General features: G+C 41.6%; 2 protein-coding genes, 1 long non-coding RNA gene and 1 other non-coding gene across 11 annotated transcripts; 2 read left to right on the top strand and 2 right to left on the bottom strand.

Moving 5' to 3' along the window:
* The first annotated feature begins 618 nt into the window (after nt 1–618).
* Nucleotides 619–190,140, top strand: slc7a2 (solute carrier family 7 member 2). Of its 8 annotated transcripts, XM_069924556.1 has the most exons (13): nt 1,332–1,614; nt 115,042–115,129; nt 128,556–128,946; nt 131,718–131,873; nt 134,198–134,363; nt 137,040–137,176; nt 138,090–138,312; nt 162,112–162,251; nt 170,072–170,174; nt 173,132–173,343; nt 180,394–180,560; nt 182,706–182,814; nt 184,072–190,140. In XM_069924556.1, exons 3-13 carry the CDS (start codon nt 128,571–128,573, stop codon nt 184,239–184,241), a joined length of 1,959 nt encoding a protein of 652 aa, XP_069780657.1. In that variant the 5' UTR covers nt 1,332–1,614; nt 115,042–115,129; nt 128,556–128,570; the 3' UTR covers nt 184,242–190,140. The 8 variants fall into 8 exon arrangements, with proteins under 8 accessions (XP_069780658.1, XP_069780657.1, XP_069780654.1 ...); XM_069924557.1 differs by lacking the exons at nt 1,332–1,614; nt 115,042–115,129 and adding an exon at nt 619–780; XM_069924553.1 differs by lacking the exon at nt 115,042–115,129 and having other exon boundaries at nt 1,333–1,614.
* Nucleotides 162,067–170,029, bottom strand: LOC138757367 (uncharacterized). The gene is made up of 3 exons (XR_011353539.1): nt 169,873–170,029; nt 168,101–168,176; nt 162,067–162,265 (listed from the first exon to the last, which is right to left on the bottom strand). It is a non-coding gene; the product is annotated as an uncharacterized lncRNA (long non-coding RNA).
* Nucleotides 190,141–207,417: 17,277 nt separating the features above from the next.
* trnal-caa (transfer RNA leucine (anticodon CAA)) lies at nt 207,418–207,531 on the bottom strand. The gene is made up of 2 exons: nt 207,494–207,531; nt 207,418–207,463 (listed from the first exon to the last, which is right to left on the bottom strand). It is a non-coding gene; the product is annotated as a tRNA-Leu (tRNA).
* Nucleotides 207,532–211,163: 3,632 nt separating this feature from the next.
* Nucleotides 211,164–232,378, top strand: pdgfrl (platelet-derived growth factor receptor-like). Its single transcript, XM_069924552.1, has 6 exons — nt 211,164–211,561; nt 214,701–215,013; nt 218,490–218,641; nt 218,848–219,141; nt 226,670–226,809; nt 230,206–232,378. The coding sequence occupies exons 1-6, from the start codon at nt 211,504–211,506 to the stop codon at nt 230,392–230,394; spliced, it is 1,146 nt and encodes a 381-aa protein (XP_069780653.1). The 5' UTR covers nt 211,164–211,503; the 3' UTR covers nt 230,395–232,378.
* Nucleotides 232,379–232,726: the final 348 nt, after the last annotated feature.

The following is a 232,726-nucleotide window of genomic DNA, read 5'->3' as shown; positions in this document are numbered from 1 at the left end:
GCAATGACCCCAACTATACTGCTAAAGCAACGATGTCTTTCAAAGCTAAAACCTGGAAAATACTTGAATGGCCAAGTCAGTCAGTCGATCTAAATCCAACTGAGCATGTCTTGCCTATGCAGAAGAGAAAACTTAAGGGGACAAGCCCCAAAACAAGCAGGACCTGAAGATGTCTGCTGTCGAGTCCTGGTAGAGCATCACCAGGGAAGATACTATGAATCACAGACTTCAAGCAGTCACTGCAAAGTACTAAACATGACGACTTTAACATCTATTGTGGTGCCCTGAAATAAGGGCACTGTGAATAAAAATGCTGGAATTTCCACATGGTCAAACTAAACTATACACAAATACCCTTGAACAAAATCCGGAATGTGCTCTTTAAACACGTGAATTGTTTGATTACAAATTTAAAACTGTGGAGCACAGGGGCAAAAAAAAGTGTCCTTGTCCCAAACATTACGGAGGGTACTCTATCTCTCTCTCTCTCTCCCTCTCCCTCCTATGGACGCTGCGGCCAGTTTTGCCAGCACTTTTGTGTATTCAAGCAGTTGCTCGTTTTCCAGGAGTCATCCCGTTCAGTTCGTAATGTGAAAATCAAACACACTCCATATTTTTAATGTCAATGAGCTTGGAGGAACTCAGCCGGTGCCGCAGCGTCCATAGCAGGTAGAGCAATGCCACAGAGGTGGGCAACAGGACCAAGGTCGTGCAGTTCCAGGGGAGTGGAATCTTCAAAGTCCAGCAACTTGCGTGGAAAGTTGGAGTCCGCGGGGCAAGGTGAACGACTCTCTTCCCGGTCGGGTCCCGGAGGGGGAGTGGCGGGAGAAAGGTCGGCGGTCCCCGTCCAGGTCGGGTCCCGGAGGGGGAGTGGCGGGAGAAAGGTCGGCGGTCCCCGTCCAGGTCGGGTCCCGGAGGGGGAGTGGCGGGAGAAAGGTCGGCGGTCCCCGTCCAGGTCGGGTCCCGGAGGGGGAGTGGCGGGAGAAAGGTCGGCGGTCGCCGTCCAGGTCGGGTCCCGGAGGGGGAGTGGCGGGAGAAAGGTCGGCAGTCCCCGTCCAGGTCGGGTCCCGGAGGGGGAGTGGCGGGAGAAAGGTCGGCGGTCCCCGTCCAGGTCGGGCCCCGGAGGGGGAGTGGCGGGAGAAAGGTCGGCGGTCCCCCGTCCAGGTCGGGTCCCGGAGGGGGAGTGGCGGGAGAAAGGTCGGCGGTCCCCGTCCAGGTCGGGTCCCGGAGGGGGAGTGGCGGGAGAAAGGTCGGCGGTCCCCGTCCAGGTCGGGTCCCGGAGGGGGAGTGGCGGGAGAAAGGTCGGCGGTCCCCGTCCAGGTCGGGTCCCCCGTCCAGGTCGGGTCCCGGAGGGGGAGTGGCGGGAGAAGGGTCGGCGGTCCCCGTCCAGGTCGGGTCCTGGAGGGGGAGTGGAAGGAGAAAGGTGGGCGATCCCCCCTCCCGCTGGGAGCGCGCCGCGGCGCGTCCCCGCGGTCTTCCTGTTGCACGAAGAGTGTGCACGTGGCCCAACTCCCCGACTTATATGTGGTGTCCGAGCTCTCCGTGCGGTCGCCGAGCCTTGGACACTTCGGGAAGGAACAGCACGCTGGCCGTTTGGGGGATCCTCTCTTACCTGTAGGTGACTCGTTTTAATTTTAAAAGAAACTACTCATGGGTGTTTGTAAATGTTGTGCTAGAGGGGCGATCCGTTTCCCGTTTCCGAAGGCAGCGATATTTATTTTGGTTTTACTTGTGTGAGCCGCTAATGTGACATCGTTCACCTCCAGCCGGTCGGTGCCGAGTCCTTCCGAAGAAGTTGTGTGTGTGTCGGTTCTGATCAGCGTGGGCCAGTCCTGGGGACCCGTGTATTGCACGTTAATGCCCCACGGGCACAAGAATTAAAAAAAAGTTAGGGATTATTTAATTTTGTATAGGACCACCAGATCTTCACTGGAAACTAATGTGGCATAACAATTGTACGAAGGAATTACTTTTAGCTTTACAGTCGTCCAAGGGCGACTCGAGAAGTTTACCCTGAATTTCACTTCAAACGAGTTTGTGTTCTGTCAAGAAAAGGTGGATTCTGCCTCGTTTTCTTTTTTTTACACAAGCTTGTTTTCCTCTTCGAGACCTAGTGTATATGGGAGGGGAGGTGGGGGGAGAGATACTTTTCCAAGCATACACTGGTGATCCGATACTTGATGCCGGTGTGCATTCAGAAAACTTGAGCAAAGCTTCCCAAAGAAGTGATTGAGATTGAGACGTGGAGCGCGGAAACGAGCCCTTCCGACCCACAATAATCTACAGTCCCCGTTCGTCTCGAAAGGTGGGAGGAAACCAGAGTTCCCGGAAGAAACCCAGGTAGGCATGGGGAGAAACGTACAAGCTCCTTGGGTTCCTATCGCTTCTTTCTGTCGTGGAAGTAACAGCGCAAAATAATGATGGTGTAGCATTCAATGAACCCTCATGCAAGGGTGTCTGCTTTGTTTATGGGGTAGAGAGCTGGTTAAGTAGGCTGGTTGACTGGTTGTCCATTCCAGCAGTGGTAGCTCCTGGGGCTTTCGAGCTTCAACGTGGCGAATGAACAAATTAAACTTTATTCACAATAAAATATTTACAAAAAGGGAATCTGTTCCAAGTCTTTTCACACTCTTGGTGCACATTGTTACATTATGATCTTGAATTGCATCATTGACGCCAATGTGGCACCTTGTTGTGACTCCTGGTTTTTTTTTTTGAGGGTCTCAGCTCCTCAGTGCCCGGTGACTGAAGAACTAGACTGTGATTCTTACCGGAGCGCCCATGTGTTGGTTGTGCCAAGCCTCAGTGTGTGTGTCTCAGCACGTAGCCTGGAATGTGCCAGTCGGGAGCATTCCCACTCATTGACATCTCCGTGTGCTGAAAGACCAAGCGGTTTCAGGCAGACCAAGGGTGGCTTTCAGAGTTGATGATCTTCCAGCAGTTTTGGATGTCTGTATGCATGCATCCATCCCTGGGAACAGCCTGGAAGTCAGAGTCTTCTGTCACACTGCCTCCATGACAAGGACCTTTGAATCCTTCTGCACTCGTTCTTAACAATGGGCATGTTTTATCTCATTAGTGTGATGTCTCAGGTTTAGCTGTAGTGAAAGTTGGAGGAAGGTGGTTGAAATGAAGTCACAGTTAATTCACTTTGATCAGAGTGTCACAGTGGTTTTGCCTCTTCAGTTTCACAGCCACAAGGGGAAAAAAAAGGCAAAATCTCAAATTGGATGTCAATGTATTGCGAGAAAGTTAAACATGCTCAAGGAAAGTGAAATATTTAAAATGTGTGTATACAGTACTTGTAATATTGAGCATTATATATTGCATCATACAACATGGAACAGACTGGTCCATGTCATTCTTGCTAGTCCCACTTACCTGCACTTTTGTATGTTTAAGCCCTTCCTAGCCATATGTCTGTCTAAATGTGTTTTGAACGTTGTAATTGAATACAGTACAAAGATTACATAGTAACATAGATTTTGAAAGCAGTATTTTATAAAAAAGCCATGTTTTGCAAATAACAATGTGATTGTAACATTGTTTACTCTCTTTAATTTTGCAAGATTATCAGTTTTGTTGTAAATTCTCTAGATTTGTATAATTTGTACTGGTTCGCTGATCCTTTTTAAATGACATATTTACTGAAATGTATTGTATGGTTAAATTATTATAGTTATAATTTTTGCACTGGTTATAAATGTGCTAATAAAAATTAATCTGGTTTTTGTGAGATCTGCAGTGAAGCATAAACAGATGAAAAAAACTATTTTAGATGTTAAAAGATGCAGTTTTTCTCTTAAATGTATTCCTAATTGCAAATGATGTTGATTTATGGTAATGTCAGGATGGAGAGAAAGAGAGAAAAAATTGCAAATGATGGAAATCTGAACCAGAAACAAAAAAAAATGTTGGAAGCTGCCATCAGATCGGGCAACATCTGGAAAAGGATAACAGATTAAATGTTTCTGGTTCAAACAAACATCTTTGATCTGGAATCATTACTTGTGTTTCACTTGTCTTAACAACCAGCAGATTCTGGTATGAGAGGGTCCTGTTTCTTCTAATATAAGCATACCTCACTAATATACACTTGGTCTGCATATCACTTTGATTTGGATCCATACATTGGTTCATTCTGACCACGGTAATAAAATTGGCCATGTTGCCCCCTGTATGAAATAAATGCTGTAGTAAAGCTGACTATTTGTGTTAAAACTAAACAAGGTGTAGTGATGATGTTCAGTTTTCATAAAGTATCTAGCACTGAAAGTGCCCACTTAGCAAGTCTGTTTCTCGTGTTTACTAACCTGATCAGTTTTTGCTGACTTAGTTGGCATCGAGGATTTTCCATCTTCCAGACTTTCTCCACAAAATTTGAAATTAATTTTCTCAGTTGGCTGAGTTCACATAAGCTTGCAACTGGGGTGTCAATGTTGAAGTCCAGGCGTTAACATGTATTCAAACATGAAAGCATTCTGACTGAGCAAAATATTTGGTATTAATTCTTCTTTGCTCACTTGTTAATAAAAGGACATCAAAACCAGTGCTTCTGCCTTCAGTCTTGAAGCATTTAAATTGTATGGAAACCAGTCCTCTAGGCTAATGCAGTGGATCTGATCCGCTTCAACGATTTCGTTTTTATTTTGGTATCTGTTGCTGTACTGTTTTTGCATGTTCTCCCTTGTGACTACTTGGTTTGTGAGGTAAACTGACCACTGTGAATTGACTCTAGTATAAGTGGTTAGTGAAAGATTAGGATGTGTTGATCAGCATGTGAGAAAGAATGGATTACAAGAAATAAGGGTGAAAAGAGATTGATGGTTGCTGTGAGAGCGACCATAGGAATCACTATGTCATAAGAAAACATGAAAAACAAAGCAGCTCATACTGTACCTATTTCCACACTACTGATCCCATTAGTGAAAAAATTATTTTTAATTTTCTCTGTTTTCAGATCCTTATGAATGATGAAGAATTTTAAGTCTTGCTATTTAAATTACAGGTACTCCCCAACTTACGACCATAATTCAGATCGAAGGATGTGTCATATCTCGGAATGGAAGTATGCTGGAATTGAGTACTTAACTTGTTAGTTGGCGCCCTGGGATCTGCAGGCTGGGTGTGGCCATCTTGATTTTCTGTGTGCATGTGTGAATTTTCATTTGGCACATGCGTGGTGGATTCAGTTATCAGAGTTTGGTTGGTGCATGCATAAGGGTTGAGTGCCTTCACAATATTGAATTTGCACCCTTGACTCTTGCACATATGCAAACCGCGCATGCGCACATGAATCAAGATGGCCACACCCAGCCTACAGACCCCAGAACACCGACTAACAAGGTAAGTAGCTCTTACATGCCCTGTATCCCTGTTAGTTTGTCAAATACAACATAAAATGCATAAAGTTTTAATTTTATATTTTTTAAACAAATTTTCTGTCGTATGTGCGGATGGATGCATGTTGCATAGGTCACAAGACGGGGAGTACCTGTTCAGCCTATTTTTCTGGTTGTTTTTCACTCCTTCCTTTGTACCCATTAGGCCAGGGGTCTCAAACTCAATTTACCCGGGGGCTGCTGGAGGTAGAGTTTGGGTGAGGCTGGGCAGCATCAGGTTTTCCACAAGAAAAGCTCTTACAAAAACATTCCAATGTTATCAAATGTCTTTATTTTTATTTTTTAACACAAAATAAGATGAAAAAATAAATAAATTAACAATTTATAAGTAAAAAAAAATAAAATCAATCAGTAATGAATAAATAAAATGAAAATAATAATAATGAAAATAATAATAATACAGCAGATATAGAAGACTGAAGAAACCACATATAGTTGCTGACTGGAGAAATGTAATTATTATTATTCAGATTCAAATGTCTGTATTAACAGTTCTTTAACCTTTAACTTTCTGAACATGAATGGAACATTGAACATAAACTGTTATGAACATGTCTTCTTCTGCCTACTTCTTACTGCTAGAGATCTGGCAGCGCTTCCTCTCGCATAGCCGAGCCACATTTGGCTTAAGGGAGGAGGCAGTTGAGACCCTCTGTAGGGCTTGAAGATGCTCGTCAGTAAGTCTGGACCTGTACTTGGACTCATTGAAGTTCACGCGCCAAAGCGCGTGAAGGGGGAGCGGCCGCAGAAATTGCGCATGTGCCGCGTGCATATAATGACAAATAGAAAATGCACACAAATATGCTTATATTCGCAATAAGCCCAGCCAAAGTCCCGCCCCCGAGAGCAATATACCCCACCATGATTGGTAGGTTCATTCAGCTTCGCACACAATACTGAAAAGTGCCAATCATATCAAACTCACAGGCCGCACTAACATTAAACTTTCATATTAAGGCGGGGCCACAAACTATCGTCCCAAGGGCCGCAGTTGGCCCGTGGGCCGCAAGCTTGAGACCCCTGCATTAGGCATTATGTGTTCTGACCCTCTGAATCTTGCCACTTACTTTTCTGCTGTTGAAGATTCCCTTTAAGTTTGTTGTTGATAGCATTCTTGACCTCTTTGTAAATGCTTTTACTTTCTCCTTCATGGTTACATCTGTACCAGTAAACTGCTTAGCACAAATCTTTTTCTGTTAGTGTTATTTAAACATAAATTTTGCCATGCTGTTCAACAGGCCTACCTAAGCATAGTCTAGGAACCAATTCTTCGTGTTTTGTGTGACTAACACACTTGGGAAACATCTACCCTTTCAGCTGCTAAAGAGTTAGTGTCAACATTTGTTTTAAAAATAGGCTTTATTTGTATCTTCTGTCCTTTATCAGTAGCTCACAAGTGGCAAAAGGTATTTCATACAAAGTAGCCATTCTTCACACCTGAGTATTTGATCATTTAAGAAGTCTTGGATCCTGTTCTTGCCAGGGCCTACCCAGTGCTATGTGTTTGGGTAACCAAAAGATCACCAGCGGAAATATATTTTTTTTTTTACTGTGGTTAATGTTTGCGATTTTGCTACTCCAACAGTGTTTCGTCTGCACAACATGCCCAGGCTTGCAGTTTTCAATGCATGCATTTGTAGACCAAGAAACCTTCCTAATCTGTAGGGCATAGCCAGGCTGATCCATCAAGGAAATGCAGTTATTCTTTTCACTCATTACTGCCAGACAATAGCAGAGAAATTTTATAAAGCAAGAATTGTACAAGTTCAAGTTATTATAGTTATTAGGATGTGCACATGAGTGCTTAACAATCTCCTGGAGGTAATCTCACATTTCCCAATGCACAGTCACCATTTAAGGACATAGTATTTCATTTTGCCAGTTCTTTTTTTGGAAATGAACTACTTCACAAAGTTAAAGGAAAGTTGTCTGGCGTAGTGAAAATACTGTGAACCCCCACCTTCTCCTAGTGGAAAACAGGCAGGCAAGGCAGTTTAAATATTTTGCCCATCTTCTGATTGCATTGGTAACCATCTTATTCCAAAGATGTTGGATGTAGAGCACAGAAATAGGCTATATGAGGTAACTGATTGATGTGGGGATTCTGCTTCACTCTCAGCTTCATCTGACTCCATTGACATTCCCAGCCATTCTTTTTGTGTACAGATTTGATTTAACTACATGGGAGTGTAGTTTGGTTGGTGCATGAAGCTTGAAAATGGCAGATCATTTATTCAAGTGCTATATTTTTGCACTGACCCTGTACCCTTTATGGCTTTATAAATGTAAACAGTACATTTGTTGTATAACTCATCTTGGTCTTCCTGCAGTAATTCATGCAGAGGAATCCTCTGGTCCTTCTAAACACCAATCAATATTTTTTCATCTCTTGCCATTTAAAAAGAAATTCTCTGCTACATTTTTGTCTCCATCACACAAACCAACCTTACTCCACCGACTCGATCTTCCGCTGCCTCAGGGGAGGAGGTAACATATTAAAAGACACATCCCACCCTTGTCTCACTACCCTCCTGTCAGGGAGAAATATCTGAGTTTTAAAATGGGCACCTTCAGATTCAAGGCCAGTTTCTTTCCTACTGTCATCAGACTCTGGAATGCACCTTTCATTAGTAAGCAGTGATGCCTTGTACTGTTTAGCTGCACTTTTCTCATTCACACTATACCCTACACTTCTGTTTGACCGTCCAATTATCCCCTGCATTTTTGTTTCTATTCTTATGTTTTCTATTTAGAGGTTGACTTGCCTGGATAGCACACTTGGTACATGTGACAATAATCAAACCAATTTGGTAAATACTATTTCTTGTCTATATCTTTCTGCAGCGTCTCTGCGTCCTCCTTCCAGCAGTTGTTTAAGATTCATTCTAGGCATTTGTCGCATAAGACTCTCTTCATTGAACTGTTTTCAAAAACATGGGACTTCCAGTGATAAGGGCTGTCCACAATCATATGTGGTGGGTTGGCATTTTACTTTGTTAAAGATTACATGCTGAGAGGCTTATTACAACTACAGACCACGGTTTAAATTTCTCTTGCTATTTCAAGTCAGGGACAGTTTATATAAAAAAAAGTTCAAGGAATGTATGCAAAAAAAAAGTAGTTGGTGACTGTTAAGAGACAAAAAATTAGGACTAAAATTAGACAGATCCCAAATAAGATTTATTATGATAATGTGAGCAGTAGCAAAAAAATGTATTATGACAACCTGGAAAATGGAAACAAGCCTTAAAATACCACAGTGGTTATACAGAAATAACAAGTGCATTCTATTAGAAAAAATTGCATACAATCTGAAAGACAAGTGTATAATATTCAAACAAACTTGGGAGCCATACATAACATATGTCGGAGAATGCCGACCACAAACCTCCATCTCTTAAACTGACACAATAAGATTTAAATATGTGAAAGTGGACGATTGGACTTTTTTGTTTTTTGTTAATTCTTTGTTTTATGTGTTTTATTATTTATTGGTTTTTGAATGGGAGTGGGGAGAGGGATTGAAAAGGAGGGGAGGAAATGTCACTATATTATTGATGATCATCATCTGTGGATGTTGTTATTGGCATGACTCGTTAGTGCAAGAAATAAATAAAAAATTAAAACGGGAATGTATGCAAAAGAAAATCAACGTCTTGCAGAACTGGAACATAAAACAATGGAAATGAAATTGTATGGTTTCAGACTAAGAAATTAATATATAAAGACTGGATATAAATTGCTACTGCAACTTAGACTTTTAAAATGAATATTAATTGACTATTAATAATGCTGAGTGAACATAAGGGGAAAGCACCTCCATTATCTGGTTGAAGACAAGACTGAAGGAGGACCAGGACCGGCAGCTCCGTGTTCTAGGATAGCGTAGTAACAGGCAAGATTGGATGGGAGGAGGGGAGATCACAATTTTTGTCAAACAAAATAGCACAGTAGAATACCATGCATTCTTCAAGGGAGGGGCTTAGGCCTGAAAGGTCGATAATATATCTTTGCTTCCTATGGGCACTGCGAGACTAGCAGAGTTCCTCCAGCATTTCTGTGTGTTTTTATTGTCATAGGATCTAGATCAGCTGGGGAACCTGGCTGTAGACGACACTTTCCTTATTCTAATGTATCCTAATTTCAAAGTAACATCTTTGATGTTACTTGAGCTGCGATATCCCAAATTTAGATCCCTTTAATCCAATAAATCAAACTCTGTGGGGGTTACTTTATGTCATTTGTTGATAGAACAGATAAACATTTTGCACAGCTTCAAAACAAGACTTTCATAATGATGAATAACAAAGCTTGACTGTATAAATATAGTCCTTTAGACTCTAATTACTGAAAAGTTGTCATAACAAAAGTAATGGCTAAAGACTGCTATAAAACACTAAGATAGAGGTACAAAGTTTAAAGAAAAATTTCTTGTGCTCACGCTTCCTTCACATCTTATAGAAAGAGAGCAACCGGTTAGCCTGGGTTGATATTATGATGCATTACATCATAGTCACTATGGTAACACTACAAACAATAGTTCTCTTAAAGAGACAGGCACTAAATTAACTAAGAATCAAAAACACAAGGTTTTAACCTTTACATGGGCTAAGTAATGAAAGATTTAGAACAACTCATAAACAAGTGAAGTGCTGCTTTTGGGTAAATTGAATGAGGGCAGGACTTGCTCTGTTAACAGCAGGGCCCTAAAAAGTGTGAAGGAGCAGAGGGACTTTAGGGTGCAGGTCCATAGCTCTTTAACAATGGTGTCGCAGGTAGGCAAGGTGGTGAAGTGAGCATTTGGGATCATTGCCTTCAACAGTCAGGGCATTGAATACAAGTGATGGGACATCATGATGAAGTTATTCAGGACATCGTTGAGACCACCCTTGGATTATTGTGTGCAGTTTGTTGGCCTAGCTATGAGAAAAATACTTTAGTGTGGGAAAAGGTGCAGATGAGGCTTACAAAATTCTTTCCAGGGAAGTTGAGCTAACTGAGAGACAAGAAAAAAACCTAGCTTTGTTTTGCTTTGAGCACAAGAAGTTGAGAGGGGATTTTATTGAGGTCTACAAAATCATGAAAAGGCATTGATGAGGAATAATGACAGTTTGTTGCCAAGACGAGATAGCATAACTACAGGGTGGGAGATGGGATTTAGAAATGATATCAAGGGATAGTTCTTCATTCTCATTGTGGTGAGCTTATGGAAAGCTGCCAGGCAAAGTGGTGATGGGAGGTATGTTGGCTTCCTTTTAAACAAAACCCTTGGATAGCTACATGGATAGGTAAGAACCAGAGGTATATGGGCCTAATGCAGGCAAGTGGGATTAAAGTAGGAGAGCATGCTTTTTGGCATGGATAAGCTGCGCCTGAGGGCCTTTTTCCCTGTGTCAGTACTCGATGGCTCCATTAGGGAAAAAAACCCAGCTGATATTACAGATTTCAATGTTGCCCTCCTAAATATTTGCAATCTTGATAATAATTCTTTGAATAATTCATGGCTTAACTGTTTTGATTCTTGTTTCTCAGTGTGATTTATTCTTTAAAATTTATGAATGAAATCTGTGTTTAATAAGGTGGTAGAACTCTCCTCCCCACAAACCCAGTTTATGGCTTTTATGGTGGAAAACCTCTTCAAGGACATTTGCTGTTATCAAAGTCATTTGCTAGAGCATCTTCTAAAGCCGGATAGAAATTGAAAGAACTTCAGTCCACATTCCCTTCCCCAACCCCACCTGTCAATGTTTTCAACTTTCTACTTCATGCCACTTGGAACATACTGCTCTCCTTACACCTTCATTATACATCTGGCTCCATTGTGCAGCTTTCTTAGAAATTCCTAACAAGCCCAACAGTGGAAACATTCAGCAGGCGTTTGACCTGATGACTCAAGATTTTTCTGTTTCAGACTTTGATCATTTGCAACTGTTTTTGAGTTTTATTTGCTTTGCTGGATAGGTTGGTTGTTTTGAAAGATCAAATGAATTTGTAGACCACAAGTATGCAAGAAAGCTTTTGCATGTGTATCTCGGATGATCTCTCATGGAAGACCTTGTCGTGGGAGCAGTTGCAACAGAGATGAAGGAAATTGTGAGAAAGGAGTACAATCCTTAGTGGATTGGGTATGAAGAGGTGTTGTCGAGGTAACTGTGCAAGTTGATGGGTTTGTAGAAAATGTCTAGAGAGTCTGCTCCAGAGTTGGAGTCCGAGATTGAAAAAAGGAAAGAGTGTTGCTAGAGATGGATCAAGTGATTTGACACTGGAGAGCAAATTGGCAGCAAAATGGATAAAGTTGATACCTCATCATGGGTGCATGAGGTAGCACCCATGTCAGTGTAGCGGAGGAAGAGTTGAGGAGCCTTGTCTGTGTAGGCTTGTAGCATTGATGCTTCAGGTAGTAAAGAAAAGGAAGTCATAGCCAGGGCCTGTGCAGGTACCTATAGCTACCCATTGTAAGGTAAAACATCATGAGATGGGAATGTGTAGGGAGTTACCCTGTACAGGGCAGTAACAAGAAGGGGAGGTGTCCTTGTACTCCTGTTAGGTAAAACATCATGAGATGGGACCGGAGAAGGAGTCACCCAGTACTAAGGAGTAACAGAATGCATCCTTGTACTTACAAGATAAGAGAGACATTGATGGATTGAGAGGCAGGAAGCTAGCAGGGAAAGGATAGCAACAGTTTTAGTCATTGGACAAGTAATGATATGATGATGTTCTAAGCATGTATCCAAGGGTATAAAAAATCACCATTTTGCTGATAACGGCAGAATGCATTCTCCGATTAACTTTGTTAGTCGCAAGTGTTACAATCCGGTAATAAAGAACAAAGAACCCTGATTTCGACTCAGCCTGGTGTTTGTCTCACTCATTCATGAACAAAGCAGACCTAACACCATTTAACTAGGAGAAAGTGGGATGAGTCAATGGAGAATTTATTGAGGGTGACAGGTTCTGCCAGTCAGAGGAGGGTGGTGGTGGTGGTGGAGGGGAACTGATTGGGTCTTTTGTTGAGAAAGTAATATAAGGTTTTGAGGCCTTGGGAATGGAGATGTATAGCGATTGGATGTCTGAAGATGAGGCAGCAAAGTTCAGAGAACTAGAAGACCTCCCGTCCAATATGTCCTCTTTCACAAAAACAGGGTATCCCCTCTGCTATTATCAAATCTGCTCTCACCTGCATTTTATGCACATTTCTCTGGTCTCCTCCACCTCCCAGGCACAACAAGGACAGGATTCCCCTTGCCTTTGCCTACCATCCTACCAGCCTTCACATCCAACAAATCATCCTCCTCAATTTCCACCATCTGCAAAGAGATCCCATCACCAAACACATTTTCCCATTTCCTCCTCTCTCTGCTTGTTGCAGGGACCTCTCGTTCTGTGACATCGTCATCCACTTATCCCTTCCCACCAATAGCCCCATAATAGTTACCCCTGACTCTGCAGAAAATGATACACTTGCGCCCACATCTCTTTCCTTGCTGCCATTTGAGGTCTTAAACTGTCCTTCCAAGTGAAGCAAGTCTGCAAGGGTCATATTCTGCATCTGGTCCTCCTATTGTGGCCTCCTCTAAATCAGAGAGACTGGACGTATACTAGGAGATCACTTCATTGAGCATGTTCTCTCTATCTGCTCCAATAGCAGGGATCTCCCAGAGGCAACTCATTTGCATAACCATCCTTCCCCTCAACCCCCCCAATTCTCATGTCAACATATCTGTCTCATACACTACCAAGCTGAGGCCATCAACAAATTTGAGGGGCAACACCTCATATTTTGTGGGCGCAGCCTTCAACTAGGTGGTATAAATATCAACTTCTCTGGTTTCCTTTAGCCCCCTGTCTCTCCCTTTCCCTATCCCTCTCTCTCCTTTCCTCCAACTATGCCTTTGCAGAGCCAACCCCTCCCCTGATCAATTCTTAGCTTTTCTCTTCTGCTCTTCTAACATGTCTATCTGACCTTTTGGCTGTTAGCTTCTGCTCCTCTCCCTGCCTTTTCATTCAAGCATCTCTCGGATTTTGCTCATACTTTAACAAAGGGCAAAAGCCTATATCCTTGCCTCCTATAGGCACTGTGGGACCTACTGAGTTTCCCCAGCACTTTGTTAAGAGCTACACCCTTTCTTGTTATCACTGACCATTTTAAGACTTTACTAGCATTGATAATAGTACCCTGAGAACCAGTAGTCATCTCAAAAAAAAATGTTCATGTTCTTGAAACTTATAAAGAGTCAAAGTGGGAGATTCCAAGAACCTCTGCATGGGTCTCAATGGACCATATTTCTAAGATTGCGGCCTTGCTCAATTCAAATTAATTTTCCCCAATCAAAATTTGCAAAAGAAAAAGCAGAAAGACTGCAAGGAGTAAGGACACAAGCCACCTGGCCAAAGTCAAAACTTGGGGATTGTTCTGATTAATGCCAGGCAACACACCAATGGCATCATGAAGAAAGCCTCTATTTCCTGAGGAGTCTGCGGAGGAGCTAGTAGAGTTGTTCAAGTGAACCGGTATGGACTTGAAGGGCCGACAAGGCCTGTTTCTGTGCTGTAAACGGTTATATGGTTTTCTACCTCTTGTTGCTTATTGTCTGTGCATCTTCAGTTTGCCCCAATGGAGGTTCTGGAGGCAACATAGATTTTGAAAACAGATGCTGTGCGTCCAAATTTATCAGGCTCTAATTTTTTTTGTGTGCCTGGGTAACAAATAGATTTTCAATATTTTGAATTTGTGTGCAAGATGACAGTGGGATGGAGAAGAGGTGATTTCTAAGTGAGGATTACGTTGCAGATGGTGACCGTATTACTGATGTTCCTGCTTACCACCAGTACATCTCATCTGTCACAGTGGATTTGCTGTTTATAACTTCAGTTACCAGTGATTCTGGGTCAAAAGTGTGAATCATTATTATTAATTCAGAAGCTGTAGATTAGGAATGGCACCAGTGCAGTCAATATTTACAATAACCTCTTTATTTAATGTGTATGTTTAACTTGCTGCCTAATTGAAGCAGTTGGGCTTCTGTTGTTGGCTGGCGAGGTGCCACTAACTGCTCCAGATCTTTGTACCAGTTCCTGCCCTGTCATGCCTTTCTCCTTGTCTTTTTTTTTTCGGCGATTCAGTTTATTCGCTCAAAGGTGTACATATTCAAAACTATTTTTCTTCTCCTCACCCTGACATGTAACATTTTAATTTATTCTTCCTGTTTTTCACCCTTCACTATTTTGTTTTCTTTCTCTTCTCCATGATTTCTTCATCTCTACTTCTGGAAGTTGTTCAAACAATATTAACTGCAAGCTCCCGATTCCAAAAGTTTGCTTAACTTCATTTACTTGTTTCAGTAAGGACTAGATTCGGTTCTCCCAGTTTCTCCAGTGGTTTTGTTCTAATAATACAACAGGACTTTTCCCTCAGCTGAAATCTCCCTTCCGTGATTGTGGAGTGTGTGTCCATCTTAATTTCTGTACAGCATTCCACTCATGTCTTACTTCCAGAACCACTGGAGACACCCTCTTGTAGTCATCTACCCTCCATATATTCCAGGATCGTCCATCCTGCTACCTTCAGCATTATGCCACTTACGTACTCCTCTTGATTACTTTTTTCAAAGCAACACCCTGGATCACTCTTCAATCCCATACTACTTTGTTTTACTGCATATGCACAAGAAACTGAGAATCTGTTGCCTTTTTAAAACTTTCTTTCCTACTGTCCACTCCTCTTGCATACCCATTCTGGTTGAAATTGGGTGAATGTATATTCTGTTCGTAAGTCTTTTCCACACTACAGATTCTTCACAGAATGGTGATTGCTTTGTAGAACACCTCCATTCTTGTCACAAGAATGATAATACACCTGTGGTTTCTTTGAGATTAACGTCAACAGGACTACCAATCTGACTGCGCCCTGCCCTTGGGCTCTGAAACTGATGCTGAAGAGGAGCTATAGGAATTTGGGTGCTTGTGGTAGATATTGGTTGACTAAAATAAAGATGAAGAAATTGTGGAGAAGACTAAAAGAATCTGAAACTGGACAAGAATAAAATTAGAGTAATATTTTGGAGCAGCTAGCCATTATGTGAATTCAATAGTCTAGAGCAGCCATCCTCAATGGGGGCTCTACGCTCCCTCTGGGAGCTACAGAGTAGTTAAGTAAAGGCCTTGTTTTCTTTTCACCTAGTTTTACATTTTTTTTGTGTAGTTGGTAGGAGAGAAGAACAGAAGAAACAAAATATTGACTGCTTCACAGGGAAGGGCGTCCATTAAATTTGAGAAGAGTACTAAGGGGCCCTTAACCAAAAACAAAAGGAATGGCTGGTCTCAAGTCTTCATGTTTGTTACCTGTAGTTACTATTCCTGTTTCTGTCATTTCCTGCCCCATTTTCACCATCTACATGTTCTGTTTACTATCAGATGTTTTGTAATTCACTTAATCCTGACATCTATCAGATTGCATACATTCTCTTCCTAATGATCCCTTTCCATGCTTCACCTTGCCTCCACAACAACCTTTGCTGCAGCTGTATTCTGGCTACCGACAAAGTCCTTTAATCTCTGTTTGACAGTGAGCACAGTATTGATGCATCCAGCTCCCGTTGGAAGCACGAATCCCATGAATATGATACACTATGAAGAATGTCATCGTACTGCTTTTTAGTTCAATTTTACAAATTGCTTTGTAGATCCACTTAAAAGAGTGCTTAGAGGAGCAATTTGAAGAAATGCATCTCTTTTCCCAGTCTGATGAAAGATCAACAAACTTGTAGTTTTGCAATGTTTATTTTCTGATTGTACATAAAACCTGGGATACAGTTGTTGAAATTGTTTCAAAAATAGTGATTTTTCTTTTTGGGTCACTGCAAAGGAGCAGCTTCATTTATTTTTCATTAATCATCTTAGAGTTTGCTATATTGGAAACATACATGTAGGTGTGTGGACCTGATGTTGGCAAGCTGAATAGTTACAATATGCTAAATTCTCTATCATGCCCCAAACTGACTCCATTTGGTACCCAAAAGCATGGCCAACCACTAATTTTGTGGACTAATTGCTTTTAATATTGTGTCCTTAAAAAAAAAAATCTAAAAATGTTATTCAGATTGAAAAGAAGTTTGAAATGTCTGAATCCACTGAACTTGTAAAACAGTATTAATCATTTCACTTATTGTATTTGGATGCGGATGTGCTTTCTTCACTGAAAGATTCTTGTATTTTAGGTGGTGCCTGTACTGATAGGATCTCTTTGACAATGGAGAAACCAAATGCAAGTTGGAGGGCCACTCTGCTGAGCACCTGCTTGCAGTCTGCTGGAGTGACCTTGAACTTCCTAATGCCTGTCACATTAATTCTCTAACCCACTCTGTCTCTGCCATATCTCACTCTGGCTTCCTGCATTCTTATAATGAGATCCAACACAAGCCTGAGGAGCAGCCCCTCCTCCTCACGTTGCAATCTTCTGGACTCTGATGTCAACTTCAAGTAAATCACTTTCTCTGTCTGTATCAGAACAGACCAAGTCATCCATCTGTGATATTGGCACAGATTCTCTCTCCATTAGCACAGCATGACCTCTGGGCATATCTTGCTGCCTTGTTTTTTGTTTGTCTTTGTGGGTTAACATCCTTGTTACACATGGCCTTTATAAATAAAGGTCTGTTTTCTCTCATCTAACTGCTCTCAATAACCCATTGGGTAGATCACCTAGATTACAGTTTTTCCCCCAGGACAACTCTGACCTCCCCCAACAGAGATATTCCCTTTGTAGGAGTGTCTCTCCTTCACTCTCCCTGCAGCTTCATACTGACATGCTTTCCTTCCTCCATTCTGATGAAGATCTTTGACCTGAAGCATTAACTCTGTTTCTCTTTCCACAAACACTGCCCGATCTGCTGAGTGGTTCTCATATTTTCTGTTTCTTTTTAATCCCCAGTAACTTGCACAAGCACTAGATTTTTCGGCAGCAGTGGATTTGCAATTATGATAACACTTGCATGTTCCCTCGCTGATGGAAATTTACCTTTACTCTCATTCACCCAGGTGCAATTCTTCAGACAGAGGTAAGTAAACAAGAAAATCTGCAGATGCGGGGGTCGTGCAGTGCACAAATGTGCTGGAGAAACTCGGCAAGCCACGAGGAAGTAAAAGGCAGTAATTAATTGTTTAAGGCTTGAGGGGTGGGGGAGTTTCTTAAAAAAAAAATTTAGTAAAAAGAGAACTGCTTTGCGTTTGACTGTATCTGGTGTTGGTGATGTTTTGGGTGATTTTCGTGGTCCTGTTTAATTTGAGAAAATGAATCCTAGTATGAATGACGGTGTTAAGGATAGTATGAGTCTTAGTTTAAAAAAAAAAGTGCTTGCACTTTGTGTCTTTCTGCACATATTTCTTGAAATGTGTCATTGGAATTGTGTAACTCATTTTCACGTACTCCTTTCAATCGGAGAAGATGATTTTGTTCAAAATAAACTCTCATCCAATTCTTGAATTTCCTGCACTAGCTGGAACATGACCAAAATTGTAAGATTGCCCTCTGATGAGGTTCTTTGGATACACAGAGAAAATTGTCAATTACTCTGCACGGGTGATATAAATTGGAGTCCATCCAAATGCGTAACATTGTTGATGGCATTTGTCGACAGAATTGTTGAAATTTTAGTATTCAGCCCCACAAATATATCTATGAGTATTTATTCTAGAGACATCATACTTCTTCTTTGGCTTGGCTTCGCGGACGAAGATTTATGGAGGGGTAAATGTCCACGTCAGCTGCAGGCTCGTTTGTGGCTGACAAGTCCGATGTGGGACAGGCAGACACGGTTGCAGCACTTGCAGGGGAAAATTGGTTGGTTGGGGTTGGGTTTTTCCTCCTTGTCAGTGAGGTGGGCTCTGCAGTCTTCTTCAAAGGAGGTTGCTGCCCGCCGAACTGTGAGGCGCCAAGATGCACAGTTTGAGGCGATATCAGCCCACTGGCGGTGGTCAATGTGGCAGGCATCAAGAGATTTCTTTAGGCAGTCCTTGTACCTCTTCTTTGGTGCACCTCTGACACGATGGCCAGTGGAGAGCTCGCCATATGACACGATCTTGGGAAGGCGATGGTCCTCCATTCTGGAGACATGACCTACCCAGCGCAGTTGGATCTTCAACAGCGTGGATTCGATGCTGTCGGCCTCTGCCATCTCGAGTACTTTGATGTTAGGGATGAAGTCGCTCCAATGAATGTTGAGGATGGAGCGGAGACGACGCTGGTGGAAGCGTTCTAGGAGCCGTAGGTGATGCTGGTAGAGGACCCATGATTCGGAGCCGAACAGGAGTGTGGGTATGACAACGGCTCTGTATACGGTTATCTTTGTGAGGTTTTTCAGTTGGTTGTTTTTCCAGACTCTTTTGTGTAGTCTTCCAAAGGCGCTATTTACCTTGGCGAGTCTGTTGTCTATCTCGTTGTTGATCCTTGCATCTGATGAAATGGTGCAGCCGAGATAGGTAAACTGGTTGACCGTTTTGAGTTTTGTGTGCCCGATGGAGATGTGGGGGGGCTGGTAGTCATGGTGGGGAGCTGGCTGATGGAGGACCTCAGTTTTCTTCAGGCTGTCTTCCAGGCCAAACATATTGGCAGTTTCCGCAAAACAGGACATCAAGCGCTGAAGAGCTGGCTCTGAATGGGCAACTAAAGCGGCATCGTCTTCAAAGAATAGTTCACGGACAAGTTACAAAGGCGAGAAATCAGACTGCTCAAACTACAGGGGAATCACGCTGCTCTCCATTGCAGGCAAAATCTTCGCTAGGATTCTCCTAAATAGAATAATACCTAGTGTCGCCGAGAATGTTCTCCCAGAATCACAGTGCGGCTTTCGCGCAAACAGAGGAACTACTGACATGGTCTTTGCCCTCAGACAGCTCCAAGAAAAGTGCAGAGAACAAAACAAAGGACTCTACATCACCTTTGTTGACCTCACCAAAGCCTTCGACACCGTGAGCATGAAAGGGCTTTGGCAAATACTAGAGTGCCTTGGATGCCCCCCAAAGTTCCTCAACATGGTTATCCAACTGCACAAAAACCAACAAGGTCGGGTCAGATACAGCAATGAGTTCTCTGAACCCTTCTCCATTAACAATGGCGTGAAGCAAGGCTGCGTTCTCGCACCAACCCTCTTTTCAATCTTCTTCAGCATGATGCTGAACCAAGCCATGAAAGACCTCAACAATGAAGACACTGTTTATATCCGGTACCGCACGGATGGCAGTCTCTTCAATCTGTGGCGCCTGCAAGCTCACACCAAGACATCATACAATGGTTACACAAAACTAGGTGCTTGTGACGGCCCACCGCCGCAGTGAGCAAGCTGGTGCTCCGGGCAGTGAGTGCAATGTAAAGCCAGCAGAGAGCACAGTGGCACTGGCCCCAGCAAGCAAAAACCGGCTGACGAATGGCTAAAGCAGCCTAAAAGGCCAGCAACCCTAAAATGGCACTGGCTCCGCTGCATAGCTAACAGACTGGGGTAGCTTGCGGGGAAGAAGGTATTGTCATGCAAGGGTGTACTTGTAACCATATAACTGGCCATGTCGGCCCTTCAAGTCCACGCCGGTCTTTCGGCTTCTGATGAAGTAGAGGCTTTCGAGGACTGAGCATCAACGTGATTGTACCAGAACAGATTGTTGGTGATATTTACATCTGAGAACATAAAGCTGTCCACCTCTGATGCAGAGTAGGTTACAAACAAACACTTTAAAACAGATCTTATTTGAAATACTGGAGCTCAGCTAATGCTAGACATATCGGCTCCACAGCTTTTGCAAGAGTTCTGGAACATTTTTTATTACATCTAACCTGTCTATTCCTCTCAGAATTTTGTCATGTCAAAGGGATCTCTCTCATTCTTCTATATCCCAATGAGTATAACACGAGTCTATCCATATATCAGTCCTGGTCTAGATTTAGCTCTTGTACCCATTATTGGACAAAGTATGGTGCCTAGATTCAAATCAGCTGATTACTGTGGACTCCTCAAAAATGGTGGACACATGGGAGTTATAGAACAAGGAAAATGACAAAGGAGAGTTGAAGGAGGCAAGGGGAAAGTTGGTTTTGTTGCTCCGTGGGGAGAGAAGATTGGATAAAACAAAGGTTTTGATTGCATAGTTGTTGATGGAGATCTTCAAAAAGATGAGGTGTCACCTTGTGCCAAATGGATGGCCCTGACTAAAGACATTATTATTAGTAATGTTCGTAGCATGCAGAATTGTGGCGAGTGGCTGAGAGGGACGCAAATTCAAAAAAAAACAGATTGAAATGAAAAGATTACTCACTTCAATGTGATCTTTAGTGATGAGCCAAGGCCTGTGTGCAAGAATTTTTATTGCATGGGAAAAACCCGCCCTTGTCATGCAGAACGTGACGTCTGTAATTGGGGTGAACGACGGGAACTTGAATGATATAAAAGTCGGGTTTGAGCCCTAATAAAGCAGAGCTTAACCTGACCACATCATGAGTGTTTTTCTTCCGTGTAGCATGCGTGGCTACAATTGGTTAAACAGCATCTAAACCCAATGATGAGCGAGCCAGAGGCAGCCCACGCAGTTGCCCTCAAGCTCTGACCTTCTGGATGAACCAGCCATGCATTTGTTTCGACCAGGCTGAGGCACAGTTTAGATCAGCCAGATCATGGCAGAGTCCGCCTGGTACTAGCACGTGGTGAGCACCCTGGGCTGGGTGGCCAACTTTATCCAAGAGCCCCTGACCGATGGAGCTTATACCGCCTTCAAAGTGCTACTCGATGAGACTTTTGGGCACTCATGGCGGGAGAGAGGACGGCTCCATCTGGTTGTGCTAGGGGGAAAGTCCCCTTCGGCACTCCTGAACGAGATACTGGTGGTCCTTGGCAAACAAGAGCCCAGCATCATGTTCAAGCAGGCTTTCCTTGAACAACTACTGGTGGATGTCCAGTGCTACTAGCAGACGCTGACTTCAGTGGCCCCTGGAAAGATGCTGCACGAGCGGATGTCCTATGGATGCAGGTGAGACAGTGCTTCGCGACTGTGGGTCTCATTGGAAGACCCCGCAACCAGACCAGGGTAGACCCACCTAAGAGCAGCAGCCACCCAGAGGGAGTGACCCTAACAGACAGTGGTGCTTCTACCACCGTGATGGGGTTCCAGAGCCCACTGCTGCAGGCCTCCCTGCATGTTTCGGGGGAAACGTCAGAGACAGCCATCACTAATGGCCACGGTGGCTGGCCAACTTGATAGCCTCCTGTATGTTTGGGACCCCAAGTCCGGACAACATTTCCTCATGGACACAGGAGCAGAGGTCCATGTCCTCTCCCTGTCGAGATGGGACATTAGGAACAGATGAGTGGGCCCCACATTAAGGGCTGCTAACAACAGCACCATCCAGACCTATGGTATCCGCAAGGTCCAACTGCAGTTGTGTTGCAGCATCTTTTTGTGAATTTTCATGCTGGCAGCAGTGGAGTAGCTGCTCCTTGGAGCAGACTTCTTGCGTGCCCACTGTTTCCTCGTGGACTTAAAAGGCCGGCGACTGGTCCATGCCATGACCTTCCAGATGATCTCCCTCTGAGACGTCAAGGTTCCGGCCCTCTGAGACGTCAAGGTTCCGGCCCTCCTCCTGGACTCCATACAGCGATCCACGGATGAGAATGCCAAAGTCCTGGCCGAATTCCTGGCGATGCTCAGCCCCCCAGTTCTCCATGGTGATCACCCAGGAACCACCACTCCATGCTCGAGTGAGATGTCTGCTACCAGAGAAGCTCCAACTGGCCAAGGAGGAGTTTTTAAAAAAAAAAAAACTGGAAGAGCTGGGCATCGTAAGGTGCTCAGACAGCCCGTGGGCTTCTCCCCTATATATGGTTCCCAAGGCTACTGTGGGTTGGAGATCATGCGGTGACTACCTCCACCTCAATGAGGCCACCACACACGACAGATACCCTGTGCCGCACATCCAAGACTTTGCGGCCAACCTGCAAGGGGAAAAGATCTTTTCGAAAGTGGACCTCATACGGGATATCATCAAATCCCAGTGCACTTTGACGATATCCCAAAGATGGCCATCATAACTCATTTAAGTCTGTTGGAGTTTCTGCGGATGCCATTCGGATTTTTAAAAAAAACACCGCACAAACTTTCCAGCGGTTGATGGACTTTGTGGGCCGAGACCGGGATGGCACTTTTGTCTACTTAGATGACATCCACATGGTGAGTAAGGACTGACAGGAACACCTGATGCATCTTCGCAAGCTCTACACCCAGCTGAGTGAATTTGGACTGACCATCAACCCGACCAAATGCCAGTTCGGGCTAGAGATCATTGACTTTCTGGGCCACAGGATAACCAAGCAGGATGCTACATCACTACTCATCAAAGTGGAAAACATCCGAAAGTTTCCCAGGCCCAGGATGACCAGGGGACTGCAGGAGATTGTGGCGATGGTCAACTTCTACCACAGGTTCATCCCCTCGGCAGCCCGAATCATGTGGCTATTGTTCAACCAGATGGCGGACAATGCAAAGGACAATACATGGGATGACGTGTCAGCAGAGGCCTTTGTGAAGGCCAAGGAAGCCCTGATGGTGCCGCTCTCCTAGCACACCCAAGGGAAGAAGCTCCAACAGCCCTGATGGTGGATGTTTCAGGGTTGGCGGTATTCTGGAGCAACAGATCGAAGGAAGTTGGTGACCGCTGGCTTTCTTCAGCAAACATCTGTGTTCCCCAGAGCTAAAGTACGGTGCTTTCAACAGGGAACTACTGGCACTGTACTTAGCCATCCACCACTTCAAGTACTTCCTCGAGGGCAGGACTTTCACGGCCTTCACGAATCACAAATCCCTGACCAAGATTTTAGACCCCTGGTCAGCCCGCCAACAGCATCACCTCTCATACATTTCTGAGTACACCACAGATGTGAGGCACGTCTTGGGAAAAGATAACATGTAGGCCGATGCAATGTCCTGGCAGAGGACATAATGAGACCCTCGCTTGTATCTCAGGGTTTCTGCTACTTGTTCATGATGGTCGATCGTTTCACCAGGTGGCCAGATTAAGTCCCCAACAGACACTTCCATGACCTTTTGTGTGAGGGCCCACTTCTCTTCCTAGGTGGCACGATTTGGACTGCCTTCACTCATCACGTCCGTGGGAGTCCAGTTCACCTCCAGCCTGTGGTCTGATCTTGCCAGCCTGTGGGGCACTGAGCTGCACCATACAACAGCCTATCAACTACAGTCAAATGGGCTGGTAGAGCGCCTCAAAGTTGTGCTCATGGCCAGAATCCATGGACCCAATTGGGCAGACAAGCTACCGTGGGTACTAGGGATATGCACCACCCCCAAGGAGGACTTCAAAACCTCATGAACCGGACTTGTTTATGGCACACCACTGGTCGGCCCAGGAGAATTCGGACCATCCCCCAGCAGACAACAAGTCAACGCATCAGCCCTTCTCTGCAGACTGAGGGAAAGAGTCAGCAACCTGGCCCTGACTCCACCATCCTGGTATGGCACCGTGAGGACCAACATACCCAAGGACCTGCAGGACTGTGAGTATGTCTTTATTTGGAGGAGCCTGCATCACTCTCTGCTACAAAGACCATACAACGTTCCTTTCTGGGTTGTATGCAACAATGGGGTCACATTTGAGTTGGATGTCGGAGGCAATACCGAGGTCTTCACCATTGACAGGTTGAAGCTGGCATAACTGGACTTGGCGGACCTGGTGGAAACACCAGCGCCACACAAAAGAGGCAGGCCACTGAAACCTACAAAGCGTCTGCCTCCGGGCTCCGAGGACAATTCTGCCAGTTCTGGGGGGGGAGTGGATCATGTGGTGGTCCGCCACCGCAGCGAGCAAGTTGGCGTCTGGGCGGCGAGCGCAATGTAAAGCCAGCAGACCGCGCAGCGGCACTGGCTCCAGCAAGCAAACAGGCAGACGAACAGCTAAAGCAGACTAAAGGGCCAGCGACCCTAAAATGGTGGTGGCTCTGCTGTACAGCCAACAGACTGGGGTAGCGCAAGGGGAAGAAGTTATTGTCATGCAAGGATGTACCCATGGGTGGGAAGACCCACCTTTGTCATGCAGAATGTGACGTCAGTAATCTGGGTGAACGGCGGGAACTTGAACGATATAAAAGTTGGGCTTGAGCCTAAAAGCAAAGTTTAACCTGACCGCACTTGTGTGTGTCGTTCTTCTGTGTAGCGTGCGGCTACTTGCTAATCATTGCAATCCAGTAAAACCACTCTAAATAACGATTCTGGAAGCCACTTAGCAAGGTGCTGCCAGATAGCATAACTGTAGCTTCAAATTCAACTAAATTGCTCCTTGTAGAATCCTTGCATCAAGATGGACACCTTTCTACCAGAATGCATATCTATTGCTGATATCCTGAATATAGTAGGGGTAGGTGAAGCTATCTTAATTCATCAACTTCATGTTTCTTTCATACTTAATAATTGAAAAGAAAATTTGCATGTGAAGTTCTGACCATAGTTCTAATTTAGACATTGATGCTCTTTTGTCAGCCAGGAGCACTGCTTGAAGCACTGGACACATTGCCAATTCTATTTATGTCCTTTTCTCTGAATACTTTCTTGACTATTCAGTGAAATCCTACCAAAGAAGCTGTGCCGAATTCTTGCATACAATGACATTTTTAATTTGTTATCCATTGTATATGAATGTCCAGCAATGCATCCTAAATTCAAGGGACGAACTTAACTAATAAAATTCAAGTACGGATGTTGAAAGGCAACCTGGAGGTAGAATTTTCCATTGCTTTCTTATTCTTGGAGTATTTTCCATATTCATACTTTTGGATTGTGGTGATTTTTTTAAAAATCTGAATTCGGGAAGGGAGCGACAACAATGGGGACCAGAGTTCAAACCCCTTGATGTCTGTAAGGAGTTTGCACGTCCTCCCCATATCTGCGTGTGTTTTCTCTGGGGATTCCTTTGTTCAAAACTGTTCAAAACTTACTGTTCTTCCACTGTTCAAAACTTACTGGGGTTGAAGGGTGATTTGGCGGCACAAGCTCGTGGGCCGAAAAGGCTTGTTTCCGTGCTGTATGTCTAAGAGTGGCATTTGTAGATAATAAGTCTCATTCAAGGCTTAAAAATATTGCCACTTCTTTTGGAGGCATGCCAGTCAACTTCATTGTTCTGTGCTTCTTCCATCATGGCATTGGTAGCTCTACCTCAGTGCTGATGGTCCTACTGGAAGTCCAGGCTGCAGGCAAGTAAGAAAATGGAATGGCATAGTTAACGCAGCAAGTGGAATTCCCAATCAGGGAGGCAGCAAGCTGGGTTAACCTTTTATTTGTTTGCATCTTTCTTTCTTTCACATGGGTGTAGCCTCAAATTGTTCACCCACTACGAAAACCGGAAGGTTAGTAATCACAAGATAATTTTAAGAAATAATTTATTAAAGAAATTAAACCTTTTCCAACTGAATTTGAATTGGGATGAGGGAGGGTTTTTCTTTGTGTCTGCATCTCTTGGAATTTTTCTCAGTTTTAAATAGGTTTCTGAAATTTCTACTGGCTTGTTAATTTTGTTACTGGCTAATATTGGTGTATGTTTTTGTGCAAGGATTGTTTAAATGTCGAGATACAGCACCCTTCCGGCCCCTGATCCTGTGTCTTTTTCCCCCCTCTCACCCCCCACTCAATACACCATTTACAACCCTTGTTTGTTTTGAAGGGTGGGAAGAAATCGGAGCACTCTGAGGAAACGATACAGACCCGGGGAGAAAGTACAAACGCCTGAGCGACAGCACTGGATTTGAACCTGGGTCATTGGTGCTGTAATAGCATTGGGCTAATCACCATGCCTAATGTGCCACCCCTATGTTAACTTCTATCCTAAAAACATATGAACTCTCCCATCATCCCGTTTTTAAAGAAGAGTGAAGGAAACACGGTAAAACAGTGATTACATTGGACAATGATGGTCTTGCTTCCTGAACATTTTTGGGTGTATTTTCTGGATTTTGGACTGCTGATCTCACAAATCACCGTAATATTTTCCTATCACGTACTGTTTTTTTTAGATTTCACTTATTTTGTGATGTCCTGACATATTTTAAGTCTACTTGTACAATATCCATAAAGCGAGCTGTTTTGGTCAGTGGAAGCATTCCTGGTTATGAACTCAGTGCAGGTACTATGCAAATGTTGTGTTAGGCCTGGGCGGGCTTAGTCAGGATAGATGCAGACAGACTATAAAAGCAGCTAATATGCATTGATATAGATTGAATGCATGTCGATGCACAAGTTCTTCAGATAATAGCACAGTGAATGTTCTTAACAATAGCATTTATTGTCTTCAAGAAGAATCAAAACAGCAGAAATGTCTCATCAATATCATAACAGATGTGCTACATTCTGTTATATTTGTGGCGAATATACGCTTATGGCTAAAGACGAGGCATTACTGCCCTTATTAAGAAAGCCTATGAGCTCTACTTCTGTTGTAAAATTGATGACAAAGACGAACATTTGTTGGGCAACATGTATAGTCAACCTCAGCTTGGCTCAGAGAACTCTGAAGTAAATGCTACCTGCAGTCCCAATTATCTAGCGAAAACAGAAGGATGACGTTCTGCAGCTTCCTATGTGATACAGCAAATCTGAAATTATCTTTGTGTTCAGCTTGAAGTTGTCTATCATAATTTCTATTTCTGTAGAGTGTAAAATTTTTAAAATGAATTAAAAGTTGTGGTGTAAAATCCAAAATTTTAGAAAATTGGCCACTCTAGCGCCATCAATGTCCCAGGTTCTCAGGTTAATGGGAGTTTGTAGTTTGATGCTGGTAGAAAATATCTATATTATTGGTACCATAACTGCCTAAGTATTTTCTGGCTCTTGATGGCATTTTTATAGCTGGCTTATCAGTAATTGCTTAGATCTCCATAATTTAATTGATTGGTCAAAACAAAGCCATCTCTGTTTATTTTATGTACAGCTGCAATCTAACTCACTAAGACAAACCAGATTGGCCTAGAATTAACTGAAAAAGTTGGCATGAAATGCAAACTGGTGGTTTGCAATCTGATTTGTGCCACTCTGCTGTTTTTGCTTGAATTTCTAACATGAAACCTCCAGCTTTAACTTTTTTTTTTACACATTCTCCATACATTTCGCAGCACAGATAACATGGGCATTTGATAAGGTCCCCCATGAGAGACTCGTTCAGAAAGTCCTGAGGCTTTGGGTCCATGGAAGCTTGGCTATGTGGATTTTTTTTTTTAATTGGGTTTGCATGAAGAAAGCAGAGAGTAGTAGTGGAAGGAAAGTATTCTGCCTGGAGGTCAGTGACTAGTTGTGTACCGCAAGAATCTGTTCTGACACCCTTGCTCTTTTTGACTTTTATAAATGACCTGGTTGTAGAAGTGGAAAGAAGAGTCAGTAAGTTTGATACGAAGGTTGGAGGATTTGTGGATGGTGTTGAAGTTTACAAAAGGATATAGACAGGATGCAGAGTTGGGCAGAAAACTGGTAGATGGGGTTCAATCCGAATAAATGTGAAGTGATGCCTTTTGGAAGGACAAACTAGAAGGTTGAGTACAGGGTAAATGGTTGATTACTTAAGAGTGTGGATGAACAGAGGGACCTTGGGGTCCATATCCATACATCCCTCAAGGTCACTGTGCAAGTTGATTAGATAGTTAAGAAGGCCTATTGGATGTTGGGCTTCAGTAATAGGGGTATTGAGTTCAAGAATCGAGAGATCATGTTGCAACTGTATAGAGAACTGGTCACCTCATTGTAGGAAGGATGTGGAAGTTATGGAGAGGGTGTGGAGGAGATTTACCAGGATGTTACCTGGATTGGAAAATAAATCTTGTGAGGCAAGGTTAGCAGAGCTGGGAATTTTCTCTTTGGAGCACAGAAGGATGAGAGAAGACTTAATAGAGGTCTACAAGATTGAGAGGCATAGATAGGGTGGACAGCCAGCACCTTTTTTCAAGGACAGGGATAGCAAATGCCAGAGAACATGTGTACAAAGTGAAAGGAGGGAAATTTAGGGGGATATCAGGGGTAAGTTTCTTTTTACCCAGCAAGTTGTGGGTGCCTGGATTGCCTTGCCAGGAAAGGTGATGGAGGCTGAAACATTAGGGCCATTTAAAAGACTCTTAGGCACATAGATGGGTTACGGGGTATGGAGGGTTTAATATTTTTATTAATGAATATATGGGCCGAAAGGCCTTTACTGCGGTATAGTGTTCTATGATCCTCTTGCATCTAAACATGTTTGCATGTTCATTCTTAAGAGTGGGCTTGTACCATTTTGGGTGTGAGCCCATTTTATCACCTTTTCCCATTCTCTTTTTGTGTTGCAGTATTTCCCTTTGTTTCTGCCCCTTTACCAATGGCAATCCTTTTGTATTCACTGCCTCTTCTGCTTTCTTGCAGCCTTCCTAAGCTTGACTCACTCTTAAATAATTCCATAGCTCTCCTTCCTCCTGGTGTCCTTTTACAAGCACAAGGCAGAGCCTTGCTACCTTCATAACAAAACGTTTCTTGTATTGCATCGTCATACTTCAGACTTAACATTCTTGTTTTGCAATGCTGGGTGGGATCTGTCCACTTTGCTCAAGCAGTCTCTGAAATGTGCAGCTTCTGATTTTTTTTTAAGTCATACTCCATTTTATTCCCTTCATTAGTTTAAATTGTAATTTCTTCCACAAACATTCAGCATCCTATCTCTTGTGACCTTGCCTTGTCATTGCAATTATCACAGGTAATACTTGCTTTGATACCTAAACTCGGTAACTTATGACTGCCTCCCCTCTCTGAACTTCATTTCCATCAATGTTCACCCTGGAAACTTCAGTCCCTCAAAATTCCCAAATAACCTGCATTGGGCCTTAATTCATTGCCAAGTTTCTGCAGCTAACCTCTAGCTCTCCTTATTTTGTAATGTCCTTGTCCCCCATTTAAACCATTGAGCTCTCACCTTGGCAGGTAGTTGGGATTTTTGCATGGTGGCACTGTATTTGTTTTAAGTCCAGAGGTGACATATTTGAAAATTCAGTTGGGCAACTGATTTAACTATTGGTCATCTTTTCCCTCAATTAATGTTGCTCATGTACTAGTGAGTTAGTGCTTTGTCATTTTTCTAGCTGTCTTGTGTGGCTGAACAGTTGGTTATAGTTTTTGTCTGTATAGAGGACATTAGGAAAAATAGTTATTGGATGAAGTTATTTGAGCTCTATTAGTTTGATTTATGTGCTTATGGTATTAAGTAACCGTGTTCCTTGATTTGTTACCAGTACATAAGGGATTGTGTAAAATAAGTTAGCATTTTTGTGATGCCCTGCAACAGCTCCCATTTCAACTGGAGACCTTTCGAGGAATCTGAAACAAGGTGGCATAAGTTTACGAGTAAAACTGGAAAGTCTGCAGATACAATGGTTGAAGTAAAAACACAATACGGGAGAAACTCAGCAGCTCAAACAGTGGACTTTATGTTAGCAAAGATAAAGATGCAGAACCAACATTTTGTGCACGAGCCCTTCATCAAGGGGTGAGCAAAATGTAGTTGGGTGCCCTCTTATCTTGATGAAGGGCTCAAGCCCAAAATGTTGGTTATTTATCTTTCTTTGTTACATAAAGTACACTGTTTGACCTGCTGAGTTTCTCAGGTATAAGTTTAAGTTCAGGAGTATGAGGTTCATGGGGACATGAGGAAGAATTTTTTTCACCCTGATGATTGTTGGTTTCTGCAGTGCATTGCCTGAATGGGAGGAGGAGGCAAACAGTCTCACAACATTTAGGAGGTATTTGGCCCAGCACTTAAATCACCAGCTCTTGAATAACCAGTGCAAAGAAGACTATGGACCAAGTGCTGGGAAATGGTGTTTGTGAGGAGGAGTACTTGCTGGTCAATATAAGCATGATGGTTGAAGAGCACATTTATTTGCTGTCTGACTGAGTCTTTAGGCATAGTTGAGGTTCCAGGTAGGCAGGGTATTCATTAATAGATGGTTGGAGTAATGTTGCATTTGAGAATTGCTGCAGCTCGGCCCTATGGTGATGAGATCAAAAGCACCATAAATTGAGTAAATATTTTAATACTATCAATTAAAAAAAAATCAGTTCAGGAGTTCTTGTCAAAAAAGACATTAGTTGATCCGGTCTTACAGATTCCCTCTACCCAACTACAATGGCCTTCTGACCCACATCAAAACTATTTCTCAGAAATGTTATCCAAAACGTTGGTGGGCAATTTCTGGAGACCTACCTTAGCTCCTGACTAAAGATCACCAACATAATAACTGTAATTGGCATGTCTTCAGTTTGCTCTGTGAAGAGCAAATCAATCAATTATTTGTGCTTTTTTTTAAACCCCCAGTCCTGTCAGGGCAGCTGGCTACTGCCAAGTAGTCATGATAAATGACATTGATATGCCTCTGCAGGTGTGATCCACTGACCTCCTCCCCCAAATGTGGGATTTAGTTCTACAGACAGCTGTTGGAGATTACACTTCACCCGTGCTTGTGTTCTCATTTAAGATTTGGGTTGAATGATCTTGTATTGAATTTTTTTTTGTTTAGAGTTCAAGCTTAAGGCAACTTGATTTGGCACATAAATGCTGTACTGGAGTTACCCAGATGCTAAAACAGATATTACGCCCCAGTAGAATGGCTTCATCACATGTAAATCTTAAATTATCATAAAGAATTGAGCTGCTTGGAAAATTGCATGGTTCAGTTCAAAAACCTTTAATGTTTGTAAAAAACTATTATTCTTGTAAGAAAGAATTCAATTCATTGTCTTTCAGTTGTTTAACCTGAAGAAATGTTTTACTTCTGTAATTAACGAGCTAAGGGATGGAGTTCTCCAAAACTATTTCTCATCAGGGTTGGATGTCTCTCTCTCTCTCTCTCTCTCTCTCTGTCTCTCTCTCGTGTGTGTGTGTATGTATATAAAACTAAAGCCCCTTTCACACTTGCAAGTGATCCCATGGCCTTTAAAGTGACAAGTGTGAAAGCAAAATCGACTCAACACTGGCTTCAGATGAAGTCATCTCACACCAGGGATTGACTGCCTCAACCCTGTACAATCCCCGGCATCTGTATCATTGCATTGTGAAATTGAAATTATCTAAGTTTTTTTTTGCATGAGTAGTGGAAGAAAAGATTAAAATGAAGGTATAAACTTTGCCATAGGAAAGTTGGAGTGGTGGGAGGTGGAGAGAGGAAATAAATAGCAATAGTGGACAGTTTTTAAACAATGTTGGATAATTGGTAATGCTATCGCGCACAATTTATAAACACTGTGGGGGGGGGGGGAGAAGCAATGGCGGACCTGGCTTCCCAGAACGCCATGTGGCAGAGAAACCCCTCTATTAATGCTTCATGTATTCAGCTGGACATATAGCCTTTCTCTGCCGCATGGCATTCTGGGAGGGCAGGTCCGCCATCACTTTTTCCCACGTTGTTTAAATTGTACGTGCTATATAAATTGAGCTCTATAGCACTACCAACTTTTCCACCCTGTTTAGAAATTGTATGCTATTACTATTTATGGCTCACACTTTTCCAGTCCCTTATAAAGGTTTATATAGGTTGGCACAACAACAGAGGCTGAAGGCCTTGTACTGTGCTGTACATAAAGCTTAATTATGTTATAATTAGGCATTATTAATTTTGTTCAAATATAAGATCATAATGCATTGATCAGGATTTAGGGCAGGTTCACCATCAGTCGATACGTCACCGGTAGAAGGTAGAACAGTCCTAACCCTGGGGATGGCTCCTTGCAAATGTGAAAATGTTCACTGTCCCAGTTAGGAGTGGTCAAGTGAAAAAAACCAAACCTCCATTCCTATCCCAGGACACTGAATGGCCAATTTAAGGCACTTTCAGATGGCCAATTGCCCTGCTTGTAAAGCCACATAATTTGGCAAAATGTGGCTGTGGAAAGGCCACATCAATGTGCAGGAGGCGCCTGCAAGGCAAGCTTGGTAACCCTCCTCCGAGAGGGATAATCCCCACAGCACAGTGGCCTCCCCAGCCACCTGAATGCAGTTGCCTAAAAGCGGCTCCATTCAGATGACAGTCAGCTGGCTAGCACCTGACAGCTCCTCTCCCAGTCCCCACACTGTCGGGCAGCCGGCGCGGGCTGTCCCCACACTGTGGGGACTGATTTCAGGAGTGGGGAGAAGGGGGTTGGAGTAGCTGGCGGGAGAGAAGGGAGTTGGCCGAAACAATGCTGGAACCAGACTCGAGCGCCTCCTTCTCCCCCGCTGGCTGCTCCAGCCCACTTAGACCCTACCCGCCACTCCAGCTTCCTCCCCCGCCGGTTGGGCCAGCCCCGTGAGTGGGGAGAGAACGGGGCAGCGAGATCAGTGTGGGGATGTCCCTGCGCTGACAGTCCGCGCCGGCCGTCCTGGGGACTGATTTTGTGAGTGGGGAGAGAGCGGGGCAGCAGGATCAGTGTGGGGACATCCCCGTGCTGATAGCCCGCGCTGGCTGTCCCAGCTGACAGCTAGCCATCCCAGCTGACAGCCAGCCATCCTGACCTGACAGCCCAAGGGACAGGAGCCAGAATGCACTCAGATGTGCATCCCAGCGCAGCTGTCCTTTCAAGTGGCCAGTGCTGTGCTTTCAACACTGCCACCTGAACGGCAATTTAAAGGGCCGCTTCTGCTTCTTCAGGCGCATTCTTAGCGGAGAATGCACCTGGAAAAGTCTTTAGTGAGATGCAAGTGTGAAAGGGACTTTCAGTGTTTTTTTGGTGGAATTTGCAGAGAATCTATTATGCAGAGGGCCATTCTGAATGGAGTAAAATGGTCTAGTTATGGTTTACATTGTAGCCAATACCTATTTCCAGAAATAGAAAATTGTGTCCTTATGCATTTGCTGAAGTTTTTATACACACAGGTACACACAATGAGTATTGGAGTTGGGATGTCAAGTTACAACTGTACAAGACAATGGGCCTTTTCACACTGCACTATAAAATGGAGGTACCCTGTAAATTTTACCGGAAACCCTCCCATGAACCTGCAATGTGAAAAGGTTGGCCCAGAAATTTTAAACAAGTCCACAGCCCTACCTCATAGGTAGGGCCGCAGCCCCGGGAAATTTTCCCGGACCACCCTCTTCCTGCTGTGTGAAAAAACAAATGGCCAAGCAGGGGAATCCTCGTGACATCAGCGCTTGTGTATCGCGTCATGTAGGTGATTAAAATTAAAAGATACTTACTGCCTGACAATAGAGGGATGCTTTGGCACATTGAGCAGCACAATGCAGGATGAATGGCCATCCTCGTTATATTCCCAAAGCAGTTCCAGCTGTGTGAAGGATTATGGGAAACAAAGTCAGCCATTGGTCCCACATTGTGCCACTGTCGCGACATGTTGAAACGTGGGGGTGTGGGAAGCAAGGGGCGGGTGACTGGATGAGAGGTGAACATTCGTAACACTTCATTGGTTGGGTGCGGGACTCCCCTAAATTGCCAGGGAGGTCAAATTCCCAGGAATTTGGACCGTGGTGTGAAAGGCCCAGGAGGTCTTGAATTCCCAGAAATTTCACCAGGAGAAAGTAGGGCCATCGCTCGCCTGCAGTGTGAAAATGGCTATTGATGAGGCCTCATTTGGAGTATTGTGTGCAATTCTAGTCATCCAGCTACCAGAAAGATACCATTAAGCTGGAAAGAATGCAGAAAAGATTCATGAGGATATTACAGGGACTGGAGGGATTGAGTTACAAGGAGAGGCTGCGACTAATGGGGCTAACTAGGGTATGCCACCTGGTTGGCATGCACAAGTATTGAAAGGCTTGTATGCATGCTGTAAAACCACAGACAAGTCTTCAGCCATCTTTTAGTGCTGTCAGATAACATTGGTATATCTTTGGGGAAGGGAAAGATGGTATCTGTTTTCATCTTAAAATTTTTACGACAGTATTTTATATCAAGCCGTTTTTAAGCAATTTTTGACAGTTTTCCAAGAACTGTTTTGGATGGTTACTGATAGCAACTATTCGTAAAATGTCAAAACCAAATGAAGGAAGAAAACAATTCCAGAAGGGGAAATTCTGGGTTCTACTTTTGGAAGAGGTCAATTTAAGGAGGTTTCATAAGGGTTAACTATGTCTACATTATTGGCAAGAACCTTGCCATCAATTGTAAAAATATTTTTATATAATCTGATAATCAATGACTGGACATCATTTGTTTTTAAGATTCCAACATTTGTTTCCCCTTTGTTTAATTTTGTAGGTTTTTGGCTGAATGATTCCCACCCCCCCCCTCCCCAGAATTGTAGGTAAAATAAATTAAATATTTCTTTTGAAAATGGTTGAAATTTAACACAGAGGGGATTAAAAATAATTGATAATGGAGAAGTAGTCCTAGTAAAGAAGTAAAGCCATCATAAATCCTTGTGACCTCTTGTTTTGTAAACAAAATTAGCAGGAAATTTGTGATTCATTCTTTTCTCTCTTGAAATGGATTTGGGTAGTCACCTGTTTTGTAAATGATTCTAATGTCACAAAACAATGTGGGAACATATGAAATGCCAAAAAAGCAACCAAGAATTAATGAAAGCTACACTCTTTAAAAAGAAAAAAATTATAAATGGATGTAAAATACATCTCCAAATACCTAAGTATTTACTAACATTTAATTTGTTATTGACTTAAAGTACAATATAATGTAATCAGAAATATATGGAAGTGTTATTTCAATCACCACACATCAACACATTTCATTGTGGAAAATGGAAACCTATGTCAACTGTAACAAAAGTGAGATTGCTGTTAAAATACGGTAAGGTTAGGAGGTGCAATATCACTATAGACCATATCTGACCACCTTCTTAATATGAAGCAACAGATGGTAGACACTTTGTTCATTGAACCATATTTAAAAGGACGGATGCTTCAGTGGTTTTCGTGCTGATGGTACTGTTTCATGACATCTGACAATATTTATATGGCACTTTGCACACCTGGTAACACACATCACCTTGGTTGGAATTGCACTCTGCATTCAAATTCAGCTACTTAGTGTTGCTTGAGAAGCTCCTAATAATTTGGATGGGTCAAGGATCTCATGAAAGTGCAAGTAAATTTTTGTTTCAGATGTAGATTAGTTCATAAGAGTACATGGATGATGCACTAATTTAGTTATCAGGATTAATAAATAGGGCTGTCGAGACATGATGATATTTTTTGCAGTCCTTGGTATAACTGGAATTATGGCATCTGATGACGCAACTAGAAACAATTTAAAGGTATGGCCTTTTCTGAGAGTAGAAAGCTTGCTTTAAGAATAAGCAAACTGATCCAAGATGAGTTGGTCTTACTGGTAGAGGCATGGCTGCCAAAGCCCATTTCCTAAATTGCAGCTAGCTTTTCTGACAACTGTTTCTTGCTGATAATATTAATTTTCCAGCCCTAGCTCTGATTTAGAAAGGAGAGATGGAAAATTCTTGCATTCAGCACGGAGACAGATACCTTGATGAAGGGTTTCGACCTGTAACGTTGACCATTTTCTCCTGCTGAATTCCTCCAGTAGATTTTTTTTTTACATTTTGCCACAGGATTCTCTGTGCTTATGAAATTAGAAACTGTTAGTTGGTAATATACCAAGACTAAAATAATTTGTCCTCCACTATCCTCGAAGCCACATGATTCATCAAGTATGGAGACATGGATGAATTGTAGAATTGATTAGTTGAACAAGGCAAGAAACACCCCCCCCACCCCCCCCCCACCCCCAAGAACTGTAAGGTTTTTGGACCCATTCATTGAACTTATCAGTATCTCTCATACAATTAAGGAGCTTGTTCCACAGATTTTTGATCTCCAAACTAAAACATAGAGCAAACTGTCAGAAATGGGCCAAACATTTCTTTAAATTCGGGCACCTGCCTTCATTTTGCTCATACCTTGATGAAGGGTTCATGCCTGAAGCGTTGGTTATGTATTGTTATTTTTGCTATAATAAGGAACACTGTTTGACCTGCTAAGTTTTTCCAGTATTGTTTTTACTTCAGTCACTGTATCTGCAGACTTTCGTGTTTCCCTCCTAACGTTTGTACTCTACTATTAAGCAAGGGAATCATGATTTCCAGCTCTGCATTCATAGAGCTACCTCCCTCCTCTGAAAAATTCTCAGCTTTTCTCTCTTGCCCTCCTGTCCATGTTCACCAGTAGCCTCTTGGCTGTTGGCCTAAATTCCTCCACTGCCCCTTCTTCCCTCCTCTTCACTTACTTTTTTTTATTCAGACACCTACCTGCTTTTTTGTTCATACCTTGATGAAGGGCTCAGGCCCAAAAGGTTGGTTATTTATCTTTGGCTCCTACGGAAGTTGTGAAACCTGCGGAGTTTCTCCAGCATTTTTATGTATTAGCTACAATCGCATTGTCTGCAGGCTTTCTTGTTTCACAACTGAAAGCTCAAAATGGCCTTGGTGGACAGAGTGCAGGTACTCTGCAAAATGGTCATCCAGTCTATGCTTGCTGATGTTGAGGAACCCACATCACAAGTAGCAAATTAAATAGAGCACATTGGGGAGGTACATGTGAATCTCTGCTCCCCTGGAAGGCATGGTTCGGCCTCAGTGCATAGGTGACGGAGGCGGAAGTGGAAAGTGCCAGGGGAAGGGGAGGTGTTGGTGGGACTGGATGAGAAAACCAGGGTGTTTCAGATATTGCCCCAAACAACAAACAGAAAGTAGGGGGGGGAGAAGAAGAAAATGTGACTGATGGTGTCTTGTTTCTGTCATGTGTGTCTCTGTGACTTCCTGACTCTTCCCTAACATCTATCATTCAGTATCATTTCATTCACTGGCACTTTCATTTCTGTACTCTCATGACTGGAAATGTCTAATCGCCTTAGTACAATGTTCCATCAGCACAAATGCTCTGACAAAGTAATGAAATTGCCTTAATATTTTGAACTTTTGATGTATTTTCAATATGCGATTTGTTTAACTGCCAATGGTTGTTGATGCAGTGGGTTCATTTATTTTCAATGAGGACTCTTGATTTCTTACATGTAAGATTATTATTTTGTTTAAGCAATTGCACCTACCTATGTTTAGACTGCACATGAAATGATTTTGCATGATTTAATGTATGGGGGGGGTAGGGGGGAATAATGGAAGACCATAGCCCAACAGTTCATATAGCAGTTAGTACAATGCTATTATGGGGCCAGTATTTGTATTTTATTTGGAGAGAGAAAATTGAGAACCGACTTCGAGTACCTCGGTATTGTCTTAAAGTAATATAGGACTGGATGATGGGATAAGCAGAAGATGAACTAAGGATAGCAGTGGAATTGGGTGGTGTTACCTAAATAAAAGTAGCTCGTTTTTTTTTGTTATGGTGGGAAATGTGGTGCATCTGAGTTCAACTTCACAATTTGGTTTGACACCTGAAGTTGCAAGGGGTCAGAGGAGAAAGTGCCAAAGGTATGAGATTCAGGTGAGCACTGTTACTTCAGATTTCTGAATATTTAATTGAAAGTATTCAAGTATAGAATGTATCATGTTCACAGTTTGAGCTTGCAACCCTGTCTTTGTTTCACCTATGGCTCCTCGTTCTAAATCACATATTCAGCAAACATCAGGATGTCTTGCTCTCTTTCCTTCACTCTCAATTTCACAGTTTTCTGGGTCATAGCCTGGAAGAAATAATCACGACCAAGACAGAAATATTTTGTAGATGTGGGGAGTGAGGCAATTAAAGGTGTGTGTGCGAGAGTGAAGTACATGCAGCCGTGATCTAATTCATTAGCTGAATAAATTGGAGAGTGAATGGATGCCTCCCATTTCAATGGCCATGAAGTCACCAAGGGAGAGGAACAGCCAAAGCAAAATTGTTAAGTTCAACCAGAAATTGTAATGTTTATTTATTTAGTGACTTCTGAGTAGTTTTAATGAATAATAAAATGATCCCTAAAAAGCCAAAATGCTGAACGAACAGAGGAAAATGAACAGTTGACCTTTTGGGTCAAAAACCTGCTTCGGATTGAGAAAGGAGAGAGAAGAGAGGCATGTTTGTGGAAAAGCTCATTTGTTTCCAGGGAACAGACTCTACTCTTAATGGTTCAAATAACTGAAGGTAGAAAATCTTATAACATTAGAAGAAATGGGAGAAAATTGGGTGGATGTTTTAGACTCATCAGCACATTTCTAAATGATAGTTCAGTGATTTTTCTGCCTGATTTGCTAAAGCCCATAAAAGAGCAAGTTTTCTTAGTGTATGTACGTACACAAAGAGCATTTCTTCAGCTTGATTAATGCTTGAATACCCATTGCATTTATTTACATTTGAAAAAGAGGGGAAGAGAAGGTCAGCAGATGATGGGTGAACCATGGAGCAGTGAAGGAGAGCAAGGAGTCAAGTGGGATAGAATTGGGAGATGGTGATGGGTGGAATAGAGCTGGAGGGGGGAATAGAGCTGGAGGGGGGAATAGAGCTGGAGGGGGGAATAGAGCTGGAGGGGGGAATAGAGCTGGAGGGGGGAATAGAGCTGGAGGGGGGAATAGAGCTGGAGGGGGGGGGAATAGAGCTGGAGGGGGGGGGAATAGAGCTGGAGGGGGGGGGAATAGAGCTGGAGGGGGGGAATAGAGCTGGAGGGGGAGGGGAATAGAGCTGGAGGGGGAGGGGAATAGAGCTGGAGGGGGAGGGGAATAGAGCTGGAGGGGGAGGGGAATAGAGCTGGAGGGGGAGGGGAATAGAGGGGGAGGGGAATAGAGGGGGAGGGGAATAGAGGGGGAGGGGAATAGAGGGGGAGGGGAATAGAGGGGGAGGGGAATAGAGGGGGAGGGGAATAGAGGGGGAGGGGAATAGAGGGGGAGGGGAATAGAGGGGGAGGGGAATAGAGGGGGAGGGGAATAGAGGGGGAGGGGAATAGAGGGGGAGGGGAATAGAGGGGGAGGGGAATAGAGGGGGAGGGGAATAGAGGGGGAGGGGAATAGAGGGGGAGGGGAATAGAGCGGGAGGGGAATAGAGCGGGAGGGGAATAGAGCGGGAGGGGAATAGAGCGGGAGGGGAATAGAGCGGGAGGGGAATAGAGCGGGAGGGGAATAGAGCGGGAGGGGAATAGAGCTGGAGGGGAATAGAGCTGGAGGGGAATAGAGCTGGAGGGGAATAGAGCTGGAGGGGAATAGAGCTGGAGGGGAATAGAGCTGGAGGGGAATAGAGCTGGAGGGGAATAGAGCTGGAGGGGAATAGAGCTGGAGGGGAATAGAGCTGGAGGGGAATAGAGCTGGAGGGGAATAGAGCTGGAGGGGAATAGAGCTGGAGGGGAATAGAGCTGGAGGGGAATAGAGCTGGAGGGGAATAGAGCTGGAGGGGAATAGAGCTGGAGGGGAATAGAGCTGGAGGGGAATAGAGCTGGAGGGGAATAGAGCTGGAGGGGAATAGAGCTGGAGGGGAATAGAGCTGGAGGGGAATAGAGCTGGAGGGGAATAGAGCTGGAGGGGAATAGAGCTGGAGGGGAATAGAGCTGGAGGGGAATAGAGCTGGAGGGGAATAGAGCTGGAGGGGAATAGAGCTGGAGGGGAATAGAGCTGGAGGGGAATAGAGCTGGAGGGGAATAGAGCTGGAGGGGAATAGAGCTGGAGGGGAATAGAGCTGGAGGGGAATAGAGCTGGAGGGGAATAGAGCTGGAGGGGAATAGAGCTGGAGGGGAATAGAGCTGGAGGGGAATAGAGCTGGAGGGGAATAGAGCTGGAGGGGAATAGAGCTGGAGGGGAATAGAGCTGGAGGGGAATAGAGCTGGAGGGGAATAGAGCTGGAGGGGAATAGAGCTGGAGGGGAATAGAGCTGGAGGGGAATAGAGCTGGAGGGGAATAGAGCTGGAGGGGAATAGAGCTGGAGGGGAATAGAGCTGGAGGGGAATAGAGCTGGAGGGGAATAGAGCTGGAGGGGAATAGAGCTGGAGGGGAATAGAGCTGGAGGGGAATAGAGCTGGAGGGGAATAGAGCTGGAGGGGAATAGAGCTGGAGGGGAATAGAGCTGGAGGGGAATAGAGCTGGAGGGGAATAGAGCTGGAGGGGAATAGAGCTGGAGGGGAATAGAGCTGGAGGGGAATAGAGCTGGAGGGGAATAGAGCTGGAGGGGAATAGAGCTGGAGGGGAATAGAGCTGGAGGGGAATAGAGCTGGAGGGGAATAGAGCTGGAGGGGAATAGAGCTGGAGGGGAATAGAGCTGGAGGGGAATAGAGCTGGAGGGGAATAGAGCTGGAGGGGGGAGGGGAATAGAGCTGGAGGGGGAGGGGAATAGAGCTGGAGGGGGAGGGGAATGTGAAGGTGGAGACCGCTGCGGAAGGAAGAAAATTGGAGGAATCTTGAGAGGGAGCAAAGGTGGCCTGAAGGGGGCAGTGGGGGGAGGGGACAGGGTGGGTGAGGGGGAAGGAATTTGATATGAGGGCTGGGGAGTGTTGGAAAGTAGAGTGTGTGCATGAGAGGGCCCAGGTAGATGAGAAGGAAGGAGAAATGGACTGAAGGGAAGCAGGTTAATCGACATTGGTGAGCTTTGTGTTCATACCTTGGTGATATGAGATGAGTTTAGCCTCACCCTGGATGAGGCTGAAAACAGATGGATCAATGTGGGAATGGGGATGGGAATTAAAATGGTTGGAAACTGGGAGCTCCAGCTGATGGGAGAAGATAGAGAGATGCGCTCAGCCAAGCCATCACCCAGTCTGTACTTGGCCTCAGCAATATAGAGGAGATCACATTGAGAGCACTGAATACATCAGATGATGCTGATGGAGGTGCATGTGCTGGTCCAGCTCACCTAGTGGGGTTGTGCGGCTCCTTGGCTGGGGCTGAAGGGGCAGGTGTAGGAATAGGAGTTGTATCTCTGGTTGCAGTGGAAAATGTCTGGGGGAAGGGTAGATTGAACAAGGAAATCATGGACCGAGTTGTCCTAGCAAGAAGCAGAATTGGGTGAGAAAGGGAAGATGCGGCTGGTAGTTGTAGTTGGCGGAAGTGTTGAAGAATGGTGCTGGATGTGGAAGTATTGGAATGAAAGGTAAGGAGCAAGGGAACTCTATCTCCATTTTATCTTGCAGGACCTAGTTGAGAACAGGTGTGGAATTAAGGGCTTTACCAACTACGGTAGGAGATGGGGATAGCCAGGGTTTCTGAAGAAGGAAGATATCATGCATGTCCCGTTCCTTAAGTTGATTATAGGCCATTTCTGGGTAATAAATGCCCAAAGTGTGAATCCCATGATATAGTTTAATTGAAAAGTCTGATGTACTTGCCCTTGTTCATTCCTTCACATGGCAAAATAAGTTTTCTCTTGTTTTAGTAATTGCTTATGTTTATTAATCTTGTGTGTTTTTGATGCCATTCATCACAATACTATGGAGGTAAGTTTACTATATTGAGTGATTTTTTTTGTGTGTGTGTGTATTTTCACACTTCTGAATAAAACTGACAGGCATGTTTGTATAAAAGCTCATTTGTTACCAGGGAGCAGATGGTAATCTTAATGGTTCAAATAATTGAAGGTAGAAAATTTTATAAAAGTTGAAGAAATGGGAGAAAATTGAGTGGATGTTTTAGACTCATCAGCACATTTCTAAATGATAGTTCAGTGATTTTTCTGCCTGATTTGCTAAAGCCCATAAAAGAGCAAGTTTTCTTAGTGTATGTACGTACACAAAGAGCATTTCTTCAGCTTGATTAATGCTTGAATACCCATTGCATTTATTTACATTTGAAACTTTTTTCTGTATTTTCCCACAAAAATTTGCCAACGGTCCAGACAATGCAAGACCTGTTTGAACAGCGTCTCTTTGTGGTTGATTTTATTGATGTTTAAGAGTATTTTGATCAGACATTGAGAGATTATACTGTCAGGAAATGTTAGAGGCACAAAAAAAATTACTTTTAGTGGAATTCAGCAAAATTTCCAAGAAAGGGCAACAGCTAGGGTTTCTTTTGTTAAGAGCTCTTTTTCACCATCATTTCATTCTGTTCACAGATTTTATGGTATTGTGAGAATTAAAAAAAATTAAACATAGTACATAACAGGCCATTTTGGTCCACGATTCCATGCCCCCCCCCCCATTCACTAATTAACCTACAATCCCCATACATTTTGAATAGTGGGAGGAAACTGGAGGACCTTGAGAAAATCCGCGCAGTAACGTGGAGAAAATACAAACTCTTTACAGATAGTGCCGGATTTTACCATAACCATCAAGTATACTGTACTTCCCTTTTAAAATTTACTTGATTTTTAAAAAAAAATTAAATTTAGACATCTAGCAGGGTAACAAGCCATTTTGGCCCATGAGTCTGTGACGCCCAGTTCACACAGACTTAACCTACACCCCCAGTACGTTTTAACCATATAACCATTTACAGAATGGAAACAGGCCATGTCGGCCTTTTGAGTCTGCACTGGTTCACTAGAACAACTCCACCAATAACCTTCCAACCCCCTCACCTCAATATACATATCCAACCTTTGCTTAAATGACAGAAGGGACCCTGACACAACTATCTCATTTGGAAGATCATTCCATTTTGCCACCACTCGCTGAGTGAAAGAGCAACCTCAAATATCCCTTCTAAAGTGTTGCCCCCTTATCCTTAACTCATGGCCTCTTGTTCCAACCATCCCTGCCCTCAGGGGAAAGAGTCTGTTTATGTCTAGACTATCTATTCCTTTCATAACTTTAAATACCTCTATCAAGTCCCCTCTCAGTCGTCTACATTCCAATGAATAAAGTCCCAGTCTCCTTACTCTCTCTCTATAATCCAGATGCTATAAGCCAGGCAACATCCTTCTAAACCTTCTCTCATCCTCTCCACCTTATCTATATCCTTTCTATAATTTGGAGATCAGAACTGAACACAGTACTCCAAATCTGGCCTCACCAATGCCTTAAACAGCTGCAGCATCACCTCCCAGCTCCTATACTCTATACTATGATTTATGAAGGCCAGCATACCATATGCCTTCTTAACCATCCTGTCTACATGGGAATCCACCTTCAGTGAACTCTGTACCATAACTCCCAGATCCCTCTGCTCCTCTGCGTGCCTCAATGCCCTCCCCTTAACTGTATATGTTGTATTCTGGTTATTTTTACCGAAATGCAACACCTCACAGTTGTCTACATTGAATTCCATCTGCCATCTTTCAGCCCACTCTTCCAAACAAACCAAATCCTTCTGTAATCCAAGAAAATCTACCTCACCATCCACCACTCCCCCTATTTTCGTATCATCTGCACCCTCCTCTAAATTATTAATATAAATGATAAACAACAAGGGGCCCAGCACCGATCACTGAGGCATACCGCTTGTCACAGGCTTCCAACCTGACATACAGCTGTCCACCATGACTCTCTGCTATCTATCTCCCAGCCACCTCTGAACCCATGTCACAATCTCTCTACTAACTCGTAGTGACTGAACCTTCCTTATTAACCTTCCATGTGGAACCTTATCAAAAGCTTTACTAAAATCCAAATGGATCACATCCACCGCTCTACCTTCATCCACTTTTTCTGTCACTTCCTCAAAAAACTCAACAAGGTTCGTCAAACATGACTTTCCTTTTACAAACCCATGCTGGGCGCCCCTAATCTATCCCTGCCTGTCCAAATATGTGTATATACTATCTTGAAGAATACCCTCCATAACCTTCCCCACCACCGAAGTCAAACTTACTGGCCGATAATTACTTGGCCTACACCTACTGCCTTTTTTGAACAATGGAACAACATTTGCAACCCTCCAATCCTGTGGCATCGCTCCTCCTTCAGTGATCTTTGAAAAATCACTGTCAGTGCCCCTGCTATTTGTCCCTTGATCTCCCTTAAAGTTCTGGGAAAAATCCCATCAGGACCAAGACACTTATCCACCTTAATTGACCCTAGAAGCTCCAAAACTCTCGCTTTACTAATCCCTATACTTTCCATAACTAAGCCCTTTGCCTCTCTTATAGCCCAATGTCCCTTTCCCTCATGAATACGGACGAGAAAAAAATGTTCAATATTTCTCCCATCTCATACGGTTCCTGACATAGTTCACTGGTCCCATCATCCAGTGAACCTATTCTATCCTTAACTCTGCTTTTACTGTTTACATATCTCTAAAAACCCTTAGGATTCACATTTGCCTTATTAGCTATGGACACCTCATACCATCTTTTTGCCTTTCTAATTTCCCTCTTAAGGTTCTTCCTGCAATTTAAGTAATGACCATACATCTCCTCAATCCCTTGTTTTTTATATTTGGTATAGGCCTCCCTCTTGTCCCGAACCAACTTCTTAATTTCACCTGAAAACCACGGCTCCCTTGAACCTCTAGTCTTCCCCTTTGGCCTGACTGGAACATAAAGATCCTGTACTCTCAAAATCTCACTCCTAAATGTCCCCCAAATTTCCTCTACATCCTTTCCGGCAAAAAGATCAGCCCACACAACTCTCTGCAAATTCCTTCTCATTTCTCCAAATCTGGCCTTCCCCCACTCAAAGACCTTCAACCTCGGACCTGACCTATCCCTTTCCAATCATTAAGCTAAAGCTAATGGATCCATGATCACTGGATCCGAAGTTCTCTCCAACGCTTATCTCCGTCACCTGCCCCATTGCATTCCCAAACAACAGATCTAACACCGCTTCCCCTCTAGTTGGCGTCTCAACATATTGCTGCAAAAAGCAATCCAGAACACAATGCATAAATACTAAGCCTTCCTGCCCTTTAACTAACTGCGTTTCCCAATCTATGTTTGGAAAGTTGAAATCCCCAACTAACATCACCCTATTTCTCCTGCATATCTCACCTATTTCCTTGCACATTTGCTCTTCTAGTTCCCTTTCCCCATTTGGAGGCCAATAATATACCCTCATAATAGTAACCTCACCCTTCTTATTTTTCAGCTCTACCCACACTGCCTCCCTCGACGAGCCCTCCAGTCTACCTTGCCTCAGCACTGCCGTAATATCCTCCCTGACAAGTAATGTCACACTTCCCCCTCTTAATCCACCAACTCTGCCACATCTAAAGCAGCAAAATCCTGGAACATTCAACTGCCAGTCACAACCCTCCTTCAACCACGCCTCGCTAATGGCCACAACATCATAATGCCACATGTCAATCCACACCTTTAGCTCATCCAGCTTCCTTACTCCACTCCTCGCATTAAAATAAATGCATCTCATGGATCTCCTACATCCTACCTTCTGCATATCCTCCTCTCTTCCATCCTCACAATTTTCACTACAACATCTTTTTACTACTTCCTGCTTTTCTTCCCTCAAATTATTCAAACTTGTTTCTTTCCTTAGCCTACTAACCCTCACCCTGCTGTCCTGCCTAACTTGAAACCCTGTCCCCAACCATCCTAGTTTAAACCCCCTCTGACAGCCCTAGCAAATGCCCCCACCAGGAGAGTGGTCCCTCTGGGATTAAGATTACGGTATAATTCCCATTTTCCCTAAAAAAAGGTGCCAGTGGTCCAAGAACTTGAAACTTTGTCTCTTACTCCACCCCTTACGCGATTTGAAGGGCAGAAGGAATCCGGATTCCTGGGGGGAAACTCACAGGCTCGGGGAGAAAGCACAGGATTTGAACCCTGTAAAAGTGTTGCACTAACCACTACACCAACCGTGCCGACCATTCAAATGTATTTAAATTTGCTACATCATATTCCTTTTTATGCAGTAAATGCTTGTGTTTTTAGATGGAGCAATTACCATCATTCAGCACCTAGTAGAATTATTAGAATTCAAAAGGCCACTTGGCCCATTGTATCTTTGTTGGTTGAGAAATCCTACTCAACCAAATGTCATCTTCCAGCTCAATATTTGTAGTGCTGCCAGCTTGCAAGTCATCAAGTATTCCTTGACAAGTCAAAGGGACAGAATGGACAGTGATTAATTTTAATTAATTAAATAAACGTGAATGCTTTCCATTTCTTAAGAATTTTTTTTAACTTTAGAAATGGTCATAGTTGTAATGTAGGAAACAGTAACCAACACCGAATCTCATAAGGAGTGCTTCAGAGCTTTTTGAGTGATGAATGTTAGTAAGGATGGTGGGTAGAACTTGCTTGCCCTTTTTTTTTTAAAGTAATGACAAGGAATCTTTTACATCTGTTTCTTCAACTGGCTGGATTGTCTGATTGATATTCTGATGTCGCTTATTTATTTATTTTGTGTCCATTCAAGAGATGCTCAGATCAGTGGAGCGCTCTCTGGTTTGGCAACCTTATAACCACAGCTTGTTGGCAAGGGCCAGATTGTTGTAATGCCGTTGGGAGCTGAGATTTGTCAACGCATCTAGTACAGAGACGTTTGGAAGAATGAGACTCTGGAAGAAGAGATCTTCAGCTTAGGCTGGGTTTCTTGAGATGCACTTGGGAGACAGGAGGACGGGTGGGGAACTGCTTCTTATTTTAGTATTTTACTACATGGACATTGGCAGCAGGACAAAACATTTATTCATCTGGGTAATAAGGCAAAGGGCATTACTCTGAAGGCCTATTCAATATTCAGAGACTAAAATAAATCTTGCCCTCAATTCACCTGCACTTTCCCAAGTATCAAAACCCAGAGCAACAATCTGATAAAAAGAATAGGTTTTTTTTTTCCTGCTGAGATCCAAACTGATCTGTGGACATCATTTTGTTGTATCTGTGCAATTTTGAGAAGTTTAGCAGCTTCTCCTGTGCCCAAGGGGCACAATTGTATATCAAACAAGAAAGACTGCAGATGTTGGAAAACTGGAGCAATACACAAAATGCCGGAGGAAACCTGTATTCGTGAAAAGCAATGGATAGTCAATGTTTCAGGCTGAAACCCTTCATCAGGACTTGGTTGCTGGCCATTGTGGCCTGACTCACTGAGTTCCTTTAGAATTTTGACCCAATTGTTCGTGTTGGACTTGAGTAATTTTGAGTTTATGTTCCAATAAAGCTTTTTTTTTTTTTGCTGGGTTATTCCATCAAAACATTCCAAACCCATGACCTCTATCTCCATGAAGGACAAATGCATGGGAACACCAACATCTGCGCCTCCACCTCCTTCTCATTGAGGATAAAGGTGATTCTGTCAGCAATGCCCAAACCTCTAGAAATTAAAAAATATATAAAAGAATAGTTTATTAACCTGGATCAGTATTTTATTTGGGTCAGTATAATTATCTTTAATATTGCTGCGTGTCCTATGTTTTTGATTAGCTTTCAGTGTTTCGTTCCTAAACCAATCAATGGCATGCATGAGATTATTATACTTAGATTGATGATTGCGGCAAGTCGGGTAGGAATAAGTTGCAAATGAGATAAAACTCCAATAATGCAGCCTCTAATTGCTCAGGTCTTATTTGTTTAACCAAAATAGATTTTGTTCACAAGAAATTAGTTTCAAAGGAAAACTAACCATTCCAAGTCCTTTTCCACCATTAGTTTCATATCCATACACTTCCATCACTATATATATATAAAATTTATATTATATATATATATATATTATATATATATATATATATATAAATATATAATTTATATTATATATATATAAAATATATATATTATATATAAAATATATATATATTATATATAAAATATATATATATTATATATAAAATATATATATATTATATATAATATATATATATATTATATATAAAATATATATATATTATATATAAAATATATATATATTATATATAAAATATATATATATTATATATAATATACATATTATATATATAATATATATAATATATAATATATATATAATATATAATATATATATAATATATAATATATATAATATATATAATATATATATATTATATATCTTTCTTTTCTTTGGCTTGGCTTCGCGGACGAAGATTTATGGAGGGGGTAAAAAAGTCCACGTCAGCTGCAGGCTCGTTTGTGGCTGACCAGTCCGATGCGGGACAGGCAGACACGATTGCAGCGGTTGCAAGGGAAAATTGGTTGGTTGGGGTTGGGTGTTGGGTTTTTCCTCCTTTGCCTTTTGTCAGTGAGGTGGGCTCTGCGGTCTTCTTCAAAGGAGGCTGCTGCCCGCCAAACTGTGAGGCGCCAAGATGCACGGTTTGAGGCGTTATCAGCCCACTGGCGGTGGTCAATGTGGCAGGCACCAAGAGATTTCTTTAGGCAGTCCTTGTACCTTTTCTTTGGTGCACCTCTGTCACGGTGGCCAGTGGAGAGCTCGCCATATAATACGATCTTGGGAAGGCGATGGTCCTCCATTCTGGAGACGTGACCCATCCAGCGCAGCTGGATCTTCAGCAGCGTGGACTCGATGCTGTCGACCTCTGCCATCTCGAGTACCTCGACGTTAGGGGTGTGAGCGCTCCAATGGATGTTGAGGATGGAGCGGAGACAACGCTGGTGGAAGCGTTCTAGGAGCCGTAGGTGGTGCCGGTAGAGGACCCATGATTCGGAGCCGAACAGGAGTGTGGGTATGACAACGGCTCTGTATACGCTTATCTTTGTGAGGTTTTTCAGTTGGTTGTTTTTCCAGACTCTTTTGTGTAGTCTTCCAAAGGCGCTATTTGCCTTGGCGAGTCTGTTGTCTATCTCATTGTCGATCCTTGCATCTGATGAAATGGTGCAGCCGAGATAGGTAAACTGGTTGACCGTTTTGAGTTTTGTGTGCCCGATGGAGATGTGGGGGGGCTGGTAGTCATGGTGGGGAGCTGGCTGATGGAGGACCTCAGTTTTCTTCAGGCTGACTTCCAGGCCAAACATTTTGGCAGTTTCCGCAAAGCAGGACGTCAAGCGCTGAAGAGCTGGCTCTGAATGGGCAACTAAAGCGGCATCATCTGCAAAGAGTAGTTCACGGACAAGTTTCTCTTGTGTCTTGGTGTGAGCTTGCAGGCGCCTCAGATTGAAGAGACTGCCATCCGTGCGGTACCGGATGTAAACAGCGTCTTCATTGTTGGGTCTTTCATGGCTTGGTTCAGCATCATGCTGAAGAAGATTGAAAAGAGGGTTGGTGCGAGAACACAGCCTTGCTTCACGCCATTGTTATATATATTATGTATATATATTGTTACATTCATTTCCACTTAAACCACTGTGGCATCTTGTCATTACTCCCTACTCTGTTGCTTGAGGGGCTTCCCATCAATGCCTGGTAACAGAAGGACTCTAGACTGTGGCCTTTGCACACAGCATCTTTGTGAGGCTGCACCAAGCCTGAGTGAATCCCTCAGCACGCACTCCTGCAGCCTGGAAAATGTCACTTGGCAGCAGCCTCACACCAACATCTCAGTGCGCTGAAAGACCACAGGTTTCAAGTAGACCAAAGTGTGTCTTTCACAGCGTTGGCGATGAGGCATTCTGCCAGATGACCTGGATGATCTGCTCAGGGAACCTGTGACTACATATTTTGCCTTCTATTTGGATTATTTTAATTTTCTGCCCACATCAATCTAGAAAGAATTTGGATTTATTTTGAACATACTATTTATCCTCCTTTAAACCCACATAAAGCAATGAAAGTGCTCATTGCCCTTCTCATATCAAAAGTTGCTGACTACATGCTTCTTTCTGCTTATTGTAAGGTAAATGAGTGCAAGTAACCTTTTGATAAGTTGCAAATATTCTGAGGGTATTTAATGATATTCACAGACTTCATAAACAAACTATTCACTTTGTTAGTGTTAAGGCAATTGTAGATTGTGTTTAAAAGCCTGTATCATGTTTCATTTTCTGTGAGGAATTGAATGAAAATAAGTAATTTCTTAGAGAGAATTTGTGGGGAAAATTATAAAGATTTTGGTATTGACTGCTGTTTACTGACTTGTTCTGTTCTTGCAAAGAAAGTTTGTAGTAAGTATTTGAATATGGATGGGCAGGTGATAGAGAAAGGAAATGCTCTGGAAGAAGATGAAGGCAATTGGCAGGAAAAGGAAACAATATTGTTATTAAAGATGAGGGAAAACAGGGATTAAGAATTGGGAAATCTCTGAAATTCATATATTTTAATGCCAGGAGTATTGTAAAAAAAGGTGGATGAGCTGAAGGTGTGGATTGATACTTGGAAGTATGATGTGGTAGCGATTAGTGAAACATGGTTGCAGGAGGGATGTGATTGGCAGCTGAAAATCCCTGGGTTTCGTTGCTTTAGGTGTGATAGAGTCGGAGGGGGAAGAGGAGGTGGTGTTGCATTGCTTGTCAGGGAGAATATTACAGCAGTGCTTAGGCAGGATAGATTAGAGGGCTTGTCCACGGAGGCTATTTGGGTGGAACTGAGGAGTGGGAAAGGAGAGGTGTATTATAGACCACCCGGAGGGGACCGAGACCTAGAGGAGCAAATCTGTAGGGAGATGGTGGATATTTGTGATAAGCACAGGGTTGTAATTATGGGAGATTTTAATTTTCCACATATAGATTGGGAAACACATTCTGTGAAAGGGCTGGATGGGTTAGAATTTGTGAAATGTGTGCAAGATAGTTTTTTACAACAATATGTAGAGGTGTTAGATCTACTGTTGGCAAATGGGATGGGTCAAGTGACGGAGGTTAGTGTTGGCGAGCACTTCGGGTCCAGTGATCATAATGCCATCAGCTTCAATGTCATTATGGAAAGAGATAAGTCAGGGCCAAGGGTTGAGGTTTTTGATTGGGGAAAAGCTAGATTTGAGGAGATGCGAAAGGACTTACAGGGTGTGCATTGGGACAATTTGTTTTATAGGCAGGATGTAGTAGAGAGATGGAAGTCTTTTAAAGATCAGATTTTGAGAGTGCAAAAGCTTTATGTTCCTGTTAGGTTAAAAGGAGGGGCAAAAAGTTGGAGAGAGCCGTGGTTTTCAAGGAATATTGGAAACTTGGTTCGAAGAAAAAGGGAGGCGTACATACATTAGGTATAAGAAGCATGGAATTAAGGAGATGTTTGAAAAATACATTGAATGTAAGAGGAATCTTAGAGAGGAATTAGGAAAGCTAAAAGAAGGTACGAGGAGACTATAGCAAGCAGGGTGAAAATTAATCCAAAAGGGTTCTACAAATATGTTAATGGTAAAAGGAAAGCGAGAGACAAAATTGGTCCCTTAGAGAATCAGAGCGGAAAACTGTGTGTGGAGCCTAGAGAAATGGGGGAGATATTGAACAGTTTCTTTTCTTCGGTATTCACCAAGGAGAAGGATATTGGGATATGTGAGATAAAAAAAGCAAATTGGGTAAATATGGAGAATATAGTGATTATGAAAGATGTAGTGTTAGGGCTTTTGAGGAATATAAAGGTGGATAAGTCCCCAGGACATTGAGAGAAGTAAAGGAGGAAATAGCAGAGGCTCTGACTGTAATTTTCCAAATGTCATTAGAGATGGGGATAGTGCCGGAGGATTGGCGTATTGCGCATGTGGTTCCGTTATTTAAAAAGGGTTCAAGGAGGAAGCCTGGCAATTATCGGCCTGCAAGTTTGACGTCTGTGGTAGGTAAATTAATGGAGAAAGTTCTTAGAGATAGTACTTATAAATATCTGGATAGACAGGGTCTGATCAGGAGCACTCAACACGGATTTGTGGGCGGAAGGTCCTGTTTGACCAATCTGATTGAATTTTTTGAAGAGGTGACTAGGAATGTGGATGAGGGTAGCATGGTGGATGTTGTCTATATGGACTTCAGTAAGGCCTTCGATAAGGTACCACATGGAAGGTTAGTTAGGAAGATGCAGTCTTTAGGTATAAATTTTGAGATAGTCAAAAGGATTGAACATTGGCTGAAAGGGAGAGGCCAGAGAGTGGTAGTGGAAAATTGTCTGTCAGGTTGGAGGCCGGTGACCAGTGGTGTGCCTCAGGGATCTGTATTGGACCCATTGTTGTTCGTTATATACATTAATGATCTAGATGAAGGGGTGGTGAATTGGATTAGTAAATATGCAGACGATAATAAGATAGGTGGAAAAGTGGATAATGAAGAAGGTTTTCAAGGATTGCAGAGGGATTTGGGCTGCTTAGAAAAGTGGGCTGAAAAATGGCAGATGGAATTTAATGCTGATAAGTGTGAGGTGCTTCATTTTGGTAAGAAAAATCAGAACAGGACATACGTAGTAAATGGGAGAGCATTGATGAATACAGAAGAGCAGAAGGATTTAGGAGTAACGGTACATCGTTCCCTGAAGGTCGAAACTCATGTCAATAGGGTGGTGAAGAAGGCTTTTAGTATGCTGGCCTTTATCAATCATTGCATGGAATATAGGAGTTGGGAAGTGATGTTGAGATTGTATAAGGCGTTGGTGCGGCCTAATTTAGAGTTCTGTGTGCAGTTCTGGTCGCCTAATTATAGGAAGGATATAAACAGAGTGGAGAGAGTGCAGAGAAGATTTACCAGAATATTACCTGGGTTTAAGCATCTAGAGTACAGGGAGAGATTGGGCAGATTAGGTCTTTATTCTTTGGAGCGTAGAAGGTTGAGAGGGGATTTGATAGAGGTATTTAAGATTATGAAAGGGATAGACAGAGTGGATGTGGATAGACTATTTCCGTTAAGAGTAGGAGAGATTGAAACAAGAGGACATGAGTTAAGAGTTAAGGGGCAGAGGTTTAGAGGTAACATGAGGGGGAACTTCTTTACTCAGAGAGTGGTAGCGGTGTGGAATGAGCTTGCGGGAGAAATAGTGGCAGCAGAGTCAATTTTATTATTTAAGAAAAAGCTGGACAGGTATATGGATGAGAAGAAGGTGGAGGGTTATGGTCATTGTGCAGGTAGGTGGGACTAAAAAGGGGTGTTTGGTTCGGTGTGGACTAGAAGGGCCTAATGGCCTGTTTCTGTGCTGTAATTGTTATGTATGTTATGTATATATTATGTATACTGTTCTGTCATTAGCTTGAGAAAAGGTGAGTACAGATGGAATTAAATTTCCTGTGTAAAACGGCAAATCTTTGTTCATCTTTCCATGTTTTGCAGGATTATATTAAAATTAATTTTCAAAAAAATATATAAATAACACAAAGATTTGGATTGTCTCTGATACAAAACAATTGCTAAAGATTTTAATTCTTGGAACATTTAAATTCATTTTGCATTAATATTTCATTTGATCATAAACTGAGGATAGCATTTTATTGTAAGAGAATACTTCAGTTACACAGTGGCACACATGCTTCTGTTTGCAGACTTGGATCTGAGGATTCTTCGGTTTTAATTAAGTTAGATTGTTAAAAATTTTATTATTGGCAACGCAAAAATAAACCTGACTCAACATGCACATGTAAACAAAGAAATGTAAATAAACTGCAATGCAGAGAGAGAAAAAATATCAATAAAGTGCAAAAGTAAGGGCCCCTAAATAAGACCCTGATTGAGTTTGTTGAGTTATCAGCTGTTGCTGAACCTGGTGGTGTGAGTCTTGTGGCATCTATACTTCTTTTGTGATAGTAGCAGTAGGGGTGGTGTGGATCCTTGATGATTGCTGCTGCTCTCTGATGGCAGCATTCCCTTTACCTGTTCTCTATGGTGTGGAGGCTTTTACTTGTGATGTCCTGGACCATGCCCACTACCTTTTGCACAGCTTTGCGCTCAGAGATATTAGTATCCCCGAACAAGACCGTGATGTAGCTGGTCAGCACGTTTCCACCATGGATTTTTAGAAATGTGCCAGGATTTCCAATGTCATACCAAACCTCCACAAACTCCTGAGGAAGAAGTAGTGCAGACATGCTTTTTTTTTATGATGCCATTAGAGTGTTGGGTCCAGGAAAGATTCTCTGAGAGAATGACTCCCAAGAACTTAAATTGGATCACCCTCTCCGCCTCTGATTCCCCCCCCCCCACCCCCCCCCCCCCCCCCAATGATCACATAACTCTGGTTTTCCTTTCCTGTAGTCAACAATCAGCTTCTTGGTTTTGATGACATTGAGTGTGAGATTGTTGTTGGTGCATCAACAACAACAACCCAGTTTTCAATCTCCCTCCTGTATGCTGGTTATTTTTCTTCAACTGTGGTATTGTCACCAAATTTGTAGATGGTGTTGTCATACTGAGCCACATACAAGTATAACAAGAAGAACAGGGGGGAAGAATGCAACCCTGTGGTGCTAATAATGATTGTGGAGGAGATGTTCTTGCCAATCCTCACTGATTGTGGTCCAGAGGTGAGGAAATGGAGGATTCACTTACACGTAGGGTGTTGAGTCCCAGGTGTTTGAGTTTGCTGATCAGTTTTGGGAGGATGATGGTATTAAATGCTGAACGGTAGTCGATAAAGAACATCCTGATTAATGCATCTTTGCTGTCCAGGTTTTCCAGGGCATTGTGTCGAGCAGTGAGATGGCATATCCACTGTAGACCTGTAACTATGATAGGCAAATTGGAACGGATCCTTGTCTTTTTTATGGTCGCAAACTGATGTCATTTTTATGATCGCAAACTGGGAGAATCGGGAGGCTGCCACTCATCATTTAACAGGCACAATTAAAGATGGCCCATTATATGAGAGGATCACCTTCAGGCTCAGAGACACGGTGTAGAGCTCGTCGAAAGAACCAAAGACTTGTTGGTCCAAACCAAGGCTTTTATTAGCAAAAGACCGGAGCTCTTCACAGGTGGCCGACCAGTCCGGAATGATCCGACCTGGCTAGGGACACAACCCTTTAAGGCCCAAACAATAGGTGTGGCTTAGCTCTCAGCCAATCGCTGTAAGCACAGTCTAGATACAGTAACTATATACACTATGTACATTGGTGATAGATCTGTACTATCACACACGGGGATTGCCAGGGACAAGCCCCAGGTGATTAACAAACTGAAGGGTCTTCAGAGGAAATTTCTTCAGGTTATTGATCACAATGGTAGGAGTAGGAGGGACCAGATGGACTGGCCATACTCTGATCTGGCCTACTGGATCTTGGGCATCAGTCAGTCAGCAAACCCTGTGTACCTGATTGCCAACATTCAGCCCAATGAGAGGACTCCCATGGGACCAGAGGAGGAGACCAACGTTCCTGGGACCTCATCTGCCCCCAGGACCTCAACCGGCCCATCACCTCATCTGCTGCTGCACCACACCCAGGTAAGAACTGCTTTCACATCTTTCCAATTTTTCTAATGTTTAGTGAGTGCTTCCCCTTTAAGTGCCATCTTTCTAGTTTCCCATTTATTCTATTGCTCTCCATGAACCGAGAAGAGAAAGCCCACCAAGACCCTATAGTGATTCGGGGACTGCTCTGCAAGATCAACCAAGAAGACCCGGACCGTGACTGCATCAGGAGAGGCAGGCAGAGAGGGAGGAGAGGCTGGTTGGAACCCCCCACGAAGCAGAGAGGCAGAAATGGGATGCTGACCAGCAGGAGTGCCAGCAAAACGCTGCCAGTTTCACGCAAATGATCACAGACGTGCACCAGCAGATGCAGCCCCAGATGGGCCCGATGAGGGACCTCATCTCCAGGCTTGGTGTTCCTTCGCTCTCTCTCCTCCACCCTCGGCTCTCCTCCCTCCACCATCTACCCACCCCAATGAACCACCCTGTTTACTATCCAACCACCAACCACATCACCTAACCAGTTGTTACTGGGGAGGTGTCTGAGGGAGATGACTCTTTCAATTCCCCCTTTTCACCTCCTCATTCCTCCTTTTATTAGAAGACGGTCATTTTTTAAATTAAATTCCATCATAATTTTACATCGTTTCAAAAGAAGATGAATAGCTTACTTTTAAAATTACTTTATTTTTTCATAATTGTACATAGTTCATATTGTTAATAGTTAAGTGTTGCAACTTTTTATGTATTACTCCAAATTTGTTTTTTCTACAGTGTTTATATTTTTTATGATGCACTACTTTGTGAGATGTGCAATAAATTTTAAATTTAAATTTCATTTAAAACCCTAAGCTTAATGCATTTACAGAATGGACATTATTGCCTCATGTATAGTGACCTATACATGGTGACCCTATGCTGCGGCACCCCAATAAGGAACTCTATCTGGCAGAGAGAGATTTGCTATCTTCCAAGAAGTGCTCATTGTTAATCTCATATAATATGTAGGACCCAGCAGGCAATAACAATGTCAGACACAAAATTGGTACTGTACTATTATCCAGTTGTTTGGCCAGGCACCGCCAGTGACTTTGGGACATCCAAAAACATTGTCCTCAACCATTCGTGCTACACTCATTTAGTAGTTGAATTTTCGCTTGCGTTGATCAACTGCATGGTGGTGCGTGAACCCCTCCATCCACCAATTCCTGAGTGGGTAGGCTGGGTCCCTGACCAAATGTGCAGGGATTTCTATTCTGTTAATGATCTTGATTACCTGTGGATAGCAATGCAGATGCATAGTTTCTCATACAACCTCTCGATACTCACAAGGGGTGGCAAGTCTGAACCGAGGGTCCACAGCCTTTTGGCAGTTTGGCTCGAGGAGCTCTATTATAGATTCAAAAGTACTATGAGACATTCTAAAATGATCACATACTGTTCATCATCAAAATTAGAGACATTAGAACCGAATACAGGCCTGTGTGCGCTCTCTCTCTCTCTCTCTCTCTCTCTCTCTCTCTCTCTCCCTCTCCCCTCCACATTCTTCTACTATTATATAGCCGTTCAAAATGCTTCAAGATAACCAGACCATTTCACCAGCGACTACTCAGCTCAGCTTGTTTCCTCATCAAAATCCTCCCTGCTTCTCCTCAATTTTTCTATTAAATTTTCCCACCGAGAGCACATAAATGGTCTAGATCAGGCTCTGACACTCATTGCATCATCTTGTTGTTAATGATGTTGATAAAGACCTGCCTGCTTGGTGAGAGACGCACACATTCTCAAGACGATAATTGTTGTCTGCTGTTGTTGGGAAGGGGAAGATCTCACTTACTGCGAGGGCATATTATATTACAGGATGTCAACTCTAGAAGATAGGGACACCCCCCCCCCACCTTTGTTCTGTGATGCTGGGCGGGGAATGCGAACAGGGTCAGTTAACCTTAGTCCAATGTGAACAGCTCTACTGATATTTTAAAACGGTTTGTTGAACTGCTAACCACTGAGCATTGCAGGACCTTGCCATGGTCTGGAGCAGCTAGTGGTTTGATTTTTGCCAAGGACTATGGTGGAGTAGGAGGCAGGAGTGCTGGTGTATTATTGAGACAATGGAGAGTAGGTACCTATGCCAAGGAGGCAGTATCAAATTTATGGGCTGCTGAATCAGCACTTATTTCTTTGTGGCAGAATAAAACGCAGAAGTGTTGGAACACTTTTTTTTTAAGCCCCTATTAACACTGCCTCTCAAAGTAAGCATGGCACTCATATTCATACCACATGGAAACAATTTGTTCCGTCCACCATGTCTCTGTCACTCAACAAGTTGCTGTTTACATGTCTCATTTTCCAGAGCCCTTCCTTTAGCCTTCTGTGCCATGGTGCTTCAAGTGCTATCTAGGTACTTCAATGCTCTGAGATTAACTGTTTCCCCAACACCCTGTGGTGAAAATACATTTTTCTTAAATGCCTTTAAAATCTCTAATTACCTTAAACTTCAGGGTATAGATGCCTCTTTGAAGAGGAAAATGCTCTCAGGCCTAGTGTATCTATGCCTGTTGTAAATTTTGTACACTTTAATCAGGTCTCCTCTGTCATCTTGCCTCTAAGATAAACAAACCTCACTTATCAAGTCTCTCCACATTTATAAAATGCTTTATCTGATACACCAACTCAGTGAATCTCCTCTGCATTGTCACATCCTTTCAGTACTGAGGTAACCAAAACGGCACAAAACATTGCAACCTTTAACTTTATTCATTGACAAGTCTTTACGACACATTAATGTTAATATTTTTGCATGATATTACTGTAATGGAGGATTTAGACCAGCTGATGCAAGAAGGGATGCAGTTGCATCAGAAGACATAATCTAAATTCCACCATCGGGCCCAGGGATGCGAATAGGAAGACATAATCTAATTTCCACAGGATGCATATGAATTGGTAGACACATCTAAATTCCACCATGAGGCCCACAGATGCAGTTGTTTTTTGTTAGTCGCAGACTGTAAGGAGACCTTGGTGATAATTAAATCATTTATTCAAAGAGATAAGCTATGAGTAAACAATTTTTTGGGTAATATAAGCCATGGTCTCACTGCTGAAGTGGAGACTCTCAGAGGGGTGGAAACATCTCTCAGCAAGAAGAAGAACTTCTAGAGTCCAGCTAATGTCCCGGTCGGTGGGGGGGTGGGGGGGGGGGGGTGGAGGAGAAGCTGCGAAGCTGCTACTGGCGCCCCGACAACCTACTACAAGTGTGTGGTCATTGCCTCGCTTTGGCAGTTGGGACCAGTTCATGAGTTTGATAAGTATAATTGGGAAGAACTTGCATAAGCTGCGAAGCTACTACTGGCGCCCCGACAACCTACTACAAGTGTGTGGTCATTGCCTCGCTTCATCAGTTGGGACCAGTTCATGAGTTTGATAAGTATAATTGGGAAGAACTTGCATATTGTAAGCTGCGAAGCTGCTACTGGCGCCCCGACAACCTACTACAAGTGTGTGGTCATTGCCTCGCTTCGGCAGTTGGGACCAGTTCATGTGTTTGATAAGTATAATTGGGAAGAGCTTGCATATTGTAGTTTGAAATCAGCTTTTGAATTTGTAATAAACATTTGTATAAACTTAACTGCTCTCGGTGTGGGTGTCTATTTTCTTTCGGTAGCTCAAACACTGTGACCAATCTAAAACGAACAAAGTGAGAGGTACAAGTTTACCCAGGACAATTGGCGTAGTCAGCAGGATTGGTCTCGAGATGTTTCGCTGAAAGAAAGAGATGAGCCCTGAGCAGTTCTTGATTCTGGGATGGACTTCCAAAGATGATGGGTTTGGCATGTTGGCCAATACCCTGTCTTTGTTGGGACCACCCCTCAGTTGGGATGAGAAGTTAGATCCATCAAGTGCGCCTCTGGGAGAGCGGGTTGCCACTCTCCTTCGAGAAAGTAAATTTCCTGTTAAAAAGGGGATGCTGACGGACGGTTTTTGGCTGCTCCGTTCAGCATGAAGCAGAATCAGTTCAGCGAGAAGTAGAATCTCAGCACAAGAGAAAGCAACTAGAGGAGGAGCAAGAAGCCCCGCGACAACGCTGTTCCATGAAGAGTGAGATTGTTCGCACCAGTCAGGACCGAGCCAAAGAATGGGAGGATAAGCATGTCCAAACGATTTGCCGTAATATTAAACTCTGGCAGCAGCTCTGTGCAGATGAGGAAAAGCAAGGAGTAGAACCCGATCCACATTGTATTCGTGCCATGATAATGAATGGCGACGATCCTGATTTAATTGATGAATGGAACAGGAATATCAGGAATGATGACAATGGTAATGATGCAGATACTCCTCAGCATGTCCCTAACATACTACCCTCTCCACCCGCTGTTCATGCCAGCCCTGTAAGGCAGCAGATTTTCCAAATAGACGGAGAGGGAGAGGGGTGGAAAGTAACTGATGAGATTGAAGAGGTAGATGATCCCCTGATCTCACTAGAGGACCCAGAGGAAGGTACCCGAACTCCTGCTTATGCTCAATGGCCCATCCCCTCTATGGGAAGGCCTAGGCCTCATCCGTCCACTGGGCAAAGGATCCTGTGGGCCAAAGTGGGAGTAGGGATCAAGAGCAGTCAATGAGACGTGACTTCTCTATTAAAGAGCTGGCTGCCATTGGAGATCGATTTAGGCAAAAGGCGGGAGAAACTCTGGCGGCCTGGCTCCTGCATGTTTTGGAGCAAGGAGGGGGTAATGTATATTTAACCCCTGAGGAATTGTTGGGATTAGGAACATTGACTACTGATATCCGGGTCACTGCTGAGCTGCGGGGTAGAGGAAGAGAGGTGGATTACTTACTTGCCACTCTAGGGGATGCCTTGCTACGAGTATACCCGTCACCACTCGATTGGGATTTACATTTACAGAACAATTGGGGCACCCCAGAGGAGGGTATAGCAGTAATTCATCAACAGGCCCTGGCCTCTGCCTTGTATGCAGGGCGTTTGAGGATGTGGGTACATGGGGGGAGCCCTGATGAAGAGATATTCACGGCTGGAATGCATACTCGATTGATTCGTTCCACCCAACCCACTGTACGGGGACTGGTTCTGTCCGTAACTAGTCCGCTAATTGGGCACCCTGTGTCTGAGGCGGTGCACGCCTGATCTGGGCTTTGAGAATTAGACCTGGGAGGTAAAATCCCCTCACGTACAACCCAGGTTAAATCAGATAAGCAGGATGAAGGGAGAGGGTCTGCTGCTAATAACGGACCGACAAGAAAGGACCTTTTTCTAACCTTGTTAAAGTTAGGCGTACCGAAAAGTGATATTGATGGGAAACCTACTGCGGTCCTTTATGCCCTTTATAAAAGGAAAGCAAGGGAACATTATCCCCAGCATTGCGTCTTCCTGGCCCAACTGTGCCTTCTGCTCCCACTGCTGCTCCTATCGAGCCAGCTTCTCTTACTCCAGTTACCCGTGATGAGATACAACAAATGGTTAAAAAGGCTCTTATGGATAATAGTGGCATGTGGGCCTGGAAGCCCCCGAACCCTACTAAAGCATGAGGGTGTGGGCAGGGCCCCTGTGTCTACTCCATTGAGATATGGCAGATGCACAGGGACCCATGGTCTTACATATCGTTAACAGTCCATTGGGGTGGGGTAATGGCCACCAATATTTGTCCTTGGTCGATACCGGTGCGGGGCACTTGGTGATTCCGGGTAACCCTGACATCTGGACTGGACCGACATTTCGAATAGAGGGGATGGGAGGAGCGGTCACCCTGGCGAAGGAAATAAAAGTCCACGCCACGGTGGGTTATGGCCCTTCCCCTATATGGTTACATGCCCTGGTGGCTGCCATTGATGAGTGTATCCTGGGTATCAATATGTTGGCCGGAACGGCCTTTAATACTAGCCAAGGGGGATTTGCATTTGGAATTCGGACTATTACAAAAAGACTAGTGGTGGGTCGGGCTAAGTGGGATCCTGTGATGGTGCCTCCCCCCCCAAAACCAGTATGCATTCCACAGTATCGCCTTCTGTAATGGAGGATTTAGACCAGCTGATGCAAGAAGGGATGCAGTTGCATCAGTAGACATAATCCAATTTACACCATGAGGCCCAGAGATGCAGTTGTCTTTTGTGGTCACAGACTGTCAGGAGACCTTGAAGATAATTAAATAATTTGTTCAAAGAGATAAGATCTGAAGTAAACAACTTTTGGGTAATATAAGCCATGGTCCCACTGCTGAAGTTTGAGACTCTCCAAGAGGTGGCAACATCTCTCAGCAAGAAGAAGAACTTCAAGATTCCAAACCGACGTCCCGATCCGGGGAGGTGGAGAAGCTGCTACCGGAGCCCAGACAACCTACTACAAGTGTGCAGTCGTCGCCTCGCTTTGGCAGTTGGGACCAGTCCAGGCATTGATAAGTATAATTGGGAAGGGCTTGCATATTGTAGTGTGAATTCAGCTTTAGATTTAGTAATAAAGACTTGTATAAACTGAACTGCTCTCGGTGTGTGTCTATTGTCTTTCGGTAGCTTGAACACTGTGACCAACTGGAAAAAGTTGTTTACTTCAGGTCTTATCTCTTTGAACAAATGATTTAATTATCTTCAAGGTCTCGTGACAGTCTGCGACCAACAAAAGACAACTGCATCTCTTGGTCTCATGGTGTAAATTGGATTATGTCTACTGATGCAACTGCATCCCTTCTTACATCAGCTGGTCTAAATCCTCCATTACACCTTCCTGGAGGACAAGAAGAGATTACTGCCACCATCGATGCTTTGCAAGAGGAAGGGGTAGTGAGGCCCGCAACGTCACCCTTTAATAGCCCTGTTTCTCCAGTGGCTCCTGGAGAATGACAGTTGATTATCATTTCTTGAACAAACATGCCCCACCTCTTGCTTCGGCAGTTCCGAACATTGTCACCCTTATTGAAAACATTGCTACTGGGAATTCAGGAACATGGTATGCTGTCATTGATCTCGCTAATGCCTTCTTCAGTATTCTTATAGCTGAGGTCTCACAGGATCAGTTCGCCTTTACCTGGAAGGGGCATCAGTATACCTTCACCTGCCTCCCTCAGGGCTATGTACACTCTCCCACTATTTCCCACAGCCTAATTGCCCGTGATTTGGAGACGGCGCCAGTATCGCCTTCTCTCTCGATTCACCATTATATTGATGATGTGATGATCCAAGAGACCACGGAAGAGATGGTACAGAAAGCAGAACAAAAGGACGCCTGGTTTACTGATGGTAGCAGCCGGTGGGTGCAAGGAAAGAAGAAGTGGAAGGCGGTGGCTTACCATCCCAGGTCAGGAACTCCCTTATTGGAAGAGGGGGATGGTGGCTCCAGTCAGTATGCTGAGTTGAAGGCCGTCACTTTACCACTAGACTCCCATGATCACCCTCTTCGGCTATTTACTGATTCCTGGGCTGTGGCTAATGGACTAGTGGTATGGATGCCTGATTGGCAAAAGAATGATTAGCTGGTACATGACCGCCCAGTATGGGGCAAACAGTTGTGGCAGATGTTGTGGGATGCTTCCCATCATTGTGAGATAACTGTATATCACGTTGACGTCCATACCAATGTGACGATGAACATGGTAGTAGCAGATCAGCTTGCCACTATCAGCCACGCCGATACCGTCCCCCTGGTTCGATGGGCACATGAACAGAGTGGCCATTTGGGGGAGAAGGGATCAGCTATGTGGGCCCGTATGTGTTGCCTTACCCATCCATCAGGACGATGTCCGCATGGTCGTACGGACATGCCCAGCATGCCAGCTTGTGAAGTCCCGCACCGTTCCTACTGGTCCGCATGGCCGAATAAGACTGGGAGCTTGCTCAGCTGCGATCTGGCAAATTGATTACAGAGGCCCTAGGCCAGACTATATGGGTAAACGTTACGTCCTAGAAATGGTTGACACCTTTTCAGGCCTGGTTTTTGCTTTTTCCACCAAGACAGCTGACCAAGCTAGCACTATCCAAGGACTAAACCATTTAATTTCTCGTTATGATGTTCCAGAGGAGATTCAGTCTGATAATGGCTCGCACTTCTCCAGGAAGGCAATCTGTGATTGGGCAGCTGACAACAGTATTTTATGAGTCCACCATATTCCTTATTACCCGCACGCAGGCTGCCGGGTTAGTTGAACGAATGAACGGCTTACTGATGGAACAAATTTGTTTGTTAACACCAATGGGGACCCTGAAGGGAGGAGCCATGTGCTGCAGCAGGCAGTCGACAACTTGAATCATCTCCCTTTAAAGGGAGGTACACCTTTCCACCGACTTCTTCACACTTCTGAACTACAGCCTATTCCAGAGGAAAACAGTCATTGCCCTCCATTCCAGAGCTAGAGAATGCCGGACAAAAGGTATGGGTGGCACCATCAGGTAGTGGCCCTCCTGTAAAAGGGGAAATAGTGACATCTGCCCAGGGTAACCCTTGGTGGGTAGCTATTGAGGGGCAGGATGATTTAGTTTGTTTGACAAAGGAAACATAGGAAGTAGGAACAGGAGTAGGTCAAAAATGGCCCACCGAGCCTCCTCCGCCATTCAATAAGATCATGGCTGATCTAATTTATGACCTAACTCCACCTACCTGCCTTCTCCCCATATCCCCTAATTCCTCTATCATGTAAAAATTTATCTAACCGAATTTTAAATATGTTTAATGAAGTAGCCTCAACCACTTCCCTGGATAGAGAATTCCAAACATTCACTACTCTCTGGGAAAAACTATTTTCCTCATCTCTGTCCTAAATCTACTCCCCCGAATCTTGACACTGTGTCCTCTCATTTTAGTTTCCCCGGCCAGCTCAAAAAACCTTCCTACATCTATCCTATCCATACCCTTCATAATCCTACATGTTTCTATAAGATCTCTCATTCTTCTGAACTCGAGCGAATACAATCCTAGACTATTTAATCTTTCATCATAAGTCAACCCCTTCATCCCAGGGATCAACCTAATAAACATCCTCTGGACTGTCTCCAAAGCCAGTATATCCTTCCTCAAATATGGAGACCAGAACTGGACACAGTACACCAGGTGCGGTCTCACCAGTACCTTATACAGTTGCAACATTACCTCCCTACTCCTTTTTTAAACGTTATTTAAGATTTTATAACATGAATAAAATAGAAAGTTACAGTAAAAAGATTAAACATAAGATAATAAAAATTACAATACTACACCGGCAGACTAAATAAACTAAACCCCCCCCAAATTAGTACACAACATTAATGACCTAGCTTAAAGTTAGTCTAACCCCCCCAAAAGAAAGAGTGAAGAGTTAATAAAATGAACAATAATTATATAAAAAAACCCTTACACAAAAAAAGATAAAACATAACAAATAAAGATACTAACATAAAAAAAAATCATCAATACTAAAATATCAAACTTAAAAACATATTTAAATCAAACTTAAATGCATATATTTAGCAAACGGAGTCCACTTCAACCTATAAAAAGACATCCTATCCTGAACTGAAAAATATATCATTTCCATAGTCAAACAGAACTTCATCTCCAAATACCACTTATCTAAAGTTAATATATTTCTATCTTTCCAAGTAAGTGCTATACATTTCTTGGCCACAGCTAAAGCTAAATAGATAAAAGAAATCTGATAATCTTGTAGGCCCAAATCAATTAATGATTGCATATTCCCTAATAGAAATATACCAGGATCTAATACAAGACAAATATTATATAAACTATTAAATATAGATTGAATACCCTTCCAAAACTGTTGCAATCGATCACAAAGCCAAACAGTATGCAAAAAAGTATTAGCTGTCTGGTCACAACGAAAACAGCAATCTGACTTACTAAGACCAAACTTTTTTAGTTTCTCCAGTGTTAAATATAATTGATGTATAAAATTGTAATTAATCATCGCTAATCTAGCATTAACCAATTTCCTAATACTATTCTGACAAATTTCCATCCAGGCTTCTTCAGCTATTATAAAACCTAAATCTTTTTCCCATTTCAACTTATCCTTATCCCAATCTTTTTTACTATCAATTTCTTGTAAAATACAATACAAATCAGATATATATCCCTTTTGTGGTATTGAAAATACATATTCCTCAAAATTAGAATCAGGCAATAAAATCATATGTCGACCACATATCTGTTTTACAAAAGATCTTAATTGATCATACACAAATACAGAGTTTCCACTAATACTGAATTTCCTTTGTAATTCATCAAAAGAACAAAAACATCCCTCAGAAAAACAATCGGATAAATTTTTTATTCCCTTCCTTTCCCACTGTTTCAAAGTAATATTAGAGACTGTAAAAGGAACAAGTTGATTGTTATATAATGGCAATCGTCCAGACCATTTATTTTTGAGCCCCAATTTATTAAGTTTACTTGTCCATAAATTTAATAAATGCTTCAATATTGGGACATCATAGGTTCGTGATAAATTTTTATTCCATCGAAACAAAAACTCATGAGAAAATTTTTCTGAAATAACCGCCATTTCTCTCTTTGCCCAACTGGGCGGGTCATCCATACTCATTAATGCACTAAGAAATTTAAATTGAGCTGCTTCATAATAATGTTGAAAATTCGATAATCTTAAACCTCCAAATTGAAAATCCCACATCAGCTTTCTCATCGCTACCCTCGGAAATTTTCCCTTCCATAAAAAGTCTCTAATTGCTTTATATAGATCCTTAAAAAACTTTTATTTAAAAAATAAGGAATTGATTGAAACAAATATTGTATTCGAGGAAAAATATTCATTTTTATAGTATTAATCCTCCCTAATAGACCCAAAGGCAAATCCTTCCACCTAATCAAATCTAATTTAATCCTTTTTATTAAAGGAAGATAATTAATTGAATATAAATCTTGAAATTCCGTATTAACATTAATTCCTAAATATTTAATTTGTGTGGTCCACTTCAAATTTGTAATACTTTTATACATTGAATAATCATTTTTACAAATTGTTAAAATTTCATTTTTGGTCTAATTTACTTTATAACCAGATAATTGACCATAAATTTCTAAACATTCTTAAATTGCTGGTAAAGAAATACCCGGATCCACCAAATATAATAAAACATCATCAGCAAATAGATTAATCTTGTATTCCTCATTCAAAACTCTCATGCCTTTAACATTTTCATTTTGATGTATTAATTGTGCCAAAGGCTCAATAACTATAGCAAATAAAGCAGGTGACAATGGGCATCCTTGTCCAGTAGGCTTTGTTAAATTAAAAGATTCTGAAATCTGCCCATTGACAGCAATTCTGGCCTTCGGACTATTATATAAAGCCTTTATCAATCCAATAAATGAAGAACCAAAACAAAATTTCTCAAGTACTTTAAACAAAAACTTCCATTCCACTTTATCAAAAGCCTTTTCTGCATCCAGCGAAACCACTATTGGATAATTCATTTGAGATTTAGATTTATTTATCAAAGTTATTAAACGCAAAATATTATCTGACGCATATCTATTTTTTATAAATCCCGTTTGATCACTATGTATTATTTTAGGCAAATATTGAGCTAATCGATTAGCCATAGCTTTTGCTACAATTTTATAATCTACATTTAACAGCGATATTGGTCTATAAGAAGAAACCTGTAAAGGGTCTTTATCTTTTTTTGGTATAACTGTAATTATTGCATTGGAACAAGACTCGGGTAATCGAAAAGTGTCATAAATTTGTTGTAAAACATCCTTATAAATAGGAAATATATCAGCATAAAAAGTTTTATAAAACTCTATAGAAAACCCATCTTCACCAGGTGCCTTCCCATTCGACATATCTCTTATCGCCGTTTCTATTTCCTTTTCTGTAAAGGATTTATCTAACTCCTGTCTATCTTCTTGATTCAATTGTGGCAATTTAATATTTTTCAAAAAAGAATCTATAGCATCTTCAGTTACATCTTTACATTCCGAAGTATATAATTTTTTATAAAAATTACAAAATTCCTCATTAATTTCCTTTTGACTAAAAGTAATACCCGATTTCTTTCTAATTACTGGTATAATTCTAGATAATTGTCCCTTATTATACTGCCATAACAGAACTTTATGAGCTTTCTCGCCCCATTCATAAAATTTATGTTTAGTTCGGTTCATTAAACATTCAAACCGATAAGTTTGTAATTCATTATATTTAAATTTTAAATTAGTTAACTGATTCTTTTGCGTTTCAGTAGCATTTTTTTGAAATTCTTTTTCAGTAACAGTTACCTTTTTCTCTAAATCTTCAATCTCTTTAATTCTCTCTTTCTTTACTTTAGAAGCATAACTAATAATTTGACCTCGCAAAAAAGCTTTCATCGCATCTCATAAAACAAAATGACTAGAAACAGAATTACTATTATTACTAATAAAAACCTCAATTTTTTGTTTTAAATAACTAATAAATTCCGGTTTCGGCAGTAACATAGTGTTGAATCTCCATCTTGGAGCTCTCTGAACATCCTGTGAACTCTGATATTCTAATAATAATAATGAATGGTCTGAAACCAGTCTTGCCTTACAATCCACAGATGTAACCCTATCCTGCAAATGTGTTGAAATTTAAAAAATAATCAATTCTAGAAAAAGAATCATGTCGTGACGAATAAAAAGAAAAATCTTTCTCTGTAGGATTAAATCTTCACCAAATATCAACTAAATTCAAATCTGACATCATATTAGTTACTTGAACTGCCATCTTCGATTTCTTAATTACTCTTGGATACTTGTCCAATAAAGGCTCCAATACCACATTCAAATCTCCCCCAATCATCACATTAGAATTTGATTGTCCAAGTAATAAAGACATTTCAACAACAAAAGCTGTATCCTCAACATTCGGAGCATAAACATCAAGCAAAGTCCAAGCTTCATTAAAAATTGTACAGTTCAATTTTAATAATCTTCCACCATTTTTCTCTTCATTTTGTAACTGAAATGGTAAATTCTTGTGCACCAAAATTGCCACTCCTTTTGCTTTTGAATTAAATGAAGAAAAAAAAACTTGTCCAACCCATTCACGTTTAAGTTTCAAATGTTCCTTATCTGTCAAATGAGTTTCCTGGAAAAAAGCCACATCGACTTTTAATTTTTTTAAGTAAGCAAGTACTTTCTTATGCTTAATAGGATTATTTAAACACTGGACATTAAAAGAAGCAAACTTCAATTTAGACATTCCTTACAGCAACTCAACACAAGAAAAAAAAAGAAAGAGAAAAAAAAGAAAAGAAAGAAAAAAAAGAAAAGAACCCCACCAAAAAAAACCCTTCCTCTTATTCCCTCTTAAAACTATAATCAAAAACAAATTAAAAAAAGAAAAAAAACAATTATTAAAAAAAAACTAATAAAAATAAACTTCACTCCTTAACCCAAAAATTAAGAAAAAAAAACAGGCAGGAGGTTATTACTACCTCCTCCTGTTTAAACCGCACAATGCGGTAACTCCCACAAAATACTGGGTGTGAGATAACTCGCACGTAGCTGACGACTTCTGGAAAATAGTGCCCACCCAGTTCCCTCTCCCAACTCCCATTTCATATTAAACTATTATCAATGACTAAGATCTTCCAAAAAAAAGATATATTATTTTTTAAATCAATTTTATCACATCGACCACCATTGTTTCCATTTCTTCTTGGAATCTGATTCCCATCTTGTATCTCCACTCTCTTTGGAGACCAAGGAGGACTACGTCGTTCTTGAAATTGCATGATCGGTAAAGATTGAGCAAAGTCCATAGCTTCTTTAGGATTATCAAAAAACTTTGGCTGATATCCATCCTGAAAAATCTGCAATACCGCAGGGTACCTAAAAGTTGCCTTGTATCCTTTTTTCCACAACAACTCTTTCACAGAATTAAATTCACGTCGTTGAAACATAATTTCTTGACTCAGATCCGGATCAAAAAAAACACGATTATCTGGACCATCAAAGGAGATCTATTTTGCTGAGCGTTTCTAATAGCCACACGTAAAATTGTCTCTCTATCACAATAATTTAAACAACGGACCAGAACAGGTCTCGGATTCTGTCCTGAAAAAGGTTTCCTTCTTAAAGCTCTGTGAGCACGTTCCAATATTAAACCTTCAGGGAACTTATCTTGCCCTAACACTCGTGGAATCCATTCGGTAAAGAATTTTCTTGGATTTGGCCCTTCTATATCTTCTGGCAAACCAACAATTTTTACATTGTTCCGTCTAGATTGGTTCTCCAAATAATCAACTTTTTTTGCTAGATTTTTATTCTGAATCTGCAATGTTTCAATTGTTTTGTTTACATCTTGCAGTTGGTCTTGTACATCAACTAAACCTTGATCACACATATCAAGTCTTTCAGTGGTTTCAAGTTTAAATGCTCCATAGTCAGCCATCTGTTGAGTATTGATATTCACCAATTCATTAAGCTTAGAATAGACGTGGGTCATAGAGCTACCTAGCTGTTTCATTGAAGAATACATCTTAAATTCAAGATTCTTAACAATCATATCAGCAAAAGTAGATTCAGACATGGTAGGATCCTGCTGTTTCTGAGAAACCAAAGGGTCTTCTGTCCCTTCCCTTGGTTTAGCAGCCTTTCTTGCAGTATGGCTCCGTGTAGAAACTCCTGCCACAGCTCCCCATAGCAATGTCAGGAGGCTGATAGTCAGAGTTATCCTTATCCTTAAGCCATATGTCATCAAAAGCCTCCATTATATCCATACCTGGGGAAAATGTCATGACTGGTGGTGCATTTCGCAGCGCCACCGCTATATCAATCGGAGGTCGGCTCTTTAACTCTCCAGCTGGCGGCGCCCCAGCTGATTCAGCTGTCAAAGTCTCGGTGACAGCGCTCACAGCAGTTGTTTGAAATACACGCACCCGGCCAGCCCTTTGTTCTAAAGGCTGCCGAGTGCCATCTTTAGAGAGCCCTACCGGTACAGAGCAGAGCTCCAATGCCGAATCCTACACTTCTTCTCCTGGATCCATTCCACGCTGAGTCCTGGCTTCTTGTAAACAGGTAGGCTCAGATAATTTCGGGAAATGTAATTTTTTTACAATCTGTTGGTGTTTTCTTTTACTTTTTTTTAAACAAATGTACCATTAGGCATTAATTCAACTTCTCTTACTATTTTTAAACTTTTTAAAGAATTTTAATGGGCACTTAGAAACAAAACAATAAATCAGAGTCAGGAGAGGACTGGAAGGCACGTCTGTTCCTTACGCCATCTTGCCACGCCCCCTACCTCCCTACTCCTGAATTCAATTCCTCTAGTGATGAAGGCCAACATTCCATTTGCCTTCTTAATAACCTGCTGCCCAGATTTTGCTTCCTGAACACTTTTGGGTGTATTTTATGGATTTTGAGCTGCTGATCACAAAAATTGCCTTAAATTTTTCCTTTCGTGTACTGTTTTTGTGCTTTCCTGTTATATTTTAAGTCTACCAGTATATTGCCCACAAAACAGCTGTTTTGCTCCAAACATGCATGGGTTATACAACTCAGTGCAGGTGCTATGCAAATGTTGGTACGCTTAGTCAGGATAGATGCAGTCAAGCTATAAAAGCAGCTTGCATATACAGATGCTGTGCAATACTTTGATTATAGATTGAACACATGTTGGATGCACACTTTTCAGACAGGCATAATGAGTACTTAATGGCATTTATTGTCTTCAGGAAGATTGAGTACAGTAGAAATGTCTTGTCAGTGTCGCAAAAGCTGTGATACATTTAGTTAAATTTGAGACAAGTATATGTTTATGGCTCAAAAACAGCATTACTGCACCTATTAAACCTATGATGGGTTGTCAAACAATGTAAGAACCACATTTGATTAAAAATTTAGATGTTTGAAAGCTACAAGATGTGAAAAAAATATTAGATACAAGTTTTTTACTCTTGTATGCACATTGTTACAAATATTTGCATAAATATTAAGAAATACATGTACATAATAATAGTTATTAATGTATGTAGTTTTAAACTGCTCATTTGTATTTGTTTCAATAATCAAAAGCTGTACATGTGGTATATACTCTTTCCAAATAAGTCTAATTTTGTGAACCAATTTTTAGGGTAAAATTTAGGGGGTCTTCTATTACACGCATTCTACTTTTGACCATGGTAAGTACTTACATCATTCAGTGTTCTGGGAGCTCGGATAGGCAGGCAGACGGCTGGGACTGGATGGTAAGTCCGCAGTCAGAGCATTGGGAGCTCAGATGGGCAACCAGCCAAGTCCGGGTGGTAAATCAAAGTTCCAAGTTTTGGGTGCTCAGATGGGTGGGCGGCCAGGCCTAGGCAAGAGTCCTCAACAGGTGTGTTGGAAGCTCAGGTGGGAGGGTGGTGTTGTGTATTCGAAGTTTAGAAATACACTAGCACATGGAGACGTGGTGCTTCATTCATTCTTTATTACTAATCTTAAAAAATGGTTTACCGCACCACACAATATATGTGTTATGACATCATATGCAGGCCAGCATACCTGTGTGTATCCATAACACATCCCCCCCCCAACAAAATAAATGTCATTGAACATGCCCTGAGTAATGTGTATACTAAACTACAGTTACTAAGGAATATATATTGATTGTAGGATGCTCTGACTGCACTTGCATTACAATCGGAGCCAGTTCACCTGAACACCAAACACATTGGTTGCCAGTCTCATCTCTTGATGTTATCTCAGGAATGTTGCCATTGGCCCAAAATGGAAGGACTCGGGATTTGTCAGTAATCATGATTGGATCATCTACTGCTCTCAATTTGTTGATGTGCCGCTTCCATGTGTTAGTTCCCACTTAAAATACAAACAGGGGCTTACCTTCTTAAGGATAATGCTTATTATCCATGTGTCATTATTGTCTCTGTAATCTCACGGAAGCACTCATTCTCCCACTTCCAGAGATCTAGTTGGTTTACTTGGAGAAGTAGATTGTTTGATATGAAGGATGTTTGTTTGATATGACGGGTGTATTGCAAAGAGTCAGATCCTTAAATTGCACCCAAACATCAATTCTGCTGGTGTTCTTTTTGTTGTGGAGTGAGGTATATTTTTGTATGCTATGAGAAAATCTACAATTTTGTGATTCCAAGAAATGTTTAGTGATTACTTAATTTTCATGGCTTTTTAAAATGTTTGTACAAAACATTCAACTTCTCCATTAGTGCTTGGTAAGGTGCTGAGAATGCATGTCCTATATAGTTGTTACATAGAAGCACATTAAAAGCATCTGATACAAACTGAGGTCCATTATCGGATAGAAGTTCTATTGGTAAACCGTAGGCGCAAACGCACTTCATAGTCTTTCTGTTGTCTGGAATGTTGTTGTTGTACATGTGTGTGATACTACTGGCCATTTGAAGTGTGTATCAACAACAAAAAGGAAATTTTCCCCCATAAATGGACCTGCAAAGTCCACGTGAAATCCTGTGCCATGGTCGGGATGGCCATTACCATGGGGTTAAGACACTTGTGGTGTCTTGGGTTGCATTTCCTAACAAATGCAACATGTCCTCACTGTTTGTTTGATATTGACAGCCAACAAACATGCATTTTCGCCAGAGCTTTCATTTGGACCATTCCTGGAGCATTGTGAATGATCCTCCTGGCTCCCCATGATAAACAACTTTTGATTGTTATTTCATTGCGTCACGTATAGTAAGGCTTTAGTTCTAGAGAATCAGTGTCTCCTTTTGGCCACACATTCAATGTAAAATATAGGACTTTTGACATTGTTGGTTCATTTCTCATTTCTTTGCTGATAATTTTTGCTGTAATCAGTAGGCAGTGAAGTTGTTCTTGGTTAATAGCTGCCGCTTCTGCTGTCCAGTTAATTATCTCTCCCGCACAGTTTCAGGTTGGGGAAAGAGCGATAAAGCATTAGCATGGCTGTTTTGTTTACCGGTTAATGTTATCATAAGCGGCGAACATCATGGCCCATCTCGGAATTCTTGTTGCCGCTAGCACTCGAATACCTCTTTTTGTAGGACCTAAGATCAAACTCTGGTTTGTTGTTGGTTACTAAGGTGAATTTCCTACTGTACAAGTATTGGTGAAATCTTTTTTGATTCCAAATATTATGGCCAATCCTTCTTTCTGCAGTTGTGCATAATTACGTTCACAAACTATCAATGAGCAGGACACATAAGCCACCGGTTGTCCTCCTTTTACCGAGACCTGTGACAATACTGCACCCAAACCTACTGGAGAGGATTCAACCACTAGAGTCAATTCTTTAACTGGTTCATAGTGGACAAGCTTATTATCACTTGAGGTCAACAGCTCTTTTAAATGGTTGAGCGCATAATTTATTTTTGTGTTCCAGCACCATTTTGGATCTTTTTTGAACAACTGGTTCAGTGGGTTGCACAGCGTGGACATGTTTGGATGTGCTTTTTGATAATGATGTCTAAACCTCAGCACAATTATAATCCGGCTCGGTTTGATGAACAGGGTGCTCTGTGGAAGGTTTTGGTACCTGCCATATTCATTCAGACTCTTTCACTATTAATTGTGAAGCCTAAATATGTAATTGAGGGTAGCATAAATACATATTTGTCTTGGCAAAGCTAAATGTCCACTTGTTAGGACGTTTTCTAGGCTCGATAGATGCTCTGAGTCATCTCGTCCTATAATAATAATTAATAATAATAATAATAATTTATTATAATATCATCCAGGTAGCATTCCATGTTTATACCCTGCAGTAATTTGTCTATAACTCCTTGAAATATGGCAGGAGCTGTTGATATTCTGTATGACAGTCTAATGTATGTGATAACCTAAAGTGGGTATTGATTGCTACATAATTTTTGATGCCTCATCCAATATGATTTGCTGATATGCCTGTAATAAATCCAGTTTTGTGAACATTCTCCCACCATTTAGGGACTGGAATAACTTCTCCGCTCTAGGCATGGGATGTTCAGGTATTTGCAGTATTTGATTAATGGTGACTGAAATCACCACAAATTTGAATTTCTCTATTGGGTTTTCGGATGATGGGAGCTGCCCAATTACTATATTGAAGTTTTTCAATGATTCCTTCGTTTTCCAATCTGTTGAGTTCTGTTTCAATCTATCCTTTTATGACAAAAGGTACTGTAAGAACTTGAGTTCAGCGCCAGGTTTCAATTGTAACTTTGCCTGGACTCCTTTGATTTTCCCCAGGCCCTTTCCGAAAATAGTTTGATACTTCTTAAGCACTTGTTTCAGCTTTGATTTAAGTTTAGTTTTGGTATACTTCTTCCATACTGACCCAATTTCCATCCAATCTAATAATCAGATTTTTTCCAAACAATGTGTATCCCTTTGTGTTAATGATGATAAGGGGTAAATCTTTTCCAATCTTTCCTTTATATTCAACGCCTACTTTACATTTATGAAGCACCTTTTCGACACCATGTTGGACTGTTTCATGATAAGATCAGGAAATAGTCATGCTTTCACACTTTTTGGCATTATAGGACGAGATGACTCAGAGCATCTATCGAGCCTAGAAAACGTCCTAACAAGTGGACATTTAGTTTTGCCAAGACAAATATGTATTTATGCGACCCTCAATTACATATTTAGGCTTCACAATTAATAGTGAAAGAGTCTGAATGAATATGGCAGGTACCAAAACCTTCCACAGAGCACCCTGTCCATCAAACCGAGCCGGATTATAATTGTGCTGAGGTTTAGTCATCATTATCAAAAAGCACATCCAAACATGTCCATGCTGTGCAACCCACTGAACCAGCTGATTTTCTTTTCTCCTTGGACATCTGGACTTTGTGTCCCTCTTTGTCAAAAAAAAGTAACATTTATCAGGGCTGTGATTGCTTTTCTCACAATGGAAGCATTCTTGTCAGCTTAATTTTGTCACTAGCCCCACTGCAGATGGCTCTCCTTGTATGATATCCATATTTTGGCTGGCCCTCTTGAAACTCAACACCGTAGCATACACAGACTTAATGTCCAAATCTTTCTTACTTAGCAATCATTGTTGAGCGTTGTACAAGAATTCTCTGAACTCACAACTTTCTGACAGTCTATGTAATTAAGCCAAATATTCACTTATGGGTTTGCCTGATTTTTACTTTCTGGAATAAAATGTGTTAGTTCTGCAATTATTACTGGTTTGGTGAAAAGGTGTTCCCCACTACTGTGCACAATTCCTCATAAGACCAAGCACAGTGGTTCTCAACCTTTATCTTTCCACTCACATACCACTTTAAGTAATCTCTATGCCATAGGTGCTCTGTAATTAGTAAGGGATTGCTTAAGGTGGTATGTGGGTGGAAAGAAAATGGTTGAAAACCACTGTTTTCATTGTACCTAATTGACTCATTATGTGCATGGTTTCATCACTCCAAAGGAAATGGGCCAATGACAATTTTTCTCAAGCAAAATATTTCAGTAACAATTGGGCCTAGATCAGTGATTCTCAACCTTCCCTGGCAGAGGGATTACTTAAAGTGATATGTCAGTGGAAAGAAAAAGGTTGAGAACCACTGACCTAGCACCTAGTTTTGCTGGTGCCAAAAGGGACATCATCAGTTTAAACATCTTGGTTCTCACTTCAATTAGAAACAGCGCTTGTTTTTTTTTTAAATCACTGTATCTGTTACATTGTGGACAAGACCGTATATATTGAATCTTTCAATGTAATCATGCCACTCTTTTGAGTCCTCGTACTCTCCAAGACGGCCTTCTACCGTTTTGAGTAGTTTTTCTTTTGTTCTCTGAGTTTGATCCTATGGGGCTCACTGCTGTGGTAGCCTTGTGTTTCCTCTTTAAATCTTCTCTCCGATACTCAGAGCTTGGAGGAAATTTGATTTGATCCTTGTCGCCAATCTGTTGTGTATGCTAAGTTTAGAAATACGTGAGCACACGGAGATGTGGTGTCTCGTTCATTCTTTATTACTAAACTAAATTTAAACTAAAAATGGTTTTCCGTGCCACACAATAGATATGTGTTATGGTCATTCACAGGTCAGCGTACCTGCATGTATCTAGAACGGGTGGCCGGGGTCTAGGCGAGAGTCCCTGGTTGGGGATTCGGGAGCTGATTGGACAGGCAGGAGTCCAGGACCGGGTGTTAAGTCCAAGTTTGGTGCTTCGGGAGAGGGGGCGTCCGGGGCCTAGATGAGAGTCCGTAGCCGGGACGTCGGGTGCTTTTGATGGGCTGGTGGCCAGGACATCAGGAGCTCGGATGGGTGGGCAGCTGTAACCAAAAAATAAGGGGGGGGAGGGGAAATCAACTTTTCTGTATACATTCCAAATATTTTCAATCGCAACCCATGTCCACTAAAACTACTATTGTGAGTTCCAGCTCTACGATTCTTGTCTCTGCCCGCATTTTTTCTGTGAGCCACACGTTATATTTCAAAGAGGCACTTGTGGCTCAGGAGCAGTGAACTTTACGTTGGTTGTAAAATTAGTGAGCAAGGCATACCCTGGCCCCCTCCACATTTGTTGTGCAGCATGTGCAGTCAACGTGAGAGCTTGTCTCAGCATCATTATGCGATTAAACTTGGTAAATTCAATAAAAGTTAATTTAATGGTTCTCGTTTCTATGTGACAAAGCAAAACTGAAATTATCTTTGTGTTCGGATTGAAGTTATTCAGGAAGCAAACCTTTTGGGGGTTAAAAAAATAGTTGTCCAGGGTTATGGATAAGGATAGGTCTGGTTTTGGGTAGAGATTCTAAATTGGAGAAAGGCCAATTTTGAGGAAATGTGAAAGGATCTAGATTGTGTGGATTGGGCTAGGTTGTTTTCTCGCAAGGATGTGTTTGGTAAATGAAGGACCTTCAAAGGTGAAATTCTGAGCGTACAGATATTGTAAGTTCCTGTCAGGATTAAAGGCAAAGTTAACAGGCATAAGGAACCTTGGTTTTCAAGGGATATTGGGGGTCTAATTAAGAAGAAAGTGGTGTATAGGTGGTATAGGCAACAAGGAGAAAATTAGGTACTGAGTTTATATATTTAAAAAAAAAACAGAAAAAAAACTTGAGAGGGAAAGCAGGAGGGCTAAAAGAAGATACAAGGGTACTTTGGCAGACAAGGTAAAGGAAAATCCTAAGGGCTTCTACAGATATATTAAGAGCCAGAGGATAGTATTGAAGATCAGACTGATTGGCTATGGAGCCAGAAGAGATGGGAGAGATCTAAAAATGTATTTTTTGCATCTTTATTTTCTCAGGAAACTGACACAGAGTCTAGATAAGTGGGACAAATGAGCTGTAAGACCTATACAGATTAAACAAGAGGAGGTGCTTGCAACCTTAGAGTGAATAAAGGTAGATAAACCCCAGGGCCTGACAAGGTATTCCCTTGAACCTTGAAGGAGGCTAGAAATTTCAGGGGCTCTGGCAGAATTTTAAAAAAAATGTTGGTAGCCACAGATGAGGTGCTGGAGGATTGAAGGATAGCTCATTTTGTTCTATTGTTTCAAAAAGGCTCCACAAAGGGCACAGGAAATTATAGGAAGGTGAGCTTGACATCAGTAGTGGGTAATTTATTGGAAGGTGTTCCATGACATCGAATATACAAGTATTTGGACATTCAAGGATTATTAGGGTTGGTTATTGTGGCTTTATGCATGGTTGGTCATGTTTGACCAATCTTGAAGTTTTTCGAGGAAATTACCAGGAATGTTGGTGAAGGAAAAGCTCTGGATGTTGTCTACATTGAATTTGGTAAGGCCATTAACAAGGTCCCACATGGGAGGTTGGCCATAAAGGTTGGTCATGACAGTGAGGTAGTAAACTGGATTCGACATTGATTTTATGGGAGAAGGCAGAGAGTGGTAGTGGATGATTGCCCCTCACTGGAGGCTTGTGACTAGTGGTGTGCCTCAAGGATTGGTGCTGGGTCCATTGTTCTTTGTCATCTATACCTATGATGATAATGTGGTAAATTGGATCAGCAATTTTATGCATGACACAAAGATTGGAGGTGTTGTGCACAGCGAGGAAGGTTTTCAAAGCTTGTAGAGGGATCTGGATCAGCTGGAAAAATGGACTGCAAAATGCAGATGGAATTTAATGCAGACAAATGTGAGGTGTTGCATTTTGGAAGAATGAACCAAGGTAGTACATGGTAAATGGTAGGGCATCTGCCACTCTTCCAAACAAACTAAATCCTTCTGTAATCCAAGAAAATCTACCTCACCATCCACCACTCCCCATATTTTCGTATAATCTGCTTATTTGCTTACCCAGTTTAACCACATCCTCCTCTAAATCATTAATATAAATGAAAACAACAAGGGGCCCAGCACCGATCACTGAGGCACCCCGCTTGTCACAGGCTTCCAACCTGACATACAGTTGTCCACCATGACTCTCTGCTGTCTATCTCCCAGCCACCTCTGAACCCATGTCACAATCTCTCTACTAATTCCTAGTGACTGAACCTTCCTTATTAACCTTCCACGAGGAACCTTTGTAGTGGCAGCTACACTGCTACTGAAAGAACAAACAACCAGACGGTTTGAGCTCAGCTCAGTGAGGAGAAAACTGGTTTATTGTTGGCTGCCTGGCTGGGCTTATACTCCCAGCCCGGACCTGGCTGAGAACCGCGCTGGGGGGCCGACGTCACTCGGTTGTCATGTGGTCCCCCCGCGCAGGCTTCTGAGCCCGGTGCTGAGAAAAGGGCGAAACCCCCAACGGCGCCATTTTGGCCATCTGCCCCGCCGTGTGGATTACAAGCAGGGCCAGTTCACCTGCCTAGTGGCATGTTGCCACACGGCCCTCCCCAGAACCGGCACCAATGTCTTTTTTTAGCTGGGCGCCCTCGCTTCTTGGGCTGGGCCACAATCACTGTTTCAGTGGGGTCGAGGTGAGTTGGCTTTAGCCTGTCCACAGTAAACTGTTCCCACCTGCTGCTGATGTCCAGTGTGAACGTAGACCCTGAACGCTGGACAACCCTGTATGGCCCCTCGTAAGGTCTCTGCAGAGGTCCACAGGCGGGCTACGCCAAATAAAAATGTACTCTGCAGAGTGCAGCTCGCTGGGGACGTAAGATGGTCGAGTACTGTGTCTGGGCGGCGGTGGGGGTGCAAAGGAGTCCAAGTGGGCCCGGAGGTGGGGAAGTAGCTCATGCGGGGACAGCTGGGGGTTGTGAGGTGCGTCGATGAACTCACCAGCCAGTGCCAGCGGTGCACCATTGACCAGCTCAGCTGATGATGCCTGCAGATCCTCCTTGGGCATGGAGCAGATGCCCAGGAGCACCCACGGCAGTTTGTCCACCCAGTTGGGACAGGTGAGGCGAGCCATTAAGTGCCGACTTAAGGTGGTGGTGCAGACGCTCGACCAGCCCATTGGCCTGTGGGTGATAGGCCGTGGTGTGGTGTAGCTCTATCCCCAACCTTTTGGCGAGCTGTGCCCAGAGTGCAGAGGTGAACTGGGCACCCCAATCGCTGGTGAGGTGATTCGGAATGCCAAACCAGGCAACAGTGCTTGGGAGCAGGAGTCCGTGGAGGTGTCTGGCATCGAGATCGCCTCAGGCCAACGAGTGGTGCGGTCTGCCACTGTGAACAGGTAACGGTTGTCCCGGGAAATGGTAAGGGCCCGACTATGTCCATGTGAATGTGGCTGAACCATTCCTAGATGTGTTCAAACTCTTGCACAGGCGCCCTGGTGTGCCTGTGCACCTTGGACATCTGACAATGGGTGTACATTCTGGCCCAGCCCGCGATCTGCTTCCGCAGCCCATGCCAGACGAACCGCTCTGCCATCATACGGACCATGAACCTGATGGACAGATGCAAAAGGTCATGGATGTGATGGAAGACTTGCCTGCGCCACTGCTGGGGAACCACTGGCTGCGGGGTGCCCGTGGAGACATTGCACAGGACGGTGCCTTCGCTGCTAGGAGTTGGGAGGTCTTGGAACCGCAGGCCCCTGATGGCAGTCCTGAAGGCTCGCGTCTCCTCTTTGGACTTCTGGTCCCGGGCGAGCTGGTCGAGTTTGAGGCCGGGTGTCAGCACGCAGATAGCCGGTCGTGAGAGTGCATCGGTGACCACGTTGTCCTTCCCCGTCTTGTGCCGAATGTCGGTGGTAAACTCTGACACGAAGGAGAGGTGACACTGCTGGCATGCTGACCATCGCGAGCGCCTGAGTGAGGGGTTTATGGTCAGTGAAGATGGTAAAAGTCCTCCATTCCAAGAAATAGCGGAAATGCCGCACCGCCAGGTACATGCCCAATAACTCACAATCAGAGGCGCTATACTTGCGCTCTGGTGGGCGGAGAAGCCTGCTGAAGAATGCCAGTGGCTTCCATTGTCCATTCACCTGCTGCTCCAGGATGGCACCGACGGCTGTGGCAGACCTTTTGAAGGAGAGCGCCATATGCAGGTCGGTGTGCGGGTGGGCGAGCATGGTAGCTTTCGCGAGGGCGTCCTTGGTGTCCTCTAATGCACTGCAGGCCTCTGGTGTCCAGGTGAGCATTTTGTGCTTGGCTGTGATGAGGGCGAATAGCGGCTGCATGATGCGCGTGGCTCCTGGGATAAATCAGTTATAGAAGTTGACCATACCCGCGAACTCCTGCTGCCCCTTGAGGTTGTCCGGGCATGGGAACTCCTTGATAGCGGTGACCTTAGTAGCGGCGGGCGTGGCTTCTTCAGCCATGATGGTATGGCCCAGGAACTGCATGGACTTTCCCGAAATGGCACTTGACTGGGTTGATGGTGAGGCTGAAGTCGGCCAGCCGGGAGAAGAGGGCACACAGGAGGGCCTTGTGTTGTGGCCGATCCCTGCTGGCAATGAGAATGTCGCCCAAGTAAATGAAGACAAAATCCAGGTCTCTGCCCACTGAGTCCATGAGGCGCTGGAAGGTCTGAGTGGTGTTCTTTAGCCCGAACGTCATGCGAAGGAATTCGAACAAGCCGAAGGGGGGTGATGATGGCCGTCTTGGGTATGTCCTCAGGGTGCACCGGGATTTCGTGATACCTGCGCACCAGATCAACGTGGGAGAAAATCCTTGCATCATGCAGGTTGGCCGTAAAGTCCTGGACGTGAGGGATGGGGTAAGGGTCAGGAACTGTCGTCTCATTGAGCTGTCCATAGTCTCCGCAGGGGCACCTGCAGCCGAGGCTTTTGAGACCAGGTGGAGCGGCGAAGCCCATGGGCTGTCAGAGTGCCAAATGATCCCCAGCTCCAGCAGATGCAAAAACTCTTCCTTCGCCACCTGTAGCTTGTCAGGCGGGAGCTGGCGAGCCTTGGCGTGAACCGGTGGACACTGGGTGGGGATGTGGTGGAACACCCCGTGGCACGGTGAAGCAGCAGAGAACTGTGGCCTGAGGAGCTCTTCCAGGATTCGCTGGAACTCTTCTCTGGGCTTGCTGATCGTGGCCATCTGCGGCTGCTCTGTGCAGGAGGCGTCTAGGTGAATGGCCTGGAAAGTCCGGTCGTCTATCATTCACCTACCTTGAATGACCACCAGGAGGCCGTTGGCGGGGAGGAAGATGGCACCCAGGATGGGTGAACCTCCACAAGAACTTTCGCCGACCGATCTGGAAGTAGACTGTCTTGTTCCCATAAGTCTGGATCTTTGTTGCGTTGGCCAAATGGAGGGGAGGTCCTCGAGGTCAGTTTCTGGACTTGATGGCTGTGACTGGGATGACGCTGATCTGGGCCCCAGTGTCGATGAGGAAGTGCCGGCCACTGACGGAGTCCCGCAGGTAAAGGAGGCTGTGACCTTGGCCAGCTGCCGCAGCCATTAACTGCTCATTTCCCTGGAATGAGCAGGGCTGACGACACCTCTGAGCCTTGGATCCCCAGCGCTGGTGGTAGAAGCAGAGGCCCGGAGCAGATGCCATGTCCCTGGTTTTGCTCCTGGTGGCCCCTGCAGGAGCTGGGTGTTCTGCATACTAGGGGCAGGCTTGGTGTGGTCATTCCTATGCCTCGTGACCTGCTGGACCTCTGAGGCCTCTGGGAATCACTCGAGCCATAGCACTGGGCCTTCTGAGCAACCTTCCTCAGGTTGGTCAAACTCTCTTGGGCCAGTAATGGCTGGATGTCCTCGGGCAGATGGTCGAGGAAAATTTGCTCAAAGTGTAGGCAGTTGGTTTGATCACCCATGAGCACTTGCTGGTACTCAAGCTGAGTTACAGGGAAAGGTTAAACTGGTTGGTATTTTATTCCCTGGATCTTAGAAGAATGAGGGGTGATTTGATAGAGGTATCCAAAATTACGATGGGTATGGATAGAGTAAGTTCAAGTAGGGTTTTTGCCACTGAGGTTAGATGAAATGCAAACCAGAGGGCATAGGTTAAGGGTAAAAGGTGAGAAATTTAAGGACTAGTTTTATGTGCTGTAATGTTCTATAGTTTTAACAGTGTAGGCACTTTTAACCTTTGTGGGGAAGAATGTGCAATAACATCAGTATAACTGTTGACTTTGATGGAAGATCATCTCAAACTGGACAATAGATCAAAGATTTGAATATTTCTTTTGAAAGCTGAGGAGCTTCTGTTAAGTAAACCTGAACAAATTTGACACTGTTCGTTGATGTTCTGGTTCATGGAAACTAATCATACTAACTTTACTAAATTATCAGCATGTTCAAATGCTTTACATTGAATGTCTTTCAAGTGATTTGGTTCTGCACAATGCAGAAATATTTTGGTGCCGTTCAAATGAATTATGTTGTGAAATTACTGTGATACACGCAGTGTAAACATTTTTGTTTTTTCAAATATTTTTCTTTCTATTAATTATGAGGTATTATTGCTCTTTAAAAAAAAATTTGAAAAATTTACCCCTTATACCTGAGCAATAATGATTATTTTCTGAAACAACTGACATTTATATTTGGTCAAAACACTGACTAAAATTTAAAATTTTGCAAATCAAATGGATAAAGAGGTTAGTCATGTGATAACGTTGACAATTATAATAATTAATAGGATCTTGCAACAAACAGAACTTTTGCTTAGGTTGATTGATATGGTAACAAAGAATAATGTCTTGTTATAAACAAGTTGAGATCAGAGATGTCTGCATTTCAAAAGATGGTTAGAATTTTCAAAGAGAATGATCACTTTTAACTTTGAAATGTTTAATACGATCATTCCCCAGAGGGTGGTTGAGAAGCTGTCCTCATTGACACTCCTTACCCTCTCCGTAATTGGATCTCTGGACTTCCTAACGGAAAGACCACAGTCTGGGTTGGTTGCACAATATTGAGCACCACCACATTGTGTGTTCGGCCACTTCAGTTCACACTACTGACCCATAACTGCATCACCAGATCCAGCTCCAACAGTGTCATCGAGTTTGCAGACAGCATCACAATAGTCGGCCTCATCAGCAACAACAATGAGTCGCACTGTAGAGAAGTGGTGGAAAATGTCATGAAATGGTGCAAGAGTAACAACCTGAGTCCCAACATAGACAAGAAGAAGGAAATGATTGTGGACTTCAGGAGGATCAGGAATGACCACCCTCTACTACTCATCGACATCTCTGTAGTATAGAGTGGAGAGAACCAAGTTCCTTGGAGTTCACTTAACTAGTGACCTTTCATGAACACTCAACATCTCCTCACTTGTCAGGAAGGCGCAACAGTAATATGAAAGACAACTAAGAAAACGAAGGTTTAGCATTTTTAATTCTGTGCAAAGTTTCACTTGAATTGTTCTGTAGCTATTTTATAAAGATCTCAGACCATTGGTGTCATAAACAATTTTGAGGTAATCTTGTCCATATTAATGGGTGAATTTAAAGTTGCACCAGATTAATCAACCGTCAATGTTATTGATTTTTAGTAATCTGCAGATAAATTTGCTCTCAGTTAGTCATGCACGTGAGCAATGATAAATTTCTGCATTCAATGTATTTTGTATTGTGTAGCACTAAACCAGCACAATAAATGAACTTGCTTGAATTGTTCCAATGCAAGTTATGAAATTTGAGCAGATACAAGGTTCTGTTTTTCCTGTGAGTCTAGTTAAAATAACATCAAAATTACTGATACTGCTATATGCTTTGTCATTTCCTCCCCCCCCCCCCCCCCATTGAGCATGATGAATTAAAAGCACTCTATGTTGGTTCAATTGTCATTTTGGCATTTATTTAAAAGTAATACTGCTTTTCAGGAACATGGTTATTGAAAGCTCATTTCATTGGAATATCTGTAAAATTGGCAAAAGTAGCAGTCTGAAGTAATTTTTTCTTGCCTCCTCACCTTGTATGACCTCATGACCTATGAAGAGAAGATGGTTGAACATGTTTTCTCGAAATAATAATCAGGTTTATTGTCATGAACATATTATGAAATTTGTTGTTTTGCAGCAGCAATATTGTGCATTACAGGTGTAAAATTGCTAGAAATTACAACTCCATAAATACAAAATGAAAGACTAAATAATTAATGCAAAAAATAGAAAAAGTGAGGTAGTGTCTATAAGTTTGTTGTCTGTTCAGGAATCTGATGGCAGAGGGGAAGAAGCTGTTTTTGTAACATTAGGTGTGCATCTTTACCTGTTTCCTGATGGTAGCAGGGTGGTGAAGGTTCTTGATAATAAAAAAACTGCTTTATTGAGACACCACCTCTTAAAGATGTCCTTCATGGAGTGAAGATTAATGCCCATGATGACACTGGGTTGAGTTTACAAGCCTCCATAGCCTTTTCCTGTTCTGCACATTGACAATTCCATACCAGACAGTGATGCAGCCATTCAGAACGCTCTCTGTCGTACACCTGTGGAAATTTGCGAGTGTTTGGTGGCATACCAAATCTCCTCAAACTGCTACACTGGTAAGCCTTCTTTATGATTACATTGTGTTACAGAGTTCTGTGTTGTGTATTGACCTGTGTGTTGTGTGGTTTTATGTTTAAAAAGTGACTGTTTGCCTTAGAGAGCCATGGTGAAGGTGGACTGCTGAGAGAGTGGGAGATGGACTGAGCAAGTGCAGAAAATCATCTAAAAATTTCTGGATTTGGACAATAAACCACTGGGGGTACTGTGGAGTGGAATAAGGCCCAGAGCATGAGTCATGGTCTGGAGGACAGTTTAGAATGTTGGGATTTCAAAAAGGATGAATATTCCGAAGGCAGCAAGAAGGATCCAGACCAAGCCAGTTGTTTCTCTCTCTGCAAGCAACACAAGACAACTTCAATTTTTGTGCTATCTCTCTCTCTCTCTCTCTCTCTCTCTCTCTCTCTCTCTCTCTCTCTCTCTCTCTCTCTCTCTCTCTCTCTCTCTCATAATCTTTGCTTCGGTTGAGATCGAGGTTTTGTGAGTCTTTTGTGTTTGTTTTGTGTCCAACGTTTTCTGTGGGCTGGTTGGACATATAACTTATACTTTAATTACATATGTTATATTTAGGCTGGGGAATTTATTAGATTTACACTGTTATAGAAATTTGCAGACTAACCAATGGGCATTGTTATAAAAGGGGGGGGGGGGGGATTTTGAATTAAAGTTTGAAGGTGAATTTTTTTTTAATCAAGAAATTGTTCATCTTTACCCCTGTGTGATATGCCTTCTTTGTGATTGCTGGTTTGATCTTGTAATAATTGACATGATGGCCCCCAGGATAGGTCTTCAGAGATTTTGAATCCTATGAATTTGAAGATCCTTACCCTCTCCACTACTAACCAACCCCTCGATGAGAACTGATTTGTTTCTCCTGGTTTCCCCTTCCTGAAGTCCACAATCAATTCCTTTATTTGCTAATGTTGAGTGCAATGGTATTGTGACACCACTCAACTAACAGATCGATCTCACTCCTGTATGCTTCCTTATTGCTGTCTGCGTTTCTGCTGATCACCTGCTGCCATCAGCAAATTTGAAGATGGCATTTGAATTGTGCCTTGCTATGAATAAACACTTGATATTCCATCCGAGCACTCTCCAAACTGAAGCATTAACGTAAACTTGGGTGTAGAGCAGTGGGCTAAGCACACGTCGTTGAGGTGCGCCTGTGTTGATTATCATTGAGGAGGAGACATTGTTACTGATCCTCACTGACTATGGTCTTCTGATGAGGAAGTCAATGATCCAGCTGCAGGGACAGGTACAGAGACCCAGGTTTTGAAGCTTGTTGAACAGTACTGAGGGTATGATGGTGTTTAATGAGAAGCTGTAGTTGATGGATTTGATGTCGGTGCTGCTAATGTCCAGGTGATCCAAGGTGAATGGAGAGTGTAAGGTAAAACATCATGAGATGGGAATGTGCAGGGCTGTAACAAGATGTGAATGCATCCTTGTACTTACAAGATAAGAGAGACATTGATGGATTGAGAGGCAGGAAGCTAGCAGGGAAAGGATAGCAACAGTTTTAGTCATTGGACAAGTAATGATATGATGATGTTCTAAGCATGTATCCAAGGGTATAAAAAAATCACCATTTTGCTGATAACGGCAGAATGCATTCTCCGACTAACATGGTTAGTCGCAAGTGTTACAATCCGGTAATAAAGAACAAAGAACCCTGATTTCGACTCAGTCTGGTGTTTGTCTCACTCATTCATGAACAAAGCAGACCTAACAATTTGGTGACCCCGACGTGATGGGTGAGTGAACACTGGACGACGGTTTCTGTTTTTTCTGACAATCATCTCAGCCGGCTGATAAAAAGGTCCAGAGAAGCCTGCTTTAACAAAATTCTCTTTTTTTAAAATCTTTATGATTGTCAGTAAGAACTGGAGATCGGACAAATTAGACGACCACAATTGAAGGTCGCATGCCAGGATTGTAACACGTAAGTGATTACAGACAAGATAAAAGTCCTTAAGGTGTTTGAATGACATTTATTAAGTGCTTCGCAAGAAACTACTAGAGTTTAAAAGTCTTTATTGTGTCGTTGCAAAGTCCAATAGAGTGAGAAGGTGGTCTATAAACAATTGAGGACCTGAGTTTTCTGCCCTAAACTGGTTATTAAGAGGAGAAATCTCCCACGTGAAGGTTGGGCTTTGAAAGAAAACAAAGGTTCAGGCTTATTGGCCTCAATTGTATCTGAGAGACTGACTTATAAATGTCCGGTAGGTATGATAATGTCTGTACACTTGAGAAGTTAAGAATTTATTTCCCCAATTCGCCGTGGTGGAATACCACAGCAGACACTAGAGACCTTGAGACAACAAAAAAAAGTACTCAGGGACGCCTGCCTGGTGAACAAGAACGACGACAGAAGGCTGCGACAGCTGTGTCCGGATCAGGTAGGAGATATTAATGAAAAAGTTGACAAACTCCTAAGAGACACCCAGTTTATTCGAAATACTTTTGATAAGTTAAATGAGGGTATTCCCAACATCACCAAGGAGATAAAGTTACGTAAATTCATAGATTGGTACAGGGAAACAGGACAAAAGTATAGCCCAAATATTTGGTTTTCTAGTTGTAATTTAACTTTCAGACCCCTTTGGGAAAACAGAGAGTGGAAAACGAGCAATCAGAGTATACAGGACAATCTGAAGTCAATTGGAGGACAAGACTTAGAGACTGTTCCTTTAAAAGATATTAGTCATCCAGCTTGCAAGGAGACATTTTTTAAAAGCAATTTTCGTTGACATAGATCCCCTAAACGGACAAGAACCTAAATTAAAACAGGCATTAGAAAGCGGTCCCGCAGCTATGGCTGTACAGTTGCCTGCTAAGACTTTTGACCAAGTTATTAAGGAAATTAATCAGGAATTAGAGGAGCGAAATACCAGTAATGCGGCATTGGAAAAACAAAAAAATGCTCCGAAAATGTGTAGACCGCTGGAGGAAGAGGGGTTGGTTACCCGGGGGCACTGAGATGTTCCTGACAGGTGAGGGAAACAAAATTTTAAAGCGTAGTGTCTTAGATAAGCTGGAAGAAACAAAACACAGAAGGGAAAGGAAACGTGCCTGTTTCCAGTTTCCAGCCACGAAGTGTCCGGGTTTGCTCTCTCCCTCCCTCCTTTCACCCTCCCCCCTCTCTCTTCTCTCCCCCTCTCTCTCTTCTCCCCCCCCTCCTCTCTCACCCACTCCCCCTCCCAATCCCAATCTGTGGCGGTGCTGCCCTGAAATCCCCAGGTTGGGCAGAGCAGAGAAATACAATTTGGTTTTAATTTTGTGCCCACAATTCCAGCTCCGCATCAAATGGGATCCTGTTTTATCCTCTCTCCCTCCCTCTTTCCCGCACCCCCACCATTGCGGGATCAGGGCAGACATTGTGGGCTGACGTGTAGCTCACTCGAGGTGGGAGGGAAGGAAGGAGTGATAGTTCCCAGTGGTGGGAGACCCAATCTGATCCAGACCAGTGATCACAGGATGAGAACCTTTTAAAACCTTTGAAACGAAAGTGTTAATCTGAAGACTTTTCTCCCAGTGGGGCCAGTGCAAGGCATTTTCTCTCTCTATCTCTTGTGCTCTGTGTATCTGCCTCTCTATCTCTTTCTCTCGCTATGCTCTCTCTCTCTCTCTCTCTCTCTCTCTCTCTCTCTCATAGTCTCTGGATGTATGTGATGTCATGTATGTACTCTGACAATAAATCATTTATAAGTGAGTCTTATACAATTATACAAACGGGACACAGAAAACAAAATCTTTAATCGCGAGTCAGCAAAAAAGAGGGTGAGAGACAAGGAGATGCAGTACCGCGATGTCCTAGCTATATTCGAAGAATTTGGTCTCCCTGGTAACCCACCTGTTACTGCCCCTGTAGAAATAGCTTGTAGACCCCCGCCCTATACATATGTGGAGTCAAAAGGTGCCCCTGGCACCCCAGATGGGATCCTGGAGTCACGTCCCTTATATCCAGATATTGAGACACTGGGGTGTGACAAGAACCTCGGGAATAGGGACACATCAGACGAGGTACAGGCCCCTTTAATAAAAATAGAAGGGGGAGTAATAGATGTGGAGACCCCTCTGGAGTCCAAGAAAATAGAAAAGGAGTTAGAGATACAGAAATGGAACATGAAAAAGGTTCAGGTTAACATTAAAAACTTAAACAGAGATATTAATGTGCTGGGGCAGATCAGTGAGGATCAAAAAGAATTAATGGTAGGTGTATTGAAGGAAGTGGAAAAGATAACTACAACACTGTCAGGAGAAATTAAAGCTGAAGGAATGGTAATAGGAGTAAAGGACGAAAAGTGTAGTACAGAAGAGGAAACGAGATACGATCCACCATGGGAGGAAAGTAGAAGGAAAAGACTCGGGAGGGAGAAAAATAGACATGCCTACCTGGACATAGTTAGGACAAAAGAGAAAGATGTGAAACAACTAAACTATGGCTGAAAAGATTATCTTAGAGATGAACGTGACCAATATACCTTTGACCCTGAGACATTGGAAGCTGATAGGGACAGTGACAGTGACGAAGAAGAGTCAGAACAAGGTGGGATAAATAAATGCATGCCAAGAGTAAAGAAGGAGCAGAAATCCCCAAAATTGAGATATCAATGCCCATTACTGATCACGGGACGGGGAACTCAAAAATATTTACCCTGGTCACGAATGGACTTAGAGAGTTTAATGAAAAAACTACCTCCGTTGAGTAATGGGGCTAGTCCATGGATTTCTTGTTTTGAGCGAGAAACCTGCCAAGAACAATTAGCACTCGCAGATGTCAGAACTATCATGATAAGATTAAAGGCAGAAGGGGCCCTGAAGCAAATAGAGAGAATTGTAAGAAGCAGTAAATTGGGGGATGAAATAGAATTTAACCCACTTCGGAATAAATTTTGGGAAGCACTTAGAGAAACATTTCCTCCACCCTATAGTTTGGATGCCTTGGTAACCCTTCAACTAAAGGAAGGAGAGACTGCACACGAGTATTTCACTCGAGCATGGGACTTATGGGAAACAGGGACTGGAGAAAGACCCGACCACAGCCCCTTAGGAAGGGCTCACTTTCGTAATGGGATAATAAACGGACTACCTGCTACGGTTCAAGCAAAATTAAGGGACATTGTGGGATTAGAGACAATGTCAGAGGATTTGTGGAAAAGACACCTGACACATGCAATCAAACGACATCGTCAATCAGAGCATGCTAGGTCAGAAAGTGCGTCCCAGAAGGAGGTGGACAAGACAACCGATAAATTGGTGAGAGCCATAGAACATATAGGGGTTAAATTAGCGGCCCAACAGATAGTCCCACAGGTCATGGGGCCAGTGATAAATCCGGGACCCCAAGTAAGAAATGGTTGGGAAAGACAGCTAGGTACAATGTATAGAGGGGAACATGCAGTATGCTGGTACTGCCAAAATCCTGGACACTACCAGCGGAACTGTCCGGAGGCTGGGAGAGCAAGGGGAAAAAGATTACCCTCTATTAGAGGCTATCGGGAAAGAGGAGGAAACTTAAGAGGACAAGCAAGGGGTAGGGGTGGACACATTGATGGGCCCCAGAGAATCGGGGGGTGGCAGAGTGATCAACAAGTCCAGGCACCTCAGTGTAATGACTATATTGAGGAAGGTGCTGAATTTGATTATTGAAGGTGCCCTGGAGAATCAAAAATCACGCCTCCCTGGGAGCCACCAAAAATTTGGGGGACGGTAAATGGAGAAAAAATTGAATTTATGGTTGACACAGGGGCAGCAGTTACGACAGTGATTAAAAAAACCCCCAGGGAGCACATTTTCGGGCAAAACATTATCTACAATAGGATTCTCCGGGATAAGGGAAACACAGCCCTATACAGATAACATCGACATGACATTTGGACGACAAAGGGTTAAAACGCCTGTCCTGGTTGTGCCAAGTTGCCCCATTAATTTATTAGCAAGGGACATTCTTACCAAACTAGGAATAACCATACAATGTTCTGAGAAGGGCTTTCGGTTAACATACCCAGGGGATACAATAAGAAGGGGAGGACAGTTTATAGTAATGACCCCATCTAACGCTTCAGAAGACTCTGTGGAGGTTAGTATTTTCTGGAGTCGGCTACTGTATGATGAACCAGGCCCAGGGCTGATTAAACAGTTTTTTGAGTGGAGGGCCAGTATTCCTCGGTATGGGGATTACCGTTATCCACTAGATCCTATGCATGTTACATTAAACTACACCATCCACCCGGACCAGGAATATGAGGAGAGGTGGGACTCTCTAAAAGAAGGGAAGACAGAAACGATACATTGTCCATTTATCTTTGGAGGTAAGGAGGGAATAGCTGCTATGGTTGTCATGACAGAAGAACAAATGGAGTGGTTCTGCTTAGGAGTAGAAAGTGTGCCTCATGTGACCTTGGGTATTGCCAAAGATCATCACGCTCGACAGCTGGGTCCGATGGTAAAGGAAGCGATAGGGTGTGAATACAGGCAGACAGAAATCCCGGGATATTCCACCTCGGAGGGAGGAAAATTTGTCAGACTGAATATTGAAGCATGGGACCAGGTAGTGAATGAGAAAGTAGAAAGAGACCGAGCCATAGAAGGAAAAAATATTGATCACAGAGACCCAGACAAATATCTTTCTAATCTGAGTCCACATATATGGACAACGGGGCCCTATGATGTGGGAGTAATAAAAGGAGAGGTATTTCTAGAATTGGCCAACCCCGGGCAGAAACCAATATGGAGAAAACAATACCGCTTGTCGCCCAGTCAGGAGGAGGGTATTAAAGGAACGATAGAAGGGTTAATGGAGTCAGGGGTTTTAAGGGCGGCACCTGACAGTATGTGGAACACGCCCATCATGCCTGTTCCCAAACCGGGTAGAAAAGACTGGAGGATGGTACACGACCTCCGGGAGATTAACTTGGCTACCAAGACTATCGGGAGACCAGTCCCAGACCCATATGTAGCACTTAGGGCTCTGAGTCCGGAGCACGAATACTATACTGTCATTGATCTGGCAAACGCATTCTTCTGCTTGAAATTAGCTGAGGAATGCCAAGACTGGTTCACTTTCACTTACCAAGCACATCGGTACACATACACTAGATTACCTCAGGGTTATAAGGACAGTCCAGGACTGTTCAATCAGGCCCTTAGCGAAATCCTAATGAAATTAAAGCTCCCGGAAGATGTTACACTGATTCAGTATGTAGACGACCTAATATTAGCAGGGAAAACGCCACATGAGTGCCTGACAGGGACAGCAGTTTTACTCAAGGGGTTAGGCGAGGCTGGATTTAAAGTAAAAAGGTCGAAATGTCAGATCGGAAGGAGGGTGGTAACTTTCCTAGGAAGACTCGTGGGTAAAAACGGTACGGCCATGTCTGAGGCACATAGAGAAAAGATACTAGGGTATCGAAAACCTACTACAGTACAAGACATGCGAGGGAGGCACAGGGAGAGAACATGGTGTCGGAGACCTCTTCTATCTAATGATTGGAGTGTCTATTAATGGAAAAGATCCTTGGGGAGTGGTGAGGTTCGACTTACAAACATACACAAAGGACATAATTAAACCCACTTCGAAAGAGGGGGAAGTGAGAAAATTCGACAGTACGAAGATGTCCAGGGGAGAGAAGATAGCAATTGAGACAGGTATTGATGAGTCAAACTCCTGGATAGATCAGATGGGTAAATATGCGGACCAAGCAGGGTATGGGAACTGCTGGGTCTGTGCCCGAGGAAGGCCATTATTACGGATGAGCAGATCAATTTTTGAGGAGACAGATGCTATGGACTGCGCCTTGAACCTAATGTCAGAATCCAACCCACTGAATAGGTGTCTGATATGGGAACAGACGTTTCCCATAGCTCCGGCTAATGTAGCTCCCCCTGTCTTTAGATCCACAGGCATAACTAATGTTACTTGTTTTGCCAACAACAACACAGCAGCGCACGTTTTCCATGTGGGTTGGCTGCCCAGCGACTCGTGCAGGACTCATGTTGATCTCTCACATAGCAGTAGTGCAACCCGCTTGACCCAGGCTAGGGCGGATATTTGGTGGTTTTGTGGAGGAAGAGTGCTGTACAACTGGCTCCCCGCTAACTGGGATGGTCGGTGTGCTCTAGTAACCCTTAATGCGCCAGTGCTGATTGTCAAAAGGCAGGAGGGAGACGAGGATTCCCTAGAATTGCGCCACACAGAGAGTTGGCTGTGGAGAAAAAGGAGGAGTGTTGGACTCTTGGGGCCGGGAGGAAGGAACCCTGATGGGGTATGGATTGATGCCATTGGCCAAGCCCGGAATATTCCGGACGAATTTAAATTAGCCGATGAGATTGCAGCTGGGTTTGAAAGCTTTCCTGTTTTTAGTGCAATTTTTCCCATCACTGTAAATAAGAATGTTAATAGGATCAACCTTATTCACTATAATGTCCAGCGCCTTGCAAATTTGACCAGGGACGTTGTTGAGGCAATACATCAACAACTGTCAGAAACTTCCCTTATGACACTTCAGAATAGGATAGCGATTGATATGGTCCTGGCAGAGAAAGGTGGAGTGTGTGCTATGTTTGGAGATCTATGCTGCACTTCTATCTCTAATAACACAGGGCCAGATGGATCACTCACTAAGGGGTTAACGAAACTTAGGGCATTGGCGAAAGAATTAAAAGCCCAGTCTGGAGTCTCCAATCCTGTTTTATCCTGGTTACAGGGAGTGTTTGGGAGATGGAGCACATTGTTAGGACAACTTTTGCTGGGTTTGTTCATTTCTGTATCAATTTTTATCACTTGTGGCTGTTGTTGTATTCCATGCATTCGAACGCTGGTCACGAGGACCATAGAGAGAGCCTTTGCTGACCGTGATGAACTGCCTCCGAAATATCAAGCTGTGCAGGCTGTGGAGCAAGACTATCTCACATTACAGGAGGCGGAGAAAGTTGCTGAGATCGATCTGGAGTCTGAAGGGGAATGTGATGGGAAGGAGGGATTGTGAATTAGATTGTTACACATATAATTTTAACCTTGCTTGTAACCTAAATATTATAACCTTGATTGTAGAACAAATATTATAACATTGATTGTAACACAAACATTATTAATCAGATTGTAGAACAAGTATTATGAATTAGATTGTAGACCATATGTTAACTTGGGAATTTACTAATGTACGGGGGGTTAGCTAGTTTTTTGCTTGGGGGCAAATGGGATGAAACTTGTAAACGGGCAATGGGATCGGGGTGACGGATGGGGGGTGTACGCAAAGGAGGGTTGGGGGAGCCCTTGCCCACCAGCCGAACTACCCTGTGAACAGAACCCGTATAGAGCTTGGCAATAATAGGCGAACTAATGTAACGCGGTGGTAGCATAGTCAGGGCGAGATTGTCCTCTAAAGAGGACAAAGGAGGGATTGTAAGGTAAAACATCATGAGATGGGAATGTACAGGGCTGTAACAAGATGTGAATGCATCCTTGTACTTACAAGATAAGAGAGACATTGATGGATTGAGAGGCAGGAAGCTAGCAGGGAAAGGATAGCAACAGTTTTAGTCATTGGACAAGTAATGATATGATGATGTTCTAAGCACATATCCAAGGGTATAAAAAATCACCATTTTGCTGATAACGGCAGAATGCATTCTCCGACTAACATGGTTAGTCGCAAGTGTTACAATCCGGTAATAAAGAACAAAGAACCCTGATTTCGACTCAGTCTGGTGTTTGTCTCACTCATTCATGAACAAAGCAGACCTAACAAGAGCCAGTTAGATTGGTTCTGCTGTGGAGCATTTGTGGTAGGCAAATTACAGTGTGTCCAGGTCTTGAGTAAGAGTTAATAGAAAAGATAGGGAAATCTTTCTCCCAAAGTTAAAAGTGTCACTTAATGATGAGTGAAACAGAGAAGTCTACAGAAGCTGTGATTGCAATGGAATACACAAAAGTGCAGGAGAAATTCAGCAGGTAATCCAGCATTCATAGGAAGTAAAAGGTAACCAACGTTTCTGGCTGAGCCCTTCAAGGTCTGAGCAAAAAGCAGGCAGGCACCTGAATAAAAAAGATGGGGGAGGAGAGGGAAGGGGGTCAGGAGTGGGCAGATAGGAGAAAGGATAGGGAAAGAGAGACTTGGGGAGGGGTTTAAACAGAAACTGGAGAAGTCTATGTTAATGCTTCAGCTTGGAGAGTGCTCGGATGGAATATCAAGTGTTTATTCTCAAACTTGCGGGTAGCTTTGAAGTGTCAGTACATGAGGCGATGGATAGATATGTTGGTGTGGGAATGGTGTGAAGAATTAAAATGATTGGCTGCTGGAAGGCTACTGTTATTGCAGCAGATAGAGTGAAAGCACATATTGGAAAACAGCACCTAGTATTCCATCTTGGCACTTACCAACCAGATGACATTGACATGGACCTCCAGTTTCTACTAAGCCCTCCCCTGAGCCTCCTTATTTTTCATTGTCCCTTTGGTTCCTTTCCTTTAGTTCTCTACCCCATTCCTCTCTGTTCAGGGAATTGCCTCTTCCCCATCACCTCTCGGCTTTCTTCTCTTCTACCCTCTCACCCATATCCACCTTTGTCCTGCTGGTCAATACATTTCCTCGTGCCCCTTCCTCCCTCTGCTCTTCTCTCTCCCACCCCCAAATCATTGCTGTTCAGTGTTTTTCATTGCTCATTAAAGAAGAGCAGCAATCTACTGTGTTCCTCCTCCTCTCTTCAGGCTCCTCCTCCTCTCTTCAAAGGCAGTTCTTTGAGAGGTTATTTGAACACTTATTCACTCGTGCTTCTACAGCCACTTGTCCTTCTTAGTGACTTGTTTCCATGGCCAACTGATGCCCTGATGATTCCAGAACTAGTTTCAGGCCTCTCAGTTTCTCCTTTCTCCCCCCCAACCCCCCCAAAACCTGGATCTTGAGTACCAGCATTGCTTTAATTCCTGCTCTCACCGTATTGTACAGACCACTCTTGCCTCAATGTGTAGATACCAGTAAACACCATCTCTCTTGCTACCACAGCTCCATACCTCACTTGCCACCACCAAGCATTGGAAGGTTCCCTCCCTGGAAACTGCTGCCTCTGTGACCTCCCACGCTGGTCTCCAACCTGGCCCTGGCGGCCTATAAGACAACCTCCGACATGGGTCTCCACCTCAACACCATTGGCCTACAGGACCAAGCTTCTGACGCAGGTCTCCACCTTATCCCTAGTGACCTACAGGACCGAGCCTCCCTTGCGAACCTCCACCCTGGCCCAGTGGTTTTCAGGACTGTGCTTCAGATGCTAACTCTCCTCTATCCCATGCAGTCCATTGGACTGTGCCTCTGTGGCAAACTCTCCCTTTTGCCCTCCCTCCTTTGGCCTTCCTATCCTTCCCCTTCCTTGGATCCTTCCTACCCTCCACCTCCTGATATACCCCAACCTCCTCCTCCAACCATCCTTGCTTGGAGATGAAAAGCTCTGTCCTTGGCAGAGGCTTCACCTTCATCCACACCTCAACGAATTTCATGCACACCGTCATGCTGAACTCTTCTTTCATCAGATCTGTCTCCATGCCCTCATTGCAACCCAGAATCTCCACCCCACACTACAGATCCCTTCCTCCATTTTAAATCTTCGTCCAAACACTTCACCCCAGCCTTCTGCCTGCTCTGGGCCTTTATATTTACAATTGCCACTGAGAGTCTCAACTTCACTCTCCTCACTCATTCTAATCTTGCCCCTTCCACTCTCACTGAACTATACCCAACCTCACTATCAAAGCCACAGATAAGGGTGGCCGTGTAGTGGTCTGGCACACTGACCTCTCCCTGGCCAAAGCCAGATGATGCTCTCAGACACTCCCTCTTAGTTGCCCCTCCAACAGAATCCCATCAAAGCACAGTATCATGCACTATCTCTGAACTCATCAATTGTGGGGTCATCTCCAACCCCGCACTGTCCACTTCTACTGGCTAATTGTTCCGGAAGACACATCATTTTCCTGCTTCACCAAACCGGTATCTACTTACCTTAACTCAGTTTTGTCACCACTGGTCCAGACCCTCCCCACCTACATTCATGATGCTTTACATGCTCTTCAACAACTTCCAGTTCCCCAAACTCTACAGCCTCATCTTCACCATGGATATCTGATCACTATACAGCTCCATCCCCCACATCGAAGGCCTCAAAGCTATTTGTTTCTTTCTCAACAATAGACTCAATCAGTCCCCCTCCACCACCCTCCTCTGGCTGGCAGAACTTGTCCTCTCCCTGAATAACTTCTCCTTATCTCACTTCCTCCAGGTCAAAGGGGTAACCATTGGTACCTGTATGGGTCCCAGCAATGCCTGCCTCTTTGTTAACTACGTGGAGCAGTCCATGCTACAAGCCTATACAGGCAAGGGCCATCAACTCTTTCTCTCATACATCACTGACTACTTTGGTGCTGCCTCATGTACCCCAGGTACACGATCTTTTATCCGGAATGGGGGACAGTGTGTTCCGAATTTCGGATTTTCCCGGATTTCGGAAAGCCCACCCGAATTGTGCTGCCTATCCACCCCCACCCCCTTTTAGTTGCCCGGCAGTCTCCCCCAACCGCCGGTCTCTCAGCTGCCTGCCCTGACCGCCGGTCACCCGGACGCCACCTCTGACTGCCGGTCCCTTGGCCGCCTCCCCCAACATGCCGGAATTTGGAGCTTTCTGGATCTTAGGTGTCCAGATAAAGGATCATGTACCTGTGCTGGAGCTCTGCTCAAGCCACTTAGGCTGGCTCCAAGAGCCTTTGCAAAAACTTTGAAGAGTGCCCAAGGGACTTCACTAATTGATTGTTGTTTTGAAAAGCAACAGATGAAAGAACTCGGAGAAGTAGGTTGCAGCCACAGTCTGTCTGAGAGGGACATGTGGTTTTGCAAGCATAGAGAGTAAAACAGGCTTTTCTCAGAGAGAGAGATAGAGAGAGGGGGGGAGAGAGAGAGAATTCAGTTCAGCACTGCTAGAGTTCAGCAGCAGCATCAGCTGGGACTGGAATAGGACAATCTGGGAGGCTTGTGGAAAACTTCTTTTGGAAGACGGGTTGTGACTGCTTAGTTCAGCTTCATCAAAGCCCTTGTGGCTCATACAAGAGGCGAGGACTGGCTGCCTAATGTTGCACTTGAAATAAGGGAAACAAAAAGAAACTCTGTGGTGGCCTGAAAGAAAGAAGTTATCAACTGGAAAACTCTGATGGGCCAAGTTTCTTCGGCAAGACACTGATGTGGCTGATTAAAAGGGATCAGTTTGTGTCCAGAAACAACAAATCTCTCTCCGAAAACTGAAAAGAACCTTCTTGAGCAGTAACCATTTACCTTTCAAGCACCAAAGCCTGGCGAACTTCATAAATGTTAAATTCTGTGCTTAGTATAAGGATTGCCTGCAACCAGTGAACTTGGAGGAATGAGAAGTGAGATTGGACTGTGAATTAAAGAACTTTTCTGAACTTAGATACACATTAAATACACATGCACTTAGAATTAGAAGGGGGTTGTTAGGTTAGTTAATAGTAACAGGAAAGGGCTTTGGCAAATATTAGAGTGCCTCGGATGCCCCCCAAAGTTTCTCAACATGGTTATCCAACTGCACGAAAACCAACAAGGTCGGGTCAGATACAGAAATGAGCTCTCTGAACCCTTCTCCATTAACAATGGTTCTCGCACCACCCGCTGTTTACATCCGGTAGCACACGGATGGCAGTCTCTTCAATCTGAGGCGCCTGCAAGCTCACACCAAGACACAAGAGCAACTTGTCTGTGAACTACTCTTTGCAGACGATGCCGCTTTAGTTGCCCATTCAGAGCCAGCTCTTCAGCGCTTGACGTCCTGTTTTGTGGAAACTGCCAAAATGCTTGGCCTGGAAGTCAGCCTGAAGAAAACTGAGGTCCTCCATCAGCCAGCTCCCCACCATGACTACCAGCCCCCCCACATCTCCATCGGGCACACAAAACTCAAAACGGTCAACCAGTTTACCTATCTCGGCTGCACCATTTCATCGGATGTAAGGATCGACAATGAGATAGACAACAGACTCACCAAGGCAAATAACGCCTTTGGAAGACTACACAAAAGAGTCTGGAAAAACAACCAACTGAAAAACCTCACGAAGATTAGCGTATACAGAGCCGTTGTCATACCCACACTCCTGTTCGGCTCCGAATCATGGGTCCTCTACCGGCATCACCTACGGCTCCTATAACGCTTCCACCAGCATTGTCTCCGCTCCATCCTCAACATTCATTGGAGCGACTTCATCCCTAACATCGAAGTACTCGAGATGGCAGAGGCCGACAGCATCGAATCCACGCTGCTGAAGATCCAACTGCACTGGGTAGGTCACGTCTCCAGAATGGAGGTCCATCGCCTTCCCAAGATCGTGTTATATGGCGAGCTCTCCACTGGCCACCGTGACAGAGGTGCACCAAAGAAGAGGTACAAGGACTGCCTAAAGAAATCTCTTGGTGCCTGCCACATTGACCACCGCCAGTGGGCTGATATCGCCTCAAACCGTGCATCTTGGCGCCTCACAGTTCAGCGGGCAGCCACCTCCTTTGAAGAAGACCGCAGAGCCCACCTCACTGACAAAAGACAAAGGAGGAACCAACCAATTTCCCCCTGCAACCGCTGCAACCATGTCTGCCTGTCCCGCATCAGACTTGTCAGCCACAAACAAGCCTGCAGCTGACGTGGACATTACCCCTCCATAAATCTTCGACCGCGAAGCCAAGCCAAAGAAGAAGAAGTAATAAGTTAAAGTTTGATCCTGTTTTCATGTTTAAAGGTTATTAAAAGCAGCTTTTGTTTAAGTAACCATTTGTCTTGATGAATATCTATTGCTACAGGGTTTTGGGGTCCTCTGGGCTCGTAACATTAGCAACACTCCCTTTTCTTGATCTCTCTGTCTCCATCTCAGGAAACAAAACTCTTGACAGGTATCTTCAATAGTTACTCCCACAACTACCTCAACTACACCTTTTCACATCCTGTCCCTGTAAGGATTCCATTAATTTCTCTCAATTTCACTGTCTCCATCCCATCTGCTCCCAGGATGAGGTCTTCCTTGCCAGATCATCAGAGATGTTTTCCTTCTTCAAACAACGTGGCTTCCCCTCTAGCACCATCAACTTAGCCCTCACCTCCATATCCTCCATTACCCTCACATCTTCCTTGGCCACCTCCACCCCATGCACAATAAGGACAGGATTCCCTTGTCCTTACCTACCACCCCACCAGCCAACATATCATCCTCCACCATTTCTGCTGCTTATTACATGATTCCACCACCAGACACTTGTTCCCCTCTCCACATTCTGCAGGAACAACTTCCTCAGTGACCCTTCACTGAAGCAACAGGTCACTGGTGAATCTTCAGGGGTCATCTACTGCATCTAGTGCTCCCATTGTCACCTCTTCTCCATCAGAGAGGCTGGAAACTGACTGGAAGATCATTTTATTAAGCGCCTCTGCTTTGTCTGCCACAATAATGTGGCCATCCATTTCAATTTCCTGCTCCATTCCCTTGCTGACATGTCAGTCCATGGTCTCATGCACTACTAGACTGATATCACCTGTAAATTGGAGGAAGAACACCTTATATTCCATCTGGACACCCTCCAAGTGGATGGCATTAACGTCAACTTCTCTGGTTTTTGTCAGCCACTTTCCTCTGGGTTTCTGTCTCCTCGTATCATATACAATTACACCTTTTGTCTGTTGGTCTGTACCCCTCTCCCTGCCGTTCTTCCCTTTTCACCAGTCTTTTAATACAGACACTTGTCTGTTTTTTTTTACTCATAACTTGAGGAAGAGCTCAGGCCTGAAACATCGGTAATACAACTTTACCTCCAATGGATGCTGTAAGACCTGCTGAATTCCTCCAGCTTTTTTTAAAATCACAGACTTTCATGTTTCACCTGTCTCAGTAGAACATGAGCAATTTTATGTTTTCAAGACGGGCAGTTGAAAATTTACTCAGCTCTCATACTTTTTTAAAGGATATAGTAATTTTCTCAGAGTATATGGATGAAATTCAAAATGCGATTTTAAGGCAATTGGTATGACTCCATGTCTGAAGAGTTTCTGCCTCCCTCCAGTTTCCTTGCGATCTTTTCCATTCCAGTAGCACAAACTTGCCTTCAGACTTGTAGAAAATCACCAATTCTAGTTAGTCATCTTGTTGCGATTAGTTTCACACATCTGAATTTGCTAGTTGATCCTCATTTCTCATATACCCTGACCACACAGAAGGAAACCTATCATATCTCACTCTCACATGCCCATCTTGATTCTGCTACCATCCATCTTTAAAAGGAGTGATTTTTTTTTAAACTGCAAACCATTAACCTACCCAGGGCCACATATATAAAGGAGGAACCCAGGGGAAACTCTCATCTCGTAGAAATTCCATATTTAGAGTCAGATTGAAAGCTGGATGTTTGAGCTGTGAGGTTGGATGTTTGCCACTGTGGCAGCCCAATGTACTATCGTGTTCTATTATTTTCATTGCTAAGGTCTGACTTGATTGTTGCTTTATTATCAGAGGCTAAAGTTTGTAACATAACAGCTGAAATAAATTGCACACCTTCCTCTGCAAGGCTTGTTATGTCCTTGACTTTATCAAATTGTTTTTGGTGCCACTGAAGTGCCAGGTGCATTTTAAGCAGGTGTTTACTTCTGAAGGCCTTCATCTTGCGTCAGTATTGCAGAAAACAAACAATTTAAAATAATTATTGCATGTGAGTTCGTTACAAAATCAACCAAAATAAACAGATATTCATTTTCAGAAAGGGATTTCACTTTCAGAATGCACTTTCAGGTGGCCAATTGCCCCGCATGTAAAGCCCCATGTTTAGGCAATATGCAGCTGTTTTGAGGCCACCTGAATGTGCAGGAGGCGCTCTTAAGGTGAGCTACATAACCCTCCTCTGAGAGGGACAATCAGCTCAGCTCAGTGGCTCCTCAGCCACCTGAATGCAGCTGGCTGAAAACGGATGTTAAAGGGTCAGGAGGCTGATCACAGCTTACACAGGGCAGGAGCTGGACAGTGTGCTCCCAGCCACATCCTGTGAAGCTGTGTCTTTCAGGTGGCCAGCATTGTGGTTTAAATGCTGCCACCTGAACGGCAATTTAAAGGGCCGCTTCTGCTTCTTCAGGCATATTCTACGCTAAGAATGCGCCTGAAATAGCCTAGAGGCTCATGAACCATGAAGAGCAGACTTAAATGTGCCATTGACATCCAAGAAACTTGAGTGCTCTGGAAACATTGCTTCATTAATTAATCACTAAAAAAATAAAGCAAACTTTTCAATACACATGACATATTTTTTTTAAAGTATCAAATAAAGAGAGAATATTAAACTGCTTTAATTCAAAAATAGTTTATTTATCAATTTGGTAAATGTCACTCATCAAATTTTAAAGTATTGCAATCTTTTGCTCTGGGAATTTGTTTTGTGCTTTTGTGATTAAATCCTGGGGCCTGAGCAGGTACATCCCAGGACATTAATGGAAAGCAAGGGAAGAAATTTCAAGAGCCCTGGAAGAGAAATTTGCATCGTTGTTAAGCATGTATGAGGCGCAGGAAGATTGGAGGGTGGCCAATGTTATACCTTAATTTTTTTAAAAAAACTATAAAAGCAAGATCAAGGACTATAGTAAGTTTGCATAACTTACTGGAGTGAATTCTGAATAACGGGACCGACGTGCATTTAGAAAGAATAGGGCTGAGGACTGGTCAGGGATAGTCGGCATGGCTTTGCACATGGGAAATCGTACCTCATGAACTTGACTTGAGATTTTTTGAAGAGGCGACCAAGCAGATTGGAGAGGGTAGGGCTGTTGATGTTGTCTATGTGAGCTTTAGCAAGGCTTGCATAGTAGACTGGTCCATAAGATTAGATCACATGGGATCCAGGATGAGTTTGAAATTGAGATAAAGAATTGATGTGATGGTAGGTGACAGAGGGTGCAATGGTATTGCTACTGAGATTAGAGACCTGTGACCAGTGATGTCTGGCAGGGATTAATGCTGGGTCACTATTAATTACCATCTATATGAATAACTTGGATGACAATGTAGTTAGCGTTTTTGTTTATAAGTCTGTGCATCACACTAAAATTGATGGTATGTATATTGAGGACAGTAAAGAAGGTTATCTAAGCTTGCTACAGGATCTCGATGAATTGGGAAAGTGGATCAAGGAATGAAAATGGAATTTAACTTGGACAGGTGTGCCATGTGTCATTTTTGTAAGTTAGAACAGGGCAGAACTCGTGCGTAGGGTCCTGCAGAGTGTAGTAAAATAGAGACATGGGAATACAGGTACATACAGTACCCTTCATAATGTTTGGGACAAAAACACTTTTTTCCTTTATTTGCCACTGTTCTTCACAGTTTTAAATTTCTAATCAAACAATTCATGTGCAATTAAAGTACAACATTCCAGATTTTATTCAAGGCTATTTGCATACATTTTGGTTCAACAATGTGGAAATTACAGCAGTTTTTATACGTGGTCCCCTCATTTCAGAGAACCATAATGTCTGAGACATATGGTTTCACAGGTATTTGTGAGTACTAGATAAGTTTAATTGCTTCAAAGGTGTAGGTCCTGTATAAGAGAGCTAGACTTGTTTCTAAGCTTTTGATCATCATTGGAATCTGTAGTTGCTATTTTTCAACATGAGGACAAGAGTTGTGCCAATTAAAGTCAAAGAAACCATTATATGACACTGAAAAAGAAGAATAAATGGTAGGTGCTGTAATTTCAACATAGTTAAATCAAAATGTATACATATAACCTTTAATAAAATTTGGAATGTGCACTTTAATTACATGTGAATTGTTTAATTCACCAGGGCAAATAAAGGAAAAAAAAATGTCTTTGTCCCAAACATTATGGAGGGCACTGTACATCCATTAAAGTGGTGACAAGGATAGAGAGGGTGGTGAAGAAGACATTCAGCACACTTGCCTTCATCAATCAGGGCATGGAGTGCAGAAGCAGGGATGTCATGTTTGCATCTGTACAAGATTTTGTTGAGACTGCACTAGGAGAACTGTATTTAATTTTGGTCACTTGGCTACAGGAAATATATAATTAAGCTGGAAAGGATGCAGAAAAGATTCACAAGGAACTGATAGGCTTGATATACTGGGACTTGGTTCCTGGGATGCAGGAGGCTTGGGGGGACCTTGTAGGGGCCATTGATTTAAGCTGAGAGGGGAGAAACCTAGGGGCATCTACACCAAAGGGTGCTAGGTATATGCAATGATCTGCCAGAGGAAGTGGTCGAAGTATAGATAATTTTAATGTTCAAAAGTCATTCAGATAGGCACAGGGAGAGTAAAGGTTTAGAGGGGTGTGAGCAGAATGTCAGGAAATGGGGCTAGCTTCATTGGCATGGACATGTAGGCCTGTATCCATGCAATAGAACTCATGATCCTATTGGCTGTCCTGGTAGAGAGCCTTGTTCTGCATTGTAACTCTTCTGTGCTTCTATGATAATTATTTGCAGAGTCACTTGTATTACTTAAGAAAGCTTTTGGGGTCAGCATGTCATTGACATTGCCTGTTTCAAGATGGACAGACCTATCACATCAGTTTAGCAACATTTGTTAATTTTGGCCTTCAGATTTTTCAAAGGTGATATGGCACTGCAGCTTCGGGGCTCAACTAACATGTTATCTCAACCTCACCTGGCCAAAAACGTCTTCAGTAAAAGAAAGGACATCTCACCATTGCCACTCAAGGAGATCAGCATGTAATAACCTAGCAAGAGCAAAAGTAGGTCATTTTCCCCAGGCTCCACACCATTTAATGAGAACAGCAAATTCTTCGGTTTCAACGTCTTTTCCCTGCTCTCTCCCCAAACCTCGATCACATTTTTAGATATGAAGTATGGTAACGGGCACTTTCGGCCCTCAAGCCGCTGTGGCCCAATTACACCTGATTGACCTGCAACTCCCGGTACATTTTGACAGGTGGGAGTAAGCTAGAGGAAACCCATGCAGACACAGGGAGAATGTACAAACTCTTACAGACAGTACGAGATTCGAACCCCAGTCCTAATTGCTGGTGCTGTAACAGCATTGCCTTAACCCCTATGCTAGCTGTGCTGCCCTCAGCTCATCATGCTTCTTGTAGGAAGAATAAAGAAGTAACATAAATCTGAGGGCACCATTCTAAAATTGGGTTTCTAGTGTATCTGGGTATAGTTCAGTCAAATACCAGGGCAACTTGAAAAAGTGGTTTAAAAAAAAAACAGACAGGATCCTGGATTTTATAAAAAGAGAAATAGAATGAAAGAGCAAAGAAAACAGATTGAATCTTGATAGAGCACTGGTTTGCTACAATTACAGAGCGATGTCCAGTTCATTAATTAAGGAAGGATCTTTAGAGAGTTTAAAGAGCATACAGTAGATATTTATTAAAACTATTCCAGAATACAACACTCAGAATAAGAAAAACTCCAGAGGATTGTTAATTCAGCCTGTGACATAACAGACACCAGACTTCACTCCATCAAGGACATCTACAAGGGGTGGTGTCTTAAGAAAGCAGCCTCTATCCTCAAGGTCCCCCAAGCCATGCCCTCTTCATTCTGCTACCTTCAGGGGTGGGGGAAAGGTACAGGACCCTGTAGACAATCACTCAGCGGCACAAGGACAGCTTCTTCCCAGCTAGCATCAGATTTCTGAATGAAACATTAACATAGACATTAACCTTGCTTTATAGTTTTTGGTTACCTTGCACTATTTTTTGTTCATTTATTTTGTAATGTGGTCAATGTAAATGTTTGCACTGGTGATGCTGTTGCAAAACAATGAATTTCATGACATCTTCATGATAATAAATTCTGATTCTTTGGATCTGTGGGAAGACTGGAGAAGTTGGGATTGTTCTTCTTGGAACAGAGAAAATTGAGGATGAATTGAAACCTATAAATTCAGGAAGGGAATATGCAATGTAGATAAAAACAATATTTTCATTGGTAGAAATGTCAAGTGAGAGGGACATAGAATGAAGCTGATTTAACAAAGTCTAGAACTGAGGTGTCTGTGTATTGATTCTGCAGGCCGCACAGCGTATGTAGACTTCTTTTGAGAGCAAAACATTTGCCATTTATTACACTGTGGAAACATAAAATTAACTTTGTTCTGTCTTTCCCAATTCTGGTGAAGGATCTACAACTTGAAATATTCCCTCTTTTTCTCTTTCCACAGATACTGCCTGATCAGAAGCAGGTTTGTAACAAGTTCTGTTTTTGTTTTATATTTCCAACATTTGTCTTTTTTTCCCCATTTCTACACACTTGGATGTTGCATCAGTGACATTCAACATGTGCTCAACATTTGACGTTATTACTATGCACTCTGAGGCCTCCATGCACAAGTGTACCATGGCTGGATGACCACAACATAATTTTCTGTCCACATATTAACAGGCAGATTTTAAGGTTCAATCTGTTGTAGAGCACACAAAAACCATGCACCAAGTGATTTGAATTTTTTTGTTCAAAACTCTAGTAGATTCAACTTAAATTATAGCATTGAAGGTTAAAAAAATCATAGTTGTTGGTAGTAAAATTATATCAGGTGGAGGTTGACGGCGAGGGGTTACAATGAACATAAATCGTTACTGCACAGTATAGGCCCTTTAGCCCATGATGTTGTACTGAGCTACAGTATTTGAAGCTACTTAACAATCTCAACTCTTGCATTCATTTGCCCCTCTAAAAATCTATTAAATGTCCAAATTGTACCAGTCTCCACAACCACCCCTGGCAATGCATTTCAGGCACCCACTACTCTGTGTAAACAAAAAAAAACTTGCCCTGACTTCTTCCCAAAACTTTCCTACCCTCACCTTATACAGCTATCCTCTGGCATTTTCTACTGGCATCCTGCGGAAAAGATGCTTCCTATCGTTGGCTTCCTTCTTCCTCTTACTAGCTGTCTCGCCTCTTTTATTACCACGGTGACCTTAACCTACCATCTTTTCCCTGTCTCAATGGGACAAACCTATCCAGAAATCCGCGCATGTAGTCCCTTAGCATTCTCCATATTACTTCAGTGCTTTTCACCAAGAACATGTTTTTCCCAGTTTACTCTTCCAAGTTCTTGCCAAATCCCATCTGTTATGTTCAATGGGTCTAAAGTGTAACAATTGTGAATGCAGCTGATTGAATAGTAGTGTTTTAATTTCAGGTGTAAGGGAGTCACAACAGGAATAAAAGGCGCATATATTCACACACTTACAACCACTCACAGGTAGAAGGCTTTACAATCAAGTTATTGCATGTAATACCCATCACCCCTTGAAATCTCTGGCAGGCACATTAAACTAGGGACACTAGGCACACCATACCTATACTACAGTTCCCAATCGTTTACGATCCTCTAGCATTTCCCCATAGTTTCCAACATGAACTGAAGTTCGGGTTAACCTAGAAGAGAAAGAGGAGGATAGCTCGTGTGCAGTAGGCTTTGTAATGTCAACAGTTGGAGGGTCCAGCCCAGGTATCGATAAGCCAATTAAAGTGGCCATTGACCAAGTGTGTGCTGACCTGTGGACAAGGCTTGACCTTGATCAGCAGGTGAGGTGACTTTCGATCAGGTTCCAGATGGAGAGACTACACTTCCCTCCGCTATCCATATTCCCACCAGATTTCAGACAGAGGGGTTACATGACCCTGTATAATCCACACTACACCATTGTAAGTAGACCTTCCTCAATTAAACAGTTTACCATTGTGTCCACTACCTTTCTTCATAGCTATTCTAAAAACTAGGGAGTTATGGTCACTGTTACAGAAATGCTCCCCCACTGAGATGTCTATCACCTGACTAGGTTCATTACCCAGTACTAGATCCAGTATTGCCTCTCCTCTAATCTACACAATGTCAGGAATCCTTCTTGTATACACCTGACAAATTCTGCCCCATCTATCTCTCTTGCAGTAAGGAGGTGCCAATCAATATTTAAGAAGTTGAAGCCTACAGCAACCCTGTTATTTTCTCAGCATCCCAAAATATGCCTATTTATCTGCACCTCAGTGTCTCGAGCACTATTTGGGGACCTATGAATTGGTCCCAAAAATGATTGCTCACAATGTCCTCTATTTCTGCAGCTGTGATACTATCCCTGATGCAACCCTCCCCCCCCCCCACCCCCTTTAACCTGCTTTCCTATCCCTTTTAAAACTTCAAAACCCCAGGACCTGAACAAGTCAATCCTGTCCTTGCATCAACCAACTCTCTGTAATGGCCAGAACATTGTAAATACACATCCTGATCCATTGCTCCTTTATTCCTTATACTTATTTCATTAAAATAAACACATTTCAAACCCTCAAATGGATGTTATTTGTGCTCCCTCCATTACCTGTCCTTCCTCACAATCTCACTACACATCTTTCCACCTCTGCTCTATTCTTTGCCTTGTTATTCTGTGTCCTACCCTCCTGCCAATTAGTTTGAACCCTCCCCAACAGCTCCAGCAAACTTTTCCACCAGGATATTGGTCCCTTCCAGTTCCTGCATAATGCATCCTGTTTGTACTGATCATATCTTCCCCAGAAGAGATCCCAATGATCCAGAAACCTGAAACCCTGCCCCTGCACTAAATACACAGCCATATCATCCCATTCTTATCCTTGCAGGTATGTGGCACAGGAAGCAATCCTGAGATTAGTACCCTGGAGATCCTGTCTTTCAGTTTCCTAGCTAGCTCCCTGTATTCTCTCTTCAGGACCTCATCTCTTTTCCTACCCATGTTGTTGATACCAATATGTCCTATGACTTCTGGCTACTCACCCTCTCTTTTCAGGATGCCTTGGACCCAATATGAGACAACCCAGACCGTGGCACCTGGAAGGCAACAAACCATCTGGGTGTCTCTTTTGGAGAGTCTAGAATCACTTAATATGACTGCTCTCCTTTTCTCCTCCTTCTGAACAACAGAGCCAGACAGAGACCTGGTTACTGCAGCTTTGCCCTGGTAGTTTCTCCCCCCCCCCTCCCCCATCTCCGGCTGTATCCATCCATGGGGGTACCCTGCACTTCCTGCCTGCTTGCCTTACCTTTCCCTCTCCTGACAGTCACACCCCTTGCTGCTTCCTGCAGCTTTGATGTGACTGCCTCCCTGTAGCTGTTATCAATGAACTCCTCATTCTCCTATACTAGCTGAAGGTCTTTGAACTGCAGCTCCAGTTCCAAAAAGTGTTCTGTAGGGAGCTGCATTTTAATGCTCTTTGTGCAGAAATAGCTATCAGAGAGATGATAAGTCTCCCAGAATTCCCACACTTCACATGATGCACATTCCACTAATGCTGCTGCTATTCTGACTATTCTAACCTGGCACCAAGACAAAATTAAAGAATAAATAATAAGAAAATCTCACCAGTCTTATCTTGGGCTCTGCTTCTTCTTGTCAAAGCCTCAACTCTGGCCCACTCATTACAGTGGTCGCTCCCACTATGGCTGCTCCGTTTATACCTCTCACTTACTTTAACTGTCCTGCACTCACACACTTTTGCTCCAACTCCCATTCACACCTAAGTGGGAGCCTTTGGAGAAAGGAGCACATCAAGTAGTTCAACAGGAAAGTTAAGAATGTAGTACAATACACAAAAGTGCTGGAGAAACTCAGCAAGTGACACAGCATCTCTCCTCCACCCACCTCTTTATTCAGGTACCTGGCTGCTTTTTTGCTCATACCTTGACAAGGGGCACAGGCCCAAAATTTTGCTTCCTTTAGATGATGCATGACCTGCTGATTTTCTCCAGCACTTTTGGGTATTGCACATCAAGTTGTTCATAATCTATTTTCCTCCTTGTTTGGAGAGCACCCTGCATCTGCTGCTGTCATTCACCAACATTCAAGCTGAGACTGTAATTCTGCTTGTTATGAGGTGGACTTAAACTTGTGTGCTATAAAATTGGCACAGATAGTGTTTTTATTTTTAAACTCCTGACCCAGATGTCAATATCATTTACTAAAATATGACACAGACACTGGGGTATCAAATTAAGTAGAGCTATAAGTTAGCAACTTTGTTTGGTGAATAGTACCATTTTTTTAAAAAATGCTCCCTTGTGGTTCAAAAGCTATTCTCACTTGGTTGGAAGATTCTTGGGATTTCTTCTGTCAAGTGGTAGTGGTTTACAAACGTAATCTGGTCTTCTTATTGCATTTGTTTCACTTAGTATTGATCACATGTTATATTATTAGGTATTCTTTAAATTGTGCCCTTTTTATTCCATTTTTCCAAACTTCACTGGCATTTTGTTATTTTGCTTGGTTGTCTTAGTTTGTTTGGAACTGTTATACACATACATTGTGTGACACTAATGCCATGATATAGTGAGCAAATGAACAAAGTATTTTTGGAAGCCTGCCTGAACTATTAGTTTCACAGATATGTATATTTGTGACCTGTCCCTATTAATATTTACCATGACCTTCCAATGTAAAATATTGCATGCTGTTGTCTCTCTTAAAATAAGATTAAAACATAAATTTATATTTATGTTTTATATTTCACTTGGAAAAACAAGAGTGTGTGTGCACCTGGGTTTGAGAATATTAAATTGGTGATTTAAAGTAGATTAACAGAAACCAGGATTAGAATTTCGACAAGATGAAGATTGAGGATAAGGGAGGATGAGACATGAGTAGAGTAGTAGTCATAACTGAAGGGGAAAGGCTTGTTGGCAAATGGAGCAATAGGGATGGAGGAAGGACCGCCTTTCTGATGAGAAGTATATAGACTTGCTATTCTTTTTATTTAAATTTTTAATCTAGTAACATCGCTCCATCTCAGTGAGGATGGTGGAAGGTTACATTTGTCCACCACAAACTTCACTGCAAACAAAATCCCATTGACTGCAAGTGCTGGCATTGAATTCATCCTTTAAGAGGCACCGCAGCTCTGAAGAGATAACGTTCATGCATCTGTGATAAGACGACAACGCTTTGTGTGCTGTGCCCCAGATTTTAGATTGCCTTCATTGGGAAGAGCCATTTTAACCTTACAACTGAAAATAGAAAGACTTAAAACGTCAATTGGTCTACACTGTAAAAATATGAAAATTAATATCTTACAATTGACAAATTTGTCTCCAAACGTACATTATTGACACCAGGCTTGATAACTCAAATGGAGTTTTCTCCTCTACCATTTTCTGCTGTTGTTGCTGTATATGCCTTCATCCACTGACAAAACACCAAACCATTCATTTATTGGTAATATAAGTTTTGTTCATTTGCTCCTTTAAAAAAAGAAATGAGTCAAGACCAAATGCAAGTGACACAAGTAGAACTCAAAGTAAAAACTCGGCAGCATATGTGGAAATGTACAATGTTTTGGGTGAATAGGCCATTGTCAGAATGGGAAAAGGAAGGAGATGCATGGTTTCTCCTCCAGAAGAAACCACATGGTGAGCAGTATTCTAGGTATCCTTACATTTTAGATTTTTTAAATTTTATTTACATGGTAGAAGCTTCCTTTGTTTATGTTTTCTCTTTCCAATTTACTTCAATAATTCATCAACATTAATCCATCTCCAACCATTTATAAGGGCACTGTGGCCCAACCCCATTAGATATATTTCCTTTGTTCTATTTATCCCACCCCACTTTCATGCAACTTTAAACTTGCTTTCCTTCTTTCCGAATTCTGATGAAAGGTCATTACCATTAAATGTAAATTCTCTTAGTCGGTGTTGTTTGACCTGTTGACAGTTTGCAGCATTTTTGGTTATGATTTCAGAAGCCAATATCTTTTGTTCTAGTTTGAACGCACTGGATATGGCTCACAGATCCCAACCCTTTACTGTGCCACGAGCTCAGTGGGGAAAATCAGCTCTTAAAGGTCTACTCCTTATGGCAGCTACGTAGCAGCAACCCACACAAAGGCAACGGAGAGGTTGCAGGGGAGAGGTAGAGAGCTTCCTCATTTACTCCAGGGTATATGTATCTTGTCAATGAGATGCATGCCAGAGTGATGTCTTGATTACCAGAGGCCAGGCCATATGCCAACTACCATATGCTTAGCAAAAAGTGAGAATTGATGGCAAGATTAAACTTTGGTTAGACCACGCTTGGAATATTGTACACATTTCAGGTTGCCCCATTACAGGAAGAATGTGGAGGCTTTGGAAAGGGGACAGAAGAGATTTAGCAGGATGCTGCCTGGATTAGAGGGTATGGGCTATTGGCAGAGATTGGACAAACTTGGGTTGAATTTCTCTGGAGCATCAGAGACTGAGAAGAAGCATAAAAATATATGGCATGTTGATAGGGTAGACAATCAGAATCTTTCTCCAAGGGTAAAAATGTCACATACCAGAGGACATGTGTTCATACGTTCAATGTTGCCTGATTGCTGGAGCATGGAGCAGGTCAACTTGGCTTGCATTGAGAACACTTTGTGAACCCTTCATGAGAATCTCTCTCTCTCTCTCTCTCTCTCTCTCTCTCTCTCTCTCTCATATATTATCAAATATTCTATTCAAATTCAACCATTCAAGATTATAAGTAGCTCTGCCAAAATACCTCTTAGCAATATTTATTCAACGAGAACAAGTACAGTTTCTTTAGTCAATCGATATTATTACAAGCCCCCATTGTTGGAAGTACATTTGCTTCACATGGTCCCAGATCTATATCATGTTGCCAATGTTTTACTTTGTTTGTGACTCAACTTTAAGTCCTTTGTGGGTATGTTACTAACCTGTTGTGACCAGTTGTCCAGAATGGATAAAAATACCCAGGGTTGTATGAATACTGAAATGCTGAAAAAAAAACTTGGGATCTTGCTCAGCCCACATGACTGATGATAAACATCCTGTATTGGTGCATGCAGTTTGCTGAGCTCTATTGTGAATTTTACAATTGTATAGGTCTGGAGTTTGTTTTTCTCTGTAAAGTCCTGGGCTCAAACACTATTCAGGTTAGGTCATTTTGTTTGGTCAGTGACGTTCAGATATTTAATCTTTCACTTTTTCCAGTGATCTCCTGTTCAATAGATTGTAATTTCCAATAATAGAAAACCTGTGAAAACTGCTTTAGAATGACCTCCATGAATCCAATGCTGTAAAATGCAACAAAAGAAAGTACAGTAAAACCCCTGGTGTCTGGCACCTATGAGGATTGGTAGATACTGGATAAGTGAATTTTCTGGTTGCTTGAGGCTTACTCTTACCATCCCTAGAAATTACAGCACTTTTTATCCACACCTCCCATTTCAGGACACCATAATGTTTGGGAAATTTGGCTTCACAGGTGTTTGTGATTATTTAGTACGTTTAATTGCTTCATTGGTGCAGGTACAGTATAAGAGAGCTAGACTTTCTTCAAAGTTTTCATCACCTTCGGAGTCTGTAGTTGCCACTTTTCAATATGAGAACCAGAGTTGTACCAATGAAAGTCAAAGAAGCCATTATGAGTCTGAAAAACAAGAATAAAACAGTAAGAGGCATCGCCCAAACTTTAGGATTACCAAAGTTAACAGTTTGGAATATCATTAAGAAGAAGAGGTACAAGGACTGCCTAAAGAAAGCTCTTGGTGCCTGCCACATTGACCATCGCCAGTGGGCTAATATCGCCTCAAACCGTGCATCTTCGCGCCTCACAGTTTAGTGGGTAGCAACCTCCTTGGAAGAAGACTGCAGAGCCCACCTCACTGTCAAGACAAAGGAGGAAAAACCCAACACCCAACCCCAACCAACCAATTTTCCTGTGCAACCGCTGCAACCGTGTCTACCTGTCCCGCATTGGACTTGTCAGCCACAAACAAGCCTGCAGCTGACGTGGACATTACCCCTCCATAAATCTTCATCCGCGAAACCAAGCCAAAGAAAGAAGAACGAGTGTATTGGTGAGTTCAGTAATCGCAAAGGGACTTTATTTTCTATGGATGCTGCGTGGCCCACTGTTTTTCCAGCACTTAACTCCAGCAACTGCAAACTTTCTTGTTTAACTCATTGTTTACTGTTTCTTGATGACATTAATGGGTTGAAAGCGTTGGTGTTGTGATGGTTAAACTATAGGGTGCTTGGCCAGTGGTGCAGTAGAGTGGAAATATCATGTAGCCAAGAGTGTCAAAAAGGCACACGTATTGCAGCAATCATTGAGGAAAATAAAAGTCCAAGAACCATTTGATTTGGGACAAATGACAAGTTTTAAAACTCAATCAAAATACTAAGGTTATGAGCAATAAAATTCATCACATTGTTGGAGCTCTTGTCTTAGTTTTACTCAAGTAAGAATGCTCTAAATGCATTATGGCGAACTGAAAGTTGAGGCAAAATAAAATCTGTTTGACTTTATAAACTAAAGAAACACAAGAACAGCAGTTGCTGGAATTTCGACACCACTGGAGGAGGGAGTCACCTGTTGCTATGGTGAGACCAAACATAAACTTGAGGGACAACATATCATACTCTGCTTGGGCAATTTAAAATACAATAGCATGAACATTGTATTTTCCAATTTCAGGTAACCCCCACCCTGATCCAGTTCCATTGTCTCCAACTGCCCTTTATCTGCCTCCATTTCCTGAGCCAATTGCAGAACTTGCAGTTCTCTTGCCCTCCAGTTGCCTCTTCCCTTATCTGTCTCTCCATCTCCCCACCTTCCTCTGTCAAGTATCCTAATACTCCTTGGCCTCTCGCCCTCCCTTTAATGCTTGCTATCTTTTCTTCCCAATTTAATCTTGAGAAAGGGTTTTGACCCAAAACATTGAATGTTCATTTCTCTCCATGGATGCAACTTCTAGTCCTCCACCTTCTCTTTGTTCAATTGGCTTCATTCTTGTTTATTTGAATGCATGTAAAGAGGATTTGCTTTGGAAGAGTTGCAATGAACCTTCTGCTGTTGGGAAATATAGTTATACATTTGTGCTTTTTTTTAGTGATTATAGGTATCAGAATATACACAATGATTTGCAATTGAATACAGACAGTATCTGCAAAAAAGTCCACCCCAGTTAAAACTCTCAGGTGAGATAATGAGCACGGAGGATGTGCTAGCATGCTTTAACTGTAACTTGTGGGGATAGGAAAGGTATGGAAGATCAGTCCAATTCCTTGTATCCATTTGGAGTTGGGGCATTCCCATAGTAAATTAGAAATGTATCAGAAAGTAGAATCAAAAGGCCCTGTGACAATTAATCATTCATGCCTTTCAACAACATGCCGTTATGGGTGCTACGTTCGGGCAAGCTAAGTACACTTCACCCTTTCAAGAGTTTCATGTGGGGCTGGCTCATGTTCTTGAGGCTGAAACACTGAGGGGAGAAGAATAGTTAGTGAGCAGGTCCAAAATTAAGTAAAAGTTTTGAGGCATTTGGTGGGAACTTGCAGAGTTTCATTAGGAGGTTGTGTTTGCAGGCAGGTGGATGGCTGGCAAGTAGAAGGCTTTTAAAAGCGAGATGGAGACTTGAGGGACAGCATTTTCCTGTTCGGGAGGAGGGAAACGCTGACAAATTGAGAGAACCCTGGTCCTTGAAGGCTATTGAGGGTCTGAACTGGAAAATCAAAAGAGGTACATTTCAGATTTAAGCAGTCCAGATCAAGTAGATCCCTTGGTGAGTACAAGAGTTGAAAGAGTAAAACCCTTGAGAATGAAATGAAGAGGGCAAAAAGAGGACATGAGATTGATTTGGTAGGAAAGATAAATAAAATTCAAAGAGAATCTACATGCATTTTAAAAGTGTAATTAGGAAGAGAATTGGTCCCCTTAAATGATCATCATAGCCATGTTTGTGTGGAGTCACAGGAGATGGGCAAGATTTTAAATTCATAGAGGCTAAGGAATTGAAGCAAATGAGTTGCCAAGTCCATATGCAAATCACCAGGAAAGAACTGTTGGCAGCCTTAAGAGGGCTCTAAGGTGGATAATTTCCCAGGACAGAACCAAGTACATCCTGACTTTGTGGGAGGCTAGGGAAGAAATTGTGGAGGCATCATCTTTTAAAGTTTTAGAAGACCACAGGGTGTCTAAGGTTGACCTGTTATTTAAGAAGGGTAGCAAGGACACATGAAGGAGCCTGACAGCAATGGGAAGAAAATGTTAGAGGAGATTCTGAGGGACAGGATCTACCAGCATTTGAATAGGCAAGGACTGATTAAGGATGGTTTTGTGCATGGGAGGTCATGTCTCATGAACTTGGTAAGAAATTTTTGAAGAGGTGACCAGGAATATTGATGAGAGTAGGGAAATAGACGTTGCCTTTGTGGATTTTAGCAAGGCTTTGACAAGGTTCCCCATGATAGGTTAGTCTAGAATGTTAAATCACACAGGATCCAAGGTGAACTGGCCATTTAGATTTAAAACTGGCTTGAAGGTCGAGCCATAGAATACTACAGCACAGAAAACTGGTCATTTGGCCCTTCTAGTCTATACTGAAACATTGTGCCGCTAGTCCCACTGACATGCACCCATTCCATAACCCTCCAGACTGCTCCCAAAAATTTATTTAAAACTAAAGAGTCCCACATTTACCACATCAGATGATGACAGCTTGTTCCACATTTCCAGCACTGAGTGAAAAAGTTCCCCCTATTGTTCTCACTAAACCTTTCCCCTGTCACCCTAAAGCCATATCCTCTTGTATTTATCTCTCCTAATCTAAGTGGAAAGAGCCTACTAGCATTTACTCGGTCTATTCCTTTCATAATTTTGTAAACCTTTATCAAATCTCCTCTCATTCTTCTACGCTCCAAGGAATAAAGTCCTAACCAGTTTAATCTTTCCCTGTAACTCAATTCCTGAAGACCTGGCAACATTCTAATAAATCTTCTCTGCACTCTTTCAATCTTATTCATTATGAACCACGTCTAAAGAGCAGCAATAGACAATGAACCAGACAGTGTTTAATTTTAAAACACCAATTTTATTTCTAACTCTTAAACTATAGTCTTAACTTTTAAACTATCCTTAACACTAAATCTATCAATGTGCAGATGTGTGTGTGTGTGTGTGTGTGTGTGTGTGTGTGTGTGTGTGATATACCCAGACCATTTCAGTCCAGGCCAAAAGCTAGTAAGTTGCTTCAAAATTCTGTCTTTTAAATTCAGTGTTCAAGCATAGGCCAGAATTAATGTTCAACTGATGGAAAGACTAGAGTTGCGGCTGCTACAGACTGATTAATTCTTCTTGAGTTGCCTTTGAAGAAATGTCTATCCACATGAGCTGTGGTCACAAGGCTCAACTGGGTGGCCTCCATGATGCTATTAAGACCCTAGGACTGCTCTCTCTAAGTAACTTCACTGCTAGTCACACTTAAAATGAAGCAGTCTTTCTAAATGACCTTCTCTATTAGACACAATCAAAATGAAGCACTTTGCTTCCCAAAAATACCCTCCTGGCACAGGTCAATCCACTGAAAAGGCCCAGTCATTCACAGAGCGTGCTTTGCTCTGAATTCCACAAAATAGCTGGCCATAAGAGCTGCTTCAAAAAACTCTTTTTCTCTTCAGCAATCAAAATGGTTCTCCCTTTGCAAAATCACAATGTCTTTGAAAAGGTATCAAATTCTGGAACAGACTGTGACAAACCTCCCCTCAGTTCTTCCAATGTATCAAATTGTCACTGGGCTGTGACTTGTGTTGTGCTTGTGTGAAATGTTAAAAGTTAGCCGTGACCATTCAGTCCCTCCTGTCTATACTCTCCCTTACAGTGATAATCCCATTTTACTAAAACGGGAGTTTGTCATGTACTGATATCCTTCCTGTAGTTTGGCGACTAGAACTGCACACAATGCTGCAAATTTGGCCTCACCAATATCTTATATAACCGCACAATAACATCCCAACTCCTGTATTCAATAATTTGATTTTTGAAGGCAAAGATGCCAAAAGCTTTCTTCACAACCCTGTCTGTTTGTGACACCACTTTCAGGGAATTATGTATCTGAATTCCCAGATCCCTTTGTTCCTCTGCATTCCTCAGTGCCTTTCCATTTATTGTGTATGTCCTACCTTGGTTTGTCCTTCCAATATGCAACACCTCACACTTGTCTGCATTAAATTCCATCACCATTTTCTGGTTCATTTTTCCGGTTGGACCAGATCACTCTACGAGCTTTGAAAGCCTTCCTTGTTGTCCACAACACCTCCAATCTTAGTGTCATCAGCAAATTTACTACATTATCATCCAGATGATTGATATAGATCAATGATTGATCCCTGAGGCACACCACTAATCACAGGTCTCCAGTCTGAGAAGAAATCATCCAGTACCACTCTCTATCTTCTCCCATTCAGCCAATTTTGAATCCATTTTACAACCTCTCCATGGATACTGTGACAGATTATAGATATGTTTTTGGGAGATAAATTGGGGCAGGTTTTTTTAGTGTAGGTCACATACAAACACTTTAAAACAGATTTATTTAAAATACTGGAGCTCTGCTCATGCTAGACAGACCAGCTCCAAGATTCTTTGCAAAAGTTTTGGAGAGTGCCCAAGAGACTTCACTAATGGATTGTTGTTTACAAAATGGCAACAGATGCCTTGCCAGCTGGTGGAGGCTGAAACATTAGAGGCATTTAAGAGACTCTTAGACAGGCACATAGATGAAAAAAAAAGAGGGCTATGAGGTAGGAAGGTTATAGTTTTTATTTGCTAGAAATATATAGGTCAGCACAACATCGAGGGCTGAATGGCGTGTATTGTGCTGCAGTTTTCTATGTTCTAAATCATTAATATACATGAAAAGAGCCCAGACACCAGTCCCCGTTGAACACCATTAGCAACTGGCAGCCAAGCAGAATATGATTTTGTATTCCGACTTCCTGCTTCTTGCCAATAAGCAATGCTTTATTCATGCTAGTATTTCCTGTTAGACCATGGGCTCTTATCTTGATAAGTAGCCTCATGTGTGGCACCTTGTCAAATCCAAATACGCAACATCCATTGCATCTCCTTTATCTAGCCTGCTTGTCATTTCTTCAAAGAATTCCTATAGGTTTAGAACATAGAACACTACAGCACAGTACAGGCCCTTCAGCCCTCGATGTTGTGCTGACCCATTTTTTTTAAAAGTACTAAACCCATCCTTTTCCGTTTCCCTCTATTTTTCTTTCAAGGAAGATTTTCTCTTAAGGAAACCATGCTGACTTTGGCCTATCTTGTCATTTGCTCTATAACCTTATCCTTGACAATCGTCTCCAACGTGTTCCGAAACAATGACGTCAGGCTGCTGCCTCCCTCGCTTCTTCAATAGTAAAGTGACATTTGTGATTTTCCAGTCCTCTGGGACCATGTCTGAATCTATTAATTCCTGAAAGATCATAACCAATGCCTCCACAATCTCTACAGCTACTTCTTTCAGAACCCAAGGGTGCAATCCAACTGGTCCAGGTGACTTGTCTACTCTTAGACCAGTCAGCTTTCTGAACACCTTCTCCCTTGAAATAGTACCTGCACTCAGCCCTTCCCTGATACCTTTAGCCATCTGGCACACTGCTCATGTCTTCCACATTGGGACATTTCAAATGGATTTATAACCAATGAAGAACTTAAGTAGAACTGCCATTTTTGCAGCAATTGAATGTGACCGTCAACTTGTACACAGCAAACTTTCGTGAATTACCCTTAAAAATGCCAATCTACTAAACTTTGTTGTTATAATGTAGATTGCATGACAGATTCAATCAGATCCCAAATATGATTTCTCAACTTTTTTTTTGAAAAAAATCGCGATGGGATCTTTTAGGGAGACAGGATGTTGGTTTGACTTCGCAACAACAATGCAGTATTTCCTCATTTCTCTCCTGGAGCATCAAACTAGTTTTTGTTGAAGTCGCTGCAGTGGAACTATTTTCTGACATTCAGATGTCAGATTTGGAAAAAAAAGCTCACACGAACACCGTTAGTTTACTTTAACTGATTTGGTAGAGCAATATTTGCATTTTCGAAGTTTAATATGTAACTTGCTTTCAAGCATGTGCAGTTCTTTCATGTGCAGCTGAAATTAATTGTTGGTGACTGGCAATTTTACAGCATTTATTACTTGAAATTAAGATGGTATCAATTCAAAAGAAAATTGGAAAAAATAGCAGATCTTTTTGCTTGCTCAAGATTCCAGCATCTGCAGTTTCTTGTGACTCCAGTCCACATTGAACACTTGGAACAGTTGACTTTCATGATTGACTCAGGTGCTACAATGTTCTCATTATTTCTATAGTCAAATGCAGCCATTAGAATTTTATTGGCTTGCTATCTTGCAATTTTTCTTGGCTTATTTTGTCAATGGAAATAATCTTCTAATAAATATGGATTTATGTATAGCTACGTAAGTTTGCTTCCTTGTCCAAGTGATTATTAGATCAGTGTAAGTATGTCATAAGACTGTAGAATGCACCACAATAAACACCATGCATGAACATAGGATTTAAAACTTTCATGGATAGGATCTCCAGCACGTTTTTTTATTCTTGTTGATTAAGACATTGGTTGACATTTCTATACATTTAAATGAATCTCTCTGCCTGCTGCTGGGTTTGAAAGAATATCTGCTGGATAATTGGTCCATAAGGTTATAAATCCATTTGAAATGTCCCAATGTGGAAGACATGAGCAGTGAGCCAGATGGCTAAAGGTATCAGGGAAGGGCTGAGTGCAGGTACTATTGCAAGTACTTGGTTTAAGTGGTTCAATTGCTTTTGAATAAATTGGTGAGCACCAGGGCCCAGGTTTTAGCCTCTAGAATATATTGACAAAAGAGCAGATTAGCAAAATGGTATTATAAGTTGTCTCAGTGCACATTGCTGGGTGGGGGGTTGCTAGAGAAAGGAAGGTCATCTGGAATTACTGCCTCATTCACTTTTTGGTAACTCTCGATGAAATCGTTAAGGTCAGTGCTGGCCACAACATTGATTTCTCTAAGTTAATGAATGACTTGCTAACATTGAATGACCAATTTCTTTGTTGGTTGTGGAGTAATTCTACGTCAAACAGGAGATGTAGTGCCATTGGTTTCTCTGAGCCGATTAGAGATTGCTTTGCTAGTTACATTCATATTCTGAAAATGAAGTAAGCATACCTTGTATTGCCTTAAAAGAATTTTGGCCCTAAAATGTTTTATGTGATTTGCATCAAATCAACACATACACAGACATTTAGCTCAACTGGTTTCAGATGGCCATTGTTATATTCACACGAGCCTCCTCCATCCCATGCATTTGTGTGTAATAGAAAGTGTGATGAACATAAACAGAACATGTTGAAGCACTGGGATTAGCTTTCACTGTAGTGTTTGACAACACAATAGCAAGATACATATTGTGATAGATATAGCTTATTCCACTTACTTTTCACATTGAGTAGAGTAGTGAACTGGAGTCACAAGAAACTGCAGATGCTGGAATCTTGAGCAAGCAAAAAGATCTGCTATTTTTTCTTCCAAACATATTTTTCCAATTTTCTTTTGAATTGATACCATCTTAATTTCAAGCAATAAATTCCCAGTCCTAAAAATTGTGTGAAAATAAATTTTCTCACACATTTGTCTCCCAGTCCCATTGGTTCAGTGTTTGGAAATTGTTTTCAGACTTATGTAATTTTGCAGTTTAAAGTCTATTCCCAGTCTACAATTCCCCATTTTAATGGATTGTTACAAATGGATCTTCTATATCTTCTTTAACTTCACCTTATTGGACATGAATGCAATTCATACATATCAGGAGTTTTCTCTAAATAGTTTATCAGTATCTGCTTTGTGACAGATTATATCATATTTTATATTGTATATAGATATGTTTTTGAAGGAGATAGTGTAGGTCACAAACAAACACAAACACTTCACAAAACAGACCTCATTTAAAATGCAAGAGCTTTGCGGGCACCGAGAGCCTTTGCAGAGACAATAAAACAATGAGACAGCTTTGGTTGCTAAAGAATTTCAAATGCAGGTGTAAATGGATTATTGTTTTGAAGGCAACAAATGAATGGACTCAGAATTTTGGGTCTGGTTCCACAATCTGTCTGGATGCAGTTTGCTGTTCTAAGAAGGTCATGTGGTTTAGCAAGCAGAGAGATAGAGAGGTCCAAAAAGGCTTTCTCTAAGAGAGAGAGAGAGAGAGAGAGAACTGGTTTCTGCAGACCTGGCAAGCTGGCAGCTTGTTGAAACACCATTTTGAAGATGGGTTGTGAGTTCTGAGTTCAGCCTGTTGAAAACCCTTGTGGTCCATACAATAGGAAGTGTCTGGCAAGAGTGTTTCACCTGAAATAAGAGAAGCAAAAAGAACTCTGTGGTGTCCTACAAAAGAAGAGGTTATCATTTGGAAAACCCTGATGGGGCAAGTTTCTTCGGCAAGTCACTGAAGTGGCTGATTGGAGGGAATCCGTTTGTGTATGTCCAATGAGCAACAAATCTCTCTGAAAACCAACAAGTACCTTCCTGTTATCTTTAAGCACCAGAGCTTGGTGAAGATTCATAAATGTTAAATTCTGTGCACAGTATAAGAATTGCCTGATACCAGTGAACTTGAAGGAGTGAGAAGTGAGATTGGACTGTGAATCAAATAACTTTTCTGAACATATATGCATTACTTACACATGCATTTAGAATTAGAAAGTGATTAAGTTAGGTTAAATTAAGATAATAGTAATAAGTTAAAAGTTTGATCCTTTTTTATGTTTAAGGAAAATTAAAAATGACTTCTGTTTAACTAACCATTTGTCTTGGTGAATTTCTATTGCTGCTGGGTTTTGGGGTCCTCTGGGCCCATAACATCATTATTTATATTTATGTATTTTTAATTATTTTCCTAATGAAATTTCTGGTTTATTCATTTTTCTGGATAATTTAATTTTGTACTAATTTGTTCTTTCCTTTTTTTTTCATGTTCTCTTTTGTCACCTGCATTTTCAATATGCATGTAACTAATGTTTCCATTAGTTTGTTTTGCACTTTCCAATTTGATATTTGATTATTAGCTAATTTGTTCATTTGGTTAATTTCATATATTTCCCATGTCTTGCAACTCTTCTAAAGCTGAAGGTGTTGTGGGCTGCAACGATCCAAGCGAACCAACTGGGTCACGGAGGTGCAGGCTGACATCACAATGGTCCTGGTGGGAGGGACTGAAAAGGATCATGGGAGTGGTATTGATAAGCTCTCAGAGAGTTCGGTTCAACTCACCCACAGCTTCTGTGTGTGTTTATTTTTCTTTTATTCGCTGCACAGCCAACCGACCACAGTGGTGACTCCAATGGTCCAAAATGCAATTTTGGACCCCACGATGAACGACATGAGCACCCAGAACACAGTCTTGCTGAAGCTGCCGACCTTATGGACCTCACACCCGCTAGTCTGGTTTAAACAGCTGAGGCCAGTTTCAGGTCAGGCAGATCACCACACACAGACTCCACAATATATTACCACGTGGTCAGTTCGCTCGACCAGGAGACTGTTGGACGAATCATAGACTTGTTATATCAGCCGCCAGCCGCCGACAGGTATGAGACAATTAAGGCGCCTTTCCTGCCTTGAATGAGCGGTACATGGACAGCCTGGGTGACCGCATGCCATCCACCCTTATGAACGATATGCTGGCATTAATGGATGGCCACAGGTCCTGCTTACTGTTTGAGCAGATATTTCTGAGAACAGATGCTGGAAGTCATCCCTCTACTCTTCACGGATGATGACTTCAGTGATGCACACAGGTTAGCAATCCGTGTGGATATACTGTGGCACGCCAAGCATTATGGCAGGTCATCGTTGACCTCGTTGCTGCATCATGCCCAGCAACTTGTCGCTCTCCCACTCCACCAAGCAGACCAGTGACACCTCCAGCAGGTGGAGACTCAAACTTGAAGTGGTGGTGTTTCTCCCATCAGAGGTGGTGTTCTGGATCCCACTGCTACTGTCCACCTTGCTCCCATTCAGGAAACATTGGGGCTGGCTGGTGCTGATGGCTACGATGGTCAGCTGCTGAGACAGCCTCGTTTATCTATGGGACTGGCACTCAGGTCAGCGTTTCCCTGTGGACATGGGCGGAACCAAGACACCCGTGCTGGGAAGTCGGGATTGTCCAACCATAGCGGTATATGCATATATGGGGTGCGGACTATCCCGTTTGAGTTCAGCTCTTGCCATTTTACCTGGACCTTCACTTTGATGTGTCTCAGCCCCTACTGGGCGCAGACTTCCTTCAAGCCCACTGCCTCCTGTTGAACCTAAAAGGGCACCATCTGGTCAATTCCAGGACCTTCTAAACCTTCACCCTTTGAGTATCCAGGTTCTCGGCCTCCCACCTTGACTTGGTAACCTTATCGGGCAATGAGTTCTCCACCCACAGCAGTCCTGAAACATGGTGTCCAGCACCACATCCCCACGCAGGGACTGCTGCTATACACCCAGGCATTTAGGCTTCCTCCTGACAAACTGTGGCTTGCCAAGAACTCAGGAAGATGGAGGAGATGGGAATCGTTTGATGCTTGTACAGCTGATGGGCCTCTCCTCTACACGTGGTACTGAAGTCTTCTGGGGACTACCGCTGGCTCAACGACGCCATGACAGCTGACCAGTACCTGGTTCCCCACATCCAGGACTTCACAGCCAACCTACACAGAGCAAGGATCTTCTCAAAACTCGACCTGGTCTGGGGGTACCACAGGAACCCTGTGCACCACAGTGACGTCCCCAAGACAGCCTTCATCACTCTGTTCAGCCTTTTAAAGTTCCTCTGCATGCCATTTAGCCTCCAAAATGCAGACTTTCCAGAGACTCGTGGACTCAGTAGTGACCTGGATTTCATTTTTTATCTACCTAGACATCACCTCATCACCAGTCATTCTCAACAGGAACACCAAACACATCTGGAGCAGCTCTGCCAGCAACTGAGCGACTACAGCCTAACCATCAACCCAGCGATATGTCAGTTCAGCCTGAAGGACATCGATTTCCTTGGGCACCGCATTGATTGACATGGGGCGGTCCCTCTTCCATCAAAGGTTGAAGCCATTCATAAATTCACCAAGTCAACTACGGTCAAAGTTTGCAAGGGTTCTACCATCAGTTCCTGCCATCAGCTGCCAGGATCATGCGACCTCTTTTCAAGCTGCTGTCCACTCAGACTAAAGAACTCAGCTGGGACATGGAGTCTTTGGCAGGTTTTGACCAGGCCAAAGATGCTCTGGCTAACACCACCCTTCTAGTGCATTCATATGTTGATGTGCCCACTGCCTTAACAGTCGACCCATCCAATCCAGCCATCAGCAGCATCCTGGAGCAGCTGATTGATGGACGTTGGAGACCACTCGCATTCTTCAGCAGACATCCGTGGCCCCTGGAGCAGAAGTATACAACATTTGACAGGGAGTTGCTAGCCCTCTACCTCACCTTGCACCATTTCTGCTATTTCCTCAGAGGAGAGGATTTCATGGTCTTCACCGATCGTAAACCCCTCACTTTTGTCTTCGCCAAGGTGCTAGACTCGTGGTTGGCAAGGCAGCGGCATCACTCTCTTGTATTTCAGAGTACACATTTCTGGCAAGAAAAACCTTGTTGCTGACACTCTAACCCATACATCTGTCCTGTCTGTGTATTCCCTGTCCCCTGGAATCGAATATGGAGCGCTCGCAGCAGAAGGTTGGTGAGGTACCAGCCTACTGCACTGCAGTCTCAGAGCTACAGCTAGAAGATGTGCATTTCAGGCCATCCAGAGCCACACTTCTCTGTGACGTGTCCACCAGCCAACCATTAGTCCCGCCATGTGGAGGCATTGTGTCTTTGACGTGCTACGTGGGTTGGCCCACCCATCCATCCAGGCGACCACCAACTAGTTGCAGAAAGATTCATGTGGCATAGCCTGTGTAAACAAGTCAGCCACTGGGCCAGAACTTACCTGACAAGAGACATCCAAGGTGCAGAAGCACATGAAAGCCCCTCTTCAGTCCTTCCTGCGGACACACGGACGATTTGAACACGTCCATGTTGAAATCATCAAGCTTCTGCCGGTTTCCAGAGGCACAATACAGCCCTCTTGGCTTGGCTCCGAGGCCCAGATCGGGTGGACGAACTGCCTTGGGTGCTCCTTGGCATCTGAACAGCTCTGAAAGAGGATTTGGCCACATCCTCTGCTGAGCTTGTCTACGGGGCCCTGTTGACAGTCCTGGGAGAGTTTGTGCCAGCAACTCATGGCCAGGAAAAAACATCTACGGCGCTGCTAATGTGACTTCGCAAGAAGGTGAACACTTTGGCCCCCGTACCATTGCCCTGGTCCAGTTCCATACAACATCTCAAAGGATCTCAAAGACGGCGAATACATCTTCATAAAAAAAGGTGTGCAGTGGATGCTCCTTCAGTGCCCATACAAAGTGTTATGATACAACAGGACTACGTGCCTTTTGGACATTGGGGTTAGGCAGGAAACGTTCATGGTCAATTGCTTCAAATCGGCACACCTTGACCTTGACTAAACAGTAACTATTCCAGCCCCGCGGCAGAGAGGTCGGCCTCCCAAACTTATGAGCTGTGGACTTGGCACCTCTAAACACCAGTTCGGTGGGGGGGTGGGAGGGGGATCATGTAGTGACCTGAACTGATCCCCAAGCGAACCGGGTCACGGAGGTGCAGGCTTGCATTGTGCTGACAGCACAATGGTTCCAGTGGGAGGGGCCAAAAAGGATCATGAGAGTGATGCTGATAAGCTCTTGGAGAGTTCCACAAAAGTCAGTTGGTTGGTTGAACTCACAGCTTCTGGTTTTTTTTTTTTCGTTCGCTGCATAACACACTGACCACAGAGGTTCCATTATTGTCACGTAATACTACATTTAGAATGTAACATAAATGAAATTATTTAACTTTTGTCTACCGTAAGGCAGAGAGTCATGTCAATACTTGTGGATTCATCCTAAATGGTGCGTCTTGAATAGAATTTTGTGTAGTTTGAATGAATGAATGTGTTTATTATCATATTCAGAAGTGCATTTGGCAGATTCGATGAAATTCTTGAGCTGAAGCTTACCAGTTAAATCACACTAATGATAATTTAAAGATAACACATTAAATGCCACAAAGTTTTTTTTAAAAAAGGAAGAAAAAATATAATAAATATTCGCATTTGGCCAGTAATGTAAAATACATATTGTGTTAAAAGTACAGATAGATCTTTAGAAGTCTTGTTAAGGAGGTTCAAAAGCCTGATAGCTGTTGGGGGAAAAAAATATTCTTGAACCTGAAGGTAGCAGCGAGAAGATAACTGCCGAAGTGATGGAGGTCCTTTCTGTTTTAACATGTCATCTTGAGCGCGGCACTTTGCGTCGTTGTCTTTGATGGAAGGGAGGTGGTACCCTTTATGGACTTTGCTGTACCCTTTATGGACTTTGCTGTATCTTCCACTTTCTGCAGCCTTGAGTGTGAGTTTCTAAACTAAGATGTGCAATTGGTTAGTATACTATGCACAGTACACCTGTAGAAAATTAATGTAGTATTTGATAATTTTCTGGTTACCTTTAAATTTTCTTTTTGGTCAGCAATACGGGAGAATGCACCTTGAGATTTATAATGACTGTTATAAATTTGATCATCTTTTAGACTTGACTATTTAAAAGAAACAGGCCAGATTGCACAGAATTAATCTTTAGAATAATAAATTTTACATTGAGTGTGTTTCCCTGGTATAATTTTTGTTGCGCAATATCAGAGGTATCTGGGGGTTTTTTTTAAACAGTTTAGATATCACAGGTCATGGCAAGCTGCCCATATTTGCTCAGGTCCTATATATTACATTTATTTATAGCTACAGGAGATCTCCCAAAAGCAAGATGTTGAGCAAAATTGTTTCTAACCATCACAACAAAGTCCTAAATGGCAACAGGATTTTCGACAATATTACTCATTCAGTTGAGATGGGGTGTTGATTTCTATTGGCAAGAAATCCTGAAAAAATATTATCATATGGCTGAACCTTGCCCACGTTAAAGATGTTAAAAAAAGTTATGATATTCAGATACATTTAGACACAGTGAAGAGTATTAAAATATTGTTACAATATAAAACCACAAAATATTATTAAAATATTCAAATAAGCAAAGAAACTATCAAAACCGATATTAATCTGCTAATACTTGGTCTCTTATTCAAATGAATAAAGTGTAATTTCAGTACCAGTTAAAACCTGGAAGAACTTGTATGAATACAAGGTTGTGGGAACTGATGCAACTTTGCTGGCAACATCTTTCAAAACTAGTTTGTTTTACTAGGTTGTTGAGATGGAGTTGTGTTTAGCTATGGCAAATATTTTGCCATTGAATATAATGTTCTAGCGATTCATAACATTTTTGAATAAAGTTCTTGGACAGTAATTATTTGTGTTATGAAATATGTTTTTACCAACTAAATGTAACAGGAACTGAAAATCTAAATTTATTTGTTTATCAGTCTAATTTTTTTTTCTCTCTTTGTTTCAGCTGTAGCCATCAAAGATGAAGCACTGTGGCTCTCTGCTGTCTTTCACTCAATGTTTGGTTCGTAGAAAAATTATAACCCTGAATAGCCTTGAAGAATCCAAGCTATGTCGCTGTTTGACCACCGTAGACTTGATAGCATTGGGAGTTGGTAGCACTCTCGGCGCTGGTGTTTATGTTCTAGCTGGCGAGGTTGCGAAATGGGATTCTGGGCCCAGCATTATCATCTCTTTCCTAATTGCAGCATTAGCTTCAGTGATGGCTGGTCTGTGTTACGCAGAATTTGGAGCTCGTGTTCCAAAAACTGGTTCTGCATATTTGTACAGTTATGTGACTGTGGGTGAATTCTGTGCATTCATCACGGGCTGGAATTTAATTCTTTCTTATGTCATTGGTAAGTGTTATGAACATATTATAAATAATTTAAATTCTACTTCTGTTAATTTCTAAATCTTGGATTATTTTGGTGATCTTAAAAGTACAGTAGAAGTAAAATAATTAATTTGTTAAATGTTGTTTTGAACCTTGGGGTACAAACCATTTATTTTTAATAGGCCAGCAGACAAGCTTTTACTTTTATTACTGGCTCTGAAAATTGTTAAATTGTTCATGGATGATTTGCCAACAAGAGCAGGCTGGAGCCAGGAAATGTATTTGACTACTGGGTGTCAGTAAGAATCCATCAAGTCAGTTGTCACACCATTGCATCAATGCAAATTCATAACCAAGACACTTGAAGAAAGAAAAAGTCACCTTCTGAGGTCAATAATTCAAGTGGAATTTGGGTTGCAAGATTTGCTTGAGTGTTAGTTTTGTAGAAAGATGAGGTCCCATGCAAATGGTGACCGTTGTCTTTTAATCTTGCTTTCTATCTTACTGTGAGTTACAAAATCAAAACATTTTTATGGTGACATATTTTGGAACAATCATTTTGGTTTGGAAAATATATCAACAGCTTGTAACATTAATAGGTCTTTGCATTTATTAGCAAAATATTCTTTGTTAAAAAAGCAAGATGCAGTAAAAAAAAATCCAATTTTCTGGTGCCTATGGAGATTCATAGATACTGGATAAGTTTATTTTCTGGTTGCTTGAGACTTACTCACAATGCCTAACACCTGCATTACACCTGCATTAAGAATAAAGAGTTTAAAACACAAAAGACAAACATACTATACTGTACTTAAACTGAACAAACTTCACTTGCATGAAGATATAAACCTTCGTATTTTACTTTATTTTAAGTTTTATTCTTTGAAAACATTTAACTGTCTGCATCAGCAGGTTCCCCTCCTCCTTGGAGCCTTCCAAAATATGAACAATAACATTATACTGTAGATAATTATTCCCACTATCCCCAACCAACCTCCCCCACCCACTCCCCCCCCCCACCCCCCTCCAACCGAAGTTTACAGATAAAATCTCTGACTGGGGTGACTCTTATAAGTAGGGATAAGGAAACACTTTAAGAGAGTCACCCCAGTTCTTCATCCTGTTTCAAGAGACTATTCAAACAGCTGCTACAAGCAAAGCACAACCAAGGTACTCCATATTTGCTCCCATCTTCACCAAGAGAATATTTACTTTTACAATTTTAAACTTGCATATTTTTTACCTATTATTTTATTATTTATTTTAATTTTTAAAATTATTTTCCTTTTTTTTTGGCTGTTGCTTGAGGCTGCCATTTGCTTGGATTCTGAATACTAGTGGTTTTAATGTACCCATCCTGCTATTAACAGAATCCAGTGGAATTCTGAATATTTGGAAATTTTATTATGTTTGGGGATAGAATACTGTTACAATACTGTTATACTGAACAGTCACTTAAATGCTCCAAGAGCACATCAAAGATTGGGCAAATTCCATGTCATGTGGCCCAAATTCCATTTGAACTTATTTCTGACATCCCAAGCTATTTCCATTACCTAAAAGGCACAGGAACAATGAAATACTCTCCATTCACCTGAATGAGTGCACCTTCAATTACACTTGAGAATCATAATATTGTCCATAAAACACAACTTAACTTGATTGGCATACCATCCACTATACTTAATATTCATTTCCTCCACTAAGGATGGCTTCATTGTGCACCATCTACAAAATGTAACTTTGCACCCCTCCAGAGGTACTCCAACCACTCTGAAAGCTGCAAGACAAAGAAAGACAAGCATGGCAGATGTTTAGAAATGTCACCATCTGCTGGTTCCCCTCCAGCCTGATGAGGAAGTTTATTGCCAACCATCTATTGTCACTGGTCCAAATTCTGCCTCTCATATATGCAGTTTTGGAGTACTTTCTCTCAGAGTGAAATGGATCAAGATAATGGCTCACTATCACCTTCTTGGGAATAGTTTGGCATGGGCACTTCTTTCATGTGTGCCTGGGATGCCTAATCTTTAAAATTATTATTTTTTTATTGAGATATATAGCATGGTTACAGGCACAGGAGCCCATGTTGCCTCAATAACCTAAAACTTTCCACCTTTCACCCACCCCTGTATTGTTTTTGAAAGGTGGGAGGAAACCCATGCAGACACCGGGAGAATGTACAAACTCCTTACAGACAGTACCAGACTCGAACCTGGGTCCCTTGCGCTGTAATAGGCTAACCATGCCACAAATGATACTAACCTACTCCAGCATTTTATTTGCTCATTAAATTGAAATAATTTAATACTATTATTCTTTTCAGAGTTTAGAATCCAACATTTGGAACTTTTTTAATAGTATAAACTGGAAATTATAAAAACATAAACTTAATAGCTTAATGGCATTTTATGATGATGAGGTTAATCCATTAAATTTTGTAAATTAAAAAAATTAAGGCTTAAAGGAATTTATATTTCAATTGTTTAAAATGTTCACATTTCTAGTAGCTGTGACAGATTTATGGTAACATGGTTGAGCATCAACGTTTTTAGATTAATCAGAAATGGTTCCAGAAAACGAGTTAAGACAGATGTTGCCCTCGTATAGATTTTAAATTGAGGGAAAGCAATCTATGGGTGTCTGGAATTGTCTCATGATGCTTGTTATAATTATTCATCTGATAAATATTTTGCTTAGTATTTATTCACAATTTGACCTAATTGGTTGTAATTGATACATTTCTGTAAATGCTATGGAGAGTTTTATTTTTCACATTGTCTTTGTCCCAAGGTACTTCAAGTGTTGCAAGGGCATGGAGTGGTACTTTTGATGAACTTCTTGGCAAACAAATTGGAACTTTTTTTGGCACATACTTAAAGATGAATTCACCAGGATTAGCAGAGTACCCTGACTTCTTTGCTGTGTGTCTGATTTTAATATTATCAGGTATAATAACATTAAAGTTATACAAAAAAACTGCCTTTATCCAAAAAATTTAGAAACATTATAATGCTTGAACATTAGGAGAGTTTTGCATTGTGCTTTATTAGTTGGAGAATTTTGTGTCAAACAGAAATGGGTCCAACTTGTCCACGCTGACCAAATTGTCTACACAAGGTCATTTCATTTACCTGCGTTTGGCATGTAGCGGTCTAAGTGTTCTTTATGTTACAATTGCATTTAGCACTTCTCTGGCAACATGTTCACTACCTCGTAGGTAGGGCCATGGCCCCTGGAAATTTGCCTGGACCACCCTCTCCCTGCAGTGTGAAGAGCCAAATGGCCAAGCAGGGAAGCTTGTGTGCTGTGTCAAGTAACCGATTTTTAAAATAAATAAATAAATAGATAGATAGATAGAATGATAGAAATGAAAAAATCCTTTCCTCCTGACAACAGCGGGCCATTTCGGCATGTTGCTACAGCAGCACACTGTGGGATGAATGGCCATCCTCGTTAACCATAATCCCTCACGCAGCTGTATTCCCAGAGTGGTTCCAGCTGCGTGAGGGATTATGGGAAATGAAGTCAGCCATTCATCCCGCATTGTGCCACAGAGGCGCTGGGATGGGGGACGGGACGTGCAGCTCGCTGTGGAGCAAGGGACGGGTGAGTGACTGATGGACCAGTGGGGGATAGTGAGTGAGCTTGCATAATGAGTCATCGGTTGGGGTTGGGACCCCCTAAATTGCCAGAGAGAGAAAATTCCCTGGAATTTGGACCATGGTGTGAAAGACCCAGGACGTCCTGAATTCCCGGGAATTTCACTGGGACAAAGTAGGGTCACTGTTTCCCTGCGGTGTGAAAATGGCTAGTGTTTAAACAACAACAAACAACAAGGGAAGGCTTTTTAAGCATTAAAATGTTTAATGATCACCACAAAAAATGCTGGCTGCCGCCGGGAGCCCAAGGTCCCCACTCCTGATCCCGGGAGCCCAAAGTCCCCATTGGCACTGGGAGCTCGATGACCCCATTGGCACTGGGAGCTCGAGGTCCCTGGTCAGCTCGGCTCTGAAAAAAAATTCAGATAAGTGAAGATTTCTGTTTTGTTTTGGATATCGTCATTTACCTGAATTTCTTTAAAAAAAAAATTGGGTAATTGAGGATTTCAGAGAATTCAATTTTGGATAATCGGAGTTGTACTGTATTTCCAAATGGCAATTGTCTTTGTTGATTTCACATTTATCACATATATGATTGTGTTATTCTCTGGCCATCACTCCTTTGGGAAGATTACAGATGTCTTTGGAACAACCTTTGGTGGTTACTCTCAGGAAACTTGTTCTTTTTCTTTATAGAATGCTGGATGGAAACTCTGTTGGACAAGTCTCTTTCTTATCATTCTGTCCTTTCCCTAATAGTGTAATAATCCCCACCACCAGTAGTTCTTGATATCCCTGCCAAGTAACTCAGACTTCAGTTCCTTACTATTTCAATCTTCTAAACCCTCTATTTCCCCTCAATAGTCCTGATCACCTCACTCCAAAGGAGGCCAGAGTTCCATTTTATCATCTTTCCTGATCCTCTGATGTGATCCTGGGTTTGCTTCCCCAATCTGAAATCGTTGTCAGTTTCCCAATGCAATATTTAGCTAATGGCTCAATTGATTGACCAGGATTTATAGGCCAACTTAATTTTCTTCTATTAAACATTTCAAGAGAGTGAAAATGGATAGAATTTATTTCACCAAGTTAATGTTGAATGCTCAGCCTACAATAGAATTTGAATTTATTTTACAAATTATTTAAAACCTATCTTTAGATGTAATTTTGGCAAGTTTTATAAGTAAAATTTAATTTAAAACTATAAATATGTTCACAACTGTTATGGGCTTTATTTTGATTATACTGGGACAAATGGATTGTAAGAATCAATTTTTAAAAATGCTTCTACCCTTGGACACTTCTTTAAAATTTGCTTTTATTCAGTGCTTTGAGGCCCTTTTATGGCCTAAGATGGCACCTATTTTCTACTTACTGCATTTGTCAAGTGTACTAAAGGTAGATCAGGCAAATTCAGGAATAACCTGGAAATATCTAAACATTTGTTCCAACGCTGATGAGATAGATGTGATTTGGGCAGAGAAAGTACATTAGATGGAAGTTGCTGTATAGAAAAGAAAATAAGCAAAACTAGCTGTATCCAGTTCCTAACCCATTTTCTGTTAATTTGTGCTAATAAGCATTTACCAATAGCTAGGCTGAATCCTTTACGATTGGCAGTGGATTTACTTTTCTGCGGCTGAATACTTTATTACTTTTTATGCACGTTAGGTCTCCTGTCGTTTGGTGTAAAGGAGTCTGCTTGGGTTACCAAAATATTCACTGCCATCAACATTGTGGTCCTTTTATTTGTTATGATTACGGGGTTTGTGAAAGGAGACCCTGAGAACTGGATTATCACTGAGGAGTCTCTCATAAATGTCACAGCAACCATAAGGTACGTTGAAAGGTAATATTAAATTACAAGGAATTTTGACAAGTCTATAAGAAAATAATGTTTTTTTTTACAGGAATGAAAGAGGTCCAGGTCAGACAGGTTTGGGAGAAATTTCTTTATCCATTTGCTGTTTTTTTTCCATTACACAAATGATACAAAAATCTTTTAAGGGTAAATTATGTAAAATTTAAAAATGAATCTTGGATAACAGAGCAAAGCTACATGATTATATTGGGTTGTTCTACCACAGACACTGGACCAAATAGTCTCCTTTTAGAATAATAGAATTGGAGCGCACAGAAATGCGTTTTTCACCCCACCACATCCATGACAACCTTTTGCCTTTCTGTGCTAATTCTATTTCTCCCTATGAGGTGAACATCCTTCTAAGTCTTGCATATTTAAGTGCATGTCTAAATACTGTATCTCTTAAACAGAGTAATTGCATCTAATTCTACCACCTCATTGGGCAACACCTTCCATACATCAACCACTGTGACTTTTTAAAAAAAAACTCTCTCAGATCCCATTTAAAACTACTTCCTCTCATCTTTAACTTATGCTGTTGTGTTTTTGATAACCTTTCCATGGGGAAAAAGACTCCAACTACAGTATATATGCCTCTCCAAATTTTCTCTCCATCAAACACACGATCCCTCAGCCTGCTTTACTCCAGAGGAAGCAAGCCCAGTCTATTCAATCATTCCTTGTATCTTATGTCCTGGTGACATCCTGGTGAACCTCTTCTGCACTTTCTCTGGCACAATCAGATTCTTCCATCAATGTTTAAGCTTTAAACTGTGATCATTTAACAATAATTGAACAACACACAATATACAGAAATTATTTGATTTTCATCTCCTCAGCATACTCGTCTTAAAATATGGTGGCAGTTTTCAGCCATCAACTTGTCATACATAACATTAGTTATGATATGCGAGTGGCAATGTTGGATCTTGAATATTTCAATTCCTTCATACTTTGCTAAGGGCTCACTAATTCTCACCATCCATCTGAATGGTGAATGCTGAGTGCAATACATATTAAAAACATTCATCCAGACAAGTACCTTCTGTATTACCTAATTAAATTTAAAGAACATAAGTGTTAGTTGTGTGTTATATAAAAAAAAAGAAAGCACTAGGTATTAGTTTATCACTTTGACTATATTTAATGCATTTCAACACACCAAGCCTTCAAAAATCTAATTCAATAAATTAGAAATATTACAAAGTTACTACTGTTTGCTTTTCAAGTTTTTTACTTGTGTACATTGATACTATGGAGATATGTTGCATTAGTCACCCTTGTCAACATTCACTATAATGGAAATTATTCCTTGAAAGAAGAAGCAAATTTGAGGAAGGATTTCTTTACCCAGAGGGTGGTGAATCTATGCAATTTGTAGCCGCAGACAGCTGTGGAGACCAAGTCATTGGGTATGTTTAAGATGGAGGTAGATAGGTTCTTGATTAGGAAGGGAATCAAGGGTTAGGGGGATAAGACAGGAGAGTGGGATTGAAAAAGATGTTAATTCACCCATTATGGAATAGCAGGGGGATAATGAGCTGAATGGCCTAATTCCTTGGTGTTATGGATGTTCACTATGTTTTGATCTTGGGCTTCAGGACTGGAATACCCTATGTTGTGAGATTTCTACCTTAAAGAGGCAGGAATAATTTTTAAAAATAGATGAGGACATGGAGAACCAATGATGGCTTGAGAGCTAGTAAGTGAGAGTAACTGGAATGTGAACACAATGGCTGAAATGACCTCCTTCTGTGCTGCACATTTCTAAAAATTTGATAAAGATGTGTAATAATGGAAACATTCACCATCAATAACTGATGCAGGAATGAATAACAGCCTTGATTCTATTATCTAGTGCGTACAGAATTAAAAGTTTGAAAATTGGAAGTAAAATTGATGATTATTTCTTGCTTAAAAGTCCAAATTAATTATTATATAATTCTGGCATCGAGCATTTGTTTAATAAATTGGAAACCCTTTTCTTTGTACAGAAAAGGACCACTAAATCTCAATCGCGAGATATGTTACTTATAAAATGATTTTATATCCAGAAATCACCACACCTCCTCATTAGTCAGGAAGGCGCAGCAGCGCCTACATTTCCTCAGGAAGCTGGCTTACTGGCCCCCATCTTGACACCTTTTACAAGAGCAACAATTGAGTGTCCTGCCTGGCTGGATCATTGCACCATCTTTGCTAGATGCAAAGCACCAGTTCAGAAGTCTATGCAGAGGATCATTAGAACAGCCAAGAGAATCCCTTTCCTCACGAGATGAAATTAGTGGGAGTGATGTCTAAAAAGGAATTATAGAAACCCCTTTCCATCCAGTGCCAGTATCTTCAAATCACTACCATCAAGAAGAAGGTTCTTCAGGACTCTTAGGCTGGGGAACAGCTTCTTCCCACAGGCTGTGAGATTGATAAACAGTAACCTATAACTGCAAAAATCATCCCAAATATTTAAATATATTTATTTTGATGATGTGGTTGTTATGTACAGTGGATTGTGCACACCATGGTTTGGAGAGACATTGTTTCGTCGGGTTGTATATGTACAAAAAGATGATAATAACTTGAACTTGAATTTTATTTGAGTAAATTTTGGGAGTTCTTTCTGTGATCAAAATGTACATTTTGTTTCTATAGCAATTTGTCATCTGTAGAAAATGTTACCAGCATTTATGGTGTTGGTGGTTTTACCCCATATGGATTAAGTGGAACATTAGCTGGTGCTGCTACCTGCTTTTATGCCTTTGTTGGGTTTGACTGTATTGCTACCACAGGTGAGAACTGACATCTTATTTATCAGTTCATAATTTAATCTAATGTTTTATTCAACAGCTGTTGGCAATAATACGTAATTTGAACACATCCAAGAGTCAGTTAAGAATTTGAGGGGATCTTGCATGCAATACCTTTATTAGATTTGGTACCTTACTGTTATTTAGTCACTTTTGTCATTGATTAAAATGACTTTATCAGATAAATAAAGCCTGTTGATTTAGTGTAAGGTTTCCATTTTGCCCTTACAGTGAGTTTGACATCAGATGAGCATTCCACAATACATGTGTGATTGTCTCTTTCCAGTTTAGCCAACACAGTTTATTCAGTGTAAGGCCTCTCCAATTACTAAATTGGGTAGCAAAAGCACATTTCATTTCTGTCAAATAGAAATGTTTTCACACTTCATGTATATGGAAATATTGTGCTTTGATTCCTAAATTTTGAAGTAAAAGTTGGGATTTTAATATAACATTTAATTCATAAGGAATGGCAGGATATGGAATGTAATGTTATTCGTGTGTGTTTGTGTGTGTAAAACTCAGATTTTATTGCTGTTCTAATCAAGTTAACAAAATGCATTAACTTTTCTTTTATGTTTGAGATACGCTCCAATCTATTCATTGCCAAAAGCAGTCAGATATTCTGCTCCCTCATCTCAGTTGCAGCCAAGTCCTTCTGTTTTTACCCCCTCATTTTCTCATTAATTCTCTGCAGCCATTGTCTAAAGGACAGCATAATCAAACTCATAAATTTATCACTTGTGACATAAGCATGGCGGTTGTTGCATTTCAAGCAAAATAACATGACAGATACATTGTCCTATGAAATATCCTGTTTTTAATGGTCTTTAACCATTCAATGTTTGATGATAACGGTGTGCAAGCTGTATAATGTTCTTTATTACTGTTCTAGGTGAAGAGGTGAAAGATCCCCAGAAGGCAATTCCCATAGGAATTGTGACTTCACTTCTGGTGTGCTTTCTGGCTTACTTTGGTGTTTCAGCGGCACTGACTCTCATGATGCCTTACTACCTGCTGGATGCTAGGAGCCCACTTCCAGTTGCTTTTGAGTATGTCGGCTGGGGTCCTGCAAAATACCTGGTGGCAGTGGGATCTCTCTGTGCATTGTCAACAAGGTATGAAAATAAAATTTAAATTTCATTCAGACTATGCCATTGGAAAGATTTATAGTACAATATTCCTATACAACACAGAATCTCTGATTCCTTTCCTTATTCCCAAATGGCATATATTATTAGAAAATGCACTTTTTATTTTGAACTTGTTCATCTCTAAGATTATGCGAGATAATCCATGTAACAATTTGTATGGTACCTGTTTACAGTACCTGATTTTTTTTCTCAATTTCTACATTGTACATGTACTTTGCTCTAAATCGCTTTCTCCATGTAAACTCTTTTCTATTCATGACCATTGTCTTGAAGTTTTTTTTACTTCCAGGTCATCATTAAGAGTAAGCCCACCTTCTACAAGTTGCCTGCATCTGCCTCTTCTCAGTACCTGGATCCTTTATAACCTGTGTCATAGAAGCAGACTCTTCAACCCACCACGTCCATGCTGGTCATAGGGGAACAGATCTATGCTCACCCTACTTTCCAGCTCTTGGCCTTTTATGTTTTGGCATTTAAAGTGCTTCTTGCCTCTTTTGGGTATCTCACTCCATCACAGCCAATATGATCCAGATTTCAAACACTCTATGGGTGAAAAAAATCTTTTCCAATCTCTTCTAAATCTCTCACATCTAAACCTGTGTAATAAGTTATAGACTTATCTGCAAAGAGGGAATGTTTCACACAACCTGCTGTTTACTCATCATACCTCTCATAATTTTATGTACCTCAATCATTTCCCTTCTCAGTCTTTCTGCTCCAAAAAAAAACAACCCAACCCATCCATTTTTTTCCTCATAGCTGAATTGTTCCATCCCAGACATTATCTGGGTGAACTTCCTTCCATCCAGTGTAATAACATCAGTCCTTTACTGTGGTAATCAGAACCATACATAAAACTCCAGTTGGGCCCAGTTCTATAGCTATACTGTAACCTCCCTGACTTTTTATATTCTGTGCCTTGTTTAATTAAGGCAAGTATGTCATTTGTCTTGATAATACCTTTTCTATTTGTGCTGTTGTCTTCAAGGATCCTTGGAGATGTACACAAAGACTCCCCATTTGTCAGTACCCGCCAGTGAGCTGCCATTTAGCCTTATTAGCTCTCCAGAACTACATAACCCTGTATATAAGGATTAGGCACCATGCACCATCCCTCTAACTTTTTAACTGACTGAACATTTTCTGCAACAAATGCTTCTGGCATCTATCTAAGTCACATACACTATATTCAAACTTCATCCATGACAAAATTAATTAATTCCTGTGTGGACTTCTCTTCATTTCATGTCAGCATTTGACATAAGAAATAAAAGGTGCAGTAGGTCACATGGCCTTTAACGCTCCTTAATTTTCCTTTCTGAGCAATGCAACCATACCTATCAGGCCTGTTTGAGCCAAGGTATGCAGTTGCTGAATCACTGTCGAAATTCGATGTTCTGATATTTCTTTACATTTGTTTGCATAGCATAATAATCTGTGCAAGTATAGTTATCTTTAACCTGATTTAGGGCCGTGCTGCGCAGATTCAGCAGTGCATTTCGTATTCTGTCTGGCAATAAAACAAGTTTTGCTGCAAGTTGAAACTCTATCTTGTTGTTAACCTGCAAATTTCTTAAGAGTTGATTATGCTGAAACATTTAATTTACTTTTTTTTGGTGGCCTAAATATGCATATTATATCAGGTTTTTTATTGGTTTGGAGAGTAAACAATCCAAGAGTGCAACGAGGCCGATTAATTAGTAACCCTGTGCGTAACCCCCTCAGGGAAACATGAGGATGGATAAAGACACCATTAATTGAGAGACTTGGGCTCAGAACTGAAAGAAGGATATCTACAATAATATGAGGCATGAATTGTAGGATAAACTGGCAAGGCACGCTTGATGGGCTGATGATCGATAGATAGTGGCAGGTATTTAAAGCTTTCTCTGGAGGAACTTGGAAAACTGGATCTCCCTGTTTACCATTAAAAAAATAAAACAGATACATAGATTTTTATTGGATTTGGAGGAGACTTGTGGGAGGAAGTGAGGTAGGGGGATTGACAATATTTGGTTTAGATGAGTAAGGTGATTAAGTCTGTAAATTTTAATGTTAATGGGTTGAACAGGGCGATTAATAAGAAAGCGAGTGTTAACATATATTAAGAAACTGGGAGATGATGTAGCTTTTCTTCAAGAAACACATCTAACTGGTGGGGACTGTGCCCTCATGGCTGTCTGGGTATGTTACGTAGGCAGACTGAGGGTTGATGTGCAGGAGTTGCACCTCTTCGACCAATGGGTCGGACTTGTGACACCTCGCATGTTTCCACAGCAGGATGGGTCCCGGGGATGAGAGCCAGGGTGGTAGTGTGGTTCCAGTTGCTGACTTCCTGGAGAAAGAAAACAAGCATTCATTTGAGGTTGTGTTGGTAGCAGTGCATAGCAGAGATCGGATGGCAGGACTTCTTGCCAATAAGTCACTGCCAGGCCTTTTGATTTGAGAGCCAGGAGGACAGCTTTCCGAATTGTGGTGTTTTCTCTCTCTACCTGGCCGTTCCCCCTGGGGTTGTAACTGGTCGTCCTACTAGTGGCAATGCCTCTAGCCATCATGTACTGCCACAGTTCGTCACTCATAAAAGAGGACCCCCAATCACTGTGGATGTAATTTGGGTAGAGCCTACCATCAACTTTGAACACGGTATACTGGCAGTCTCCAGGGCGTAGGGGGATTTGGTGGAACGCCAACTTTAGGCCATTGGTGGAGAGCACCCTGTACTGGGTGATCTTGTTGATCACGTCAGTGATCTGGGGAAGGGGGTAAGCGTCCAGCTGCATGATGTGGTTGATTGTTTGGCTATAGTTGATCACCATACGGAATTTACTTTCGTCCCTGACCACCACAACTTCGGCTCTCCATGGGCTGGAGCTGTGCGCCATGGCCCCCCTCCACCTGGAGTCGCTGCACCTCGGACTTTATGAATGCCCTGTCCTCATATCTGTAGCATCTGCTCTTAGTTGCTATGGGCTTACAATCCAGGGTCAGGTTCTCAAACAGCGATGGTGGTGGTATGCGGAGGGTGGAGAGACCGCTACTGGGGGTTCCATTGTGACACTCCTGAACTGGCTTTGGAAGCCCATCCCCAGAAGGATTGGTGTGCAAAGCTGAGGCATTAACAATAAATTGAAATTGTCAGAACATTTAACAAGCACTGTTAATGATGCAATACAATACCCATGGATCTCGACAGATTGGTCCTTTGCAGCCATTGATACATGCTGCTCATTGGTCTGATGGGGAGAGAGAGTTTGTGAGCAAGAGTCCAAGTGGATGAAACTTTCAGTGCTTTCACTGTTGAATAGACAGTTAGCTTGTTTCCCATTTACCTCAGTCTCCATCATTGAGTGGGTGACCAAGTGAGGGCTCCCCGATCCAAGATGATGGACGCCATTACCAGGTCGTCATCACAGTCAAAGGGGGAGCCAGTTCGGAAGATGGCACCCCCACGTTGACCATGTGGTCGCACCAGGAGAGGTGGATGAAGAAGGTGAAAGTGGCCTCATCCATGATGGTGGAAGTGGAATCGGGTAAGACCCTCAGGTTGCGCATGCGGTCAAGCAATTTGAGGGTGGAAGTGACGTTGTCGCTGTGGGAGGAAGTGGAGTTGATTCGATGGCTGATCCCCGGGAATGCACGCAGTGCTGCTCGGTAGGGAAGGCTTCAACTTACACACTCTCTCGTAGTATCCTTTCTTACTGCATCCCAAGTAGGTGCCTCTTGCCAGGCAGCATTGCTTGGGGAGCCTCTGCTGGCCACAGAAGTAGCATTTCGGGTGCTTGGCTGTGGCAGCAGCAGAGTCGGGGCTTTCCTGTATGGAGGTGGTCTATGACACCGTGTCCAAAAATGGCTACACTCGTGGCCCACACGTGGAGGGCCCATTGCTGGCAGCGATGGATACAGCATTGCGGTGGGCTAAATCTAAAGTCTTAGTGAGCTGGAGGGCTCTCTGCAACAGCAGCCTGTCTTTCTCTAGCAGGATGTAGTCAGCTGTCACCCCAGCCATGCAGGTGTCTCAGATCAGCTCTTCCATATCTGGTCTGCTGTTACAGGGCTGGGGATATTGCCCCTGCATTCTCGCCCCAGATTGTGCAGGTCCCAAAAGAAATCATCCAGAGACTCACTGGATTGCAGTTTTCTCGAGGCCAGGAGGTACTATGATTAGACTGCCTACCCGCAGTCTGTACAGGTTGCAGAGCTTGATTGTGGCTGTGGGATAAGTTGTGCAGCACCTGATCGCCAAGTATGCATGGCAGCCAACCCTTGCTCGCAGTAACTGAGTTTTAACTCATCAGAATCCACAAGGTCCTCAGAAGCTTCCAGGTAGTCTATGAAACATTCGATCCACTACTCATGTAGATCTGGGACTCCGGGCATTTATGGGTCAAGGTCTAGTCTATCAGGGTGCAGCAATTTGACCATCCTGTGTGGAAGATTTAAAATATAATAAATTGATAGGCTCTATCAATAACTCCAAAACCATAGAGTGAGGAATGATAAGCTTTATTATACTTTAGATTCCAAGAGCTTAACTGAAGACAGGGAGAGAGAGGTTGACCTTATTTCCAAGGTCACAAGGGGAGGAGTTACCAGAGTGGGGGTGGGCCAGCTATCCATTGGCAGTCACATATTCGTATCACCACAATACTTTTTTTCAGTTTAGCAGAGGCAGATGAAAATATTTTAATGGGAGGGGATTTTAATTTTTGCTTTGACCCATTGTTGGATAGGTCGACTCGAGTTATGATGAGAACCAAAGCTGCTAAAGCTAAACTGGGTTTGATGAGAGATCTGAATTGAATTGATGTTTGGAGAAAAATCCTCCTGAGAGAAGAAAGACTTTTCATTTTATTCTAGTAGATTTGATTCTTATTCTAGAATTGATCTATTTTTGGTTTCGGCTCAAATACAAACTAGGATTTTTGAAGCAGACAAGAAACCAAGGATTTTATCTGATCATTCACCTTTGTAAATAATGATGGAAATGCCTGATAAGGAGAAGTCGATATACAGATGGAAATTTAATTCTTTGTTGTTAAAAAGGAAAGATTTTTGTGACTTTGTTCGAATGCACATTTGGAGATTTTGTGATACAAATTTGAACTCTGTAAACGATAAATTTATCATATAGGATGCTTTAAAGGAATATTTATGAGATCAAATTATAAGTTTCACATCTAAAATTAAAAAGGATTATATAAACTTATAGAACTGAGAAAGCAATTATTAGGATGAAACAAAGATATTATGAATTGGGTGAGAGATCGCATAAAGTACTAGCTTGGCAATTAAAAGTGGAGCAGACTTCAAGAATAATTAATGCAATTAAAAAAGATACTAATGTAACTACATATAAACCCTAAGAAATAAATTAATCTTTTAGAAATTTTTATATGAAATTATATATTTCAGAGTCTTTAGGAGACAAAGCTAAATATAAATAATTATCACAGACAATATTGCCTAGGTTAAGTTTGGAAGAACAAACTGAACTTAATGTCCCATTTACTAAGGCAGCAGTAGGAGAAGCAATGAGCTTCATTGCAAAGTAACAAATCTCCAGGAGAAGATGTTTTTCCACCTGAATTTTACAATGATTTTAAGAATTTATTAATTCCTATATTTATGGAAGTATTAGACTAGGCTTTGGAAACCCATACTCTAACAGAATCATTTTCGATGGCAATAATTACTGTGATTCCTAGAAAAGATAGAGACCCTTTAAAACCTTCATCCTATAGACCAATTTCATTATTAAATGCAGATTACAAAATAGTAGCAAAAGTTTTGGCAAATTGAATGAATAATCTAAATTAATAAATACGGATCAGACAGGGTTTCTTTTTTTTAAAAGACAATCTTCAGAAAACATAGCTATATTACTTAGTATAATTCATTTCATACAAAAAAGGGGTGATTTTAGTGTTGTGGCTTTAGATGCAGAAAAGGTACTTGACAGTGGGATTTTTTTGTTCAAGGTCTTAGAAAAGTTTTGATTTAGATTGAATTTTTAAAATTGGTTTAGAGCATTATTATAATACCCCTAAAGCTAAAATAGTAACTTAATGGACAAGTATCTATGCCATTTAAATGAATGAGGTCAATTAGACAAGGTTGTCCTTTATCACTAGCCTTATTTATTTTAGCCATTGAACCCACTTGCCCAGGTAATTTACTTCAATTTACAAATTAAGGGCTTTAAGGTGGGTCAAGAGGAACATAAAATTAGTTTATTTGCAAATAATGTAATATTTTTGACTGACCCCAAGTCTTCCGTACAGAAATTATATGCCCAATTGGAAGAATATGGAAAATTTTCGGGTTATAAAAATGAATTGGGATAAAAATGAAATTATGCCTAATCTCAAAGGGATACATAGTTTAAATGGCCAAAAGAAGGTACAGTGGAACCCTGTTATGATGGTTCAGGTCCAAAAAATCGGATCCCGTAAAAAGCGGAGTCGTGCTAAATTGGGGTCACGAAAACAGCATTTAAAAAAAAAATAAAGAACATATACAATACTTGTATTTCCAGTCCACCTTTTTTATTTCTTACAATCATAATTTTATTACTTAAAAAAGCAATCGAGTGTTTGTTGGCGAGCAAAATGCTTCTGAGCTGGAGGAGTATTATGTGGTCCATATCCTGGATCTCAGCCAATGTAGACCAGCCTCAAGGTACTTAATGGCTTCAAACAATTTTTGGGGGTGGGGTGGAGGGTCCTCATTGTTATCCTCCTGTTGTTTGGGAACTGATGCTATAGTAATGTTACGGATGATGTCAGAGTTCGTCAGATGCTCGTATGTCGGGCATTTGTCATCAGCAGAGAACCACTGGTGCAAATCCTCTTTACACCTCACCTGTCCCTTCATCTGTGAAGTCATTAAATTCTTACTCATCATCATCATCTTCATCTTCCTTAGTGGTTTTTTGTGATGAAAAGGCTGGACCCAGACCCTTCTCCCAGCATTTTTCCCACACACAAGGAGCTGGCTCCAGCCCAGCCCTTCCCACCTAAGTGGCAATCTTCTTTAACGTTCATGCTTTTCAGATAGTCTTTCATTGTTGTTGATTCATCTACAATTCTATGAATGAATTCATGCCTGTAATTCTTCTTCAATGCAGAGATGATCCCTTGATCTAGGGGCTGGATCTTAGATGTAGTGTTCTTTGGGTGATAAGAAACTCAGATCTTTCCGTCTTGGCTTAATAGGTTGGCAGTTGGCGGGTGGGCAGGATAGTTGTCAAGCAAAAGAAGAGCTTTGGGTTCTAGCTTTTGTTTACACAAATGAGCGCAGACAGCAAGGACAAATGTTATGTAAAACCAATCCTCAAAGATGACACTGGTCATCCAAGCTTTGCTCCTATGTGTGTACTCAAACAGCAACGACTTCATGTTGACATGGAGGAAACAGTGGGGCGAGTGAATTTTGCCATTCATGAGTGGTTTTAACTTGTGTCTTCCAGGCTTGTTAACACCAAATAACAATGTCATGCGATCTTTGCATTATTTGAAAATCTCACGTTGATGGGCATCATCTTTGATAGACATTGTGTACTCTGGGATTATCGTGTAGCAGAGGCCTGTTTTGTCTCAGTTGTAGACTTGTTCTTTGACGTAACCACGTTCTTCTAAGAGAGTTTTTAGTTTTGCCGAGTATTCATTGGCACCAGTACTGTCAGCTGAGCCAATTTCTCCAGACACCAACACTCAAGAAATCCAATGACGGTGTTTAAATGAGTCTTGCCATCCATTGCCAGCTTTGAACTGTGAGGGTTCTCCATTGATCAGCTGCTCAAACTTCTCATCTTGAGCTTTGGGAATAGGCCCAGAAATTGGAAGGCCTTCTGAGCCTGCTTGAATGAATCACTCGTACAGGGAGTCATCGAGGCTGACTTATTTGGCTGTTTTCATGCATTTGGCCTTTAGTCCTGCCTCTTCCTCAACTTTCCAAAGCAACATGCATAACTTTCTGATATTTCCAACCACGAAGTGTTGATTTAGGTATTCTCAGGTCACGCACAACTTGGGTTTGATTTTTATTCTTGATCTCGTCAAGTGCATGAAGCTTACCTTTCACTGAAAAAGTTTTTTTGTCTTCTAATGGTGCATTCCATTTTGATCTGAAAACAATTTCAATTCTGGAAGAGGAAAAAACTGGGTCCACTGGCTGATTGCATTATGTCCAGGTTCGCGTTAAATTGGGTTGCATTAAATCGGGGTTCCACTGTATTAAATATTTAGGTATACATATGGACAGCAATCTGAAAGATTTATATAAATTGGATTATTTATCTTTACTTAAAAATATTGAGGAAGATTTGAAAAAAAATGGATACATTTACCTATAACTATAGTTGGAAGGGTGAATTGTATAAAGATGAATATATTACCAAGGATAATGTCTTTTCCAAACATTACCAATTTTAATACTTCAAAATTTTGTAAGGAAATTTCTTTGGAAAGGTAAAATGTCAAGAGTTTCTATTAAGAAATTAACATAGAAACACAAATTGGGAGGTTTATAGCTTCCCAACTCTAGAAATTATTATTGAGCAGCACAGAGATTTCTTGCTTCTTTTTATGGAAATAAAAAATAGGCATGGGTTAATATAGAACTGAACAAAATAGGAGAGAATAAAGCAGAAGAATATATATGGAATCGAAATTGTTGCTTGCTGATAGAGACACCATTATTGAAACATTTGCTTAATGTTTGGAATAAAATAAATAATGATATTGGTAGAGGGTCTATATCACCTAAAATGCTATTGATTCAAAATCCCCTTTTAGCATTTTCAAGAGATAATCAGTTCTTGAATATATAGTTTCATGAAGGGATTGTTAATGTTGAAGATTGGTATGAAAGAGGTCAATTAATGTTATTTGAGCAATTAAGAAGCAAATAGGCTATACCACATAATACCCTTTTTTTGTTATTTTCAGTTAAGAGTGTATTTGAAGGATAAGCTTGGACCAACTATGTTGTTGTACTGAAGTAGAACTTCTTATTAGGAGTGGGATTGTTAAAAAAATATTCTTCTTTGATATATTTATTATTACAGGTAGGAACTTCCAAATTAGGATTACATAGATCTAGACAGAGATGGGAAAAAGACATGGTAAATATTATAATTGATCAACAAACATGGGAAAATTTATGTGGGGATTGTATGACAAATACTATTAATGTAAGATATGGATTAGTTCAATATAAGTTTTTACACCAACTGTATCTTACACCACAGAAGTTGAATAGATTGAAATCAGATTTATTAGACCAATGTTTTAGGTGTGGTGAAGGTGCAAGATCCTTTATACATTCAACATGGTATTGTCCTAATGTAAGAGCGTCTTGGGCAGCTTTACATAATTTTTTTGAAAAAGTTACAGGAATTTATTTTCTGCAAAGTCCTGATTTATTTTTGGAAGGAAATATTGAAGGTACAAGACCTAAATTAAACTTTCAATTTACCATTTGGAATTTGTTATATTAGCATTAGTGGTAGCAAGGAAATGTATTACAATCATTTGGAAATCTGACTATGCCAAGGTGCCATGCTGAAATTCATAGCTGTATTCCTTTAGGAAAAAAAAACTTATAATTTAAGGAATAAGAACCATATGTTCTACAAACTTTGTGCCTGTACACCTAAATAATGGGAATATATTTGTAATTATATCCTTCTTATGCCTCTAGACATGTGGGATTCTTCTCTGTGTGTTTCTGTTAGATCTGGTGATTTGTACTAGATGACATCTTTCTCTGCAATCCAAAGATTTCTTATCTTTTTCTCTTTCTTTTCTTTCATTTTTATACCTACAAAGTTATATTTTTTTCATTTTGTACATTGTTTCTTTGAGGGGGGGATGGTTGGGTGGGAGGGAGGGACTTCTTGGGATGGGATGACGACCATCATGTTTGTAATCAATTTTTTTTGCTATCTATTATTATGACAACTATAATTATTGCATATATGGAATTTTAAATAAAATGTTTTTTTTTTAAAACTGACAAACTAAGGAAATCAGGGATAACATTAAACCATTCAAAGGGGATTTAAATTGGCCAGGAAAAGCAAAACACCTGAGGACTGGGAGAAATTAAGAATTTAGCTGAAGGAGAAAAAGGATCTAAGAAGAGAGAAAATAGAGTATGAGGAAATTTGCAAGGAATATAAAAACTGATTGCAAAAGCTTCTTTTAGTATGTAAAGAGAAAGACTTGTTAAAGCATATGTTTGTCCTTTGCAGCCAGAATCAGGGAATTCATAATGGAGAACAAGGAAATAGCAAACTATTTGAATAGATTTTTTGGGACGATTTCAATAGGGAAGATGCACATTAGATTTCAATAGGGAAGATACACATTATGTTCTAGGAATACTAGGAATCCAAGGGATAAGCATGGAGGAGAAATTGCTGTCAGTCATGAAATTGCGTTAGTTTGGTGACCAACGTTTGATATTCAGGCAAACCGGCTCCGATTGTAGCATGCGCAGTCACAGCAGCCTACATCAAAATGTTGCTTGGCATCTTCCCCTTCCCCTCAAGGAAAAGACCCACACGCGTGAAGTATGAATAACTGCCAGTCAGCGATACAACTTCCAGTTCCCGGCAGTGGGAACAGGGAGCGCCTTTAAAATGCTCAGTGAGCAAACATTAAAGCAGCGAGTTTTGGAACTAACCTGTTGACTCCCAGTCTCGTTATTCGCTCTGTAGCACGAATGTTACATTAGGTAAATTGTTGGCTTTGAAAGTCGATAAATCCCCAGGCCTGATAATCTGCATCCCAGAATGTGTAAGGAGGTGCCCTCAAATGCCACATGTACAATATCCTTGATCTGTTTATTTGAATAGGATACCATGTTAAACATGGTGCCATGTTTAAAGAAAGAAGTAAAAGAGAAATCAGGCAAATATAGAATAGTTAGCCTAATCAATGGTGGGAAAAATGTTGGAATCAATTATTAAAGATATCATGGTTGCATATTTTGAAAAGAATGAGAGGATTTATCCAAGATAGAGGGGCTGCAGGGTGATTTGGACAGATGAGAAGAATGGGCAAATGTATGGTAGATGCAGTATCATGGAAATAAATGTGAGATTATCCATTTTGGTGGCAAGAATAGGAAGGCTGATTATAATCAGAGAAATTGGGAGGTGCAATAAGACCTGGGTGTTGTAATGCATCACTCATTGAAGGTTGGAATGCAGCTACAGCAGGTGGTGAAGAAACAAACAGCATGTGGGCCTTTACTGTGATAGATTTTGAGCATGGAAGCGAGAAAGTCTTCCTGCAGTTGTACAGGGCCTTGGTAAGAACACACCTTGAGTATTGTGTGCAGTTAGGCTCTCCTAATCTGAGGAAGGGCATTCTTGATCTTGAGTGGGTGCCGTGAAAGATCACCAGACTGATTCCTGGGATAGCAGGTCTGATGTTTGAAGAAAGATTGGATAGACTAGGGATAGAGGCAATGATATTTAGAAGAATTAGAGGGGATCACATTAAGACATATAAAATTCTGATTGGACTAGACAGGTTAGATGCATCAGGAACATTTCTGATAGTGGGGAAGTCCAGAACAAGGAGTCACAGTCTAAGGATAAGGGATAAGCCATTTAGAACTGAAATGAGGAAAAATCTTTTCAATCAGAGAGTTGTGGACCTGTGGAATTCCTTACCACAAAAGTTGTCCAAGCCAGTTTATTGCATATATTCAAAGGAGATGTGTCCTGATTTGCTAAAGTAATTGAGAGAAAGCGGAAAAAGGATTCTGAAATCATACGCTCGCTCAATCATAATCGTATTGAATGATGGACTGGGCTAAATGGCCTTCTATCCCTTTTATCTGTTTCTATCATATATCAAAACTATTTGAAACTGGTCCTCTTAGCAACAAGTAAATCTGTTTTCTTCAATGTTGAATGGATATTTAATCAGAAGAAACATTCCACTATTGCCAAAATGCACTTACAATATTCTATGGATCTAAAACTATATCTACAGGTAATTTGGTTATGCAGTTAAAAGCAGTTAAATTGAAATCAGATTATTATGACCCCAGAAAAAAAGAATAGAGAATTTTTAAGAATTAGTTTATTAATCAATATTTTAAAAAGGTTGGGAGAAACAGTGAACTTTAGCAGTGTGTAAATGAGAGACAGTGAATCAGCCAACCTTCCATCCATGTTTACTGAGGAGAGGTTCCAGTGTTTTCACCCAGAAGCTGGAAGGAGTGGCTCTTGCAAATCAGTATTTCTCCTCTCACACTACACTTTGAATCCATTGGGGAGGAGATGGTGAGGTTGGTTCCTGCTACCTCACAACATGAGTGAAACACCAAAGTCAGCAGGCACTGTGATTGTAGTAAAAGCACACCAAAATGCTAATGGAACTCAGCCGGTCTTTTCAGGGCCCATAGGAGACAAAGATATATTGTCAATGTTTCGGGCCTGATGCTTTCTTCAAGGAATAAGCAGAATGAGCCAGAAGCAGAAAATCTCAGAATTCAAACAACACCGGGCAGGGGGAGAGGAATCCACTCCAACAAAAGGAGTTAATTGGATATGATAACACTATTGTAGTGAACTGGATTCGACAATGGCTAGACTGGAAAAACCATGCAGTAGTGGTGGATGATTGCTTTTCAGACTGGAGAACTGTAACTAGTAGTGTGTCTCAGAGATTGGTGCTAGGACCATTGTTGTTGGTCATCTATATCAATGACCTGGATGATCATGTGGTAAATTGGATCAGCAAGTTTGCAGATGACACTAAGATTGGAGGTTTTGTGGATGGTGAACAAGGTTTTCAAAGCTTGCAGAGATCTGGACCAGCTGGAAAAATGGACTCAAGGAAGATGGAATTTAATGCAGACAAGTATGAGGTGTTGCATTTTGGAAGGACAAACCAAGACAGAGCATACACAGTAGATGGTAGAGCACTGAGGAATGCGGTAGAACAGAGGGATCTGGGAATACAGATGCATAATTCCCTGAAAATGGTATCACAGGTGGATAGGGTCTGTGATAGTACAGATCTATCACCAATGTACATAGTGTATATAGTTACTGTATCTAGACTGTGCTTACAGCGATTGGCTGAGAGCTAAGCCACACCTATTGTTTGGGCCTTAAAGGGTTGTGTCCCTAGCCAGGTCGGATCATTCCGGACTGGTCGGCCACCTGTGAAGAGCTCCGGTCTTTTGCTAATAAAAGCCTTGGTTTGGATCGACAAGTCTTTGGTTCTTTCGACGAGCTCTACAATTTTATTAGCAAAAGGAATTTTTTTTGAAAGGGATGGAGCGTTTAACTCGGCCAGAAAAACTTGATATCGACCCACAGTCAGCTACAGCCTTCAAAGCCTTTAACTTCTGGCTGCTGAACTTTGAAAACTTCCTGAGATTCATTCAGGTAGAGGAGGATAACCAGCGTCTAACAGCATTGCTGTCTATGGTGTCCTTGAGAGTCTACGAGAACATCCAGGATGAGACCACTTACACCGCAGCCATAAAGGTACTGAAAGGACTGTATGATCAACCGGTGAACAGAGTTCATGCCCGGCTCATGCTTGCGTCGAGGAAACAACAGCCCGGTGAGTCCAGCAGGGCATATTTACAAGTATTGAAGGCATTGGGCAAGGACTGTAACTGTGTGGACAAAACTGCTGCCGAGATCACAAACGATCTCGTCCGGGATGCCTATGTGGCTGGGCTCCGATCGAACGAAGTGAGGCTGCGTTTGCTCGAACACGGGGTAGAAAAACTAGAGGACGTGGCCCGGATTGCAATCACAATGGAGGATGCAGCCTTAAAATCCACCGAGCTCTCTAGGGACTGGACCCCTCGTTCTGATGTGAGTAAAGTGCCCTTCTACCCTACCCCTGACGGCCTGTCGGCTGCTGCTACCCTGCCCCGTGCGAACCCGAAATGTTATTTCTGCGGGAGGAACAAGCACAGCAGATCCCAGTGCCCAGCAAGAAAAGCCAGGTGCCAGAAGTGCCTTAAAAACGGCCACTTTGCTGCAGTCTGTAGGTCTAAAATGGCCGCCAGCAAACACAGTGCCTCGTGTGAAGCCCAACCGCCACTATCCCATTCAAACTCTTCTTCCCCAGAGCTCTCGTCCAATGAGAGCGAGGGCTCCCCTGCACGGCAACGCCTGACGTCACGGAGACGCCGAACCCGGAAGGGGCAACCCACCGTCGCAACCATGGTGATGGCCTGCCTCTCGCCCGCCGCTGCTGCCGCCGCCACAGTCACCCCCGGGGCCGACGCTACCGCCGCTGCTGCCACCGCCACGGACACCCCCGGGGCCGACGCTACCGCCGCTGCTGCCGCCGCCACGGACACCCCCGGGGCCGACGCTACCGCCGCTGCTGCTGCCGCCACAGACACCCCCGGGGCCGACGCTACCGCCGCCGCAGCCACCCCCGCGGCCAACCAGGTGCTCACCCTAGCGTCCATCGCTGACGACCGCCAGGGCCCGACCACCGATCACGAGCAACTACAAACCCCACTACTTACCATTCACCCGCCACAACAGCACTTCCGGGAGGTTCTCCAACCTGCTCCTCGAGCGTTGACTACGTCATCCCGTTGCGTGACGTCATCCCGTTGCGTGACGTCATCCCGTTGTGTGACGTCATCCCGTTGCGTGACGTCATCGCGCAAAACTCGCCTGTCAACTGCTTCAATAACATTAAACCAGCAATGCTCTCATCCCCTCACCAGAGCAATGGAACTGATTAAAGTGCATGGACACTACACCAATTGCTTATTTGACTCTGGGTCAACTGACAGTTTTATCCAGCCAGATCTGGCCCTCCGTTGGGGACTTGACATTATCCCCACTACCCAGAGGATCTCATTAGCGACGAGGTCGCACTCGACTGGGATAAAGGGGTATTGCATCGCCACGCTGGAAGTACAGGGCGTGACGGTCACCCACTTTAAATTATTCGTCCTTCCCCAATTGTGCGCCCCAGTGTTGCTGGGATTAGACTTCCAGTGTCAGTTCCAAACGGTGTCCCTACACTTTGGGGGACCCCACGCCCCCCTCTCGGTCTGCCATCGCCATCGCCCCACTCCCGAAGCACCCGAGCAACCCGCCCCCGTGCCCCGGGGCCAATCCTGCGGCCTTTCCACACTCCGGATTGCCCCGCCAGCACTCTTCGCAAACCTCACCCCTGGCTGGAAGCATGTGGCCACCAAAAGTCGGCAATATAGTTACGAAAACAGGCAATTCATTAGGAGTGAGGTGCGTAGATTGCTGGATGAGGGCATCATCGAACCCAGTTCAAGCCCCTGGAGAGCCCAGGTGGTGGTTGTCAAGAATGGGGAAAAACTACGGATGGTGGTCGACTACAGCCAGACCATTAACCGCTTCACACTCCTGGATGCGTACCCCCTGCCACGCATCACGGATGTGGTGAACCAGATCGCCCAGTACCGCATTTTCTCCACTATTGACCTACGTTCGGCCTACCACCAGCTCCCGATCCGCTGCGAGGACCGACCATTCACGGCCTTTGAAGCGAATGGGCGGCTATATCAATTTCTCAGGGTACCATTCGGGGTCACGAATGGTGTCGCGGTCTTCCAGCGGGAAATGGACAGGATGGTGGACCAGAACGGGCTAACCGCTACCTTCCCGTATCTGGACAATATCACCATCTGCGGCCACGACATGCAGGACCATGACGCCAACCTAGACAAATTTCTTCAAACTGCCCGTCAGCTAAACCTGACTTACAATTTGGACAAGTGTGTTTTCCGGACCACACGACTCGCTATTCTAGGTTGTGTGGTGGAAAACGGGATAGTCATGCCAGATCCTGACCGCATGCGTCCCTTAATGGACTTACCCCCCCCACATACCCAGAAAGCTCTCAAACGCTGCCTGGGCCTTTTCTCTTATTACGCACAATGGGTTCAAAACTACGCCGACAAGGCACGTCCTCTTATCAAGACCACCTCTTTTCCCCTCTCGACCGAAGCCACAGCGGCTTTCGATCGAATCAAATCTGACATCGCTGCTGCGACGCTGCACGCGATCGATGAGTCTGTCCCGTTTCAAGTCGAGAGCGATGCATCCGACTTCGCCCTGGCAGCCACCTTGAACCAGGCCGGTCGGCCTGTAGCCTTCTTCTCCAGAACCCTCCAGGGTCCGGAGAGTAGACACTCCTCGATCGAGAAGGAGGCCCAGGCCATAGTTGAAGCGGTACGTCGTTGGAGACATTACCTCGCTGGGAGGCGCTTTACACTGTTGACTGATCAACGCGCGGTCTCCTTCATGTTCAGCAACACCCAGCGTGGTAAGATAAAAAACGACAAAATCGCCAGATGGAGAATCGAACTCTCCACCTTTAACTATGACATCCTGTACCGGCCTGGTAAGCTCAACGACCCGCCTGACGCGCTCTCCAGGGGGACGTGCGCCAGCATACAGATGGACAGACTACGGAAACTCCATGAGGCGCTCTGTCATCCAGGGGTCACTAGGTTTGCTCACTTTGTCAAGGCGCGCAACTTACCCTACACAATTGAGGAGATCCGCTCCATGACCCGAGCCTGTTCGGTGTGCGCCGAATGCAAGCCCCACTTCTTCCGTCCGGATAACTCCCACGTCATCAAAGCCACCCGCCCCTTCGAGCGTCTTAGCGTAGACTTTAAGGGACCCCTACCGTCGACCAACCGTAATACCTACATCCTTACGGCCATCGACGAATACTCCCGCTTCCCATTCGCTGTGGCCTGCCCAGACACCACTGCCACCTCAGTGATACAGGCCCTTCACAGTATTTTCACCATCTTCGGGTACCCCAATTCCATCCACAGTGATAGGGGGTCCTCATTCATGAGTTCAGAGCTGCAACAGTACCTTCTGGAGTGTGGCATTGCTTCAAGCAGGACCACGAGCTATAACCCACGCGGTAATGGCCAGGTCGAGAGGGAGAATGCCACCATATGGAGAGCGGTTACACTGGCTCTCCGGTCTAAAGGTCTCCCCACCTCTCACTGGCAGGAGGTTCTCACTAGTGCCTTACACTCCATCCGCTCCCTCCTATGTACTGCAACAAATGCCACCCCCCACGAAAGGATGTTCCTTTTCCCGAGGAAATCCGAATCGGGAACCACTGTACCGGCATGGCTCACCGTCCCTGGCCCCGTCCTTTTGCGACGCCACGTCCGGCACTCAAAGAATGACCCCTTGGTCGACTGAGTGACTCTACTCCACGCGAACCCACATTACGCATACGTGGAGTTCCCAGACGGGCGGGAGGACACTGTTTCGGTGCGGGACCTAGCTCAGGACGCGGTAGACCCAGCAAACCCCCCAACTCCTTATGCTCCAGGCCCCGTGCCGCAACAGAAGGACCAACAGCACCCCAATGACTCGGGCCACCCTGCCGACAAAACGACTGGGGAATTGAGCGACGGAGCAGTCGCACCCGATGAGCCCGCTGGTGACACCACTCCAGCGACCCCAATCCCGGCACCACGGCGGTCACGCCGGATGGTCAGACCCCCTGACCGCTACAGTCCTTGACCTACCCCTTCCTTTTCATTCTCTCCCTCGTTTTTGTTTTTTTTTTTCCCCGGGTCAATTCTCCAAGAAGGGGTGAATGTGATAGTACAGATCTATCACCAATGTACATAATGTATATAGTTACTGTATCTAGACTGTGCTTACAGCGATTGGCTGAGAGCTAAGCCACACCTATTGTTTGGGCCTTAAAGGGTTGTGTCCCTAGCCAGGTCGGATCATTCCGGACTGGTCGGCCACCTGTGAAGAGCTCCGGTCTTTTGCTAATAAAAGCCTTGGTTTGGATCGACAAGTCTTTGGTTCTTTCGACGAGCTCTACAGGGTCATAAAGAGAGTTTTTGGCATATTGGCCTTCATAAATCAAAAATTTGAGTGTAAGAATTGGGGTGTTATGGCAAAAGTTATATAAGGCATTAGTGAGGCCAAATTTGAAGCATTGTGTGCAGTTTTGGTCACCTAACTACAGGAATAAGATAGAAAGAATGCACAGAAGATTTAAAATGATGTTGCCTGTATTTCAGTAACTGAGCTACAGGGAAAGGTTAAATAGGTTAGGACTTTTCTCCCTGGAGTGTAGAAGAATGAGGGGAGGTATTTAAAATTATGAGGGGGTTAGATAGAGTAAATGTAGATAGATGTTTTCCACTGAGGGTAGGTGAGATATACAAACCAGAGGACATGGATTAAGAGTGAAAGAGGAAAGGTTTAGCAAGAACATGAGGGGAACTTCCTCACACGTGGTGGAAGTGTGGACCCAGCTGCCAGCTGAAGGGGTGAATGCAGGCTCAATTTTAACATTTAAGAAAAAATTTGCTATTGCGGTGGACAGAGCCAAGGAGCTCAACAAAGTGATCTTTCAGTCTCTATGAAGTAGAGACCACAACAGGAGCACTGGATGCAGAAGATGACCCCTGCAGAATCACAAGTGAAATGTTGCTCCACTTGGAATGACTGTTTGGGACACCATATGGTAGTGAGGGAGGAGACATGGGTGCAAATGGAGCATCTCCTATATTCACAGGGGTAGGTGCCAAGGGGATAATTGGTGGGGAGGGAGGAGTGGACAAGGGAGTCACGGAGAAAGTTGTCTCTGCAGTGGTGGGATTACATAGTAGGTGGCGGAAATGCCAGAGGTGGATGTGTTGGATGTGGAGGCTGGTGGGGTGGTACGTAAGGACAAGAGGAATCCTTTGCTTGTGGTGCGTGAGGGCGGAGAGGGCCAGGGAAGAGGTGCGGGGAATGGAGGATATGCAGTTGATTGTGATACGCTTTCATTAAAACCCTCACCCCCTCATTTCTTCTCCCATTACCTTCTGCCAGGTCTGTCTCTCCCTTCCATCTCCTTTCGCACAAACACGATAAATTCTGACCTCGTCCCTTATCATATTCAATGAACACCTTTAGTCGGTCCAGACTCCTCCCCCAGCAAGCATTGTCTGAATTCTGAGACTTTTTGAGATTTCCAGCCAGTGGCATCACTAGGGTTTGTGTCACCCAGTGCAGTCACTCATGGTGTCACCCACCTCCCGCCCACCTTCCCATGGACCTCCTCCTGTACTAGACTATACAGAATCCTCAGTAATGTCTTTTGTACTAAATGTTACTCGTAAATCATAATTCCCGTATAATCACTGAATGTTGTGGCAAAAGTACTGAGATAAACAACTAGCAAAATTAAAATTATACCTTTAAATTACAATATCATATGCACAGCCTAAATGTATTTACATTGACATAGTTTCATGTGGAGAAAGTGAAAATTCGGTAAGAAAACTATAGAACTCGAAATAAAAACGTTGAAGAACTACATCAAAATTATGTTGATTTTAACGTTAAATTTGATTGTTAAATGAGATGCATTAATGGATTAGGTTTGCATAATCAATAATGGCCCAAATAATGTAGAACTTGTAAATAAATACATTTGGAAATATAGTCATAAATGAAATAATACCATAACAATAAACAGGAACAAATACACAAGCATTTCAGCACTTAGTGAACATCTCATAACATAACATAACATAACAATTACAGCACGGAAACAGGCCATTAGGCCCTTCTAGTCCACACCGAACCAAACACCCCTTTCTAGTCCCACCTCCCTGCACAATGCCCATAACCCTCCATCTTCTTCTCATCCATATACCTGTCCAACCTTTTCTTAAATACAATTGACTCTGCCGCCACTATTTCTCCCGGAAGATCATTCCACACGGCTACCACTCTCTGAGTAAAGAAGTTCCCCCTCATGTTACCTCTAAACCTCTGCCCCTTAATTCTTAACTCATGTCCTCTTGTTTTAATCTTTCCTCCTCTTAACGGAAATAGTCTATCCACATCCACTCTGTCTATCCCTTTCATAATCTTAAATACTTCTATCAAATCCCCTCTCAACCTTCTACGCTCCAAAGAATAAAGACCTAATCTGTCCAATCTCTCCCTATACTCTAGATGCTTAAACCCAGGTAACATTCTGGTAAACCTTCTCTGCACTCTCTCCACTCTGTTTATATCCTTCCTATAATTAGGCGACCAGAACTGCACACAGAACTCCAAATTAGGCCGCTCCAAAGTCTTATACAATCTCAACATCACCTCCCAACTCCTATATTCCATGCAATGATTGATAAAGGCCAGCATACTAAAAGCCTTCTTCACCACCCTATTCACGTGAGTTTCTACTAATTCAGAACCTTTCTTCCCTCGACTTCACAGCTACAAACTTGTGAATCACTTCATCGAAATCAATGCCTTTCGCTAACTCACTTTCATTTGATAATATCAGAAGATTGAAATGCCTTGACTGTCCCATGTTAGATCACAAATAGTTCATCAGTTTCAGCTTTGAAAAGTTCCTCTCACGTGAAGCCACAGTATATAAATACTAAAACAAAATTGTTTTGTAAAATCTTTCTATATTGAATTACAACATTATTAGTAACTGAGCAGAAGCCTTTTTTTGATTTTTTTTTTCCTTTTCCTTTAATTACTACTACATTCTCAAAAAAGTTAAATGATATAGCTAAAACTCCAGAAAATGTGATAATAGCAGCGACTATAAAAACACCTCAGCAGCAACAAAAACCACCACGTGCATTAGAATGTTCAAAAAGTAAATTAGCATAGAGTTTTAGCCTTGTAGGCAGAGGCCGACAGCATCGAATCCACGCTGCTGAAGATCCAACTGCGCTGGGTAGGTCACATCTCCAGAATGGAGGACCATCGCCTTCCCAAGATCGTGTTATATGGCGAGCTCTCCACTGGCCACCGTGACAGAGGTGCACCAAAGAAGAGGTACAAGGACTGCCTAAAGAAAGCTCTTGGTGCCTGCCACCTTGACCACCGCCAGTGGGCTGATATCGCCTCAAACCGTGCATCTTGGCGCCTCACAGTTCGGCGGGCAGCCACCTCCTTTGAAGAAGACTGCAGAGCCTACCTCACTGACAAAAGACAAAGGAGGAAAAACCCAACACCCAACCCCAACCATCCAATTTTCCCTTGCAACCGTGTCTGCCTGTCCTGCATCGGACTTGTCAGCCACAAACGAGCCTGCAGCTGACGTGGACTTTACCCCTCCAAAAATCTTCATCAGCGAAGCCAAGCCAAAGAAAGATATTGATACATGTAAGCTGTGCTTATGAAAAATGTTTTGTTGTTAAAACTAACTACAGGGATATTTTTATAAAATTTAATAAATTTCTGCTGAAACACTACACAAAAATTTTATAGACAGTCATTTTGGTGTCACCCCCTCTGATGGTTTCATCTGCTGTGGTCTGCACCCCTCTAGTGATGCCAGTGTTACCTGCTTCTGGTTCATTCTGCTTATTCCTTGAAGGGTTCAGGCCCAAAACATAAGCAATATATTCTGGCACCTAAAGATGCTGAAAAGTAGATGAGTTCCTCTAGCATTTTGGTGTGTTTTTACCTCACAACATGAAGCAGCCTGATAGGATCACAAGGTATTTCTTGCAGTTTGTCAGTATAAGGGTCATTCTGGACAGTTTATTATTTGTTGTGACAAGTTGAAACTATTTGCCTTTTCATAGTCAGCCTCCACATGGAGGCCAGTTAAAACATGAATGAAAAGGCATTTCTTACTTTTTTGTGTAGGCCCAGAAAAGCCTGCTTCTATGTCCCCTTTCAGCCTGGAGGTAGCTGGGGCATTGATGTGGCATGGCTACTGGTGCCATGATGCCATACATACATGCCGAGCAATGACCGACTTCATTACCCATAATTCCCCATGCATCTGGAATGGTTTCAGCTGCATGGGCGAATTATGGGTAGGGTAAACAGCCATTGCTCTGCCGCATATTGAGCGGCTGGCAACAATGAGCGGCCCAGTGAGGTGCCGGCAGGGCTGTCGCAGCCCATCCTAACCTCCTTCTGACTGCCCAGCCCCCGCTACCCTGACAGACTCCGCCGGCTGCCCCTGCTCTGAGGGGGTCATGGAGGGAGAAGGGTGAATGAGTGGGTCATGGCTGGTGGCATCACCACGACATCATCAGCTCACCCCTAGCTCACTGCTTGCAGCAGTGATGTGTGGTTATCCCCCCCCCCACCCCCGCTCCGCTGCCTTGGAGAGGGATTGGAGTCGGTGCCTTGGAGCTGGTCAGGGAGTATTCATGAAGGTAAGTTTCCCGACATGAGGGCAGAGAATCTGCACCTTTATGTTCGGATTTTTTTGCTTTATGAAAGAGCCTTGTGTGGCAGAATAAATTAAGCCTTTTGCTGAATCGGTGGTTTATGTATATATTTTTGCACCAGACTGGGATTTAGCTGATCCGCAGCAAATAAAAAAACGATAATAGAAGTGAATTTTCTCTGCCAGGTGATAAATAGGGATTGTGGACTGGCTTCCACTTATACATTCCACCTGATTTTGTTTAATTTGCCAGTGGAAACGTGATTTAAGCAGTCCATATAATTGGTAACTTCTCATCAATGTCAAATGTGGTTTCCAACAGTAGCATTAGGTTAAATTCTCCCCATGTTATCTGTATGCAATTCAAGTTACAATTTTTTAAAATGTTTTTCTTGTTTAAATGTGCAATTTAAAATATTTGTAGAGAAACATTTTCGAAAACTACCATTTTTCTCTTTTCACAACTGAATGAAATCAAATCAAACTAATTGTTTTTAAATGATTACACTGCAGGGCTCTACATAACTTTCTGTTTTGCCAGAATTGAAATAAATCAAGTTTGGTCAACTCCTATCGATCAAGCATGCCTAATGATTTAATCGAAACAAGTATTTTCATTGTTCTATGTATTGAGGCAAACAGGCAGAACCTTGGAATTTCTATCTTAAGTACAGTTATAAAGTATTCATAGTTCAGGCATTACAATAACACAAACGGAGGTCCTCTTGAATTGCTTTTTTTTTAATCTTGAATTCAACATTGATGGTGCCACAAGAGTTGAGAAGTGGGGGTTAAAAATGTCATAAGAAAATGAGCTTCATTGAATTTTTGATCCTCCAACTTGTCTTCAGGATACCATTATAAACTTGGGAGCCTTTCTTTGTCATAATTCACACCAACCCTGCTCCAATTTTTGACACAACTGCCAGAGAAATGGTGTTTAAAAAGCTAAACGAGTTCACCATGGTATTCTAACTAAGTAAGGTGGGGAGAAAATCTAGATTGTTGGTATATTTGATAAATAACATTTTTTTTAATTTGCTTTGTTCCCCTGAAGGCATAGACTGCTAGAAGGAAATTGACTGAAAGTCTAAGTTGCCTAAGTAGCCATTCTTTGTGTGAGAGTATGTGCTGGTTATGTCACAAAAATCATATTATCACATTGTATAAGGTTCAATTTCTGGCAGAGCCCCAGATAACCTTTTTTCCTTTGATCACTTCCATTGGACAGTCCAAATATTGAGGCTAAATTGTAAGAATTTTGTTGTAGTCAGTAAACTCAATATCGGCTGGCAGTTGATCTTACACCAACCAGGCAGTGTCATTTGTCACTTAGCACTGCTCCTTTATTTGGATAATATAAAAGTATTTTTCATCAAATAAAAAAACATTATTGTGAATTTAAAAATCAAATTCAAGTGAATCATGCCAAAACTTCTGCTGGGTTACGAGAGTTTAAGAGCTTATGTAGAGCCCTAAAGTGAGGTTAATTTTTCATTAATTTGCTGCATACCTTGTGTGACTCTGACTTGCAGCATTGTGCATGTCTTTCCTCTTCATTCAGTCTGCTTGGTTCCATTTTCCCCATGCCTCGTGTAATCTATGCTATGGCTGAAGATGGGTTGCTTTTCAAAGTTTTAGCCCGCATCAATTCTAAGACGAAGACTCCAGTTATTGCTACAATATCATCAGGTTTGGTTGCAGGTGAGATTTTGTAGCTGGATGGATGGAACAAAAGGGGGATCTAAGTCAATGAGCAAATCTAGAACAAAATTGTCAGATGGTCAGTGCATTATTTTGTTTGCCAAGTAAAAATTAAATTTCCATGAACATTTTATGTTGCTGTCATTTTCTTCCAATAGCAACTATTCTTTTTTCCAGTAGAGTCAAGTTGTAATATCAAATATAATTTTAAACTAGTGATATTCTTCAGTCTCTACTTTGATTGAACTGCTATTATTGTGAGTACCTCTGTTAATTGAGTTGGACCAGAACTTACATGTTTGCCTTAGGCAAACAGAATAACAAAATTTTGGCTTTTTCAAAGAACTTCTTGAGTCTTACTAATTAGAGTAAAAATATTGCTCCCTTATGAAGTTCCAAGTCTGCGTTGGGGACCTTTTTCTTATAATCATGGGTTTGTAGTGCACAATTTTTCAGAATGCAGAACCAAGGAAAATAATAGTGATTTTTTTTTTTCTTTTCTATCAGCATTCCCACAGGATTAAGGATGCCTTTGTTCCCACTCTAGTTTTGTGGATTCTGAAATGGCTGATGTGCCAATTTGGGAAACACAGACTCTTCCATAGATAGGTCCTGGATGGGTGGGTAGTGTGTGTTCCTTCAGCTGTTTATACAAGGATTCTGTATACCCCCTCTCCTGAATGTACCTTCTCCACTCTGGAGGAACAGGACCATACTCTGCCTGGGCAGCCTATGGAAAGTGTATTTTCCAATTTCATGTAAAATGTCCACCCTCTCTTCTTCTGAGCCACCTCCATTCTCCCTCTGCCCACGTCGCCTTTCTCACCTAGCCCATAACCCTCTCCCTTCTGTTCTGTCCTTCTTCATCCACATTTCACCTCCAGGATTCCTCCCCCATTTCCTCCTTTTTGTTCCATTTGATCTATTTTGTCCTTCATCTCTCTCTTATTAGCTTCCACTTTCACATCTACTTATCGGATTCCAGCACCAGTACCCTTTGTCTCCATTCATCAAGCCCCTCCTGCTGTCTCCAACTGCTGTATGGCTCGTCTTCATCCACATGAACTTCATTTGCTCAGCACCTGCTAATTATCTGCCTCTACCACCCCATCGGTCAATCATCATTTACCCCTCCCTGATTCACCATTCACCTACAGGCCCCTCTCCAACTCCTCCCATCCTCTCCTTGTAACACAAGCTATTCTCCCTCTGCACTCTCAATCCTGATGAAGGGTTCAGATCCGAAAGGTTGACCATTCATTTTCTCTCATTGATGATGTTTGATTCCCTGAGTTCCTCCAGCAGATAATCTTTTGCTCTAGATTCCAGCATCTGCAGCCTCCCATGTGGATCAAAGCCTGCCCATTGGATCTGACAATGTAATTGGCATCTCACTGCTGGAAATGGCCTAGAACAGGACACTGTTTATCTATAGAACATAGAACAGTATATCGCAGGAACAGCACCTTTGGCCCATGATGTGTGCGCTGACCCTTATGCCAATTTAAACTTATCCCAGTTGCCTGCACATAGTCTAGATATAGGAGTGGGCAATTTTTTAATTTAGGTATACAGCATGGCATACCATGCTGTATGCCTAAATTAAAAAGGTTTCCCACCCCTGGAGCCATTCTCTGCCAGTTCGTATGCTTGTCTGAGTGTCTCTTAAACATTGCTACCACATCTGCTTCCATTAACTGCCATGGCAATGTTTTCCAGACACTCACCACCTACTGTGTGATCTATGCTGGTTGTGAAATTATATTGTAGGAGTGTCTTATTGTCAGATTCTCACTGTGTATTAGGTGATTCAAGTGGTATTGACAATATCGAATTGAAACATCAGGTGCATTCAGATGCCTTGCATAAACAGCAAAGAGGTCACCACCTCACAAACTACCCACCCATCCACTTCTGTTCTCATTATATTCATGCAATGAATTTGGATAATTTTACATGGGCAGCTCTCTTTGCAGTGGCTTGAGTTGTTCACATAACCGAGACCTATTTTCAGAAGCATATGGAAAAATCAAGTGTTTTGTGCCAGGTCTCAGGTTTTGATCTTCAATTATCCAAAGACCATGCGGACATATTGAAGGTAGCAGTGAATTTGATGTCTGTCCACTTAGAGGTGACTGTTATGGTATGGGAAGTGGTCCATAGTCAGTGTATAATCCAACAGAAGATCTTCCATGTAAGATCAGATGTTGTCTTCACAATGCAGTTTGACTATTGAGTTTGGGCTGCCCTTGTTTCTAGAGTGAAGTTGCAATAGATTGAACAACTTCCTATTCGCTGATAAGATTGGGTTCCTTCCCACAGGAATTTTTTTGGAGATGAGGAGGAATGAAAGATGTGTTGCAGTTGTGAAGCAGTCTTGTTCAATGTTGATCCTTATTAAAAGTTGGTTTTGTAATAAATTTTCAGTTAGAACAATGGCCTGTGTGCTGTTGTGAAGCAAACATGTTGTGATGAATTTCTGAGGACAGCCAAATGTGAGAGTGTTCAACAGTCTCTTCTGAGTCAAGGAATGCTTCCATTTTTATCCCTTAGCTACACATTTCAGTGCATTACCAAATTCAAGATTCCTTTATTGTCATGAAATAGTACAGAACTAGTGCCTTCTGCCTGCCATAAGCCAGGCAAAGAGTCGCCATCAGTGTCGTCCAGTGTTCCTTGCAGAAAGAGAGAAAGAGAAGCAAAAAAAAATCCCTTCAGAGTCACAGTGTCCAGAGATTTGCCTCCAGCGCTGCCACAGACTCTGCAGCCTCCTGTTCAATTCTTTAGCATCCTGAACTCCAGATCCAAACCTATGACACGATCAGGAAATCTTCAGCTCCTCAGGCCCTTTTTGCCCTCAGCGCCCTCTTGAAACCCAACTCCGATACCTGATATCCATGAGCTAGTTTCCAGTAGGCCACACCCATGCAGGTCCCTTGACCACAAATTTCCAGTAGCCTGAGTGGATCCCTCAGCCACTGAGCCCCTCGCTGGTCTGCTGCCATCGTCACCTTCCCTGTAGGGTCATCACCAATGCTTCTCCTTCTCAATGGGATGTGTTCTTCCCGTTCTTGTGCCCTGCACTGGTCTGCTACTCACTGAAACCCCTTGTGGCCATTGCTAAGCACAGATGCCACCATCATGGGCACAGAATTTTTTTATTTTTTTTTTAAACTCCATCGGCTGCTTTAACTGGTCATTTACATCCTGTATCGAGTCGCCAGCATTTGGACCGGGCAATTCCACTCCTGGGTCTAGTGGCAGAGCTGCCATTTAAAAAAGTTAGGATCTGAATAATTTTCCAAGGAAATTAACTCTCTACTTTTTGAGGACTCCTGCTGTCTTTTAATATGTCTTATGTTATCCCATGTAAAAGGGGTAGATCAACAATATCCTCTCTTTGAAGGGAGTTCAGTAACAACCTCTCTCATCATTCCCCCTGTTATCCCTACCGCTCTCAAGCTCTGATAGTTTGTGTATGGCACTCGACCCCAGCATCTGCAGGCTTTCCTGTTTAATTACATCATCAGTAGCTTCAGCTGACTGCCTATTGCTTTCCACGGTTGCTGTGTGATCTGCTGAATGTATGAACAATAGCATGCCTTCATTGGTCAGGGCATTGAGTATTAGAATAAATAATGTCATTTTGCAGCTATATAAAATATCTTGGAGGACTGTGAGTTTTTATGAAAAAGGATTTGGAGGCTTTGGAGAGTACAGAAGAGATGCTGCCGGGATTAGTGGGGAGACCTGAGAATAATAGATGCCTGGAATGGGCAGTCAGTTAGTGGCAAAAGTAGACATGATCAGGTTAATGCAAGCAGGCTTTTTCCTTTGATGTTGGATGAGACAAGTACTAGACGAAATGAGTTGAGTGAAAGGTGAAATTTTTGAGTGGAATATTAGGGGAAACATCTTCACTCAGAGATTAGAAAGAGTGTGGAATGAGCTGCCTGCAGAGATGGAGAAAGCAGGTTTGATTTCAACATTTAAGAAATTTGGATAGGTACATGGAGGTCTATGGTCTGGATGAAAATCAATGGGATGAGGCAGGAAAATAGTTTTGTGTGGAATTGATGGACCAAAGAGCCTGTTTCTGTGAACAGGGTTCTACGGAAGAACCTATCTTTCCACCAAAAGTGAAATTATGTTCCTTTAACATGCCACCTCAACTGAATGGTCCAAAAGACAAGGCACCATTCAAAGTGACCTGACCATTGACATTGGTGATTCTATATTTGCTAATTATATCCATTACTAATGTGTAGATGTGTTTTATTTGAACTTTCACCTTTCTCTTTTTAGCCTGTTGGGGTCAATGTTCCCTTTACCCAGAATTATGTTTGCAATGGCACAAGATGGTTTACTGTTCAATTTTCTGGCAAAAGTGAGTAAGAGGCAATCACCAGTTGCTGCAACCCTGGCAGCAGGGGTCATCTCTGGTAAGCTGATACACCTTGTCCCTCCCCAAAGGGACCACGTCTATCAAATTTGTGCCTGGGTTTGATGTGCTGTTTCCTGAAGCATGCAAAATCCTGGTGCCTCATTAATCAGGCGGTGAGGATTGTTCTTGAAATAGGTATGCCAGGTTCAAAGGAACAACAATTGCAATTGTAATCTCCTTTACACTTTATAAATTTTAAAAATCCACCAAGGGTCCAAAGCTCTCCATCAAATGCTTAAATTCATGAAATGAAAATACTTTTGGGAAAAGCAAATCTTCCATTACAAGTGTTTTAAAATTACCTTGCATACCTAGTGAATGGCAATTGTTCACATAGATATTAAACAGTATTGAAGAGATTAAAAAATAATAATTATAAAGCCAGAGCTCCTCATATCGTCACATTTTGTTGAAGCAAACTGGCTTTGGCATCAAAGAGTTTTGCGGCTTATTAAAATGCTTCTCTTCTAATCTGTGAAAAGTCTGGAAAAGTTATTATTTTTATTAAACATTTATTCCAGCAATTTAAAGATGCATGGTTTAATTGGTTAATGTTTAACTTTCCATCATTCTTTTGATATGGACCGCACAAATTATATGGTTTTCTGATTGTATAATGTGGTCCTTATTTGGACCATTGTTAATCAATGAATGGTCAGCTTTCTCCAAAAGGTATCAAATATTCCTGCCATATAATGTTTTCATGTGTGCTAAGTTATCAAAGTTGAGATTTTGAGCACATTTACATTGGCCACTGAACAAAAGCAAGAAAGGAAACTCCAGAATGTTTCTCAAAGATAGAATTGAGTAAATGTTTACCCAAGAAGACATCAAGAAAGAAAAGTATAAGATAGGCTGAAAAAAAGGTGGTTTTAAGAGGTGCCTCCAAGGAAAGTAGTTTTTAGGTTGTGCCTCCAAGGAAAGTGTTGTTGAGAACTGGAGAGGGAACTTTAAAACCTTGTGTTCAGATCACTGATTGCACAGCCCTCATGCTACAGTAAGGATACACAATGCACTCGAGGTAGAGAAATGAGTAGATCTTGGAAAATTGCATGGCAAGAGGAGGTTATAACAAAAGTTGTGAGTGGAAGGAGAATTTTTTTTAATTTGTAATGTTGTTGGGCTGATCATAAAAGGTGATGGACAAAGCTTTGAATAACATACATTTTAAATTCTATGCCTAAAAGGCATCATGATAGATTTTTTAAAATGGGTTGAATATGTGAACCATTGAAAGTAAAATCTGTTCTTAGCAAGTATAGCCCAAGAAAAGTCATTGATTCTAATTGGCTTAAAATGTTAATCTTCAATGTAACAAGTTTTCTATAGTGATGCCAAATCCTTACAAACTGAGCAAAATAGAACCAGACATATGAATAAGCTGGCTTGCAAGATCAGTTCTCACCATTCTTTTAGATCAAATGACGACTGGTAGATTGCAGTCTTCAGTCTTTGTTTAAATTCTTCTTTTATTGTACATTCTGTAAAAATTTTCTTGGGGTTAGTTAGTGAAGGAAAATGACAGCCACACAGACTATTATAATTCTATATGAATCTTGGTTGATCAGACATTTGTTAAAAGAAAAATACAGGCCATTGTCTCTATTAACTATATATTAAATTAGTGGCTTATATTGGTGATGAACAAAATTGTCGTTAGCTTGTATGAGTGAAGTGTTTTAATGTGTTTTGTATTTGTAATTTTCACATGACTGATTCCCAGTTAGAAATTTGTTACAAGCCTATAAATCAGATTTTTTTCATTTCCCAGTTATGATAACATAATTAGTGTTAGCATTTCACCTGAAAAATGGCAGCACTACCGCTGGTGCGGACCCATGGAGAGAGAAGGAGGGGATACACCAGCACGAGGTACATCTGCTGTTGGCTCCATACAGACTTTAAATGGAAGTTTATTTTAAAATCCTGCAACTGTTGGGTCTGGGCCCAAGATGGTGGAGCCTATGTAGCAGTGACCATGAGGGGTTGCAGATTCTGGGGAAGCAGAGGGCAGCAGAAAAAGGTGAGACCACCCCCCATTTGAGAAGGAGAAGCAGAGGAAATGACCCACGGGATGGTGACGATCGAGGGGCTCTGTGGCTGAAGAACACACAGGCTGTTGGTGACTTGAGATGAGGGACCCACACAGGCTACAGGCTGCTGAAGATGGCAGTCAAGGGCACTTGCACCAGGCTGCGGACTACTGGATACTGGCTCAAGACTGGCTGAAGGGGTACCAGGTATCAGAACCGGGATGCAAAATGGTGCCGAGAACGCTGAGGGCTTCCTGATCATAACAGAGGTTTGGATCTGGAGCTCGGGATGCTGATGGCTTGGACTGAAGTGTGTGTGGTTGTGGAGGCTGCAAAAGCACTGGAGGCAAATCCACAGACACTCAAGAACTCTCTTTTGCTTCTCTTTCTCTTACTGTAAGGGGTGCTGAACAATTTCTGCTGATAGCGAATTTTTGTCTGCCTTATGGTAGACTAAAGGAAATTTTGTGAAATATGACATTTTTTTGTTTTATTACATGACAAAATAAAAAAAATCATGAATTTTAAGACATTTACATTATTGGCTAAATATGAATTTCTTTTTTCAATTTGTGTTTCTTTTCTTTCTCTCTGGATGGAAAGCATAACATAGTTTTTAATCTCCATTGCTGTTTTAGATTTACTTGTGAATAAAGGCCATTCCAGAAAATTTAAGCACGATTGGAGAACTTTTTAAGTTTAACTGCTTGTTAATTATTGTCTGGGCCGTGGTTACCTTCCTCCACTGGCAAATCATAATCAAATTTGTAACCAGCAATACAATTTAAAAATATACTTAATTAGCATTTTATTAATCAATTAACCCATTGGATATTTTAGCACATGGCATATAATTTTAATTGGACTAAAACAGAATTTATCCCTCTGTTGGGCATGTAGATAAATCCATATTGAGTATTATAATTTAAGCTTTACTGGTTACACAAAGCATTAGGCTCCAAAAATCAGTTTTCTATTAACCATTTTTAAAAAAACAAGTCCTGTGTATTTTCATGTGTGTTGTCAAACAATATTGATGACATTGTAAATTGCAACTAAACTTTGAGGGGATTTCATGAATTGCACAACCTGCAAATCAGGTCATAATGATTACACAATGTAAAAATTGTTTAAAAATACTTACCGGGGGGATATTCTTTCTTTTATTCCTTTGCCAGTGGTGTCAACAATAAAGGTGCTGGTGGTGGGATTAAAACAGAATAGAAATTGTTCCTCTGTCTGTTCGGCAAACCATTTACTGCTCTCAGCAGGAACAATTTCTACATGTATTTTTTGTGTGTGTTTTAATGCAATTTCTCAAATCCTAGTTATTTTTTTGGCAGCTGTCATGGCATTTCTCTTTGACCTTAAAGCCTTGGTGGATATGATGTCAATTGGAACACTCCTGGCATACACTCTGGTTGCAGCATGTGTACTCCTCCTCAGGTAAATATTTGTGTCTGGAGGGTCTTTGACCAGAAGCAATGACTCTGCTTCTGTGCTTCTGACCTGCTGAGTGTTTCCAATATTTGATGCATTTTTCAGATTTATGGCATTTGCAATTTAAAAAAAATTATAATATAGAAGGTGACTATTTAACATTCACTATTATGGTGGATCTTCTGTAAAAGATTAGTGTAAATGGGTGCTTGATGGTACATCAGACTGTACCAAAACCTTTAATCATTTTTAATACCTATCAAATCCCTTAACCTGGCCTAATCAAAAAAGAATACAACTTAATATGGGTACAACTTGACAGTGATGTAGAGTGAAACTCTACAGACTACAGATGCTGTGCTTGTAGTGTTATGAGTCCAGAGAACTCCAAAACCCAGCAGCAATAGATATTCACCAAGACAAATGATTACTTTAACGAAAGTTGTTTTTAATTATCTTTAAACATGAAAACCGGATCAAACTTTATTTTATTACTATCAACTTAACCCCCTTCATTAAGTTCAGAAAGATTCTTTAATTCACAGTCCAATCTCACTTCTCACTCCTTCAAGTTCACTGGTTGCAGGCAATTTCTTATACTGTGCACAGAATTTAACATTTATGAATTTCACCAGGCCTTGGGGCTTGAAAGGTAAATGGTTACTCCTCAGGAAGGTTCTTTTTTTTTGAGAATAAAGAACATTTATTATACAACAATGCAAAGTTGGGTGCTTCCCCTTACCCTGGGAATACACACACACACTGGGGCTCACCCAACTTTTATACAGTTTATTTCAGTATAGAACTACCCTCCCCCTAGAGATTTGTTGGTCGCTGGACATAAACTGATTCCTTCTAATCAGCCACATCAGTGTCTTGCCAAAGAAACTTGGCCCATCAGGGTTTTCCGGATGATAACCTCTTTCTTTCAGGTCATCGCAGAGTTCCTTTTTGTTTCCCTTATTTCAAGTGAAACATTAGGCAGCCAGTCCTCTCCTCTTGTATAAAGGGCTTTGACCAGGCTGAACTAAGCACTCACAAACCATCTTCAAAATGGGGTTTTTCCACAAGCTTCCCAGCTTGTCCTGTTCTAGTCCCAGCTGCTGCTGAACTATAGAACTGAATTCTCTCTCTCTCAGAGAGAAACCTGTTTTACTCTCTCTGCTCGCAAAACCATGTGACCCTCTTAGAACAGCAGCCTGCGGCTCCAGACCTAATCCTCCGAGTTCTTTCATCAGTTCCTTTCCAAAAACAAAAATCCATTTGTGAAGTCCCTAGAGGCACTCTTCAGAGTTTTTTCAAAGGCACTCGGAGCTCCAGCATTTTAAATAAGCTGTTTTGAAGTATTTGTATGTGATCTACACAAAAAAAACACCACAATCTATCTCCTATAAAACATATCTATATACAATATAAAATATAACATAATCTGTCACAGTAGTAAAAACATAGAAATGCTGGGGGATCTCAGCAGGTCTCTCAGCCTCCATAGGAGGTAAAGATATATTACTGACATTTTGAGCACTAAGGCCTTCCTCAAGGTGATGTAACTGTGATTAATTCTGCACCTCAAGTCTATGGCCTGCATTTCATTGTGGCTTCTAGCTTTGCTGTATTTATGTTTTCTCTGTAAGAGCTCATCCTCTGCAAATCATCATTTTACTTTTCACCACTTGATTAAAGGGGGTTTCAGGCATGTGTCTCACAGGTCACAGTCAACTGGTGGCTAACTTTTCCTCTTGGAAGACAGGGCTACTTGTTCCTCTCATGGGCCTTTTGGGCAAATGGAATTCAATCTAGACAAGTGTTATGCATTTCAGGAAGTCAAATACTAAATGACATGTGTGTATATATGTATATATATATATATATATATATATATAAAAGTATATAGTAAATTATGTAGGTCCCAGGAGAATTAATGTAAAGAAGGACCTTGGGTGCTAGTTCATAGGACTCTGAAAATGGCAACATAACTTCCCAGACAAGGTGATGAGAAAGACAAGACAGTACACTAGCCGACATATACTGCCTGAAATGAAGAGCTAGGTTTATTTTCATTGCAAAGTAGGAGGCGGAGGAGTGACCTTATGATGATTGATAAAATTAAGAGGGTAGATAGTCTTGTTTCTGAAGAAGGTAAGTCTAAAACTAGAAGGCATAGTTTGAAGATAAAGGGGGAAAAATGTAAAGGAGATTTTAGGGGCAGGTTTTTCACACAGGATGGAGGTTATGTGGAACAACCTGCAGTGGTGGAAATGGATGCAATTACAAGGCATTTGAAATGGAAAGCAGTCGAGGGATGCAGGCCTCTGGAAGGCAAATGGGATTGCATAGATTGGCATGTGTGAATTGGGCCAAAGGACTTGTTTCTTGCTGTATAATTCTGTGGCTCTAAATGTAATCATAAGCCTGCAACGACTGTTCAGTTTAAATTCTACTGTGACATCATTCACCCGTGCTCTGCCAATCCACAACTGGTTGCCCACGTACAAAAATTAATAAAATTAGGTCATGTGACGTGAAAAGAATAAGGCACATCTTTAAAAGGCACAAAGTGAAAAAATAGATACTCAAGAGTCTTTGATTCTCTTAAAAATGCACCTAATCTCAAAAGGAAGTGGAGACAAAATTGGCAGATTCCTTATTCATTCTTTCGGTAATTGGTGTTTGAAGGTTCAATTAAAGTTATTCCCTTCCACTAGCTTTCGAATAGTCGCTAGTTTTAAATTAAGAGTTTTGGTGCATCTGTACATAGTTCTTGTGTATTTGACAGCAAGTTCTCAAATCAAGTCTTCAGAGCAAAAATCTTTGGAGATGCCAATTTTGTCCACCTAGATGAAGATGGGAATTAAATTAGCTATCCAAAAAAAAATGGCAAAAATATGTTTTCATAATTAGGTTTGCACCATGTGATCATTTATTTAATTTGTTTCAACGTTATTTTGTTGTAAACTCACTAGGTATCAGCCAGCTTCACTCTACAAACAAAATTATTCTTCAGAAAGAGAAAACTTCACAGCAGAGGAAGATGGTGAATTAGATGAAAATGCATCAGAGTCCAATTTGACTGTGCTCAAAAATCAATACCTCAACTGTTCATTGTTGCTGAATTCCTCAGTGGTTCCAACACAACAAACTTCAGCAGTCGTATATGTATGCGTTATGTTTATAAGTAAGCATTAAAACATTAGATTCTGACGCTTCATATTTTTATACTATTTCTTTTCTTTCTTTGGCTTGGCTTCGCGGACGAAGATTTATGGAGGGGGTAACTATACTATAGTGTGAAGGAAAAAGCACCACTATTTTTGTGTTGTGGCTTCACTAAAATATTTTAAACCACTTGGATTAAAGCAAACTTAAAAAGCAGGTAATCAGGGTTCTTAGAATGTCAGGACTTATAATGTTTGCTCTGGGACTGAGTGAGATTGTCAATGTACAGAGAATCATTTAATCTATCCTATCCAGAACTGATTGCCTTCAACAGTTGAATATTTTGTCCCTTTAGGAAACCTCACAATACTCATTCATAGCATCAAATTTGTGAGTTCTACTGAGGAGACATTTCCCAAGGATCCTCTACCATCCTTCTTGATGGAGGGAACTTGGCCAGAACATTTACCAGCAACCCTCAGCAGGAAATGGGCCTGGCCACTGACTCAGGATCTCTGCAATAGTTAGAAACCCCTGTTCTGCTTCGTTCATTGCCGTAATGGGAAATTCAGAACATTTAATACCATTTTTTTTTTGGTGGATGGTAGCCTCACTGCTCCAGAGACCTAGGTTTGATCCAAACATTCAGTGTTGCTCATGTGGAATTTTCTGTGGCCTGTGACCACATGAATTTTCTCCAGGGACTGCGATTTCCTCTCCACGTCCCAAAGACGTGGCAGAGAGTAGATTAATTGGCTACTATAAATTAACCCCAGTGCTGGTGTGTACGAGAGGGAAGTTGCTAGAGGGGTTATGGGACTGATGAAAGCCAGCATCGATTTGATGGGCTAAATATCCTCCTCCTAAGTCATCATGAAATATGAAAATACTGTATATGACATTTATTTTACTATTTTGCCTGTATAAATTAGAATTTATTGGCTTTGTGGATGTATCTCTTGCAATGTTGAATGTCAAGTCAACAAATTTTCTTGTATCTTCTCAGATTCACTCTTGCCTATTTGAGTGCAATACATGTAATGTTTGCTGATTTAACCTACCTTTATGCAATAATTTTCCCATATCACTTTATTGCTTCTCTGAATACCTGACACAAGCTTGCCCAAAAACTAGAAGTAATTTCAAGTCAAAATGTAAGATGTGTAAGTGCTGAATTTGTATTCATCAGAATATAACCCCATTTGACTCTAAATGGGCTCTTCCCCTTAGATGTGGAAACTAAGCTTAGTACTTTGCATCACTAGACTTGCTGCCAGCACAAATCCAAAGTTGTACAGGGAGCATAATTGAACTGCAAATGATCTGAACCTACTAGTGCAGTACTAAATTGCTTAGAGTCTGTATAATATGCTTTGGATTAGGTGTGCCCTAATAACAACTTGTTTGTCAAAACTAAGACCCATCATTATCCGGATAAAGTTCAGTTCACGCTCCGTTCAGTTCTGTTTGAAAAGTCACAAGGAAAACATCAAAGAACTTGGAAGGATTCGTAGGACATGATGATTTCTTTTATTACAGAGGATTGAGTCACAAATGAAAAAAATCCACAATCTTTGAACCATTCCCTTGAAGCAAACAAAAGGGTAATTTTCAAGGTATCTAATAGTAAATGAATTAAAAAAGGCAGGATTGTTTATTTTACAAATAAATCACAATTGCAATCTTGAAAGGTGAATTCACTTCTAAAGTTTGGGATCACTTTGCATACACAAAGTGCATTCCAGAAAATTCATCAAAAGTTACAGTAAGTCTTTTCTAGCCACCATACTTTAGAATAGTTTGCTGAATTTTAGAGAGAAGGGATGTCATAAACATCTTCACCTTCGTAGAAAAACAGTGAGTGTTCTCCAAGCACATGATAAATTTAAGAGACTACATAATCAATTTATTCAAAACCATGAATATTTAGTGTCAATTTGGAGAAACTGTTTTAGTGAAAGTTAATAAGCAGCTATATCAGATTGAAGATAACGGAGGAAAATAATGGGAAAATAAGGATAAATCATTGATTTGTCAAGGAGAAGTGGAATCAGATTCAATATAACCAAAACAAATTGCATCATTACTTAAAATTATAAAAATGTCCAGCCCCATGGAGAAATGAGACCAATGGAATCATTCTTTCAAGAGTTGGCACAGGGCCATAGTGTTAGGTGGCTTCCTTCTGCACCATACCATTCAAGCATTATGTGATTTTTTTTGTCTCAAAGAAGTTTATTACATAAAAAAAGGAATTGAGGGAGATGTGGAAAAGGCAGGAGGTGGAGTTGAGTCAACGATCAGATCAGCCATGATCTTATTGAATGGTGGAGCAGGCTTGATGGGCTGAATGGCCAACTCCTGCTCCTATTTCTTATGTTCTCAACCTGACTTGCCTTCACTTTGGTTTTGACACTAGAAAGAAAAGTGGCACTATGTGTCGGATGTTGTGGAATGGTCAAGAGTACACCTTGAATCAAAGTCCAGTCACAGATTCTTGCACGTTATTTGAGTAGGCAAATTGTTAAAGTGACCTTCCGTTAAAGTAAAGCATATTAGATGAAAAATTAGTCAATGTGTGCAATTTAAATAATTTAGAGAAGACAATTTTGAAAGATGAACCTTCTTGAGTATTTTATCACAATTAAACCTCCTTGGGCATTATAATGCTCCAAAAAACTACGTTGGCACAGTTGTGGGTTTGCAAGTATCCAATGAGCATTGTGACAGATTTCATTCTATTTTCTCTAAAAGCATGCCAACGTGTCTTGAGGAAGGTTGTCCATTTATCATCAAATAAATTACATAGACAGTTATTTCAAGATTTTCCAAACATCTGATTGAAAATTTGCAATATTCTCACATAAAAAGAGTAAGATCTGAAAATGACTTTTAATGCATTTGCAACCAATGCTGGATTCGAGTTATGATGACTGACAAAATTAAGATCAATATTCTGAAAATGCTCAAAAAGTCAAGTGGCCTCTATAAGAAGGAAATAGAAAATATTTCCCAACAATGTATTTCAATCAGAACTTTTGCATTAATCAACTTAGATTACTCGTGAATTGCCGTTGGGTGTGGTTATTAGTGACTCACTTCATTTTTTTTATTTAAAAATTTCTCCCTACATGAAGTAATCAGAATTAATATAGTAATACAGGTTCCAAAAAGAAACAAATCAAAAGTAACATACATGATGGTATTCAATCCCACCCCAAAACCTCCAAAATATAAAAGATATAGCAATATAAACATGAAAAGAAAAGAAAGAAGGAAGAAAGTTTTCAGATTGCACAGAGAAATGTAATCTAACACGTATATAAAAGTTCTTCATTACAATCCAAAGGAGAATCTCACAGATCTAGAGACATAGAAAGGACATTAATACAAACTTAAGTCAAATATTTGGGTGTAAGGGCACCAAATTTGCAAAAACATGGCATATTTATTTCTCAAGCTCTGTAATTTTTTCCAAAGGAATACAACTTTGAATTTCTGCCGGCCATTTTGGCATACCTAAACATATATCTGATTTCCAAGTAACTGCAGTACATTTCCTTGCCACCATTAATGCTGCTTTAACAAATTTCAATTAAAATATTGATCATTTTAATTTAGGTCTTGTTCCTTCAATATTTCCTAATAAAAAATGTCTGGATTTTGCAGGAAAGCAACTCCTGTAACTTATTACAAAAAATTCCATAAATCTACCCAAAAAGGTTTTATATTAAGACAAGACTAAGTAGAATGTAAGAAAGTTCCTACATCCTCACCACACCTAAAGCATTGATCTGATAAATCTGATTTTAATCAATTCAATTTCTGTGGTGTAAGATATATCTGATGTAAAAAAAATTGTACTGAACTAATTTGTATCTTACAATTAGTTATAATTGTAATACTAATCTTACAATTAGTATTAGTTATACAATCCCTACATAAATTTGCCCATATTTACTCATTAATTGCAATATTCAGATCTATTTCCCATCTCTATCTAGACTAGTAGTTCTCAACCTTTTCTTTCTACTCACATACCACTTTAAGTAATCCCTATGCCATCGGTGCTCTGTGATTAGTATGTAAATGGGAAAGGAAGGTTGAGAATCACTGATCTAGACCCAATTGTTACTGAAATATCTTGCTTGAGAAAAATTGTCATTGGCCCATTTCCTTTGGAGTTATGAAACCATGCACATAACAAGTCAATTAGGTACGATTAAGACAGTGGTTTTCAAACCTTTTCCTTCCACCCACATACCACCTTAAATAATCCATTACTAATCACAGAGCACCTATGGCATAGGGAATACTTAAAGTAGTATGTGAGTGGAAAGAAAAAGGATGAGAACCACTGGTCTAGACTTATGAACTCCTCATTTAAAAGTTCCTACTTGTAATAAAGAGGACATAATAGAAGTAAACTTTTTAACATTTCCTCTTCTAATAAGGAGTTCTACTTCAATACAACCAGGCAACAAAATGGTTGATTCTAACTTATCTTTCAAATATGCTGTTAGTTAGAAATAACAAAAAAAAGTGTTATGCATGATACCATATTTATTTCTCAATTGATCAAATGACATTAATTGACATCTTTCATAACAATCTTCAACTATCCAAAAATTGATTGTCCTTTGAAAAATATGAGGATTTTGAATCAAAGGCATTTTAGGTGATGTGCATCCTCTTACACCAATTTTATCATTTATTTTATTGCAGATATTGATCAAATGTTTAAATAATTGTGTATCTTTATCATCAACCATTAATTTCAGTTCCCACTTTTATTTAAATTCTTCTGTTTTTCTCTCTCCTATTTTATTCTCTTCTATTTTAACCCATGCCAATTTTTCCCTTTTGAAAAAAGAAGCAAGAAATCTCATTTGCACCACTCGGTAATAATTTTTAAAATTAGGAAGCTGTAGACCTCTCAACTCGTATTTCCATGTTAACTTCCCTAGAGAAAGTCTTGACATTTTACCCTTCCAGAGAAATTTCCTTACATATTTATTCAATTCTTGAAAAAAAATCTTTATTACTTTAGGTATTGTTTGGAAAAGGTATTGTATTCTTGGGAATATAGTCATCTTCTTTTCACTTTATTTCAATATAAATACTGCAACTTTTTTTTGTCAAATGAACCAAATGTAACAAAATGGAAATCTTGGCAGATGTGTATGAAGATCAGTTAATTGGAGTAAAATGCCAGTATCAACAGACAGATTTGGTGCTAAGCACTTTAATTTTTACACTACATTCAGCCACCTGTGAATGTCAACTGAAATTAATTGAGGTCAAAAATTGGCAACTAAGTTTTTGAGCTGACTGAGATTTGTTAGCTCAATGTGATTGGAAGCATTTCAGCATTTTTTTTTATTGCATGGACTTTCTAACTTCTTAGACAATCTCTGTGGAAAGGTTTGTGTTGTTTCTCCATCACCTGCTTGTGTTCTGTTTCTATCTGTTGGAATCAGTCCATTCTTTTGATCAATCTTTGGTAGGAGAAATAAGCAGCAGACTATTTTCTAAATGGGGAGAAAATGGAAAATTCCTAGATGCAAAGGACTTGGGGAGTCCTCATGCAGTAAACCCTGAATTACTTGCAAGTTGAGTCAGTGGTAAAGAAGGCAAATGCAATACTGGCATTCATTTCAAGTAGTCAGTCTTCAGGAGACTTGAAAGAGAAGTTACAGAGAGATGAGTGATATTCAAGGAATAATGGAAAATATTTTTGACAGGGAGATCGCTTCGCTGAGCACCTTTGCTCCGTCCGCACCAGTGACAGACCTCCCAGTAGCCAACCATTTCAGTTCTGTGTCACACTCCCATACTCACATGTCTGTCCATGGCTTTGTGTACTATCCCACCAAGACCACCGACAAATTGGAGGAACAACACCTGATTTTCTGACTAGGCACTCTCCAGCAAGATAGCATTAACATTGATTTTTCTGGTTTCTGTTAAACTGGTCTCCACTCCCGCCCCCCCACCCCCTTTCCCTTCCAGCTCTCCTCCCCTTTCTATTCACCCAGCCATCCCTTCCCTTGCTTGCTGCAGTCCCCTCCCTTTCTATTCATCATGCCATCCCTCCTCCCCTTGATGCTGTCTCCTCCCTCCCTTCTCCACCTATTACCTCCTACCTTTGCAACTATGCCTCCCCCACCCCCCACTCTTTTATTTGGATGCTTGCTAACATTTTTCCATACCTTGATAAGGGGCTTAAGCCCAACAGGTCGGTTACGCTATTCTGGCTATCCATCCCATAGGATAATGATGGTTTCTTTCAGTCAGTTTGTGGGGCTTTGTATGAGGATACCCCACTCCTCAGAAAGGAACAGCGTGTGCTTGAATGGATTTAGGTGAGCAGGGGTTCCACTGGTCCAGACCCACCCTCTCAACATTCCCTCCCGGATCCAGTGGCTTGGTGAAGTCCAAGACAGCTGGGGGAATTTCTGTTGCAGTGAATGGCCAGAGCAAGCTTCAATGAAAGGGATATCCTCTCCATGCTACGAGAAGGTTTGTCCGCTGGGTATCTAGCCACCCTTGGGGATCTGGTTTAGTCGCTGACCACCTGACCATGTAACAGGTAGTACTGGGTTGCATGGTACCAGTGGCACTCAGACGAGTAACTTGATGAGTTACGCTATTCCTTTGCTAGATAAAGGACACTCTTTGACCTGCTAAGTTTTTCCAGCATTTTGATTTTGGGTTGACCATCAATGCTTTGTAAATTGCAAAAGAGAGAACGGTTCTCTGGCAAGATGAATATAGGGAATAATTTGGTAAACTGAAGAGGCAGAAAATATTTTGCAGAAAAATAGAATTACAACTGAGGGAGCTAAATCAGAATACTTTAGAATGTGAAGGCTAATGTACAAAAGTGCTCTGGCATGCAGGGATCATGTCCTGTTGAAATGCATACCAGAAAATCAAGACCAACACATCGACATGTTCCTAATATGTAAAACTCACAGCTGAGGTTGACATTGCTATCCTAATACATGCAGTGAAATATGATGCATTGTTTTAAATCATCAATCAAATCTACTTCATTTCTTTTCAGCTGTTACCATTTGTGCATTGAGCGTGCTGATTACTTATGGCAATGAAGCAATACTTTCTCTGGTGCCCTGGAGCCTGGGTCTTCTTGCAACATTCCTGGTCCTGTTCAGTATTGCTGTTTTCATCATTACAAAGCAACCTCAAAGTCAGACCAGAGTAGCATTCATGGTAATTGATCAGCATTCATTAAATAAGACGGTCAGTTACAATCCACAAGGAAACTCCCTAAATTCCAGGAGGCTACAAGGAAACTTGTCAAACATGGAAGAAGACAGAATGCAGGGAAATATAGGCCAGTTAGTCTTACATTTATGTTGGTAAAACGCCAGAGACCAAAAAAAAAGGAGAAATTAAACTAATCATTTGGCAAAGATTAATATAATGAAATCTTTTCAACAGAATTTTATGAAAAGTGGATCATGTTAGACAAATTTGCTTGAATTCTTGGATTTTTAAAATATTTCATTAGAACTCAGTGGAAGCAAATTCCACCCATTGAAATCTGTGATACCCAATTAATCTACAAAGCTTGAATTTTTTTTTTTGGAGGCTTAAAGGAAACTGAATAACCTGGGGAAGAGCCATGCACATCACAGGGGGAACGTACAAACTCCTTACAGACAGTGCTAGTTGCTGGGGCTGTAAATAACATGCTAACCGCTACACTAACTGTACCGCCATGACATAAGGAGAGTTGATGGAGGAGAACTTGCAGATGTACTGTATTTGACAAGTTACCACTTTAAAGACTGGTGCATACATTAAAAGCCCAAGGCACTCCATCACCTGCAATTTTTGTGTTTCTCTAGCATGGATTGAAAACTGGCTGTCACTTAGAATACAAAAATTGATCCATTTTAGGGTGCAGAGATGTAACGTACAGGGCCCCAAGAACTTGTTTTCTGTCTTCAATTGTTTGCTGGTTACATATAACCTTGAGAAAGGAATGAAATGTAAAGAAAAGTGCAGACCAGTGAGTCTAATATCAGCTTTGGGAAAAATGCAGAATCTGTGATAAAAGATGCAGTAATAGGTATTTTAAAAACATTAAAAGGATTGGACAAAACCTGCATCAGTTTATGAAAAATAACTCATGCTTGAAGTAATTTCTAAAATCGATGAGGGAAAACCAGTTGATGTGCGTTTAGACTTTTGATAATATCTCATCTGTCCAAGATTGAAGCATTGGCATGGATTGGAAACAGGTTTGTTCTAAAAACAGGACAGTTTAATAGTTTAGAAAAGGGGAAAGTGTACTGACACCAACTTCTTCTTGCACTCCACTTATTGAAAGTAATCATTCAGGTGCAGCAAGCAGTTAGAAAAGAAAATATTATGTATTTCTAAATTTAGATTTAGAGAAAACTCATGCAGATATGTACAAATCTTCTTATGGTCAGCGTGGGACTCGAACTCCCGTTGCTGGCACTTTAGCAGTGTTGCACTAACCGCTTTGCTACCCATGCCGCCCGTGACACTAACCACAGCTTTCAGGCAAGAGGATTTGAGTATAAGGATGTTTTGGTGGAGCTGCACAAGGCCTGAAAAATCCTTGTGTGGAGTTTTGTGGGAAAGTTTTGTTTTCTTATCTGAGGTTGGATGTTTTAGCCAGAGTGGAACTGCAACCTAAGTTTACTAAACTGACACATGAAGAGAGATTGGCAAAGTAGACCTAGAGGAATCTCATAGAAAAGACAAATGAGATATAGGGTTGTCCCTGACTGCTGAAGAGTGCAGAAGCAGGCATTGCAACTTCAGAAATGGTATGTCACTTAGAACTAAGATCAGGAGGAATTTCTTCACCCAGATGATGTTAACTCTTTAGAATTCTAAACTGCAGAAGGCAGTGAGGCCAAGGAGGAGGAAGGTATATTTCATGATATTAAAAGGATCAAGGGATATGGGAAAAAGGTAGGAGCAGGGTACTGATGTGGTGGATCAGTTATGATTGTACTGAATAATGGGAAAAGGCTGACTGAGTTTCTTCTGCTCCTATTGTGTGCGTATTTCTGTAAGCACATCCTCTTATCTGCTGGATAAAGAACATTAGTCTGTGGAACTTTTGGTTGACATATGACCAATAATTGTCAGGTGCTGGATTCTGACATTGTTGGATGGGTGGTGTTGTCTTCCTGCTCTTTTTCCAATATTGATTTGTTTTTATTTGTAGAAAATGTGCAATCCTATCATTAATATTACATAATCGCTTCCAGTCATTCTGTGAATAGCTATTTATGATAGACTACATTTAGGATTATAAGATCTGTGCATACTTTACTGTTGATTAACCTTATTTACATTGATATGTTTTAGGTACCACTCTTACCATACCTACCTGTTCTCAGCATCTTTGTCAATATTTACTTAATGATGCAATTGAGTGGGGGCACTTGGATCCGATTCTCTATTTGGATGATTTTCGGTAAGCATCCATGGTTTTGGTTTTCATTACGTGCATGTACCTCTTTAAAATCATGGGGAAGACATGTCACAAGTTTTGCTTCACATTCCTGACAACTCTGACACCTCCTCTGCCATCAAATTGTAAATGCACAAAACCCAAACAATGTACCTTGAATTTCAATTGCAGTCAGTTTTTTTGGATTTGTGCTTATTGCTCAGCAGCTGGATTTTACTCTTGTTTTGTCAACTTTAATTAAACCTTTAAATTTACAACAATGTTTAATTTCACTTGTATTTTACAGATGAAAAATGTTTATCCTGAGAAATAGTTTTCAAAGCAAACTTTTGAGAGTAAACAGGGAACTAATGAAAGTGGGAAGGTGAGGGTGGAAATTGATTTTGGGTGAAGAGGCTTCTGGGGGAAATGGATAGAGGATTGAGGTAAAGGAAACAATTCATGGGTGAATGGGTAATTAAAATGAAAGAAAAAAAGGCTGATTGAAACAGAAGTAGTTGATGGAAATAATGGGAGCCGCTGAGTGGGGAATGTTGTCCACAAACCTCCCTACTTCAAGTATAACCTGCAGTCCAGCTGCAAATGATGACAACAGAGAAATAAAAAAGTTGTAAAGAAAGATGCTGCAGGAAAGGGAAAGATAAATGTAGGTAAGCAGCAGAAATGGGGGTCATCAGAAGTGGGTAAAAGACAGCATAAATTTTAATTTGTCACGTGCAAAACAAGAAGAATTTGAAAAATGAAATCTTAGCATGAGGGAAAAAAAATTAAATTGCTTGTTGAAGGTTGCAACTGCTTGATTCACTGGAAAGCATCCAGTCATACAATGGTAATGGAATGGGTTGGAAAGACTCAACAGATAAGCAAAAGTTGTTCGAGTTTTGCAGAAGATCCTTGGTTTTCTTTCTGAGCTTTCCTATGGGAGATTAATTTGATAAAATCATTACAACTAACTGCCAGGATTTCCAGGAATGCCTACTGCCTGTGAGTAAGAGTGTATGGGATCGTTTCATTAATATATGCTTCAATTTGAATGTTTTTCCAAATCATAAAATGGCACCTACTGGCAGGTTGAAATGAAGAACTCTTGTAAGATAGTAAGAATTTTGATTTTCACAAATAAACTACAGGCAATCTTTGAATCTTTTTTAAAAATTTTGATTGTGTTCTCAAGCACTATTGGACCACATCCAATGTTTTGAAAACCATAACCTGCATTTTCATATTTTCCACCATTTCATTGATTCTTTTTTGTTATAGGATTTGCAATCTATTTTGGTTATGGCATCAGGCACAGCGTGGAAGGTCACCATGATAATGTGTCTGCGCAGAGTAAAACTGAGAACACAAAGAATATAGACGAAATGGATGACGAAGTGCCAACCGAACTTGACCAATTTATTGTGCATGAAAAGACAAGTGAATGTTAACTTTAAAGAGCAAAATGGCATGCTATTTGCCACTTCAAACATTTGTGTTTTCGTGAGCAGTGAAGCTGTATTGACTATAGTCTCAAGAATTATGTCAAAGCTCTGTACAGGGATAATTTGAACCAGTGGAAAAAATATTGCTGAAGGTCATCCGTGCTTGTTTGTGTAGAAACTAAAATGTATTGCACCTCTGACCCTTACTCAGTGTCACCATGACTGATTTAATCAAATCAAAATAACATTGAGCAAAAAGCTAACTATTTTTGCCCTTAACAAAAAGATTTCAGCAATAAGCAAAGACTATTTAGTGGGACATATGCAACAATGCATGATCTTCATTTCCATTTATGATATTGTTTTTTCTAATAAACTGAAAAAATATATAGTTTTAAACATTTGGTAGTGTAATGCAAAGTTTTTCTAACTGTTCTTAGGATCTGCAGTTATTAAGTTAATGAAATGTTTGGTATTTTAAAACATTTAATTCACAATAACCCATAAAACTACAAATTTGTAGGCATTAAATAATTGGAAATTTCTGGGGAAAAGTTGTTTATATATTTTTTTTAAAGTACATCAGGCATATCTGAAAATGAGAACCATACATACCTCTAAACAAGCTATACAAAAAATGTTTGCTGTGTAAAAAGGTTTAGGACTGACAAATCTTTACAAAGGATGTTTCTACCTATTTTTGATGCTATTTTTTTATTTGTAAAACACATGATTCTAAGACTCCTTCATATGCCAAAATTTAAAAAAAAATACTGTGAAACGCCCACCTCTTAGTAATTTCCAGTCTTCAGACCAAGAAATGAGTTCAAGGGTAGTCTGTCATTCAGCTTCACTTAAAGTTGTTTTAACAATTCAGGCATAGCTAATAGTGTGAAATAATAGTATGGTTCAGGAAAAGTCCACCAATTTGACTCATGATATCTACTGTCATGGTACTTATTAATAAACAGCTAGGACTGATGCATTTTTACATACAACATATTATTCACCACCCAATCAAATAGCAAGTACTTACATTTCATGTCTAATAAAGAAATTAATATTTAACTTTTTTTTAAACACAGGAAATAAACTGCTGTTTGCTGCTTTAAACCTTGTTTAATTAAACCTTGTTTAATTTTCACCAGGCTAATTCACTACCATGCCTTTATAAAAGAGTGAAAGTTATCCTTGGCTTTTATTGCAGCTTTACTGTCTCAAAATTCATCCTCTTTCAATAGTACGAAACAACACTTTATTTTACTTTATCCCTGCAAGTTATTTCACTGATTTAATGGAAAGAAGAACTATACAATGTATAGTTCATTTAGTTGTATTGATCGGAGTGAATTTCTAGGTAGATGACTTCATGTTTACTTGCTGGCTTGATACATTTCAAAAGCTTCAGTAGAATTATAAATGAAGAAATAGACTCTTGTAATGTGCTACAGGCAGGCTCTCGCATCTAAGGAAAAAACTGCTCATTAATCAAAACTTTTGTTTTCTACTAATCTTAAATATGAGGATGACTAAATCGTACACATGGAAAATAATTTAAAGGTCCCTGACTAAATTTACACATTTTGTAGAATTATTCTTTCCTGTTTCACAATATGATTAAACAGTTCTCAGTTGCAACAATTGTAGTTAATAATGGCAGGACTTCAAGAAATGGTTACATCATTATCTATAGTTACAGTAAAAGTACCGCTCTCACTGCTCATTATGCTAAAACACAAAAATTGCTTGGGGAAAAGCCTAAGTTCATGTTATTTTTCCAAATTAATCTTAACTAGTTTGATTCATTTGAAAAATCAATGAATTATTAAAGGAACTGATTTATAAATAATGTAATTAATTCACAATGCTGTTTAATTACTACTTGTGAAATGTGTTTGTGTATTTTGATAAATTGCAGTTTATAGTGCCTTTGAGAAGATAAAATTATTTTCTGTCAAACCTCATTGGGGTTGGACAAACATAGGCCAAAGCATATTTTGATAGAATATTTTACTTGATAAAGATGAAGAAATAAGCTAATTGTAGATTTATTTCAATTATTTTGTCTGCTTATGCAAATGTGTGCTTGTTGGTCTATTCTAATACTTCTCCCTGTGGTTTGTACCCATTCTCAGACATGCCATCAAAAAAAATGGAGAAGTGAAGGACCATATTAAATAATAGGAAAGCAGAGGATAGAAAATGTTTCTGTTAAAAATCCGCATAATTACACCAGCATGCCAATGACAGTTTGGTTATATGTCCTGTGGGTTGGGCATAGCAAGTCACTTGGGGGAAGAACTTTATGTTAATACAATGTTTAAAAGTATTTGAAGAAGTCTTTATCATCTGACTTTCTTCATTCAAGTTGCATAAAAGATGCTGCCATCTCTGGCAAGGCCAGTGTTTATCGCCTATCCCACTCATTTTGAAAGGTTTGTGGTTAATCAAATTCTGGAACCAGTGTAGTCCTAGTAACAAGGCCCAGGACTTAGACCCAACAACAGCAGGAGACAAAAATATATTTCCAAACCATAGTGACTGGATTGAGGAAACTTGTAGATGGTGGTGTTCTTGTGCATCTGCTGCCCTTGTACTCCTTGGTGCTAGAGAATGCGGATATGAGAAATACTTTTGGCTAGCTGAGTAACTGCAATGCATTTTATAGATGGTACACATTGAAGAGTGATCTGATAGTGATGGTATGAATGAAGGTCTCAGATGGTGGATGGAGTGTCATTCAAGTTAGCTCATGTGGCTTGCTGGTGTCAAGCTTCTTGAGTGTTGGAGGAGGTCTCATCCAGATAAATGGAGAATGTTCTATTTGTATTTCTGATGTGTTTTGAAAAGATGCAAAAATGTCAAGTTGTGAGCCTGTGCCAATTAAGTGTCTATAGTGGGGCATTTAGCAAAGATACGTCCTTGAGTTTCAAGGAGATATGGCTAATATTTGTGTTGTTGGACATGGTCATTGCTTAGTATAGGTGTGGCATAAAAAAATGATGTCATTACTATTCAGCCCAAACCTAAATGTTGTCCATGTCTTGCTACATACAGGTGTGGACTACAGCATTGACTGAGGAGTTGTGAATAGAATTGAACTTATGCAGACAATAGTGAACATCCCACTCCTAATATTATAATGAATGGAAGGTAATTGATACCAAAAATTCCTTTTTAAAAATTCTACTGAATTAGTTACTCGTAACCCATCCAAAATACTCCCAAATAACTGAATAGAACCAAGTATGAATTAAAAATAAAGCATTACCGTACTTCCCAACAGTTTACTTATATCTTGCATAATTTTAGTATTTATTGAAATTAAAAGAGACTTAACCCATACTCTCAGTATCATAGTGGATGACATATTGTTCTGTGAATCAGTGCAATTGAGCTAATCTTCACCTTGCATAATAGCCTGCTGTAATGTAAGATATTCAGTATGCAAAAATTGAATAGATTATACTGCAGCCAGGCAATCTGTTATCGCAGATAACTGCCTCAAAGGGTTCAATGCAGGTAACCATTAAACTAGACAAACATGCCCCGTCCCTCCACACTGGCAAACTACAAGAACTCTGGGAGATAATCTGGTAAAACACCCAATACTATGTTTTTGTTGAATTTTTGAAGTAATCCTTTAAAATCTTAAAAAGCAATCAATATTTTTGTAAAGATTGGTATAAATTGTGAAATTTAAGGACACTTTGACCCACGTTTTTCCTACTGATCATGTTTCTGCCAAGTCAGACTCTGCAGATCTGCCTTCTTTAATGAAGGATTTGTACAACTCCAATTCCTAATGAAAAGTTAGCTGTGGCATGTAAAGACTGTCAGTTTTTTTTAGTAACTAAGTATTTTTAAAATGTACAAAAATAGCATTTCCATTGTGCAAAAAGATATTGAATGGTACAAATATTCAGTGAAACACAAAAATCTGCAGACGCTGCGATTGTAGTAAAATACAAAAGTGCTGGAGGACCTTGGCAGGACTTGAGGGCTCACGCCCAAAACGTCAGCTTTATTGTGTGTCTTTACCTCCTATGGATGCTGCGAGACCTACTCAGTTCCTCCAGCATTTTTGTGTTTTAGCACAAATATTTCAAGCTAGTTTTGGAAGTGTTTATTTCAGAAAATTGTTTTTACAAGTTTAAATTTATATGTTCAGATATATTAACCAGTATTTTACATTTTTTAAATTTTTGTCATGCCTTCTATTCCCACCCCCAGAATTGAGTATCAGAAGCTTATTTACAGAAAGGAGTATTGCCAGTGACAGGCCTCCAAAAACCTTTGCTTTGTTTTTGGAACTGTCTCCTACTCTACCATGAAATCCTCCACCCCTTCACTTCTGAATAATGCCATCAATGGTGTCAGAAAGCAACATAATATTGGTAAAGACCATTTTGAGGGCAAGAATTCAGAAATAAGTTTTTAATTTTTTTTCACCTTTATGGAAATCACAGATTAAAACATTCCTTGTGGAGGATGCAGATTGTCTTGATGCAAATTGAAATTGAAATCTCCCAAATTGGATGTGTTCATCAGGATACTGTAGTGAAGCAGTAGGGGAGGCATATTGTAACTGGATAAAATCCCTCTTGTGAAAAGGACCCCTCCAGTCTGCATTTGAAGGTGATTTTCTGAGGTGAATTGTCATTAAGGTTTTGTTGAGGGATGGAAAAGGCAAGTTACTGGAGAAGTACCAAAAGAAGTTAAATGAGAAGGAAGAAAATAGAAGAAGGTTTGCATTTTTTTAAGATTCCATGATGTCCTAAACAATTTTGATTAATTATTCTTGAAGTGTAAGAAAATCTGGCAAGCAATTTGATCAAAGCAAGGTCATAAAAGAGAATAAATTTGTTCTTTGCATGGTGCCAAAAAGCTATTTCCTGAAGACAGTATCACTTAAAATGCAGCTACATTCTCCACCGCAGATGTCAACCTAAATTAGTTGCTGAGGTTTCTGGAAATGGCCTGTAAACTTCAGATCGCTGATATAGTATTGATCCAATCTTGGCATCTGCAATAATTACAGTGTGGCAATGAAGAGAAAAAAGCATATGTGGCAATTGTTTTAGTAAAAGAATCGGTAAAACATTTGATTCTGGGTTTCCATATGATTGTTTTAACAACCTTTAAACAACAAGCAAAGCACAGTCCACTGGAGCACTGATGCTGCCCGGCTCCCTGAATTCCTCCAGCAGATTATGCTTTGCTCCAGATTCCAAACATGTGCGTCCCCACCACTAGAAGCATGTAATAAGATTAAGAATTCACACCAACTTGTCTGTGATTCACCTGTGGTTTAAATGGGTTGCTGCAACTGTGAGATCTGATATTCTCGTCTACCTTAAAATCCAGAGAATTACTGCAAATATTAAGAACAAAATATACAAATATTGGAAGTATACAGCGAATGTTAGCTGTCCAATTGAAAAAAGGTTATAGTTGAGTTTCTTTCCTCCTTCTTACCAGATAATCTGGTAACAGTGCTAACTCCAGAACTACTGAAAAAATGACTGGCTGGGCATAGAATCTGAGAGTGCTCAGGCTGGTGCATCCTTCAGGAGACCAAGTGCCTTCAACATACAGAGACTGGATAATTTTGCAATAATTAAAACAGCATTTAACTTGGAACGTTATCTTTTTTTTAAAAAAGCCAAATATTTAAACTATTTACATCTATCCAGAATTGAGATAATTTATTTTTCATAATTTATAAAGTTTGGCAAAAAGGTTAAAATTAAAAGATCTAACAGAGATATCTCCATGGTGGAGATAAAGAAAAATTAGTGTGGTCAATCAATGTACTTTGAAAAAATTGTAAGTGTAATATTATTCTGCTTAACAAATGTATACTAAGTTGTAATAAAATTAGCATTCTGCATTTCTAATATAACCATATTTTGCACACTTGTTTTGTTTTTGAACACACCTCACTCTTTGCAATCATTCAACATTCTTAAATATAGACTCATTCTTCTATGAAATCCATATAATTTATGGTAGGTATTTTTAACTGAACAATTTCATGTCCATAACTTTTCAATCTACAAGTTATATTCATGGAAATATAATTCCATGAATATAACTTTTATATTTATAATTCCATGAATATAATTTTTATATTTATAAAACATTAAAATGTTTGAAATATTACACAGTACTTGCATATAGTGGTGTTAATGACCTGATGACCCAAAGGGCATTTTTCAATGCTCTTTGACAATACTCAAATTTGGCCTCATCAAGTCCACATATTTATCATGAAATGTTTTGGCTCTTGTACTTGGATCATTTTACTGTAAAAGACAATGTACTATTTGCTTTTCTAACTGATATTTCTAGTCATATTCCATGTACACTGTGCTGATGAACACACTTCCTAATCACCCACCCACCACTTAAATATTTTCCACCAAAGTTGATAACTTTGCAATTTTTTGTGTTGTATTCCATCTGCCATTTCTATTAATGCAGGACTAGTTACGGTTTCTGCTGTAATTGAGTATGAGTTAACGTGCCTGCACAGCACAGAAAACAAAGCTATTCACGGTATCTCAGTACACGTGACAATAAACAGTTCAATTCAATCTCCTGTGCATGACGTTATCGAAAGTGTCCTCAAAGTCAAAATAGACTACATTCACTTTTCTCTTGTCTAAAGTTCAGCAAACTCTTACTGCAAGTACTGTTCATTCTTAAAATGGTTTGTAGTTAGCCTACCCTGGAAAATTTCAATTTTTAAAACCAATTTGGAATTTCTATTTTTGCACAAAATCTATAAAACAGAACATTACAGCATAGTCCAGGCCTTTTGGCCCATGATTTTGTGCCAACTGTTGTTTGGGTTTGTGTGGGTTCCACAGGTTAAGAACCAGACCAAAGTGCAGGTACAAAGCACACATTTATTTCAGGGATGGAATTGAGACAACAGGGTCGATTATGTAAAACAAACTTCTACACATACACAATATGCAGGGGGGCAAATATACACTTTCGGATGATGAGGGGGAAACTGACAGAAACTGGGGAAGTTACAAAAGCATACACACTCAACAATCAGATCAAGATGATATTACGTGCCCCTAGCCCTTGACTGGTACGGACACGGCTCTGCTACCTACCCTCGAGACTCATCCCAACCTAGTACAGAAGGTGATAAGTACATGCCATGACGAGTTCAAAAAGACAGAACAAAGGGACATATGGTCCTTTATAATTCTGGGGGGGCCAATCGTAAGGATCAGTGTGGGCCCAGTTGGTTGCTGTGGCCAATGGCTTGAAGCCAAGTGTAGGGGCTCAGCAGGGGTGAACTGAGGTGATTCACCTGGGCCAATTGTAAGGGTCACCTTCATGGCTTGGGGTGAGTCCTTGACCTTGATTGGCAGGTAGTGTGTCCTCCAAACAGGAGCGCAGCAGTGCCATTCAGTGGTGGACGCTGCCTCTCCATTACACCAACCTATATAAACCTACTCATAAACTTCACACCAATAACCCTCTATTTTTCATTTATCCTCGTGGCTGTCTTTTAAATGATCCTATTGTACCAGACTCCTCCACCACCACCCAACAATGCATTTCAAGCACAGACTGCTCTTTGTGTATAAAAAAAACCCTGATGTCTCCCTCAACTTAAACAGATGTCCTTTCTCTCCACCTTAATTAATTATGCCTCATAATTTGTTGACCTATTAAAGGTTCCATTATTGTCACATAATACTACATTTAAGAATGTAATGTACATGAAATTCTTTAACTTTTTGTCTACCGTAAAGCAGAGAGCCGCTGCTTTGTCCAGTGCCCCTCACAGAAACCTGTAGCAACTAGTGTTCCAAGGTGGTCTCCCCTCCAAGTACTGACCAGTCCTGAGTCTGCTTTGCTTCCAAGATCAGACAATCTCAGGCATATTCAGGCCATTTAAGTCAACTCACATCCTTCTTTGCTCCAAAGAGAATACCCCTAGCTCTGTTAACCTTGCCTCATAAGACACATTCTCCAATCCAGGAAATATTCTGGTAAATCTCTGCTCCCTCTCCATAGCTTCCACATCTTTCCTGTAATGAGGCAGCCAGAACTGGACACAATAATCTAAGTGTGGTGATATGACCACCGGTGTACTGCAGGAAGACCAATTAAGGGGCTAACTCCACCTGGACGGTTGTCAATCAGCTGACCTGAATAGACCCTAGGAAGCTGACTCCACTGGGCCAGCTGTCAATCAGCTGACTCGAACATAAACCTGAGCTGGCCCCTCCCGAGTCAGTCACACAGGAGACACCAAGGGATGAACTGGTGTTCAGACTTTCACTGGAATAAAGCCTGTTATACAGTCTTGAATTTTGTGCTTGTTTGCTGCTACCTCAGTGCACCACACTAAGTATGATCAAACCAAAGTTTTATGGAGGTGCAACATTACCTATGGACTCTTGAACCCAATCCCCTGACTAATGAAGGCCAGCATACCATAACTCTTCTTAATTACCCTTTCACCCTGTGTAGCAACCTTGAAAGACCTATAGATTTGGACCCTCTGTTCTTCCACACTGTTAAGAATCCTGCAATTTACCACGTACTCCGTCTTCAAGTTCGACCTTCAAAAATGCATCACCTCACACTGATTCAGATTCAACTCCATCTGCCACTTCTCTGCCAAACTATGCATCCTACCTATATCCTGTTATAAGGTATGGCAACCTTCTACACTATCCAAGAAAGGTATACCCAGGTCAAGGAGAAGTATTTAAAAGAAGGGGTATTTTGCAGGTCTCAGCACATTAGCAGCGAACAATCAAATCGCAGAGCGAGAAAGCTACAGAGGACCATGTGCAAATAAAAGTAAAGCAGGGACAGGGCAGAGTGGCCATTGTGGGAGTGGGTCAGGGTAGGAATGGAAATTTGAGGCTTTGGTTCATAAGGCTTCGGTGAACAGATGCTGGGGAGAGGGTGCAGTTGAGGCACGGTAAGAATAGGTTTTTCTAACTTGTTTTCCTCTATTTTGTAGATAGTGGGAATGACAGCCAAAAAGGTAAGGGTATGCTCCTCTTGTAGAATGTGAAGTCAGGGACACCAACATTATCCCTGACAACTTCATCTGAAAGGTGCATCTCGCAGACTGTATGAGGGAATTGGAACGAACTAGATGAATTCTGGATCATTCGGGAGGTTTGGGATGGGGGGGTGGGGGTGGGGGTGGTGCTACCTTGAAATAGTTCATATAAGACATCACATACAACCTTGAGATTCTTTTTCCTGCAGGTGAGGCAGAAATTGCCACTTATTGGTAGTGCAAAAAAAAAACCACACAGCATATACATGTAAACAAATAATGAACTGTAAACAGATAAAAATTCAATAAAGTGCGTAAGTAAGAGTCCTTAAATGAGCCCCTGATTGATTTTGATGAGGAGTCTAATGGTGGAGGGGTAGCAGCTGTTCCTGAACCTGGTGGTGTGAGTCTAGTGACACCTAAATCTTCCTTCCTGATGGCAGCAGCAAGAACAGAGCATGTGCTGGATGGTGTGGATCCTTGATGATTGCTGATGCTGCTCTCCTGTGGTGATATGTAATTACACCAATAGGTCACCAGGTGACCTTGTATATAAAGCAGTCCAGAGCTACAGTCTAGCCTTCCAGGTTTATCTTGCAGAGAGACAAGACCTCTTAGTGTACATATTAGTTTATTAAAGCTGTCTTATACTCACACTGCTGTTGTGGGTTGTGGTTATTGTCAGTACAATTTAATAAACTAATATGATAGCTACTAGGATGAAAGCTGCTTCTGCTCCAACGTGCATTCCCAACCACCTAGAGACTCTTCCTGAGGAATGGAATCCAGGGACGACTAACACACATGTCTTCCGAGGACAGAGACGGTGAGGAACTGCTGTACTGGAATCATGGTGGAATGCAGGGAAGACCACAGAAGTATGATAGGGCAGGTAAGAAACAGCCAAGAGCCCTGCCTGCCCGTGGGTTCAGCGGTACAGGCGCCACAAACCCTAAACCCCGGTCCAATCAGAAAGGGGCCACTACAAATGAGGGTGGAAGGATCTCCACAAGTCATGCTCCTGATTGCCATGTATGTGCAGAATTCCCAACCACTCCAGAGCCAGGGAAAGCAGACACCACTACTGTCACTCCCCCAGCAGCAGCTCCCAGTACCCCAGGGTCCACCCTTGCTACACCTAAGGGACTAGAGTCTGCGGCTTAGCTATGTGCTCCGACCAGACAGGCTGGAGCTCGACCCCAGAAATTCCGGAGCCGGCACGTACTTTGGCCACTGGCAGAGATGCTTTCTGAATTATGTGGAGGGTGCTGAGGCATTGGATAAAGAGCTATTAATGCTGCTGTTAGCACAGCTGGGAGACCACCCTTACTCCCTTATACAGAATGCCAGGTCCTACCAAGAGGCAATGAGCATTTTACAGAGGCATTACAGTAAGGGGCATGGTGAACTCCACTCCCGGTACAGGCTCATGACCAGGTCACAACAAGTAGGGGAGTCTGCCAGAGACTTTATACTCTCTCTGAAAGACCTGGCGAGAGGCTGCAAATTTAAAGCAGTATCAGCTCAGGAGTATGCGGAGGATCTTATTAGGGACAGAATTGTTGCGGGCATACGGTCCACTGAGATGAGACATTGATTACTGGAGAAAGGAATGGTGGGGCTAGATGAGGCAGAGACTATTGCAGAAGCTTTAGAAAGCACCAAGAAAGAATTGGAGGAATACTCATTGGACCCTGGGTCTTGGACAAACGTCACACTGCTGGACTCTCTAGCCCCATGAAAAGAAAAGTATGCTGCCTCACAGGAATTCACAGTGGCAGCAGCACCTTGAGGGTCCGAAGTCCAAATCTTTGGACAAAGAAAGCACCCCAGAGCCCCCTGCCCTCCCAGAGAAAATGTCTGTTCCAACTGTGGAAAACGTGGGCATTATGCAAAAGTCTGCAGAAGCCCCAAGGCCACAGCCAAGGCCCATTCTCATGCTAATGAGAGGCGGGAAAGCTCTTCACAGACAAACAGAAGAAGAAGAAAACCATGTGCAGCCGGCCATCTTGGAAAAATGCTACAAAGCAAAGGACACAGTCTTCAGAGATGAATATGATGCCGAGTACTATCGGATGGAAGGACACAAAGGACACACCAGACTTGCTTCCCTACGCATAAATCAGGCGAGTCCACACAATTTATCTGATGCCACTGTATGCATCAAAATGAATGATGTGAGGGGTAAATTGCTTAATAGATAGTGGAAGCACTGAAAGTTTTATTGACCAGGGGTTAGTCAACCGCCTTGCCCTCCCCTCATGCCTGAGTGAGCACCAGATCCTGTTAGCAGCCCGCAGCTTTGAGGCTGAGATAAAACAGTTTTGCAGGGTTACTCTAGAAATCCAGGACACAAAATACGAGAGGTTCAAATTACTAGTACTCCCTCACCTCTGTGCCCCGGTACTATTGGGGTTAGATTTTCAGTGCCAGTTAGAAAGCATTACAATAGTGCACAATGGGCTTCACCCCCCACTACGCCTTATGAAGAAACAAGACTACAGCCTGTCTGTCCTGAACATAGAACCCCCTCTGCTATTCACACACCTGACCCCATAATGCACACCAATAGCCACAAAGAGTAGGAGGTACAGCACGAGGGATAGAGCCTTCATTAGGACAGAGGTCTGCAGGCTACTACAGGAAGGCATCATAGAGCAGAACACCAGCCCCTGGAGAGCCCAGGTGGTTGTAATAAAGTTAGGAGAAAAACTGCACATGGTAGTGGATTACAGCCAGACAATCAACAAATTTACACAACTAGATGCCTACTCCCAGCCATGCATAGCAGACATGGTCAACAACATTGCACAGTATAAGGTGTTCTCCACCATAGACCTGAAGGCAGCATACCACCAACTGCCTATTAGAAACAGCGATCACATTTACACAGCATTTGAGGCAGGTGGCAGGCTGTATCAATTTCTGCAACTTCCCTTCGGTGTCACCAAAGGAGTGTCCCTGTTTCAGAGAGAAATGGACCGAATAGTAGATGAATTACAACTGAAAGCAGTGTTCCACTACTTAGACAACATGACAATCTGTGGCCACACTCTGGAGGATCATGACACAAATTTAAAACGCTTCTTCCAGGCAGCCAAGGAAAGGAACCTAACGTACAACAGGGATAAATGCATCTTTAGTGCCAGGAAGTTGGGGGTCAGAAGTAAGACACTCAGCAGTAGAGAAGGAGGCCCTTGCCATTGTGGAAGCAGTAAGGCATTGGCGATATTATCTGGCGTGCAAACACTTCACCCTCGTCATGGACCAACGGTCTGTGGCTTTTATGTTCGATAACCAGAACAGGGGGAGAATTAAGAATGACAAAATCCTGCGCTGCCAGATAGAATTGTCTACATTTAACTATGACATTCTATACTGCCCCAGGAGACTCAACGAGTCCCCGGATGCGCTGTCCAGAGGCACTTCTGCCATCCTTAACCACACGTCCCAGTTACAGAACTTGCACAATGAGCTGGGCCACCCGGGGGTCGCTTGACTGTTTCACTTCATTAAAACCCAAAACCTCCCATTTTCAGTAGAGGAAGTGAGGTCAGTGAACAAGAGCTGCCCCATCTGTGCAGAAAGCAAACAGCAATTTTACCAGCCAGACAAAGCCACCTTGATAAAAGCAGGTTTTGAATGCCTCAGCCTCGATTTTAAAGGCCCGCTCCCATCCAATAATAGAAATGTCTATTTCCTAAACGTAATAGATGAATATTCCCATTTACCCTTCGCAATCCCGTGTTCTGATGTATCAGCAGCCACTGTTATAAAATGCCTCCAACTCATCTTCAGCATATTTGGGTTCCCGAACTACATACACACAGACAGGGGTGGTGCATTCATGAGCACAAAAGTACAGCAGTACCTGCACGTGAGAGGGATTGCTACCAGCCACACTACAAGTTACAATCCCAGGGGGAATGAACAAGTCGAAATGGAAAATGCCACTATCTGGAAAACGGTCCTCTTGACTTTAAAAGGAAAAGACCTGCCTGTTACTAGATGGCAAGAAGTGTACATGACCCCACATGAACGTATCTTTTCTTTCACAAGAAAAGCCACAACGGGCACAGTGCTCCCTAAATGGATGATTACACCGGGACCTGTTCTCCTCCGGAAGCACTGCAGACCTCACAAACCGGACCCACTGGTGGATCAAGTGGAGTTGAGGCACGCGAACCCTCAGTATGCTTTCGTCACATTCCCAGATGGAAGAGAAGACTCGGTGGCCACCAGGGATCTCGCGCCAGCCAGATGTGTGAACAATGCAGAGGAAACACAGATGTCTACGGATCAACAAGGAGCCCAGCAGCAGTCACTAGAACAGTCATCCATCGAGTCACCCCAGAGGACTATACCACCAGCCCAGAAATCAGAACCCTGGGTACGCCCGTCCCACAAAATATCACCACCCTAGAGTTAATGGCAGGACCTAATCCCATACAAGAGGATCCCCAGCCCACACAGCCACATGACCAACCAGTACTTCCCACTCCCACACTTCCACCAAGAAAGGCCGAAAGGCAGACCGCACTCCCCACCCCTATACCACTACCGAGGAGGTCCAGAAGGCAATGGAAGCCACGAAAAATTTTGGACTTATGAACTTACAAACAAGGGAAGGAGGACGGGGGCGGGTGGATAACAATTTTTTTTAAGTGGGGTGGTGAATGTTGTGATATGTAACTACACTACTAGGTCACCAGGGGTCATCCCAGTGACCTTGTACATAAAGTGGTCCAGAGCTACAGTCTAGCCTTCCAGGTTTGTTTTGCAGAGAGACAAGACCTCTTAGTGTACATATTAGTTTATTAAAGCTGTCTTATACTCGCACTGCTGTGGTGGTTATTGTCAGTACAAGGCAGTGTTCCCTGTAGATGTTCTCGACGGTGGGAAGGGTTTTGCCTGTGATGTCCTGGGCTGTGTCCACTACTTTTTGGAGGGCTTTACACTCAGGGGTTTTGGTGTCCCCATTCCTGACTGTGTTGCAGCCGGTCAGCACACACTTTTAGTATATTTTTACTATACACTTTATTCATAGTGAGGAAACTAAAGACCCGGGAAAATCCCAAACAGTCACAAGGAAAACGGACAAGCTCCTTACAGACAGCACCAGATTCAAACACAGGACAGTGGTGCTGTAATAGAGTTGCGCTAGCCACTATTCTAATGTAATGGAGATATTGCCTTGAGGGTGTAACTTGTGGTGCGCTGAGGTAGCAGCAAACAAGCACAAAACTCGAAAGACTGTACAACAGGCTTTATTCCAGTAAAAGTCTAAACACCAGTTCATGCCTTGGTGGCTCCTCCTGTGACTGGCTCAGGAGGGGAAGCTCAGGTTTATATTCAGGTCAGCTGATTGACAGCCAGCCAGGTGGAGTCAGCCCCTTATGTGGTCTTCCTGCAGGTACAGAGATCGCCCCCTGCAGTAGGCTGGTGGTCATATCACCACATATCCTCACACTACAGGCAAATGTAAAATAAAGGAAAACACCAAGAATATAATTATGGTGGAAAACAAGAAGTCTGCAGATGCTGGAAAAATGAAGCAACACACAAACTGCTGGAGAAACTCAGCGGGTCAGGCAGTATCTGTGGAGAGTCAACATTTCATTGGAGTTCTAGATGAAGAGTTTTCAGGCCAAAAAGTGTCTATTGCTTTCCACAGATGTTGCCTGACTCGCTGAGTTCCTCCAGCAGTCTGCGTGTGGAATCAGAAAACATTTCCATCTTGATATTCTATAAGTGTGTTGAAATAGTTTTGCAATTTAATCCTAAATTTATCAAGTTAGATCAACTACAGAGTGTCATTTTATTTGTCTTCCTAAATTTTACAATTTCAGCTTGAGACTTCAACAGTTGTAGGAAACAGAGGCAGGATAGGTTATTTGGCCCTTATGCCCCTTGCCATAACACAGGCGAATGGCTAATCTTTTATCTTAGTCTCACTTTCCTGCAAAAGTCCAATAACTCTTCACATTCCCTTAATATCTAAAAATCTATTCGTGTTAGCAACTGTTGTGGTTTTCTGAGGCCCAATAACATGGAGAATTCTTCAGAAAAGTTTAAGCCTTTATTTGGAAACAAAAGCTGAGATAAATCAAAGCCTGGACTCTGAAATGCCTGTTGCTATGAGACACTGTCCTTTTTTTAAATACAGATTTTCAGTTACTTATTAATGTTTGACTTTGATTGATGTTTTGTACCAATTTGTTCATCCTGGGTTTGTTTCTCAGTCATGGTACTCTCGTCTCTTCTCCTTGCGCTACACTTATCTTCTTGTAACCGGCCTGCTTCAGAATAAATCACTCGCCACTATGGATCCCCCTACCTCATCCTGTCTTAACTTCTCCTATTTGATCTCCTGTTATTCCCCTGTTTGAATTGTTTGTTCTTCTGGTGCCTGTAACCACTATTATTTTCTTAGATTTGAATGTATGACCTTGAAGTTTTCTCTCTGGACTTGTGTTTTAAAGTTAGCAGTTTTGTGTAACTTTGGGGATGAAAATATTTTCCCTCTTTGTGTCTTAAAGTTAGCAGGCTTTGGAGTCAGCAAATTCTACACATACTACAATCAGCCAACTTTTCTACATACTTAATTACATTAATATTTCCCATAAACAGTGTAGTTGAAGTACATAGTAAATGGTTACATAGTAATGCATTAATTAATACATCGAGTCCACGCTGCTGAAGATCCAGCTGCGCTGGGTGGGTCACGTCTCCAGAATGGAGGATCATCGCCTTCCCAAGATCGTGTTATATGGCGAGCTCTCCACTGGCCACCGTGACAGAGGTGCACCAAAGAAGAGGTACAAGGACTGCCTAAAGAAATCTCTTGGTGCCTGCCACATTGACCACCGCCAGTGGGCTGATATCGCCTCAAACCGTACATCTTGGCGCCTCACAGTTCAGCGGGCAGCAACCTCCTTTGAAGAAGACCGCAGAGCCCACCTCACTGACAAAAGACAAAGGAGGAAAAACTCAACACCCAACCCCAACCAACCAATTTTCCCCTGCAACCCCTGCAACCGCTGCAACCGCGTCTGCCTGTCCCACATCGGACTTGTCAGCCACAAACGAGCCTACAGCTGATGTGGACATTTACCCCCTCCATAAATCTTCGTCCGCGAAGCCAAGCCAAAGAAAGAATTAATACATAGGTATATTTTCCATACAACATGTTAAATAGTGAAAAACACTTAAGCATTTTAATTCCCCTCATACACTTAGTGCACATCATCCTAAGTTCCTTGATCTGAGACAATCACTAAATAAAATTTGTTAGAAATTAAAGTACCTTTAAAGAAATTGCTCGAGACAAAAATTGAGAACAAAGAACATTTATTACTACAACAATGCAAAGTTGGGTGCTTCCCCTTACCCTGGGAATACACACACATACTGGGGCTCACCCAACTTTTATACAGTCAATTTCAGTATCAGAGTGCCCTCCCCCTTACATTCTTCTGCCCCCTGGATGGGTTTGGCATAGGCAATCCTTCCTGCCTACGTGCAGTTTCAGTACACTTGGAGGACCAGGGGGTATCCTGTGGGTGCCCCATCATGTCATTGTCCTTATTCACACCTTCCTGATTCTCGGGGCTACAGTCTCTTGATATGCAGAGTTGACTCATTCTATCTAGGATTGGCTAATTTCATATGTATAAATCTGTGTATGGTTAGCTAATTAGATATGTAGGACTTGGTACTTCTGTCCAGGGCTAGGAGACCCTTATCTGATCCAGACTACCTCAACTTCCTACATTCAATTGTTCCTTACCACTCCTTATCTTAATCTTATGGTCTTGTCACAAAGACTAGAAGCTTCCTATGTTAATCGTGCTGACTCTGCTTTCCTGCATCCTAACCCCCAAGCTTATCCTGTTTGTACTGGTTACAGCCATTAACTGATGAATTTTAGTTTCTTCCATGTTCATAATTTTAGATCAATTTTCCCATCTCTCACAATCCTCACTTTTCTTTTAGATCAGTAATACTGATCTTTCACCATGATCAGTGTTACTGATCTTTGGTTACTGGTGTCAGTGTGACTGATCCCCCATCCTCACTTTTCTTTTAGATCAGTATTACTGATGCTGTAAAGTGTAAGGTGTTGTTTTACCCAGCTGGTCAATAACCGAATTGTAATCTCTGTGTAAAGTCTTTAGGTAGGGGAGCACCATGAAGGTCAGAGTAGCGAGTCCAGCTGCTATTAGGGTTGCGAGTATCAGGCTCCAGTTCTCAGTAAAGAGTCTAGTCCATCCCACATCAGTCCGAAGTTGCCACGTCTGAACATGGGCATGGGCAGATTCACGTTGAAACATTGAAGCAGTGTCTTTTAACCACCCGACTTTTGTAAGCATTGTCCTGACGAAGTCTGTGAGAGACGCTGCCTTCAGCAGCGAACGAATAGCAGTAGTCAGGCGGTTCCGTTGAATTGTGGCTAGTATCTGATGTCCTCTTCAGCCCCGAACCCTAGGGCCACCGATCTCCGAAGGCTGTCTGGAGCCTGATATTAAAGTGTCAAGCAGCTCACGTTGTTGGTAACTGGTGCTCCCCTTCACGGGGTGATGAAAAGAGACCAAGCTGGGGGGGGATTGTTTCTTGTGATTTAACTGTGTGTTGCAGCTTGTCTGCTAACATTAGCATGGGTATCATTGAACTTGTGAGTTGCAGCCTGTCTGTGTACATTAGCATATGTATTAACTCTCTCTCTCTGCTACATGTACAATCCTGACTACCATTCTGTCTGTCTTTGTCCCACCATGTCCTTTGTGCTATCGCTTTAAAACTCCTGTCTTTAATACCTGTGTAGGCTAAGATACAAATTAAATGTACTCCACTAAAGCTGTTCAGTTCCCCTGGTCCGTATTGGAATCCCTTGTTAACCCATATCCCACTATGACTATACATTAAATCTATGCCCTGTCTACATTCTAAAGGAGCACAATTGTAACCTCTGCTGCCCCTATTCCAGGGGGACTTAAAACATAGCAAGTACTGAAGTGACATATCCATTTAACGAACAATATTCCAAAAAATGAATAAACAACAATAAAAGTAAAACCCATTGAAAACAGCAATAAAATACAACAATAACTGAATAAACAACAATAAATGTAAAACCCATTGAAAACAGCAATAAAATACAACAATAACTGAATAAACAACAATAAATGTAAAACCCATTGAAAACAGCAATAAAATACAACAATAACTGAATAAACCATTAAAATACGACAATAAATGTAAAACCCATTAAAATACGGCAATAAAGAATACAACAATAACTGTATAAACCATTAAAATACGACAATAAATGTAACATTACGGCACTTTGTCACGGCGCAGTGTAAGTTTCAGGTCTGATGGATGAGGAACTGCACGCCAGGTTGAGGGTTGAATCTGTGTGTCGTGATGTTGTGGTTCAGAAGCTGGTTTAATTCTTTGAATGTGGGTCCAGCCTTTCTCTCTTGGGACCATCCCAGGCAGGTTTTAGTTGATCCTCTTGCCATGCTTTTACATATAACCAATCACTAGATTTTAATAAAATGATTAACAATCTGACTTTCCTTTGTGTTAGTGTAAAAATTGTAAAATGAAACACAAACCATATTTGCATGGGTTTTGAATATGTTAGACCTTATTAAAATGCAGTTGGAGCTGCTTGTCTGTATGGGGCACAACCCTCCAATTTGTTAGAGTACATAACAGACATTGTAGCACAAGAGCCTCTGCAAGAGAACTTGAAACATATTCAACCTTTAGTTCTGCCTTAAGTAAAATGCCTTGTGCCACAGCTCACAACCATATTCCATATAATAACCATATAGCAATAACAGTACTGAAACAGGCCATATTGGCCCTTCTAGTCCGCACCGATTTACATGAAACTTCAACTAGTTCCACCTACCTACTCCCTGCCCATAACCCTCCAACCCCCTCACATCCATGTACTCATCAGTGCCACTGTAATATAGTTGAACTAACCGCTGCACTACCCAAAGTGAGACAAGAGCCCATGCATTTTCTGACTAAAGGTCAGATTACTTCAAGGCACTTTCAGCCTTGCTCCTCTGTGCAGCCATGTAATCTTTGAGAAGAGGCAAACATAACCAAGGGCATTAAAAGGGTAAAAATCTGGCAATTTTCTCTCCACAGAGAGCATTGGGGAGCCTGGAACCGATTGTTGATTTTGTAAAATGAAGTTGAACAGGCTTGAACACATTTTCAGACTGCTTGTGCAGTGAGTGCCATACACCATGGTCTTCTGATTCATTGGTGAGGAGGTGATCAGTAAGATGCAGCAGTGGAAGCGCTTGCTCAAAGGCTGGAGGAAAATTAGACTTAGACCTGGATTTGTCAGAATGATAAGAGTTTATCTAAAGCTGGCTTTAGATAGAAGAACATCACAGGTGCTCCTCAATTTACGATAGGGTTGCGTTCCAGCAGACCCAGCATAAGTTGAAAAAAAATCTTAATTGGAGACGTACCTTGTCTAACATTGACAGCACTGTATCAGTCCTCATACTGATCCCACTACCTTGCTCTCTCCCAACAGTCCCTGTAAGCTTTCCGAAAATGTGATTAACCAACGAGGAAATCAATGATGCTTGTGATGAGCTTTAACACATTATATGAAAGTAAATGACAGTCATGCTATTGTGTCATCGTAAAATCATAAGTAGGGGAGCACCTGTATTACCTTTCATATTTTTCCAATGTTGATTGCACACACAATCATTTAAGTACCGGCTAGTTTCTATAATATTGCACTTAAAGTTTAGCTGCATGAATCCTGGAGCTTGTGGAGTCATTAGTGAATCAAGAAATATTGGTGCCATGCCAATTTCTCTGTACCATGCCAATTTCCCAGTCCTGAAGCCGGGACGTAGTGAATAGTATCAGGTACAAGATCTGTGAGTAATTAATGCTATTATTCCTATGCGCCCAATTGTTCTGAACGATGCCACCAATTTAAATCATATTCCACCTATTGCAGTACTCACACACCACCATAGACCAGTTCGCAGGTTTATTTCTCCATTAAGCTGAATCCAGTCGCGCAGGGTTTACCTCCATGATTATTTACAATGTAACTTCCGCACTACCGGATTTAAATATAAACCTGATGAATGGGGAAAGTTATCATGAATTAAATAACAGCGGCAATACAGAGAAATTGTGCTGAGGCATTAATTTCACTCCGGAGGAAAATGCACCAGAGAAATGAATGATTAAACTTATAGGAATCCCCAGAGGTATCTTTATTCTCCAGAGGTGGGTGATCTTTAAACTCACGGACCTTGACTGCTGAATGTGTAGAAGAAATGTACTAAATGTATTGATAGGACTCCATACCTCTAACTGCAAGACAAGAGCCTGAAGCCTCAATTTCAAGTGCCACAGTGCACTTAAAGGGACATGCACACTCCCCCTTCAACTGGCTGATGCAGCCACTTTACACATCAGATCCTTTCTTTATCTTACATACACTTAAAATAAGATGTGTCGAACTCACCCTATTTGCGCAAACATTTCTCCCTGCAAATGTTATAACATCACAACTCTCAGGTACTCCCTGTGCAAAATCACATTTAAATACAATTTATTTCATAAATTGGAATTAACTGGTAGTTAAATTCGCTAATTCTACAGTATTGAAAAACGATCATTTATGACATTTAATTTTTAGCATGAATTTTAATCAATATTGGTCAGTGACTGAAGTGGGAAGTCGTGATTTATGAAATTATCTCTGGTCTCTACTCTCCCACTCCCGACGCTTCTCCCAACATTTAGGAGCTGGCACACAGTCCCTGCCTTTTCCATGTTACTCATCTACTATTACTTTAACTGCTTGCATCAAAATGTTAGCCTTTGCTTTCTGCTTATCCTCAGATGTCTGGACAAATGCTTTTTGTGTGATCTGTAGAAGCTGGGTTATTCCCTGCTCATGCCAATTTTCTGTCTTTTGTAATTTTTTCCTAATGTCTGGGGCTGAGTTGGTAACAAAACCTGTTAGTACCAATTGTTCCCCTGCTGGGGATTCTATGTCGAGACCCCCATATTGTATATATATTTGGTCCCAAAAATTGGTCTAACTGTTCGGCACATCCCTGGGGATCTTCTATCAGGGAGGTCAGTTCTTTCTTAAAGTTACGCACTTCAGTACTGGTCAGGGGCACATTTACGAAACCGAGACCCTCTCCCATGGGAACTTCCCGCAGTGGTCTCATCCAATTGGTTTCTGGCTTATTAGGTCTGGGTTCCTGCTCCCTGGGAAATGAATCAAAGGGTTCTGCCCTTTCTTCCTGAAGAGTCTCACGCTGTTCTGAATTAAAGTTACCTCTCTCTCCTGTCAACAGAGGTGGTAATCGAGTGCTTTGTGAGCAAGTTATCATACCACTCCTGCTCTCTTCTCTCTTCTCTAGTGGTGGGGGAGGTGGGGAAGGTGCAGAAGGGTAGGTCATAGGAGGGGAAGGAAAGATAGGAGCCGGCATAGGAGGAACATAGGGTGGAGGGAGGGAATGTAACACATCCCAACCCTGTGATTCAGGGACAAAAGGTTCCTCCTCTCTCTTATCCCTGAATTCTTTCTCATTCAAAACCAGCTGTTCAATGGATCCCTTGAGCCAGCAGGCTGCATATTCCCTGCTCTCAACATTGTCTTTCTGGTTTTGATAGAGCCATAGGTTCAAAGCTTTACACATCCATTCATCCTCGGATCCGAATTTTGGCCAGTACACGGAGCTCCCTTTAACCGGGTATTTAACCCATTCAATACAACAATACCTGACCATCGTCAGTTTCTCTTTACCACGGGTCTTTCCTGTGCCCCACTCAGATAACATCAACCCAAGCGGGCTGTACGTAGCTATCTGGTGTTCACATCCTGTACCAGGACTCTCCTCCTTGCTACCCATTATTCCCATGCTTATAAACAAGTAAAATACTCTTACCGAGTTCTAGTAGTACTGCTCTAGTGCGCTTCCTTCCGTCGTTTGTTCTCAATGCCTCTTCTCGGATATCACTCGCTTCTTCCACTGACCAGCCACCCGTCGCCCGTGAGTCCAGCTGAATCAGCCGGGGTGCACCTACTCTCGTCGTCGGGGTACTCTGTCAGTGGAGGGAGTGTGAACACGGACGAGCCCCCATTTGTTAGAAATTAAAGTACCTTTAAAGAAATTGCTCGAGACAAAAATTGAGAACAAAGAACATTTATTACTACAACAATGCAAAGTTGGGTGCTTCCCCTTACCCTGGGAATACACACACATACTGGGGCTCACCCAACTTTTATACAGTCAATTTCAGTATCAGAATGCCCTCCCCCTTACATTCTTCTGCCCCCTGGATGGGTTTGGCATAGGTAATCCTTCCTGCCTACGTGCAGTTTCAGTACACTTGGAGGACCAGGGGGTATCCTGTGGGTGCCCCATCATGTCATTGTCCTTATTCACACCTTCCTGATTTTCTGGGCTACAGTCTCTTGATATGCAGAGTTGACTCATTCTATCTAGGGTTGGCTAATTTCATATGTATAAATCTGTGTGTTAGCTAATTAGAAATGTATGACTTGGTACTTCTGTCCAGGGCTAGGAGACCCTTATCTGATCCAGACTACCTCAACTTCCTACATTCTATTGTACCTTACCATTCCTTATCTTAGTCCTATGGTCTTGTCACAAAGACTAGAAGATTCTTATGTTAATCGTGCTGACTCTGCTTTCCTGCATCCTAAGCCCCAAGCTTATCCTGTTTGAACTGGTTACAGCCATTAACTGATGAATTTTAGTTTCTTCCATGTTCATAATTTTAGATCAATTTTCCCATCTCTCACAAATTGAAATCAAACAAAAAAGAAATGCTGGAAAGACTCAGTCGGTCAGAGGAGAAGCAGAGTCAACATTTCAAGTCTAAGAGCCTTTGCCTAAAGACCTTTTCCCTCAGGTGCAGCCTAAGCTGCTGAGTATTTTATGTTTCTATTTCAGATTTCCAGCCCCTGCGGGTTTTGATTTTCACTTGCTAAATGAAAGTTGGCTGAGGGTAAAGCACAGAAAATAATCTTAATTATTTCCGTTGGGAGTAAGGAGGAGAAGGGAGACAAAAGGTTCGTGTCAGAAGTGGGATTCGAACCCACGCCTCCAGTCGGAGACCAGAACACCCGCCCCGTTCAGGGAAGGACCGCGTCCTTGAGTCTGGCGCCTTAGACCACTCGGCCATCCTGACAGCTGACAGGCGACGCGGCAGCGAGCTCTAAAACCGGTGAACCTGCCACGCGTCAGCATGCGTGAGAGCTCTTTTTTTCTAAAACGGTTCTCAATGATTTCCAGCGTCTCGAGAAACATTATTATCGCATCTTAGCTCCATCTATTTCGGGAATTTTCCGCTGCCAACTCTGTTCCTCGGTATTATCTCGGATCGAACAAGGGGAGCTGCGGGAGTGAAACGTCACGCGCATGCTCCTTGACGGAGGCGCCGCGTTGTCGCCATGATCTTTGTTTCCAACGCTGAGATCAGCCTCGCGCTTCTTCTGAGCGTCCACGTCGATCGAGGAGTTGCGCGCATGCTCACAAAAGTATCCTTTGCAAAGTAGGAAGTGCTGCAGCCGCCATCTGGGGGAAGGGGAATTGTTAATGTTTCAGGTCCCATAAGATTTAAAGCAGTTGCATTTTGTTTACTGTGAGATTTAATTTAGTTATTTGTGTATTATGTTAGTGGACTCAATCCCTTTCAAACTATTTGCAGCTACTTTATTTCTTCAATCCAGTGGAACTGAAACAAACGTAGTTTCTGAAACTGCAGATAAAATAATTAAGGAAAGAAGTGAAACAGAATGTCTGCAGATACCGTGGTTGAATTTAAAACACAACTTAGCAGGGGAATCAATGCAACTTTATATAGTAAAGATAAAGATACACGGCTTTTGTTTTACCAGGTTGATGTGGGGCTGTGACTCCAGCTTTTTTGAGAAACCTAAAATTGACCAAAATTAATAAAACAAGTGCCAATCAAGAAAAGCAGCCACACACTGCCACAATTCCACACCCAACAGTACAAAAGCAAGATCCCAAGTGTATGGGAGATATAAATTAAAAACTGAAAATGCTGGAAATAGTCATTCATGCAGCAACCTGTTGGCATTTCAATCGAGACTAAAGCACTAGGCAGAAAATTTAGTGTAGGAAAAATGTGATTTTAAAAAAGTTCTCCATTGCCTTCCTGATAAAATATGTGTAATTTATATGGCAAAATTAGGGCAAAGTTTGATGCTGAAAACAATGTGGTGTGGCTGGAGTGAAGAGGAAATGAATAAAAGGCAGTGAAACTACAGTACTTTTGGAATTACTCTTGAAAAGAGCCAGTATAAATGTACCACAGGCCTTGTCTGTTCTGAACACTTAAAAATACTGATAACTTTTTAAAATAGTTAAAAATGTCCAAAGTAGACTGAAAAAAAATGATGAATCTGTAATTGAAAACTGAGTTGCTCCACAATTTCTTCTGGCAAAATGTGGTGAATCTCTGGAATTCTCAACCCCAGGTATTAGGGGTATTCCGAAGAAATAGATACTTTTTAAAAGTTGGGTCAAGTCAAGTTTATTGTCATCTGATTGAACAAGTACAACTCACGAAATAGCATTCTCCTGTCCTCGGTGCAAAATACGCAGACTTACAATCAGACATAACAATTGGTCTGTGCAGTCCTTTAGTATCTGACCAGGTATGTTGTCTGGTCCCGTCGCCTTGTGTGGGTTCACCTTGAATAGGGTTTTCAAGAATTCATCTCAACCACAGCTATGCAGGGAGCCTGTTCATCAGGGAGATGTGGAACTTTCTTTAGCATCGTCCTATTGTTTGTTCTCTTCAAACTGTCCATAGATGTTTAGTGTGTCTAAAGAAAAAAGAAAAAGAATGACAAAAATACAAATATAACTTCAAATCAATCACTGTGGAGCTGAAAGTTACCACCGTAGCGAGTTATTGAGAGCTACCAAACTTTCAAACCAATATATTGTAAGTATGGGTTCCATATTTTCAAAATGAAATGATATTTATTGTGTAAATTATGTTATTTTTTCTCCTTTCTTTTTATTGGGGCTTGGGGGAGGGATATGGGTTATATACACCAAATATGTATTGTCTTTTCAATTTATTTTTAATTATTATAATTGTGGTTTTAAAAACATTAATAAAATATTTTAAAAAGATATTCAGTCTTTCTGGAAGGGAGGCGTCATTGTCCTTCGCTCACAAGGTTTACTTGTGGTTTGTTGTAGTCTTGATCCCTTGTGCACAAATAAGGCTTGGGCAGATCAACCATGATCATATTGAATGGTGGGACAGAAATGAGGAGTCTAATGTCAGCAGTTACTAGATTTTATATGGTGAGCTCTCCACTGGCCACCGAGACAGAGGTGCACCAAAGAAGAGGTACCAGGACTGCTTCAAGAAATCTCTTGGTGCCTGCCACATTGACCACCGCCAGTGGGCTGATCTCGCCTCCAACCGTGCATCTTGGCGTCTCACAGTTTGGCGGGCAGCAACCTCCTTTGTAGAAGACCGCAGAGCCCACCACACTGACAAAAGACAAAGGAGGAAAAACCCAACACTCAACCAATTTTCCCTTGCAACCGCTGCAACCGTGCCTGCCTGTCCTGCATCGGACTTGTCAGTCACCAACGAGCCTGCAGCAGACGTGGACATACACCTCCATAAATCTTCGTCCGCGAAGCCAAGCCAAAGAAAAGAAAGAAAATGGTTAGTGCAATTATTGAAGTTGTGTGTATACTGTGTTCTTTAGCTTGGCTTCGCGGACGAAGATTTATGGAGGGGGTAAATGTCCACGTCAGCTGCAGGCTCGTTGGTGGCTGACAAGTCCGATGCGGGACAGGCAGACACGGTTGCAGGGGAAAATTTGTTGGTTGGGGTTGGGTGTTGGGTTTTTCCTCCTTTGTCTTTTGTCAGTGAGGTGGGCTCTGCGGTCTTCTTCAAAGGAGGTTGCTGCCCGCCAATCTGTGAGGCGCCAAGATGCACAGTTTGAGGCGATATCAGCCCACTGGCGGTGGTCAATGTGGCAGGCACCAAGAGATTTCTTTAGGCAGTCCTTGTACCTCTTCTTTGGTGCACCTCTGACGCGATGGCCAGTGGAGAGCTCGCCATATAACACGATCTTGGGAAGGCGACGGTCCTCCATTCTGGAGATGTGACCTACCCAGCGCAGTTGGATCTTCAACAGCGTGGATTCGATGCTGTCAGCCTCCGCCATCTCGAGTACTTCGATGTTGGAGATGAAGTCGCTCCAATGAATGTTGAGGACGGAGCGGAGACAACGCTGGTGGAAGCGTTCTAGGAGCCATAGGTGATGCCGGTAGAGGACCCATGATTCAGAGCCGAACAGGAGTGTGGGTATGACAACGGCTCTGTATACGCTTATCTTTGTGAGGTTTTTCAGTTGGTTGTTTTTCCAGACTCTTTTGTGAAGTCTTCCAAAGGCGCTATTTGCCTTGGCGAGTCTGTTGTCTATCTCGTTGTCGATCCTTGCATCTGATGAAATGGTGCAGCCGAGATAGGTAAACTGGTTGACCGTTTTGAGTTTTGTGTGCCCGATGGAGATGTGGGGGGGCTGGTAGTCATGGTGGGGAGCTGGCTGATGGAGGACCTCAGTATGTATACTGTGTGTGTATGTAGTATATAGTATATATGTGTGTGTGTGTGTGTATATAGAAGGTAGCTGGTGTATATATATATATATTTATATATATATATACACACACACACACACACACACACACACACACACACATATATAAAAGTTATGAGTATTATAGGCTGCATGCTCTATGCAATACCTACATCACAGCTATGCGCATTCTCAACAAAGCTGTGCATTACATTACACGTCAACTTTATTAGGATCCCATCTCGGAGCGAGACTTCTTCTTTATCAAAGCAGTGGCGACCTGTTTCCCGCAGCCTTCCTTCAAAAGTCGAAATTCTTCACCCAACTCTTGAAAACCAAAATCGATTTCAATCCAGCGAACTGCTCATTCCACGTGTATTTTGATTCCTTTGAAAAGTCCAGGCAACTTTTTTTTCCGCGCTGGTGGGGGTTTAAACCTCTGCTTCCAACAATCGAGAACGAAAGATCTTTTCAAAGAACATCTGGAAGATTTACACGCAGCTCCAAAAAGTTGTACAATGAAGTTTTATGCCGTCCTGCTGTTTGTCTTTTTCACCGAATTACTTTTACAGATGGGTAAGTGTCCGGAGTTTATAACGTGGAAAGGCTGCTGGTCTGTTTAAAAGATTCTTGTCTGAATTTCTTCGCAACTCATTTGATCTCTCCTGGTGAGCAGAGCTGAACGGTCTGTGCATTTAAAGGTCCTTTTGCGGGTGCATGGGAAGAAGTTAGTCCGTGGTGTGTTTAGCCATTGAAAGTGGGACACCATCCAGCTCTGGGAATCAAATACTCGTACGAGCCTCCATCCAGTTATCGCTTCGCATCGGGCAGTTCGACGTATGGGAATAAAAAAGTAGACGCATCACAGTTAATTTCATGAGAAATTCCGGGAAGTCTAAATAAATATGTTGCAATAAATAAAAAGTGGTGTCTCTTGAAGTGTTCGATGTAGTGCAACTCCAAGAGAAGCGTCTCAGGGAATAAGCTGTGGCCTCCATTCCGTATGTTGGCCAGATGTGGGGTGTAAAATACAATAGTCTGCAGGCGCCGTGATTGCAGAAACGCTGTATGGTGACAATCTTGCTCAAGACTTCGCTCCAGAGCTTCACGAGAACCTTCTCCACTGCCTTTCCACCTCACGCAGTTCCACATGAGGAGAATGAAATATTGTTCCATTTATATTGTATGCATGAGCCGCAGTAGGTCAAGAATCAGTTGGCATCAGTGTGAAGAATCAAAGTACACTTAAATGTCCTCAAGCTTCTGGTTCACCATCAATGTATGAAAATCCATACCTCGGTAAATGCCACCATTAACTGACAGCAACCAAATCTCACAAGCAGCAGTGAAATAATTGATTAGTCCAGACTCCCAGAAACTTCTACAGGTGTATTGAGGAGAGCGTTCTGGCTGGTTGTATCACTCCCCTGGTATGGAAGCGCCAGCTCTCAGGACAAGAATAAACTCCAGAGGGTTGTGAACTCGGCCTGCGACAGGCACCAGTCTTCACTCCATCGAGGAGGTGGTCTACAGGAGGCGGTGTATTAAAAAAAGCAGCCTCTATCCTCAAAGACCCCAGGCCATGCCCTGTTCACTCTCCTACCATCAGGAAAAGGTACAGGAGCCAAAAGACCAGCACTGAGCAGCACAAGGACGGCTTCTTCCCTGCTGCCGTCAGATTCCTGAATGATCAATGAACCAAAGACACGGCCCCTATTACTGTTATTATTCTATTTTTTACAGTAATGTTGTAAGATGGTTATAATACGAATGTTTGCACTACGACGCTGTCACAAAACGTCAAATGTCATGACCATAAATCCTGATTCTGATGCGATGGGGCAGAGGAATCGAGAGAAAGGTTAGAATCCTTACAGCAGACAGGGTGTGAAGAGGTGTTGTCGAGCTAACTGTGGGAGTTGGTGGGTTAGTAGAAAATGGAGGCAGAGAGATTAAGAAAGGGGAGAGTGTTGCCAGAGGCAGACCAATTGAATTTGAGATCAAGGTGCAAATTGAGAGTAAAGTGGATAAATTTAACATGAGTGCATGAGGCAGCACCAATTAATCATCTATTCAAAGGAGGAAATGTTGAGAAGCCTTGCCTGTGTAAGCTTGTAGCAACAAAAAGGCAGGCGTAGCTGCGACCCGTGCAGGTACCCATGGCTACCCTTTTGACATGGAGAAAGTGGGATGAGGCAAAGGAGAAGCTATTGATGGTGACGACTAGTTCTGCCAGCCAGAGAAGGTTGGAGGTGGAGGGGGACTGGTTGGGTCCATTGCTGAGAAAGAAACTAAGGGCTTTGATACCTTCAATATGTGGGATGGATGAGATTGGATGTCTATGGTGAAAATGAGGCAGTCAAGTTCAGGGAACTGGAAGTTGTTGAAGTCATGGAGGTCATGAAGTACATAGGGAGGGACTGCACAAAGGGAACACAATGCAATCAAGGTAAGATGATACCAGTTCAGAAGGGCAGGAGCACGAGGAAACATTGAGTATACTGAGACAATTGGGTTTGTGGATCTTGGGTAGAACATAGAACTGAGCAATATGGGGATGGGAAACAAGGAGAGTAGAAGCAGCCTGTCAGAGGGAGCTGATAGAAATGATGAAGTTACTGATGGTGGTTTGATGCTTCTAGGTGGGATCACATTCAAGGGACAAAAAGAGGGATCTGAGTGCTATTGTCTGTCCTTGGAAAGGTAGAGTTTAGTGCAGCAGATCACAACACTACTAGCCTTGTTCGTTGTTTTGTTACTGAGGTTTAGATTGGTGTGAAGAGAGTGGAAGGCAGAGCGTTGTGAGAGGCTGAGATTAGAGTAAGTGAGGGGAGTGGTGAAGTTGAGATGGTTGATGTCTCAGCAGTGGTTGGAAATAAAAAAGATGCAGAGCGAGCAGAAAGTTAGAAGGAGATGTCTAAGGGGAGGAAGGCAGCTTAAACTGGGAGCAGGATACTAAGTGGGGGCTGAAGAATCCAGGTTGATGAGACAGAAGTCAGAAGGAGATATCCAAGGGGAGGAAGGCAGCTTAAACTGGGAGCAGGATATTTAGTGGGGGCTGGGGAATCTAGGTTGATGAGACAGAAGTCAGAAGAAAAGAGTTTGGCATCATGGCTACTCGTAACTTGTTAAGGTGTCTGCGAAAGGGGATGAATGTGAGGTTTTGACTGAGGACAGAGTGCTCAGACTCCAAAAGGGGAAGGTCAGAGGAGAAAGTAAAGAGCTAGTAGTGGACAGAGTGGGGGTCGGTGGGTTGAGGATATCAGGGGGAGGGAGGAGGGGAAAGGTATAGGGTTCGGGAGGTCAGGGGGGAAGGTGGAGGGTTAGGGAGGTCAAATGGTGGGTGGTGGACATTTGGGAGGACTTGGAGAAGGGTGTCTGTAGAATAAGGGAGTGGGAGAAAGGGGGAGCTCAAAGGTGTGGATGGGGTGAGTAGGGAGAGGTAAGAGGGAATAGGGAAGGTTAAGTGGAGGAGGAGTAAGATCCAGGAGCAGTGGCATCCAATGATCTTCTTTTGATAATTATACTTCATTATACCAAACATGTCCTAGGCTAAAGAATTGGCATTGTATCTCATTTTAATTGATTTTTTGATATTACTGAAGTATTCATCTGTATTGACTGATTTTGGAATCTCTCTAGAATACTTTGGCAAAATAATCTATAAGATTTTATTGTTCTGACTTCCTTCTGAATATATTTGATTTCTCTTCAGGTGATTGTCAAAAGACAGAGAAAAGGACCCTCCAACGCTTTGAGAAAAATAAACAAAAATTAGCTGGACAGAATAAAGTCAGAGTGGTCAATAAAAAAAATAAAGCACGGGGTCGAAAGCTGAGAAAGGAGAGAGTTTTCGTTGATAGAGACCTGAAGCCCACTTTCATCATGACACAGGTTTTGGATAAAGGACTTTTCCGGAAACCAACAGAGCCATTGAATCTAACTGTGGGGCAGTCTATTGAACTACGCTGTAAAGGTGATAACATTGGCTGGGCTTACCCACCCCATCTAAACGACTCCAGGCTAAGGTAAAAGGCAAAATCTGCAATGTTTTCAGAAGCTCTGGAAATGTTCAGCAGCTCAGACCGCGAAGGAGGAATAAAATTAATCGTTAAAGATCAATGCAGAAGTTGTTACCAACCTTGAATATTTATTTCCTTTAAATCCACTATCATTCAATGGAACAGCTTGACTCCTGTCTTTGCAAACCTCTTCTTTTTCTTTCAAGTCTTTCAATGTGAAGTCCCCTCCCAAATTTGCATCTTTTTTCTGGAAATCACTCCTACATTCAGCTTCTCTCTCTCTCACTCTTATTATAACTGGCTCATCAAAGTTATTCAGTGTTAAGCATTGTGCTTTTGGCAAAACAAAGTGGCCTCTCCTAGCCCTTCTCAATCTGTATTCAGTGTTTGCTGAGGACGAGCATACCATCCTTCCCTCAAAGCTGCTCCACTCTCACCAAGGTGTGTGTGTGTGCATCGCTTGCTTGATTCCATTATTTTATCTACCCAATTGTAGCTTGAAAGTCAAGTGCAGTGGAATATCCTCTGAGATCTCTGCACATTTCTTTTTTTGATTTCCTGATCAATCCTTTTTTTTTTGAATATTTTATTTTTGATTTTCCAAGACTTGCACAAATCCAGAACAATGCAACCTTTCTAAACAATGATATATTACATTCAGAGCCCCCTTTCTTTTCCACCCACCCACCCCTCTCCCTTCCTTCTCATACCCTGATATCACAAGAAAAATATTATTTAAATTAAACAAACATGAAAAACAAAAAAATCTATAGTTTTTATTGAAAATTTTATAAAACAAACAGTATCACATTTAAAAACATAGCCATTTTAAAAATATTTACACATTCTTTTAGTACACTTCGTTTCTGTAGTTCAAATACAATGTCAATTTATTGTAATTACTCCCTGCACCATCAAAAGAAAGTCGAACAACTAAAAAGACAGAAAATAGTGAAGGAAGGAGAATTAAAATTCAGTGTACTGCAAACCTTTCTAATCTACTTCCACCCTGTGAGGTGATTCATTGCTGTAGTCATTACATGTTTTGTCAGATTTTTAGTTCTGTGAGCTGCTGTTATAACTGGACACAAAAGTGCTCTAGATGAGGATGGCATATTTTGAAAAAAGTTTCATAATTATTTCTTAAATTATCTGTTATCTTCTCCACAGCACATAGTTGTGGACTATCGAGTGAAGAGCAGGGGGAGTCGGACTTCCGGGTGATCGCAATGCATTACTTTTGCAACTGACAGGGCAATATCTACAAATTTAATTTGGGATTTTGTTAATTTTCTGCCCACGTCCACCAGATTCCCCAATAAATACAACTTCAGGTCCAGCGGGAATTCTACTCCCATAATCCTAGTTAATATATTAGATCATTCAAGCCAAAAGGGTCTCACCTTCACACAGGTCCATGTGGAGTACCAATTTCTAACCCACACTTAAAGCACATTTCCGATATCCTTGGTTTTCCTTTGTGTAATTTTTGTGGTGTGAGGTATAATTGATGTAAGAAATTTTATTGTACCAATCTAAGTCTGGCGGTGATCACTGATATCATGCTCTCCCTACATAAATCTGAACACTCTTCATCGATCATTATTCCCAAGTCCGACTCTCGCCTCTCCCTTGATCTGTTTAGGCCCAGTTTTGGGCTCACATTTTGAATTATTTCAGAACTGTGCTCATGTAAGCATTTGCACATTTATTACATTAATTAGTCTACAAGGGCTCTACTTCAGGAATTTTCAGACGTTACAGAAAGGAAAAATAAATGATTGTGGCAAGTAAAAAAAAACCTGTACCTTTTCTAATGCAATTCTCATCTTAGCATTTTGAGCAAAAACAGTTGATCCATGCATCATTTGCAGAATTTTTTCCTAACTGTCTCATCGCAGATTGGACGCCACATCTGGATACAAATTTGAGAGCACCTCCCAGTCTAAGTAACCTTCCCACCCTTCAGATGGGGGCATTGTAGGGCCCCATTTTTCCCTCAGGAGGATTTTAACTGGAGAAAATAGTGAAAGGATCCATTAGGCAAATCATACTTATCCTTCATTTGTTTGAAGCAGTCCTCAATAGTTTGGATCCCCTTTCGAAGCCAAATATCCATAATTTTGTTACCTAAATTCATAAGCATCAATTCATTACTTAACAAGGGTGCTTTTGGCCATATTACAATATCTTTACCAATTCAACCATTCATTTCTTTCTAGATTCTTATAAGATATTTTAGAATGGGGTTGTCTGTTTTCTTATTTATTAATTTAGTATTTGTTTTGTAAATCAAATCTTTTGCCACCCCTGCCCCATAATAAGCAGTCCTATGTTAACCCATTTTGGTGGATCATCTGCTTTAAATAAAGATGCAAGGAACCTCGACCAGGCTGCCAAGTAATATTTCTTAAAATCTGGCAATCATAGCCCCCCCCCCCCCCCCTATCTATAATCCCATGTCAATTTTCCCTTGGAGATTACAGAGTTTTTCTTGATCAATCCTAAGATTAATTTGTCCTCCATTCCACAGTGCTGTTAGCCTCCATGGCCTGGAGCTTGGAGTTTGCTCCCTAACATTTTTATCCCCCTCCTTTAAGATGTTCCTAAAAGCCTACATTATTTGAAAATACTTGTGGTCATTTCCTCAAATATCTTGCATGGCTCACTTCGAAGTGTTGCTTGATATGCATTTGTAGTTTATTTTTCCTTTGGTGAAGGTGTTATACAAATAAAAGCGATTGATAGTTTTTTTTTTCATTTTTGTTCACTGCTGTGTTTTCAGAAAGTGGGACCATATTATTGGAAATTGAATTCTTTTGGCTTTATAATAGTCATCTGGGAGGTAAATCCAAGAGAGAAGTTCAATAATTCAGATATTTCAACTTCTATTTCCACGAGGATGTGATCTTGCATGGCTTTACTAAAGAGGCAACAAAACCTAAAGTGTCAAATTGACCCTCTCATACCATCACATTGATGCGTTATTCTTCAAAGTAAATAATCACATTATCCTAGAGAAAGGGTACACAAAACAGACTAGCTTCAAGCTTATTCCTCCTTCCCCATCCCACTGGGTAAACTATGTACCAAGGCTTCACTCAAAAACAGTTAACATGTTGATCAAATCACTTAATAGTGGAGTAACAGTTTACCCTGTTATTGCAAGGATCAAGGGTGACCAAAGTGTTTATATTTATTAAATATTGCTGAAATATAATATTACAGCTGCAATGTCACATATTTAAAGTTGTGTGTTTTATTAGTATTTTTGTATTTCATAAGATTTACTTTGGGAGATCAAGGCAAGGTTTTCTAAACTTTTATTTTCTTGAAAGTTAATTATTTTCTTTGCCTCAATAGAATAAGAAAGGGATGCTGATTGAATATTGTAGGAAGTCTTTTCTTTCATAGGGTGTACTACAAAGGTATTGTTTTAAAATGCTCAAGTTAAAAATAAAATTGGATTCTTTTTCACATAGCATAACACAGCACCAAAAATACAGTCGACTAACACTTAACAATGCCAAGACCATGGACACTGGAGAATATAGCTGCTGGGTAATACTCTGTGATGGGTTGGAGTGCAGCAAAGATGACTTTAAAATGGGCAAAGCTTACATCTTCTTTACAGGTAATATTTGTTAATGGATTTATTTTAGAAATTAAATTACTAAATGTTAAACTTCATCAAGACCCATATTTTATTTATTTATACTTTTTAATCTATTTTTTAAAGATAAAGCTAGTATCTGCTTTTTAACCAGATACTTTCCATGTGATGACTGAGGGCAATTATAAAAAAAAATAATTTTGTTTCTATTTATTTAATGTCCACAGATCCAGCTGAACTATTTGTGCCATCCATCAATTATTTTGATATAATCTACCTTCGATCTGATCAACCTGCTTTAATCCCTTGTCGAGTAAGCACACCTTTGGCTTACGTAACATTGCATCGAGAATTCCCTCCTCAAGAAATTCCTGCTGATGGATCACTCATTAGTTATGATGCAAAGAAAGGATTTACTATTCACCAGCCTAATCGTGTTCAGAAGGGGGTTGTACACTGCATGGCAAGTTTGAAAGGAGCTCTGCAGACATCAAGCAACTACCTACTCCTTCATGCTGAAGGTAACATCAAATATTCTAATACCACTCATTCATTTAGCATAATAGCAGGAAATACCAATGTTTATTTTCTTAAATATCTTAGTGATTTCAAATAGTAAAATATTTTAATTTAACAAAAACAAAATATTAACAGATACTAGGTTCAAGATTAATGTAAACATTGGATTTATATCCAAGTTAAATTGAAAATGTAGAATTTTTTTCTGCAAACTTTCTATCTATATAAAATAATAAGATTTAGATTAACTATGAAAAAAGAGAGAATTTCCAAAGTAAAGATAATTAATCGGGGGAAGATCAATTTCAAAGGGTTGAGAGTATATCTAGCCCAGAGAAATTGGAATTGTGTCTCTAACAAACTACTCCTGTCCTCCAGGGGCAGCATGGTCTTAGGGGCAGCATGGTCATCGTAGAAGTTAGTGCAATGCCTTTACAGCGTTAGGGACTGGGGTTTGAATCCCATCCTGTCTTTATCCCTGTGTCTACGTGTGTTTTCCCCGGGGACTCTGGTTTCCTCCCACTGTTCGAAACATACTGGGGGGATAGGTTAATTGGGCAGCATGGATTCATGGGCCAAAATGGCCTGTTACTGTGTTGCGAGCATGTATGTCTAAATTTAAAAAAAATTAAATAGGCACAACTATACCAGAAATGTGGCCTGGCTTAAGATATTTTTTGGGTACCACTAATGCACATTACCATTAGAGGCAACGAAAGAGCAAACAAGTCCTTGGATGGTGAAGAGGAAGATAAAGCAAAAGAGGGTGGCATGTGATAAGAACTGGCCTGTAAATACCAACAAAAAACAGTCCACTCACAGAGGGAAAGTGAAAATTAAAACATGAAGAGAGTGAATGAGAGAAGATCAACTGCCAACCTAAATGGGAATACAAAGTGTGCTGTAGACATACTGTTGGGATAATACATGGAGGAGTAGGGCCCATTAAGGACAAAAATGGGAACTTGTACTTGGATGGTGGGGGCACTTTCAAGTGCTAAATGACTACCTTGCATGTATCTTTCCCAAAGGATAACATGCTTACAAAATAATAGTGAGGAAGGAGAAAGCTGAGACACCAGATATATTAAAAATTGGAAAGATGGAGATATGGAAAAAATGGCTGAATTTAAAATAAATCAGTCACCAGAACTGCATTGGAGGCATCCTAAGATTTTTAAGGGAAGTAATAAAAGAAATCACAGGAATGCTGAACACAATCTTCTAATAGATTTTGGATACAGGTGGTGCAGAGAATGAACAGTAATATTACTCTCTTGTTAACACTAGCGGCATGGAGAATAAGGCAGACAAGCCATGCTGAACCTTGATAAAGTATTGGTTCAGTATGATCTGAAGTATTGCATCCAATTCTGGTCATCACATTGTGGAAAAGATGCAAGTCCATTGGAGATTATTTGGAGGATGTTTATGAGAATGGTTTCTAGGATGTAGGACAAGGATAGATGATAGAAGCTGGAATTGAAAAGAGATCTAATGGACATAATATAATCGTGAGAGACTGTGGAACATACTCCTCAAATTCAGAAGCTCATCTCCTTATTCTGATTGTTCCATGATACCCTGTGATATTAATCAACAGATCTACAACTTGGTCCCTAGTGAAGCCCATTATCCAACAAGGCTGTGCCATTTCCCCTACATGTCCTACTTTCTCACTGCAATTTTGTGACTCACCTGCAACAATCTTCAAAGGAGTGGAGCTCTTCTTCTGAACTACTGGGAATCTTTTCCACCATGTGCAATTATGCTCCAAGACCAAGGTTACCCAAACCTCAGTAGTTGAGCAGGAGTATTCAGATGACACTTGTGTTGAGTGAACTCAGAAATCAAGCTCCAAGTCCCAAGCCATCTTTGGCATTTTTCCTGAAGCCTACAAGAGGAATGACCTTGCACTAGATATCTGCAAGACACAATTTCTCTAATAAACTATTCCTATTCTTTCAAACTGCCCCTCCATCATAAAGATCCAAATGCAAGATCCTTAGAAATGTAAACCACTTCCCATATCACCATTTCCCAAAATACCACTTCCCCTATTGCAGGAGCCACCTCTATGTGAAGCAGATGACAATTTGGTCAACTGAGGGAATGGAAACCTGGAATGTAACAAGTCTTTTAAGGCATTGGAGGATTTTCTGTCTCCAAAAAAATCCTCAGATCGGTGTAAGGATAAACTGATCAACATCAGTGAAGCCTCATAGACCAACATTCCCTGTACTGTCTTTGCTATATGGTTTATTTTCTCTTTATCCTACAGTCAATATCCTTGACATCCAGGGTTTGTGTACTTGTTATTCCTGTCTTTCACACTTGTCGGACCTTAATTCATGCTATTGGTGTCTCAGAACGTTTTTTCTATGTTAAAAGGTACTATACAAATACAAATTGTCGCTGAGAAACATTTCAGCCTTTCGATGACATAAACTCAAGATTTATTTTTCAATTGACCTATTCTCTGTTGAAAGCTATAATTGTGCAACTGTCAGGGTGAGATGTCTGGGCTTTGCAGATGGCCGATAAAGCTCCTTTATTGCTTCACCCTCATTTTCTGAAGGCATAACGTAAAACTGAGGCAATGAGCATGCCTGTGAATTCCCTGGGCAGGTAGAAGTGTCTGCATTTCATCATCAGGTACTCTATCTCTGCCGAGAAGAAAGTCTTTAAACAGAGATATTTGTGCACTAAACCCAATGAGCGGACAGCAGCAAGGAAACTCCCCCCTTTAGATTTAATTGTTTAATGTATTTTTACAAATCTGCATTTATTTTATTGGCCCCTTACAGAAGAGAACAGTCAATGTTACAATTTATGATTTGTGGTACTACCACGCCAGTTTTACAACAAGCTTTCCCTATAGACTACACATTAGGCCCTCTTGATCGTGACAACACCCTGCTTTGAGAAAGTCAACACAATTTCAATCAAGAGCAGAAAATGAATTGTATCCTTTAAACAAATAATTTAGGGTTGCCCTGTTAATGCAAACATTACAGTGCCACTGACCTAGGTTTGAATCTATAAGGAGTTTTTACATTCTCCCCATGTTTGGATGGTTTGTTGCGGGTGCTCCAGTTTCAACCCACCCTCCAAAAATGTGCGGGCTTTGTAAGTTAATTGGTCTATTTAGACAGCATGGGCTCATTGGCTGGAATGGCCTGTTATAGTTCTGATCTCAAAATGAGATAAAAAATTGAAAATTTAAATTTAAAAAAATCTCTGCCTGTTTAGAATAGGAGCCAGGCATGCTAAGAAACAAAACTTTAAAGATAAATGCATTTGAACTCTGATCTTGTGTTTCTTTGAATGAGAAAGCTACAAGTTGATATTCAAGTTCTATTAATGTAATTACAATTTTAAGATAAGACCTGTCACTGTTCCTTTTCATGTCAACTGCAATAATTCAAGGCAACAAATTGTTCATCATGGAAGAAAGTTTTGGTGTTCACTGCTCCAAAAGTGACATTGACTGAAATCGTGCTGCTCGGGGATGCCATCTATAAAAAGGAAAAACTTTGTTTGGCTGGACCTTAACTTCAGGTAGTGGTTATTCCAGAGATGGATAAGGACAAAATATTCTTTCCACAATGAATTTTTCTTGTTAAAGAGACATCTCTCATTCATAGTGAACACCGATTGAAGACAGAACAAGGCTAACTGAATTATTTGGCATAGAAAATTGTGAGTCTTCATTGAAACTAAAATTTCTCTGTTCAATTCTATTGATGTATTAACTGAATACATGAATTCAGTAATACTGTGGCAGAAAAAAGGAAATGCCAAGAATGCTTTTTAAATCAAGGCATCCATCTAAACAGAAATCTCATCTTTTTAAAGGAAGATTATTACTGATGCTGTATTATGCTCAGAAACAAATGTTCTTTAACTTATCTGGAGTGGTGCAACATTGTTTTGTTTCATATGTGACCTGTACACTGGGTGAAATGGTTCTTCTGTATTCTCAGGGTCTGCAATAATTACATTGGACAATTAAGATTTTGCTTTGTGAACAATTTGGGGTATATGTTGTGGATTTTGGGCAGTTGATCACAAAAATCACCTTAAAATTTTCTTATGATGTTCTTAGATACAACCTATTTTTGTGATTTGCTATCATATTTTAAGTCAGTGGTTCACAACCTTTTTCTTTCCACTCACACACCACTTTAAGTATTCCCTATGCCATCAGTGCTCTGTGATTAGTAAGGGATTGCTTAAGCTGATATGTGAGTGGGAAGGGAAGGTGGGGAATCACTGCTCTCGACCTAATTATTACTGAAATATCTTGCTTGAGAAAAATTGTCATTGGCCCATTTCCTTTGGAGTGATGAAACCATACACATAACAAGTCAATTAGGTACGATTAAAACAGTGGTTTTCCATCGTTTTCTTTCCATCCACCTACCACCTTAGACAATCCCTTACTAATCACAGAGCATCTATGGCTTAGGGATTACTTAAAGTGGTAGGTGAGTGGAAAGAAAAAGGTTGAGTACCATTGGTTTAAGTCGACTTCAAGAAGTCAAAATCCACGAAGTGCAACATGTCATTGAAAATTCATTTTCTGCATCCGCACTTGCGACTTCATCCCTGCTGATCTTGACGCAGTCATAGATGAACATGGTGAATGGTTTCACCAGGACATTGTGACCATGGAAAGGCAGTATCAGAGCAACTGGAATCCATTAATGCTAGCTAACTATTGCTGGACTCGAGGTGAGTGGAAAGAAAATGGTTGAGTACCATTGGTTTAAGTCGACTTCAAGAAGTCAAAATCCACAAAGTGCAACATGTCATTGAAAATTCATTTTCTGCATCCGCACTTGCGACTTCATCCCTGCTGAGTAGTGTTCAAGTGCTGAGTAGAAAGGAAAATCAGCACCAAAACATTTTTAAGTCATTTAAACTAACACAATGTGTTCACATCATTATGCAATTTAACGTGCTAAATTCAATAAAAGTTCATATTTCTCCAACTTCCTATGTGATATAGGAAATCTGAAGTTATCTTTGTATTCATCTTGAATTTGTTGATCATAATCCCCAATCTTTTTCAAGAAGCAAACCTTTTGAAAAAAATTGTTGTAATGTGTCATCTGTATGTGTTTGGGATTGCTTTAAAGAAAAACCAGAAGAATTAACCAAAACCCTTTTCTTTGATCTTTATGTAGGAAGTCACAATGCAATATATAACTCGATTCCTGATGGATAACTAATACTATATTCATTCACTATATCAGAACAGCATGCCTGTTTTCACAATGTTAGCTCAGGAATGAACAATGGAACTTTCATTATAGCTGAAACTGCACCCAAGCATGAATTAATCTCTTCTGTAGAAAAGTGAGTGAAATAGTCATTTAAATACAGCGAAACCTCGTTAGAACATGATGTGTTAATCCGCGGAATTACTTATAGCACGGGTGACTGTGGACCCCAAACATTGATTTTAGGATGCCAGACTAACGGGGTAACAGCCACAAACTCAAAAATGGACTCATTTACAAGATGTGGAGTTTAAAGGTCTTAAAGGTCTTATTATAGGGTTTGAGTCACAGTATTCTGTCTTCCTGCTTCCTGAATCATGACAGATATGCATCTGTTCCACGACCCGGCTGTAACGTGGTATGAAAACTTGGACCCCAACTACTGCATTCTAACGAGGTTTTACTGTAATTTATGATAATTAGTGCTCTGGAGTATGACAGGGCTGTTTTCTCATCCCACTCTTGTTCACATTAGTGACCCATGACTGCATCACCAGATCCAGCACCAACAGAGTCATCGTTTGCAGGTGTCAAAACAGTAGTTGGCCTCATCAGCAATAACGATGACTCCGACTCCTATTACATGCTCCCATTTTCATTTTAGTGGGACTGTCACTTTGAGCTAACAAATCAAGGTGCAAGGTCTGGACATTGACTGTGGGCTGACAGGTTGGCACAGTGTGTACTCATTTTTCACTTCTGAAGAGAGAGGAATTACCCCTGGAACACAGGTGAAAAGACCATATGACCAACATATTAAAGAAACAGTCCCCTGTTTAATCTGGCACCAGCATTGCATTTACCTTCTTCAATGAGCTACCCTGCACGAGGTCTTCCAGGTCCCTTTGGATCTAGATATTTTCAATTTTCTCCCCATTTAAAAAGTAGCCTGCCCATTTATTTTTTTCTCTACCAAAGGGCATGACTGTACACTTTCTGACATTGTATTTCATTTGCCTCTTCTCTACCCATTCTCCAAATCAGTCTAAATCCTTCTGCAGCGTCCCTGTTTCCTCAACAATAACTGCTCCTGCGCCTTCTTTTCTATCATTTGCAAACCTGGTCACAAAACCATTCGTTCCATAATCCAAATCATAAATAAACAGCATTAAAAACAAGCAGCCTCAGTACTGTCCCCTGTGGAACATGGCAGCCAACGACGATGATTCTATCTCTTCTGATCCTACCTCACCTCTTTCTAATGACTTAATGTTGTTCCTTACCAACAGAGCCATGCCAACTCCTTTATTTATGTTCCTATCCTTTTGATACACTGTGTAGCCTTGGATATTAAGCTCCCAATGACATCCATTCTTTAGCCACAACTCCATGATGGCCACTCATCATTATCTGCCAATGTTTAGCTGTATTATAAGGCCATCCACTTTATTTCTTATGTTGCGTGCATTTAAGTGCAAAACCTTTTGGTCTTTCTTGTTTACTTTTGACTTTGTGTCCCTGTTGCCTTGCAATGCATCTAACTGGCTGCAATTTTTCCCTTCCTGTCCTTCCCAACAGACTCTCTAGAACAGTAGTTCTTGGCCTTTTCTTTCCACTCACATACCACTTTAAGTATTCCCTATGCCATTAGTGCTCTGTGATTAGTAAGGGATTGCTTAAGGTGGTATGTGGGTGGAAAGAAAGTTTGAAAACTACTGTTTTAATCATACCTAATTGACTTAGTTTCATAACTCCAAAGGGAATGGGCCAATAACAATTTTTCTCAATCAAAATATTTCAGTTACAATTGGATCTAGAGCAGTGATTCTCAAACTTCCCTTCCCACTCACATACCACCTTAAGCAATCCCTTTCTAATCACAGAGCACCGATGGCATAGGGATTTCTTAAAGTGGCATGAATGGAAAGAAAAAAGTTGAGAACCACTGCCCTAGGAGTTGTCCCTACTTGTGCGCCAACCACCTCTGCCTCTTCCCACCCCACTTTTGAATCTGGTTTAACTCCCCTGCCACAACAACATTAGCAAACCTCCCTACCAGAATATTGGTTCCCTTCAAGTTCAGGTACCACCCATCCTACTTGTACAGGTCACCCCTTCCCCAGAAAAGGTTCTAACGATTCAAGAACTTGAACCCCTGCCCCATTTCTTCAGTCTCAATTTTATCTGCTCGATCTTCCTGTTCTGACCTTCCCTAGTTCATGGGACTGGAAAAGAAAATAAAATTATTGTTTTCTTAAACTTGTGATGCAAGTACTTTACCCAAAAATATATCACATTTCAGGTCCTGGTGAACCTCCATCTACAACAATAGAAGCTTCATCAAATATAGTAAGTGGTGGGGATCAAGTCAACGTGACCTGCAGTGTCCTGGGAGAGCCAGATGTACAGGTGGAGTTTACTTGGAAATATCCAGGGCAGCAGGTAATGTTTTTCATTATGCAAATTCAATTCTCTTTCTTCTGCAGTAAAGAATTAGAATGGGATTCAGAGATCTTTTTTTTTGCCATGTTCATTTTCACACTGAAGACATGCTTTCAGATTTCTTCAGTGATTGGGGGATATTCTCGGTGATGGAGCAGATCATTCCTAATGGAAATGAAGAACTTTAACTGACAAATATTGATACATATGGAGTACATTTTTGGATTTCTCCAGATTTTACCTTAGTTTGCAGAAATTCATTGAAATTTTAATACAGGATACGCAATAAACCAATTTCGGTAGTTGAATAGATACAGAACTTATTCAGCAATGTTTCAACTATGTCATACAAGTAGAAAATTCTGCTTTTGCTAGATTTCTTTTTACATTCAAATTTAAGATGCACTGTACATATTGAATAGGTTACAGAGCAACTGTAGAGAGAGCAACATTTATTCTTGTAGGTTGGTGATCTTTTCTCAAACAGAATATTGTCATTGTGAAGTATTGCCCTGGTATTTATTGGGATGTCAGGAACAGGTATCACTACATGGATCCCCATTCAATTTTTCAATGGTGTGTTTTGATATAACCTCTTATTTACAAATACAGTGCAAAATAAAGCAACAGGTGTGACAAGAGAGGAAAGAAGCTAACAAGATAGAAATATAATTTTTTTTACATGTAGGTTATGATTTTTTTTTGTTTTATGTATAACTAGAATATGACTCATCCTGCTGCCAAACTGAATGATACAGTATTTTCCATCCTTAGTTCTAGCATAGCCCTGTGTGACTCAGACAAAACATAGCAACATTTACCAGCCATAATTACTTCAATGAATACTTTTAGTTTAATTAACCCAATTGACCAGTGAGATTTGTCAAAATAATTTATACTCAGTGATTTTCTGACAGTAAATTGGTAACAACTGGTATTCTGATTTTCTCATAATGAGTTTGAACATCTGGTGGCAAGCTGTACGTTCCCCTATTGTGGCCCCAACTGTGGTTCTGTGATCTGTCTGATGTTTCCCTTAATGGAAGATTTTTATTAATTATGTTAATGATCGAAGAATAACAGTTTCTAGATTACTATTTGAATATGAAACAGACAATATTTCCTGTTTCTGGTAGATCTGCAGAATACTACCTTACATTTGCAGAGGCAAATCTAATAGTGAAGTAGTTGGTTGGTGTGAACACAGTGTACCACATCTTTTCTGCTGATTTCAGTTTCTTTAATAGACCTTGTGGTGCACTGTTAGCCAGAATCAGACACACACAAAGATAAATACTGTACAACAGGCTTTAATCCACAAAGACTCCTACAGTTGCTGCAGCAACTCTGAGTGAGGCCTCGGGGGGCCGGCACAGGCTTGTATCCTGGAGGGTGATTGACTCCTGACCGGGTAGGGCTTGATCCCTTCAGGCCGACTGATTGGCAGCCAGCCAGGTGTTGTCCTGTCCTCTTACCCTCCTGCAGGTATAGAGGTTGCCCCCTGCAGTAGGCCGGTGGTGTACCACCACAGACCTCTCATTTGGTAAAATGATGCCCTGACACAGTTTTAAATGTACATTTCAAGATTCCTTTATAGTCATGTAATATAGACAGTGCAATATTAGGTGGAATTTGCCATAAGGCAGAAGTTACCTGAAGTGCCTCTTACGATTAAAGAGAAGCAGAAGTGAGTCCCCCAAGTGTTCATGGATTCACCTCCAGCACTACTGCAGCACCCACACACACAGAGTCCAGTCCAAACCATCAGCAGCCTGAGCTCCAGATCCGAACCGCCAACATGATCAGGAAACCTTCAGTGCCCTTGTAACAACACGCCTTGAACTCTTTGACTTACTGTAACACTGCACCCTGCACTTTTGTTTTATTATTGCATAACCTGAATACTTAAGTATGGGTTGACTTGCTGGATAGCAGGCAAAACAGACCTCTGCTTAGTGCAGAGATGCGGAGCAATTTCTTCAGCTAGAGCTTGGTTAATCTGTGAATTTGTTGCTACAGGCTGTTGGAGGGGTACATGTGACAATAGACAATTCAATACAGGCTACTGTCATAAATTCATGGTAACCCCATTTGGAGATACAGCATGGTAACAGACTCTTCCATCCCATGAGCCTGCACCATCCAAATGCACCCATGGAGTCGTTAGAAAAATCTTACACATCAGTGGAGCTTAGAAATAGTGAGAAATTAAAGGAAAAAAGGTAACAGATAATGGTGATTGTGGGAAATTTTAACTTTCCACACCTTGGCTGGGATGTCCATATTTTGTAAGATAGTGAAGAAGGGTTTCAAAGCTTGCAGAGGGATTTAGGCCATTTAGAAGAGTGGGCTGAAAGATGACAGATGGAATTTAATGCAGACAAGTGTGAGGTGGTAGATTTTGGTAGGGCTAATTAAAATAGGACATACATGGTGAATGGTAGGGCACTGAAGAGTATAGTAGAACAAAGGGATCTAGGAATAATGGCATATAGTTCCCTGAAGGTGGTGACACATGTGGATAGGGTGGTGAAGAAAGTTTATGGTATGTTGGTCTTTATAAATCAGAGCATTGAGTACAGGAGCTGGGATGTTATGTTAAAATTGTACAAGGCATTGGTGAGGCCAAACTTGGAGTATAGTCCCCAGTTTTGGTCACCAAAGTATAGGAAAGATATCAACAAATTGGAGAGAGTGCAGAGATTTACTGGAACGTTGCTGGAATCACAGGGTCTAAGTTAGAGGGAAAGGTTAAATAAGTTAGTTCTTTATTCTTTGGAGCAGAGAAGGTTGAGAGGGGATTTGATTGAGGTATCTAAAATGATTAGGGGTATAGACAGAGTTGACATGGAGAAACTTTTTTCCTTTAAGGGGGAGGTACAAATGAGAGGATGAGTTGAGAGTTAGGGGGCAAAAGTTCAGAGGAAACCTGAGGGGGGGACTTCTTTACCCAGAGTGGTGGGGGTGTGGAAGGAACTTCCAGACCATGTGGCAGAGGTAGGCTCGATATTAGCATTTAAGGAGAAGTTGGATGTGTACATGGACAGGAAAGGAATGAAGGGTTACAGGTTGAGCATAGGTCAGTGGATTTAAGTGGGAGAAAGTGTTTAGCATGGTCTAGAAGTGACAAGTTAACCTGTTTCTATTCTGTAGTTGTTATGTGGTTTAATAGATGCTGATATTTGTTAAAAATGAGTGACTGACATGAGACAGAAAAATCAATTTCCACGTGCAAGCTGATTGAACCTAGCTCCATCTCCAACGCTGTTGATCTCTCCACTGTGAGTTGTTAGCCATGTACATATTCAGATTGGTTTAATGAAAGTAAATCAGTCATCACTATTTTGAGATATTTGAAGCCAAGTACTGATACTGATACTGTTTTTGCTTTAATAGGATGAAAGACTTGTGATCATCACAGAAAACTGGAGATTAATAGATAGAAGAAATGGACATACTGTCAGATTATCAAAGAGTATGCTCTTTATTGATGAGATTAAAACTATTGATGTTGGCAATTATATCTGTACAGCTCGAAATTTGAGAGGAGAAACATCAGTGGCCACAGAACTGTTTTCTCATTGATAATGCTTTTCCCAGAGGAAGATTTAAACCAGCTTCAGATGGACTGTATTGAGAAGGAATGCGTTCCAGGAAGTGCAGGATCCTGAAGTTTAAATGATTTTTAAAAGAATGTCAAATGTTTGTTATCTCTCGCTGCTGGGGCATGAAACATTTCCAGGTACAAGATTCCAGTTTATAAAAGAAACAATTTTGGCATCAGCTGTATCTAAGTAGAATTTACCTTTGAAACTCCTTCACCTTATCACAATTATTTCAGAGCCAAAGATGTGTTGAGGCACATGAATTCCTCAGGAGAGACTTTCAATTATATAATATAACCAATAAATTTCACCATGGGCTAAAAGCCAACCAGCTAGAAGCAACCAAAATGTTCTCTCTATCCGTCTGCATGCCTCAAATCAGTCAGCTAATCAGCTAAAATGTTTTTTTTTAAAAGTTCTGACTCTTAATTTCCTCTTATTTTTCTTTTGCATGCATTCCCTGAAATAATTTACACATGTTAAGATGATTCCACCTCCAACCCTCTTGATCTCTCAACTGTTCAAGTTGTTCGGCTGCGATGAATGTAACATTGGGCAAATTTTCAATCGACACCACAAATTCCAGCAGTTCTCCAGGCTGAACCAGTCAGTTTGTACACTTGATGTCATACCAGACCACAAAATAAAAATTGTCTACAGATCCGCACCATTCATTTCACTTCTCTTACGTTGCATGATTTTGATATATTCCTCTGATTACCTATTGTGAAACTCTTGTCCATGCCTCTAATATAAGTACAAGTAGGCTTAATTCTAGTGTGCACAAGACTGACTTTCCATACTACCCCTTATAAACTTGAGGTTAAACAAACCTTTGGTGCCTCTTATCATGCTCACTGTCTGATTCTTCCATTGTCCCTGTGTTTGATGGCCTACCATTGCTGCAGATTAAGTTACATGTTGATTTTAAATGTTGTGTCCTCATTTTCCAATGGCTCCATGGTCTTGCCTTCCCCCAACTCTAATCTCCTATAATCATCCAAGGTATCTATGCTCCTTCAAGACAGTCATAAGCTTACTTGCTCCATCACTGAAGGCCAACCCTTCAGCTGCCAAGAACCAAGGCCTTGGAATTTAATTTTTCTCCCTTTGACCAATCTTCCGTCTAAATATATTCTCTTTGTTTTGGTATCAGCATTTTATTCATTGTTTCCACTTTAGACCTTTGGAATACTTTGATGGAAGAACTGAGAAAGCACCACGGTAGAAAATTATTTGGCACATCCCATGGCCACAGTTAGCAATCTTCATCAGAATGCAGGTACTATGTCACAAAGCTGGTTACACTTGGCCCAAAATGTTGGTGGCTGAGTGAAATGAATGTTCCATTCCTGTGTATCTCATCAAACACACAAAATTCAAAGAATGAAGGGGAATCTGTTTATATTTCCAGCTACAAATAAATTCTCCTGTTACGTACTTAGCACCCAATCAGAATGTAACAGTAAATTGTGTTCTAGTACATTCACCTCAAGATAAATCTGTAATGATTAATCTCTGCTTTGGGGGAAAAAAAACACATTTGGAGAGGAAATAACTGTGCATCTGAAGAGCTTAAGTAGGAGTAATGAACACTTATAAAACTGAAAATGTAACCAAACCACAAATGAATAAATGATTCTTGATTATATGCATCAACCTATAGCTTTTAACAATACTGCCGCATAGTATTATGGTAAAAAAAATAGGATAGTGAAAAGGAATGTGTTCATCAGACCCACCCTTCCAGCACTATTTGCTTCCAATACTCATTGCTTTTGTATTGAAATGCATGGAATCTAGCAAAGTGCTAGAATATTTTTATGAAAACAATATGTATGACTTGTAAAAACAATATAACAAACATATTGCAATGGTAATTGCTTTATTTCTATTGACATCACATTTAAAAAATGCATAAAATTATACAAAAATTATCCAACTATAACCTAGAAGATGACAAAACGAGTATCATTCAGAATGATGAAGTGCTATTAATGATTAAAAAGTACTTAATCAAATTTGCTTCCTGGCATTTTTCACCTTATTTGAAGGCAGAGGAAAAAGGGGCAAGTTTTTGGCCTATACTACCCCTTATAAACTTGAGGCGAAACAAACCTCTGGTGCCTCTTATCATGCTCACTGTCTGATTCTTCCATTGTCCCTGTGTTTGATGGCCTACCATTGCTGCAGATTAAGTTACATGTTGATTTTAAATGTTGTGTCCTCATTTTCCAATAGCTCCATGCCTTCTCCCAACTCTAATCTCCTATAATCATCCAAGGTATCTATGCTCCTTCAAAGTAATTATT

This window comes from Narcine bancroftii, chromosome 3 (genome assembly GCF_036971445.1).
Source record: "Narcine bancroftii isolate sNarBan1 chromosome 3, sNarBan1.hap1, whole genome shotgun sequence".
In the NCBI taxonomy this organism is placed as follows: Eukaryota; Metazoa; Chordata; class Chondrichthyes; order Torpediniformes; family Narcinidae; genus Narcine; species Narcine bancroftii.
The sequence above is the reverse complement of the archived record's forward strand: the minus strand, read 5'-3'. Positions and strand labels throughout refer to the sequence as shown.

Bases quoted from the DNA above. Each gene is read 5' to 3' on its own strand.
- slc7a2 (XM_069924557.1), top strand. From the start codon at position 128,571: ATGAAGCACTGTGGCTCTCTGCTGTCTTTCACTCAATGTTTGGTTCGT. The intron at 134,364-137,039 runs GTACGTTGAAAG...TTGTTTCTATAG, and splicing joins AATGTCACAGCAACCATAAG to CAATTTGTCATCTGTAGAAA. The intron at 170,175-173,131 runs GTAAATATTTGT...TAAACTCACTAG, and splicing joins GCATGTGTACTCCTCCTCAG to GTATCAGCCAGCTTCACTCT.
- pdgfrl (XM_069924552.1), top strand. From the start codon at position 211,504: ATGAAGTTTTATGCCGTCCTGCTGTTTGTCTTTTTCACCGAATTACTT. The intron at 215,014-218,489 runs GTAAAAGGCAAA...TTTTTCACATAG, and splicing joins CTAAACGACTCCAGGCTAAG to CATAACACAGCACCAAAAAT. The intron at 218,642-218,847 runs GTAATATTTGTT...TAATGTCCACAG, and splicing joins AGCTTACATCTTCTTTACAG to ATCCAGCTGAACTATTTGTG.